The sequence below is a fragment of the Oncorhynchus mykiss genome, chromosome 12 (genome assembly GCF_013265735.2).
Source record: "Oncorhynchus mykiss isolate Arlee chromosome 12, USDA_OmykA_1.1, whole genome shotgun sequence".
In the NCBI taxonomy this organism is placed as follows: domain Eukaryota; kingdom Metazoa; phylum Chordata; class Actinopteri; order Salmoniformes; family Salmonidae; genus Oncorhynchus; species Oncorhynchus mykiss.
The window spans coordinates 57,853,839-58,142,196 of NC_048576.1; the positions used below are offsets into that span (position 1 = coordinate 57,853,839).

The window sequence follows — 288,358 nt, forward strand, 5'->3', positions numbered from 1 at the left end:
AACATGTCCCCAGAGAACCATGTTTGCGTGAAATAGAGTATTTTACAATCCCGGATGTCTCTCTGGAAAGCAACCCTAGCCCTAATTTAGTCTACCTTGTTATCTAGAGACTAGACATTAGTGAGTAAAATACTCTGAAGCAGTCGGTGGTGTGCGCGCCTCCAAAGTCTGACCAGAAGGCCGCTCCGTCTTTGATACCATTCCATTTATTCCAATACATTAATTTTAATGAGGCCATTCTCTTATAGCTCCTCCCACCAGCCTCCACTGGTGATGTTATTATCTGAGAACCTTCCTTGGGGTGAGGTTATTCATCTGAGAACATTTCTTGTATCACCCATCTCACCTCTAGATGGAGCTGTAGCACCATCTTCACCCATTCATCTGAGAGGACAAACACAAAGAACCTTCTAGTCTAGTCCTTCTACAAAGAAATCTAAATGTAATGTATCTTTGATTTCTGAGACACTAAGAATGTATATGGGCTGTTCACTTTGTCTCAAATACTGAGTGAAAGGCTGCCTCCTTGCTTCACTCAAAAACAGGTTTGGTCAGAGTGATCTTGTCTAACCATTTCCATTGGACACCTCATTTTTAACACCCAATGAAGATAAATAGATTTCAATTTACATTCTCAGTAAAATTACTTTTACCCCTGGCTGAAACAATGAAACAGAAAGATGTCTATCTCTTTCTCTCATTAAATGGAATGTAGGCCTATTGCGCAATTTTGAGCTTAATTTGCATATAAAGTGGGTTAAGGGAAGGAGGAGAGTTGTGACTAGCCAAGCTGTGAGAGACGGTCAAAGTTCCTAGGCTGGTAGTATACTTAGAAGTGAGGTGAAGGGTTGTATGACTGTTGACTAGTACGCTTTTGAGGTCAGAGCAGGCGATTAGAGGCGAAGGCCACAAGAACAAAAATAGCGCCAGGCCTTAACTACCATGCTCTGTGCTGTAAACATAGGGAGTGACAATGTGTCAGTCTTTGACTGTTGGCACACACACATGTTCATGTGTCTTGACTAGACTTGACAGAAGAACACACCTTTTTATGTACTACTTTTGCAGCTTGTCTGTTTGATTCATTTAAATACAAATGAGAATGTAAAGTCCATCACATACAGGTGACAAAGTCATATGACATGATTGTGTGTGTGTGTGTTTTGCCTCTTATATTAATGATTGACTTGTTGTCATATTCAGTCTCTCTCTCTGATGTTCCTCTTTTGTTTAATCTCATGACCTGGATCTCAATGACGACATTGAATGACATTAGAAAATCCAAATGGGGTCTTCATGACGACTAATATGAAGATTATAGTCTATCAGCTGGAGTAAGAATTGCATTAGATGCAATAGATTTTCTATTGGCCTCCCATTTCACTACCATGGCACTTTCCGCGTCTGATGTCACGTTGTGACCAGCAACATTCTAGATGCACCGATCTGGCTTGATCGGCTTTGATCTGGGTTTGTGCGCGCCATTCACGTTGCTTCAAGGCCTTGTTTACCTGTTGTGAGATATCATTGGCTGTGCCAATAATCCAGTCTAACGCTATGTTCATCACAACTCGGAACTTGGAAATCTATGACTTCCAACTTCAAGACAACTGGAAACTCTGGGGAAAAAACTAGCTCTGACTTGGAAAAATCGCTTTGAATGGTCATCCAAGTCAGACTTCCTTACTTGACGATCACTGACTTAATGATTTGACCTTGTTTTTTCTGAGTTTCCAGTTGTCTTGAAGCACCATTACCTAATGTAGCAGTAGCAGGTGTAAAATAAACTCCTGGTGTTTATAGAAACTGGAAGCATCTGGTTTTCAGGCTTCCCCTCTTCCTCTATGCTTTTGTCCAAAGCTTCTGGTGCTATCGACCCTGCTGTGGGTGTTATTGGTATGGATTACAGACCAAGAACTTTGTCAGGGTCCCTTCACTTAAGCCATGAACTAACCATCTCCATCTTCGGAGGATGCAGCTTTCAAAGACCTGGCCTCTATTGGTTAACCTGTCATGATATATCGCTTGTTTGTTTTTTGCTTTTGAAGAGCTTTGAGATTCTATGAAAAATGCTATAAAAATGTAATTTATTATTATTATTGTTATTAAAACGTATGGATCCTCTCAGACCATTGGTCAAAATATAGGCTTTACCAAAGATGATCTATTAAATTGACAAGATAGTCCTCAAAGATGGAAGGCAGGCGGGAGGAGGCGAGATCAGGTGGGACCATTCTAGCCAATGAGAGGGCAGATACAAGTGTGGAAAAACAGGCACAACTCCAATATAAAGTGATTTTTTTCGAAGTTGCCACGTGCCTATATGTGCTTTCGAAACAACCTACTGTAGCCATTGCAAAACTTCTATTCGATCAAATAAGTCTCACGTAACAAATTATCTCTCATTGACCTCCATACAAAAATTCCTCACTTATTTTCGTGGACAGATTTTGGGGGGAGTAAACCAATCATGTATATAAACCCTGGATTGCTAATGCTATTTTTTGGCCCGTGAAAGGTTTTGAAGCCACTCGTCAGTCATATTGGCACTCCTCAGAAGAAGCAGTCCTCCATAGGAATGAATTAATTATACCGTATTTCAATTAAATGAAAAATTACATGTAGGGATATTTAAGTATTTATTTGTTGTAGTGGGGACAGTAACATTAGTATTTAAAAAAAAAATACATACACTACCATTCAAAGGTTTGGGGTCACTTAGTCATTTCCTTGTTTTTGAAAGAAAAGCACATTTTTTGTCCATTAAAATAACATCAAATTGATCATAAATACAGTGTAGACATAGTCATTTACAACATTAACAATCTACATAGGCGTACAGAGGCCCATTATCAGCAACCATCACTCCTGTGTTCCAATGGCATGTTGTGTTAGCTAATTCAAGTTTAGTATTTTAAAAAGGCTAATTGATCATTAGAAAACCCTTTTGCAATTATGTTAACACAGCTGAAAACTGTTATTATTAAAAAAGCAATAAAACTGGCCTTCTTTAGACTAGTTAAGTATCTGGAGCATCAGCATTTGTGGGTTCGATTATAGGCTCAAAATGGCCAGAAACAAAGACCTTTCTTCTGAAACTCGTCAGTCTATTCATGTTCTGAGAAATGAAGGCTATTCCATGCAATAAATTGCCAAGAAACTGAAGATCTCGTACAACGCTGTGTACGACTCCCTTCACAGAACAGCGCAAACTGGCTCTAACCAAAATAGAAAGAGGAGTGAGAGGCCCCGGTGCACAACTGAGCAAGAGGACAAGTACATTAGAGTGTATAGTTTGAGAAACAGACACCTCATAAGTCCTCAACTGGCAGCTACATTAAATAGTACCAGCAAAACACCAGTCTCAATGTCACCAGTGAAGAGGCGACTCCGGATGCTGGCCTTCTAGGCAGAGTTGCAAAGAAAAAGCCATATCTCAGACTGGCCAATAAAAATAAAAGAGTAAGATGGGCAAAAAGAACACAGACAATGGACAGAGGAAGATTGGAAAAAAGTGTTATGGACAGACTAATCTAAGTTTGAGGTGTTCGGATCACAAAGAGGAACATTCGTGAGGTGCAAAAAAAATGAAAAGACGCTGGAGGAGTGCTTGACGCCATCTGTCAAGCACGGTGGAGGCAATGCGTTCTGGGGGTGCTTTGGTGGTGGTAAAGTGGGAGATTTGTACAGGGTAAAAAGGATCTTGAAGAAGGAAGGCTATCACTCCATTTTGCAACGCCATGCCATACCCTGTGGACGGCGCTTAATTGGAGTCAATTTCCTCCTACAACAGGACAATGACCCAAAGCACAGCTCCAAACTATGCAATTACTATTTAGGGAAGAAGCAGTCAGCTGATATTCTGTCTATAATGGAGTGGCCAGCACAGTCACCGGATCTCAACCATATTGAGCTGTTGTGGGAGCAGCTTGACCGTATTGTACCTAAAGAAGTGCCCATCAAGCCACTCCAATTTATGGGAAGTGCTTCAGGATGCATGGGGTGAAATATCTTCAGATTACCTCAACAAATTGACAACTAGAATGCCAAAGGTCTGCAAGGCTTTAATTGCTGCAAATGGAGCATTCTTTGATGAAAGCAAAGTTTGAAGGACACAATTATTATTTCAATTAAAAATCATTATTTATAACCTTGTCAACGTCTTGACTATATTTCCTATTAATTTTGCAACTCATTTCATATATGTTTTCATGGAAAAACAAGGACATTTCTAATTGACCGCAAACTTTTGAACGGTAGTGAATTTCTTTATGTTTAGCTCACATAAAATAGCCTAATAAAGTATGCTATATCCTTTAATATTAATAAAATACACATGGCAAAAAAAAATGTAGACATTACTAAATGCATTTCTATAGCTTCCAAAATATTTTTTACAATGGTGGGGAGGGCCAAGATGGGGGTGTAGTGGCTTCATAACGGTAAGTCGTCTAGTATATATATAAATCATTGGAGTAAACCCTCTCACGTCACCTCTTCCTCTTTCCATAGATACTGGAAATAATGAAGAGATGCTTGTGGGAACGTTCACAAGGATAATTTTTGTGTTGCATTATGGGGATAAAAATTGTCCGACGTGGACTGCATGAACAAAAATCATGTGATCAAAGGTCCTGAAGTTTTGACTGCAGTCAACTGCAACTTTTTGCAGTCGCTCTTCACCAGCTTCATCCTACATTGTGGGAGGCTCTACTGTTAACCAATCACTAGGGTGTTTTTGTTTGATCAGCGCGAACGTGACCAAAGACCTGACTGAAACAGCAACCAACCGCAATTCATGTAGACAGTGGATATCACAGGAGGTTGGTGGCACCTTAATTGGGGAGGACGGGTATCCTGGTAGTGGCTGGAGCGAAATGATACATGGTTCCCAGGTGTTTGATGCTATTCCATTTGCTCCATTCCAACCATTATTATGAGCCGTCCTCCCCTCAGCAGCCTCCTGTGGTGGATATGTACAAATGCATGTGATATTTGAAGCTCTCTCACCAATTGATTGTAAAATGTACACACATATATTTTCAGTTTGTGAGTGAGTGATATCGGGGTTGGAGATGTTTATTTCAACATTATAAAAGGACAGCTTTTATAAACAATGGCAACACTGTGATGTTCCCAGAGCTTTGCTTTTGGAAAACCACGTCAATGCCCGACCTTCGACTGTCGCAGATGCACCTCCCCCGACTTCACTCTTGGACTTTTGTTTACAGTCATTTGCTTTCACCTTACCACTCAAACGAGCCCTGTGTCTTCGCTCTAACAATGGGATTTGTTGTCCACAGAGTGGAATGGAGGGCTGTCAAGCGCCAGCCTATTCCTCTCTTTAGATGCATCTCGTTCTTTGAATACTTAAAAAAAAAAGATAATTGACTGTATTCAATGCAGTGAGATCCTTTGCGAGCCTCATGAATATGCATAGGCCGTCTCGAAATTCAACAGTGACAACTCTGATATAAACTGTTTTTTTTCTGAAAGTTGCCAGGATGTCATGTGCATCACACTTATATCAGTACAGCCGTAACAACCTAAGCATTACGGAACTTCTATTAGATCAAATAAGCCTTACATATCAAAATAGCAGTTCATTTTTATCTTGACCAATTCGACACTCTCTCAATGGACATGTCCGAGAGCATCAAAACTGTGATGTATCGTGGCTAAATTGTGACTGACTAATCTACAAAAAATAAAGAGTTTTTATTTATGATACAAGATCAGTCAGTCAGCAGTCGCCTTCACTGTCGGCTGCAATGTCGAACAAGCCCATAGCCACCCAAAAACTCCTCACCTGCACATGAATGATGATCTGCTTAATGTGGACAGATTTTGGGCAGAGTAACCCCGAGCTCCGACTGGGAAAAAAACTTTTTGAACAGTCATTCAATTTAGAATTCCAAGTCTCGAAATCTGGGCTCTTTCTAGAGCTCCACTTTCCAAAAGAAACATTACTTTTGCGGATTGGTCGAGGTGAGTGACACTGAGAGGATTCTTGTGAGTAGGTAGAGACCAAGAGAGAGTTATTGGAAGAATATGTGCTTCAGTAAGGTGGGCATTTTAGCATTAATAGCCATGCTTGTCAATTGTACTTGTGGTGGCTGAGAAATACTTGGGATTGTGAGGATTTACTGCGGAACAGTAGAGTGGTATTGTTTTGTCCTCTCGGACCATTGTTCTGGAGTAATATTAGATAGGATTACATTGTGGAATGGGGTGGTGATTTTTTTTTATTATAGAGGGCTAATAGTTGGGAGGGCAATTTTCATTTTCCCCAAATGTGTATTACCGTATCAACAATTTAATGTAGGTATGCGTGAATGGCCTCCACCTGAAAGTTGGATGCGATCCGCCAACCAAGTCCTAAAGAAGAAGAAAAAGAAGATTGGTCGAAAGGAGGCGTCACAGAGAATGAGGACATCGTGGAGTCCACTGAGTCACGGTTGTATCAGCTGATTCTTTCTGAGTGAGTAGCTAACCTGATAGTTTTTTTATTTTCAAAATAAAAAAACATGTAAAATATTTTAAAGTATTTGCATTATGTTGCACGGCTTCTGCAAAATATGCCGTATATTACCTACATGTTGACATGTGTCTGCGTTTTGAACAGCCCACTTCGTAATCTCGTGCTAGAAGCAATTGTAGTCCTCTCCCCTTAGTAGCTGGTGTGTTTGATGGGTCACCACCACTCTCGCTAGCTACATTGGTTAACGATACTAGCCAGCTCCTAGTTTTCATACAACACCCTTTCTGCCTTTGGCACCTGTTTGGTTACACCACTTTGTTTTTGGTTGTGTGCGACACGGTGTGACCATTGGGCTAGACATTTAGCTGTCAAACTGTGCTGTTTAGCGTGCTTTTAGATGCTTTTCTAGGCTAGCTAATGTCAATTTGAAAGACCATGTCACAGCAAAGGAGTACCCGAAAAACGTAGCTGATGAGCTGTCGGTGACGCAACAGTATCTAACTTGTCTCGAGGGGTGGCGAAATGTCATATACCAGATCATTATAAAGTAACGCTAGTGACTTTGCACTATGGTTTATGTATAATGCTAAATAGCTGATTTTAGTATTACTTTAATATTAGCACCATGTGCCAAGCTTCTTTGCCCCTCCCGAAATGTCAAGGGAGTATGCTGGTGTGTATAGCTACAGATTGTATGCCAGAATGTGATATAATCAAAGATTGTTCGTGTCAGATACATACTGGCGTTTAAAGGAATACAAACCACCGGCATAGATTTGAACTAACCTGTTTTTGGCGATACTTTTTGTAACAAATCTAGAATGAAGACATTTGTAAGAAAGTATCTTACAAATGTCCGTTTCTAGTTGCAGGTGGTTCTACAAAAAAAACAGCGAAAACGCAGAAAATATCAGATATCGGCCAAAAATGTCATATCGGTTCATCACTAGTATAACCCTTATCGGTCTCTCCGACATTTGCAACATTGTAATTTGATCTCCAGCTGTTCCATAGTAAGGAGACGGAATGACACAGACAGGTCTCACCACTCAAATCATGAATCAGCTGGCATAATTTTAATGGATATATACAAAGAAATGTAAAACTAAGTCTTTCCAGCTTCTTGTCTAGTTAAATAAATGTTACACACACACCACACTGACCCCAAATAAGTTATTTTATTTGACTTGTTAGGACCTGAATATGACTACAAGTCACATCATTTATTGCGGTCATTAATTTAAGTAGGTATTATACATTGATTACACTATCACTCGTATGTGATATGTCACAACCATTCATCGATAAGTATGCTATGATGCTAGTAGAGTTGTATTGCACACCTACAGTATTGGTCATTAAAAAAAAAGCTAGTTAGCTCATGGATGCAAACAATGTTCTTTCCCAAACACATAGCAAACTGACATCTGTTTCAGTAGCTATAGTTAGCTAGCTAACTATAAAGCCTGGTGTCATCTAAAATAACCCTCATTTATAAGACAGTTCTTATTTGATTAATGGTGGTCGAATCCATCTGTGAAGCTAGCCACAATAAGGATTAGCCACAATAGTGGACTTTGCGATTAGCCTTCAAAATAAAAGTATGGCATAATTCTACTATTTTTATTCATTTGCATCACTGTCAATGACATACATTTATTTTGAAGGCAAACTGCAAATTCCACTATTGTGCCTAATCCTTATTGTGGCTAGCTTCACAGCACATAACCCGGTCCGGTCGAGCGTCACTAGCCAGATAAGCTGGCTGGCTGCTTATAACGTTAGCTTTGGGCAACAGGGTTAAGTAGCTGGATAGCTTTTTTTTTTTTTCAATTTCAGTTCAATTTCAATAGGTGAACAACAAGTGGCAACCTAGCTCATACTTTGCACATTCTTCCACTGCAAATCTACCATTCCAGTGTTTTACTTGCTATATTGTATTTAATTTGCCACCATGGCCTTTTTTTGCCTTTACCTCCCTTATCTCACCTCATTTGCTCACATCGTATATACAGTGCCTTGCGAAAGTATTCGGCCCCCTTGAACTTTGCGACCTTTTGCCACATTTCAGGCTTCCAACATAAAGATATAAAACTGTATTTTTTTGTGAAAAATCAACAACAAGTGGGACACAATCATGAGGTGGAACGACATTTATTGGATATTTCAAACTTTTTTAACAAATGAAAAACTGAAAAATTGGGCGTGCAAAATTATTCAGCCCAGTCTCAGGTCTTTTGCTGACTCCATCAGGTTTTCTTCCAGAATGGTCCTGTATTTGGCTCCATCCATCTTCCCATAAATTTTAACCATCTTCCCTGTCCCTGCTGAAGAAAAGCAGGCCCAAACCATGATGCTGCCACCACCATGTTTGACAGTGGGGATGGTGTGTTCAGGGTGATGAGCTGTGTTGCTTTTACGCCAAACATAACGTTTTGCATTGTTGCCAAAAAGTTCAATTTTGGTTTCATCTGACCAGAGCACCTTCTTCCACATGTTTGGTGTGTCCCAGGTGGCTTGTGGCAAACTTTAAATTACACTTTTTATGGATATCTTTAAGAAATGGCTTTCTTCTTGCCACTTTTCCATAAAGGCCAGATTTGTGCAATATACGACTGATTGTTGTCCTATGGACAGAGTCTCCCACCTCAGCTGTAGATCTCTGCAGTTCATCCAGAGTGATCATGGGCCTCTTGGCTGCATCTCTGATCAGTCTTCTCCTTGTATGAGCTGAAAGTTTAGAGGGACGGCCAGGTCTTGGTAGATTTGCAGTGGTCTGATACTCCTTCCATTTCAATATTATCGCTTGCACAGTGCTCCTTGGGATGTTTAAAGCTTGGGAAATCTTTTTGTATCCAAATCCGGCTTTAAACTTCTTCACAATAGTATCTCGGACCTGCCTGGTGTGTTCCTTGTTCTTCATGATGCTCTCTGCGCTTTTAACGGACCTCTGAGACTATCACAGTGCAGGTGCATTTATACGGAGACTTGATTACACACAGGTGGATTGTATTTATCATCATTAGTCACTTAGGTCAACATTGGATCATTCAGAGATCCTCACTGAACTTCTGGAGAGAGTTTGCTGCACTGAAAGTAAAGGGGCTGAATAATTTTGCACGGCCAATTTTTCAGTTTTTGATTTGTTAAAAAAGTTTGAAATATCCAATAAATGTCGTTCCACTTCATGATTGTGTCCCACTTGTTGTTGATTCTTCACAAAAAATATAGTTTTATATATTTATGTTTGAAGCCTGAAATGTGGCAAAAGGTCGCAAAGTTCAAGGGGGCCGAATACTTTCGCAAGTGTAAGGAAGTGCTATTTCTTATGCAGGTGACCAGCCTACTGCTATTACATTGCTATAACTGAGACAACGTATTTTCACAGTAAAACATGTTAGGTCCCATACAGGATAGCTCCCACACCCACACACACAGCACACACACATTACACACACTAACTGCCGAGGACACACAGATAAGACATACACCCACACATTGGGAGGAAGAGACAGCCTTGACTTGCAGAAACCAGCGCACACACCTAATCTCCTTTCTAGCCGAACATTGTGTGACTGAGGACAGCGCACACACCTAATCTCCTTTTTAGCTGAACATTGTGTGGCAAAGAACAAGACTCAGAGGGATGACGGACGGCCCAACAGGGCCAATCCAAGAAGACTACACCTCAGCCTGAACCAACCCGAAGACCCGATCTTCTAGAATCAACCTACTTTCTGTTCTGTATATGAGACATGTGCACTCTGTTATCTGCGCTTCTTTTCTGCTGGTTCCTTAAGAACCGAATGAAATGGCCCGTATACGTTGTACCAGATATCTTTACTCATAATTAAACTGTCACTTGTCATACAATAGACCACCTTGTCTGAATCGATCCTTGACCGGCTCACCCTCCTACATATCCCATCATTAACAGAAACTTGGTAGCAGAGGGATGGTTTACTAACGACCCAGTCCAGAGTGGTTGATGTGGGTGTGAGGGGGCGAGTTGGTGAAAGGACGGTTCCCGGAGGACAGGTGAAAACCATTCGGGGGTGGACAACAATTCTGCTCAACTCGGGAAACTGATCTCTGGTCGACCACAAAATAAGGTAAGCAAAACCTGTTTTATCAAACTTTGCATATTGTCGAATAGTCATACCAAATTACGATCAGTAGTACCGAGTGTGGGTAAGAATTTTTGTGTAAATTTTATATAAATAATGGACTTGAAATTGACAGTGAAGTAAACATATGTGGTAATTAGAGTATCCCGATAGTCCGGCATGAGAACGGTCCGGTGGCAGACACCGGTAAGGGATCAGTATTAGTTAGAATATTCCGATAGTCCGGCATGAGAACGGTCCGGTGGCAGACACCGGTAAGGGATATTTAGTAGTAGACCTAATATTTATAGAATATTCTGATAGTCCGGCTGTGAACGGTCTGGTGGCAGACACCAGTAAGGAATAAATAATATAGTCTAGGATAGATTTTCACCGATAGTCCGGCTAGTGACCGGTCCAGCTGTGTCTGGTAAGGTGGTCTATTATTGAGTATTGATGTGACCAGGATTATATTCTATGTATAAGTGATATTCGTTCGGGCGTCTGAAAAAGGGCGTGATCAGTTTTATCATTAACATCTGAGTATGATTCGATCATTCATCTGCAAAAGATAAATCCAATTAGTGTTTTAGATAGAACCAATAGCCGGTAGTGTCCGGTGAGGTTAAAATCCAATAGCTGGTAGTGTCCGGTGAGGTGTCTACAATAGATTAATGTATGATTAAGATATGTTGGACTGAAAAGTCCGCTTTGTGTTGTGGCCAGAATGAATGTGATAAATGTACTAATGTGTGATGTCATAGAATAAGATGTTCTAATTGAACAATTGTGTTTAAAACTATGTCCATGTAATAATATTTGTGTGTTGACTATAGACTAAATGTAAACGGCGTTTCACAAGTCCCTGATATTATTACCAATATTTAAAATTATTGTGAGAAAAGTATTTCCTAAAAAAAAAAAAAAAAAAAATCTCTATTATCCAAATTGTTAAAACATAGTTTATGTTGATAATCATTTCCTGAATTAGGGGCTCGTGTTTAATCATTAAAACATTATTGTTTAAAATTCTGGATATATGACGGAGAGGCTCTGAGTTAAGACAGAGTACGAGTAATAGTGTCTCCTAAGAATACATCACTGGCACGAGCCAGTGACGGGCTAAGTATATCCAAAGAGTGTACAAAATATTTCTAAAAAAAAAAACACGTCAAATCAGCACCTAAGACAGGTGGAGGAGAGGTTTGGCATTACACACAAGTTTGGCTCTGTGTATAGGCCGCAATCGCAGGGCCTTGTGGAACGCTGTAATCAAAATCTGAAAGCTAAGATAGCTAAAGTGTGTGCAGGGACACATCTTTCACCCCATGAAATAATGACAGGTAGAGTAATGCCAGGGCCACCAAGAGAGGGAGGTCATATGCCCCCTCTTGATGTGCACCAAATAGGGATGTCTGACTATGTGAAGAAATTGACGGAATTGTCTGCAGCTCTCTCCAAACAGATACACCGTGTCGCAGAGAGGGAGCTGACTGACGTCCCGGAACAACCAAGGGTAAAAGTTGGGGACTGGGTAAGGATCAAGGTCCACAAGAGAAAGTGGGCTGATCCCAGGTGGACTGGACCGTACGAAGTGAAGGAGGTTACTTCACACTCAGTCCAGGTCAAAGGTAAATTAGGCGCACCTTGGCACCACCTGACACATTGTACACCAGCCCCAACCCCTGCCAGAACTCTGGCTGAAGTAAGAAGTGATTTACTCACATCCAATTCGAATTCAAATTCTGACATCCCTCCCGTCTGATCATGTGGAGGAGACTCCCATCCTCAGATGATAGGGACACTAGAGTAGCACCATGGGCTAGAAGGGCTAGGAGACCATGGGAAAGACTGGGTTGTTCTGGCCCATTGTTTGTCCTAATTATAGTCAATGTTGTTTTGACATTGGGAGTAATGATATGGGCAGCCCAGCGTATAATCACTGACCAGGAACAGACTACCCAGCTAAACATCACCAATGCTTCAATATTCTCGGATACGCATGTTCTGTCTAAACGTCAAGTTCAGAATAATGACTTTGAGTGTACTGCAGAATTGATTAGGTCAGCTACTCTGTGTATCCCGCCTAACGCTACTACCACTGTTATACTTACCTGGGGTGTTATTGGAAGCCCAGGTGGCGGTTATGGTACTCATGCAATCAGTTGGTCTAGATCAGTGTGGTACATGACAGAAGGGGGGTATAATAAATGGACGTGGAAGAATTTAGTGGCAGAGACTGGTCCTGACTGGTCTAGCTGGACAGTGCATCAGATGGCACTCCTGTGGCGGAGCAGGTTGACGTTAACTAAAGTTACAACTGGTTTGAAATTGGTAATCAAACACAGGGAAGGTGGTAGGACTTATGACCTCCATTGTAACTTTCCTTTGTGGTCTGATCAGCCTCATTGGAAAGCCATTTGGATGGAGAATCTAGGGTAATTTGTAATACTGATATTAAGGTAATTTAATACAAAAATGCAGTGAAATTTACATTATAGTGTCAATATATTTTCTCTGATGAACGTGGTGTGAAAATTTAGCTAGGATAAGTTTTATTTATGGTAGACTCATGTTAAGTATTTGGGACATATTTTGAGCCAACAGGGCAGGGAAGAAATTTAGATATTTGTGTTTGGTTTTAACACCTGTATATAGGGGGTGCCATTTGAATATTTAATTTGTGGTCATGGGTAATACGGTTTGTTTTTATTTTTTATTTTTAAGGTAAATTAATTATAGTGGGGTTTAATTAACCTATATAAGGACTTTAGAAAGTGCCACCATAGACATGTTTTTCTAAAAAAAAAAAAATCCATGAGTTTAGATAAAGCCAAACAGTGAGACATTTAGTTCAAATTTGGAAACATGAGAAAACGAGCTACAGACAGATAAGGGGAAAAGGCAGACAGAAGAGCCCTCCCCTGCACTGCAGAGACCTTGAAGGTTGGAGAGCAGAGAGGAGAAGTTTGAAAAGGGAGCCAGGACGAGCAAAGATAACAGAATGTGTAGATAACAGTTACTGAGTGGAGACAAAAGGGATAATTGGACATGTGGAAAATGAAAGGGGCGCTCCTACATGATAATGTCAGAACAGAAGGATAATATACTAATCTTACCTAAGTCATTATTTAGAGTAGGTAAGGTTGTTACCTGGGCAGAGCCAGGTATCAAAAGGGGGATGGGTAAATTGTGGTCTAGGATAGGATGGGGCGAACTGGATAAGAAACTAAAGATATAATCAGATAAAACATATGAGAAACTGTTTGTTAACCAAGCCTGTATGTCCAGGATTTTATGCATTACAGGTGAACTACAGGTGAAGTCACTCAATCCAGTCCCAGAGGCTTGTTGGGGGGACCATACAAGGACTCCTGGTGACAGCTAGCTGAAAGAGCTACCCGGATTCATATCGCACGGGGGAGGGTAGGACACATGACACTGTCGAACAATAAACAGTGTTCGAGAGGAGAACTGGAATTAACAGGATTCCGGGGGCCATCTCTCGAATGAAGTAACCCTCCCTGTCCTGTCACCCCTGTTTTTGTTCATAGAAGTGAAGATGTGTCTGGCTCTTGCTAGTGATGTGTTCTCTGGGAGAGGGTGGGGCTTTACAGGAGTGTCAGTGTACCTGTGTAATGGGGGAGGGTGTCCATATGGGGATTACATGATAACCAACTTGGGACAATTCTAGGATTGGAGAAGAGGGTATTCTTATAGCATAGGGGATCCCACAAAGGTGGATAGGTTTTCCATCATATGGGGAAAACCTGGGAGCACTGTTGAACTTTGTAAAGGTGATGAAATCCTACTAACCATCAAAACTATTAAGCTCTCTGATGCAGGCACTTACACCCTCGGACTACAAAGGACCGGGACAGACACGATGGATGTGTTTTCTATTAGGGAGCTGCCAAAACCAGAGGTCCCAGACGAACCAGGGCCAGACACACTCCTCTACCACCCCTGGACCGAACCTGCCACCTACCACCACTGTGTTAAAAAAATCCCATTCAGGTAATTAATGTTAGAGACTACACAGCTATTGATCAATTAGGCACTGAGACTGGTTTTGATGGTAGGGACAATTTGTGGCTGTCTTATATGAGGTACACAGCTAAAACCATGAGAAGAAAGGACTGCACTATTTGTAGTCATGCTAGACTTGTTCTGGCTACACACCCATTTGCTATAGGAGAAGGAGAAGGAGAAGGGTGGTTGTGTATTCTGAGAGGTTTTTACCAGGTTCAGCCCAATTCAACCCTCTGTTCCTCTTTGAGCCTTGTGTTTCCTACAGTACCTCCTCATCGGGCCCCTTGGGGTGTTAAGGCATATGGGGGCAATTACAGTTGCATCACGGGTACAGGTAGTGGCATGGACTATGGGAGATTGCCTGAAGCTGATTGCAGCAGTAACATAACCATTTATGCCACTTGGCCAGTTACAGGCCTAAACCAAACTAGTGGTCTGGCTGATGTGTGGTGAATATGTGGACCCAAAAGAGTACTGAGACCCATTCTTAGAGGAGACTGGCAAGGTACGTGTGCTCTGACCAGTTTGATAATTCCACTGACCATTGTTGATGTTACTTCTGAACAGCTGTTGGGTTCTGTATCCAGGGGACCTGAAAACATTCCATCCCATGGGAGACATAGATGTAGTGCTCCATGGACAGAGGATGTAGTTGACATACACACTAACCTGTTGGGAGTGCCAGTGGGGGTTCCTCATGAGTTTCAGGCCTTGGGTAGGAATGATGGACTCTGGCACTTACTACCTATTATAGGTCCAGCCATAGTGGATGCTAGACAGACTGCATGGATCAGTTATATCTACTATAATCAACAGCGTTTTGTGAATTACCCCCGTGATGCACTCACTGGTCTGTCTGAACAGCTTGAGGCCACATCTAGGGTTGCCAGACAGTCTGCAAGATGTTCGGTGAACAATGTTGCACGTATATTCCTAATAACACCACTCCAGATGGTGGTATAGCTAAGGCCTTTAATGGGCTTGGTGCATTATCTGCTGAGATGAGGACCATGGCGGGGGTGGAGGAGTCTGGACTGTTCTTTTGGTTGGGAGCCTGGTTTGGTAAGTACACTGGTATGGTGGTTACTGGATTTCTGACCCTAATTCTTGTATTTGTATTATTGATGTGTTGTGCTGCTTGCATCATACCGTGTTTTAAGAAGTCTGTTACAGATGTGACTCTAACATGTTTAATCCCATTAATGACTACGGATAACCCCAGTTGTAATTGCTCTGCCTGGGATGCTGTCTATCCCATGACTAAATCTACTGCTAGGAAACCATTGTTTTCCAACAAGGTTGCCAGGGCACATTTCACCTGTGTCAAAATGACGGGAGGCGGTACTAATGTGGGACAGGTTCCTGGGAATTGGTGTCTGGATACAATCAACATTGTTGGGAGTTTCAGGCCAATATCCAGAGCAGATGTGGGGTGGTGGTGTGGCAACACTGTCCTGTTTGATAAATTACCCTCCAATACTACTGGAAGCTGTGCACTTGTTACTCTCCTTTTGCCTGTTTCTATCTACCCTACAGAGGCTGGAGACCTCATCCTTAGGGTCCAGAGGGTGAACCCTGAATATTGGAGTGGACGTTCCAGGCGTGCCACCACCCCATCTAGTGGTGATCCGACGTACATAGACGCCATTGGAGTCCCAAGGGGAGTTCCTGACGAGTACAAGTTGGTGGATCAGGTGGCAGCTGGGTTTGAGTCCTCCATTTGTTGGTGGTGCACTGTCAATAAAAATGTGGATAGAATACATTCCAGAATCGCATTGCAGTGGATATGCTACCGGCAGAGAAAGGTGGAGCTTGCACTATGTTTGGTGAACGGTGTTGTATTTTCATCCCTAATAACACAGCCTCCGATGGTAGCTTGACCGTAGCCCTAGAAGGTTTGAGGACTCTTAATGGTAAAATGAAATCTCATTCTGGGATTGATACCTCAATGTGGGACTCCTGGATGAGTGCCTTTGGTAAATATAAAACCCTGGTCTCCTCCAATTTGGTCTCCATTTCGGTGTTCGCGGCCATTTTGGTTCTCTGTGGATGCTGTTGCATTCCATGTATCCGTTCCCTCACCACTAGGGTTATCTCTAGAGCTATTGACCCTTCCCCCCTTTCCCAGATGTTTCCTCTGCTTGCTAATGACCTGCCCGAATTTGAGGATGAGGTTGAGAGTGCCTACTAGGTTTTGTTTTTCTTTTCATGAAATGCTATGACTGCTGAAATAAGGGATAATGAGTGACACCCTAGTGGGTGTCAAAAAGGGGGGCTTAAATTTCACATCATTTTCTTTTGTTCTGTTTTTCAATGAGCTGTTGTTCTCTTTTGACATGAGGGTTGCAAGTTCCTAGGTGGCTGGTAGCCAATCTAGTACATAGTGGGATCGAATGGAGAACATGAAGGTATTTTCAACTTTGTAATTGTTAGCCTAGTTTATGTCACATCTCTTAGGAGATGTGAAGAGAGGGAATCACAACTTTTCCCAGAAGGAAAAGTTTTTTCTTTTTGTGTCTGGATCTAGTTAGGTTGTGTCACGTCTCTGGGGAGACGTGAAGAGAGGGATTTGTAAGGAAGTGCTATTTCTTATGCAGGTGACCAGCCTACTGCTATTACATTGCTATAACTGAGACAACGTATTTTCACAGTAAAACATGTTAGGTCCCATACAGGATAGCTCCCACACCCACACACACAGCACACACACATTACACACACTAACTGCCGAGGACACACAGATAAGACATACACCCACACATTGGGAGGAAGAGACAGCCTTGACTTGCAGAAACCAGCGCACACACCTAATCTCCTTTCTAGCCGAACATTGTGTGACTGAGGACAGCGCACACACCTAATCTCCTTTTTAGCTGAACATTGTGTGGCAAAGAACAAGACTCAGAGGGATGACGGACGGCCCAACAGGGCCAATCCAAGAAGACTACACCTCAGCCTGAACCAACCCGAAGACCCGATCTTCTAGAATCAACCTACTTTCTGTTCTGTATATGAGACATGTGCACTCTGTTATCTGCGCTTCTTTTCTGCTGGTTCCTTAAGAACCGAATGAAATGGCCCGTATACGTTGTACCAGATATCTTTACTCATAATTAAACTGTCACTTGTCATACAATAGACCACCTTGTCTGAATCGATCCTTGACCGGCTCACCCTCCTACATATCCCATCATTAACACAAGGCACTGTATACTTGTTTATACTGTATTATTGACTGTATGTTTGTTTTACTCCATGTGTCGTTGTATGTGTCGAACTGCTTTGCTTTATCTTGGCCAGGTCGCAATTGTAAATGAGAACTTGTTCTCAACTTGCCTACCTGTTTAAAAAAAGGTGAAATAAAATAAATAAATACTTACAAGGATTCCTAAATCATTGCTAAGAATAATGAAAATATCTGCAGTTTTTACTGGTCATTGTTTTCAGGCTGGTTGTATTGGTGCTAGCTAGGTACCAAGCTAAAGCTAGCTACCCCAGAAGTTGCGGTCAAAAGAATGATGCTTTATTACCAACATGGTATTGTAAACACTTCATTCGTGGCTGGTGTTTGCAGACATTTTTCTACAGCTTTGACAGTGCTACTGTATCTTTTTGACACACAAAGACCCAAACGGCGTTCCATAGTATGTATGTATTATGTATGTCGTGAAGCTAATAGCAGTGACGCTATTACTGTGTAACTCCGGTAGGGCAACATATGAAAAATGGCGCACTTGGTAGTGTGTACCAGTGCTCGACCAGTCGGCGAAAGCCAACATCATCCACAACAGAGAACGGTTGATTGTCAAGGGCAATGAATTCCATTGTCTTGGCTTTAATGGATTCTGCCATTGAGTTGTCTCGCTGAAATTTTCTTACTCTTTCAAGTGACTGCTCAACTTGTTGACTGCTCGATCCACATTGTGGGCTAGGTTAGGAATGCTGTGTTGCACGTGTAGCGCAACATTTTATGTGGCGTCATTACGTCATGTACGTTATATAGGTATGCATGGCAGCTTTGACATCGGTTTTTAACATTTTAACAAACTAGACATCGGTCTGATATTGTAATTTTTAGCTAATATTGGCTGATTCTGATATGTTCACCGACTTATATCGTGCATCCCTAGTTTATACAAATCTCCGCTGTTGAAAACCAAGTGATGGTCTAAAACAAATGGGAGATAATGTCTAGATACTTTTTATTGTGGAGATCAAGTTTAGAAATTGCATTGCTGGGCTGATTAGACAGTGTGTTGCAAAGTGAGATGGAACAGAGTAAATAGGCATTTCAACGTCATCGCATTAGCCGGTGGTAACTTGCGGAATAGACACTGGCTGGAATGTGGTTTTAATCAATCAGCATCTCTAGGTTTAGACCCACCCATTGTATAAGTAGATGACAGCGCCTCAGTGAGACCAAAAAAAAGAGCTACACACATGTAAGAGGCATATCTCAGTTGATACAATACATGGATTTACTATATTTCTGAAATGTTCTATAGTTTTTGTAAAACCAACTGGAAACGGAAATTTTTAAGATACTTTTTTCGTTCTCAATTCAGTGAAAAAAAAAAAAAAAGTATCACCAAGAACAGGTTAGTTTAAACATCTGTGGCAGTGGTTTGCATGGGGCTTTCCTGTAACACCCAGTAATGGACACCACTAATCTTTGTACGCCGGATAATGTGATATAACCAAACTGTAGCTAGCTTGTGCGAGTCGTGCCCAGCCAGACCCATGTGTAGCCCCATCCCTCAAGGTATACAACATGCCATACCCTGCTGTGTCACATGATGCTTTATTAATTTCCCTCTGATCATGTTACAGGTCAGACTTCTTTGAATAGCCCATAGACATGTTTGAGGCTAGCCTAGATGTTATGCTAGAAAGATAATAAAATGTGCTTTTAGCCACCCATCCACCTCATGGAAACAGTCAAGAGAGCTGTAAAGAGAATGTCACATGTGAACTGTAACAATCAGCTGGTGCGAAATAATCAGATTAGATAGTGCAGCTAGAATAATGTTATTCAAAATGTTGGTGTGGGAGGAGAGTACTGTTGGGTTAGCCTAATTGTTACAGCTCCTGTATCACTGTGTTTTTTTAATATTTCCGCCTCCACTATTTGACACACATTTGCTTTTGCTCTGAGAGATTCCATTTCTCATTTTGGCCCGTATCTTGTGTGCACAGGACTGAACTAGCAACATAATTGCTCAAAAACCTTGCAATTTCTGTTATCAGTTGCATGGTGAACTTTGACATGGGTGTTGATGTGTGATGACAGGAAAGTGCTTTATGACTGGACTGGAGATTTTACTTATGTTAAACACTCTTGTTTGAGCTCTTGAAGGACTGGGGTGTATTCACTAGAAACCAAACAAAATATGAGCGGGACCTACCTGAATTTGCCCAATAGAAACTCTTGTCTTTGTTGCAAAATGTTTTCTGTTTGCTACGGTTTGGACTAATGATTACACCCCCGGGTTGTATTCACTAGGAACCAAGCAGAAGCAAACGAACGGGGAGAAACTGTTGTTTTCGTAGCAAAATGTTTTCCGTTGCGAAACTATTTGCAACTGTTTGCTACGGTGTGTGCGCTAATGATTAGACCGGTGTGTGCGCTAATGATTAGACCTCTGATCATGACGCAAGAATATGTGGAGGAAGTGAGAAGAGTCACAAGTTTAACAAACCATACAACTCTATGCATAAGGAATACTTTGAAGAATTTACTCAGAACATTTCACTAAAACACATTTACTGGAAGAACTGTGTAAATTCAACAGAATTACTGTCAAATCTATTTTTTGTGCCCATGCTTTCCAAAACATCTGTTAAATATCTGCACTGAATTAAGATTCAAAGGTGTCTGCAGAAAGAATGGGGTGTCAGGTATAACATGACCCCTTGAGTTTGAAAACATATATTTTGGTTATTGAACTACAATTAAGTAAAGTTGATTTGGGTGGTTGACGTTTTTAAAGGGAAGATTTTAGAATTGGGTGGCTGTTAAACTTTCTTATTGGTTTCATCCTTCCAACTAAAAGTCCCAATACAACATATCACTTTACATTTTGTATTTTGGGCCCGAAGTCATGTCGGAAAAGGGTTCGGAGTAGTGATGTCGAGAGGAGAACTACGCAAGCAGAAGTGAAGCCACTGTCCACATAAGACAGTAAAGACCCATACGGAGTCATATTGTTTAAAAATATATATTTTTGAACTCTGAATAAAGCCAATTTATCTGACCATATCCTGAGATTTCTTTATTTTGTCATTTAAAAAAAAAATAACACTTATACAAGTGCGCAGGCTTTTAGCATAGCCCCTTATCCACCCCTGCTGGCTTACCGATACTAGCTAAGCACTAGCAGGCTTGAAATACATAATGTATTATCAGTTCAACACATCAGCATTTCTCGTACTCTTACATAAATTAAAGATGAACCTTTAACATCATAGACAGTGAACATCTAAAACCAAACTGGCTTAAACTCTGTTGGCCTATGGTAGCTATAGCTAGCCACATGCCAAGCTGAGTGCTACTACTGTGTAGTAGTAAATCCAGGTATAATGGCTAACAAACATGGGCTACCATGATATCCTGATAGTTATATCAGCTAATAAAGATAAGGCAGTTCAGCAAAAATAAAGACATGCCTTGAAATAAACAAAGACAACGTGAGGCCCGCGTATGACTGAAGCACCAGGGTTCCCTTAACCCAGTCTGCCTGAAGTGGTAAGACTTTCACCCCATCTACTTGCATTTCGACCGAACATGCATGCCGGTTAACATCACCAGGCCATTCCTCTCTTGACGTCAAAGCTGCAATGTAGCCTATTTTTTGGTATATGAGTTTTTGATAAATTATGCACTTTAAATTACATTTATTTTATATGAACTTTTGAATAAAGACCATTTTTAGATGGAATATCATCAATCTACATGGTTAGATTTGTGGAAATATATTGCGCAACCTGTCCTTTTAAAGCATGGGAAAATAAATAAAAATGTCCCCCTTCAAATATGAGGTATAAAAACTATATACTGGGATGATAAGTCTGAATATGAAAATAATAATAATGTGGTCGGTTATGAAATAACATTTTATGAACCAGTGTAGGCTTGGGCGGTATACTGGGGTATTTGGAAAAAGCCATGGGATAGTTTTTCAATACCATTGAAACTATTTGTTTAGATTTTTTTTTTTTAATACATTTTGAATATTCTTAGCTACTATTTAAGTAAATACCTGCTGTCAATGTGTGCAATATGTTAGGAGATAAAGAACACAGAACATTCTTCATTACATCTGTCACATTATGTAGCTTATGGTAGCCCCCAGTCACGTGTCACAATGACCGGAGCCTTGTTAGTCACGCACTGTCGTGCAGAATTTGCCTGGTGATCTAATTACAGTATGGAAATCACAGCTAAATGTTTACCAGCTATATACAGTTGAAGTCATAAATTTACATACACTTAGGTTAGTGTCATTAAAACTTGTTTTTCAACCACCCTGCAAATGTCTTGTTAACAAACTATAGTTTTGGCAAGTCAATTAGAACATCTAGTTTGTGCATGACACAAGGAATTTTTCCAACAATTGTTTACAGACCGATTTAATTCACTGTATCACAATTCCAGTGGGTCAGAAGTTTACATACACTAAGTTGACTGTGCCTTTAAACAGCTTGGACAATTCCAGAAAATTATTTCATGGCTTTAAAAGCTTCTGATTGGCTAATTGACATCTGAGTTAATTGGAGGTGTACCTGTGGATGTATTTCAAGGCCTACCTTCAAACTCTGTGCCTCTTTGCTTGACATCATGGGAAAATCAAAAGAAATCAGCCAAGACCTCAATAAATTTTGTAGACCACAACAAGTCTGGTTCATCCTTAGGAGCAATTTCCAAACACCTGAAGGTACCACGCTCATCTGTACAAACAATAGTACGCAAGTATAAACACCATGGGACCGCGCAGCCGTCATACCGCTCGGGAAGGAGACGCATTCTGTCTCCTAGAGATGAATGTACTTTGGTGCAAAAGTGCAAATCAATCCCAGAACAACAGCAAAGGACCTTGAGAAGATGCTGGAGGAAACAGGTACAAAAGTATCTATATCCACAGTAAAACGAGTCCTAATTGACATAACCGGAAAGGCCGCTTAACAAGGAAGAAGCCACTGCTTCAAAACCGCCATTAAAAAAAGCCAGACTACGGTTTGCAACTGCACATGGAGACAGATTGTACTTTTTGGAGAAATGTCCTCTGGTCTGATGAAACAAAAATAGAACTGTTTGGCCATAATGACCATCGTTATGTTTGGAGGAAAAAGGGGGACGCTTGCAAGCCAAAGAACACCATCCCAACCGTGAAGCACAGGGGTGGCAGTATCATGTTATGGGGATGTTTGCTGCAGGAGGGACGGGTGCACTTCACAAAATAGATGGCTTCATGAGGAAAGAAAATTATGTGGATATATGGAAGCAACATCTCAAGACATCAGTCAGGAAGTTAAAGCCTGGTCACAAATGGGTCTTCCAAATGGACATTGACCCCAAGCATACTTCCAAAGTTGCGGTAAAATGGCTTGACTTCTTGACGCTACCCATCCCGGTACCGGGATAATTGTCATCAGCAACCGCTGAATAGCATAGCTCCACAGTCAAATAATATTACAAAAAAATATTCATATTCATGAAATCACAAGTGCAATATTTCAAAACACAGCTTAGCCTTTTGTTAATCCACCTGTCGTCTCAGATTTTGAAATTATGCTTTACAGAGAAAGCAATCCAAGCGTTTGTGTACATTTATCGATAGCATAACATAACATTATGTACACTAAGCATTAAGTAGCTAGGTCACGAAAATCAGAAAAGCAATCAAAAAAATAATTTACCTTTGATCTTCGGATGTTTTCACTCACGAGACTCCCAGTTACACAACAAATGTTCCTTTTTGTTCCATAAAGATTATTTTTATACCCAACATACCGACGTTTGTTTGTCGCGTTATGTTCAGAAATCCACAGGAAAGAGCGGTCACGACAACGCAGACGTATATTCCAAATAATGTCCATAATGTCCACAGAAACATGTCAAATGTTTTTTATAATGACTCAAGTTGTTTTTAAAATATATATTCGATAATATATCAACCGAGTGTGTAGCTTTTTCAATAACATCGGGAGAAACAATGGCCGCTTTACTCAGTTGCGCAAAACTCACTCTGAGAGCCCCCACCTATCCACTTACGCAATGTGATCTTTCACACTCATTTTTCAAAATAAAAGCCTGAAACTATGTCTAAAGACTGTAGAGAAGCCATAGGAAAATGAATCTGGTTGATATCCCTTTAAATGGAGGATAGGAATGCATATAGGAACACAGAGGTTTCAAAATAAGAGGCACTTCCTGATTGGATTTTCCTCAGGCTTTCACCTGCAATATCAGTTCTGTTATACTCACAGACAATATTTTTACAGTTTTGAAAACTTTAGTGTTTTCTATCCTAATCTGACAATTATATGCATATTCTAGTTTCTGGGGCTGAGAAATAGGCAGTTTCAAATGGGTATGTTTTTTAGCCAAAAACTAAAATACTGCCCCCTACACGCAAAAGGTTAAGGACAACAGTCAAGGCATTGGATGTGGCCATCACAAAGCCCTGACCTCAATCCTATAGAACATTTGTGGGCAGAACTGAAAAAGCGTGTGCGAGGAAGGAGGCCTACAAACTCCGTTACACCAGCTTTGTCAGGAGGAATTGGCCATAATTCACCCAACTTATTATGGGAAGCTTGCGGAAGGCTACCCAAAACATTTGACCCAAGTTAAACAATTTAAAGGCAATGCTACCAAATACAAATTGAGTGTATGTGAACTTCTGACCCAGTGGGAATGTGATGAAAGAAATAAAAGGTGAAAGAAATAATTCTCTACTATTCTGACATTTCACATTCTTAAAATAAAGTGGTGATCCTAACTGACCAGAAACAGGGAATGTTTACTAGGATTAAATGTCAGGAATTGTGAAAAACTGAGTGTAAATGTATTTGGCATGTAAACTTCTGACTTCAACTGTAGCTATTAAGTTAACTGTCTGACGTGCCAAATCCTCTGAAGTTGTGCAATTGGTTTGCTAACTTAGTAACTAGTTAGCTAAGTGTGGAACTTCTTCCCAAATCAAGCATTTGCTTGATAACAGCAGCGAAACCCCTCCTGGAGGAGGGTTGCCAGTTGTACAGGAGGGTTGCCAGTTGATTTCTCTGGCACATTGGTGCGGCTGGCTTCCGGGTTAAGCAAGCAAACAGTGTGTCCAGAAGCAGTGCGGCTTGGCAGGATCATGTTTTGGAGTAGTCATGGCTCTCGACCTTCGCCTCTCCTGAATCCTTACTGGAGTTGCAGCGATGAGACAAGACTGTAATTACCCCAAAATTGGGGTTAAAAAGTACAACAAAAAAACATAAATATACAAAATGTTCAATGTGCTCGTTAGCATTCTCTATGAGGATTCCTTAGTACTTCTTAGCATTTTGTTAGCTTTCTGGTAAGTATTTTTTTGGGGGGGGGGGGGGGCTTTGAATATTAGTACTTTTTAAAGTCAACTTGTGCACTAGGTAATAATGCATATCGTGTTCAGAATTTCGCCCGTTAATTTTTTTTTATTTTGAAGCTTTTTCATTATGAAGTTTACCTGTACAAATTTCCCAAACAAGACATTTGAGCAAGTCACATGTGTTTGTTCACAAAGAAGCACAACGAACATAATGGGAGCTTCGTAAGGTGAGTCACTCCTGCAGCGTAACTTAAGTTAGGTGATCAAGTTACACTTGTTTGCAATTCACTACTAATAATCGCCAGCTTCTTTTAACTATTAAGTTGACTATCTAAGATGTGCCAAATAAATTCTCTCCAGCTGGGTTTTGCTAATGTTAGCTAACGTTGGCTTGCTTGATCAAGCTTCTTGGTAACAGCAGAAGAGTCAATCCTCCTCCTGGATTAAGATCCCTAATGCCTAATATTTAATTTGTGTGTGCTGCAAACTTTGTTTTGAGATACTTCCATAACTTTATGAGCTGGGTTGTCTGTCCTAGTAGTAAACGTTTGCATGTGCTCAGTAGCAGTTAGCTAGCATCAGCTATGAGAATTCCTTAGTACTTGTTAGCATTTATTTTGCATAAGTAATGTTATTTGGGCTTTTTTTACATTTGGAAAAAATATATACCACACTTTATGTGCGTTACCGGTAATACCGTTTATTCTGGGATGGTTCAGGCACGGTATGGAAATCTGGATACTGCCCAACCCTAAACCAGTTCATACATTTGATCCTTGAATTTGCCCTCCAGTGTAAACATCACAATTATCATGCATAAAATATTTACAAAAATAGATATTTTCATGCTAAATTTACTTTGTGTCTTTGTCATTCCTATCTCAGTATATTACCTTGTGGAAATTCAGTCAAGGCATTTTTCTTTGATAATGGTGCGAAGTCTAATTTTATCAAACCTTTTTATAAATCCACAGATCTACATCTCTTCTCCACCATCCTTTTTTTATCTCTTCTCAAACCTCCTTGCCTACTACTCTCTCCCTACCCCAGACATTCCTTTACTTCCTTTCTCTCTCTCTTTCTTTGTGAGCGAGAGACAGACAGGAACCAAGTAATATTCCTCTCTCTTCCCCTCAATTACCTAATAATCTATCAGATTTACTAAAAACAGCTTGTCACCTGTGGTTAATCTATGGTTGTATCAGCAATTCTAAATGCAGTCTCAATTTCTGCATATCAAATTGTTCCTTAGAATCTGCGGTTTAAACTTATTTTAGTTTTACCAATTCGAGAAAGGGAGAGACGGAGCACAGTAAGAGAGGAGAACATCTCTGCCGTAGCCAAGCAGAACGCCCCACTCTCTCCCTCAGTTAGCTAAAGTGTCAAACCACTCTGGCTCCCCTGATATCAGAGAGACATGCACCTGAACGTTTATCAGGCAACAACTGTGAAGTAGCTCAATACCTTTTGCAGTGCATCAATACTAGTAATGCACGTGTCAGCTATTTGTTTTATATGTTTGAAAAACTATTAGCTTTTATGCTTTTTCACGATTCTGCAGGAGTTAATATTATGTTAGGCAGTGCGACAGGTTATAGAAATACAGTGCCTTGCGAAAGTATTCGGCCCCCTTGAACTTTGCGACCTTTTGCCACATTTCAGGCTTCAAACATAAAGATATAAAACTGTATTTTTTTGTGAAGAATCAACAACAAGTGGGACACAATCATGAAGTGGAACGACATTTATTGGATATTTCAAACTTTTTTAACAAATCAAAAACTGAAAAATTGGGCGTGCAAAATTATTCAGCCCCTTTACTTTCAGTGCAGCAAACTCTCTCCAGAAGTTCAGTGAGGATCTCTGAATGATCCAATGTTGACCTAAATGACTAATGATGATAAATACAATCCACCTGTGTGTAATCAAGTCTCCGTATAAATGCACCTGCACTGTGATAGTCTCAGAGGTCCGTTAAAAGCGCAGAGAGCATCATGAAGAACAAGGAACACACCAGGTAGGTCCGAGATACTGTTGTGAAGAAGTTTAAAGCCGGATTTGGAAACAAAACGATTTCCCAAGCTTTAAACATCCCAAGGAGCACTGTGCAAGCGATAATATTGAAATGGAAGGAGTATCAGACCACTGCAAATCTACCAAGACCTGGCCGTCCCTCTAAACTTTCAGCTCATACAAGGAGAAGACTGATCAGAGATGCAGCCAAGAGGCCCATGATCACTCTGGATGAACTGCAGAGATCTACAGCTGAGGTGGGAGACTCTGTCCATAGGACAACAATCAGTCGTATATTGCACAAATCTGGCCTTTATGGAAGAGTGGCAAGAAGAAAGCCATTTCTTAAAGATATCCATAAAAAGTGTTGTTTAAAGTTTGCCACAAGCCACCTGGGAGACACACCAAACATGTGGAAGAAGGTGCTCTGGTCAGATGAAACCAAAATTGAACTTTTTGGCAACAATGCAAAACGTTATGTTTGGCGTAAAAGCAACACAGCTGAACACACCATCCCCACTGTCAAACATGGTGGTGGCAGCATCATGGTTTGGGCCTGCTTTTCTTCAGCAGGGACAGGGAAGATGGTTAAAATTGATGGGAAGATGGATGGAGCCAAATACAGGACCATTCTGGAAGAAAACCTGATGCAGTCTGCAAAAGACCTGAGACTGGGACGGAGATTTGTCTTCCAACAAGACAATGATCCAAAACATAAAGCAAAATCTACAATGGAATGGTACACAAATAAACATATCCAGGTGTTAGAATGGCCAAGTCAAAGTCCAGACCTGAATCCAATCGAGAATCTGTAGAAAGAACTGAAAACTGCTGTTCACAAATGCTCTCCATCCAACATCACTGAACTCGAGCTGTTTTGCAAGGAGGAATGGGAAAAAATGTCAGTCTCTCGATGTGCAAAACTGATAGAGACATACAGCTGTAATCGCAGCAAAAGGTGGCGCTACAAAGTATTAACTTAAGGGGGCTGAATAATTTTGCACGCCCAATTTTTCAGTTTTTGATTTGTTAAAAAAGTTTGAAATATCCAATAAATGTCGTTCCACTTCATGATTGTGTCCCACTTGTTGTTGATTCTTCACAAAAAAATACAGTTTTATATCTTTATGTTTGAAGCCTGAAATGTGGCAAAAGGTCGCAAAGTTCAAGGGGGCCGAATACTTTCGCAAGGCACTGTATGTCCATATTTCAGTTAGTCCTACTGTTCCCATCTGAACATTACGGTTCCATTGACATGCCATATTTGAAATCAATTAGGTTACTGTTCTGGCCCACTCTTTAAGCTCTCCCATTCACTGCTTTTCTCTTATCGAATTAAACACTGAATTGACTCAACATTAACTTTTTCTGCCCAAGTTCACAAAAGCATTTGGCAATTGGCGTGTATTAGGCACGCATACAATTACGCCCTAAAGCTTACGCGCTAACGGCAGATTAAAAAAATAATGAAAGGAACTTAAATGTAGCCTATAGATGTGAATTGCACAAGAATGATACACTTTTATGAATTTTTAATTAGACCCCAACTGATATGGGATTTTTGGGTCCGATACGATTTTATGGAGTCAAAAGTCACAGATTACACAGGCCTTTCAGCACTATGTGCTAAAGGATTAACAAATTCACTAAATGCTGATTTCTTAACTAAATATAAAAATTTACATTTTTTTGTGGTTTCCCTGATAACCACCAAGAATGTCCTCTGTAAATACGAAAAAGAAAAAAAAACACTGACCTCCTTACGTACAACATAGACATCTTCATCTATGGCCGTGGATAAGAATCCAGAAGTGTTTGTGCTGAAGCACCACAAGCACGCTAATTAACAAGATGGGCTGAATGAATTAAACTTAGTCTCAAAGTAAATCTGAAACTTCACTGTTCACTACCGATGCAGTCACTTGCAGATCGTAATGCCAACATTAGATGTCAGCATTTGTATTGTAGATTCACTACAGTGCTTTGCAATAGTCAAAGGTCATGCTAAAGCGACACTTTATGGAAACTTCACAATGAGCTTAGGACAAGCACATGCTAGATATTTTATTACTGAAACCATAATCTAACTCGATACAAAATGTATTGGCTATATATTTCAACCGCAAATGAAGTGCACTGATGACAGAACATCATGCAGGAAAATGGTTCCTGCACTGGTTTTAGTTACGTGCATTCTAATATAGCTAGCTAGTTAGCTAACAATAATCTTCTCATCATGAATGCAAGCACATGGGCTGACTGATAGATCTGTGCCAACTATCTTGCTTTTTGCAGATTGCATTTTTCTGAAAACAAACTGAAACAAGCCCACTAGCATAATGGGCCCAGACAGTAATGGTGTTCTTTTTTGTATCAAAGGTGAGCATTCACTTTGGTGCCAGTCCAGTGTTCGCACCGATTGCTAGTTAACTTAAGCTTGGCTAACTACAGTGTTGGCAAGATGGCTAGCTAGCCAGCTAATGTTAACTAAGTGATAACGTCTACTCACCGTCAAACCACCATGATGTTAAATGAGCAGCATAATTCAAAAGATGACCCAAAAATGAATCGACGTATTAATTAATTCTATGTATATAATATTGCCACTTTGTCTGCGGAGTAAAGACCAAAACACATATTTGTGAAAGGCTAATATCTGCATTTATTTATTTATAAAAACCGCTAACTGATTTTATTTGCTTGGGCTCTTTTTAATGCATTGATTTCTCTTTGTTCAACCCGCCCGCCACCCACCCGCCTTTTCATCCACACAATATTTCCTGACCGTAAACCTGTCCGACCCACAGGGACTGCAGGTTATGAGTCGATCCGGACATCACTACAGCATATATTTCCAATATAAATATCTCTTCATGTAATTCAACGTAATTTTACATGACTGGAGAAACGTTGAATAACAGCACGATAACGAATGAGTGGATGCTGCAGCACCGGAGATGTGTTGATTTCGATAAACAGGTTATTGTTAGAGGATAGTCTAACTGTAAAAATTGAGCGCAGCAGAACCAGTTACAACTGAAGTATCTGATCGTCAATGGATTAGAGAAAAGGCCATTTGTTCTTTTTACGCAGCCGCATATCAGAAGGTAGGCCTATATGCACTTGTAACTTTTTCATTTGGGAAACTATACTTTTTTTCAAATTTTATTCCATGATATTGTTACAAAATAGATCTGTGATTTAGGGCATGGGAATATATAATAGCTCCTGCTAGGCTAAATTAACAAACTAGGCATGCATAACTCATCGTTTGATCCTCAAACCAAAGACTGGCCAAACTTGTTTCCTAAAAGTGAATTCAAAGGCACTGTAAAACGACTGTATAGCCTAAGGCATTTTTCTTTTAATTTACTATTTAATTCTTAAATATTTATTTAAAAAGTCATTTTATACAGCCTAAATGCAAAAGTTTTATAGGCATGTTGTTGAAGTGCTGAGTGCTCCTGCCAGCCTGTAGCGTGCCACAAATGCTTCACAATTTATTTCTTAAATGACAGCCTTGAAGAAGAAATTATGATGATGATAATATAGCCTATAGATACATTTTCTAAACTTAGGCTACCTGGATTGCTCCTGACTGATTTTACAGTTAGTATGTTTAATAGCCTGTCAATTGATAGTGACAGAATCACAAATTACTTCCCAAGCAAAGCCAGTTTTGTCTCCTATGCTATAAAAGGTTGTAGCACAGCCTCTGAATGTCATAGACAAACCAAAGATATCCCATATGTGTCAGTCATTTGTTTCCCCTGCATTTTACAGCTTGGTCCTGGCATAAAGCATTGTTATAGATCGCTTTTATATAATCGGGACCATCATTTCCCCCCTAATCTTAAACTATCAAAGGGGTAGGCCTATGCTTTTAGCCATTTTATTTGACCAAAGTCACAATACCTTCCCATACCACCTCAATGGGTTTAACTTAACACACCAAGCCCTTCACTAACAGGATATTTAAGAAGTGCATGGTAACTTAAGGAATTTGCTGAAAAATCTATGGATAGTAGACTATGGGCTCCATTTTTAACAAAACAAAACCTAATGCAATGCTAAATCGAAGTGCTGGTGGTAACGCTATAGATTTGGGTGTGTGTCAGAAATATTTTTGCTGTTTTCACAACCAAGAATGATGGGCGCAATTCTGGCGGTGGCACGAAAAGACTGGTTTTTGATGACAGCTCCTCACTGGCCAATCAGAATATGCTCCATGGCTAAATATGTTGTGCATTTACAGTCTTATGTATTGCTTTGGGATGAACTCCAATTCTAATGTTGGTTCTTAATAGTATATTAAATAGCTTACAGAAACTAAATGACAAAATGTACACCGGTCACGTCTTTGCTAAATACTTAACTTGAACCTGTTTGCAGTCCACATTGTTCTAAGTAATTGCATGGCTTCAATTTGGAAATAAAGTGCATTCGTAAAGTATGCAGGCCCCTTCCCTTTTTCCACATTTTGTTATGTTACAGCCTTATTCTAAAATGTATCAAATATTGTTTTCCCTCATCAATCTACACACAATACCCCATATTGACAAAGCGAAAACAGGTTTTTGCAAAAAAAATCTAATGAAATACCTTATTTACATAAGTATTCAGACCCTTTGCTATGATACTTGAAATTCCATTGATCATCCTTGATGTTTCTACAACTTGATTGGAGTCTACATGTGGTAAATTCAATTGCTTGGACATGATTTGGAAAGGTACACACCTGTCTATAAGGTCTCACAGTTGACAGTGCCTGTCAGAGCAAAAACCAAGCCATGAGGTCAAAGGAATTAGAGTCCGTAGAGCTCAGAGACAGGATTGTGTCGAGGTACAGACCTTGGGAAGAGTACAGAGACATTTCTGCAGCACTGAAGGTCTCCAAGAACAGAGTGGTCTCCATCATTCTTAAATGGAAGCAGTTTAGAACCAGGACTCTTTCTAGAGCTGGCTGCCCGGCCAAACTGGGGAGAGGTCTTGGTCAGGGAGGTGACCAAGAACCAGATGATCATTCTGACAGAGCTCTAGAGTTCCTCTGTGGAGAAGGGTGAACCATCCAGAAGGACAACCATCTCTGCAGCACTCCACCAACTAGGCCGTTATGGTAGAGTGGCCTCCATCATTCTTACATGGAAGTTTGGAACCACCAAGACTCTTCCTAGAGATTTTGTTTTATATCTCCTAGATTTAGGACTGACACTTCAAACCTTGTTTCTTATGATTTATTTTTTTGTAAAGTAGTAAAGGCCAAAATGAATAGACTAAAGAATTAAAACAACAGAATATGGAGGGTTTTATGCATATCCAAACTTTTCACAGCATCTAGGCGAAGATCCAAAATAAAGAGAGCGGGAGAATCTCCACTCACTTTTATACTGTTTCCAAATGTATATTTTATAAACATATTGGAACTTAAAGATCGCATTCACACAACCAGAAGTTGTATTGCATGCACACCATGGATGTTCTCACCATAAAACCAGGACGGTGAATCTTTCTAATAATTTTGCTTGTATTTTTTTTAAATCCTGCCTATTACAAAAACAAAAATAAAAATCGAATTTAAAAAATATATATTTTACTTTACATGTTATTTGTCGTAAAATTATTACTTTTTGAATTAAAATGGGATTTTAAGTTCATAAATTGTTAATCTTTTTACAAATAAATGTAATATAAAATCGTCAGGATTAAAAAATACACAATGCATTGCTGTTGAACCAGCCTTCGTTATAATAGGGCAAGGGGAGGCTACTTGGTTTGGGTTTGAACATACAGTTGTGGCCAAAAATTGAGAGAATGACACAAATTTTGTTTTCACAAAGTCTGCTGCCTCAGTGTCTTTAGATATTTTTGTCAGATGTTACTATGGAATACTGAAGTATAATTACAAGCATTTCATAAGTGTCGAAGGCTTTTATTGACAATTACATGAAGTTGATGCAAAGAGTCAATATTTGCAGTGTTGACCCTTTGCAAGACCTCTGCATTTCGGCCCTGGAATGCTATCAATTAACTTTTGGTCCACATCCTGATTTGATGTCAGCCCATTCTTGCATAATCAATGCTTGGAGTTTGCCAGAATTTGTGGGGTTTTCTTTGTCCACCCGCCTCTTGAGGATTGACCACAAGTTCTCAATGGGACTAAGGTCTGGGGAGTTTCCTGGCCATGGACCCAAAATATATGTTTTGTTCCCCGAGCCACTTAGTTATGTCTTATGGCAAGGTGCTCCATCATGCTGGAAAAGGCATTGTGCGTCACCAAACTGTTCCTGGATGGTTGGGGGAAGTTGCTCTCGGAGGATGCGTGTGGTACCATTCTTTATTCATGGTTGTGTTCTTACACAAAATTGTGAGTGAGCCCACTCCCTTGGCTGAGAAGCAACCCAGACATGAATGGTCTCAGGATGCTTTACTGTTGGCATGACACAGGACTGATGGTAGCGCTCACCTTGTCTTCTCCGGACAAGCTTTTTTCCGGATGCCCCAAACAATCGGAAAGGGGATTCATCAGAGAAAATGACTTTACCCCAGTCCTCAGCAGTCCAATCCCTGTACCTTTTGCAGAATATCAGTCTGTCCCTGATGTTTTTCATGGAGAGAAGTGGCTTCTTTGCTGCCCTTCTTGACACCAGGCCATCCTCCAAAAGTCTTCGCCTCACTGTGTGTGCAGATGCACTCACACCTGCCTGCTGCCATTCCTGAGCAAGCTCTGTACTGGTGGTGCCCCAATCTCGCAGCTGAATCAACTTTAGGAGACTGTCCTGGCGCTTGCTGGACTTTCTTGGGCGCCCTGAAGCCTTCTTCACAACATTTTAACCGCTCTCCTTGAAGTTCTTGATGATCCGATAAATGATTGATTTAGGTGCAATCCTACTGGTAGCAATATCCTTGCCTGTGAAGCCCTTTTTGTGCAAAGCAGTGATGACAGCACGTGTTTCCTTTCAGGTAACCATGATTGACAGAGGAAGAACAATAATTCCAAGCACCACCCTCCTTTTGACGCTTCCAGTCTGTTATTCGAACTCAATCAGCATGACAGTGAACTCTCCAGCCTTGTCCTCGTCAATACTCACACCTGTGTTAACAAGAGAATTACTGACATGATGTCAGCTGGTCCCTTTGTGGCAGGGCTGAAATGCAGTGAAATCTTGTTTTCTTTTTGGATTCAGTTCGTTTGCATGGCAAAGAGGGACTTTGATCAGATGAATTGCAATTAATTGCACTCTTCATAACATTCTGGAGTGTTCGCATATTACCATCATACAAACTGAGGCAGCAGACTTTGAAAATTAATTCATATTTGTGTCATTCTCAACTTTTGGCCACGACTGTACAGTATGAAACTGAAAACAAGCAATTGTTACAGGAAAATAACTTTAAATATGAAGTTGACTGCTATTCAGAGGTTTCTCATCTCTCGTTTCATGATGGGCATGGACACCTGTAGCCTACATCATGGAGGGGGTTTTACGCACATCCAAAACAGGATCTGCATGGCGAAAATGTTGGCCTGTCTAAAATACATTAAAAAAAAGGGAATGAGAGCTCACTGTTTTGCTCCTCTCAAATGTTATCTTTTATTAAAGCTTTGTTTCTTTTAGGAATGGGGGGGAATGTTTCAAAATACAAAGTATAGAGGCACCAGAAGCAATAAAAACTGTTTTTCCATGCGCTTTTGGGCAGTGTGCGTCACGGCTGAATAGACTGTGTTTCCGCTGTCAAAATTAATGCAATAACCAACCTCGTCACCCCCTGAAACCAGCTTTTGCTTTGTATAACATTTCCCTATCAGCGTGGCCTGAAATTAACACATTGGATCATATTTCTAAGGACACCTCATATTTCCAGGGCAAGCGAGCTGGTATAATCAAGGTAAATTACCAATCCTTGCACAACAGTTTAAAAATAGTAGAGCCCTGGCTTTAACAGGTTGAAATTACCAATGAACAAACGTTTGACACTAGCGCCGCCTTAACACCAGCCGAAAAATGAACAGGATCCATGTGTCTTTCAAACAGGTATGCCTACCCCTAATTTATTGATTAGGAAGAAATAAAAATGCAGTTGGACATTTATTTTTTAGCTGAGTGTATATACACCATCCCAGCAGCGCAAAAACTCGAAGAACATTTTCTTAGAAATGTAACTTTGCTCTGTGCTTCTCCAGGCATGCTCTTTGTATAGCCAATAGTATTGGCTAACGATAATTTGATTGAGACCACACTAGGCGCGCTTGATATTGCGTGCCCAGCAGATCAGGGGCAGCATCGGGCACACATCGAGATATAATAAACAATAAATTCCCAAATACTGACATTTAATCGATTACAAATTACATGACTCTCCCCTGGGCAAAAAAACAATAATATTAATCCCTCCCCATGACTTAAATTGCAAAACATGACCCTCCTCCATTTGCCTCCAGGCAAAAATGTATATTTCGACCACTCCCTAATCTCCTTTTGAGTGTGGACTTTATTATTATTATTATTATTATGCATACTGGATGGACTGGTTACCTTATGCTACGCTCCAAACTTTCTGTCCAGGAGTCTGGGAGAGACTTTAAAGGCCTAAGTGATGCTGTTGGTTCATGGATTGTGCAGGGCGGCTTAGCCTAAAATTATAGTGAATTTGATTTTGAATAGCCTATGTTTTCATATTTAATAGGCTGACACATTATCTTTTAGCTACAGAATATCTCACTACTGTGTGTTTCCATCTCTTCCCGTCTCTCTTCATTCCTTTCTCGAGTGCGCAGAGAGGGACTGTCAACAGTTTAGTGAAATATGCTTTGTTGTGAATATCTGTTTCTATCACAGGTTTGACTTGGTTTCCAAAATTAAGCAGTTAATACAATAGGCTATGCATGTATCAACTATGTGATTTATAGGATATTTATTTTCATCAGGATGTTTTCTACCTCTGGGCTGCTGTTTTTATTTGTTAGCTTTATGTAGGCTGTTTTTACATATCGGCAATAGAAGTTACTTTTAGATTTGTATTATTTTCATTTAGATTAACCACATGACATTGATTTTGAGATATGAAGACTTTTTTGTACATTAAATTAAACTGTTCCACAAATGTGCATAATTACAAAAAAATTACTGGCACACAGATCAGTAAAAAGTTTACGATAACTTGGCACTCCAAATGGAAAAGGTTACAGACCGCTGGTGTAGCCTATTACTGAAGTTGCCTGTAAAGGCCAGCAGCAGCGTGCAGCAGGAGGAGGATAGGGAACAGTTTTGTTTTTTTCTGGTTAGGCTATATTTATCTTTGGCTCCCTCCGTTTGAGTAATTTGTGTGTCCTCGTTTTTAATCGCAGTGCTTACAGCACCAGAGAAGGTCAGGAGCCTACATATAGTTTATTTTATTCAAACAGGGTGTGTCTATATGAAAATGCACGTTTTAAGATTAGGGGACAGCCCTGTCACCGCACAGTGAGCTTGGATAGTGTAAGCCCCCTGGGGGGCTACCATAGATTTACACAGATAAAATTACATCAAATCACCTTAGATCTCTTGCTTTCATTGAACTGATCATGTCAACGTCATACTTTTTAAATTTTAACTAGCAAGCTAGCTAGCTATACCGAACAAAAATATATAAACCCAACATGTAAAGTGCAAATCCGTTTGATTCATACACTGGCTGTCATGTTTTATTTTAACCTGCCCTTCCCTTATCTACACTGAAATTATATAATTTCAGAAGTCCTCTATTATGATTTTTAAAAATTATATCTCACATAGCTCTTGTGTGTGTGTGTGTGTGTGTGTGTGTGTGTGTGTGTGTGTGTGTATATATATATTTATGTGTGTGTGTGTGTATATCTCTCTATTGTAGGTCCTAGGATACAATGACGAATAATAAATACCATTGAAGTATACCTTACAATAATGAACACCTTGTGAAACAGCTGTGAAAACCAACCTGGCAATATTTAAGATTTTAATGCATTGATAGTTTTTGACACAATTCTCTTTTTTTTTTTTTTTTTTTTTTTTTTTGGTACACTCACATGGCAATCAGACTAAAATACTGAATTCTGGTATGTGGAATATAGAGGTGGGGGTGGGAGGTTCTGCCTGTCAATTGTTCTCAACAGGCAGCCAGTCTCTGAAGGGGGACTTGAAGAGGGAGACCGCAAAGTCCAGGCACTGCTGCTCTCTTTGTTCTGAGTGTTTGCAGTGGTAGTGTTTAAAAAATAATATATATATAATATAATATATAATATATATAATATAATATATATATATATATATATATATATATACAGTGCCTTGCGAAAGTATTCGGCCCCCTTGAACTTTGCGACCTTTTGCCACATTTCAGGCTTCAAACATAAAGATATAAAACTGTATTTTTTTGTGAAGAATCAACAACAAGTGGGACACAATCATTAAGTGGTACGACATTTATTGGATATTTCAAACTTTTTTTAACTGTATCTGTGTATTCATCTCACATTATGTGCCCAGTGTGATAGAGTAAAAGTTTTTAATTGCCAGAGCGACACCCAATCATTAAAAAACATGCTCTTTTCTTGACAGACTGACCACGTATGTGAATCCAGGTGAAAGCTGATCCCTTATTGATTTCACTTGTTAAATTCACTTCAATCAGTGTAGATTTTTAAAGATGGATTTTGAAGCCTTGAGACAATTGATACATGGATTGTGCATGTGTGCCATTCAGAGGGTGAATCGGATAGACAAAAGATTTACAGTTGAAGTCGGAAGTTTACATAAACTTAGGTTGGGGTCATTAAAACTCTTTTTTCAACCACTCCACAAATGTCTTGTTAACAAACTATAGTTTTGGCAAGCCAATTAGGACATCTACTTTGTGCATGACACAAGTAATTTTATCAACAATTGTTTACAGAAAGATTATTTCACTTATAATTCACTGTATCACAATTCCGGGGGGTCAGAAGTTTACATACACTAAGTTGACTGTGCCTTTAAACAGCTTGAAAAATTCCCGAAAATGATGTTATGGCTTTAGAAGCTTCTGTTAGGCTAATTTACATAATTTGAGTCAGTTGGAGGTGTACCTGTGGATGTATTTCAAGGCCTACCTTCAAACTCAGTGCCTCTTTGCTTGGCATCATTGGAAAAGCAAAAGAAATCAGCCAAGACCTCAGAAAAGAAAATGTAGACCTCCACAAGTCTGGTTCATCCTTGGGAGCAATTTCCAAATGCCTGAAGATAACACGTTCATCTGTACAAACAATAGTACACAAGTATAAACACCACGCAGGGGGGGCAGTGCTCCTGTGACAACAATTTTGGACCCCCTTGTGGCCCCCCTAAATGTGGAGTACGAAATAATGTGTACATAACTCATTTTTGCTATCGTTCTTTTTTTACATCTGTTATTAGACAGTGGCAACGATGATGATTATGAACATGGTCTTTTGCCTGCTAATGCCTGCAATACAGTGAAGAAAATGATGACAACAATGTCTAATGTAACTGGCCCCTCTAACAGTACAACTGGCCCCAGCTTGGCCCCCCCAGTTGAAATGGTCTAGAACTGCCACTGCTCCCATCTCCACAGAGGAAATCAAGAGTCAGAGTGACAATTCGGGTTCTTGGTCACCTCCCGGACCAAGGCCCTTCTCCCCCGATTGCTCAGTTTGGTCAGGCGGCCAGCTCTAGGAAGAGTCTTGGCGGTTCCAAACTTCTTCCATTTTAAGAATGATAGAGGCCCTTGTGTTCTTAGGGAACTTCAATGCTGAAATAATTTTTTGGTACCCTTCCACAGATCTGTGCCTCGACACAATCCTGTCTCGGAGCTCTATGGACCATTCCTTCGACCTCATGGCTTGGTTTTTGCTCTGACATGCACTGTCAACTGTGGGACGTTTATATTGACAGGTGTGTGTATGTGTGCCTTTCCAAATCATGTCCAATGAATTGAATTTAAATAGGTGGACTCCAATGAAGTTGTATAAACATCTCAATGATGATCATTGGAAACAGGATGCACCTGAGCTAAATTTCGAGTGTCATGGAAAAGGTTCTGAATACTTATGGAAATAAGGTGTTTCAGTTCATTTTTAAATTTGCAAAACATTTCTGAACCTGTGTTCGCTATGTCATTATGGGGAATTGCTGAGGGAAATGTTTTATTTAATCAATTTTAGAATAAGGCTGTAACAAAATGTGGGAAAAGTCAAGGGGTCTTAACTTTTCGAAGGAACTGTGTGGGTGGCGCCGTATTTGTTGACATTATACGATGCATTCTGTCTGTCACGTCAACGTCAGTCATAACAAATATGTTATGAGGCGAAGGAATGGTTCACTCATCTTTTGAGTAACTTCTGGAAGGGGAACGAATTATCTTCGACGTTACACCCCCTTCAACATGCATCCTGCAACCAGACAAGTCATCTTGTCTCCTGTTAATATCTTTGGTTGACGCGAAAAAGCAAAGATGGTGGTGCCAACAAACTAACTACCCATCGTCGGATGACTTTGTATCAATGGTGAGCTCACCCGTGATGTTATGAATTGTAAATAATCATTGCTATCATCTAATTCATATTGTGGTTTCTGTCAGCCGAGAGTTGGCTAAATATGACCGCTTGTATTACGTCAATCTTTCCTCAGCGCTAGAACTAATGTAGCCTACATTTTCCGGTTTGAATGATTGTGTTATTTTGTCGCTACTTTTGTGAATGTCTGAACATTGCATCCAAAAATAAACTGGTCACATTCAGGACACACAGTAAGGACTGTCTTTGTCCAAAATGGTTTGGTATCTTTTTTTATATTTTAACAGAAAAGTTAGGTTAGTCTGAAACTTGTGTAGTAGAGCTTTGTAAACAAAAAGGGAATAATGAAGTGATCTACAGGACTTTAATGAGGACCAGCCAACCTTTTGATGCTGTGGTGAGTATTAAAACTGTCACCTGTGATAAAGAGAAGGGCGCTATGGTAGACGGCATCCTAAGGTTGATGCTGCAATCTGGTAAATGGTCACAATAGTCAAGAACTGGCAGGAAATTTAACTCTACAATCTGCTTCCTGCTATTTCATTTTTAAATGAAATATTTTGAACTAGCTCATCTGTTTTTTTAAACAAATCTTTGTCAATACAAATGCCCAGGTATTTGGGCAACAATTAGGTAACATATATTTAGTCTTGCCCACATTAAGTACAAGTTTTAAACCAACCAGGGCTTTCTATAGGGCAACAAAGTCAGCTCTAGCATTGTCACGCCCTGACCTGAGTATTCTTTGTTTTCTTTTTATATTTTGGTTAGGTCAGGGTGTGACGAGGGTGGTATGTGTGTTTTTGTCTCATCTATAGGGTTTTTGTATGTCTAGATGTGTGTGTCTAGACATATTGTAGGTCTATGGTGGCCTGGATTGGTTCCCAATCAGAGGCAGCTGTTTATCGTTGTCTCTGATTGGGGAACCTATTTAGGTTGCCATTTTCCAGTTTGGGTTCGTGGGTTATTGTCTATGTGATGTTGCATGTTAGCACTCCGTTTTGTCCGTTTATTTTGTTTGTTTAGTGTACTTCGTGTTTTTTCGTCATTTATTAAAAGTATGTATTCACACCACGCTGCGCTTTGGTCTCCTCATTACACGACCGTGACAAGCATAGCCTGGCCAACAGTTAAGGCAATGGAATACATAAGTGTCGTCTGCATACAGATAAATATTATCCGTTTTTAAGAGACAAATATAATTTATATAAATAGTAAAGTGAACCAACCCCTGCGGTACACCTTTTGTAATATCCAGGAATCTAGATTAATTCTCATACGACTTGCAAGTAGCCTGATCCAGCCCTATTTGTCAACCTTTGAATGAGAATGTCATGGTCAACAGTGTCGAAGGCCTTGGAAAGGTCTCCAAATAAGGCAGCACAATGGTTTTTAAGATCCCTCAGATGGACCACCATTGTGCTGCCTTATTTATAGACCTTTCCAAGGTCTTTGACACTGTCAAGTGTCAAGAAACTGCATGTGGACGTCCTTGGCTGGCATGTTTAGACGTGGTTTGCGGTTGTTGGACAGACTGCCAAATTCTCTAAAATTACAGAGGCAGTTTATGGTAGAGAAATTAACATAAAATTATCTGGCAACAGCTCTGGTGGACATTCCTGCAGTCAGCATGCCAATTACGCACTCCCCTACAACTTGGAGACATCTGTGGCATGGTGTGAAAGAACTGCACATTTTAGTGGCCTTTTATTGTCCCCAGCATAAGGTGCACCTGTGAAATGATCATGCTGTTTAATCAGCTTCATTATATGTCACACCTGTCAGGTGGATGGATTATCTTGGCAAAGGAGAAATGCTCACTAACTGGGATGTAAACACATTTGTGAGAAAAAAGCTTTCTGTGTGTATGGAACATTACGTTTATAGATTAGTGTAGATTAGAATGATGTTTAAAGTTTAGCTGAGAGTTTGCCAGGGACTTAAGAACTTGGAAATTGGACGGTATTTGTCTTAAGTCAGAAGGATCTCCTCCTTTGTGTCGCTTTCCAGGACTTCGATAACACCAGAAACAATTGTCAAGTAAAACATATAGGTTAATGATTCTGCAATAGGTGGAGCACAGAGCTGCAAGTGAGGCACAGTGCTGCATAAGTGGGCCATAGAGCTGCAGTAAGAAGGGCTCAAGAGAATCAGCCCATGTGGATTTTTGTACATCGATTTTTAGCAAGGCACTTAGTACATCATGGATAAGAAATGGTTAAAATGAAAATATAGAATGTGCATCTGGGTGTGCATCACCTTCTACAGTCTGCTTTGAGGTGAATAAAGGACTCCCTCTACTAGATTTAGAGGGATTTCCAGAAACTATTATTTCAAGTAGATGGCTGAGGTAGGGAGCTTAAAACATTCTCTCTTTTTTTGTTGAGATTTACTACTTTCCAGAAGTTTGCTGGATTCCCACCATTCTCAGATACAATTTGATTTGATTGTTGAACTGTGTGTTTGCCACATGCACTGAATACAACAGGTGGACATCTATTTCTTAATGTCTGAAGGGCTGCCAGTCAGATGTAGTATCAGTCAATCTAGCCTTAGCCCAAGCTGTTTATTTCCTTAAATGTTTCATACAATTCATGTTTGAAGCAAAGGGTTTTATCTATCCTTTATTCATTGTTTAAAAAAAATACTGAGCAGGCTTATCTGCAACAGTGTTACACAGAGCTGTAAAACAATTCAGGGCCTGATCCGAGTCACACACAACCCCAGGTCAGACATGACATGTTGCTCATTAAAATTCCTGAAATGTATCTTTGTAATAATGCGTGGGAGGGATTTAAGTACCCTAGCATCTCTTACGCAGGCAATGGGACAATGGTCACTCAGCTCATTAGCAAAGATTCCATTGGCAGTATACTTATGAGGGTCCTTCCTTAGAATAATATCTAAAAGATAAGATTTTTCAGGTTGTTTAATGTTTGAGTGAGTTGGTTTAGTTGGTTATCAGGTGATTTTAGGTTGAAAGATAGTTCACCCACTGAGCTAAATCCATCTGATACTGGCATCAACCAATCCAGATTGTTCACCTATTATTAATCATTCAGATTTAGCGTAGTCTGACAGTAAATTTAGACAATTTGCTTAGAGCACAAGGCGGAGCTGAGGGAGGGCAATACATTCCCACTAGTGTCATTTGGGCATTATTACCAAGCCCACATTTAGGATTAGAAATTCAAATTGCTTAGGGACACAAATATGGCAAATCTCCCTCCACCTCTGACAACTCTGTCGGAAAAAAAATATGAAAACCAGTCAGACACAGAATTCGGGCATAGACTTCTGTAACCAAGATTCAGTAAAGGTCCACGTCGGTTTGAGAAGCGTGTTACAGTAAAATATATTTTCAAAGTCAAACTTCTGGCATATACATGAATCAGTATATCAGCTGCTCGATTGAAGATCAGATGGAGTCTCTCAAAATTAAAACAATTCAGCTCTGTTTAAAGATACTGTCAGACTGGCTTGATTTGGTATAGATACAATATATCCCAGGACTGTACCATTTAGGCCTATTCCTCGAACATGAATGTGACTTAAAAACGAGAGTTGATGAGGGTTACCTGTTGTGGGCCAGGACTGAAATCCCATCGCTTGTTTACCGCTTGTACAATGTTAAAATTCAGTATTCTAGCTCCTCTTCAGTTGGAAGCCATCCCTAATATAAGAACTGAGATCGCTTCCAAAACAAATCGAAGTTCTCGATAAAATCCAATGCTTTTTCGGGGCAGGGTTTCGATTTCATCCAGGAGTCCAGTGTAAATAGCCAGCAGAAGTGAGTCATGACCGTATGTTTGGATAGTGTCAGAAAGGACCATCCGCTTGCCATTAGTCTTGTCACTCAGGTAGTCAAAGTCCCGTTTGAACTCCCCCGATTGCCGCAGCTTGATGTCTTTACAATAAGAACTCCCTACAATAGGAGGGGGGGGGGGGGGTCGGAGGGCCCCGATGAAGACGGGAGTCAGGGCCGCAAAACGGTTTGATAGCTGCAGGTCTATATGGAAACATACACATTTTAAAATTTCAACCAATTTTTGTGGTCAGGGACAGCCGTAGTCCATGTAAATGACTGTTTTCAACTTGGTATTTTAAAGTTTTTGGTCGTAAGTCTTGGTAGAATATTTGATGCTCAATTCGGTAATAATGCACTAACCAGTTAGTCAGTTTTTAAAGGCGTTCACCCAAAAACTTCCCAATTAGCTAAGTGTTGACTGCATAGTAGGTCTACCTGGCAGAATTATATATCATGATGATTTGTATCCATTGGGTGTGCATTTGTTTTGTAAACTCTGCCATCACATGTACACTAACATTACATTGTACAGTACAGGAACATCGCTAGCCTCTTGCTAGTCTCTTGCTAGGTGTACAATTGGAATAAAATCTATAATGCAACTCTATAATGCATGCATCCGCTTTTCTTTGAGATCTTGGGCCAGTACAGTGGTTCTTCCTTTAAAAGTTGCGTCATACTGCAGCACACCTTGCGGTCTGCCGCAGAATTCTATGGCATGTTATTTGTCAGCCATTTGTTACCATTAATGCAAATTAGTGCTATATTGACCACCAGAGGGCATCTTTGAGAAGCACTTGATAGCCTTCAGTGTTGGCTGTACTAGAGCATTTGAAAACCTTTTTTTGTAAGAACATTGTATATGGGATTGATTTTAAGAAATATAGCTTAATTTGATTTAATATTATTGTATTTCTATTCCAAGAAAAACGAAAAACAAAACCCTCAGGGTTTCTGTTAGGATGGAACGGAAAATATGGCGCTGCACAAAGTGACTCTCTGGAGTAGGCTACAGTAAGTACTAAGAGCATAACATTTCCACATCCCAATTGTAGTCTAACCAATACCCAAATAGAGATTCAGTGAAAATACAAATCTCATTGATTTATCAAGACCAGTCCCCATGCTTGTCTCAGAGTAGTGTGAAACGGTGCTGAAATAGTTGACCATACGGGGGTAGACTAATGTTTCAAATCCTATTGCTTCGAACTTCAATATGCTTTTTAAATAAATAAGACCTACGCCACTTAACGGCACATTACTCAACACTAGTGAGACTCATGTCGGCAACGGTAGGCCTACAGTATATCTAAAAATATATTTTTCAATACGTGACTCTGCCAAAAATTACATTCAGAGGATTGGAGGACTGTGATTGGCTTTTTATATAATTCTAAATGAATAATTGTGCGCCGCACTATTGGACTCCCAATCAGGGTCGGATGTAATACAGCCTAGACTCGAACCAGGGACTGTAGTGATTAAATAATCATTCAGTTAGAAACTGATAATTGTCAAATTTCAATTATTTGGTTTATGTCGCTCATTCATTGTCAGTTAGAGAGACAGTAGCGCCATGGGACCCAAAAGCATAATCAGTGCTCTAACTCCCCCTTGCGCTGGTCTGGAGCAATGAAGTAGTGACGCAGGGTACTGAACAAAACTACAAATTACCTCTAAGTCCCGCAGCATAATCGCAAAGCTTTTAGTTGAGCAACCACTGTAGATTTCAGTTGGCAACAGCCCTGGCTGTTGTTGGGTTACTTTCTAAGATCAGACTTGAAATTGTATAGCAAAGAAACCCTTTCTAGAAGTAGCCTATAGCTGCTGAAATGAGAGCTACTGGGTTTGTTTAGTTGAAAAGAAGCCTGAGAGGCTGAGACGAGGGATGTACAGTAGGTAAAACGTAGACGGGCCCTATAGAGAGCCTCCCTTTACACTGAGCACACTGTCAGAAAGAGCGCAGCAGAGAGTGGGAGGGAGAAAAGAAAATGTGGAATTGAGGATGGGGGGGCACAGAGGGGAAAGAGGGAGGGTGTGAGTGAAAGAGAGGGAGGGACGTCATGCTCTGGATTACAACCAGAGTGTGTTGGGGAGACTGAGTATGCTGCACGCTACTGCTTTGCAGGAAAATTTGTTTTACTTTCAACTTTACATTGGGGAAAACGTTTTTCACAAAACTGCTTCACTCAGGTAAGAAATGCTCTGGATTTAGAATATGATTTTGTAGTAAAAAGCATTTTCTGTTAGTTTGAAGACAGTGTGCAGAAAGGGGTGTGTCAGTCAGAAGTATGGGGAAGTGAGAGGAGCATGCAAAAACTGCTCAGTGAAATGTAGGAATGAAAGAGTTGATTAACTACTACTACAGAAAGGGGAAACAACTGTTAATGTTATACTCTCTGTTATGTTTTGTGTAACATAGTCTTCTCGCACACTACTTTTTGAACTTGGGAGTTGGCGTGCTCTGTGTGTAAGCCCTACACCCCCACGGCCAACCCAGTTTACTGTGTGGGTGTGTTAATTCAAGTTTTGTGTTCCTTGCATGCTTTTTCTTAACACATTATTGAATGTCTTGTGGTAGAGGATGCGTGTGAAGTTTTGAATAAATAATGTTGAGTTTGAATGCTACTTCAAGTTTTGTCACATGCACAAGCAGTGGTGGAAAAAGTGCCCCATTGTCATACTTGAGTAAAAGTAAAGATACCTTAATGGAAATTGACTCAAGTGAAAGTCACCCAGTAAAATACTACTTGAGTAAAAGTATTTAGTTCTAAATATACTTAAGTATCAAAAGTAAAAGTATGATTAATTTCAAATTCCTTATATTACGCAAACCAGTGGGCACAATTTTCTTATTTTTTATTCATGGATAGCCAGGGGTACATTCCAAAACTATTTTACAAACAAAGCATTTGTGTTTAGTGAGTCCGCCAGATCAGAGCCAGTAGGGATGACCAGGGATGTAATCTTGATAAGTATGTGAATTGGACCATTTTCTGTCCTGCAAAGTGTTCAAAATGTAACAAGTACTTTTGGGAGTCAGGGAAAATGTATGGAGTAAAAAGTACATTATTTTCTTTAGGAATGTAGTAAAGTAAAAGTTGTAAAAATATAAATAGTAAAGTACAGATACCCCCAAAAAATACTTAAGTAGTATTTTACACCACTGTGCTCACGTACAGTGAAATGCCTTTCTTGCTAGCTCAAAACCCCTCCTGTTGAAAAACAAATTATATACCACTGCGCCACTCGGGAGGCCCCTTAAGGCACTGCATCGCAATGCTAGCTGTGCCATTAGAGATTCTGGGTTCGAGTACAGGCAGCCGACCGTGACCGGGAGACCCATGGGGCTGCACACAATTGGCCCAGCGTTGTCCGGGTTAGGGGAAGGTTTGGTCGGCAGGGATGTCCTTGTCCCATTGTGCGCTAGCGACTCCTCTGGCAGGCTGGGCACAGTGCACGCTAACACGGTCGGCAGGTGTACAGTGTTTCCTCCGACACATTGGTGCGGCTGGCTTCCGGGTTAAGTGGGCATTGTGTCAAAAAGCAGTGCGGCTTGATTGGGTTGTGTTTCGGAAGACACATGGCTCTTGACCATTGCCTCTCCCGAGTCCGTACGGGAGTTGCAGCGATGAGACAAGACTGTAACTACCAATTGGATACCACGAAATTGGGGAGTAAAAAAGGGGTTTTAAAAAATGATAGTCCCACTAAGCGCAAACCAGATGGTATGGCTTATCATTGCAGAATGCTGTGGTAGCCATGCTGGTTAAGTGTGCCTTAAATTCTAAATAAATCACTGACAGTGTCACCAGCACACCACCTCCATGCTTCACGGTGGGAACCACACGTGCGGAGATCATCCATTCACCTACTCTGTCTCACAAAGACACGGGTTGGAACCAAAAATCTCAAATTTGGACTCTTCAGACCAAAGGACAGATTTCCACCGGTCTAATGTCCAATGCTCGTGTTTTTTGGCCCAAGCAAGTCTCTTCTTCTGATTGGTGTCCTTTTTAGTAGTGGTTTCTTTGCAGCAATTCAACCATGAAGGCCTGATTCACGCAGTCTCCTCTGAACAGTTGATGTTGAGATTGGAGGTCGACCAACTATGATTTTTCAACGGCGATACCGATTATTGGAGAACCAAACAAGCTGATACCGATTTAATCGGCCAATTTAAAATATATTTTTAATTATTTATTTTTTTTAAATGTTTTAAATAAAATAAAAATTAACTTACAACAATACTGATTGAACACTTATTTTAACTTAATATAATACATCAATAAAATCAATTTAGCCTCAAGTAAATAATGAAACATGTTCAATTTGGTTTAAATAATGCAAAAACAAAGTGTTGGAGAAGAAAGTAAAAGTGCAATATGTGCTATGTAAGAAAGCTAACGTTTCAGTTCCTTGCTCAGAACATGAGAACATATGAAAGCTGGTGGTTCTTCAATATTCCCAGGTAAGAAGTTTTAGGTTGTAGTTATCATAGGAATTATAGGACTATTTCCCTCTATACCATTTGTATTTCATTAACCTTTGACTATTAGATGTTCTTATAGGCACTTTAGTATTGCCAGTGTAACAGTATAGCTTCCATCCCTCTCCTCGCTCGAACCAGCAACACAACGACAACAGCCACCATCGAAGCAGCGTTACCCATGCAGAGCAAGGGAACAACTACTAGAAGGCTCAGTGAGTGACGTTTGAAACACTATTAGCGCGCGCTAACTAGCTAGCCATTTCACTTCGGTTACACCAGCCTCATCTCGGGAGTTGATAGGCTTGAAGTCATAAACAGCGCAATGCTTGACGCACAAGGAAGAGCTGCTGGCAAAACGCACGAAAGTGCTGTTTGAATGAATGTTTACGCGCCTGCTTCTGCCTACCACCGCTCAGTCAAATACTTAGATGCTTGTATGCTCAGTCAGATTATATGCAACGCAGGACACACTAGATAATCTCGTAATATCATCAACCATGTGTAGTTAACTAGTGATTATGATTGATTATTTTTTATAAGATAAGTTTAATGCTAGCTAGCAACTTACCTTTGCTTACTGCATTCGCGTAACAGGCCGTCTCCTTGTGGAGTGCAACGAGAGAGAGGCAGATCGTTATTGCGTTGGACTAGTTAACTGTAAGGTTGCAAGATTGGATCCCCTGAGCTGACAAGGTGAAAATCTGTCGTTCTGCCCCTGAACAAGGCAGTTAACCCACCGTTCCTAGGCCGTCATTGAAAATAAGAATGCGTTCTTAACTGACTTGCTTAGTTAAATAAAAGTTTTTTTATATATATATTTAAAAAAAATACATTTAAAAAAAAATACATTTAAAAAAATCGGCAAATCGGCGCCCAAAAATTATGAAAACTTGAAATCGGCCCAAATTAATCAGCCATTCCGATTAATCGGTCGACCTCTAGTTGAGATGCATCTGTTACTTGAACTCTGAAGGATTTATTTGGGCTCCAATCTTAAGGTGCAGCAGAGGCAACTCTGCGTCTTCCTTTCCTGTGGCGGTCTTCTTGAGAGCCAGTTTCATCATACCGGTAAAACTTTCAGAGTTCTTGACATTTTCCAGATTGACTGACCTTCAATGTCTTAAAGTAATGATGGACTGTCATTTCTCTTTGCTTATTTGAGCTATTCTTGCCATAAAACAGACTTGGTCTTTTACCAAATAGGGCTATCTTCTGTATACCGCCTAATTTGTCACAACATAAAATGCATTAAGAAGGAAAGCAATCCCACAAATTAACTTAACAAGGCACATCTGTTAATTAAAATGAAGCTGGTTGAGAGAATCCCAGGAGTGCAAATCTGGCAAGGCAAAGGGTGGCTACTTTGAAAAATCTAAAATATATTTTGATTTGTTTAACACTTTTTTTTTGGGGGGGGGGGGGGGGGGGGGTACTACATGATTCCATATGTTATTGTTCTATATTGTAAAAATTAAGAAAAACCTTGGAATGAATAGATGTCCAAACTTTTGACTGGTACTGTATGTACAGAGTAAGTTCCAATACCCATTTTTACAATTTGCAGGGATACTGGAGTAGATACTGTATGCATTGGGGTAAGGTGACTAGGCATCAGGATATATGATAAACAGGGTAGCAGCAGCGTAAATTATGGTTGTGTGTGCATAGAGACAGTACAAGAATAAAATATAATTGTGTAGCCATTTTGTTAGCTATTTAGCAGTCTCTTATTGCTTGGAGATAGAAGCTGTGCAGGAGCCTGTTGTCACACTTGATGCCACTTGCTGTGTGGAAGCAAAGAGAACAGTCTGACTTGGGTGGCTGGAGTCTAGAACCATTTTTCCGGGCCTGCCTTTCACACCGCCTTATATAAAGTAACAGGCCGTCTCGTACATCACGTACTGGGCTGTCCGCACCTACCTCTGTAGCGCCATGCGATTGAGGGCAATGCTGTTGCCATACCAAGCAGTGATGCACCTCTCAATGGTGTAGCTGTAGAACATTTTGAGGACTTTTTGCCAACCCTTTTCAACTTCCTGATGGGGAAGAGGCACTGTTGTGCCTTCACGACTGCGTGTGAAGGATCATTTTAAGTCCTTGGTTATTTGGACACCGAGGAACTTGATGCTCTTGACCCACCTCACTGCAGCCCCGTTGATGTGGATAATCAATCAAATAAATCACACTCTTTTCAAGTATCACAGTTGAATGTCTAAGTGTTCATATCAATGCCAAGTATTGGACCTGCGCCAAGTATTGAACTGCCTTGGACCTTGTCACTGGAACCCATCTACCACTAAAGGCTATAGTTTGTTATCCCAACCAGAACGATTGCCTGTGTGGAGTATTCTGTGTGGAGTATTGTTGGGCGTGGTGGATCAGTCTGGTTGTGGAATTCATTCTCCCTCTTCCTTTCTCTGCCTCCTTTGTCAATATCCTCCAGTTATCGCTCTGTGGCTGGCCTACTGCTGGCTGGGTGGGTGTGCTTACTCTGGCTGCCTTCCAAATGGCACACTATTCCACTATATATGGAATAGGGTGCTATTTCGGGGCGGAAAGGTAGCCTAGTGGTTAGAGCGTTGGACTAAAGGTTGCAAGTTCAAATCCCCAAGCTGACAAGGTACACATCTGTCATTCTGCCCCTGAACAGGCAGTTAACCCACTGTTCCTAGGCCGTCATTGAAAATAAGAATTTGTTCTTAACTGACTTGCCTAGTTAAATGAAGGTAAAAAAAAAAAAGAATTCGGACACAGCCTCTGGTTTCTATGGCCTGTTGTGGATTAGGGTCCCAGTAACAACTGTTGAATGTTGAGTTTCCCTTTTTAATCACTATTCACCTTGTTAGATGGCTTGTCTCCTGGGTAAATAGACTGATGAGGACTGAGTCAGTAGCTTTGCATGAGTCTGAAACAGTTGTCTGGTCTGGAGAGGGCTTTACTGTCTATAGCAGCCAGGATAACTTGTATCTCCACTCTACAGTACAGTCTTATTCTAAAATGTATTAAATACATTTTTTCCCTCATCAATCTACACACAATACCCCGTAATGACAAAGCGAAAACAGGTTTTTAGAAATGTTTGCAAATGTATAAAAAATGTAAATACCTTATTTACACAAGTATTCAGACACTTTGCTATGAGACTCGAAATTGAGCTGAGGTGCATCCTGACCATCCTTGATGTTTCTAGAACTTGATTTGGAGTCCACCTGTGGTAGATTCAATTGATTGGACATGATTTGGAAAGGCACACACCTGCCTTACAAGCATTTCGCTACACTCGCAATAACATCTGCTGACCATGTGTATGTAACCAATAAAATATGTAAGGTCTCACAGTTGACCGTGCATGTCAGAGCAAACACCAAGCCATGAGGTTGAGGGAATTGTCCATAGAGCTCTGAGAGGATTGTGTCAAAGCACAGATCTGGGGAAGGGTACCAAAAAATGTCTTAACATTGAAGGACTCCGTCATTCTTAAATGGAAAAAGTTTTGATCCACCGATACTATTTCTAGAACTGGCCGCCCGGCCAAACTGAGCAATCGTTTGAGAAGGGCCTTGGTCAGGGAGGTGAGGTGACCAAGAACCCGATGGTCTCAATGACAGAGCTCCTGAGTTCCTCAGTGGAGATGGGAGAACCTTCCAGAAGGACAACCATCTCTGCAGCACTACACCAATCAGGCCTTCATGGTAGAGTGGCCAGACAGAAGCCACTCCTGGGTAAAAGGCACATGACAGCCCACTTTGAGTTTGCCAAAAGGCACATAAAGGACTGTCAGACCATGAGAAACAATATTCTCTGGTCTGATGAAACCTAGATTGAACTATTTTTAGCCTGAATGCCAAGTGTGACTTCTGGAGGAAACCTGGCACCATCCCTACAGTGAAGCATGGTGGCAGCAGCATGCTGTGGGTATGTTTTTCAGTGGCAGGGACTGGGAGACTAGTCAGGATCAAGGGAAAGATGAACGGAGCAAAGTCAGGATCCTTGATGAAAACCTGCTCAGGACCTCAGACTGGGGTGAAGGGTCACCTTTCAACAGGACAACAACTCTAAGCACACAGCCAAGACAATGCAGGAGTGGCCTGGACTTGAACCCGATCGAACATCTCTGGAGAGACTTGAAAATAGCTGTGCAGCAATGCTTCCCATCCAACCTGATAGAGCTTGAGAGGATCTGCAGAGACAAATGGGAGAAACCCCCCAAATATAGGTGTGCCATGCTTGTCGTGTCGTACCCAAGAAGACTCGAGGCTGTAATCGCTGCCAAAGGTGCTTCAACAAATTACTGAGTGAAGGGTCTGAATAGTAATGTACATTTTATTTTTCAGTTTTTATTTGAAATAAATTAGAAAAATTCTAAACCGGGTTTTTGTTTGTCATTGTGTGTAGATTGTTTTTTCCCCCTGCAATCTAAATCATTTTAGAATAAGGCTCTAACATAAGGGGTCTGAATACTTTCAGAACTGTTTGTGGGTTCTTGCAAGTAGGACCTATGTGTGGGTCCTGCAGTGCAGAGCGATTTTTTTTTTTAAATATTTTTTTATTTTAAATATTTTTTTACCCCTTTTTCTCCCCAATTTCATAGTGTCCAATTGTTGTAGTAGCTACTATCTTGTCTCATCGCTACAACTCCCGTACGGGCTCGGGAGAGACGAAGGTTGAAAGTCATGCGTCCTCCGATACACAACCCAACCTAGCCGCACTGCTTCTTAACACAGCGCACATCCAACTCGGAAGCCAGCCGCACCAATGTGTCGGAGGAAACACCGTGCACCTGGCAACCTTGGCTAGCGCGCACTGCGCCCGACCCGCCACAGGAGTCGCTGGTGTGCGACTGTGGGTTCTTTGTGGGTTCTTGCAAGTAGGACCTATTATGTGTGGGTCCTGTGGTGCAGAGCGATTTTTATTTTTATTTATTTATTTATTTATTTATTTTTATTTTTCTTAACTGACAATTTTGGGGGGGTTCGGTTATTAACCAACTAATTGACCGACGGTTCAATTACTTCAATTCCATTTAGTTTGTTTCTCTAGAGGGAAATCAAATCATTCACAATAGTCCTTGCCTTGATTTCTATATGGGACGCTGGGCTGAAGGGAGTTGTAGTTTTCATTTAAACAATTATTCAACATAAACTCAGCAAAAAAAAAGAAACGGTTCCTTTTTCAGGACCCTGTCTTTTAAAGATAATTCGTAAAAATCCCAAAATAACTTCACAGATCTTCACTGTAAAGGGTTTAAACACTGTTTCCCATGCTTGTTCAATGAACCATAAACAGTTAATGAACATGCACCTGTGGAACGGTTGTTAAGACACTAACAACTTACAGACGGTAACCATCATAACCGTAAAAAAAGACGTGTGGAACGAACTGCTCACTGAAGACGGGACCGCCTGGCATCAGGGGCGGTTCTAGACCATTTCAACTGGGGGAGGCCAAGCTGGGGCCAGTTGTACTGTTAGAGGGGCCAGTTAAATTAGACATTGTTGTCATAATTTTCTTCACTGCATTGCAGGCATTAGCAGGCAAAAGACGATGTTCATAATCATCATCGTTGCGACTGTCTAATAACGGGGGTAAAAAAAAGAACTATAGCAAAAATTAGTTATGTAAAAATGATTTCCTACTCCACATTTACACAAAGGGGTCCAAAATTGTTGTCACAGGGACACTGCCTGGCATTCCTGTGGTTGACTCCGTTTCTGCTGTCAACAGGGACTCCTAAGAAAAAAATTCATAGTTTATATAGAATGTTAATTCAAATGATTTTATCTGGTGTGGCTCATGCAACGGTATGTATTTTTTGTTGTCTATATATCACATAATATATTTGAGTTCTTTGTTCTTGTGTACACTCGCAATGGCCGCCAAGTCCACCCATTATGCCATCATTAACTTGAATGGGAACGCCTGTTCTATTTCTATGGCAGCACATGCATTCAGGACAGCATAAAATATATACATAAAATATACATAAATCCATGACCGTCGCAGCCTTATACAGTACTGTACAGTAGAGTTCGGTACAATAGACTACACGAGTTGAATACACTGAGTATTGTGCTGTACTTTGATGTCCAAATGTGTGAAACAGACATCTATGATTTGGTTCAGATTCAGAGGGAGATTTTACCTACAAAATTCAGTAGGAATTGTTCAAAGTAGTCCTCGTGCATTGAGTTGTATGGGCTGTTAAACTTTGAAATCAATGGTTTTTGTTTGACCATACAATTTAAAGTGAAAAAGTCTCAGCGCATTTCGGTCACTGTTGAATTGCCCCGTAACTTTAACTTTGTAACACGGCTGTGCCCCCTTACTCACAACTTCTAATACCCTCATACCCTCGTATGCAGTAAATTGCCATGTGCTGCTCGGCTGCCCAGAGTGGCTCACTTGTGGGTGTGCTGGCAGGATATAGCAGCATGTTCGCCATTTCATCAAATCAAATGTATTTATATAGCCCTTCGTACATCAGCTGATATCTCAAAGTGCTGTACAGAAACCCAGCCTAAAACCCCAAACAGCAAGCAATGCAGGTGTAGAAGCACGGTGGCTAGGAAAAACTCCCTAGAAAGGCCAAAACCTAGGAAGAAACCTAGAGAGGAACCAGGCTATGTGGGGTGGCCAGTCCTCTTCTGGCTGTGCCGGGTGGAGATTATAACAGAACATGGCCAAGATGTTCAAATGTTCATAAATGACCAGCATGGTCGAATAATAGTAAGGCAGAACAGTTGAAACTGGAGCAGCAGCACGGTCAGGTGGACTGGGGACAGCAAGGAGTCATCATGTCAGGTAGTCCTGGGGCATGGTCCTAGGGCTCAGGTCAGTTGAAACTGGAGCAGCAGCATGGCCAGGTGGACTGGGGACAGCAAGGAGTCATCATGTCAGGTAGTCCTGTGGCATGGTCCTAGGGCTCAGGTCCTCCGAGAGAGAGAAAGAAAGAGAGAAGGAGAGAATTAGAGAACGCACACTTAGATTCACACAGGAAACCGAATAGGACAGGAGAAGTACTCCAGATATAACAAATTGACCCTAGCCCCCCCGACACATAAACTACTGCAGCATAAATACTGGAGGCTGAGACAGGAGGGGTCAGGAGACACTGTGGCCCCATCCGAGGACACCCCCGGACAGGGCCAAACAGGAAGGATATAACCCCACCCACTTTGCCAAAGCACAGCCCCCACACCACTAGAGGGATATCTTCAACCACCAACTTACCATCCTGAGACAAGGCTGAGTATAGCCCACAAAGACCTGCCACGGCACAACCCAAGGGGGGTACCGTATCGTACGTGTAGGTATGTACGGCAGAACCAAATCAGAGAGATAGGTAGGAGCAAGCCCATGTAATGCTTTGTAGGTTAGCAGTAAAACCTTGAAATCAGCCCTTGCTTTGACAGGAAGCCAGTGTAGAGAGGCTAGCACTGGAGTAATATGATCAAATTTTTTGGTTCTAGTCAGCATCATCATTCTAGCAGCCGTATTTAGCACTAACTGAAGTTTATTTAGTGCTTTATCCGGGTAGCCGGAAAGTAGAGCATTGCAGTAGTCTAACCTAGAAGTGACAAAAGCATGGATTAATTTTTCAGCATCATTTTTGGACAGAAAGTTTCTGATTTTTGCAATGTTACGTAGATGGAAAAAAGCTGTCCTTGAAATGGTCTTGATATGTTCTTCAAAAGAGAGATCAGCGTCCAGAGTAACGCCGAGGTCCTTCACAGTTTTATTTGAGACGACTGTACAACCATTAAGATTAATTGTCAGATTCAACAGAAGATCTCTTTGTTTCTTGGGACCTAGAACAAGCATCTCTGTTTTGTCCGAGTTTAAAAGTAGAAAGTTTGCAGCCATCCACTTCCTTATGTCTGAAACACATGCTTCTAGCAAGGGCAATTTTGGGGCTTCACCATGTTTCATTGAAATGTACAGCTGTGTGTCATCTGCATAGCAGTGAAAGTTAACATTATGTTTTCGAATAACATCCCCAAGAGGTAAAATATATAGTGAAAACAATAGTGGTCCTAAAACGGAACCTTGACGAACACCGAAATTTACAGTTGATTTGTCAGAGGACAAACCATTCACAGAGACAAACTGATATCTTTCCGACAGATAAGATCTAAACCAGGCCAGAACTTGTCCGTGTAGACCAATTTGGGTTTCCAATCTCTCCAAAAGAATGTGGTGATCGATGGTATCAAAAGCAGCACTAAGGTCTAGGAGCACGAGGACAGATGCAGAGCCTCAGTCCGATGCCATTAAAATGTCATTTACCACCTTCACAAGTGCCGTCCCAGTGCTATGATGGGGTCTAAAACCAGACTGAAGCATTTCGTATACATTGTTTGTCTTCAGGAAGGCTCTGAGTTGCTGCGCAACAGCCTTTTCTAAAATTTTTGAGAGGAATGGAAGATTCGATATAGGCCGATTCGTTTTTTTATATTTTCTGGGTCAAGGTTTGGCTTTTTCAAGAGAGGTTTTATTACTGCCACTTTTAGTGAGTTTGGTACACATCCGGTGGATAGAGAGCCGTTTATTATGTTCAACATAGGAGGGCCAAGCACAGGAAGCAGCTCTTTCAGTAGTTTAGTTGGAATAGGGTCCAGTATGCAGATTGAAGGTTTAGAGGCCATGATTATTTTCATCATTGTGTCAAGAGATATAGTACTAAAACACTTGAGCGTCTCTCTTGATCCTAGGTCCTGGCAGAGTTGTGCAGACTCAGGACAACTGAGCTTTGAAGGAATACGCAGATTTAAAGAGGAGTCCGTAATTTGCTTTCTAATAATCATAATCTTTTCCTCAAAGAAGTTCACGAATTTATCACTGCTAAAGTGAAAGTCATCCTCTCTTGGGGAATGCTGCTTTTTAGTTAGCTTTGCGACAGTATCAAAAAGGAATTTCGGATTGTTCTTATTTTCCTCAATTAAGTTAGAAAAATAGGATGATCGAGCAGCAGTAAGGGCTCTTCGGTACTGCACAGTACTGTCTTTCCAAGCTAGTCGGAAGACTTCCAGTTTGGTGTCGCGCCATTTCCGTTCCAATTTTCTGGAAGCTTGCTTCAGAGCTCAGGTATTTTCTGTGTACCAGGGAGCTAGTTTCTTATGAGAAATGTTTTTAATTTTTAGGGGTGCAACTGCATCTAGGGTATTGCGCAAGGTTAAATTGAGTTCCTCAGTTAGGTGGTTAACTGATTTTTGTCCTCTGGCGTCCTTGGGTAGACAGAGGGAATCTGGAAGGACATCAAGGAATCTTTGTGTTGTCTGTGAATTTATAGCACGACTTTTGATGTTCCTTGGTTGGGGTCTGAGCAGATTATTTGTTGCAATTGCAAACGTAATAAAATGGTGGTCCGATAGTCCAGGATTATGAGGAAAAACATTAAGATCCACAATATTTATTCAATGGGACAAAACTAGGTCCAGCGTATGACTGTGACAGTGAGTGGGTCCAGAGACATGTTGGACAAAACCCACTGAGTCGATGATGGCTCCGAAAGCCTTTTGGAGTGGGTCTGTGGACTTTTCCATGTGAATATTAAAGTCCCCAAAGATTAGAATATTATCTGCTATGACTACAAGGTCCGATAGGAATTCAGGGAACCCAGTGAGGAACGCTGTATATGGCCCAGGAGGCCTGTAAACAGTAGCTATAAAAAGTGATTGAGTAGGCTGCATAGATTTCATGACTAGAAGCTCAAAAGACGAAAACGTCATTTTTTTTGTTTTTGTAAATTGAAATGTGCTATCGGAAATGTTAGCAACACCTCCGCCTTTGCGGGATGCACGGGGGATATGGTCACTAGTGTAGCCAGGAGGTGAGGCCTCTTAACACAGTAAATTCATCAGGCTTAAGCCATGTTTCAGTCAGGCCAATCACATCAAGATTATGATCAGTGATTAGTTCATTGACTATAATTGCCTTTGAAGTAAGGGATCTAACATTAAGTAGCCCTATTTTGAGATGTGAGGTATCATGATCTCTTTCAATAATGACAGGAATGGAGGTGGTCTTTATCCTAGTGAGATTGCTAAGGCGAACACCGCCATGTTTAGTTTTGCCCAACCTAGGTTGAGGCACAGACACGGTCTCAATGGTGATAGCTGAGCTGACTACACTGACTGTGCTAGTGGCAGACTCCACTATGCTGGCAGGCTGGCTAACAGCCATATCATGAATTTATTTACATTACAAGTAAATAGTAATATGCTCGAAACTGCTCTGGTGACAAACAAACTTTGCTGCCCTGTTTCCAAGCGTCCACATGTCTGGGAGAACCTATTCAAGTAAGTAAATACATTTCGAAAATGTAAAAAACAACAACAACGCTGTATTATTAGCGAACTAGCTACAGTGCAGGCTAACTCAAATGAGCTGCTAGCTATCTAGACAACTTTATATACTGTATAGCTAGCTAAGTGAATTAAATATCACCAGGTATCTAACTTCATATTAGCTAACTATTTTGCGTTTTGTAGGTAGCTAGCTAACAGCCATGGGGGAGAGGGAAAGGACAGCAGCCCCACTATCAAAGTGAGAGAGAAGGCTATTCTGGACAGGGCAGGTACTTTTGTGTAATTCCAGTCCCTAGACTTGAGGACAGAGAAAATGGTAACATAATATTCAGTGCTGTCTAATTTGAGTATAATGAAGTCTGTTTCTTGTGATGTTTTCTGTCCCCAGATACAGAGCTGTGAAAGCCTGTCTACAGATGACGAGGTCCCAAAGAAGAGTAGTGGTTCTCAGTCCTGGTCCTGGGGACTCAAAGGGATGGATGTTTTTGGCCTCGGCACTACACAGCTGATTCAAATGATCAACTCCTCAAGCTTCAAGTGGTATTTATGTATTCATGTGTGATGCTATCCTTGATATGACCCTGCTGTTGTCACATGCTACACATGCATCTATCTATCCAATGTTATGATTTGTTTGAAGAGATACTTCAGTAATCCACAATGACCTGGTGACGTAAAAGTCTAATAATGACATTCCATATTCCTACAGATACCTTGCAACTGGAGATTCCTTCAAAACGATTGCCTACAGTTACCGTGTAGGGCACTGCAAGGTTTGGAGACCAGGGCCATCTTGGACTGCCTCCTAGGGGAATTCAGGCACCTCTGCACCTGTGAAGGCTACCTGTGTCCTGCATAACTTCATGAGGTTGGACACGAGGATCAGGAGGGGATTTGCAGTTCGCCTCTGGTGTGCTGCTCTGTAGAATGTTTCAAGGATGGGGGCCAACAACTCAGCAATCCGTGTTTGGGAGATCTACACCTCCTACTTCGAAGAGGGTGCTGTTCCCTGGCAAGACCATAGACTACACTATGCACAACCAAGGGCTATTTTAAGAGCCATCCACATTGCAATAAGAGTATTCTTCCCTTTACTTAGCTATGTCACCTGCAGTTATTTAATTCCCAGTTTCTCTCCCTTTGATTTCTACTTCTCAGGTGAGGGTGCTGTCTGTACAAAAACAAAACAAGCTCTTTTAAGAGCCATATTGATTTTTTTTTTAACAATTAGACACCCAATAACCCACACCTACACACTTGTGTATCAGTGTGATTTATGGATTGTGTACTTAAGCAGGCTAAGTTGTATAACTGTGGCTCCTTCCACCTTCAAGGAATAGGCAAGAGGACCAACCATGGAGAATAGTAAGACACTTCATTATTACTATAACTACGCTATATTGTTTGTCCTAATGTGTCTGTGCATGCATTTTCAGTGCAAAGTACTCTTCAGCCACTTAGTGTGGACACCAGGTAAGGCCTGATTCCTGTTGAACACGGTCTTTAACTACCTGATTTTCACAATGTTGAAGGAATTCTAAATTCCTCTGTATTATTTCCCAATCAGAATTAATTACTCTGTCAATGCATTCGAAGGGCTTGTAAAGACCCTATATTTTTATAAGAATGGACAGAGCCCCGGTCTTAAAAGTCCGGTAACAGCGTTTAATTCAAGAGAGTACTGGGTACATACACATTTTTCCACAGGTTATAAACTGAAAATGACGTCAGTGTTTTCTAAATGTTCTATCTCTTCATGACACTAGTAGAGAGGCCCTATAGTTCTCGAGCCTTCCCTCCTCGCCTGAAGCCAAGGTCAGTCAGAGTAGATAGCATTCTAGACAGTCTGGAGATAGTCCGTCCCTGCCATCTGGAGATAGTTAATTCATTTGTACCAAGGCACTGTTCTAAACTCCTGACTATATTATATACAATTGGGAATGGGAGCAAGAGAGAAAATTAATATATGTACATTACATAATAGCATTTGGACTAGTCAGTTCTGATTGAAATGTATACAGAATTAGTCATCATTGATAAAATTCCCTTAACACACAATAAGTCTCTCTCCTTCACTTTATCCCTCTACCCAACACCCTAAATCCTGTAGGTTATATCAGCTGTGTCTGTGAACCCCTCCCTCATCTGAACTGGCTACATAGAGGGCACATCATGATCAGAGGTGAGAGGTCTCTTGGTCGGGTCAATAGGAAGTATTATTAAAGAGATGCTTTACATTGAAATACAGATAGAGATGTAGAAGTTCCAGAGTTAATGATCCAAGGTCAGTTTTGCATTTCACGTCCTGATGATTAAGATGACTGACAGTGTAAGCATGATTAAGCCTTGCGTTTTTTAAAATGTATTGTCTCCATCTGTCTCTCGTCTGCAGGTATGTTTTGATGTGAGAGAGGATGCCAACCCCCAGTCTCGTCATCACCAACTCACTCGCTCTTAAGATAACCTTCGGACCAACTGGGTGCACAAGGCTGGTTAGGAGACACAGCTAGATAGACTATTGTGTAATTGTGATGAACTGCAACAATAAGTTTAGTAGCACTGTAATTCAATAATCATACGCTGTCGTCCCTGCTCCTCTGTTCTTACCTCTTTACCTTTCTGTCTTTTACACTCATACCTCTCGCCCCACCTCCTTTCTTCCTCTGTTTTTGCATTAGCACACCAGATGTGCATTGAAGTAGAGATTGAACTTGTATTTATAATATTACAATTATAATATTTATAATGCATGTATTTATAACACTTGGATAATGAACATGTTCAATAAAGCGTTTCACATTCTCTACATGTTGAAATTAAGTTTCTCATTTGATGAAATACTACACCTATCCTGTGTCCTCAGATCAGTGCAGATGAAAGAAATTATATATTGAGATGAAACGGTTTGAGTATTTACATGATGCATAGGAAGTGTAGTGTACTGTTTATGAATTAGAAATCTGCCTTTAGCTAGTTAAATCATGTTTCTATTCTATTGCATAATTACAATGTGTAACCATTGATGTCCCAGGACCAGGATTGGTATGCACTGTTGAAGTTAATAATTGTAATACATACAGTACCCGTCAAAAGTTTGGACACACCTAATCATTCAAGGATTTGTCTTTATTTGTACTATTTTCTACATTGTAGAATAATAGTGAAGACATCAAAACTATGAAATAAGATGCATGGAATCATGTAGTAGCCAAAAAAGTGTTAAACATAAAAAATATGTTTTATATTTGAGGTTCTTCAAAATAGCCACCCTTTGCCTTGATGACAGCTTTGCACACTCTTGGCATTCTTTCAACCAGCTTCATGAGGTAGTCACCTGGAATGCATTTCAATTAACAGGTGTGCCTTGCTAAAAGTTTATTTGTGGAATTGCTTTCCTCAATGCGTTTGAGCCAATCAGTTGTGTTGTGACAAGGTAGTCTGATGAGTACAAATTGGAGATTTTTGGTTCCAACCGCCGTGTGTTTGTGAGATGCAGAATATGTGAACTGATGAACTCCGCATGTGGTTCCTACCGTGAAGCATGGAGGAGGTGGTGTGGGGGTGCTTTGCTGGTGACATTTATTTAGAATTCAACGCACACTTAACCAGTATGGCTACTACAGCATTCTGCAGCAATATGCCATCCCATGTGGTTTGGGCTTAGCCAATCAATCAAATGTATTTGTAAAGCCCTTTTTACATCAGCTGAAGAAAAGTGCCCTACAGAAACCCAGCCTAAAACCCTAAACAGCAAGCGATGAAGAAGCACGGTGGTTAGGAAAAACTCTAGAAAGGCCAGAACCTAGGAAGAAACCTAGAGCAGAACCAGGCTCTGAGGTGTGGCCAGTCCTCTTTTGGCTGTGCCGGGTGGAGATTATAACAGTACATGGCCAAGATGTTCAAACATTCATAGATGACCAACAGGGTCAGATAATAATAATAATAACAGTGGTTGTAGAGGGTGTAACAGGTCAGTACCTCAGGAGTAAATGTCAGTTGGCTTTTCATAGCCGATCATTAAGAGTTAGAGACAGCAGGTGTGGTAGAGTCCAAAACTGCAGGTCCGGGACAAGGTAGCACGTTCGGTGAACAGGTCAGGGTTCCATAGCTGCAGGCAGAATAGTTGAAACTGGAGCAGCAGCATGACCAGGTGGACTGGGGACAGAAAGGAGTCATCAGGCCAGGTAGTCCTGAGGCATGGTCTTGGGCTCAGGTCCTCAGAGGGAGAGAGAGAATATACACTGCTCAAAAAAAGAAAGGGAACACTAAAATAACACATCCTAGATCTGAATGAATGAAATATTCTTATTAAATACTTTTTTCTTTACATAGTTGAATGTGCTGACAACAAAATCGCACAAAAATGATCAATGGAAATCAAATTTATCAACCCATGGAGGTCTGGATTTGGAGTCACTCAAAATTAAAGTGGAAAACCACACTACAGGCTGATCCAACTTTGATGTAATGTCCTTAAAACAAGTCAAAATGAGGCTCAGTAGTGTGTGTGGCCTCCACGTGCCTGTATGACCTCCTACAACGCCTGGGCATGCTCCTGATGAGGTAGCGGATGGTCTCCTGAGGGATTTCCTCCCAGACCTGGACTAAAGCCTCTGCCAACTCCTGGACAGTCTGTGGTGCATGGAGCGAGACATGATGTCCCAGATGTGCCCAATTGGATTCAGGTCTGGGGAACGGGCAGGCCAGTCCATAGCATCAATGCCTTCTTCTTGCAGGAACTGCTGACACACTCCAGCCACATGAGGTCTAGCATTGTCTTGCATTAGGAGGAACCCAGGGCCAACCGCACCAGCATATGGTCTCACAAGGGGTCTGAGGATCTCATCTCGGTAACTAATGGCAGTCAGGCTACCTCTGGCGAGCACATGGAGGCCCCCCAAAGAAATGCCACCCCACACCATGACTGACCCACCGCCAAACCGGTCATGCTGGAGGATGTTGCAGGCAGCAGAACGTTCTCCACGGCGTCTCCAGACTGTCACGTCTGTCACATGTGCTCAGTGTGAACCTGCTTTCATCTGTGAAGAGCACAGAGCGCCAGTGGCGAATTTGCCAATCTTGGTGTTCTCTGGCAAATGCCAAACGTCCTGCACGGTGTTGGGCTGTAAGCACAACCCCCACCTGTGGACGTCGGGCCCTCATACCACCCTCATGGAGTCTGTTTCTGACTGTTTGAGCAGACACATGCACATTTGTGGCCTGCTGGATGTCATTTTGCAGGGCTCCTTGCACAAAGGCGGAGGTAGGGGTCCTGCTGCTGGTTTGTTGCCCGGCCTCCTCCACGTCTCCTGATGTACTGGCCTGTCTCCTGGTAGCGCCTCCATGCTCTGGACACTACGCTGACAGACACAGCAAACCTTCTTGCCACAGCTCGCATTGATGTGCCATCCTGGATGAGCTGCACTACCTGAGCCTCTTGTGTGGGTTGTAGACTCCGTCTCATGCTACCACTAGACTGAAAGCACCGACAGCATTCAAAAGTGACAAACATCAGCCAGGAAGCATAGGAACTGTGGTCGCCACCTGCAGAACCACTCCTTTATTGGGGGTGTCTTGCTAATTGCCTATAATTTCCACCTGTTGTCTATTCCATTTGCACAACAGCATGTGAAATGTATTGTCAATCAGTGTTGCTTCCTAAGTGGACAGTTTGATTTCACAGAAGTGTGATTGACTTGGAGTTACATTGTGTTGTTTAAGTGTTCCCTTTATTTTTTTGAGCAGTGTACTTACATTCACACAGGACACCAGATGAGACAGGAGAATTACTCCAGATATAACAGACTGACCCAAGCCCCCTGACACATGAACTATTGCAGCATAAGTACTGGAGGCTGACACGGGAGGGGTCGGGAGACACTGTGGCCCTGTCCGACGATATCCCCGGACGAGGCCAAACAGCAGGATATAACCCCACCCACTTTGCCAAAGCACAGCCCCCACACCACGAGAGGGATATCTTCAACCACCAACCTACTACCCTGAGACAAGGCTGTGGTATCATTTGTTTTTCAACAGGACAATGACCCAACACACCTCCAGAATATGTAAGGACTATTTGACCAAGAAGGAGAGTGATGGAGTGCTGCATCAGATGACCTGGCCTCCACAATCACTTGACCTCAACCCAATTGGGATGGTTTGGGATGAGTTGGACCGCAGAGGGAAGGAAAAGCAGCCAACAAGTGCTCAGCATTTGTGTGAACCCCTTCACACACAACCCCTTGTTGTTAAAGCATTCCAGGTGAAGCTGGTTGAGAGAATGCAATTCCACAAATTAACTTTTAACAAGGCACACCTGTTAATTGAAATGCATTCCAGGTGACTACCTCATGAAGCTGGATGAAAGAATTCCAAGAGTGTGCAACGCTGTCATCAAGGCAAAAGGTGGCTACTTTGAATAATCTCAAAAATATATATATTTTGATTTGTTTAACCCTTTTTTGGTTACTAAACTCAATGTCCTCTCTCTGTCAACTGCGTTTATTTTCAGCAAACTTAACGTGTAAATATTTGTATGAGCATAACAATATTCAACAACTGATACATAAACTGAACAAGTTCCACAGACATGTGACTAACAGAAATGGAATAATGTGTCCCTGAACAAAGGGGAGGGTGGGGGGGGTCAAAATCAAAAGTAACAGTCTGGTGTGGCCACCAGCTGCATTAAGTACTGCAGTGTATCTCCTCCTCATGGACTGCACCATATTTGCAAGTTCTTGCTGTGAGATGTTACCACACTCTTCCACTAAGGCACCTGCAAGTTCCCGGACATTTCTGGGGGGAATGGCCCTAGCCCACACCCTCCGATCCAACAGGTCCCAGACGTGCTCAATGGGATTGAGATACGGGCTCTTCGCTGGCCATGACAGAACACTGACATTCCCGTCTTGCAGGAAATCACGCAACGAGCAGTTTGGCTGGTGACATTGTCATGCTGGAGGGTCATGTCAGGAAGAGGCTGCAAGAAGAGTACCACATGAGGGAGGAGGATGTCTTCCCTGTAACGCACAGCGTTGAGATTGCCTGCAATGACAACAAGCTCAGTCTGATGATGCTGTGACACACCACCCCAGACCAATCCCGTTCCAGAGTACAGGCCTCGGTGTAACGCTCATTCCTTCGACGATAAATGCGAATCTGACCATCACCCCATGTAAGACAAAACCGCGACTTGTCAGTGAAGAGCACTTTTTGCCAGTCCTGTCTGGTCCAACGACGGTGGGTTTGTGCCCTTAGGCGACATTGTTGCCGGTGATGTCTGATGAGGACCTGCCTAACAACAGGCCTACAAGCCCTCAGTCCAGCCTCTCACAGCCTATTGGGGACAGTCTGAACACTCTTGGAGGGATTGTGCATTCCTGGTGTAACTCGGGCAGTTATTGTTGCCATCCTGTATCTGTCCCGCAGGTGTGATGTTTGGATGCACTGATCCTGTGCAGGGGTTGTTACAGGTGGTCTGCCACTGCGAGGACGATCAGCTGTCCGTCCTGTCCTCCCTGTAGCTCTGTCTTAGGCACCTCACAGTACGGACATTGCAATTTATTGCCCTGGCCACATCTGCAGTCCTCATGCCTCCTTGCAGCATGCCTAAGGCACGTTCACGCAGATAAGGGACCCCGGGTATCTTTCTTTTAGTGTTTTTCAGAGTCCGTAGAAAGGCCTCTTTAGTGTCCTACGTTTTCGTAACTGTGACCTTAATTGCCTACCGTCTGTAAGCTGTTAGTGTCTTAGCGACCGTTCCACAGGTGCATGTTCATTAACTGTTTATGGTTCATTGAACAAGCATGGGAAACATGTTTAAACCCTTTACAATGAAGATCTGTGAAGTTATTTGGATTTTTATGAATTATCTTTGAAAGACAGGGTCATTAAAAAGGACGTTTTTTTTTTTTTTTTTTTTTGCTGAGTTTACATGATTCCATATTTCATAGTTTTGATGTTCACTATTATTCTACAATTTAGAAAAAGGCAAAAATAAAGAAAAAGCCTTGAATGAGCAGATGTGTCCAAACTTTTGACTGGTACTGTGCTTGCAGTCAAAACATCATTCAAAGACTTGAGTTTGATACTGGATATGACTGAAAAATGTCTCACCTTTATTTGCAACGGTGGAGTACATGACAATGAACAGGCTACAATGTGTAGATCTCATGCTTGGAAATAACTACACGTACAGTGCCTTGCGAAAGTATTCGGCCCCCTTGAACTTTGCGACCTTTTGCCACATTTCAGGATTCAAACATAAAGATATAAAACTGTATTTTTTTGTGAAGAATCAACAACAAGTGGGACACAATCATGAAGTGGAATGACATTTATTGGATATTTCAAACTTTTTTAACAAATCAAAAACTGAAAAATTGGGCGTGCAAAATTATTCAGCCCCCTTAAGTTAATACTTTGTAGCGCCACCTTTTGCTGCGATTACAGCTGTAAGTCGCTTGGGGTATGTCTCTATCAGTTTTGCACATCGAGAGACTGAAATTTTTTCCCATTCCTCCTTGCAAAACAGCTCGAGCTCAGTGAGGTTGGATGGAGAGCATTTGTGAACAGCAGTTTTCAGTTCTTTCCACAGATTCTCGATTGGATTCAGGTCTGGACTTTGACTTGGCCATTCTAACACCTGGATATGTTTATTTTTTAACCATTCCATTGTAGATTTTGCTTTATGTTTTGGATCATTGTCTTGTTGGAAGACAAATCTCCGTCCCAGTCTCAGGTCTTTTGCAGACTCCATCAGATTGTCTTCCAGAAGGGTCCTGTATTTGGCTCCATCCATCTTCCCATCAATTTTAACCATCTTCCCTGTCCCTGCTGAAGAAAAGCAGGCCCAAACCATGATGCTGCCACCACCATGTTTGACAGTGTGTTCAGGGTGATGAGCTGTGTTGCTTTTACGCCAAACAAAACGTTTTGCATTGTTGCCAAAAAGTTCAATTTTGGTTTCATCTGACCAGAGCACCTTCTTCCAAATGTTTGGTGTGTCTCCCAGGTGGCTTGTGGCAAACTTTAAACAACACTTTTTATGGATATCTTTAAGAAATGGCTTTCTTCTAGCCACTCTTCCATAAAGGCCAGATTTGTGCAATATACGACTGATTGTTGTCCTATGGACAGAGTTTCCCACCTCAGCTGTAGATCTCTGCAGTTCATCCAGAGTGATCATGGGCCTCTTGGCTGCATCTCTGATCAGTCTTCTCCTTGTATGAGCTGAAAGTTTAGAGGGACGGCCAGGTCTTGGTAGATTTGCAGTGGTCTGATACTCCTTCCATTTCAATATTATCGCTTGCACAGTGCTCCTTGGGATGTTTAAAGCTTGGGAAATCTTTTTGTATCCAAATCCGTCTTTAACCTTCTTCACAACAGCATCTCGGACCTGCCTGGTGTGTTACTTGTTCTTCATGATGCTCTCTGCGCTGAGACTATCACAGTGCAGGTGCATTTATACGGAGACTTGATTACACACAGGTGGATTGTATTTATCATCATTAGTCATTTAGGTCAACATTGGATCATTCAGAGATCCTCACTGAACTTCTGGAGAGAGTTTGCTGCACTGAAAGTAAAGGGGCTGAATAATTTTGCACGCCCAATTTTTCAGTTTTTGATTTGTTAAAAAAGTTTGAAATATCCAATAAATGTCATTCCACTTCATGATTGTGTCCCACTTGTTGTTGATTCTTCACAAAAAAATACAGTTTTATATCTTTATGTTGGAAGCCTGAAATGTGGCAAAAGGTTGCAAAGTTCAAGGGGGCCGAATACTTTCGCAAGGCACTGTATATACGATTTGCATCCTTGTCTCAGTTAAGTTATATTCTACTCAATTCATAGTCTTCATTAATGTCATTCAGACTGTTTTGAAGTTGATACAACTGGATATCATAGCTGGTGTTCTTTAGCTAGGTTCTGAACTAATATTTATACCAAACGTTTTAGATCAGCTACATAGCTAAGTACACATCCATAGGCATACATGTATTTAAGCAATAAGCAAGAAAATGGTTAGCTAGCTACGTTACTTCAGCGGCCCTTCATGGCAAATATCAGCAAGGCAAGTTTACGAAATTGTACGTTCAATTTGCAGTAAATGCTTTTGCTAGCTAGATTCTTTACATCCACTGTTTCACAAGACCACAGCCTGGTTTGCTGGTTGTTTCAGGAGTCCCTAAAACATTAAACAACTATAATTACAATTCCATACTCATGTCACAATGCCCATAAAGCTAGCTGGCTAATATTATTTAGTCAGCTAGCTTACTAAATAGCAATTTACGTAAATGAACATCATGTCAAAAAAATATGCATAATCGTTTGTCTCTAAATTTACCTAACATATTCTTCTCAACTGTACATTTTTTTGCATGATTAGTTATGATATTATAATGACTTAAATTTGCTTCCATCCTAGAATTTTTGTCAGCCATCGTTGCTGAAGAACTCCAGCCTTGGGTAATGGGAACCAGTTTGCCGCTGGTGATTCGCGTAAAGTTGGGAAATGCTGAACTTTTTCAGCGCCTCCCACGCCACTTTCGCGCCGCCCAAAGGTCCCTCGCCCACACTGCCTCTCACTGCTTTCCTTCCATTGAAAATGAATGGGAAGCAGTGTTTCACTGCATGGTAGCGCGCACTAGTTTACACGTCTGGTAATGGAGTGTGTTGCAGTGTTTTCCACAAGTGCCGTGCCTTCAGAAAGTATTCATACCCCTCGACCCAGTCCACATTTTGTTGTTACAGCCTGAATTTCAAATGGATGACATATTTTTTCTCACCCATCTACACACAATATCCCATAATGTATTGAAAATGAAATAATGACATCGTATTTACATAAGTATTCACACCCAAGTCAATACATGTTAGAATAACCTTTCTTTCTGGGTAAGTCTCTAGGCTCCAGTGTGGCACAGCGATCTAAGGCACTGCATCTCAGTGCTAGAAGCGGTTACTACAGACGCTGGTTTGGTCCTGGGCTGTATCACAACTCTCCGAAGATCGGCAGTCCCATAGGGCGAAGCACAATTAGTCCAGCGTTGTCTGGGTTAGGGGAGGTTTTGGCCGGGTTAGGCCGTCATTGTAAAATAAGAATTTCTTGTTAACTGGCTTGCCTAGTTAAATAAATAAAATAAAAACCTGGATTGTACAATATTTGCCCATTATTCTTTTAAAGATTCTTCAAGCTCTGTCAAATTGGTTGTTGAACATTGCTAGACAATCAATTTCAGGTCTTGCCATAGATTTCCAAGTCAACACTCTAACTCTCCCTCAATCACTGTCTTCCCTGGTAAACAACTCCAGTGTATTTTATTAATTTATTTAACCTTTATTTAAGTAGGCATTAGATTTGTGTTGATTTGAACTTGTGTTTTAGGTTATTGTCCTGCTGAAACGTGAATTCATCTCCCATTGTCTGTTGGAAAGCAGACTGAAGCAGGTTGAAGCATGCACTTCTGTCCACTTCCGGTAATATTGTATTGTATGGTACAGAAACGGTATGACTGTATGAAAACCTGGATACCGCCTATCCCCCACGACTTTGCGTGGCTGGCTAGATGAAACACGTGAAAAAAAAAACTTAACCAAAAGTATGTGCACGCACACCTGCTCATCAAACATCTAATTCCAAAATCATGGGCATTAATTTGGAGTTGGTCCCCCCTTTGCTGCTCAAACAGCCTCCAGTCTTCTGGGAAGGATTTCCACTAGATGTTGGAACATTGCTATGGGAACTTGCTTACATTCAGCTGCGAGTATTAGTGATGTTGGGTACAGATGTTGGGCGATTAGTCCTGGCTTGCAGTCGGCGTTCCAATTCATCTCAAAGGTGTTCGATGAGGTTTAGGTCAGGGCTCTGTGCAGGCCAGTCAAGTTCTTCCACATTGATCTCAACAAACCATTTATGTATGAATCTCACGCTTTGTGCTTGGGGGCATTGTCATGCTGAAACAGAAAAGGAACTTCCCCAAACTGTTGACACAAAATTGTCTAGAATGTCATTGTATCCTGTATTATGAAGATGTCCCTTCACTGTAACTAAGGTGCCTAGCCTGAACCAAGACAAACAGCCCTATACCATTATTGGGGCGGCAGGGTAGCCTAGTGGTTAGAGCGTTGGACTAGTAACCGAAAGGTTGCAAGTTCGAATCCCCGAGCTGACAATCTGTCGTTCTGCCCCTGAACAGGCAGTTAACCCACTGTTCCTAGGCCGTCATTGAAAATAAGAATTTGTTCTTAACTGACTTGCCTAGTAAAATTAAGGTAACATTTTAAAAAATAAAAAAAAATTAAATGCTCCACCAAACTTTACAATTGGCACTATGGGGGCAGGTAGAGTTCTCCTGGCATCCACCAATCCCAGATTTGTCCGTTGGACTGCGAGATGTTAAAGTGTGATTCATCACTCCAGTGAACGCGTTTCCACTGCTCAACAGTCCAGCGAGCTTTACACCACTCCAGCCAATGCATTGCGCATGGTGATCATAGTTTGTTTGCGGCTGCTCGTCCATGGAAACCCATTTCCTGAAGTTCCCAACGAACAGTTCTGGTGCTGACGTTGCTTCCAGAGGCAGTTTGTAGTGAGTGTTGTAACCAAGGACAGGCAATTTTTACATGCTTGTGTGGCACTGTCATGGGATGCCACCTTTACAACCAGTCACTTTGCAGCTGAGCCATTGTTGCTCCAAGATGTTTCCACTTTAAAATAACAGCACTTACAGTTGACCCGGGGCAGCAGGGCAGAAGTTTAATGAACTGACTGGTTGTAAAGGTGGCATCCCATGACAGTGCCAAGTTGAACGTAACTGAGCTGAACTAAGGCTGAACTAAGGCCATTCTACTGATACTGTTTGTCTATGGAGATTGCATGGCGGTGTGCTCGATTTTATACACCTGTCAGCAACTGGGGTGGCTGAAATAGCCGAATCCCCTAATGTCCACATACCTTTTGTATAGAGTACCTTCGGGAAAGTATTCAGGCACCTTGACTTTTTCCACATTTTGTTACTTAACAGCCTTATTCTAAAATAGATTTTTACAAATCCTCTTCAATCTACACCCAATACACCAGAATGACAAAACAAAAACAGGTTCCTAGACATTTTTGCACATTTATTAAAAATTTAAACCAGATACCTTATTTACATAAGTATTCAGACCCTTTGCTATGAGACTCGAAGATGAGCTCAGGTGCATCCTGTTTACATTGATCATCTTTGAGATGTTTATACAACTTGATGGGAGTCCACCTCTGGTAATTTCAGTTGATTGGATATGATTTTGAAAGGCACACACCTGTCTACATAAGGTCCGACAGTTGACAGTGCATGTCACAGCAAAAACCAAGCCATGAAGGAATTGTACGTAGAGCTCCGAGAAAGGATTGTGTCGAGGCACATATCTGAGGCACAATATTTCTGCAGCGTTGGAGGTCCCAAGAATACAGTGATCTCCATTCTTAAATGGAAGAAGTTTGGAACCACCAAGATTCTTCCTCAGAGCTGGCCTCGTGGTGAAACTGAGCAATCGGGGGAGAGGGGCCTTGGTCAAGGAGGTGACCAAGAACCCTGCTGGTCACTCTGACAGAGCTCCAGAGTTCCTCTGTGAAGATAGGAGAACCTTCCAGAAGGACTACCATCTCTGCAGCACTTCACCAATCAGGCCTTTATGGTAGAGGGGCCAGACGGAAGCCACTCTTCTGTAAAAGGCACATGATAGCCCGCTTGGAGTTTGCCAAAAGGCACCTAAAGTCTCAGACCATGAGAAACAAGATTCTCTGGTATGATGAAAACAAGACTGAGTCAGGATCGAGGGAAAGATGAATGGAGCAAAGTACAGTGAGATCCTTGATGAAAACCAACCCCAGAGCGCTCAGGACCTCAGACTGGGGGCGAAGGTTCACCTTTGAACAGGACAACGACCCTAAGCACACAGCCGAGACAATGCAGATGTGGCTTCAGGACAAGTTTCTGAATGTCCTTGAGTGGCCCAGCCAGAGCTCGGACTTGAACCCAATCTAACATCTCTGGGGAGACCTGAAAATTGCCGTGCAGCTACACTCCCCATCCAACCTGACAGAGCTTGAGAGAATCTGCAGAGAAGAATGGGAGAAACTCCCCAAATATAGGTGTGCCAAGCTTGTAACGTCATACCCAACAAGAATCAAGGCTGTAATCACTGCCAAATGTGCTTCAACAAAGTAAAGGGTCTGAAGTTGAAGTCGGAAGTTTACATACACTTATGTTGGAGTCATTAAAACTCATTTTTCAACAACTCCACAAATTTCTTGTTAACAAACTATAGTTTTGGCAAGTCGGTTAGGACATCTACTTTGTGCATGACTTCTGACACAAGTAATTTTTTCCAACAATTGTTTACAGACAGATTATTTCACTTATAATTCACTGTCAGAAGTTTACATACACTAAATTGACTGTGCCTTTAAACAGCTTGGACAATTCCAGAAAATGATGTCATGGCTTTACAATCTTCTGATAGGCTAACTGACATAATTTCAGTCAATTGGAGGTGTTCCTGTGGATGTCCTTCAAGGCCTACCTTCTAACTCTGTGCCTCTTTGCTTGACATCATGGGAAAATCATAGCTATCAGCCAAGACCTACAAAAATTGTAGACCTCCACAAGTCTGCTTCATCCTTGGGAGCAATTTCCAAACGCCTGAAGGCACCACGTTAATCTGTACAAACAGTAGTACGCAAGTATAAACACCATGGGACCAGGCAGCCATCATACCACTCAGGAAGGAGACGCGTTCTGTCTCCTAGAGATGAACGTACTTTGGTGCAAAAAGTGCAAATCAATCCCAGTGACAGCATCATGGGGATGGCAGCATCATGTTGCTTTGCTGCAGGAGGAACTGGTGCACTTCACACAATTAATGGCATCATGAAGTAGGACAATTATGTGGATATAGTGAAGCAACATCTCAGGACATCAGTCAGGAAGTTAAAACTCGGTCTCAAATGGGTCTTCCAAATGGACAATGACCCCAAGCAAAATGGCCTAAGGACAACAAAGTCAAGGTATTGGAGTGTCCATCACAAAGCCCTGACCTCAATCCTATAGAACATTTCTGGGCTGAACTGAAAAATTGTGTGCGAGTAAGGAGGCCTACAAAGCTGACTCAGTTACACCAGCTCTGTCAGGAGGAATGGGCCAAAATTCACTCAACTTATTGTGAGAAGCTTGTGGAAGGCTACCCAAAATTTTTGACCCAAGTTAAACAATTTTTAAAGGCAATACTACCAAATACTAATGAGTGCATGTAAATGTCTGACCCACTGGGAATGTGAGGAAAGAAATAAAAGCTGAAATAAATAATTCTCTCTACTATTATTCTGACATTTCACATTCTTAAAATAAAGTGTTGATCCTAACCGACATAAAACATGGAATTGTTACTAGGATTAAATGTCAGGAATTGTGAAAAACTGAGTTTAAATGTATTTGGCTGAGGTTTATGTAAACTTCCGACTTCACGGTCTGTGGCCATGACTGTCTGTGAGTGGTTGCATTTCTCCACCCTCATCCCTTGACTGTTTACAGGAACAATGGTGAGGTGTTTGCTCTGTCCCTGTACTATAGATTGCCCTTTAACCTCTGTAGCCTTCTGCCTGGTGTGTTTAACTTGTCTAAAGTATGGTATCTTTAAAGCTATTTTTTTATTTGGATTTTTTTTCTAGTTGAGTATATTATTTATATTGCTTTGTGTGTATGTGTGTGTGTGTGTGTGTGTGTGTGTGTGTGTAAAACTTAATAAACAGAGTTAACAAAAAACTTCCAACTTCAACTGTTTGTAAATGTGAAATTTCAGTATCTTCTTTTTAATAGATAGCAAACATTTTTTTTAAACTTGTTTTTGCTTTGTCATTTTTGGATATTGTGTGTAGATTGATGAGGGGGAAAAAAACTATTTAATTGATTTTAGAATAAGGCTGTAACATAACAAAATGTGGAAAATGTCAAGGTGCACTGTAAATAGTGTAAATGATGTGCCAGAAAACATCCAGTGTCTTAGCTGTGGGTCTTTCTTCTGTATTGGCAGGAGACTTTGCTGAGAAAGTGCAGCCCGGTAGCAGGGAGGACAGCAGAGGGAGCTGGAGAGGATAACCAATGCTATTGGTGCAGAACAACAGACTGACAGCATGGTAAGCCAATCAGACAGCACCACGGGAGAGAATGGGAGGGAGTGAAGCTGCTGTCATTTCATCTCTCACTGGCTTATTCTTCTTCCTGTGAAGTTCTCTTTACATTTTTTTTATTTTTTAGATTTAACCTTTATTTAACTTTGTTCTTAACTGACTTGCCAAGTTAAATTTAAAAATAATTTTAAAAAAGTGACAATGACAGCCTACCCCGGCCATACCTTGACGACGCTGGGCCAATTGTGCGCTTCCCTATGGGACTCACAATCACGGCCGGATGTGATGCATTCTCGATTCGAACCAGGGACTGTAGTGACGCCTCTTGCACTGAGATGCAGTGTCTTAGACCGTGCAGCGAGTTTTAAAATCGAATGAATGTTTTTTTGCAGTATGGTATGGTGTCTCATTATACAAAAAATTATGATACTATCTGACACTCATCACCCATAGGCTCTATGTAGACTTTTAGAAACATTGCAGCTGTTTTCACATGCCTAAACCACGTGGAGGATATTCTTCACGTGTTTCAAACGTGCTGTGTTGCGAAGCCCATAGTACAGACTATTCCTGTCATGTATTGTCATGTTGTGTGTTTCTGTCCTTTCCCTTCACACTGTCTCCCTCTGCTGGTCGTTGTTAGGTTACCTTTTCTCCCCCTCTTTCCCCCAGCTGTGCCTTGTCTCCTCCTAACTACCCATTCACCCCGTTTCCCACCTGTTCCCTTTTTCCCTCTGATTAGGTCCCTATATCTCTCTCTGTTTTTGTTCCTGTCCTTGTCGGATTCTTGTTTGTTGTGTTTCATGCCTGAACCAGACTATCGTCCTGTTTGCTGTAACCTTGTCCTGTCCTGTCGGAATCTGCCGGTCTATCTGAGCCTACCTACGTTTGGTTATTAAAGAAGCTCTGTTTAAGTTAGTTCGCTTTTGGGTCCTCATTCACTCACCGTAACAGAAGAATCCGACCAAGAATGGACCCAGCGACTTCGGATCCTCTCCACTCAGCCGTCGAGATCCAGGGAGCGATGCTAGGCAGACACGAGCAGGAATTGTCTGCTGCTCGACATGCCGTTGAGACCCTGGCCACCCAAGTCTCCAACCTCACAGAACAGGTTCACCATCTCCGCCTCGATCCACCGGCCACTTCCAGGGCTTTCGAATCTCCGGAGCCCAGAATCAATAACCCGCCGTGTTACTCTGGGGAGCCCACTGAATGCCGCTCGTTCCTCACCCAGTGTGATATTGTGTTTTCTCTCCAGCCCAACACTTACGCCAGGAGCACTGTTCGTGTCGCCTACGTCATATCTCTCCTTACTGGACGGGCTCGTGAGTGGGGCACGGCAATCTGGGAGGCAAGGGCTGAGTGTACTAACCAGTATCAGGACTTTAAGGAGGAGATGATACGGGTTTTTGATCGATCTGTTTTTGGGGAGGAGGCTTCCAGGGCCCTGTCTTCCCTATGTCAAGGCAATCGATCCATAACTGACTACTCTATTGAGTTTCGCACTCTTGCTGCCTCCAGTGGCTGGAACGAGCCGGCTTTGCTCGCTCGTCTTCTGGAGGGTCTCCGCGCAGAGGTAAAGGATGAGATTCTCTCCCGGGAGGTTCCTTCCAGCGTGGATTCCTTGATTGAACTCGCTATTCGCATTGAGCGACGGGTTGATCTTCGTCACCGAGCTCGTGGAAAGGAGCTCGCGTTCTCCGTTGCCCCCCTCTCCGCATCACTACCATCTTCCTCTGCCGGCTCGGGAGCTGAGCCTATGCAGCTGGGAGGTATCCGCATCTCGACTAAGGAGAGGGAACGGAGAATCACCAACCGCCTCTGTCTCTATTGCGGTTCTGCTGGCCATTTTGTCACTTCATGTCCAGTAAAAGCCAGAGCTCATCAGTAAGCGGAGGGCTACTGGTGAGCGCTACTACTCCTGTCTCTCCTTCAAGATCCTGCACTACCTTGTCGGTCCATCTACGCTGGACCGGTTCGTCAGCTTCCTGCAGTGCCTTAATAGACTCTGGGGCCGAGGGCTGTTTTATGGACGAGACCTGGGCTCGGGAACATGACATTCCTCTCAGACAGTTAAGGGAGTCCACGGCCTTGTTCGCCCTGGATGGTAGTCCTCTCCCCAGGATTCAGCGTGAGACGCTACCCTTAACCCTCACTGTTTCTGGTAATCATAGCGAAACCATTTCTTTTTTGATTTTTCGTTCACCTTTTACACCTGTTGTTTTGGGCCATCCCTGGCTAGTATGTCATAATCCTTCCATTAATTGGTCTAGTAATTCTATCCTCTCCTGGAACGTCTCTTGTCATGTGAAATGTTTAATGTCTGCTATCCCTCCTGTTTCCTCTGTCTCTTCTTCACAGGAGGAGCCTGGTGATTTGACAGGGGTGCCGGAGGAATATCACGATCTGCGCACGGTGTTCAGTCGGTCCAGGGCCACCTCTCTTCCTCCACACCGGTCGTATGATTGTAGTATTGATCTCCTTCCGGGAACCACTCCCCCCCGGGGTAGACTATACTCTCTGTCGGCTCCCGAACGTAAGGCTCTCGAGGATTATTTGTCTGTAGCTCTTGACGCCGGTACCATAGTCCCCTCCTCCTCTCCCGCCGGAGCGGGGGTTTTTTTTGTCAAGAAGAAGGACGGGTCTCTGCGCCCCTGCATAGATTATCGAGGGCTGAATGACATAACAGTTAAGAATCGTTATCCGCTTCCTCTTATGTCCTCAGCCTTCGAGATCCTGCAGGGAGCCAGGTTTTTCACTAAGTTGGACCTTCGTAACGCTTACCATCTCGTGCGCATCAGGGAGGGGGACGAGTGGAAGACGGCGTTTAACACTCCGTTAGGGCACTTTGAATACCGGGTTCTTCCTTTCGGCCTCGCTAACGCTCCAGCTGTCTTTCAGGCATTAGTCAATGATGTCCTGAGAGACATGCTGAACATCTTTGTTTTCGTTTACCTTGACGATATCCTGATTTTTTCACCGTCACTCCAGATTCATCTTCAGCACGTTCGACGTGTCCTCCAGCGCCTTTTAGAGAATTGTCTTTTTGTGAAGGCTGAGAAGTGCACTTTTCATGCCTCCTCCGTCACATTTCTCGGTTCTGTTATTTCCGCTGAAGGCATTAAGATGGATCCCGCTAAGGTCCAAGCTGTCATTGATTGGCCCGCCCCTAAGTCACGCGTCGAGCTGCAGCGCTTTCTCGGCTTCGCGAACTTCTATCGTCGTTTCATCCGTAATTTCGGTCAGGTGGCAGCTCCTCTCACAGCCCTTACTTCTGTCAAGACGTGCTTTAAGTGGTCCGTTTCCGCCCAGGGAGCTTTTGATCTCCTCAAGAATCGTTTTACATCCGCTCCTATCCTTGTTACACCTGACGTCTCTAGACAGTTCGTTGTCGAGGTTGACGCGTCAGAGGTGGGCGTGGGAGCCATTCTTTCTCAGCGCTCCCTCTCTGACGACAAGGTCCACCCATGCGCGTATTTTTCTCATCGCCTGTCCCCGTCGGAACGTAACTATGATGTGGGAAACCGCGAACTGCTCGCCATCCGGTTAGCCCTAGGCGAATGGCGACAGTGGTTGGAGGGGGCGACCGTTCCTTTTGTCGTTTGGACTGACCATAGGAACCTTCTTTTCGTTCCCGTTCCTACTCGTCTGGCCGTTCTTCAGTGGGCTCACTCTGCCAAGTTAGCCGGCCACCCTGGCGTTCGGGGTACGCTTGCTTCCATTCGCCAGCGTTTTTGGTGGCCCACCCGGGAGCATGACACGCGTCGTTTCGTGGCTGCTTGTTCGGTCTGCGCGCAGACTAAGTCCGGTAACTCCCCTCCTGCCGGCCGTCTCAGGCCGCTTCCCATTCCCTCTCGACGGTCTCACATCGCCTTAGATTTTGTCACCGGACTGCCTTCGTCAGCGGGGAAGACTGTTATTCTTACGGTTGTCGATAGGTTCTCTAAGGCGGCTCATTTCATTCCCCTTGCTAAGCTTCCTTCTGCTAAAGAGACGGCACAAATCATCATCGAGAATGTTTTCAGAATTCATGGCCTTCCGTCAGACGTCGTTTCGGACAGAGGTCCGCAATTCACGTCTCAATTTTGGAGGGAGTTTTGCCGTTTGATTGGGGCTTCCGTCAGTCTCTCTTCCGGCTTTCACCCCCAGTCTAACGGTCAAGCAGAACGGGCCAATCAGACTATTGGTCGCATCTTACGCAGTCTTTCTTTTCGCAACCCTGCGTCTTGGTCAGAACAGCTCCCCTGGGCAGAATACGCCCACAACTCGCTTCCTTCGTCTGCGACCGGGCTATCTCCTTTTCAGAGTAGCCTCGGGTACCAGCCTCCGCTGTTCTCATCTCAGTTCGCCGAGTCCAGCGTCCCCTCCGCTCAGGCTTTTGTCCAACGTTGCGAGCGCACCTGGAAGAGGGTCAGGTCTGCACTTTGCCGTTATAGGACGCAGACTGTGAGGGCTGCTAATAAGCGTAGAACTAAGAGTCCTAGATATTGTCGCGGTCAGAGAGTTTGGCTCTCCACTCAGAACCTTCCCCTTAAGACGGCTTCTCGCAAGTTGACCCCGCGGTTCATTGGTCCGTTCCGTATTTCTCGGGTCATTAATCCTGTCGCAGTTCGACTTCTTCTTCCGCGATACCTTCGTCGCGTCCACCCGGTCTTCCATGTCTCCTGTATTAAGCCCGTTCTTCGCGCCCCCGCTCGTCTCCCCCCCCCCCCCCCCATCCTTGTCGAGGGCGCACCCATCTACAGGGTCCGCAGGATTTTGGACATGCGTCCTCGGGGCCGTGGTCACCAGTACCTCGTTGATTGGGAGGGGTACGGTCCTGAGGAGAGGAGTTGGGTTCCCTCTCGGGACGTGCTGGACCGTGCGCTGATCGAGGATTTCCTCCGTTGCCGCCAGGTTTCCTCCTCGAGTGCGCCAGGAGGCGCTCGGTGAGTGGGGGGGTACTGTCATGTATTGTCATGTTGTGTGTTTCTGTCCTTTCCCTTCACCCTGTCTCCCTCTGCTGGTCGTTGTTAGGTTACCTTTTCTCCCCCTCTTTCCCCCAGCTGTGCCTTGTCTCCTCCTAACTACCCATTCACCCCGTTTCCCACCTGTTCCCTTTTTCCCTCTGATTAGGTCCCTATATCTCTCTCTGTTTTTGTTCCTGTCCTTGTCGGATTCTTGTTTGTTGTGTTTCATGCCTGAACCAGACTATCGTCCTGTTTGCTGTAACCTTGTCCTGTCCTGTCGGAATCTGCCGGTCTATCTGAGCCTACCTACGTTTGGTTATTAAAGAAGCTCTGTTTAAGTTAGTTCGCTTTTGGGTCCTCATTCACTCACCGTAACAATTCCCTGAAGGTTCTTTTCATCACAGCATGAACCCATCCACTCCAGACCCTAATGAATTCAAAACAGGGTTGAACACGTTTTTGCTGACGACTCACACCACACTCACAAACACCTGAGGACGGAGTAGAAGTGGAATGTGTGCCCCGTGCTTTCTGGTGACCTCTCACTAGGCATCTTATGTTCCTGTTTGCTACATTCAGAACAGGGGTTCCCCTTCTTACTGCATGGGTTGCGTTAAAGAGTGACTACCTTTAAAAAGCAATGAATCCCTTTGAAAATGTCCTACATGGCATCGACATGAGTCAGAAACAGTTATTATAGTCTCAAAATTGACTACAATGTGTAAATAGGATAATTCTGGTCATAAAGTCAGTCTCGTCTAAAACATAGTTTGGAACATATATGCTTCACAACGGTTAAAATTGATTTGACTATCAATTTTCCTACTGGGGTGAACAGCTGCGGCGATTGCTCTCTATCTAATAGCATAGACAGTGCGACAGACCTGCTCTGCAGCTCCGACTTTTTACACGCCGGGCATATTTTTTACTTGAGAAATACTTCACCAAACACCTTAGATAGATGTAAAATTGTGCAACTAAAACATCATTGGCAAAAATATCTAAATTAATTACAGATTTCTTGAGTTATCTATGTTCCATTCTGCGGGTTTGGAAAAAGGGAAATAGGCTACATTGTCTCATTGGGGACAAACATTATTAACCAAAGGTGGAATCAGTCAGGAAAAACACCTCCAAGACTGAAATCCAATTTTTCTAATGAGAAACAGAAAAACAAATGTGCCAGTTGCCGTGTTCAGTGGCTCTTCAACGCAGAATTCGTTTTTTCACGCAAAAAAGGTAAAACAGAAATATCTTATTACATTTTGTAAACTGAGATCTAAAATGCTTCTTATGGTAATTTCTGCTCGGCTTCAGACCCATTTTATACGTCAGTTGCACTTCTCCACTCTGAGGAAAAATCTTTGCTCTTGTCTTCAGACCAATCAAATTCCCGCATTCTTGAACAAGCATTTGATCAGCAGACATCGCTCTGACTGATGGCAGAGAGGAAGACGCAACGGTTATTTTTCTTGTGTAAATTGAAATGCAAGATTAACTTCAAGCAAAATATTAGGAAATGTAGCTGGCAATGTTCTTTCTATATACAGTGCATTCAGAAAGTATTCAGACCCCTTCCCCTTTTCCACATTTTGTTAGGTTACAGACTTATTCTAAAATGGACTAAATAAATGTTTTTCCTCATCAATCTACACACAATACCCCATAATGACAAAATGAGAACAGGTTTTTAAAAACATTTTTGCAAATCTATTAAAAATAAAAAACTTTGCTTATGCGACTTGAAATTGAGGTGCATCCTGTTTCCATTGATCATCCTTGAGATGTTTCTACAACATGATTGGAGTCCTTCTGTGGTAAATTAAATTGATTGGACATGATTTTTAAAGGCACACACCTGTCTATATTAGGTCCCACAGTTGACAGTGCATGTCAGAGGAAAAACCAAGCACAGATCTGGGGAAGGACACCAAAAAATGTCTGCAGCTTTGAAGGTCCCCAAGAACACAGTGGCGTCCATCATTCTTAAATGGAAGAAGTTTGGAACAACCAAGACTCTTCCTAGAGCTGGCCAAACTGAGCAATCAGGGGAGAAGGGTCTTGGTCAGGGAGGTGACCAAGAACCCGATGGTCACTCTGACAGAGCTCCTCTGTGGAGATGGGAAAACCTTCCAGAATGACAACCATTTTTGCAGCATTCCAACAATCAGGCCTTTATGGTAGAGTGCCCAGACTGAAGTCACATACATGGTTTGCAGATGTTATTGCGAGTGTAGCGAAATGCTTGTACTTCTAGTTCCGACAGTGCAGCAATGTCTAACAATTCCACAACAAATACCTATAAATAATACACACATCAAAGTAAAGTAATGGAATAAAAATATATAACTATAAATATATGGATGAGCAATGACAGATCGGCATAAGCTAAGATGAAATGGATAGTATAGAATAAATATGAAATGAGTAATGCAAGATATGGAAACATTATTAAAGTGACTAGTGTTCCATTTATTAAAGTGGCCAATGATTTCCAGTCTGTATGTAGACAGCAGCCTCTCTGTGCTAGTGATGGCTGTTTAACAGTCTGATGTCCTTGAGATAAAGCTTTTTTTCAGTCACTCGGTCCCAGCTTTGATGCACCTGTACTGACCTCGCCTTCTGGATGGTAGCGGCTGAACAGGCAGTGGCTCGGGTGGTCGTTGTCCTTGATGATCTTTTTGGCCTTCCTGTGACATCGGGTGCTGTAGTTGTCCTGGAGGGCAGGTAGTTTGCCCCTAGTGATGCGTTGTGCAGACTGCACCACCCTCTGGAGAGCCTTGCAGTTGTGGACTGTGCAGTTGCCGTACCAGGCGGTGATACAGCCTGACAGGATGCTCTCAATTGTGCATCTGTAAAAGTTTGTGGGGGTATTAGTTGACAAGCCACATTTTGTCAGCCTCCGGAGGTTGAAGAGGCGCTGTTGCTCCTTCTTCGCCACACTGTCTGTGTGGTTGGACCATTTCAGATCGTCAGTGATGTGTACGCCGATGAACTTAAAACTTTCCACCTTCTCCACTGCTGTCCCGTTGATGTGGATAGGGAGCTGCTCCCTCTGCTGTTTCCTAAAGGCCAGGATCATCTCCTTTGTTTTGTTGACGTTGAGTAAGAGGTTATTTTCCTGACACCACACTCTGAGAACACTCACCTCCTCCCTGTAGGCTGTCTCGTCGTTGTTGGCAGTCAAGCCTACTACTGTTGTGTTGTCTGCAAACTTGATGATTGAGTTGGAGGTGTGCATGGCCAGATGTTGTTTCCTACCTTCACCACGTTCAGACCCAGGGCCTCAAGCTTAATGATGAGCTTGGAGGGTACTATGGTGTTGAATGCTGAGCTATAGTTAATGAACAGCATTCTTACATAGGTATTCCACTTGTCCAGATGGGATAGGGCAGTGTGCAGTGTGATGGCGATTGCATCGTTTGTGGACCTATTGGGGCGGTAAGCAAATTAAAGTGGGTCTAGGGTGACAGGTAAGGTGGAGGTGATATTATCCTTGACTAGTCTCTCAAAGCACTTCATGATGACAGTAGTGAGTGCTACGGGCCAATAGTCATTTATTTAAGTTATCTTTGAATTCTTGGGTACAGGAACAATGGTGCCATCTTGAAGCATGTGGGTATAGCAGACTTTGATAGGGAGAGTTTGAATATGTCTGTAAACACACCAGTCAGCTGGTCTGCGGCATGCTCTGGACCGGCAGCCTTGTGAGGGTTAAAACATTTAAATGTCTTTCTCACGTCGATCATGGAGAAGGAGAGCCCACATTCCTTGGTAGCGGCCGCATCGGTGGCACTGTATAATCCTCAAAACAGGCAAAGAAGGTGTTTAGTTTGTCCGGAAGCAAGACGTCGGTGTTATGGTGAGTGAATGAGGACCCAAAAGCGAACTAACTTAAACAGAGCTTCTTTAATAACCAAACATAGGTAGGCTCAGATAGACCGGCAGATTCCGACAGGACAGGACAAGGTTACAGCAAACATGACGATAGTCTGGCTCAGGCATGAAACACAACAAACAAGAATCCGACAAGGACAGGAACAGAAACAGGGAGAGATATAGGGACCTAATCAGAGGGAAAAAGGGAACAGGTGGGAAACGGGGTGAATGGGTAGTTAGAGGAGACAAGGAACAGCTGGGGGAAAGCGGGGGAGAAAAGGTAACCTAACAACGACCAGCAGAGGGAGACAGGGTGAAGGGAAAGGACAGAGACAAGACACAACATGACAGTACATGACAGTACCCCCCCACTCACCGAGCGCCTCCTGGCGCACTCGAGGAGGAAACCTGGCGGCAACGGAGGAAATCCTCGATCAGCGCACGGTCCAGCACGTCCCGAGAGGGAACCCAACTCCTCTCCTCAGGACCGTACCCCTCCCAATCTACGAGGTACTGGTGACCACGGCCCCGAGGACGCATGTCCAAAATTCTACGGACCCTGTAGATGGGTGCGCCCTCGTCAAGGATGGGGGGGGGGGGGGGGAGACGAGCGGGGGCGCGAAGGACGGGCTTGATGCAGGAGACATGGAAGACCGGGTGGACGCGACGAAGGTAGCGAGTTGTGGGCGTATTCTGCCCAGGGGAGCTGTTCTGACCAAGACGCAGGGTTACGAAAAGAAAGACTGCGTAAGATGCGACCAATAGTCTGATTGGCCCGTTCTGCTTGACCGTTAGACTGGGGGTGAAAGCCGGAAGAGAGACTGACGGAAGCCCCAATCAAACGGCAAAACTCCCTCCAAAATTGAGACGTGAATTGCGGACCTCTGTCAGAAACGACGTCTGACGGAAGGCCATGAATTCTGAAAACATTCTCGATGATGATTTGTGCCGTCTCTTTAGCAGAAGGAAGCTTAGCAAGGGGAATGAAATGAGCCGCCTTAGAGAACCTATCGACAACCGTAAGAATAACAGTCTTCCCCGCTGACGAAGGCAGTCCGGTGACAAAATCTAAGGCGATGTGAGACCACGGTCGAGAGGGAATAGGAAGCGGCCTGAGACGGCCGGCAGGAGGAGAGTTACCGGACTTAGTCTGCGCGCAGACCGAACAAGCAGCCACGAAACGACGCGTGTCATGCTCCCGGGTGGGCCACCAAAAACGCTGGCGAATGGAAGCAAGCGTACCCCGAACGCCAGGGTGGCCGGCTAACTTGGCAGAGTGAGCCCACTGAAGAACGGCCAGACGAGTAGGAACGGGAACGAAAAGAAGGTTCCTAGGACAAGCGCGCGGCGACGGAGTGTGAGTGAGCGCTTGTTTTACCTGCCTCTCAATTCCCCAGACAGTCAACCCGACAACACGCCCCTCAGGGAGAATCCCCTCGGGGTCAGTGGAGGCTACTGAAGAACTGAAGAGACGAGACAAAGCATCAGGCTTGGTGTTCTTAGAGCCCGGACGATAAGAAATCACGAACTCGAAACGAGCGAAAAAAAGCGCCCAACGCGCCTGACGCGCATTAAGTCGTTTGGCAGAACGGATGTACTCAAGGTTCCTATGGTCAGTCCAAACGACAAAAGGAACGGTCGCCCCCTCCAACCACTGTCGCCATTCGCCTAGGGCTAACCGGATGGCGAGCAGTTCGCGGTTACCCACATCATAGTTACGTTCCGACGGCGACAGGCGATGAGAAAAATACGCGCATGGGTGGACCTTGTCGTCAGAGAGGGAGCGCTGAGAAAGGATGGCTCCCACGCCCACCTCTGACGCGTCAACCTCGACAACGAACTGTCTAGAGACGTCAGGTGTAACAAGGATAGGAGCGGATGTAAAACGATTCTTGAGGAGATCAAAAGCTCCCTGGGCGGAAACGGACCACTTAAAGCACGTCTTGACAGAAGTAAGGGCTGTGAGAGGAGCTGCCACCTGACCGAAATTACGGATGAAACGACGATAGAAGTTCGCGAAGCCGAGAAAGCGCTGCAGCTCGACGCGTGACTTAGGGACGGGCCAATCAATGACAGCTTGGACCTTAGCGGGATCCATCTTAATGCCTTCAGCGGAAATAACAGAACCGAGAAATGTGACGGAGGAGGCATGAAAAGTGCACTTCTCAGCCTTCACAAAAAGACAATTCTCTAAAAGGCGCTGGAGGACACGTCGAACGTGCTGAACATGAATCTGGAGTGACGGTGAAAAAATCAGGATATCGTCAAGGTAAACGAAAACAAAGATGTTCAGCATGTCTCTCAGGACATCATTGACTAATGCCTGAAAGACAGCTGGAGCGTTAGCGAGGCCGAAAGGAAGGACCCGGTATTCAAAGTGCCCTAACGGAGTGTTAAACGCCGTCTTCCACTCGTCCCCCTCCCTGATGCGCACGAGATGGTAAGCGTTACGAAGGTCCAACTTAGTGAAAAACCTGGCTCCCTGCAGGATCTCGAAGGCTGAAGACATAAGAGGAAGCGGATAACGATTCTTCACTGTTATGTCATTCAGCCCTCGATAATCTATGCAGGGGCGCAGAGACCCGTCCTTCTTCTTGACAAAAAAAACCCCCGCTCCGGCGGGAGAGGAGGAGGGGACTATGGTACCGGCGTCAAGAGCTACAGACAAATAATCTTCGAGAGCCTTACGTTCGGGAGCCGACAGAGAGTATAGTCTACCCCGGGGGGGGGTGGTTCCCGGAAGGAGATCAATACTACAATCATACGACCGGTGTGGAGGAAGAGAGGTGGCCCTGGACCGACTGAACACCGTGCGCAGATCGTGATATTCCTCCGGCACCCCTGTCAAATCACCAGGCTCCTCCTGTGAAGAAGAGACAGAGGAAACTGGAGGGATAGCAGACATTAAACATTTCACATGACAAGAGACGTTCCAGGAGAGGATAGAATTACTAGACCAATTAATGGAAGGATTATGACAAACTAGCCAGGGATGGCCCAAAACAACAGGTGTAAAAGGTGAACGAAAAATTAAAAAAGAAATGGTTTCACTATGATTACCAGAAACAGTGAGGGTTAAAGGTAGCGTCTCACGCTGAATCCTGGGGAGAGGACTACCATCCAGGGCGAACAAGGCCGTGGGCTCCTTTAACTGTCTGAGAGGAATGTCATGTTCCCGAGCCCAGGTCTCGTCCATAAAACAGCCCTCCGCCCCAGAGTCTATTAAGGCACTGCAGGAAGCTGACGAACCGGTCCAGCGTAGATGGACCGACAAGGTAGTGCAGGATCTTGAAGGAGAGACAGGAGTAGTAGCGCTCACCAGTAGCCCTCCGCTTACTGACGAGCTCTGGCCTTTTACTGGACATGAAGTGACAAAATGACCAGCGGAACCGCAATAGAGACAGAGGCGGTTGGTGATTCTCCGTTCCCTCTCCTTAGTCGAGATGCGGATACCTCCCAGCTGCATGGGCTCAGCACCCGAGCCGGCAGAGGAAGATGGTAGTGATGCGGAGAGGGAGGCGACGGAGAGCGCGAGCTCCTTTCCACGAGCTCGGTGACGAAGATCAACCCGTCGCTCAATGCGAATAGCGAGTTCAATCAAGGAATCCACGCTGGAAGGAACCTCCCGGGAGAGAATCTCATCCTTTACCTCTGCGCGGAAACCCTCCAGAAGACGAGCGAGCAAGGCCGGCTCGTTCCAGCCACTGGAGACAGCAAGAGTGCGAAACTCAATAGAGTAGTCTGTTATGGATCGATTGCCTTGACATAGGGAAGACAGGGCCCTGGAAGCCTCCTCCCCAAAAACAGATCGATCAAAAACCCGTATCATCTCCTCCTTAAAGTCTTGATACTGGTTAGTACACTCAGCCCTTGCCTCCCAGATTGCCGTGCCCCACTCACGAGCCCGTCCAATAAGGAGAGATATGACGTAGGCGACACGAGCAGTGCTCCTGGAGTAAGTGTTGGGCTGGAGAGAAAACACAATATCACACTGGGTGAGGAACGAGCGGCATTCAGTGGGCTCCCCAGAGTAACACGGCGGGTTATTGATTCTGGGCTCCGGAGATTCGAAAGCCCTGGAAGTGGCCGGTGGATCGAGGCGGAGATGGTGAACCTGTTCTGTGAGGTTGGAGACTTGGGTGGCCAGGGTCTCAACGGCATGTCGAGCAGCAGACACTTCCTGCTCGTGTCTGCCTAGCATCGCTCCCTGGATCCCGACGGCTGAGTGGATGAGGACCCAAAAGCGAACTAACTTAAACAGAGCTTCTTTAATAACCAAACATAGGTAGGCTCAGATAGACCGGCAGATTCCGACAGGACAGGACAAGGTTACAGCAAACATGACGATAGTCTGGCTCAGGCATGAAACACAACAAACAAGAATCCGACAAGGACAGGAACAGAAACAGAGAGAGATATAGGGACCTAATCAGAGGGAAAAAGGGAACAGGTGGGAAACGGGGTGAATGGGTAGTTAGAGGAGACAAGGAACAGCTGGGGGAAAGCGGGGGAGAAAAGGTAACCTAACAACGACCAGCAGAGGGAGACAGGGTGAAGGGAAAGGACAGAGACAAGACACAACATGACAGTACATGACAGTCGGTGTCTGTGACGTGGTTGGTTTTCCTTTTGTAGTCCGTGATTCTGTTGACCCTGCCACATACGTCTCGTGTCTGAGCTGTTGAATTGAGCCGCTTTCAGTTTTGCGCGAATGCCACCATCTATCCACAGTTTCTGGTTAGGGTAAGTTTTAATAGTCAGTGGGTACAACATTTCCTATACACTTCCTTATGAACTCACTCACCGAATCAGCGTATACGTCAATATCATTATCTGAGGCTACCCGGAAATTATCCCAGTCCGCATGATCAAAACAATCTTGAAGCGTTGATTTCGATTGGTCAGACCAGTGTTAAATAGTCCTTAGCACGGGTACATCCTGTTTGAGTTTCTGCCTTATAGGAAGGGAGGAACAAAATGGAGTCGTGGTCAGATTTTCCGAAAGGAGGGCAGGGGAGGGCCTTGTACATCGCGGAAGTTAGAGTAACAATGGTCCAGTGTTTTTCCAGTAGTCTTGTTCTCAAATTTGCTTGGTTAAAATCCCCAGCTGTAATAAATGCAGCCTCAGGATATATGGTTTCCAGTTTGCATAAAGTCCAGAGATGTTCCTTGAGGGCCGTCATATACACGGCTGTGACAATAACCGAGAATTCTCTTGGGAGATAATATGGTCGGCATTTGATTGTAAGGAATTCTAGGTTCGGTGAACAGAAGGACTTGAATTCCTGTATGTTATTACAATTACACCATGAGTCGTTAATCATGAAACATACACCCCCACCCTCCTTCTTCCCGGAGAGATGTTTATTCCTGTTGGCGCGACTCGCTGAGAATCCAGGTGGCTGTACCGACTCCGACAGCATATCCCGAGAGAGCCATGTTTCTGTGAAACAGAGTATGTTACAATCCCTGATGTCTCTCTGGAAAGCATCCCTTGCCCTGATTTCGTCGACCTTGTTATCTAAGGGCTGGACATTAGCGAGTAATATACTCTGAAGCGGTGGGTGGCGTGAGCGCCTCCGACGTCTGACCAGAAGACCACTCCGTCTTCCTCTTCTCCGGCGGCTTTGTTTTGGTTCGGCCTCTGGAATCAGTTCAAATGCCCTGAGTGACAAATAACGACCCAGCCTCTGTTATTGGGTGGATGGTAGGGCATTTTCTACAGCAATAACTAAATATTATCTCCAGCATGTTCAGGAGTCGGGTCAGTCAGTCACAAGGTCAGGACGAGTGAAAAGGGTTTATCAAATACAGGTGTGTCAAGCTTGTAGCGTCATGCCCAAGAAGACTCGAGGCTGTAATCGCTGCCAAAGGTGCTTCAATACACAAGTATTGAGTGTCTTGACCCAATCCTGTCTCGGAGCTCTACGGACAATTCCTTTGACCTCGTGGCTTTGTTTTTGCTCTGACATACATTGTCAACTGTGGGTAAAGATAAACAACACCAAATAAGATCTGGAAATTATATGGTGTTCTTTTCCTGTTCGTGTTTAGGCATACGGCTGGCTCCACACAATCAATGGCATGGGGTGTGTATTCATCTTGTGAAAAGCATGATAGTAGAGGTGCTGACAAAGGGTTAATAAACTGCCATTTAAGCACCACAAATCTGGAAATTATTTGGTTGCCATCTTTTCCATTCATTTTTGTCTGTTTCCATACAGTTGGATCTACAAAACAGATGGAATGTTGACTGAAGACAAACTAGATTTTTAAGTGTAATGTGCCTTTTTAAAAAGCCTCTAAATTATAAATTAACTGTGTTTCTCCTAGATATTTTTTAGAAGTGGTGGGACAATAAAGGAGATGGGAGAACCTTCCAGAACAAGGGGAAGGGGGACTGGTGGTGGTTGTTGTTTTTCCCGTTTAAGTTGAAGTGGTACATATTCATGCCTTTTGGCAAGGTCGGTAGACTTTAGAAAAGCAAGCAATTACTAAATGTGCTGAAAAAGACTTGCATTCCTTTCAATCTTTTACCCATATTTTAGTAGAGATGCAGAGAAGCATCAGGAGGCTACAGACGGCTCAGGAGGGATGCTTAGCTATGCAGAAAAATAAACATACAGTGGGGCAAAAAAGTATTTAGTCAGCCACCAATTGTGCAAGTTCTCCCACTTAAAAAGATGAGAGAGGCCTGTAATTTTCATCATAGGTACACTTCAACTATAACAGACAAAATGTGGAGAAAAAAAATCCAGAAAATCAGGATTTTGAATGCATTTATTTTCAAATTATGGTGGAAAATAAGTATTTGGTCAATAACAAAAGTTTAACTCAATACTTTGCTATATACCCTTTGTTGGCAATGACAGAGGTCAAACTTTTTCTGTAAGTCTTCACAAGATTTTCACACACTGTTGCTGGTATGTTGGCCCATTCCTCCATGCAGATCTCCTCTAGAGCAGTGATGTTTTGGGGCTGTTGCTGGGCAACACGGACTTTCAACTCCCTCAAAAGATTTTCTATGGGGTTGAGATCTGGAGACTGGCTAGGCCACTCCAGAACTATGCTTCTTACGAAGCCACTCCTTCGTTGCACGGGCGGTGTGTTTGGGATCATTATCATGCTGAAAGACCCAGCCATGTTTCATCTTCAATGCCCTTGCTGATGGAAGGAGGTTTTCACTCAAAATCTCACGATACATGGCCCCATTCATTCTTTCCTTTACACGGATCAGTCGTCCTGGTCTCTTTGCAGAAAAACAGCCCCAAAGCATGATGTTTCCACCTCCATGTTTCACAGGAGGTATGGTGTTCTTTGGATGCAACTCAGCATTCTTTGTCCTCCAAACACGACGAGTTGAGTTTTTACCAAAAAGTTATATTTTGATTTCATCTGACCATATGACATTCTCCCAATCTTCTTCTGGATCATCCAAATGCTCTCTAGCAAACTTCAGACGGGCCTGGACATGTACTGGCTTAAGCAGGGGGACACGTCTAGCACTGCAGGATTTGAGTCCCTGGCGGCATAGTGTGTTACTGATGGTAGGCTTTGTTACTTTGGTCCCAGCTCTCTGCAGGTCATTCACTAGGTCCCCCAGTGTGGTTCTGGGATTTTTTCTCACCGTTCTTGTGATCATTTTGACCCCACGGGGTGAGATCTTGCGTGGAGCCCCAGATCGAGGGAGATTATCAGTGGTCTTGTATGTCTTCCATTTCCTAATAATTGCTCCCACAGTTGATTTCTTCAAACCAAGCTGCTTACCTATTGCAGATTCAGTCTTCCCAGTCTGGTGCAGGTCTACAATTTTGTTTCTGGTGTCGTTTGACAGCTCTTTGGTCTTGGCCATAGTGGAGTTTGGAGTGTGACTGTTTGAGGTTGTGGACAGGTGTCTTTTATACTGATAACAAGTTCAAACAGGTGCCATTAATACAAGTAACGAGTGGAGGACAAAGGAGCCTCTTGAAGAAGGTCTGTGAGAGCCAGAAATCTTGCTTGTTTGTAGGTGACCAAATACTTATTTTCCACCATAATTTGCAAATAAATTCATAAAAAATCCTACAATGTGATTTTCTGGATTTTTTTCTTCTCATTTTGTCTGTCATAGTTGAAGGGTACCTATGATGAAAATTACAGGCCTCTCTCATCTTTTTAAGTGGGAGAACTTGCACAATTGGTGGCTGACTAAATACTTTTTTGCCCCACTGCATTTTTTACATAGACTTAAGCATAAGGATTATTGCTCTAGATTGCAGGAAAATGTACTTTCAAATGTTTGAAAAAGTCTAAATTATCCAACTTATGGACCGAGGGCCTAGCCCCATTTCGGACCACCACCCAGCCATAGTTACATTCTTGTGCCCCCTCAGATTTTTGGGTGCGTGTATGATGCCCCATTCTCACTCAATTCAATATCCCTGGTGCTGCTCGTGGCAACATAATTTCGTTCCTTCTACCCTAATATTATTTATAGGTTATATAGATGAATTCATCAAAGACATGGTTTTAGTTGGTTTCATGAGAATCGGTGCTTCTGCTTCCTGTATTTCAACCAATGACGGATCTGATCGGATTTATCTGGGAGGAGCAGAATGCAGTTCAACTAATGAGGGATCAAATCTTGTTTCTTTTGGAGGAGCTGATTCTAACTATGTTCTGCTCAGAATGCTGAGTTCTCAGCATGGTTGTGGGTTATACAGACTGCACTATTCATGATGCTGCTTTGTGTGATCATCATGAGCTTTAGGGCACTAATTATTAATTTATGAAAAACTAAAGACAAATCACAAGACTAGTGCCAGGCTATCTTTTTTTGTTTTTATTTCATTGATTGAATTTATTTTCCCTGATATTATTGTGAACAACATGCAGCCAATAAGTAAGAATAGAAATGTGGACATTTGTTTTTCATCTAATATTTAATTAAATACCAAAGATCCAATCAGTGTTGTTGGAACAGGATTGTGTGACCTTAGGGATCCAGTGTTCTTTTCCACAACACACCTACGTAAGCATGTCACTGCACCTTTTATACATGCTGTAAACTGTGTACTGAACGAATAAAATTAGATTACGCATGCACGCACGCACGCACACACACACACACACACACACACACACACACACACACACACACACACACACACACACACACACACACACACACACACACACACACACACACACACAGCTTAGATTTACTGCCTGTTTTTGATGATGATGATTTGATTTAATCCCTTGCATCTTATTAGAGTGCTCTGCCTGGTGCCTGTATTACATTTGCTGAGTACAGAGAAGACAAATAACGGCACAGCCTCTGTTATTGGGTGAATGGCAGGGCATTAAATCTTCTACACCAATAACTAAATATTATCTCCAGCAAAATAAAGGTAAAATAAAATAAATACATAAAATGTTCAGTCAGTCACTTAATCAAGACAAGTAAAAAGGGTTTATGAAAGCATCAGGCAGGGACCATCCTTCCCCATTTGTGTGACTATAATCAAAAGTTGTTGTAAAATAAATAATGTGCCAGTTCAGCTTGTGACCCAGTTGTTCTGGTTGGGTGGGTCTGGAGAATGCCACCCTGCCCCTCTGCACAGGCCTGGGCCCTCTGTGTGACAGACAAGAGCCAAGCTCTAATTGTCTATGACCGGTGGGTGGACGTTCTGCCCACTGGGGTGCTCTGAATGAATGGGAAGTTTGGCTGACCCATTCTTTCTGTCAGATGTTTCCTGGACAAGGAAAATCTCTGTGGGAAAATCTCATGTTCTCCTGGTTTTTGGATCCCCCAAATATGGAGAAAAGACCATAGACCAGGACTAATATACAGTGCCTTCAGAAAGTATTCATACCCCTTAACTTATTCAACATTTTGTTACAGCCTGAATTCAAAATGGATAAAATAGATTTTTTCTTCACACGATAAAATCCTGTTTTTAGAAATGTTTGCAATTTATTTTACACCTTTGCTATGACCTTGCACATTGAGCTCAGGTGCATCCAATTTCCTTTGATCATCCTTGATGTCACTACAACTTGATTGAAGTCCACCTGTGGCCAACTCAGTTTGGACATGATTTAGAAAGAAACACACTTGTCTATATAGGGTCCCACAGTTAATGTATGTCAGAGCATAAACGATACAATGAAGTCCAAGGAACTGATCGTAAATTTCAGAGACAGAATTATGATGAGGCATATATCTGGGGATGGGTGTAAAATAATTTTTTTAAGTTTAAAAAGCACAGCGGTCTCCATCACTGGGAAATTGAAAAAAATATGGAACTACCCAGAGCTGGCCGTCCGACCAAACTGAGCAACCAGGCAAGGACCTTGGTCAGGGAGGTGACCAAGAACTCAATGACTACTCTGACAGAACTGCAGAGTTCCTTGCCTGCAATGGGAGAACCTGCCAGAAGGACAACAGTTTCTACAGCACTTCACCAGTATGGGCTTTATGGGAGAGTGGCCAGTGGGTGGGCCTGGCTCTCAAGTGGGTGAGCCTATACCCTCCCAGGCCCACCAATGGCTGCGCCCCTGCCCAGTCATGTGAAATCCATAGATTAGGGCCTAATATATTTATTTCAGTTGACTGATTCAATTGAACTGTAACTCAGTAAAATCAATGAAATTGTTGCATATTGCATTTATATTTCTGTTTAGTGTATGTGACCACATCTCTTCTCAGTCTTATGTTTCAAAATTTGAAATTGTGTTTTTTTTTTTTACACTGTGTAAAAGTACAGTCTCAGAGCTTCAAATGGCATATCATACACTATAGTTTGAGGAAACATGAAGTAATGCTGCTTTAATAGTTGATACATTTATAATCCCATTTAGGAGAAAAAATATTTTTTTCTCTGAACATTATCTCACCAAGTTACCCCACTAGGCAAACCTTTTACAGTATTAAATGACCCGTTATTGTATATCTATAGTGCTGTACTTTCTTTATGCCCGTTTAGCATCGTTCACACCCTCTAAAGCCTTAGACCCACCCATCTCTTAAATAATTCACACTGGAACACATGAATGTGGCCATGTGCTAAAGCAGTGAGGTAGTGCTTAAAAAACAAACGATTTCAACAAAATTCTTTATTAACTTCAACTGGTAAAGGTAGCCTAGTTAAATAAAGGTTAAATAAACGAAATTAAAAAAAATTGTAGCCTACAATTGGGAAAAACAATATCTAGACCTAGGCCTGTATCATAAGATCATTTGAGTAATTTTGGTTCAGGTCATGCTATGATATGAACAAATGGAATCTAGCCTGAGAGCATATTTCTGCCCTGCCCTTTGGAGCAGCATATAATGTGCATGGCCTTTTCATTGCAAAAGTCCTGGTCTTCTTAAAAATATATGTTTGCCGGGATGTATCTATTCAGGGTGATGATTTGCACATCTCTGGGAGGAAGGACGTCAACATTTGCACAGCAGCTGAAAACTGGTTCCAACTGAGTGAAAGCTCCTTTGGCCACAACACCAGGCTCCAGATAATTAAAGCTATAATGGAGGAAAGCAGACAAAATAGACAAGACATTGAAACCTTTCATACCAGCAATAACATTAGTTGACCCCCAAGTCAAAGCAATAAGCTCAAAGTACAAAGACAAAATACATGAAGTGTTGCTTGTTCACTCTCAATCATCTCCTTGTACGTGGGTTTATGGGTTTATGCTGAAAGATAAATTCCAGAAAAATAGGTTAAAACACAAATTAATTCATGTTTTATAGCTTGTTATTGCCTGCCGACTGCTACAGCTGTACTAAAATGTTTTGTACGCACTTAACCTGCTTCCATCCCAACAATGAAGGCAATGTAGACACAAGTAATAACTCTACCTACATGTTCATATTACCTCAATTACCTCGACTGACGGGTACCCCCTATATAGCCTCGCTATTGTTATCTTACCGTTGCTCTTTAATTATGTTACTTTTATTTCTTTGTTTTTTAAGGTGTTTTCTTAAAACTGCATTGTTGGTTAAGGGCTTGTAAGTAAGTATTTCACTGTAAGGTCTACGACTGTGGTATTGGGCACATGTGACAAATAACATTTGATTTGATTTGGTAGCTAGGTAGTTAAACATGACAAACTGGCAAACATGAAAAAGATTATCATCATGTAATGCATGCCTTGGCACATCAGCAATCCACATTAACAGCAGAATGCAACTGGCCACATCTGCAAACAATGGTTTATTGCAGTTCGAAGCAAGCTATAACGGTACCTGTATGCAACTGTCTACCTAGTTAGCTAGCTAGCTAACAATAGCTAACGATGAAAATTACTTTTTATACAGTTGAGATAGCTACATGTACATACGCTATTATCTTAGCATTTTAACTGTCGACTCTTACTGGTGTATGGATTATGATGATTCATGGCAGATTGAAACACTTTCAAAATAATCCTTCCCTCTTGGCTTCAGCCAGTCTAGACTGCTTTAACCACAGAAGACAGAGCTATGTCGATACCAGCAGCAGTATTCAGGACAACACTGGTTTTGAAATCTGTAGCTACACTTTGTATGTAGTCCATGATGAAAATATCTGGGGTAGCAGAGAGCAGGATGTGTCATTTGACAGAGCATTTTGACAAAAATGATTAATTTATTTTAAATTCAAATTCCTCTCCTGTGAAGTAGTGGCATGCGTTATATGCCCAGATCTCTATAATGGGTCACATATTATTTGCATTAAAGGCCCAGTGCAGTCAAAAACACAATTTCCTGTGTTTTTGTTACGGTGAGTGAATGAGGACCCAAAAGCGAATTAACTTAAACAGAGCCTCTTTAATAACCAAACATAGGTAGGCTCAGATAGACCGGCAGATTCCGACAGGACAGGACAAGGTTACAGCAAACATGACGATAGTCTGGTTCAGGCATGAAACACAACAAACAAGAATCCGACAAGGACAGGAACAAAAACAGAGAGAGATATAGGGGACTAATCAGAGGGAAAAGGGGAACAGGTGGGAGAAGGGGTGACGAGGTAGTCAGGAGGAGACAAGGAACAGCTGGGGGAAAGCGGGGGAGAAAAGGTAACCTAACAACGACCAGCAGAGGGAGACAGGGTGAAGGGAAAGGACAGAGACAAGACACAACATGACAGTACATGACAGTACCCCCCCACTCACCGAGCGCCTCCTGGCGCACTCGAGGAGGAAACCTGGCGGCAACGGAGGAAATCCTCGATCAGCGCACGGTCCAGCACGTCCCGAGAGGGAACCCAACTCCTCTCCTCAGGACCGTACCCCTCCCAATCTACGAGGTACTGGTGACCACGGCCCCGAGGACGCATGTCCAAAATTCTACGGACCCTGTAGATGGGTCCGCCCTCGACAAGGATGGGGGGGGGGGGGGGGAAGACGAGCGGGGGCGCGAAGGACGGGCTTGATGCAGGAGACATGGAAGACCGGGTGGACGCGACGAAGGTATCGCGGAAGAAGAAGTCGAACTGCGACAGGATTAATGACCCGAGAAATACGGAACGGGCCAATGAACCGCGGGGTCAACTTGCGAGAAGCCGTCTTAAGGGGAAGGTTCTGAGTGGAGAGCCAAACTCTCTGACCGCGACAATATCTAGGACTCTTAGTTCTACGCTTATTAGCAGCCCTCACAGTCTGCGTTCTATAACGGCAAAGTGCAGACCTGACCCTCTTCCAGGTGCGCTCGCAACGTTGGACAAAAGCCTGAGCGGAGGGGACGCTGGACTCGGCGAACTGAGATGAGAACAGCGGAGGCTGGTACCCGAGGCTACTCTGAAAAGGAGATAGCCCGGTCGCAGACGAAGGAAGCGAGTTGTGGGCGTATTCTGCCCAGGGGAGCTGTTCTGACCAAGACGCAGGGTTGCGAAAAGAAAGACTGCGTAAGATGCGACCAATAGTCTGATTGGCCCGTTCTGCTTGACCGTTAGACTGGGGGTGAAAGCCGGAAGAGAGACTGACGGAAGCCCCAATCAAACGGCAAAACTCCCTCCAAAATTGAGACGTGAATTGCGGACCTCTGTCCGAAACGACGTCTGACGGAAGGCCATGAATTCTGAAAACATTCTCGATGATGATTTGTGCCGTCTCTTTAGCAGAAGGAAGCTTAGCAAGGGGAATGAAATGAGCCGCCTTAGAGAACCTATCGACAACCGTAAGAATAACAGTCTTCCCCGCTGACGAAGGCAGTCCGGTGACAAAATCTAAGGCGATGTGAGACCACGGTCGAGAGGGAATAGGAAGCGGCCTGAGACGGCCGGCAGGAGGAGAGTTACCGGACTTAGTCTGCGCGCAGACCGAACAAGCAGCCACGAAACGACGCGTGTCATGCTCCCGGGTGGGCCACCAAAAACGCTGGCGAATGGAAGCAAGCGTACCCCGAACGCCAGGGTGGCCGGCTAACTTGGCAGAGTGAGCCCACTGAAGAACGGCCAGACGAGTAGGAACGGGAACGAAAAGAAGGTTCCTAGGACAAGCGCGCGGCGACGGAGTGTGAGTGAGCGCTTGTTTTACCTGCCTCTCAATTCCCCAGACAGTCAACCCGACAACACGCCCCTCAGGGAGAATCCCCTCGGGGTCAGTGGAGGCTACTGAAGAACTGAAGAGACGAGACAAAGCATCAGGCTTGGTGTTCTTAGAGCCCGGACGATAAGAAATCATGAACTCGAAACGAGCGAAAAACAGCGCCCAACGCGCCTGACGCGCATTAAGTCGTTTGGCAGAACGGATGTACTCAAGGTTCCTATGGTCAGTCCAAACGACAAAAGGAACGGTCGCCCCCTCCAACCACTGTCGCCATTCGCCTAGGGCTAACCGGATGGCGAGCAGTTCGCGGTTACCCACATCATAGTTACGTTCCGACGGCGACAGGCGATGAGAAAAATACGCGCATGGGTGGACCTTGTCGTCAGAGAGGGAGCGCTGAGAAAGAATGGCTCCCACGCCCACCTCTGACGCGTCAACCTCGACAACGAACTGTCTAGAGACGTCAGGTGTAACAAGGATAGGAGCGGATGTAAAACGATTCTTGAGGAGATCAAAAGCTCCCTGGGCGGAAACGGACCACTTAAAGCACGTCTTGACAGAAGTAAGGGCTGTGAGAGGAGCTGCCACCTGACCGAAATTACGGATGAAACGACGATAGAAGTTCGCGAAGCCGAGAAAGCGCTGCAGCTCGACGCGTGACTTAGGGACGGGCCAATCAATGACAGCTTGGACCTTAGCGGGATCCATCTTAATGCCTTCAGCGGAAATAACAGAACCGAGAAATGTGACGGAGGAGGCATGAAAAGTGCACTTCTCAGCCTTCACAAAAAGACAATTCTCTAAAAGGCGCTGGAGGACACGTCGAACGTGCTGAACATGAATCTGGAGTGACGGTGAAAAAATCAAGATATCGTCAAGGTAAACGAAAACAAAGATGTTCAGCATGTCTCTCAGGACATCATTGACTAATGCCTGAAAGACAGCTGGAGCGTTAGCGAGGCCGAAAGGAAGAACCCGGTATTCAAAGTGCCCTAACGGAGTGTTAAACGCCGTCTTCCACTCGTCCCCCTCCCTGATGCGCACGAGATGGTAAGCGTTACGAAGGTCCAACTTAGTGAAAAACCTGGCTCCCTGCAGGATCTCGAAGGCTGAAGACATAAGAGGAAGCGGATAACGATTCTTCACTGTTATGTCATTCAGCCCTCGATAATCTATGCAGGGGCGCAGAGACCCGTCCTTCTTCTTGACAAAAAAAAACCCCGCTCCGGCGGGAGAGGAGGAGGGGACTATGGTACCGGCGTCAAGAGCTACAGACAAATAATCTTCGAGAGCCTTACGTTCGGGAGCCGACAGAGAGTATAGTCTACCCCGGGGGGGGGTGGTTCCCGGAAGGAGATCAATACTACAATCATACGACCGGTGTGGAGGAAGAGAGGTGGCCCTGGACCGACTGAACACCGTGCGCAGATCGTGATATTCCTCCGGCACCCCTGTCAAATCACCAGGCTCCTCCTGTGAAGAAGAGACAGAGGAAACAGGAGGGATAGCAGACATTAAACATTTCACATGACAAGAGACGTTCCAGGAGAGGATAGAATTACTAGACCAATTAATGGAAGGATTATGACAAACTAGCCAGGGATGGCCCAAAACAACAGGTGTAAAAGGTGAACGAAAAATTAAAAAAGAAATGGTTTCACTATGATTACCAGAAACAGTGAGGGTTAAAGGTAGCGTCTCACGCTGAATCCTGGGGAGAGGACTACCATCCAGGGCGAACAAGGCCGTGGGCTCCTTTAACTGTCTGAGAGGAATGTCATGTTCCCGAGCCCAGGTCTCGTCCATAAAACAGCCCTCCGCCCCAGAGTCTATTAAGGCACTGCAGGAAGCTGACGAACCGGTCCAGCGTAGATGGACCGACAAGGTAGTGCAGGATCTTGAAGGAGAGACAGGAGTAGTAGCGCTCACCAGTAGCCCTCCGCTTACTGACGAGCTCTGGCCTTTTACTGGACATGAAGTGACAAAATGACCAGCGGAACCGCAATAGAGACAGAGGCGGTTGGTGATTCTCCGTTCCCTCTCCTTAGTCGAGATGCGGATACCTCCCAGCTGCATGGGCTCAGCACCCGAGCCGGCAGAGGAAGATGGTAGTGATGCGGAGAGGGGGGCGACGGAGAGCGCGAGCTCCTTTCCACGAGCTCGGTGACGAAGATCAACCCGTCGCTCAATGCGAATAGCGAGTTCAATCAAGGAATCCACGCTGGAAGGAACCTCCCGGGAGAGAATCTCATCCTTTACCTCTGCGCGGAGACCCTCCAGAAGACGAGCGAGCAAGGCCGGCTCGTTCCAGCCACTGGAGACAGCAAGAGTGCGAAACTCAATAGAGTAGTCTGTTATGGATCGATTGCCTTGACATAGGGAAGACAGGGCCCTGGAAGCCTCCTCCCCAAAAACAGATCGATCAAAAACCCGTATCATCTCCTCCTTAAAGTCCTGATACTGGTTAGTACACTCAGCCCTTGCCTCCCAGATTGCCGTGCCCCACTCACGAGCCCGTCCAATAAGGAGAGATATGACGTAGGCGACACGAGCAGTGCTCCTGGAGTAAGTGTTGGGCTGGAGAGAAAACACAATATCACACTGGGTGAGGAACGAGCGGCATTCAGTGGGCTCCCCAGAGTAACACGGCGGGTTATTGATTCTGGGCTCCGGAGATTCGAAAGCCCTGGAAGTGGCCGGTGGATCGAGGCGGAGATGGTGAACCTGTTCTGTGAGGTTGGAGACTTGGGTGGCCAGGGTCTCAACGGCATGTCGAGCAGCAGACACTTCCTGCTCGTGTCTGCCTAGCATCGCTCCCTGGATCCCGACGGCTGAGTGGAGAGGATCCGAAGTCGCTGGGTCCATTCTTGGTCGGATTCTTCTGTTACGGTGAGTGAATGAGGACCCAAAAGCGAATTAACTTAAACAGAGCCTCTTTAATAACCAAACATAGGTAGGCTCAGATAGACCGGCAGATTCCGACAGGACAGGACAAGGTTACAGCAAACATGACGATAGTCTGGTTCAGGCATGAAACACAACAAACAAGAATCCGACAAGGACAGGAACAAAAACAGAGAGAGATATAGGGGACTAATCAGAGGGAAAAGGGGAACAGGTGGGAGAAGGGGTGACGAGGTAGTCAAGAGGAGACAAGGAACAGCTGGGGGAAAGCGGGGGAGAAAAGGTAACCTAACAACGACCAGCAGAGGGAGACAGGGTGAAGGGAAAGGACAGAGACAAGACACAACATGACAGTACATGACAGTTTTAAATATTTCCACACTGAGGTTGAAATAATACTGTGAAAATGATGATAATCAGTGAAAGAGCTGTTTGAAAAGACCGCCTGAAATGTCAGCCTCTTAATAGACCATTTACATTTTTTATTTAACCTTTATTTAACTAGGCAAGTCAATAAGAAAGAGTTCCAAACCTCTCTGCCAATAACAGCTCATTTTCAGTTTTCCCCCTCCTCACTCAGACCACTCAGACAGTTCTAGCAAAATGTATTGTTGAGAAATTGCTATTTAATAAGAAGCTATTATTTTAATTGAAAACAATCACAGTGATATAATATAATGTTTACATACCTTACATTATTCATCTCATATGTATACGTATATACTGTACTCTATATCATCTACTGCATCTTTATGTAATACATGTATCACTAGCCACTTTAACTATGCCACTTTGTTTACATACTCATCTCATATGTATATACTGTACTCGATACCATGTACTGTATCTTGCCTATGCCGCTCTGTACCATCAGTCATTCATATATCTTTATGTACATATTCTTTATCCCCCTACACTTGTGTGTATAAGACAGTAGTTTTGGAATTGTTAGCTAGATTACTTGTTGGTTATTACTGCATTGTTGGAACTAGAAGCACAAGCATTTCGCTACACTCACATTAACATCTGCTAACCATGTGTATGTGACAAATAAAAATGTATTTGATTTGATGTACTTAATTGTTACCCACTGTTGGTGTGTGTGTGTGTGTGTGTGTGTGTGTGTTTGTGTGTGTGTGTGTGTGTGTGTGTGTGTGTGTGTGTGTGTGTGTGTGTGTGTGTGTGTGTGTGTGTGTGTGTGTGTGTGTGTGTGTGCGTGCGTGCGTGCGCGTGTGGGCACAGTAAACATGGGAGCTTTTGTGTCACTCACACAATGCCCCATATGATGCCACCCACTGACAGGACACTAGAGACTGTGCAGGGCTCCAGTTACAGACCCAGCCAGTCAGTCGGGATATTCCAGGTAGGAGCTAGTGATTAGTTAAAGTGGAACAGACAGCATTTTAACTACTTTGCAGATATGAACCAAACAGACAATCATATCAGTAAAACATATCCAATTCCCAGTTTGATTCAAAACCAACTTTCACAAGTAGGTTCCATTTGACAAGAAATTACATGCCTTACAGTAATGAATTGTTGGCAGAATAGATGGATGCGGTTCAATATATGATTCATATAATTCACCAATAGATTTCTTGGTAGTCCAAAAAGATTGCTATCAGGTTGTAAATCACAGCTGGCCTGATGCATTGTTTGCTGCTGCCACCCATTCGGTTTCAGTTGCAATTACTCAATATTTTTAACAAAAATGTATGACTGTGACTGAGGTTGTGAATGTTTATACACTCAAACTAGCAAGGGCAATGATCACAAGTCAGTCACAATGTGGCTAATAGGCAAGCGCACATGTTTCAAACACAGCCTAATGCACTCGCATCGGTGAATTCAACTTCAATTGCGCTGCTTTCGTATGTCCCTTTGACAGCGCACAGTAGAGGGAAAGTGTACAGACATGAGACAGTCCTAGCTAGGCTACTAAAATGTTGCCGTCTGGCTTTGATTTTTAAACCAAAAAACTAAACCGGCAACAAAAATCATGCAAAGGAGAAACATGTAAACCTATTACAGCAACATTTTAGCCTAGGCTGGCTACTCCACGACAATACATTTTAGCCTAGGCTGGCTACTCCTCGACAATACATTTTAGCCTAGACTGGATACTCCACTACAATACATTTCAGCCTAGGCTGGCTACTCCACGACAATACATTTTAGCCTAAGCTGGATACTCCACTACAATACATTTTAGCCTAGGCTGGCTACTCCACTACAATACATTTTAGCCTAGGCTGGATACTCCACTACAATACATTTTGAGTGTACCATGCAGCAGTGTTGCATTCAACTGCAGCGGGGATCCATGCAGTGCAAAAAAATGAATAACGTTTTAAGTTTAAATGTCACAACAAACTTTTTTGTTATTTGGAGTTATTAAATATCTGGGCTAGCATGTCTATTGATGTAGCTAGCTATTTATTTAGCAAGCTAAAGGCACGGAGCCTAACGTTAGCTAGATATTTGCTGGGAGCATGTCATATTATTGGAGGAGTGGGTGAGTGACTTTTTCCCCTCATATCATTTTTCGATGGCTACAGCTAGAGGTGCAGTTGTCATTTGCTTAGCTAGCAAGAAATGTGAACCACTTTGCTGGATAGCTAGCTATTTTGAATGACTGTTAATCACAGTTAGCATATCTCTTAGTTGTCAATCAAATGTATTTGGCATCGATCAAATGGGCGGGCAGGCAATTTCCCATTCAGTTGTCAAAACGTGATTTGGGACAACCATGCAACACATTTTGGGCCAAGCTCTGTGGCCTGACTACTGCAGCACTGAGCATGATATATTTTTTTTTAAACAAGAACCCTCTTCCACCTGTTTGACAAGGGAACATCGTTTCCCCCCTCATCAATCTACACACAATACTCCATAATGACAAAGCAAAAAAAGTTGAGATATTTTTTGCAAATTTGTACAAAATAAAAAATGTAACCTTTATTTAACCAGGCAAGTCAGTTAAGAACAAATTCTTATTTACCATTACGGCCTAGGAACAGTGTGTTAACTGCCTTGTTCAGGGGGAGAACGACAGATTGTGACCTTGTCAGCTCGGGGATTCGATCTAGCAACCTTTCGGGTTACTGGCCCAATGCTCTAACCACTAGGCTACCTACCGCCCCATTTACGTACAGTACCAGTCAAAAGTGTGGACACACTACTCATTCCAGGGTTTTAATACATTTTTACTGTTTTCTACATTGTAGAATAATAGTTAATACATTATTGCTGATGATTTGTATTTATTTAATCAATTCTAGAATAAGGCTGTAACTTAACAAGATGTGGAAAAGGTCAACTTTCCGAAGGCATTGTATTCTCATTTTTATTATTTTGTTACTTAACTATTTCACGGTAAGGTCTACCTGTATTCAGCGCATGTGACAAATACAAATTGATTTGACATATTGTTAAAGGAATTTGATAACTACATGTTTATCAACCAATTCAGTTAAAACACTCTGCCCATTTCTAAGGATTTGTAAGATACTTATTTGCATAAAATAGACAGAGACCAGTCTCAAAATCAATCAATAGCGTTTATTCTCGAGAATACTGATCATGGTACAATTTACAACAGGTTATATACAAAAAATGACGTCATAGGTTTTAAACTGCGCTTCCTCCACTCCGATACAATGGCAGTATAGTTCACAAACCTTCCCACATCGTCCACCTCCTGTTAAATAATTTACTACTAGCCCAAGGTCTCTCCTCTCCCTTTGTAGAGATAAGATGTCCCGTAAGGAACACAGCATTCTAGCCAGTCTGACGATAACTCCATTCGTTTCTACCAAGGAACAGACAGTCTTTGTTCTAATCCTTGATTATAATTACACACATTATATTCAGTACTATGATTATAATAAGATTCATACATCCATACAGTAACATAGTAGTATTCTGTTTAGTTGTGGTTTTAAGCTAAATAATGTATACCTAATTTAGTCATTATTAATCAAAATCTCATAACACATATGAGACCGTGATCATATATGTCACGCCCTGACCGTAGATTGCTTTGTATGTTTCTATTTTTTGATTGGTCAGTGTGTGATGTGGGTGGGCATTCTATGTTTGTATGTCTAGGTTGTGTATTTCTATGTTTTGGCCTGGTATGGTTCTCAATCAGGGACAGCTGTCTTTCATTGTCTCTGATTGAGAACCATACTTAGGTAGCCTGTTTTCCCACTGTTAGTTGTGGGTGGTTATTTTCTGTTTAGTGTTGGTTGCACCTTGCAGAACTGTTTCGGCTATTATTTTTGTTATTTTGTATTCAGTGTTCAGTCAGTTAAGCTAATAAAGATGAACACATACTCCGCTGCATTTTGGTCCAATGACTCCTCTTCTTCTTCCGACGAAAGTCGTGACAATATATCTGCCCAGGAACTATCAACAGCTGCACCTACAGGCCCTGTGGTTGGTTGGTTGAGTGGATGGATGGGTGGCCTCCTTTCCTAAAATAACTTTAACACTGTGGAGACACAGGATACAGGAGGCCATATCTGGAACTCACTGACTGACTAGTCTGGCTGGTCGGAGGGAGAACGGGTAGAGGAGAGAGGGGAACACTAAGCCACTCAGTCACACCACAAGACGAGTGCCCCAATGTGCCCTCTAAACAGGAAGCCTTTTGCCTCTTGCTAGGCCGTCATTGTAAATAATAATTTGTTCTTAGTTGACTTTCTTGGTTAAATAAAAAAAACATATATATATATATATATATTCCATAGGTGGCCCGTGGGTTTCAAGTTTGGGGAAGCTGTATATGTTTTTCCACAAAAACATCCTCTTAGGTTGGGTGAATTTTGGCCCATTCCTCTTGACAGAGCTGGTGTAACTGAGTCAGGTTTGTATAGGCCTCCTTGCTCGCACATGCTTTTTCAGTTCTGCCCACACATTTTCTATAGGGTTGTGGTCAGGGCTTTGTGATGGCCACTCCAATACCTTGACTTTGTTGTCCTTAGGCCATTTTGCCAGAACTTTGGAAGTATGCTTGGGGTCATTGTCCATTTGGAAGACCCATTTGCGACCAAGCTTTACCTTCCTGACTGATGTCTTGAAATGTTGCTTCAATATATCCACATCATTTTCCTCCTCATGATATCATCTATTTTGTGAAGTGCACCAGTCCCTCCTGCAGCAAAGAACCCCCACAACATGATTCTGTTGAGAAATAATTATGGTAGGTACGGACAGACAGAATTCTACTATTTTCAGTAGGCATATGGCCAATTGCTTTACAATTGTATTTCCCACAATTGTATTTCACTGACAGCGGCAACTCAACAATCGGTTATTTGCTGCGCTGTTCAAATTACTGGCTTCTTGGCTGTGGCTATATGCGCCAGTCGCTACGGGATGTATCACTCTATTCAGAGCTGACGGGTTAAGAACCAACACTGATGGACAGTGGCAGCAGTCTCTAGCCAGGTGTGCGGAGCCCTGAGTCTACTTCAGTGCGCGAACGCCAGTCTACATTCCTATTGGGATGCCGAAGCAGGAAGATTTCACACAGGCCTTCCCATCTTTTTCATGTTTAAATGGATTGCAGGCAATAAATACTGATAGAAATCAATACCCGGCATGAACAGAGCGCCCCATGTCTGAGACGAATACGCTATAGTGTAAACAAATGATCAGTTGTTCTATTAGAAACATGCACAGGCTAATGCTTTACATACAAGTAGCAATTTATTTCAACTGTTTGCTAATTATATTTCTTTAAAAATAATACATTTAACGTACACTTTTCAGGACACTCAATGACATCGTATATTAAAAGTAGGCCAACATAAAATCGGGTACAGTACATAATATAATAAAATCAAGTGCATCAATCAAATTGCAGGACCAGACCAAACAGGAATGTACACAGTGAGTGGGCTATGCTACAAAATAGCACAGGCATATCGGCTACAGTTTAGGAAAGAATAGGCAAATCCGTCAATTCCTTTATTGGTCTCTCCCAAAAGAACAAAACAAACACTTCTGAACTCTTGTCACGTGTAAGGTCTCAGAGACGCCAATAGCATTGGCTGGCCGAGAGTACTTAGCACCTCAATGTAATTTTGCACACCAATTTTACATGTAGAATCGCGTGAAAAATGTCGGCAGTCAAACGTCTACAGCAGGTGGTCCCTAAAATGATGCTTGCTGAATGATTGGCAGGCGAAAGCTAGATCTACGTTCAGTGCAATGTGTGTGAACCTTAACTGTAAGAGGGAAAAAAACTAGGCCTATACACATTTTAGCAGAGAAAGGCTTTTTGTTAATTATACATGACTGGCATAATCTGTTCATTATGTTCATAACTGTATTATCATGGCCTTGGGATTCCTGTCGGGGTCACTGATCCCGCTCTCTCATGAAAATCAACGTTCAACCCAGACCAAGACCAATGCAAAGGACAAATGCCATGAAGCTCTCCATGAGCCTATAATGCAGCAACACTAAAGTGTGGACAACGACAATTTGTTTTATTTTGACACAATAAACCCTGAGAAGTACGTCCAGTAGCTTTCATAAAAGTCAACAAACAAATATTGAAACACTTTGTTCTGGAAAGCAATTATGGTTACAAACCAAAGCATACAGGCTATGAATGGCATAGTAGCTGCCAAAGCAACAGTGATTCAAAAAGAACACTTTTACCCTAATGGAGCAGCATCCAACATCAGGTCTTTGCATCATATGCGTAGATAAGCTGTTCTGGGTCTATAGTTTTGGCAATGTCACTTGATATGGAGAAGTGACAGGGAAGATGGCAGTCCCTGACCCATCTCCAGGAGGGCATGGTGAGTACCTGGCTGTAAAAAAGAAGGCTTTCCAAGATGGAAGAAAACCGCGAGGCTGCCCGGTTAACTGTGTAGGCCTCCTCCAACAACAGATTGAGCATGTGGGCCATGCAGTGAATGTAGACTGCCGCTGTATGTTCCTGGCGCGTTTCCCGTTCACTATGCCAGCCATGGCACAGCGGCTCCATTTAGCACTGGGCAACCACAGGTAGGTTGGAAATACTGTGCTCTTGCAGGAACTGCTTGATGTGGGTGTATATGGCCTCTGCGTTTGCCCGCTCTGAACAGTCGAGAAAGCCCATGAACCGTTCTTGAACTTCCATTTGTTTTCTGTAACGGGCACACACAGTCATCTCCTCTGTTTTGTAGCTGTGTGCCTAGTCAACCATTAGAGTTAAAAAGCCATTGGCCTCTACCTCCCAAATTATTTAGTTTTTAGCCACAATGGCTATGAATTCATTTTGTGTTTCGTGGCTGGTGAGATTCAGTGACGTGTGTAGCTTGGCAATAAATGCCACATCTCTTTTTGTGTGGAAGTGGGACATTTCTAAGAAGTTGCCCCATTTGCTGGAGGTCTCGGGCTCATCATGCCTCATGCCCTGCGGCAGGTAGCCTAGTGGTTAGAGCGTTGGGCCACTAACCGAAAGATTGCTGCATCTAATCCCGAATCCAGGAGCTGACCAGGTAAAAATCTCTTATACCCCTGAACAAGACAGTTAACCCACTGTTCCCCAGTAGGCCATCATTGTAAATAAGAGTTTGTTCTTCACTGACTTGCCTAGTTAAATAAAGGTTAAATAAATGCAATCCCCTTTTTTGCCAACAACATAAGGATGTCTGCTATAATGGATGCATATTGGATGCATATTCTCGGTTGTCATGTACTGTGTTTTTGTAGGCTGAGCTCATCTGTGCCACTACCGAACCCACATCTTCAGACAAGATTTGTATTTTGTCCCCAAGCATTCCCACAATATGTGATCGTGTCTCAATGGTATACATTTTTTAAATTTTAAGATACAATCTCTTTTTGGGCTTTAAATTTGCTGTGTACCCCTCCTCCCGACCATCCACTTGGACAAAAATCGGCCCGCCTACCCCTGCCATATATGTTGTGCAATGTGGTGTGCTTTAGAAGTTTTGGGCTGGCATTTCTCCAGTCTCACTCTGCTGTTGGGTTGTCGAGATGCTGAAAGGCCTTGTAATGTTAGTAGTCAGGGGTGAAGGCACGTTACTCCTTAACGAAGACAGTCTTGGTGTCATCCGGGAGGCAAGGCTGCGCTGGCCCACTGCCCTTCATCCCCAAATAATAACGGGGTAGCTAGTTTAGCTAATTTGTGCCTTACATGGGTAATGCGGGTTAGATCACAAAAAATAATTGCAGTATATAATGCATAAAAACATAGAAACAACATATGACATTTAGTCAGGAAAATACAATTTGACAGAAATGGTAGCAGAAGGTGAATGTTGAACATTTGTAGCATACATGTCCTGATGATGCTGCGTCCAATTTGCACAAAGAAGCTGTCATTGGGATCGAAGCATAACCCTACCAGATATCATACAGGCCTGCATGCGTTTACCGCATGTGACAGCAAACACGCTATTGAAACACAGGAGGGAATATAATGATTCCCTATTTGCACAGCTACAGTGACATAAAGTGCACAGCTGCACACATACAATACCAGTCAAAAGTTTGCATACACCTACTCATTCAAGGGTTCTTCTTTATTTTTGCAATTTTCTACATTGTAGAATAATAGTGAAGACATCAAAACTATGAAATAACACATATGGAATCATGTAGTAACCAAAAAAGTGTTAAACAAATCTAAATATATTGCACACTCTTGGCATTCTCTCAACCAGCTTCACCTGGAATGCTTTTCCAACCGTCTTGAAGAAGTTCACACATATGCTGAGCACTTGTTGGCTGCTTTTCCTTCACTCTGCAGTCCAAGTCATCACAAACCATCTCAATAGGGTTGAGTTCGGGTGATTGTGGAGGCCAGGTCATCTGATGCAGCACTCCATCACTCTCCTTCTTGGTCAAATATCATTGATGTTGAGATGTGTCTGTTACTTGAACTCAGTGAAGCATTTATTTGGGCTGCAATTTCTGAGGTGCAGTTAACTCTAATGAACATGTCCTTTGCAGCAGAGGTAACTCTGGGTCTTCCTTTCCTTTGGCGGTCCTCATGAGAGCCAGTTTCCTCATAGCGCTTGATGTTTTTTGTGACTGTAGTTGATGTAACTTTCAAAGTCCTTGAAATGTTCCACACTGACTGACCTTCATGTCTTAAAGTAATGATGGACTGTCGTTTCTCTTTGCTATTTGAGCTGTTCTTGCCATAATATGGACTTGGTCTTTTACCAAATAGGGATATCTTCTCTGTACCACCCCTACCATGTCACAACACAAGCTCAAATGCATTAAGAAGGAAATAAATTCCACAAATTAACTTTTAACAAGGCACACCTGTTAATTGAAATGCATTCCAGGTGACTACCTCATGAAACTGGTTGAGAGAATGCCAAAAGTGTGCAAAGCTGTCATCAAGGCGAAGGGTGGCTATTTTGAAGAATTCCAAATATAAAATATATTTTGATTTGTTTAACGCTTTTTTTGATTACTACATGATTCCATATGTGTTATTTCACAATTGTTATATCTTCACTATTGTTCCACAATGTAGAAAATAGTAAAAATAAAGAAGAACCCTAGAATGAAGAGGTGTGTCCAAACTTTTGACTGGTACTTTATATATGGCCAAGTGAATGTTCAAGAAGGCACAACCCAACCATCTAACCCCATAATGTATTCAGTGATACAGTGAGAAGGTACTTTAGTTTAATCTGGTCCCCATTGCCAGTTGACGCACCTCTGTTTGACGTACAGTCGTGGCCAAAAGTTTTGAGAATTACACAAATATACATTTTCACAAAGTCTGCTGCCTCAAGTTTGTATGATGGCAATATGCATATACTCCAGAATGTTATGAAGAGTGATCAGATGAATTGCAATTAATTGCAAAGTCCCTCTTTGCCATGCAAAGGAACTTAATCCCCCAAAAACATCCCCACTACATTTCAGTCCTGCCACAAAAGGACCAGCTGACGTCATGTCAGTGATTCTCTCGTTAACCCAGGTGTGAGTGTTGACGAGGACAAGGCTGGAGATCACTCTGTCATGCTGATTGAGTTTGAATAACTCACTGGAAGCTTCAAAAGGTGGGTGGTGCTTGGAATCATTGTTCTTCCTCTGTCAATCATGGTTACCTGAAAGGAAACACGTGCTGTCATCATTGCTTTGCACAAAAAGGGCTTCACAGGCAAGGATATTGCTACCAGTAGGATTGCACCTAAATCAACCATTTATCGGATCATCAAGAACTTCAAGGAGAGCGGTTCAAATGATGTGAAGAAGGCTTCAGAGCGCCCAAGAAAGTCCAGCAAGCGCCAGGACCGTCTCCTAAAGTTGATTCAGCTGCGGGATTGGAGCACCACCAGTACAGAGCTCAGGAATGGCAGCAGGGAGGTGTGAGTGCATCTGCACGCACAGTGAGGCGAAGACTTTTGGAGGATGGCCTGGTGTCAAGAAGGGCAGCAAAGAAGCCACTTCTCTCCATGAAAAACATCAGGGACAGACTGATATTCTGCAAAAGGTACAGGGATTGGACTGCTGAGGACTGGGGTAAAGTCATATTCTCTGATGAATCCCCTTTCCAATTGCTTGGGGCTTCCGGAAAAAGCTTGTCCGGAGAAGACAAGGTGAACGCTCCCATCAGTCCTGTGTCATGCCAACAGTAAAGCATCCTGAGACCATTCATGCGGGGTTGCTTCTCAGCCAAGGGAGTGGGCTCACTCACAATTTTGCCTATGAACACAGCCATGAATACAGAATGGTACCAACACATCCTCCGAGAGCAACTTCCCCCAACCATCCAGGAACGGTTTGGTGACGAACAATGCCTTTTCCAGCATGATGGAGCCCCTTGCCGTAAGGCAAAAGTGATAACTAAGTGGCTCGGGGAATAAAACATCCATATTTTGGGTCCATGGCCAGGAAACTCCCCAGACCTTAATCCCATTATTTGACAACATGCTAGGGTGGATTGCAGAGATCTTGAAAAAGAAGGGTCAACACTGCAAATATTGACTCTGCATCAACTTCATGAAATTGCCAATAAAAGCCTTTGACACTTATGAAATGCTTGTAATTATACTTCAGTATTCCATAGTAACATCTGACAAAAATATCTAAATATCCCACTGAAGCAGAAAACTTTGTGAAAATTAATATTTGTGTCATTCTCAAAACTTTTGGCCATGACTGTACATTGTGGCTGTAGTCGGTTCTATACAGTACATTATGGGTGCGTTCGTAAATTCACTCTGGCTGTCTTCTCCGATTTCAGAGCACTCTCGTCTCACTGTGCCAGAGGCAGAGCACAGAATAACTGATTAATTTACGCTCATGTCAACCCTACTCCTCGGCCAGAGCATCTAGTTGCGCTCGGAACGCTCCGAGAGCGAAACGCTCTGAATTTACGAACGGACAATCTGACAACGCCCTGAATTTACAAACACCCAGAGCACATTCTGGCACTCCAGATTGAAATCACGAACACACCCTATGATAATAAAACTCTGTCATGCACCAGAAGCCATCCATATATCCACGTATCCCATCCCCCTAACTGGGTGTTCTGAGGTTCTCCTCTCTGTTAGCGAGTCATGATCCATGCTATTGCCTGCCTGCCATGGGCCGTCACTCACAGCCAATTAGCAGTCAGGGTCCCCTCCAGTCTATTGTTACATCACAGAGAGAGGACACAGCATCCATATAGACCAGAGCCCAGGCAGGGTCTGTTTAGGACATTACAGAACAGTCACAAATGATTTGTGTCGAATCGATATGATTGTCTATCCTCAACAATGGAGGGTGATTTCAGCTCTATACATGACATTATACAGTACATGCCTATCTTATAAATACATCATGGGCCATTGTGATAATGGGACTGATGGAAAGGCTGGGGCTGGATGAGTATTGGCTGCACCACTGTCTAAGGTCAATGGGGCATGCTGCAATGCACTAGTAGGGAAGTATTCTATTGATACACAATAAAATAAAAAATACATTGATTGCAGTGTTATCTTGATTAATGAACTGTGTGTGATGTGTATACAGTTGAAATGCAGGTACAGTAGCTTACACTGCAGGTTCTTGTGTGCAGTGTTGCTCGGATGACTCTAGAATGTAAAAAAATAATGGCTCCTCCCAAAGTCACGACTCAACCGTGGTAGTGTGTGTGCCCCTCTGGCTTAGGGGACACACACACACACACACACACACACACACACACACACACACACACACACACACACACACACACACACACACACACACACACACACACACACACACACACACACACACACACACACACACACACACACACACACACACACACACACACACACACACACAGCACCAAGGAGAAACTCAGAATAGAGGGAGGGTAGGCGAGGGGGCAAGGAGGGGGCAGCTCTGCTGTAGAATGCTGTCACTGGAGTTCTCTGCATAGGCTCACTCCTCTTCCACTCCTCCCTCCATGTTCTGCTCCAACCTACAGTACCACAGTGTCAGTCGGCTTGATACTGTTTCAGCGAGAGACCCCATCCTCCCCAGTGTGTGTCTGTGCCTTCTGATGCAGAGGTGTCAATGTAAGAAACAAACCCTTGTGAAAAACAACCACTAGTGTAAGGTGTTAAATATAGCCTTGTGAAGACATGTTCTGATCGTTTATTTGTGCGTGTGTGTATCTCTACCCATGCGTAGTGCATATGCTGCGTTGCGGTGTGGTGCATGAGATAGATGCTTGATGTGCTGGCTATAGCATCCAGCAGTGGTGTGGTACGGTCTATGCTGCTCTGACGCGTTGCTGAGGAGGCTGCCTGACTGCGTAGGAGGAGATGTATCTCGGTGAAGGGTAAACAGGGAAGAGGTAGGTAGGGAGGATGTGATGGAGAGAGAGAGTGAAGCAAGAGCACGTGATTGGGTGAGAGGGTGGAGATGCGCATGGCATGCCGAGGGTGGAGCTTAGCATCAGGCAATTCCTGCTCTCTGTTTCTTTCTCTCCTCTGTCTCTCCTCACACTCACGGCATCCTCATTTTTCCGCTCACGTCTAGTAAGTTCACCTGCTCTCCCTTTCTTGTCCTTCATCCTCCTCTTTGTGGGCTATTTCAGTGGACTCTTGTGTGTTCTTATGGACTATCATTCGCTTCCTCCCAACTTGGTCTGAGCAACAGGGGGGCTTTCCAGGCACCAGCACTCCCTCTCTCGGTTTTCATCCCCCTCACTGGGGGAGGAGGGGGGACTAAGGGTGGGGGTGTATAGCACCTCCTGGGGCAGTGTGGGGGTAATACGGAGGCGGATAGGTGTGGAGGGAGTAGGAGTGGTGAGGATGGTAATGCCGGCCCGTGGCTCTACCTTCTTCCTGCTGCTACTGCATCTCTGTAGGCTGTGTGTCTCAGGGGCACAGCCCTGCTTCCTCTTCTCGTCATGAGCCTTGCAGCAAGGGTCTCCTGCTCTGTGCTCAACTGCTTTGTAAGTGACTCTAAGCCCCTTTTTCAAATTCTCTTCTGTGTGTGTGTGTGTGCGCGTGCGCAAGTTTCTATCTGTATTGTGTGTGTTTTGAATGCGCCGTGCTTCTCCCTTTCCTGCGCTGTGTGTGTGTGCGCCTTTCAGTCAGCGGGGGATGGAGGTGGGGTAGTGGTCAGCGCACGTGAGCGCTGCCCAGCTGCTAAGTAACCAATGGCGAGTTTAAAGAAAATACTTAATAAATTAGGTCCTCTTTTGATGTACAGTATGTGAGAAGGTCAATTTGTGGCTGTGAGTCTGTTGGTGTTCCGGTTCTCTCTTTTCTGTTCTAATCGAGGACAGAGCCACTTAAGATGGGTAGCGGCAGGGAGCGAGGGAGAGACAGGCGTGTTGCCCGAAATAGACCAGACTATGGACAGAGAAAGAACATGCATTGTGAAGAACACACTTTTTTTTATACCATCTATGATCGTACGCAAACCATTTATGTTTTTTGTATGCTATTTTAATATATGACAATTAACCAATGATATCAGGTCACACCCGGCCATGATTACAGACACCTGTGTGTCTTTTGACACTATGTAAATTAGTCATCTCGCAGTGTTTGTCATTATACCCCGATGAAGACAGCTTGTCTGTCAAAACCTTGGACATAAATGTTTTTGCATCAGAGCTCCTAGAGTGTGCGTCTCTACTTTATTTTTTTGAAGTGTTCCACTCCGCTAGCCAGCACCTCGCCTAAATAGGTGTGCGTTTCCTTCACCTCTAAATTACTTGAATAGCCTATGGGAAATGTTAAAAAATAAAAGTGTATTTGCATCAGTAGGCTGAGTGAATGAAATGTATCAAAATGTATTGGAAAACATCACCGTGGCTGAAGTATGTGGACACCCTTTCAAATTGTGGATTTGTCTATTTCAGCCACACCTGTTGCTGACAGGTGTATAAAATCGAGCACACAGCTATGCAATCTCCATAGACAAACAGTGGTAGTAGAATGGCCTGAAGAGCTCAGTGACTTTCAATGTGGCACTGTCATAGGATGCCACCTTTCCAACAAGTCAGTTCGTTACATTTCTGCCCTGCTGGAGCTGCCCCGGTCAACTGTAAATGCTGTTATTGTGAAATAAAAATGTCTAGGAGCTACAACGGGGATGTTTTTCATGGTTCGGGCTAGGCCCCTTACTTCCAGTGAAGGGAAATCTTAACGCTACAGTATACAATGACATTCTAGACAATTCTGTGCTTCCAACTTTGTGGCAACAGTTCGGGGAAGACCCTTTCCGTTTCAGCATGACAATGTCCCCATGCAAAAAGCGAGGTCCATACAGAAATGGTTTGTCAAGATTGGTGTGGAAGAACTTGATTGGCCTGCACAGAGCCCTGACCTCAACCCTTCGAACACCTTTGGGATGAATTGGAACGCCGACTGTGAGCCAGGCCTAATCCCCCAACATCAGTGCTCGACCTCACTAATGCTCTTGTGGCTGAATGGAAGCAAGTCCCCACAGCAATATTCCAATATCTAGTGGAAAGCCTCCCCAGAAGAGTGGAGGCTGTTATAGCAGCAAATATATATATATATATATATTATAAGGGGAAAGGGGTCTGAATACTTAATTGATTGCACATGACACTGTGTATATATATATATGTGTATTCCGAAAGTATTCAGACCCCTTTCCACTTTTCCACATTTTGTAACAATACAGCCTTATATGAAAATGGATTAAATACATTTTACCCTCATCAATCTACACACAATATGCCATCATGACAAAGTGAAAACAGGTTTTTAGCTAATTTATAAAAAATAAAATACAGAAATACGCTATTAATATAAATATTCAGAAACTTTGCTATGAGACTCGCAATTGAGCTCAGGTGCATCCTGTTTCCGTTGATCATCCTTGAGATGTTTCTACAACTTGACTGGAACCCACCTGTGGTAAACTCAATTGATTGCACATGATTTTGAAGGCACACACCTGTCTATGTAAGGTCCCACAGTTCACAGTGCATATCAGAGCAAAAACCAAGCCATGAGGTCTATTGACTGTCCGTAGAGCTCTGAGACAGGATTGTGTCGAGGCACAGATCTGGGGAAGGGTACCAAAACATTTCAGTGGCCTCTATCATTCTCAAATGGAAGAAGTTTGGAACCACCAAGACTCTTCCTAGAACTGGCCGCCTGGCTAAACTGAGCAATCAGGGGATTAGAGCCTTAGTCAGGGAGGTGACCAAGAACCCGATGGTCTCACTGACAGAGCTCCAGTGTTCCTCTGTGGAGATGGGAGAACCTTCCAGAAGGACAACCATCTCTGCAGCACTCCACCAATCAGGCCTTTATTGTATGTAGATTGGACAGACGGAAGCCACTCCTCAGTAAAAGGCACATGACAGCCCGCTTGGAGTTTGCCAAAAGGCACCTAAAGACTCAGACCATGAGAAACAAGATTCTCTCCGCTGATGAAACCAGGAGTGAACTCTTTGGCCTGAATGACAATCGTCACGTCTGGAGGAAACTTGGCACCATCCTTATGGTGAAGCATGGTGGTGGCAGCATCATTCTGTGAAGATGTTTTTCAGTGGCAGGGACTGCGAGACTAGTCAGGATCGAGGGAAAGATGAACGGAGCAAAGTACTGAGAGATCCTTGATTAAAACCTGCTCCAGAGCGCTCTAGACTTCAGACTGGGGTGAAGTTTCACCTTCCAACAGGACAACGACCATAAGCACACAGCCAAGGCAACTCAGGAGTAACTTCGGGGCAAGTCTCTGAATGTCTTTGAGAGGCCCTGCCTGTGCCCAAACTTGAACCCTATCAAATATCTCTGGAGAGACCTGAAAATAGCTGTGCAGCAATGCTCCCCATCCAACCATCCAACCTGACAGCTTGAGAGGATCTGCAGAGAAGAATGGGAGAAACTCCCCAAATACAGGTGTGCCAAGCTTGTAGCGTCATTCCCGAGAAGACTCGAAACTGTAATCGCTGCCAAAGGTGCCGCAACAAAGTACTGTGTTGGGTCTAAAAGGGTCTAAAAACCTATGTAAATGTGATATTTTATCATTTATTTTATTTGATAAATTAGCAAACATTTCTAAAAACCTGTTTTATGGGGTATAGTGTGTAGATTGAAGAGGGGGACAAACGATTTAATCCATTTTAGAACAAGGCGTAACAAAATGTAACAAAATGTGTGAAAAGTCAAGGGGTCTGAATACTTTCAAATGGCACAGTATATTTTCAAATAACTTCCCCTTTTCTGGCCCGCAAATTGCTTTTAGGGCCCACCGCGTTTTTTAAATTTTATTGCCCCTCCCTGCATTAATATTCTGTAATATAATAAACAAGGCAAGAACTCATGTAGTAATTAATAAATGCATTTCTTTAGCTTCCAAAATCTTTTTTTACAATGGTGGGGAGTACTAAAATGGAGTCTGTGGCTTCAAAACAACGGCCACTGTCTGTCATCTAGTGTATATATATAAATCATTGAATTCTACAGGGTGCAGACAAAATGTCAACTTTGTCACACACACCTTCATGTGCAGTCATGTGGCCTGGCAGGTTGAGCAGGCTGGATATATTAACTCTGTGTGGACACCTCACTTGGCTGTGTTGTGTTTTTACTGTCAGTGATTCAGCTGAATTGGCTGTTCTCATGGCTGCACCAGTTACTGTCTGTACAATTTAGTATCAAGACTCCCTTGTTACCTTTCACTTTTGAAGGAGGCTCAAAACTGAGTTTTTTATAATGTCCCAAGCTTGCACTAGTCTTTGCTTTTGGCACACTTAAATAAAATAATTTCCATAGTTGAATTTCTAGCACTCATATGCTAGCTTGTCTTACATTTCTTTTGGCAAACCCCAGAAAATTAATTCAAAAGCTCTTAACTGAAGTCAAATGCTCCATTCCCCCCTTCTTACCTTTCATCTCTCTTCCTCTCCCTCTGACTATCATGTTTGTTTCTTCTGCAAATATATTTCCGTCAGTAAATTGAGCCATAAAAGGCAAATGTAATTGTTTTGTTTTTTGTTTCTGTAACTCAGATACCAGTATAGCCCTCTCTCCTCTCTGTGTTGGCTAAGTGAATCAGGTGGAGTGCAATTTGAGCCAAGGGCTTCTGGGGGAGGCGGTGCATCTCTTTTTCTTTGCCCCTGGCCTGCATCAGCCACTCTGGCACCTGGGAGGGCTCATATATCAAGTGGCAACCTGACTGGCATGGCACCTAGGTTACTATAATAGTGGGTGAGCCCTATGAGAGCCTGGCAACAGATGAGTCCTGAGTAGTGTTCAGTAGTGCTCAGGAGGGAGAAAACGTTTTGAAATGGGGAGGGACTGTCTCTCTGCCCCTGGCCTGTTGCTCCATCAACACTGGCACCTGGAAGGACTTGCAGATCAGGTGCCACCCTGACTGCATGGTACCTAGTGGGTTAGTCCCCAATCAGAGCCTGGCAGCAAATGGGCCGTGTCATGAGTGGTGCACTGAGTCTCACTACCGTTCTCCATCTCTCGCTCCATCACACCGTCCTATTAGAGGCTCAAAGGTACTTCAGCATTCCCTGTATTATTTCAGAGTTTAGGCTTCCTCAGTTTCTGCACATTCAGTTCCAGCTATAAAAAGTAGCGCTAGCCACGTGACCTGAGGTCAAGGAATTTAAAATAGAATTTTCATTCCATGTGCTTTCTCCCAGTTGATCCGTGAGGTCACACACAGGTAGCAGAATGTCCGCATTCTCTCTGAGGTCACTGCACTCTCCCTGTAGCTGATCTGATGGATGGATTATCTGCTGACAGTGCCCCATGATTTTAACATGTTTTAACAGAATAAGTGTGTTTTCACATATAATTGTGAGCTATAGTTCGAATCAGAGTTTGATTATTTGTAACATTGTACAGTATTTTTGTTATTTGGTCCAGTTGGTTTCACATTGTCCAACAAACTAAAATGCTTAAACAAAATCACGTTCATGCAAGTAATTTGTTTATTGGAGGAAAATGCTCTTTGATTATCAATCAGCATAACTTGTGTTTCCCAAACGTTATTACTTTTACTTTGATCTTCACACAACGTGCGGTAGGAAACGGCGCAAATGCCATTCTAACCGCAACTTAACCTGTTGATCCTACTTGAGACGCAGACGTCTCAAGTAGGCACCTGGAAATGCAAATGCACTACGCTAAATGCTAAATGTACTCGTTAAAACTCAAACGTTCATTAAACACACATACAGGGTATTGAATTAAAGCTACACTCGTTGTGAATCTAGCCAACAAGTCAGATTTTTAAAATGCTTTTCGGCGAAAGCATGAGAAGCTATTATCTGATAGCATGCAACACCCCAAAATGCCTGAAGACGACGTAAACAAAAGAATTAGCGTAGCCGGCGCTACACAAATAGCAGAAATAAAATATAAAACATTCATTACCTTTGACGAGCTTCTTTCTTGGCACTCCTATATGCCCCATAAACATCACTATTGGGTATTTTTTTCGATTAAATCTGTCCATATATACCCAAAATAGCCATCTATGGAAACTGTGTAATTCAGAAAAAAACATTGTTTCACAACGCTGCGTCATTTTTTAAAATTAAAAAAGTTGACGATAAACTTTCACAAAACACTTCGAAATACTTTTGTAATCCAACTTTAGGTATTAGTAAACGTTTATAATCTATCAAAATGATCACGGGGCGATGTGTATTCAATAGCTCCACGTCTTCAAATCATGGTCGAAAATCTCTCCTCCAAAACATCCTGTCGGAGACCGGAAGAAATGGAATCTCTTTCCTTTGTTTGACCAAGAAATAACTCTCAAAATGACGACAATGGCGACACCGTGTGGAATCTGTAGGAATTGCATCCGTGGCCCTATTTAATTTGGTGTCCTTTAAACAATACATGCAAGTGGCGCATGGATATTATTTTCAGCTTTCAGTGACCAGTTTTTCTTGCGCTTTTCGATGAAACACACGCTCTGTTATAGTCACAGCCGTGATTTAACCAGTTTTAGAAACTTCAGAGTGTTTTCTATCCACACATACTAATCATATGCATATACTATATTCCTGGCATGAGTAGCAGGACGCTGAAATGTTGCGCGATTTTTAACAGAAGGTAGACTTAACTTAAATAGGCTATATTCAGTAGCCTATAATACCCGGTAGGCTATAGCCCCTATCTCCCCCTAATCTGCATCGGATGCCCTCATGAATGCGCTGCTACTCATAATGTGTCAGATATATCAAGTTATGGTACGCTACTGCATGCATTTAAGAAACTGCTCGCCGTCAAACAACCAAATAATAGTTCTACTGCACCGCCAGTGGTTATTTTCTTTTGTTTGGTCCAGACTGCGTTCTCACCTGCAGCGAACTAGACCACCGTACGAATGGAATCGGACCGGGACCACCCTTTTTGAGTGAACCAAGGTGCGTTGTTTAGTGCGCTCCTGAATGTGGATATTGTTCAAACCAGTCCAAACGAACTGAACTAAGGGGGAAAATGAACCAAAACATTTTGGTGTGGAATTTGGGAATCAATGCACATTTCTGACTGTGTGTGTCATGTGCTTGTGTGTACATGTACATTCATGGCCAAAAGTTTTGAGAATGACACAAAAATTAATTTTCACAAAGTTTGCTGCTTCAGTGACTTTAGATATTTTTGTCAGATGTTACTATGGAATACTGACATATAATTTATAAGCATTTCATAAGTGTCAAAGGCTTTTATTGACAATTACATGAAGTTGATGCAAAGAGTCAATATTTGCAGTGTTGACCCTTCTTTTTCAAGACCTCTGCAATCTGCCCTGGCATGCTGTCAATTAACTTCTGGGCTACACTGATGGCAGCCCATTCTTGCATAATCAATGCTTGGAGTTTGTCAGGATTTGTTCATCCACCCGCCTCTTGAAGATTGACCACAAGTTCTCAATGGGATTAAGGTCTGGGGAGTTTCCTGGCCATGGACCCAGAATATCAATGTTTTGTTCCCCGAGCCACTTAGTTATCACTTTTGCCTTATGGCAAGGTGCTCCATCATGCTGGAAAAGGCATTGTTTGTCACCAAACGGTTCCTGGATGGTTGGGAGAAGTTGCTCTCGGAGGATGTGTTGGTACCATTCTTTATTCATGGCTGTGTTCTTAGGCAAAATTGTGAGTGAGCCCACTCCCTTGGCTGAGAAGCAACCCCACACATGAATGGTCTCAGGATGCTTTACTATTGGCATGACGCATGACACAGGACTGATGGTAGCGCTCACCTTGTCTTCTGTGGACAAGCTTTTTTCCGGATGCCCCAAACAATCGGAGAGGGGATTCATCAGAGAAAATGACTTTACCCCAGTCCTCAGCAGTCCAATCCCTGTGTCACGCCCTGACCTTAGTTATCTTTGTTTTCATTATTATTTGGTTAGGTCAGGGTGACAAAGGTGGTTCGTTTTGTTGTTTTGTTTAGTTCTGTTCAGTGTTCTCTCTTTAATTAAAGACTTATGTTCACTTACCACAGTGGAAATGTTTCAGCGGGATTTAGTTCATTTGCATGGCAAAGAGGGACTTTGCAATTAATTTAAATTAATCTGATCACTCTTCATAACATTCTGGAGAATATGCAACTTGTCATCATACAAACTGAAGCAGCAGACTTTGTGAAAATTAATATTTGTGTGATTCTCAAAACTTTTGGCCACAACTGTACAATGCATTCGGAAAGTTTTCAGACCCCTTGACTTTTTCCACATCTTGTTACATTACAGCTGTATTCTAAAATGTATTCAGTAAAGAAAATGTCTAGGAGTGTGCAAAGCTGTCATCAAGGCAATGGGGTGGCTACTTTGAAGAATCTCAATTATAAAATCTATTTTGATTTGTTTAACACTTTTTTTGGTTACTACATTATTTCATATGTGTTATTTCATAGTTTTGATGTTTAGTTTTCTACAATGTCGAAAATAAAGAAAAACCGTGGAATGAGTAGGTGTGTCTGGTACTTTTGACTGGTACTGTAGTTATCGTCAGATTTGCCAAATGGAGGGAAATGGAGAGCTTTGTATGCGTTTCTGTGTGTGGACTAAAGGTGAACTAGATTTTTGGGGGCACAGGTGACATGCTGGTAGAAATGAGGTAAGACTGATTTCAGTTTTCCTGCATTAAAATCACCAGCAACTAGGAGCACCGCCTCTGGATGTGTATTTTCTTGTTTGCTTATTTTTAGCATGTGTGGTGGTCAATAGAATGCTACGAAAAATATAAATGAAAAAACTCTTGGTAAATAGTATGGTCTTACAGCTTATCATGAGGTATTCTAACAAGAGGTCAACCAATCTTTATATCCCAAAAAAGTCAGTTTCATTGGCTCGCTAGACTCAGTAATCCACCGGTTTCCCTCGTTCAAAATGCATACAAATGAATCCCGTAACTACACATGGTTGATGATATTACTCATTTAACTAGCTTGTCCTGCATTGCATATAATCAATGTGGTGCCTGTTACTTTATCATCGATTCACAGCCTACTTCTCCAAACGGGGTTGATTGAACAAAAACGCATTCGCAAAAAAAGCACAATCGTTGCACGAATGTACCTAACCATAAACATCAATGCCTTTCTTAAAATCAATACACAGAATAATATTTTTTAAAACCTGCATATTTAGTTAAAATAAATTCATGTTAGCAGGCAATATTAACTAGGGAAATTGTGTCATTTCTTTTTTTTAATAAAAAAAAAAAATATTTTTATTTCACCTTTATTTAACCAGGTTGGCTAGTTGAGAACAAGTTCTCATTTACAACTGCGACCTGGCCAAGATAAAGCATAGCAGTGTGAACAGACAACAACACAGAGTTTAGTTACACATGGAGTAAACAATAAACAAGTCAATAACACAGTAGAAAAAAAGAGTCTATATACATTGTGTGCAAAAGGCATGAGGAGGTAGGCAATAAATAGGCCATAGGAGCGAATAATTACAATTTAGCAGATTAACACTGGAGTGATAAATTATCAGATGATCATGTGCAAGGAGAGGTACTGGTAAATAAATAAAAACAGTATGGGGATGAGGTAGGTAAATTGGGTGGGCTATTTACAGATGGACTATGTACAGCTGCAGCGATCGGTTAGCTGCTCAGATAGCAAATGTTTAAAGTTGGTGAGGGAAATAAAAGTCTCCAACTTCAGCGATTTTTGCAATTCGTTCCAGTCACAGGCAGCAGAGAACTGGAAGGAAAGGCGGCCAAATGAGGTGTTGGCTTTAGGGATGATCAGTGAGATACACCTGCTGGAGCACGTGACCAGTGTACTGAGATAAGGTGGAGCTTTACCTAGAGTTCCCCTTTACCTCTTGCGTTCATTGCACGCAGAGTCAGGGTATATGCAACAGTTTGGGCTGCCTGGCTCGTTGCGAACTAATTTGCCAGAATTTACATAATTATGACATAACATTGAAGGTTGTGCAATGTAAACGCAATATTTAGACTTAGGGTTGCCACCCGTTCGATAAAATACGGAAAGGTTCCGTGTTTTACTGAAAGAATAAACATTTTGTTTTCGAAATGATAGGTTCCGGATTTGACCATATTAATGACCTAAGGCTCGTATTTCTGTGTTTATTATATGATAATTAAGTCTATGATTTGAAATTTGATAGAGCAGTGGTAGGCAGCAGCAGGCTCGTAAGCATTCATTCAAACTTTACTGCGTTTGCCAGCAGCTCTTAGCAATGCTTGAATCACAGCGCTGTTTATGACTTCAAGCCTATCAACTCCTGAGATTAGGCTGGCAATACTAAAGTCCCTATTAGAACATCCAATAGTCAAAGGTATATGAAATACAAATGGTATAGAGAAATAGTTGATGCGTCATAATTCCTATAATATCTACAACCTAAAACTTCGTAACTGGGAATATTGAAGAACTGGGAAAATTGAATCTCCAGCTTTCAAATGTTCTGAGCAAGGAACTTAAACGTTAGCTTTTTTACACATACAGTTGAAGTCAGAGGTTTACATACACCTTAGCCAAATACATTTAAACTCAGTCAGTTAGGTCAGTTAGGTCAGTTAGGATCTCCACTTTATTTTAAGAATGTGGAATGTCAGAATAATGTTTGAGAGAATGATTTATTTCAGCTTGTATTTCTTTCATCACATTCCCAGTGGGTCAGAAATTTACATACACTCAATTAGTATTTGGTAGCATTGCTTTTAAATTGTTTAACTTGGGTCAAACGTTTTGGGTAGCCTTCCACAAGCTAACCACAATAAGTTGGGTGAATTTTGGCCCATTCCTCTTGACAGAGCTGGTGTAACTGAGTCAGGTTTGCAGGCCTCCTTGCTTACATACGCTTTTTCAGTTCTGCCCACAAATTTTCTATAGGATTGTGGTCAGGGCTTTGTGAACGCCACTCCAATACCTTGACTTTGTTGTCCTTAAGCCATTTTTGCCACAACTTTGGAAATATGCTTGGGGTCATTGTCCATTTGGAAGACGCATTTGCTAACAAGCTTTAACTTCCTGACTGATGTCTTGAGATGTTGCTTCAATATATTCACATCATTTTCCTCCGTCATGATGCCATTTATTTTGTGAAGTGCACCAGTCCCTCCTGCAGTCCCCCCCCGCCGAGTACATCGCTCGGTTTCTCTCATCAATCTTTGTCCCTTTTTTTAACCCTTGCAATCCAGTCGGCGATGTGCCTGTGACTAGACCTAGTGCTTTAGTTAGTATTGGGTGAAGTGGTGGACATTGAAGGCCATGTGCATAGTGGATGTTTCTGCCTCGGTGCTTGTGAGCAGAGCTCTTCTGTTGCACTGGAACAGGCTGGATGGGCCTTCAAAACCCAGAGGATGTCCATCTCATAGAGATAGATACAGTGTCTCTCTTTTTATAAAATGCAGTACAAAACACTCACAGTACTAATACAGGGGTTCTGTAAATTATCCAGAGAATTATAGTCCAGGCACAAAGCCCTAGTCAGATTAGGTGAACAGCATCGGTCTCACAATGAGTAACAAGGAAGAATGGGTGAGAAACTAGGAATGGGATTTATCATCTCGGGAAAAGGGTGATTTTCATTTCCATAGCAACCAGACTCAGTCAGACTTATTCACGATTGAGGTAAATGTTCATATGCCGCCTTTCCTTTGTCTTTCTGTGTCTGAATAACTCCAGTCACCCATCTTTTTTCTATTCTTCATGTTCCCTCTCTTTTCCTCCTTCAGCAGTCCATCACATTATTTTTCTATCTATACTTACAGTACAGTATTCCCTGGAAAGGGAGTCTGTCACTCGACTCGCGGAGCTTTTTACAAAAGGATTAGAACACCATTGTTTTTAGTTAATTAAAAAGACCAGCTGTGACAACCCCATTCACTACTAGTGGCCTTAAGCTGAACTGTGTCAGAGGCTGAGCACGGAGGATCCCCTCAGAAGAACAGATGTACAGTATCACAGCTGAGGAAGATAAGGTGATAAAATAAGTCATTGTTATAATAAGCCCAGATATGATGTTTTGGGACTGGGGAGGATGGGAAAGAGGGAAGGAGAGGTGGATGGAAAAAGAGAGCTGAGACGTTAAGCTGCAGCGTGTTCTACAGGTCCGGTTTTCTGACTCTGTGCTTGTTAGAGGGGGGAAGGGGGTGCAGGCAGGCTATCAGAACAGTAGTGACGAAGCAAAAACGCGTTGTTGGCTTGTCTGTCCCCGCAGCACAGCACGCGCTGTTCTCTTTCTTCCTGGCTTCGCCTGCAGGGACAGAGTAGAACGTTTCTCTCTCCCTGCCTCACTCTCTCTCTCTCTGCCTGCCTCGCACTCTCTCGCTCTCTGTCCTTTTAGTCCTTTCTCTTTCTGTCCTCTCTGTCTGTCTGTCTTATTTTATCTGGAAGTGGACTACCATCAAATGGATGGGGCGGGAAAGAGACGAATAAGAAATACATTGGCAGACTTTTGTTTACCTCCTGCGTCAAGCAGCCAAGTGTTTTTTTCCCTTCTCTTTTTGCTATTCTGAAGCTCTGCTATGACCTGTTTGAGGTCATCAGGAGATCAGCTGGGTGTCTGCAGTTCACTTCATCTGCACTGTATTAATGGAAGACTTGACAGGTGAAAATATGATGGAAGCTCATCATTTGGCTGGCTTTGACCTGGTCTGTTCTTTCAGATCAGTGCACGGGAATGAAGGAGAAGAGATTCGGAGAGGACAAGATGATTGAAAAAGAGCGCAGTTGCTTGTACCACAATCTGCTCTGAACATTCTGAGCCTCTTACTTTCCTATGCCCAGACTTTCCACCCTCTGTCTGCCAGCCTCTCAGCGCTCTCTCTCTCATATTGCTTGTTGCTCTCTTTCTTTTCTTTGTCTCTGCTCCTAGTCCTCACAGTCCTATTTAACATATTTTAACCAGGGTTTCTGTCTGGGTCTGGGCCAGCCAGGAACAGTATTTTGAAGCTCTGTCTCTCCTGGCTCTCTGCATTCTTAATTTGGAAAGTGTGGCTCCTCCGTTAAGCCGTTGAGCATCAAAACACCAAGCGACAAATTAAAACCCATGTCTGCATCTAAAATGGCACCTTATTCCCTGATAGCCCTGATCAAAATTAGTGCACAACAGGGGAAAGGGTACCATCTCGGACTCAGTGGCAGTGTCTGGACTGGACTCAAATTCTGTTATGCACTGTGATGAGTTTACTGTAGTATTAATTAAAGGGTAGGCAGCAGGAGTTTTTACTCACCAAAGTAAGAACACAGTGTGGTCAAAGCCTTACTAACTTAGTTGAAGTCATTTCTGGTTACCTATAACTCCAAAAATAGTTATATTTTGGGTTTTTGAAATATTTATTAACTTATATTCGGTTATCTTTGGAACTACCAAAGATGCACTAAAGTCAACGTCATTCAGAGAACCTACTCTGTGCTACTGAGTTGCTAGCTAGCTTGAGCTATCTAACGTTAGCCACTAGCTACGTTAGCAGGTACCTTAAAACTTCAATTTAACACAGTCTCAAATAGCCACCTGTGTGATGTAAACAAGGAACAGATGGAGCATCCTGGGGCGGCAGGGTAGCCTAGTGGTTAGAGCGTTGGACTAGTAACCGGAAGGTTGCAAGTTCAAATCCCCGAGCTGACAAGGTACAAAATCTGTTGTTCTGCCCCTGAACAGGCAGTTAACCCACTGTTCCCAGGCCGTCATTGAAAATAAAAATTTGTTCTTAACTGACTTGCCTGGTTAAATAAAGGTAAAACATTTTTTACTAAATAAATAAAATAAAAAATCCTGCACTTGGTGTCTAATTGCCTCGGGCTCAAAATGGAAGGGGAAAATCATCCCTGCCTGCTCTAATTGCTTAGTACTTTGTCTGTTCTTTGTTTGTTTTTCATCCTACTTTTTGTTTTGTCAACTTTTTACACTTTTCCACTGTAGTTCAGTTTGTAGAGCATGGTGCTTGCAAAGCCAGGAAAGTATGTTTGATTCCCGGGGCCACCCGCATGTAAAATATATGCATGCATGACTGCAAGCCGCTTTGGATAAAATCATCTGCAAAATGTACATATACACACACTGGCCAGTTTATTAGGTACCGGGTCGGAGCGCTCTTTGCCTCCAGAACAGCCTGAATGCTTTGGGGAATTCTACAATGTGTCAGAATCGTTCCACAGTAATGTTGGTCCATGCTCACATGATGATATCACGCAGTTGCTGCAGATTGGACGGCGGTACATTCATGCTGCAAACAGCCCATTCCATATCGTCCCAAAGATGCTCTATTGGGTTGAGGTCTGGGACTGCGCATGCCACTGGAGTAAACTGAACTTGCTGTCATGTTCCAGGCAATGTTTTTCCAATCCTTAATTGTCCATTGTTGATCTCGTTCCCACTGAAGCCGCTTCTTCTTGCTTTTAGCTGATAGGAGTGGAACCCGGTGTGGTTATCTGCTGCAATAGCCCATTCGTGACAAGGATTGACGAGTTTGTGTTCCGAGATTCTGTTCTGCACACCACTGTATTGTACTGTGCTGTTATTTGTCTGTTTTTGACCCGCCTGTTAGCTTGCACAAATCTTGCCATTCACCATCGACCTCTCATCAACAAGCTGATGGACTGCTGCTGACTGGAAGTTTTTTGTTTGTCGCACCATTCTCGGGTAAGAAGAGTGCACGTTTTTTGAGATACTGGATCCGGTGTGCCTAGCACCAATCATACCACGCTCAATGTCGCTTAGGTCACTTGTTTTTCCCATTCTAACGTTCAATCGAACAGTAACTGAAAGCCTCGATGCCTGCTTAGTAAAGCAAGCCACAGCCACATCTGTCTGTAGGAGCTAACAATTTTTTAAATAAACTGTCTGGTGAGTCTATATACTGTATATATACGCAGAGCGTAGAAACCATTAGTTACACCTGCTCTTTCCATGACATAGACTGACTAAGTGAATCCAGGTGAAAGATTTGATCCCTTATTGATTTCACTTGTTAAATCCACTTCAATCAGTGTAGATGAACGGAAGATGAACGTCAAGTCAATATTAGGAATGTATTCCTAATGTTTAGTATACTCAGTCGGAAGTTTACATACACCTTAGCCAATTACATTTTAAACTCCGTTTTTCACAATTCCTGACATTTAATCCTATTAAAAATGCCCTGTCTTAGGTCAGTTAGTATCACCACTTTATTTTAAAAATGTGAAATGTCAGAATAATAGTACAGAGAATGATGTATTTCAGCTTTTATTTCTTTCATCACATTCCCAGTGGGTCAAACATTTACATACACTCAATTAGCATGTGGTAGCATTGCCTTTAAATTGTTTAATTTGGGTCAAATATTTCAGGTAGCCTTCCACAAGCTTCCCACAATAAGTTGGGTGAATTTTGACCCATTCCTCTAGACAGAGCTGGTGTAACTGAGTCAGGTTTGTAGGCCTACTTGCTCGCACATGCTTTTTCAGTTCTGCCCACACATTTTCTATAGGATTGAGGTCAGGGCTTTGTGATTGCCACTCCAACCTTGACTTTGTTGTCTTTAAGCCATTTTGCCACAACTTTGGAAGTATGCTTGGGGTCATTGTCCATTTGGAAGACCCATTTGCGACCAAACTTTAACTTTAACGGATGTCTTGAGATGTTGCTTCAATACATCCACATAATTTTCCTACGTCATGATGCCATCTATTTTGTGACGTGCACCAGTCCCTCCTGCAGCAAAGCAACCCCACAACATGACGCTGCCACCCCCATGCTTCACGATTGGGATGGTGTTCTTCGGCTTGCAAGCTTCCCCCTTTTTCCTCCAAACATAACAATGGTCATTATGGTCAAACAGTTATATTTTTGTTTTATCAGACCAGAGGACATTTCTCCAAAAAGTATGATCTTTGTCCCCATGTGCAGTTGCAAACCATAGTCTGGCTTTTTTTATGGTGGTTTTGGAGCAGTGGCTTCTTCCTTGCTGAGCGGCCTTTTAGGTTATGTCGATATAGGACTTGTTTTACTGTGGCTACAGATACTTTTGTACCTGTTTCCTCCAGCATCTTCACAAGGTCCTTTACTGTTGCTCTGGGATTTATTTGCACTTTTCGCCTCCACGTACGTTCATCTCTAGGAGACAGAACACGTCTCCTTCTTGAGCGGTATGACGGCTGCGTTGTCCCAATGTGTTTATACTTGCTTACTACTGTTTGTTCAGATGAAAGTGGTCCCTTCAGCCATTTGGAAAGTGCTCCCAAGGATGAACCAGACTTGTTGAGGTCTACAAAAACATTTCTGAGGTCTTATCTGATTTCTTTTGATTTTCCAATGATGTCAAGCAAAGAGGCACTGAGCTTGAAGGTAGGCCTAGAAATACATCCACAGGTACACCTCCAACTGACTCAAATTATGTCAGTAAGCCTATCAGAAGCTTCTAAAGCCATGATATCATTTTCTAGTATTTTCCAAGCTGTTTAAAGGCAAAGTCAACTTAGTGTATGTAAACTTTTGACCCACTGGAATTGTGATACAGTGAATTATAAGTGAAATAATCTCTCTGTAAACAATTGCTGGGAAAATTACTTGTGTCATGCACAAAGTAGATGTCCTATGTGACATACCAAAACAATAGTTTGTTAACAAGAAATTTGTGGAGTGGTTGAAAAACAAGTTTTAATGACTCCAACCTAAGTGTATATAAACTTCCGAATTCAATTGTATGTACTGAGAGATCCTTAATTAAAACCTGCCCCAGAGTGCCAAGGACCTCAGACTGGGGCGAAGGTTCACCTTCCAACAGGACAACGACCTTAACTAGTGACTCCCCATCCCGGGTCAGGGAGCGTAATCATCGACTGACACTAATTAGCATAACGTAACGGACATAAATATTCCTAGAAAATATTCCTATTCATGAAAATCACAAGTGAAATATATTGAGACACAGCTTAGCCTTTTCAAAATATGCTTTACAGCCAAAGCTAGACAAGCATTTGTGTAAGTTTATCGATAGCCTAGCATAGTATTTTGTCCAGCTAGCAGCAGGTAACTTGGTCACGGAAATCAGAAAAGCAATCAAATTAAATCGTTTACCTTTGATGAGCTACGGATGTTTTCACTCACGAGACTCCCAGTTAGCCAATGTTCCTTTTTTCCAAAAATATTATTTTTGTAGGCGAAACAGTTCCGTTTGTTCTTCATGTTTGGCTGAGAAATCGACCGGAAATTGCAGTCACGAAAACTCCGAAAAATATTCCAAATTAGCTCCATAATATCGACAGAAACATGGCAAACGTTGTTTATAATCAATCCTCAAAGTGTTTTTCAAATATCTATTCGATAATATATCCACCGGGACAATTGGTTTTTCAGTAGGACCGATTGGAATAATGGCTACCTTTTGTATTTTACGCGAGAATCACTCTGAGAGCCATCAGGTGACCACTTGCGTAATGTAGCCGCTTACGGGTATTCTTCAACATAAATGCGTAAAACTACGTCACAATGCTGTAGACACCCTGGGGACTACGTAGAAAAAGTAATCTGGTTGATAGCTCATTCACTGCTTCATAGGGACGCATTGGAAAGCAGAGCTTTCAAAAGATGAGTCACTTCCGGATTGCATTTTTCTCAGGCTTTCGCCTGCAATATCAGTTCTGTTATACTCACAGACAATATTTTTACAGTTTTGGAAACTTTAGAGTGTTTTCTATCCTAAGCTGTCAATTATATGCATATTCTAGCATCTTGTCCTGACAAAATATCCCGTTTACAATGGGAACATTATTTTTCCAAAAAATGAAAATACTGCCCCCTAGTCACAAAAGGTTTTAAGCACACAACCAAGACAATGTTGGAGTTGCTTCGGGACAAGTCTCTGAATGTCCGTGAGTGGCCCAGCCAGAGCCCGGACTTGAACCCGATCAAATATCTCTGGAGACCTGAAAATAGTTGTGCAGCAACTAACTTGATAGAGCTTGAGAGAATCCTCAGAGATAAATGGGAGAAACTCCACAAATACAGGTGTGCCAAGCTTGTAGCGTCATACCCAAGACTCAAGGCTGTAAAAACTGTGAAAGGTGCTTCAGCAAAGTACTGATTAAAGGGTCCGAATACTTATGTAAGTGTGATATTTCAGTTTTACATTTTTTATAAATGTTCAATAATGTAAAAAAAAAACTGTTTTTGCTTTTTCATTGTGGGATATTGTGTGTAGATTGAGGGGGGAAATAACGATTTAATCAATTTTAGAATAAGGCTGTAACATAACAAAATGTGCAAAATGTTAAGGGGTCTGAATACTTTCCGAATGCAGTGTATGTATGTGCAGTACCAGTAAAAAATGTTTTACTATTTTTTACATTGTATAATAATAGTGAAGACATCAAAACTATGAAATGACACATATGGAATCATGTAATAACCAAAAAAGTGTTTAACAAATCAAAATATATTTTATATTTCAGATCCTTGAAGTAACTACCCTTTGCCTTGATGACAGCTTTGCACACTCTTGGCATTCTATCAACCAGCTTCATGAGGTAGTCACCTGGAATGCATTTCAATTAACAGGTGTGCCTTGTTTAAAGTTAATTTGTGGAATTTGTGGAAAAAATATAAAACTGCACAGCGTATGTGATCAGAACTATATTAAGCATACGACACAATTAAACAGATCAATAACAGCAATAAAACAAACATACCAAAACAAGAGAAACCTATATTCAGCAAGGTGAATCAATTTTGATTCTGAACATTAATATGTTTGATCCAATCAGATGTGTGGTGACAAGGTAGGGATGGTACACAAAAGATAGCTCTATGTGGTAAAAGACCAAGTCCATATTATGGCAAGAACAGCTCAAATAAGCAAAGAGAAATGACAGTCCATCATTGCTTTAAGACAAGAATGTTACGGTGCGTGAATGAGGACCCAAAAGCGAATTAACTTAAACAGAGCTTCTTTAATTACCAAACATAGGTAGGCTCAGACGGACCGGCAGATTCCGACAGGACAAGACAAGGTTACAGCAAACATGACGACAGTCTGGTTCAGGCATGAAACACAACAAACAAGAATCCGACAAGGACAGGAACAAAAACAGAGAGAGATATAGGGGACTAATCAGAGGGAAAAGGGGAACAGGTGGGAGAAGGGGTGACGAGGTAGTCAAGAGGAGACAAGGAACAGCTGGGGGAAAGCGGGGGAGAAAAGGTAACCTAACAACGACCAGCAGAGGGAGACAGGGTGAAGGGAAAGGACAGAGACAAGACACAACATGACAGTACATGACAGTACCCCCCCACTCACCGAGCGCCTCCTGGCGCACTCGAGGAGGAAACCTGGCGGCAACGGAGGAAATCCTCGATCAGCGCACGGTCCAGCACGTCCCGAGAGGGAACCCAACTCCTCTCCTCAGGACCGTACCCCTCCCAATCTACGAGGTACTGGTGACCACGGCCCCGAGGACGCATGTCCAAAATTCTACGGACCCTGTAGATGGGTGCGCCCTCGACAAGGATGGGGGGGGGGGGGGGAAGACGAGCGGGGGCGCGAAGGACGGGCTTGATGCAGGAGACATGGAAGACCGGGTGGACGCGACGAAGGTATCGCGGAAGAAGAAGTCGAACTGCGACAGGATTAATGACCCGAGAAATACGGAACGGACCAATGAACCGCGGGGTCAACTTGCGAGAAGCCGTCTTAAGGGGAAGGTTCTGAGTGGAGAGCCAAACTCTCTGACCGCGACAATATCTAGGACTCTTAGTTCTACGCTTATTAGCAGCCCTCACAGTCTGCGTCCTATAACGGCAAAGTGCAGACCTGACCCTCTTCCAGGTGCGCTCGCAACGTTGGACAAAAGCCTGAGCGGAGGGGACGCTGGACTCGGCGAACTGAGATGAGAACAGCGGAGGCTGGTACCCGAGGCTACTCTGAAAAGGAGATAGCCCGGTCGCAGACGAAGGAAGCGAGTTGTGGGCGTATTCTGCCCAGGGGAGCTGTTCTGACCAAGACGCAGGGTTGCGAAAAGAAAGACTGCGTAAGATGCGACCAATAGTCTGATTGGCCCGTTCTGCTTGACCGTTAGACTGGGGGTGAAAGCCGGAAGAGAGACTGACGGAAGCCCCAATCAAACGGCAAAACTCCCTCCAAAATTGAGACGTGAATTGCGGACCTCTGTCCGAAACGACGTCTGACGGAAGGCCATGAATTCTGAAAACATTCTCGATGATGATTTGTGCCGTCTCTTTAGCAGAAGGAAGCTTAGCAAGGGGAATGAAATGAGCCGCCTTAGAGAACCTATCGACAACCGTAAGAATAACAGTCTTCCCCGCTGACGAAGGCAGTCCGGTGACAAAATCTAAGGCGATGTGAGACCACGGTCGAGAGGGAATAGGAAGCGGCCTGAGACGGCCGGCAGGAGGAGAGTTACCGGACTTAGTCTGCGCGCAGACCGAACAAGCAGCCACGAAACGACGCGTGTCATGCTCCCGGGTGGGCCACCAAAAACGCTGGCGAATGGAAGCAAGCGTACCCCGAACGCCAGGGTGGCCGGCTAACTTGGCAGAGTGAGCCCACTGAAGAACGGCCAGACGAGTAGGAACGGGAACGAAAAGAAGGTTCCTAGGACAAGCGCGCGGCGACGGAGTGTGAGTGAGCGCTTGTTTTACCTGCCTCTCAATTCCCCAGACAGTCAACCCGACAACACGCCCCTCAGGGAGAATCCCCTCGGGGTCAGTGGAGGCTACTGAAGAACTGAAGAGACGAGACAAAGCATCAGGCTTGGTGTTCTTAGAGCCCGGACGATAAGAAATCACGAACTCGAAACGAGCGAAAAACAGCGCCCAACGCGCCTGACGCGCATTAAGTCGTTTGGCAGAACGGATGTACTCAAGGTTCCTATGGTCAGTCCAAACGACAAAAGGAACGGTCGCCCCCTCCAACCACTGTCGCCATTCGCCTAGGGCTAACCGGATGGCGAGCAGTTCGCGGTTACCCACATCATAGTTACGTTCCGACGGCGACAGGCGATGAGAAAAATACGCGCATGGGTGGACCTTGTCGTCAGAGAGGGAGCGCTGAGAAAGAATGGCTCCCACGCCCACCTCTGACGCGTCAACCTCGACAACGAACTGTCTAGAAACGTCAGGTGTAACAAGGATAGGAGCGGATGTAAAACGATTCTTGAGGAGATCAAAAGCTCCCTGGGCGGAAACGGACCACTTAAAGCACGTCTTGACAGAAGTAAGGGCTGTGAGAGGAGCTGCCACCTGACCGAAATTACGGATGAAACGACGATAGAAGTTCGCGAAGCCGAGAAAGCGCTGCAGCTCGACGCGTGACTTAGGGACGGGCCAATCAATGACAGCTTGGACCTTAGCGGGATCCATCTTAATGCCTTCAGCGGAAATAACAGAACCGAGAAATGTGACGGAGGAGGCATGAAAAGTGCACTTCTCAGCCTTCACAAAAAGACAATTCTCTAAAAGGCGCTGGAGGACACGTCGAACGTGCTGAACATGAATCTGGAGTGACGGTGAAAAAATCAGGATATCGTCAAGGTAAACGAAAACAAAGATGTTCAGCATGTCTCTCAGGACATCATTGACTAATGCCTGAAAGACAGCTGGAGCGTTAGCGAGGCCGAAAGGAAGGACCCGGTATTCAAAGTGCCCTAACGGAGTGTTAAACGCCGTCTTCCACTCGTCCCCCTCCCTGATGCGCACGAGATGGTAAGCGTTACGAAGGTCCAACTTAGTGAAAAACCTGGCTCCCTGCAGGATCTCGAAGGCTGAAGACATAAGAGGAAGCGGATAACGATTCTTCACTGTTATGTCATTCAGCCCTCGATAATCTATGCAGGGGCGCAGAGACCCGTCCTTCTTCTTGACAAAAAAAAACCCCGCTCCGGCGGGAGAGGAGGAGGGGACTATGGTACCGGCGTCAAGAGCTACAGACAAATAATCTTCGAGAGCCTTACGTTCGGGAGCCGACAGAGAGTATAGTCTACCCCGGGGGGGGGTGGTTCCCGGAAGGAGATCAATACTACAATCATACGACCGGTGTGGAGGAAGAGAGGTGGCCCTGGACCGACTGAACACCTTGCGCAGATCGTGATATTCCTCCGGCACCCCTGTCAAATCACCAGGCTCCTCCTGTGAAGAAGAGACAGAGGAAACAGGAGGGATAGCAGACATTAAACATTTCACATGACAAGAGACGTTCCAGGAGAGGATAGAATTACTAGACCAATTAATGGAAGGATTATGACAAACTAGCCAGGGATGGCCCAAAACAACAGGTGTAAAAGGTGAACGAAAAATTAAAAAAGAAATGGTTTCACTATGATTACCAGAAACAGTGAGGGTTAAAGGTAGCGTCTCACGCTGAATCCTGGGGAGAGGACTACCATCCAGGGCGAACAAGGCCGTGGGCTCCTTTAACTGTCTGAGAGGAATGTCATGTTCCCGAGCCCAGGTCTCGTCCATAAAACAGCCCTCCGCCCCAGAGTCTATTAAGGCACTGCAGGAAGCTGAGGAACCGGTCCAGCGTAGATGGACCGACAAGGTAGTGCAGGATCTTGAAGGAGAGACAGGAGTAGTAGCGCTCACCAGTAGCCCTCCGCTTACTGACGAGCTCTGGCCTTTTACTGGACATGAAGTGACAAAATGACCAGCGGAACCGCAATAGAGACAGAGGCGGTTGGTGATTCTCCGTTCCCTCTCCTTAGTCGAGATGCGGATACCTCCCAGCTGCATGGGCTCAGCACCCGAGCCGGCAGAGGAAGATGGTAGTGATGCGGAGAGGGGAGCGACGGAGAGCGCGAGCTCCTTTCCACGAGCTCGGTGACGAAGATCAACCCGTCGCTCAATGCGAATAGCGAGTTCAATCAAGGAATCCACGCTGGAAGGAACCTCCCGGGAGAGAATCTCATCCTTTACCTCTGCGCGGAGACCCTCCAGAAGACGAGCGAGCAAGGCCGGCTCGTTCCAGCCACTGGAGACAGCAAGAGTGCGAAACTCAATAGAGTAGTCTGTTATGGATCGATTGCCTTGACATAGGGAAGACAGGGCCCTGGAAGCCTCCTCCCCAAAAACAGATTGATCAAAAACCCGTATCATCTCCTCCTTAAAGTCCTGATACTGGTTAGTACACTCAGCCCTTGCCTCCCAGATTGCCGTGCCCCACTCACGAGCCCGTCCAATAAGGAGAGATATGACGTAGGCGACACGAGCAGTGCTCCTGGAGTAAGTGTTGGGCTGGAGAGAAAACACAATATCACACTGGGTGAGGAACGAGCGGCATTCAGTGGGCTCCCCAGAGTAACACGGCGGGTTATTGATTCTGGGCTCCGGAGATTCGAAAGCCCTGGAAGTGGCCGGTGGATCGAGGCGGAGATGGTGAACCTGTTCTGTGAGGTTGGAGACTTGGGTGGCCAGGGTCTCAACGGCATGTCGAGCAGCAGACACTTCCTGCTCGTGTCTGCCTAGCATCGCTCCCTGGATCCCGACGGCTGAGTGGAGAGGATCCGAAGTCGCTGGGTCCATTCTTGGTCGGATTCTTCTGTTACGGTGCGTGAATGAGGACCCAAAAGCGAATTAACTTAAACAGAGCTTCTTTAATTACCAAACATAGGTAGGCTCAGACGGACCGGCAGATTCCGACAGGACAAGACAAGGTTACAGCAAACATGACGACAGTCTGGTTCAGGCATGAAACACAACAAACAAGAATCCGACAAGGACAGGAACAAAAACAGAGAGAGATATAGGGGACTAATCAGAGGGAAAAGGGGAACAGGTGGGAGAAGGGGTGACGAGGTAGTCAAGAGGAGACAAGGAACAGCTGGGGGAAAGCGGGGGAGAAAAGGTAACCTAACAACGACCAGCAGAGGGAGACAGGGTGAAGGGAAAGGACAGAGACAAGACACAACATGACAGTACATGACAAAGAAGGTCAGTCAATACGGAAAATATCAAGAACTTTGAAAGTAGTCACAAAAAAACATCAAGCGCTATGATGAAACTGGCTCTCATGAGGACTGCCACAGGAAAGGAAGACCCAGAGTTACCTCTGCTGCTGAGGACAAGTTCATTAAGTTAGAGTTAACTGCACCTCAGATTGCAGCCCAAATAAATGCTTCACAGTTTTTAAGTAACAGACACATCTCAACATCAACTGTTCAGAGGAGACTTTGCAACATTAACAATGTCTACACTGTATTTCTGATCAATTTGATGTTATTTTAATGGACAAAAAAATGTGCTTTTCTTTCAAAAATAAGGACATTTCTAAGTGACACCAAACTTTTGAACTGTAGTGTATGCGGGGAACTCCTTCAAGACTGTTGGAAAAGCATTCCAGATGAAGCTGGTTGAGAAAATGCAAAGTGTGCAAAGCTGTCATCAAGGCAAAGGGTGGCTACTTTGAAAAATCTCAAATAGAAAATGTGTTTAACACTCTAATGTATCAGCTAATCACATTAGCCTCACACGCCACATCATCCTTGATTTGGTAAACTGTTAGAAGCGTAAGACAGACAACTGAAAGTGTAAGAAAGACTTCTGAAAGTGCGAGAACAAGAGTGAAGTACTATTCTATTCTAAAGGTGTCTATAAGATTCACTTGCGTAGATCTACATGTGCTTTGGGTGGAGCCAGATTTTTGTTTTGCACACCTTTTGTAACATGATACCTCGCCGGTCCAGACTCCCAAATAGTTTTAAGTTTAAAGGTTATTCAAATCAAATCAAATCAAATTTTATTTGTCACATACACATGGTTAGCAGATGTTAATGCGAGTGTAGCGAAATGCTTGTGCTTCTAGTTCCGACAATGCAGTAATAACAAGTAATCTAACTAACAATTCCAAAACTACTGTCTTGTACACAGTGTAAGGGGATAAAGAATATGTACATAAGGATATATGAATGAGTGATGGTACAGAGCAGCATAGGCAAGATACAGTAGATGGTATCGAGTACAGTATGTACAAATGAGATGAGTATGTAAACAAAGTGGCATAGTATAGTATAAAGTGGCTAGTGATACATGTATTACATAAGGATACCGTCGATGATATAGAGTACAGTATATACGTATGCATATGAGATGAATAATGTAGGGTAAGTAACATTTATATAAGGTAGCATTGTTTAAAGTGGCTAGTGATATATTTACATCATTTCCCATCAATTCCCATTTTTAAAGTGGCTGGAGTTGAGTCAGTGTCAGTGTGTTGGCAGCAGCCACTCAGTGTTAGTGGTGGCTGTTTAACAGTCTGATGGCCTTGAGATAGAAGCTGTTTTTCAGTCTCTCGGTCCCAGCTTTGATGCACCTGTACTGACCTCGCCTTCTGGATGATAGCGGGGTGAACAGGCAGTGGCTCGGGTGGTTGATGTCCTTGATGATCTTTATGGCCTTCCTGTGACATCGGGTGGTGTAGGTGTCCTGGAGGGCAGGTAGTTTGCCCCCGGTGATGCGTTGTGCAGACCTCACTACCCTCTGGAGAGCCTTACGGTTGAGGGCGGTGCAGTTGCCATACCAGGCGGTGATACAGCCCGCCAGGATGCTCTCGATTGTGCATCTGTAGAAGTTTGTGAGTGCTTTTGGTGACAAGCCAAATTTCTTCAGCCTCCTGAGGTTGAAGAGGCGCTGCTGCGCCTTCTTCACGATGCTGTCTGTGTGAGTGGACCAATTCAGTTTGTCTGTGATGTGTATGCCGAGGAACTTAAAACTTGCTACCCTCTCCACTACTGTTCCATCGATGTGGATAGGGGGGTGTTCCCTCTGCTGTTTCCTGAAGTCCACAATCATCTCCTTAGTTTTGTTGACGTTGAGTGTGAGGTTATTTTCCTGACACCACACTCCGAGGGCCCTCACCTCCTCCCTGTAGGCCGTCTCATCGTTGTTGGTAATCAAGCCTACCACTGTTGTGTCGTCCGCAAACTTGATGATTGAGTTGGAGGCGTGCGTGGCCACGCAGTCGTGGGTGAACAGGGAGTACAGGAGAGGGCTCAGGACGCACCCTTGTGGGGCCCCAGTGTTGAGGATCAGCGGGGAGGAGATGTTGTTGCCTACCCTCACCACCTGGGGGCGGCCCGTCAGGAAGTCCAGTACCCAGTTGCACAGGGCGGGGTCGAGACCCAGGGTCTCGAGCTTGATGACGAGCTTGGAGGGTACTATGGTGTTGAATGCCGAGCTGTAGTCGATGAACAGCATTCTCACATAGGTATTCCTCTTGTCCAGATGGGTTAGGGCAGTGTGCAGTGTGGTTGAGATTGCATCGTCTGTGGACCTATTTGGGCGGTAAGCAAATTGGAGTGGGTCTAGGGTGTCAGGTAGGGTGGAGGTGATATGGTCCTTGACTAGTCTCTCAAAGCACTTCATGATGACGGATGTGAGTGCTACGGGGCGGTAGTCGTTTAGCTCAGTTACCTTAGCTTTCTTGGGAACAGGAACAATGGTGGCCCTCTTGAAGCATGTGGGAACAGCAGACTGGTATAGGGATTGATTGAATATGTCCGTAAACACACCGGCCAGCTGGTCTGCGCATGCTCTGAGGGCGCGGCTGGGGATGCCGTCTGGGCCTGCAGCCTTGCGAGGGTTAACACGTTTAAATGTCTTACTCACCTCGGCTGCAGTGAAGGAGAGACCGCATGTTTTCGTTGCAGGCCGTGTCAGTGGCACTGTATTGTCCTCAAAGCGGGCAAAAAAGTTATTTAGTCTGCCTGGGAGCAAGACATCCTGGTCCGTGACTGGGCTGGATTTCTTCCTGTAGTCCGTGATTGACTGTAGACCCTGCCACATGCCTCTTGTGTCTGAGCCGTTGAATTGAGATTCTACTTTGTCTCTGTACTGGCGCTTAGCTTGTTTGATAGCCTTGCGGAGGGAATAGCTGCACTGTTTGTATTCGGTCATGTTACCAGACACCTTGCCCTGATTAAAAGCAGTGGTTCGCCCTTTCAGTTTCACACGAATGCTGCCATCAATCCACGGTTTCTGGTTAGGGAATGTTTTAATCGTTGCTATGGGAACGACATCTTCAACGCACGTTCTAATGAACTCGCACACCGAATCAGCGTATTCGTCAATGTTGTTATCTGACGCAATACGAAACATCTCCCAGTCCACGTGATGGAAGCAGTCTTGGAGTGTGGAGTCAGCTTGGTCGGACCAGCGTTGGACAGACCTCAGCGTGGGAGCCTCTTGTTTTAGTTTCTGTCTGTAGGCAGGGATCAACAAAATGGAGTCGTGGTCAGCTTTTCCGAAAGCGCCGACAGAGATGACAGAGATGGCCGCCTCGCTTCGCGTTCCTAGGAAACTATGCAGTTTTTTGTTTTTTTACGTGTTATTTCTTACATTAGTACCCCAGGTCATCTTAGGTTTCATTACATACAGTCGAGAAGAACTACTGAATATAAGATCAGCATCAACATTATTCGCCACGTGCATAGGATACAACCGGTGTAAAACAGTACAGTGAAATGTTTACATTGAGAGCTCGTTCCCAACAATGCAGTGAATAATAATATAAATAATAATACAAAATAGACAACAACAAAAATAAGTATGAATAAAAACCACACATGCAAGTACAGTGGCAAGAAAACGTATGTGAACCCTTTGGAATTACCTGGATTTCTGCATAAATTAGTCATCAAATTTGATATGTTCTTCATCTAAGTCACAACAATAGACAAACAGTGTGCTTAAACTAATAACAAACAACATTTTGTATTTTTATTGTTTGTATTGAATGCATCATTTAAAAATTCACAGTGTAGGTTGGAAAAAGTATGTGAACTCCTAGGTTAATGACTTCTCCAAAATCTAACTGGAGTCAAGAGTCAGCTAACCTGGAGTCCAATCAATGAGACAAGATTGGAGATGTTGGTTAGAGCTGCCTTGCCCTATAAAAAACACTCACAAAATTTGACTTTGCTATTCACAAGAAGCATTGCCTGATTTGAACCATGCCTCGAACAAAAGAGATCTCAGAAGACCTAAAATTAAGAATTGTTGACTTGCATAAAGTTGGAAAGGGTTACAAAAGTATCTCTAAAAGCCTTGATGTTCATCAGTCCACGGTAAGATAAATTGTCTATAAATGGAGATAGTTCAGCACTGTTGCTACTCTCCCTAGGAGCGGCCGTCCTGCAAAGATGACTGCAAGAGCACATCGCAGAATGCTCATTGAGGTTAAGAAGAATCCTAGAGTGTCAGCTAAAGACTTACAGAAATCTCTGGAACATGTTAACATCTCTGTTGACAAGTCTACAATATGTAAAAAACAAAGACAAGAATGGTGTTCATGAGAGGACACCACAGAAGCCAATGCAAGTTTGCAAAATTGCACCTGGATATTCCACAGCACTACTGGCAAAATATTCTGTGGACAGATGAAACTACAGTTGAGTTGTTTGGAAGGAACACACAAACACTAGGTGTGGAGAAAAAAAGGCACAGCACACCAACATCAAACCTCATCCCAACTGTAAAGTATGGTGGAGGGAGCAAGTTTTATCAAGACATTTTGCAGGAGAATGTTAAGCTATCTGTCCGCCAATTGAAGCGCAACAGAAGTTGGGTGATGCAACAGGACAACGACCCAAAAACACAGAAGTAAATTAACAACAGAATGGCATCAAAAGAAGAAAATATACCTTCTGGAGTGGCCCAGTCAGAGTGTAGTAGAGTTAAAATTGTTATTCCATCAAACTTCAAATGATTAGAATAGTACACAACGCAGAACAGAACAACCAGGTTGAGGGTCAGTGGCCGAAGCCCGCGAACAGGAATATTCCAAGTTCAGACAGAAGGGGGTAGTCAGATCGCCAGGACCTTTACTTTTGGTGTCTAATTTTAATTGTTGCGCTACTGGTGCTGCCTGTTGATGTTAGGTAGGTAGGCAGGTAGGCAGGGTTTTGTTTCATTAAATATATTTTATTTAATCTGGGTGCCTACGTCACCTACTAACACCCTAGTACTACCCGTAGCTCCCCTTCTCCCCAGTCTGAGAAAACACTGAGAGAAAGGTATGTGTTGCAGGTTACTCCTTTGTAGGAGTCCATAACGTGAAATAAATTAAACAGCCCAAGGTTAATGCTGTAGATATTGTTATAAGGGAGTGTGAGACTATTGAAACAGGTAACTTTCAGAGTTTTATTGTTGTTATTAATATAGTTTACAGAGTGCTAAAAGTGCTGCTGTTGCTAGCTAGCATGCCTTTCTGTGATGTAGATGGTTAGCTGAGCTGCCGACCGGTGCTGGCGTTGCATTATGGGAGATGTTGTTTGGTCCTCTACGGTCTGAATGGAATAGAGGCGATTTCACGTTGTAACTTGTTTATGTTGCAGTGTTTTTGTACATGAGTTGTTGTATTTTGGTACTGTCAACACTGAAAGCACCTAGCAATGTATTGGGGATGTGAGACAGGATATGTGTTTTACCTTTCTTCATGCTCCTGTATAGAACAACTTGTCAGATGGTGCATATTGGAGACTGATGTGTTCCTGTCCTGTCTTTTCACAATAACTATTGCAGGTATGGTTCTATTGTCTAAGAATTAAGATTATACATTCTTTGTATTAAGGACTGGTTATTATTTTATAGTATACATTATGGCTTATGTATGAGTGTGATTGTGTGAGTCTGAGAAAACACTGAGAGAGAAAGAACAACTTGTCAGATGGTGCATTGGGCCGCGGCTTTTGTGGAGCGATGGGTAACGATGCTTCGTAGGTGACTGTTGTTGATGTGTGCAGAGGGTCCCTGGTTCGAGCCCGGGTAGGGGCGAGGGGACGGGCTAAAGTTATACTGTTACAAGAGTCCTGACCTCAACCGATTTGAGATGCTGTAGCATGATCTCAAGAGAGCAGTTCTCACCAGACATCCAGAAATATTGCTGAACTGAAGCAGTTTTATAAAGAGGAACGGTCCAAAATTTGCCCTGAACGTTGTGCAGGTCTGATCCGCAACTACAGAAAACGTTTGGTTGAGGTTATTGCTGCCAAAGGAGGGTCAACCAGTTATTAAATCCAAATACTTTTCCTACCCTGCACTGTGAATGTTTACGCTGTGTGTTCAATAAAGACATGAAAACGTATAATTGTTTGTGTTGTTCGTTTAAGCAGACTGTTTGTCTATTGTTGTGACCTAGATGAAGATCAGATACATTTTTATGACCAATTTATGCAGAAATCCAGGTATTTCCAAAGGCTTCACATACTTTTTCTTGCCACTGTATTTACAGGCCAGTGCCAGTACCTTATTCAATCTGCAGGGGTACTGGAGTGGTTGAGGTGGGTTTATACATAAAAAATGACTGGTTGTAAGATAAATGGCAACATTCACAAAGGGGCGACAGACGTTTTCTTGTTCTCATGTGTTGTGAAAGCAAAAGAACAGTCACACTCTCTTGTCTTCCCTTGCTAGCTAGTTGGTTGAACATAGCCTGCAAGCTAGCTAGCCTTTTTATCTTCCCACATCTCCATATTAAATAATCTGATTTATAATAAAATATTATGCCCTTGCAAATATTCTTATACTTGCCAGTAGGGCTGCACGATATGGGCAACAACGTCCAAACACTTATTGGAATCACAGAAATAGAATGATCACAGAGAAAATAGCACTAGGCTACAGTTGTTTTTACCTTTTCATAAAAGCATAGACTCAAAGTTATCACTTCAAAACAATACCTTTTAGAGGGATTCTAAAAAGGCTACAGTTTGGTTTATTGTTTGAACAGTTGCTGAGTTTATATTTGGTTATTAATGCAAAATAGGCCACTTTGATGCATAGCCTATATAGTTCAAATCAAGGAAGTGAGCTAACTTCATTGCCTACACATACACTGGCCCCATTCGTGTGCAATTAATTATATGTCGCCTTACAAATTTGATGCGTGGCAGGAATCTGCCACATTTTTGTGCGTACTACAAGGAGCCGCCCCTTTTGTGACGAAAAATGACATTGTGACACTACCCTACGTGTCGAATCTTCCGTCTCCGTAGGATATAAATCATCCTTAAGGGGTGCTTAATGACTATTTGTCACATGTACACTAACAGTAAAACGCTTATTCACGGGTCCTGCCCAACAATGCAGAGAGAAAAAAAGAGAACTAATAGAAAATGTAAAAACATGAGTAGTAAATACACAATTAGTGATGATGACTTGGCTATATACACAGGGTTCCATTACTGAGTCAATGAGTAATGATGACTTGGCTATATACACAGGGTTCCAGTACTGAGTCGATGTGCAAGGTAATTGAGGTAGATATGTACATAGGTAGGTATAAAGTGACTAGGCAACAGGATAGATAATAAATAGTACCGGCTGCCTCACCGGCGGTCACGAGTAATGAAAGCAGTCAAATTCCACGTAACCGTTTAGTTAGGTAACTAGGCTTCTCCAAGCTCTGATGCTGCTGATGGTCATTAATTGCATACCAAACTTGCTAACTGCCTTGTACTCAGCACTCTATATTCCCTCTAATCACTCTGACATCAATGCAAATGTAATCGAAAATCTAATCAAACACTTCATGAGAGACCATGAGCTTATGTTGCGCAACATTTCTATAGGCTATGCAATTGGGCGAGAAAACAGAGTGATGGCCTCTATTAAAAGGAGGATAATCCCATCAGCTATCTATAGGCTAGGCCTGCTATATTTATTTCTCAACTTTCCTAATATTAAGCAAATATGGCTGGCATGAAAAACCACAGGAAAAGCGTTGTTTATTCGCTAGTTAAGTGCAGATATTACATGTATTTTTTCCCCCTGCCCCTGTTTCGAGACAGGTGCATGATAGTGGTTAATTCTAAATCAAAACGAATTTCACACAAATAATATTTAATATCTGTAAAGTCATGATTTTTAAAAATCAAGAATAGTCTGATGGATGACAATACTAGCCTATCACTTGTGAATGATATATTATCATTGGGAATGATGCCCAGCTTAAGGCAAGAAGCAATGCCTTTTTTGTGTGACTTTTTCTAATCATAGTCGCACACCTCATGTAGCCCATAAGCCTATATGTTTTGATAAGGTTTATATCACAAATAACTTCTTAAAATGAAGCACATTAATCAGCTGTACAACGGGTGAAGAGCCTAACTGGCAGTGCGTGAGTTTCAAGTTTGGGGAAGATCATTTTCACCATATAAAAGCATTACATGCATAATCGCATTTGCGGTCATTTTTGATAATGGTGTTTTCCCACTAATTAAACATTTGCGCTTATTGCTGCGCTTATAATGTGAAGAAATAGCCTAAATGTTTATCAACATTTAAGATAAACGTTCTGATCTGTTGCATCAGCCTCATTGCTTAAAACATGTTTGGTTTTTTTTACCCCGTTTTTCTCCCCAATTTCATGGTATCCAGTTGTTTAGTAGCTACTATCTTGTCACTACAACTGTACGGGCTCGGGAGAGACAAAGGTTGAAAGTCATGCGTCCTCCGATACACAACCCAACCAAGCCGGACTGCTTCTTAACACTGTGTGCATCCAACCCAGAAGCCAGCCGCACCAATGTGCTGGATGAAACACCGTGCAACCTTGGTTAGCGTGCACTGCGCCACGTACCTCCCGGTCGTGGCCGGTTACAACAGACCCTGGGCGCGAACCCAGAGTCTCTGGTGGCACAGCTGGCACTGCAGTACAGCGCCCTTAACCACTGCGCCACCCGGGAGGCCCTTTAAAAGTTTTTTGATGCTAGTGGTTGTATTAATTTGGGATCTATCGCATCAAAGACTATGTTTGGAATATTTATTTCTCGCGCAGAATATAATAAAATAACTTTTTTGTTATGGTTGATTTACATAGGCTAGTGCTTTTGCTGTTCGTTAGGCCTACTCATCTTGTTGGCTGACGAAAAGTAAATGTGGACAGTTCTTCCAATATCTTCAATATGCACCTTGGAATTGGATAAGGAATTGCAGTTGCATCCCCGATGTGTCTGTCTTCACTTGTAGCCTGTGAGAAAGACCCGATCACATGATGGAGAGCGGTGTGAGTGAGATGAGAGGTGCTTCGGAGCAGGCAGCGCTCAGGGAGAGGGGCTGCAAAAAGGCATGGATTTTTTTTAGGGTGCATTTTTGCCACACAAAGGGGATGCATTATCAAGTGCTTCTGAAATTGTGAATGAGAGACTGACATGTGTACAGCCTGCGCAAAAAAACAAAGCAGAGCTAATTTCTTTTAACCAACTTATTTCAAATCATTGTTAGGTGCATCATGCAGCCTTACAATGTATTAAACATCTAAACATATAACCCAACATTTGTAGAACAACTAAAGTTACATTAATAACTCTAAATTAAGCATTACCTATTAACCGCTCAACACAGAATAGTGCGGACTCCCTCAAATTATTTGGAGAAAATATAATTTCTATTTTATTCAGCTTTGTTCAATTGTATTCTTCATTCTATAAAATAATATAAAATAATTCCATGGAATTCTAAGCAAATCTTGTCTGCTAAATGAACTAGTGTAGCCCACAGCCATATGATATAGCCAGATCAGGACCTAACATAAGGACAACTCAGAGTATACTATTTCTTCTGAAATTTTCTGAATTTTCTTCTGAAATAGACTACATTTTCTTCACATTATGTTTCTTTAGACCTGTCTAAAATAAATCACGGTTTTATTGTGAAGGTGTAGGCTCTATTACATGGATTTATTCAACTTTTGAAATGTAGATGTTCCAAAGTTCTGCATCAGTGGCTTGTAGGCTATGTGTGGAAGCCAGGAGATGCTAAATGTGTTTATGCTAATTAACAGTCAATAACCGTAACGCCGACAGTTTTATAATAATTTTTTTAAGCCCTTTTTTCTCTCTCCCCAATTTCGTGGTATCCAATCCAGTGTTGTCCCATCGCTGCAACTCCTGTACGGACATTGGAGAGGAGAAGGTCGAGAGCCGTGCATCCTCCGAAACACAAGCCGCACTGGTTCTTGACACAGTGCTCGCTTAACCCGGAAGCCAGGCGCATCAATGTGTCGGTAGGAAACACCATACACCTGGTGACCCTGTCAGCGTGCATGCACCTGGCCCGCCACAGGAGTCGCTAGAGCACAATGGGACAAGGACATCCCGGCCAGCCAAACCCTCCCCTAACCCTGACAACGCTGGGCCAATTGTGTGCCGACTCATGGACCTCCCGGTTGCGGCCGGCTGTGACATAGCCTGGGATTGAACCAGGATCTGTAGTAACACAGCTAGCACTGCGATGCAGTGCATTAGACCACTGCACCACTGGGGAGGCCCTGATACTGACAGTTATTTACTTGACAATCACCAGCTGATGAAATTTCGTGACCGCCACAGCCCTAGTCGCAGTGTAAGTGATGAGTCAAGAGTTAGTGCAAAAAGCATCTATGCAGATAGTCCGGGTAGCTACCCTCTGTAGTGCCTTGCGGTCAGATGCCAAGTAGTTGCCATACCAAGCGGTGATGCAGCCAGTCAAGATTCTCTCAATGGTGCAGTTATAGAACTTTTTGAGGCTCTGAGGGCCTATGCCAAATCTTTTCAGCCGTCTGAGAGGGAATAGGTGTTGTCGTGCCTTCTTCATGACTGTATTGGTATGTGTGGATAATGATAATTCCTTAGTGATGAAGAAACTGAGAAACTTTAGACCTGCTCGACTACAGCCCTATCGATGTGGATGGAGTCATGCTCGGCCCTCTATTTTTCCTGTAGTCCACAATCAGCTCCTTTGTCTTGCTGACGTTGAGGGAGAGGTTGTTGTTGTCCTGGCACCACACTGCCAGGTCACTAACCTCCTCCCTATAGTCATCGTCGTCGGTGATCAGGCCAACCACTATCGTATCGTCAGCAAATGTAATGCTAATGTTGAAGTCATGTGCGGCAACGCAGTCGTGGGTGAACAGGGAGTACAGGAGAAGACTAAGCACACACCCCTGGAGGGGCCCCTGTGTTGAAGGTAAGCATGGCGGATGTGTTGTTGCCTGCCCTCATCACCTGGGGGCGGCCTGTCAGGAAGTCCAGGATCCAGTTGTAGGGGGAGGTGTTCAGTTCCAGGGTCCTGAGCTTAGTGATGAACTTGGAGGGCACTATGGTGTTGACAGCTGAACTATAGTGAATGACCAGCATTCTCACATAAGTGTTACTCTTGTCGAGGTGGGAGAGGGCAGTGTAGAGTGCAATAGATATTGCATCATTTGTGGCTCTGTTGTGTGGTATGCGAATTGGAGTGGGTCTAGGGTGTTTAGGGTGATAGCTCACAACCTTTCAAATAATTTCATAGCTACAGATGTGAGTGCTATGGGGCGATAGTCATTTAGCCAGGTTACCTTTGTTGTTCTTGGGCACAGGGACTGCTTGAAATATGTAGATATTACAGACTGAGTCAGGGAGAGGTTGAACATGTCACTTGCCAGCTGGTCAGCGCATGCTCTGAGTACACGTCCTGGTAATCCATCTGGCCCTGCAGGCTTGTGAATGTTAACCTGTTTAAATGTCTTACTCACATCGGTTACAGAGAGCGAGAACACACAGCCATCCTGAACAGGTGACTGATGTAGTAAATTCCTTAATGTTATCGGATGAATCCCGGAACATATTCCATTCTATGCTAGCGAAATTCCTATAGCTTAGCATCCGCTTCATTGGACCACTTCCATATTGAGCGCATTTCTGATACTCCTTTTTTGAGTTTCTGCTTGTAAGCAGGATTTATGAGTGTAGAGTTATGGTCAGATTTGCCAAATGGAAGGTGAGGGAGCGCTTTGTATGCGTTTCTGTGTGTGGAGTAAAGGTGATGTAGAGGTTTTTTTGCTTCTATTTGCAGAGTTGACATGCTGGTAAAAAAATAGGTAAGACCGATTTCAGTCTTACCTCGGGGGAGCGCCGCCTCTGGATGTGCATTTTCTTGTTTGGTTATGGCCCTATACAGCTAGTTGAGTGCGGTCTTAGGGCCAGCATAGGTTTGTGGTGGTAAATAGACCGATACGAAAAATATAGATATACTTACTTGGTAAATAGTATGGTCTGCAGGTTATCATGAGGTACTCAAACTCGGGCAAGCAAAACCTCTAGACTTCCTTAACATTAGAGATTGTGCACTAGCAAAGACACACACCTTCCCCCTTAACCTTACCCAAAGCTGCCGTTTGGCCTTGACGATGCACAGAAAAACCAGCTAGATGTATATTATCCATGTCCTTGTTTAGCCACGACTCAGAGAAACACAGGATATTACAGTTCTTCAGGTCCCATTGATGGGATAGTCTTGATGGCTGCAGCTGCACTCAACCTGCTCCAAGACACACTCTTCACCATTTTGCCTTCTAGCCAACTCCCAATCGCACATTTCGCTTCCATCCTCAGTCTATCCACCCCACACTTCTTGGCTCAGGTAGTGGCCAGACTGGCTTTGTTGTGTTGCCTCGCTGTTGTAAGGCACAGATGGCAGAAAGAAAAACCACCAGGGAAATGCCAACATCTAGGCCCGAGTGCTCTCTTTCTCTCTCTTTATGCCTTCCAGAGAATGAGATGCAGTCAATTTACAAATTAAATGATAATCGAGTCGTGCTATAATTTTCTGGCTATTGTTAGAGAATGTCTGAGCCAAGGTTGTCAGCGTTGCAGTAACTCTTTGAGACTCTTTTGAGGAACTGGGCTGACCCTCGGCCTATGGCTACTGCCAAGGCAGATACGTCTGTCGGAGTTACTCGGATTGGGTGGGGAACACATATGTCAGCACTCCAGTTTAAATGTTAATGCACACGCTTCCTATGCTGCACCTCACATTCCCATGCCATCCTCAAACCAAAGTCAAGGGAGAAACTATTTTTTCCTCCTCTGTTTACAAAGTCATTCACATGTCCACATGTCAAATCAATGTGGCAGGTGTCGACACCTAGTGCCTGTCATCCCCTCTGTTTCTTGTAGTTGTTTGAAGTGGACAGGTTCAGTTTGATGGCACAGGGTAGGTGAAAAACAAAATGATTTGAGGAACAGAACCCGAATTGAAAACAAGTGATATATACTGTTCAGGAACAGAACCGTTATTTTTAAAAGCAAGGGAATCGGTTAATAGCATTTCTTTATGTTCCAGGCATTTTTTTTTAGGCCCACAAAAATCACAATAAAGCACCTATGCAAAGCCCTCACTTTGTCACTCAAATGTATTCCAGTGTCTGCCGGCCAGCGGGTGTGTGTGTAGGCTACCTGCCCTTCCCTTCTGAAGCATAGATGTAGCCTGACGTTACAAGCATGATTCAGAAGTTTGTGAGAGATGTTTAAAAGAATAGATGAACTTTTTCAATGTTAGTTAAGGATGCTCGTTATCACGTTTCGCATTGGATTTATTAACTACAAAAATATGTTTTTTAATTTTAGTGCTACACTAGCTAGCTAGAACTCAGAATTTCAAAGACATTCGAAGTTCCTCCATAGAAGCCGCTCCTCCGTAAGTATAATTCTGTGGGCCTAATTCAGATAATGCATGTCATAACAAGATGGCCAGCGCTTCAAGACAAGCTTCCTCCATTCTCTCGCTCTCTCATCGCCTGCAAAATTTCAGTTGCATCTAGCACCCTACACTGTGACTGGCAGGAAAATTACGCGTGTGTTTGTCTTTCAGTATGATTAAACCATACTGTTTATGGCAAAATAAAATCAGCTTTTAACAACTTTCCGATACAAATTAAATCGCTTAAACCGCCCCATGGCAAGCTGCTCTAACAGCACTGATTGGTGAAGTGAATTTATTGTCGAGTTAAATGTAAAAAGGTTTAAAAACCTGTACTTTTTGGGGGGTTTTAACCGGCTTCCCACTTTCACACGTCTGATACTGATGTAGGCTTAGTGGGCATGTACCAGGGGATGTAGCCCCATGACAGTACTGACATTTGATTCTCGTCTGATATGAGGCTCATGCCAGCATGCAGTACATGGAGTAAAGACCTCATGTTGCTGTGTCTGGTCTGTCTGTGGTGCTATAGACTCCGCGGAGGGCCCTCTCATCTTGACCCATGTGTCTGAGCCAAGGCAGTGGATGGATGGAGGGAGGGAGCTGGGCACCTGCTGCTGGGGAGACAGCCGGGATGGAGGGAGGAGGGAAGAGGGGATTATATCTGTATCCTCCTGCTGCTTCCCCTGTTTCTCCTCAGTGGAAGGAGACTGGGCAATAGCAAAGTGAGCATTATTGCTTGATGCTTCAGTTTATCTAGGATGTGCCCTATGTTTTCCCAAAGGAGTTCAACAGTTGACACGCATTTAGTAATCTATATTGAAATTGTTAGTTGGTCCTCAAAGAATTGTTGTTTAACAAGTGTAAAAGCTTGTTATAGTTTGTTTCTTCCCTCTGAGGTATCAATCAGGGTCTTGAAAAATGTAATTCATAATTTCTGTATAAATGGCCCAGTACAAGAATCAAGTGGTACTGTGGTGTAGCATATAGCCTATAGTTGTAGAATAAGATGAGGTATTGCTGAATTAGGGCATATATGTAGATTGCTGTGTTAGCAAATATTGAAAAAGACTTGCCCTAGAGAGGGTTGCACACGGTAGAGTACGCTTATGTTTTTGTCCTCGTCTTTTTAAGAGTGACATTTTCAAAGCGAAAGATTTCCCTAGAAATGTGCATTTGTGCAATAAGACCTGTAGTCATAGACATTGGCTTTTTGACTCCTGCTCATTTGAAGGTATTATCTGAAATATGCAAATCACATGATAATTGTTGAAACCCCAAACACTTTGTCTAACTGGTTGCATCTTTTACGAAGCTTTGAGACTGTCACAACTCGTTAGCTGTTTCCCTGCTTTCAAGGTCACGGTCTCTTCCCTTTGACTCCCCCAGTCTCCTCACTGTCGCCTCACAATCCCAGCCATCTGCCATGCTGTCCCATCTGTGGGCCGCAGTCCCACCTCCAATAAGCCATCTAAGCAACTTATCTACAGTCTGTAGGGAATAAGTACACTATATATACAAAGGTATGTGGACACCCTTTTTCAGCCACACCCGTTGCTGACAGGTGTATGAAATCTAGCACACAGCCATGCAATCTCCACCAACAAACATTGGCAGTAGAATGGCCTTAATGAAGAGCTCAGTGACTTTAAACTGTCCCCGTCATAGGATGCCACCTTTCCAACAAGTCACTTAGTCAAATTTCTGCCCTGCTACACCTGCGCCGGTCAATTGTAAGTGCTGTTATTGTGAAGTGGAAACGTCTAGGGGCAATAATGGCCCAGCCACGAAGTGGTAAGCCACACAAGCTCACAGAACGGGAATACTGAAGCGCATAGCGTGTAAAAAATAGTCTGTCCTCGGTTGCAACACTCACTACCGAGTTCCAAACTGCCTCTGGAAGCAACATCAGCACAATAACTTTTTGTTGGGAGCTTCATGAAATGGGTTTCCATGGCCAAGCAGCCGCACACAAGATCACCATGCGTAATACCAAGTGTCGGCTGGAGTGGTGTAAAGCTCACCGCCATTGGACTCTGGAGCAGTGGAAACACATTCTCTGGAGTGATGAATCACGCTTCCCCATCTAACAGGCCAATAGACAAATCTGGGTTTGGCAGATGCCAGGAGAACGCTTCCTGCCCGAATGCATAGTGCTGTAAAGTTTGGTGGACTTTTTTTTATGGTTCGGTCTAGCCCCTTAGTTCCAGTGAAGGGAAATCTTAATGCTACAGCATACAATGACATTCTAGACGATTCTGTGCTTCACTTCATGGCAACAGTTTGGAGAAGACCATTTCCTGTTTCGGCATGACAATGCCCCGGTGCACAAAGTGAAGTCCATACAGAAATGGTTTGTTGATCGGTGGGGAAGAACTTGACTGGCCTGCACAGAGCTCTCTACTCAACCCCATCTAACACCTCTGGGATGAATTGGAATACCGACTGAGAGCCAGGCCTATTCGCCCAACATCAGTGCCCAACCTCAATAATTTGCTTCTGACTGAATGGAAGCAAGTCCCCGCAGTGATGTTCCAACATCTAGTGGAAAGCCTTCTCAGAAGAGTGAAGGCTGTTGAAGCACCAATTGATGCCAATGATTCTGGAATGATCTGTTTTACGAGCAGGTGTCCACATACCTTTGGTCATGTAGTGTATGATAATTCAATAAAAAAATATTATTAATCTCTGAGGGACAATTATTACTAGCAGGCACAAGATGACAACAACTTAATGAATACATCAAGCAAGACTGTGCAATGTACATTAGACAAACAGCAATACAGTGCTATAGACTACAATGCCTTCAGAAAGTAATCACACCCCTTAACTTATTCCACATTTTGAATATTTTTTTTAAAGTGTTTCTCAGTTATCTACACACAATACCCCATAATGACAAAGTGAAAACACATTTTTAGAAATATTAGCACATACAGTTGAAGTCAGAAGTGTACATACACTTAGGTTGGAGTCATTAGAACTCGTTATTCAACCACTCCACAAATGTCTTGTTAACAAACTATAGTTTTTGCAAGTCGGTTAGGACATATATTTTGTGCATGACACAAGGACTTTTTCCAACAATTGTTTACAGACAAATTATTTCACTTGTAATTCACTGTATCACAATTCCAGTGGGTCAGAAGTTTACATACACTAAGTTGACTGTGCCTTTAAACAGCTTGGAAAATTACAGAGAGCGATGTCATGGCTTTCGAAGCTTCTGATAGGCTAATTGACATCATTTGAGTCAATTGGAGTTGTACCTGTGGATGTATTCCAAGGCCTACCTTCAAACTCAGTGCCTCTTTGCTTGACATCATGGGAAAATGAAAAGAAATCAGCTAAGACCTCAGAAAAGAAGTTGTAGACCTCTACAAGTCTGGTTCATCCTTGGGAGCAATTTCCAAACGCCTGAAGGTACCACGTTCATCTGTACAAACAATAGTACGCAAGTATAAACACCATGGGACCACGCAGCCGTCATACCGCTCAGGAAGGAGACGCGTTTTGTCTCTTAGAGATCAATGCACATTGGTGCGAAAAGTGCAAATCAGTCCCAGAACAACAGCAAAGGACCTGGAGGTAACAGGTACAAAAGTATTTATATCCACAGTAAAACGAGTCCTATATCGACATAACCTGAAAGGCCGCTCAGCAAGGAAGAAGCCACTGCTCCAAAACCGCCATAAAAAAGGCCAGGCTACAGTTTGCAACTGCACATGGGGACAAAGATCTTACTTTTTGGAGAAATTTCCTCTGGTCTGATGAAACAAAAATAGAACTGTTTGGCCCTAATGACCATCGTTATGTTTGGAGAAAAAAGGGGGAGGCTTGCAAGCTGAAGAACACCATCCCAACTGTGAAGCACGGAGTGGCAGCACCGTGTTGTGGGGTGCTTTGCTGCAGGAGGGACTGGTGCACTTCACAAAATAGATGGCATCATGAGGGAAGAAAATGATGTGGATATATTGAAGCAACATCTCAAGACATCAGTCAGGAAGTTAAAGCTTGGTCGCAAATGGGTCTTCCAAATGGACAATGACCCCAAGCATACTTCCAAAGTTGTGGCAAAATAGCTTAAGGACAACAAAGTCAAGATATTGGAGTGGCCATCACAAAGCCGTGACCTCAATTCCTATAGAACATTTGTGGGCAGAACTGAAAAAGCGTGTGCAAGCAAGGCGGCCTACATGCCTGACTCAGTTACACCAGCTCTGTCAGAAGGAATGGGCCAGAATGCACCCATCTTATTGTGGTTAGCTTGTGAAAGGCTATCTGAAATGTTTGACCCAAGTTAAACAATTTAAAGACAACGCTACCGAATACTAATTGAGTGTATGTAAACTTCCGCCTTCAACTGTATGTTGTTCCTACTGTGTAGGGCTACAGCTGGGTTTACTGCTGTGGCTGCAGTGCTGTCTGCCACATTCTGCCACGGGCACAGGCCATCTCGCTGGCTGGGTAGGAGGCACAGACATAAACAGCAGCTGTCTAGGGGACATTCTGTCATGTCCTCCCCCCAAAAAACACAGGTCACTCATAATAATAAATAATTGCCTGACTGAAAGTTGTGACTTCAAACTGACCTGTGAGAACTCCCTTTTTCAGAGAAGAAGTGAGTGTGTTGTATGGTGTTTGACGCCGGCTCTTTGCAGGCAATGTTAATAGCAGCTGTAGTCTGCCATTTCAGAAAAACAGGACAGTGCCCCTTTAGGCTCCTGTAAAGGGAGTGGCTTTTATTGACCTTTTCCTGTGTGGCTGATGATTGATCTGATAAAGTAATGTTACTGTTACTATTTGTATGTTGTGTGTTAAGAACTGAGATGTCTGACCAGCCTGTGTTCATCTTTGTCTTCCAGGGTGAAGAAGGACCCCCCAGTCTGGAGTATATCCAGGCCAAGGACTTGTTCCCTCCGAAAGAGCTGGTCAAGGAGGACGACAGCCTCCAGGTGGGTGACTGAGAACACACACAGGCGCGTGTGCCCACACCGGTTCACACACATACATAGAAACACTCACACTCACAGGAACGATCGGGCTTGCATACACACATGCATATACACACACACACCGCAGACAGACGATGACTCATGATGTGGGTTGAAGTCAAACTCAATAATAATAGCAATGGAAGTAACACCTATAATTCATTTCACAATCTCAATGTTCCTCAGGTTTAGCTGGGTGTGTTGTAGTGTAGTAATGTGTTGTTTTTCTGAATTGTTGTAGTTTGCTAAAGGGATTGGTTACTCTGCATTACAGACACATACATTTGTATTTGTATTTACTATGGATGCTGCTGCCAAGGCTACTCTTCCTGGGATCCAGCAAAATGAAGGCAGTTATACATTTTAAAACATTACAATACATACAGATGTAACAACATATTAACTGTGTGCCCCCGAGCCCCTACTCTACTACGACATATCTATAAAATACATGTGTACGTGCGTATGTTATAGAGTGTTTGTATTCATGTGTCTGTGTTTGTATTGCTTCACAGTCCTCACTGTTCCATAAGGTGTATTTTTTTTTATTTTTTTATTTTTAATTTTTAAATCTAATTTTACTGCTTGCATGAGTTACTTGATGTGGAATAGAGTTCTGTGTATTCATGGTTCTATGTAGTACTGTGTGCCTCCAATAGTCTGTCCTGGACTTGGGGGACTGTGAAGAGACCTCTGGCGTCTTGTGGGGTATACATGGGTGTCCGAGCTGTGTGCCAGTAGCTTGGTACATTCAACATGTCGATACCTTTCACAAATACAAGTATTGATGAAGTCAATCTCTCCTCCACTTTGAGCCAGGAGAGATTGACATGCATATTATTGAAGTTTGCTCTCTGTGTACATCCAAGGGCCAAGTCCCTCTTTGTGCCACCTGACCACACGACTGAAAAGTAGTCCAGGTGCGACAAAACTAAAGCATGTAGGACCTGCCTTGTTGATAGTGTTGTTAAGAAAGCAACGATATAGACAGACTTCTCCCCATCCTAGCTTCTGTTGTATCAATATTTTTTGACCCTGACAGTTTACAATCCAGGGCTACTCCAAGCAGTTCAGTGTCCTCAACTCGCTCAATTTCCACATGATTTATTGCAATATTTAGTTAAGGTTTAGGGTTTAGTTAATGATTTGTACCAAATACAATGCTTTTATTTTTTTAATATTTAGGACAAACTTATTCCTTGCCACCAATTCTGAAACTAACTGCATCTCTTTGTTAAGTTTGCTGTCATTTCAGTCGCTGATGTGTATAGTGTTGAGTCATCCGTATACATAGACTCACTGGTTTTACTCAAAGCCAGTGGCATGTCGTTAGTAAAGATTGTAAAAAGACAGCTGCCCTGAGGAATTCCTGATTCTCCCTGGATTTTGTTGGAGAGCCTTCCATTAAAGAACACCCTCTGTGTTCTGTTAGACAGATCACTCTTTATCCACAATGTAGCAGGGGGTGTAAAGACATAACACATACGTTTTTCAGGCAGCAGACTATGATCGATAATGTGAAAAGCTGCACTGAAGTCTGACAAAACAACCCCAAAAATATTTGTATCATCAATTTCTCTCAGCCAATCATCAGTCATTTGTGTAAGTGCTGAGCATGTTGAATGTCCTTTTCCTATAGGGGTGCTGAAAGTCTGTTGTAAATTTGTTTACTGTAAAATAGCATTGTATCTGGTCAAACACTAATTTTTCCAAACGTTTACTAAGGGTTGGTAACAGGCCGATTGGTCGGCTATTTGGGCCAGTAAAGGGGGCTTTACTATTCTTAGGTAGGCGAATAACTTTTGCTTCCCTCCAGGCCTGAGGGTACACACTTTCTAGTAGGCTTAAATTGAAGATATGGCAAATAGTGTGCCAATATCGTCTGCTATTATCATCAGTAATTTTCCATCTAGATTGTCAGACCCTTGTGGCTTGCCATTGTTGATAGACAACAATAATTTATTCACCTCTTCCACACTTACTTAATGGAATTCAAAAGTACAATTTCTGTCTTTCATAATTTGGTCAGATAGACTTGGATGTGTAGTGTCTGCATTTGTTGCTGGCATTTCATGCCTGTTTGCTAATCTTGCCATCTGATTCAGTGAATGATGTAGCGGAGTTTGCCTTTTAGCCCAAAATTTCATTTTAGGTGCTCCAAAGCTTTTTACTATTATTCTTTGTCATTTATCTTTGTTTCATAGTGTAGTTCTTTTGATTCAGTTTATTCAGATAATTTCTCAATTTGCAGTACGTTTGCCAATTGAATGTGCAGCTAGACTTATTCACCATTCATTTTGCCTCATCATACCATACCATTTTTCAATTCCTCATAAATCGACAGGGTTTACTGTTTTTACAGTCAATTTCTTAATGGGTGCATGCTTATTAGTAACTGGGATAAGCAATTTCATTAAAGTGTCAAGTGCAGCGTCTGATTGCTTGCCATTACACACTGTGCTGTGTATAACTACACCTGGTAGGTTGATTGATGACCTGAACTAGGTTGCAGGCACTAGTTACAGTTTGAAGCTTTCTCTTGAGTGGGCAGCCTGATAAAAGCTAGTCAATATTTAAATCACCCAGAAGATATACTTCTCTATGGATATCACATACATTATCAAGCATTTCACACATGTTATCCAGATACTGACTGTTAGTACATGGTGGTCTATAGCAGCTTCCCACCAGAATAGGTTTAGGTGAGGCAGATGAACCTGTAGCCATATTACTTCAACAGTATTTAACATGAGATCCTCTCTAAGCTTTGCAGGAATGCGGTTCTGAATATAAACAGCCACTTCTCCACTGTTGGCATTTCCACCTTTGGCATCCAACAGACATTGCAGCTCTGCTTCTAACTCGTAAGCAACTTTGCAGTATTTTGTTTTTTTGTGTGTTATTTCTTACAATATTAGCCAGCAAGTTTTTTTGTGTTATTACGTACAGCTGGAAATAACTTTTTGATATTAGAGCGGCAGTAACTCACCAGCATTACAACCAAGAATATGACTTTCCCAAACTGGATTCTTTGTCCAGGGCAATTGAACTTATCCCAAGCATTTTGCTACACCCGCAATAACATCTGCATGTGACCAATAACATTTGATTGGACTCTTCTGTAGATCTTATAACCATGTATTGCTACCACTGTATCATCAAAGGTATTATCGAAGTGAGTTTCAGAGATTGTCAGAATATGAATGTCATCTTTTACTAGCAAATTATTGATTTCATGAACCTAATTTCTTAAGCTAAATATGTTAACATGGGATATTTTAAACACTTTCTTGCTTTATTGGGAAGTTTAGCAGAGGTAGACATGCTTAGGTTATTTTTTATTAGTGCAGGGTGAGCTGCACACAGTGGACTTCCTACTAGGGCACACAACCTTAGTGCTGTATTACTCTGGGCATATGATTACTGCATACAATAGATGTAGGATCCGCAGAGGCATTCAGGGCAGTAAGAGGGACAGTAAGGGGGACATAAATTAGGTTACTTACATTGTGTCTTCCAATGCCCCTGGGATAATGTACAGTGCCTTGCGAAAGTATTCGGCCCCCTTGAACTTTGCGACCTTTTGCCACATTTCAGGCTTCAAACATAAAGATATAAAACTGTATTTTTTTGTGAAGAATCAACAACAAGTGGGACACAATCATGAAGTGGAACGACATTTATTGGATATTTCAAACTTTTTTAACAAATCAAAAACTGAAAAATTGGGCGTGCAAAATTATTCAGCCCCCTTAAGTTAATACTTTGTAGCGCCACCTTTGGCTGCGATTACAGCTGTAAGTCGCTTGGGGTATGTCTCTATCAGTTTTGCACATCGAGAGACTGAATTTTTTTCCCATTCATTCCTTGCAAAACAGCTCGAGCTCAGTGAGGTTGGATGGAGAGCATTTGTGAACAGCAGTTTTCAGTTCTTTCCACAGATTCTCGATTGGATTCAGGTCTGGACTTTGACTTGGCCATTCTAACACCTGGATATGTTTATTTTTGAACCATTCCATTGTAGATTTTGCTTTATGTTTTGGATCATTGTCTTGTTGGAAGACAAATCTCCGTCCCAGTCTCAGGTCTTTTGCAGACTCCATCTGGTTTTCTTCCAGAATGGTCCTGTATTTGGCTCCATCCATCTTCCCATCAATTTTAACCATCTTCCCTGTCCCTGCTGAAGAAAAGCAGGCCCAAACCATGATGCTGCCACCACCATGTTTGACAGTGGGGATGGTGTGTTCAGCTGTGTTGCTTTTACGCCAAACAAAACGTTTTGCATTGTTGCCAAAAAGTTCAATTTTGGTTTCATCTGACCAGAGCACCTTCTTCCACATGTTTGGTGTGTCTCCCAGGTGGCCTGTGGCAAACTTTAAACGACACTTTTTATGGATATCTTTAAGAAACGCCCAATTTTTCAGTTTTTGATTTGTTAAAAAAGTTTGAAATATCCAATAAATGTCGTTCCACTTCATGATTGTGTCCTACTTGTTGTTGATTCTTCACAAATAAATACAGTTTAATATCTTTATGTTTGAAGCCTGAAATGTGGCAAAAGGTCGCAAAGTTCAAGGGGGCCGAATACTTTCGCAATGCACTGTACATTTGCTGAAACATTATGACAACTCAGTGAGACAATCCTAGAGATTAACTTTGGTGGATTTGGGTCATTGATAAGTCATTGTGTCAATTCAGTCTTATAATGCTGTGAAAGGATCCAGGAAACCAAATGATTTTGGTGGATCCCATCCTCATAATACAAGCTTTGTTTCCAGAAGGTATCAAAAATGTCAATAAATGTTACACCCACAGAGCTGCAATAGTCTGGTAGCCAGTTATGGAGGGCTACAAATCTGCTGAACTGTTCAATGCCACAATTTGGGGAGGGCAGAGGGACAGATATTATGGGGTGTTTGCTGATGTTAAGTAGAGACACAATCAGTTCTTTAAAATACTTCTTCAGCTGTTCCGAGCTGCCCTTCATAATGTCATTCGACCCCACATGAACCATGACAGTATCAGCCCCCGGTGACTGACTCGCAGCCTCGGGAAGCAACCTGGTTATATCCTGAACTTTTGCCCCAGAAAAACAGAGTGTTTGTCCCAGGTACAGATATATGCCTCACCATAGAACTCCTTATCACAATCACTGGAATGATCCGGTCTCTGACGTGTCACGAAGAAGGTTGTGGGGCCAGAGCCACAGAACTCACCTGAGAAGAGGGCTGCTGAGACACCGGCTGCGTGCAGGCTACAACAGGCAAAGCGTAAACTATACCATGCAGTCCAAGGAACTGTCCGTAGATCTCGGAGATAGAATTGTGATGTGGCATACAGTACCAGTCAAAAGCTTGAACACACCTACTCATTCAAGGGTTTTTCTTTCTTTATTTTTTATTTTTTTCTACATTGTAGAATAATAGTGAAGACATCAAAACTATGAAATAACACAGGGAATCATGTAGTAACCAAAAAAGGGTTAAACAGATCCAAATATATTTTATATTTGAGATTCTTCAAAGTAGGCACCCTTTGCCTTGATGAAAGAATTGCACACTCTTGGCATTCTCTAGCTTTACCTAGAATGCTTTCCCAACAGTCTTGAAGGAGTTCCCACATGCTGAGTACTTGTTGGCTGCTTTTCCTTCACTCTGCAGTCCGACTTATCCCAAACCATCTCAATTGGGTTGAGGTCGGGTGATTGTGGAGATCAGGTCATCTGATGCAGGACTCCATCACTCTCCTTGGTCAAATAGCCTGGAGATGTGTTGGGTCATTGTCCTCTTGAAAAACACTAAGCGCAAACCAGATGAGATGGCGTATCGCTGCAGAATGTTGTGGTAGCCATACTAGTTAAGTGTTAATTCTAATTAAATAACCTACAGTGTCACCAGCAAAGCACCATCACACCTCCTCCTCCACGCTTCACGGTGGGAACCACACATGCGGAGATCATCCATTCACCTACTCTGCATCTCACAAAGACATGGTGGTTGGATTTCCAGCAGTCTAATGTCCATTGCTCATGTTTCTTGGCCCAAGCAAGTTTCTTCTTATTATTGGTGTCCTTTATTAGGGGTTTCTTTGCAGGATTTCGACCATGAAGGCCTGATTCACGCAGTCTACTTGAGCTTTTCTTGCCATAATATGGACTTGGTCTTTTACCAAATAGGGCTATCTTCTGAATACCACCCCTACCTTGTCACAACACAGTACTGGCTCACACGCCAAGGAAAGAAATTCCACAAATTAACTTTTAACAAGGCACACCTGTTAATTGAGAGAATGCCAAGAGTGTGCAAAGCTGTCATCAAGGCAAAGGGTGGTACTTTGAAGATTCTCAAATATAAAATATATTTAGAATTGTTTAACACTTGTTTGGTTACTACTTGATTCCATATGTGTTATTTCATAGTTTTGATGTCTTCTCTATTATTCTACAATGTAGAAAATAGTGAAAATAAAGAAATAACCCTGGAATGAGGAGTGTCCAAACTTTTGACTGGTGCTGTATAACTGGGGAAGGATATTAAACCATTTCTAGAGCACAGGGGTCTTCATCATTGGGAAATTGAAAACATATGGAACTACCCAGACTCTGCCTAGAGCTGGCCGTCCGACCAAACTGAGCAACCAGTTTGGTTGCTGTAAACTCTCCTTCCAGACTCACATTAAACATGTCCAATCCAAAATTAAATCTAGAATCGGCTTCCTATTTTGCAACGTAGCATTCTTCACTCATGCTGCCAAACATACCCCGTAAAACTGACCATCTTACCGATCCTCGACTTCGGCGATGTCATTTACAAAATAGCCTCCAACACTCTACTCAGCAAATTGGATGCAGTCTATCACAGTGACATCCGCTTTGTCACCAAAGCCCCATATACTACCCATCACTGCGACCTGTATGCTCTCTTTGGCTGGCCCTCGCTTCATACTCGTCGCCAAACCCACTGGCTCCAGGTCATCTACAAGTCTCTGCTAGGTAAAGCCCCCCCTTATCTCAGCTCACTGGTCACCATAGCAGCACCCACCCGTAGCACGCGCTGCAGCAGGTATATCTCACTGGTCACCCCCAAAGCCAATTCTTCCTTTGGCCGCCTCTCCTTCCAGTTCTCTGCTGCCAGTGACTGGAACGAACTGCAAAAATCTCTGAAGCGGGAAACTCTTACTAGCTTTAAGCACCAGCTCTCAGAGCAGCTCACAGATCACTGCACCTGTACATACCTCATCTGTAAATAGCCCATAAATAGCCCATCCAATCTACCTCATCCCCATACTGTATGTATTTATTTATCTTGCTGCTTTGCACCCCAGTATCTCTACTTGCACATTCATCTTCTGCACATCCTACCATTCCAGTGTTTAATTGCTATATTGTAATTCCTTCGTCCCCATGGCCTATTTATTGCCTTATCTCTCTTATCCTACCTCAGATTTTTCTCCTGTATTATTGATTGTATGTTTGTTTATTCCATATGTTGTATGTGTCGAACTGCTTTGCTTTATCAGTTCACTAGCCTACCTGGTTAAATAAAGGTGAAATAAAAAATATAATAAAAAAAGGACCTTGGTCAGGGAGGTGACCATTGACCACTCTGACAGAACTACAGAATTCCTTGGCTGAAATGGGTAGAACCTGCCAGAAGGACAAGTCTCTACAGCACTTCACCAATCTGGGCTTTTTGGGAGAGTGGCGAGATGGAATCCACTCCTGAGAAAAAGGCACATGACAGCACGCCTGGAGTTTGCAAAAAAGTCACATGAAAGACTCAGATCATAAGGCAAAAGATTCTGTGGTCTGACTAGACAAACATTTTACTCTTTGGGTTCTTGTATAATGGCGCCGGAGGGGATGGCTGCCGTTTTTCGGGATTCTAACCAACTATGCTATTTTATTCATTTTTTCGTGTTGTTTGTAACTTATTATTTTACTTATTTTGTACATAATGTTGCTGCTACCGTCTCCTATGGCAGAGAAGAGCTTCTGGACATCTGAACAGCGATTACTCACCTCCAACCGGACAAAGATTTTTTTGTTAACGAGTCCGACGCAAAGGATACACTGCTTTCTCCAGACCAGGCCCAAATCCCCGTCATTTGCGTGAAGAAAAGACTGAGAAAGAGGGGGTGGAGGTCGGGCTGCCATCCGAGAATTCGTAGACGAGTGAGTAAACGTCCACTACCATCCGTACTATTGGCCAACGTGTAATCATTGGAAAATAAAATGGATGATCTACGATTAAGACTATCCTACCAACGGGACATTTAAAACTGTAATATCTTATGTTTCACAGAGACGTGGCTGAACGACGACATGGATACTAAAGAGCTGGCTGGATATTCTGTGCGTCGGCAGGACAGAGAAGCTATGTCTGGTAAGACGAGGGGCGGGGGTGTGTGTCTATTTGTAAATAACAGCTGGGGTGCGACTTCTAATATTTAAGGTCTCGAGGTATTGCTCAACTGAGGTAGAGTACCCCATGATAAGCTGTAGACCACACTATCTACGAAGAGAGTTCTCATCTATATTATTCGTAGCCGTCTATTTATCACCACAAACCGATGCTGGCACTAAGACCGCACTCAATGAGCTGTATAAGGCCATAAGCAAATAAGAAAATGCTTACCCAGAAGCGGCGCTCCTTGTGGCCGAGGACTTTAATGCAGGCAAACTTAAATACATTTTACCAAGTTTCTACCAGCATGTCACATTTGCAACCAGAGGGGAAAAAAACTCTAGACCACCTTTACTCCACACACAGAGATACAAAGCTCTCCCTCGCCCTCCATTTGGCAAATCTGACCATTATTCTATCCACCTGATTCCGGCTTACAAGCCAAAACTCAAGCAGGAAGTACCAGTGACTCAATACGGATGTGGTCATATAACGCGGATGCTACGCTACAGGACTGTTTTGCTAGCACAGACTGGAATATGTTCCGGAATTCATCCAATGGCATTGAGGAGTATACCATCTCAGTCACCGGCATCATCAATAAGTGCATCGACGACGTTGTCCCCATAGTGACTGTACATACATATCCCAACCAGAAGCCATGGATTACAGGGAACATCCGCACCGATAGAGTTGCCGCTATCAAGGAGCAGGACACTAATCCGGGCGCTTATAAGAAATTCCGCTACGCCCTCAGACAAACAATCACACAGGCAAAGTGTCAATACAGGTCTAAGATTGACACTCGTCGGATGTGGCAGGGTTTGAAAACTATTACGGACTACAAAGGTAAACCCAGCCACGAGCTGCCCAGTGACGCAAGCCTACCAGATGAGCCAAATGCCTTTTATGCTTGCTTCGAGGCAAGCACCACTGAAGCATGCATGAGAGCACCAGCCATTCCGGACGACTGTGTGATAACGCTCTCGGTAGCCGATGTGTGCAAGACCTATGAAAAGATCAACATTCACATTCACATTTTCAACCTCTCCCTACCGAATCTTTAATAACTACATGTTTCAAACAGACCATCATAGTCCCTGTGCCCAAGAAAACAAAGGTAACCTGCCTAATTGACTATCGCCCCATTACACTCACGTCGGTAGCCATTGAAGTGCTTTGAAAGGCTGGCCATGGCTCACATCAACAACATCATCCCGGGAACCCTAGACCCACTCCAATTCGCATACCGCTCCAATAGATACACAGATGACGGAATCTCAATCGCACTCCACACTGCCCTTTCCCACCTAGACAAAAGGAACACCTATGTGAGAATGTTGGTCATTGACTACAGCTCACCATTCAACACCATTGTGCCCACAAAGCTCATCACTAAGCTAAGGACCCTGGGACTAAACACCTCCCTTTTCAACACCTTCCCCCTAAGGAGACTGAAAAGATTTGGCATGGGTCCCCAGATCCTTAAAGTTCTACAGCTGCACCATCGAGAGCATCGTGACCGGTTGCATCATCGCCTGGTATGGCAACTGCTTGGCATCTGACCGTAAGGCGCTACAGAGGGTAGAGCGTACGGCCCAGGTCATCACTGGTGCCTAACTTCCTACCATCCAGAACCGATATACTAGACGGTGTCAGACCAAGAACCAAAAAACTGTCAAAGACTTCAGTCACCCAAGTCATATGTTCTCTCTACTACCGCACGGCAAGCAGGTCCAGAGCGCGAACTCTAGGGCCAAAGGACTTGTAAGTAAGCATTTCACTATAAGGTGTTGTTGTATTTGGAGAATATTTTGAGAAAACCCGAAATTGCTCATCACCCATCGAACACTATCCCTACCATGAAGCATGGTGGCAGCATCTTGCTATGGAGATGCTTTTCAGCGGCAGGGACTGAGACACTGGTAAGGATAGAGGGAACAATGAATGGAGTCAAATCCTTGATGAGAACCTTTTTCAGAGTGCAATTGACCTTAGACTGGTGGCAAAGATTTACGTTCCAACAGCCAAAGTAATGCTGGAATGGCTTCAGAACAAGAATAGGAAAGTCCTTGAGTGGCCCAGCCAAAGCTAAGACCTGAATCCCTTTGAAAATCTGTGGAAAGACTTGAAGAATGCTGTTCACCTCCGCTCCCCATCTAACTCAACAGAGCTTGAGAAGATCTGCAAGGGAGAATGGGAGAAAATCCCCAAATCTAGATGTGCAAAGCTAATACAGACACACACGATGACTCAAAACTGTAACCGCTGCCAAAGTTGCTTCTACAAAGTATTGACTCAGGGGTGTGAATACGTATGTAAATGAGATTTCTGTATTTTATTTTCAATACATTTGAAAAAACATGTTTCCACTTTGCATTATGGGGTATTGTGTGTAGTTGAATTCAAGCTGTAACACATCCAAATGTGGAATAAGTCAAGGGGTAATACGTTCTGAAGACACTGTAAATGGATCTAACCTCACCCTAAGAGCAGTGATGCACAGTTACCTGCAGACTCTTCCACTATTAGCCTTCCTCAATCCAGAAAAAGGCTTTAGAACTCTGTCAATTAGACTGGGTGTGGGTTAGGCTAGGTTTAGATGGCCATGGCTGGGTCTGGCTGGGGGGTGGAGAGAGAAGGCTAATAGTGGAAGAGTCTGCCATTGTTAAGGTTATCTTGCAGGAGAAGCTGTACGGACTCAACATATAATCTAACAAGGAGTAGAGGACAGGGTAGGGGAGAAGGGGCTTAGGAGACTGGGCATGAAAATATATTGTTGTCATCCATCCTGGTCCTGCCAACCTCCTGCCAACAAGTTAATTTGATAATTAGATCCAGCCTCCCTTTCTTTTTCTAGAATGTCAAGTTTATTAATTAATAATTTTAAAATGTAGAATTGTATGTATTCACAATCAGATAAGGCCTAAACTTCCATTGTGCCATGAAACATAAAACACAAATGACCCGTTTGGAACAGTAGAAGTGGAAAAGGTTTTAATTCCAGTTAAATTGAGTTGAAAGGTTTTGTTCAAGTTCTCATCTGAAGATGTATGATGAAACAGTCAAATTAATTTGAGAAAAAGCTGTCGTCTTTAGTGCAGTGTTCATGTTATCTCGACCAGTTTGCTCCATACTGATTAATATCTTAGCAGTCATCGATAGATGGGCCCTGTTGTTCAAGGCCTCTGAGCAAGAGGTTGCTTTATCCAAGCAGGGCGGAAATGATTATAACCTATTTATTTTTCTAATAGATTTGACGACAATTAACTTATTTTGTACAGTCTGTGATTAACCAAAACGTGAGATCCATATGGACATTTTGAATCAGGTTTTATGGGTCCTGGTGGGCTGGTGATTTCCTAGCGAGCACCTTGGGAGTCATTTACCACTGGAACTCCTTCCCGAACAGACATTTTACTTAGATACTTCATTTTGCTGGGCAATTTCCAGTCAACCATGTATTTTTCTCCGTAGATGTTCATTCTCTTACAGACAAACAGGGGCAGTGTTCATAACGTCACCAATGTAATCAATGCAATCAAGAGACTCCACAACGTTTTAAATTGTCCAAAACATTTTTTTTTAACCTTTATTTAACTAGGCAAGTCAGTTAAGAATATATTCTTATTTTCAATGACGGCATAGGAACAGTGGGTTAACTGCCTTGTTCAGGGGCAGAACTACAGATTTTTACCTTGTCAGCTCGGGGATTTTATCTTGCAACCTTTCGGAGACAAGTCCAACGCTCTGACCACTAGGCTACCTGCCGCCCCAAAACATTTCAAGATAGGCCAGTTACACTCAGTCCATTGTAGAACTTTGTCCATTGTACACACATTTGAGCAATTGTGTTATTGTTGTGTACCACCTTTTCTCTGTCGTACTGGTTAGTCAGAAGGCCTGATAAGGATTGGATAGTTTTTTAACAGTTTGACTTTCATTTCCCCAGATGAAGAGATCCCTCTTTTTGGTACATTATGGTCTCAGTGACCTTGTGGGCAGTCAAAGAAAAACTTCCTGACATGAGGGACAAGAAATAGACAAGTGTAAACGGTGATGGGCTTACAGCTAGTCTTTTTGTGTTCATATTGGCTTGGCTACCTCACTTGATGAAAAGGCACTATGTAAAAAAAAATATTTTGCCCATCAGTATTTTGTGATTGTCTCCTGTTTCACCTTGTAATTATATGCCATCTTTCTTTGGCCATTACTGCTTTATAGCTTCATGTAGTGGCGTAGAATGTAACGATCACTCATGTATCATGTTGTAACACGCTGCATTACTGACTGTCATAAAAAGCATGATACTGTAGGATTGAAGTGTTTTCGGCTGCTCATTTATTGAGAAAGTAAAATGATTTATTCTATCATATCTCCATATGGACCTGACGATTCAGAATGGTGGACCCAGGCTGTGTTGTGAATTGTAGAGGCCTCAGCCCTGACCAGAAGCAACCCATACCCCCTAGGCACTTGTGGAGGTCTGAGAGGATTGGAAAGGTGTGAGCAATATGTAGTAGAGAACTGGAGAGTACTCAGTATATTAACTGGTCAAGGATGTGTATGTTACTTTTTAAATGTAATCCGTTGCTAGTTAACTGTCCAAAATTGTCATCAGTAACGTAACTATTGGATTACCCAGACGCAGTAACGTAATCTCATTACTTTGATATTTTTTTGATTTATTTTCCCCTTAAGAGGCATTAGAAGAAGACAAATAGAATCCATCAAACGCATTTGGTGTGTCATCATAGTGGACTCTATCTTATTGTCAGACTCGCTCAGGTGGAACAAACTTAAAACTTGCACCTTTTTTAAGTGGTGAATTGAATGTCATTGAGAAAACAGAAAGGTGTCATAATGTATCTTTTTCAGCAAACATCCTATCTGTAATCTGATTACAATATTTTTGCTGGTAACGTAACCGATGACAGTTTTTTTTTTTTTTACAGTGCCTTCAGAAAGTATTCACACCCCTTGACTTTTTCACTGTCACTGACCTACACATGATACCCCTTAATTGCAAAGTGAAATTCTGTTTTTCAAATTTTAATTAAATAAAAAATGTAAATGTCTCAAGTCAATAAGTATTCAACCCCTTTTAATGGCAAGTTTAATTAAGTTCAGGACCAAAAATGTGCTTAACAAGTCACATAATAAGTTGCAGGGACTCACTTTGTGTGCAATTACAGTGTTTAACATGATTTTTGAATGACTCATCTCTGTACCCCACACATCTGTAAGGTCACTCAGTCGAGCAGTGAATTTCAAACACAGATTCAACCACAAAGAACCAGGGAGTTTCTCCAATGCCTCGCAAATAAGGGCACCTATTGGTAGATGGAAAAAAAAAAAGCAGACATTGACTATCCCTTTGAGCATAGTGAAGTTATTAATTACACTTTCGATGGTGTATCAATACACCATCACCACTAAGATAAAGGAGTCCTTCTAACTCAGTTGCCAGAGGGGAAGGAAACTGCTCAGGGATTTCACCATGAGTCATGGTGACTTTAAAAGAGTTACATAGTTTAATGGCTGTGATAGGAGAAAACTGAGGCTGAATCAACAACATTGTAGTTACTTCACAATTCTAACCTAATTTACAGAGTGAAAAGAAGTAAGCCTGTACAGCATAAAAAATATTCAAAAACATGCATCCTGTTTGCAACAAGGCACTAAAGTAATACTGCAAAAAATGTGGCAAAGCAATTCACTTTTGTCCTGAATATAAGTACCACTCTCCATATTTCCAAGCATAGTGGTGGATACATCATGTTATGGGTATGCTTGTAATCACTTAAGGACTGGGGAGTTTTTCAGGATCAAAAAGAAACGGAATGGAGCTAACCGCAAGCAAAATCTTAAGGGAAAACCTGGTTCAGTCTGTTTTCCACCAGACACTGGGAGATTAATTCACCATAACGTAGAATACAAAGCCAAATGTACACTCGAGTTGCTTACCAAGAAGACAGTGAATGTTCCTGAGTGGCTGAATTAAAGTTTTGACTTAAATCTGCTTGAAAATCTATGGCAAGACCTGAAAATGGTTGTCTAGCAATGATCATCAACCAATTTGACAGAGCTTGAAGAATTTTAAAATTAATATTGGGCAAATGTTGCACAATCCAGGCATGGAAAGCGCTTAGATTTACCCAGAAATATACTTATCTAATCAATTGTAATCCCTCTTTGTAACACAACAAAATCTGGAATAAGTCAAGGGGTATGAATACTTTCTGAAGGCACTCTAACTGATTGCATGTAATCAGTTACTCCCCAACCCTGTGAATGGTGCATTGTAAAGACCTCTGCACACTACAAATGGGGTACAATTTGGGATGCAGGCTTGCAGTGTGGTTAAAGGAAGTCTCCAGGCTCTCCTCTGTCCTGCTGACTCTGATCCTGTATGTCAGCACAGGCCTCCCTTTTTGGAGAAGCACCCCATCTCTTCGGTATGGCATTACCTCCAGAGCTGCTGAAATTTACTAGGAGCTACACTGCTACAAGGAGTGACAGGGCTATTCAATTCTGGAGGGCCAAAACATTTCAGTTTTTTTCTTTCTACCTCGAAGCTAATTTCACTGAATTAGTCCCTTATTAGAAGGAGAGGATGAACATCAGAAGTGTTTCAGCCCTCCAGGATCGGAATTGAATACAAGCCCTGCGTGTAGCTTCTAATAAACAAAGAGTGTCGGGCTACACAATGGATAGTGAGACTCCTACTGCTCGGTGGTTCTGTGGGTCTGTCCAACTGATTTGTGGTTGGTTGAGAAAATGGGTGTGTGCCCATGTCATACAGACATTTGGCCTGGCTAAATAAAGTGCTGTGTCTGTCTTATTTGTTTCCCCACAGCTGTCACACAAGAGGATCATCATAGACATTTTGTTTCATTCAAGTCACCCTCCCTCCTTTAGGCATCCATTTAGTCGCTCTCTCTCTTCCTTATCCCTCCCATCTGTTACCATCGCCACTCTCTTGCTCTCTCTCGCTTGCTCTCTCTTTCATGCGCTCTCCATCCCTCTCTCTCTGTTTCACAGTCATTCGCATGATCATACCACACTGCCTGCTGAGTTATAACTTGAACAATTCTTTGTTAGTTTTCAATTGTACAATTTAATCTCCCCGTATATAAAAACCACGAAAGACTGCCGGAAAGGCTTGAACGCAAGATTGTCATTTTTATAACTCACACGGTGAAGAACTAGCCTGTAGCCTACTGCAGGGTTTCCCAGACCTTTTCAAATTCGGCACACAGAAATTAGAGGTCAAAAAGAATGGCACCGATTGGCTTATAGGTGGTGCTGTTATAAGAAGTTTCACTTAAATCATCATGTCCGCTGCCCTATTTGACCTACAGACTTGAACATTTGTATGTAGGTGTCTTTCCTCCTGCTGAACAAATTTGCTTGAAGGACCCATAAGGTTGACAGAATAGATGATTGATAAATAAGGAAATCTGATTGTATGTGTCCATGTCAATCCTTTTTAAATCCACTTCTCAATGGCCTATCAACTTGAAACGTGTTAGGGTCATCAGACATTACCATAATGAACCATGTTAAGTTTGGCATTGATATCTTAAAAAATAAGGACACTATTAACAATTCACGTTTTGACTGTAACGCTAATGCTTAAAGGTCCTGAACAGTGAAAATCATGTTTCTCATGAAATCGAATGATATTTGGATGACACCAGTTCAAAGTAGGGTAACTCAAGTATAACAAATTTCTGTAGCTGGTACATTGATAAAGTTTGATAATAAAGTTATGTGTTCCCTCCCCCTGTGTCAAACACTTGGATTCAGGGGACAGGCATTACCAAGGATTACACTAATGGTAGGGTCTTATCATATTTACTTATTTAAATATGTACCACCTTAAAACTGTCATCCCATGCTCCTACACCTTACTTTAGCTTTATTTACAAGCCGTAAGATAGCTACTAGGAGAACGTTGGACCAAAGTTATTGGTAACCATTCATCTGTGGTGTGACTGATAGCTAGCAAGCTACTTACCAGCATGCCGGCAAAAGCACTCTGTTGTGGCTGGGTATCATAGTGTAAATTTAACATTACACAATTTTCCGAAGAATGAAGACATCCGACAGCAGTGGCTGCTATTTATTTTGGTGGACAGGCTGCACCGAAAATTACAATCATGTTACGCGTCTGCAGTGCACATTCCGTGCCAAGTTGCTTTATTGGGGAGAACATTCGATGGGTCTTGTTGGGAAGCTAATCCGGAAGACGCCATCATTAACAGTGTATGTAAGTATCGGTGTTTGATGAGTCTGACACAGTAGCCAACAGTTTGGGGTAATCGGGGGGCTAAAGTTAGGTAATGCAACTGTGGCTGCTTTGTTCTGTAACACCTGATAGTCACTATATGGTTTTTGTTCTTCCATACCTAAGCCCCCTACATTGAGTCTGAGAACTTCCAGCACACAGCTGGAACGAAGGAATGTTATCCACAAAAGGAGATGTGGTGTGTATAGTATTTGTCATTTACCCCTGAAAATCATATTTTACCATTCCATTGTGTGGGTTGTTGTCTTACAGTTAATGTAGCTTGTGTCATTGGGGCTTATCATGATGATTCGGGGGTGGGGTGTAATTTTTTTCCCTTTCCATCTCCTTTTGTCTTTCCACTATTATCAAGCAGTAATGATACACATTTTAGAAAATGCAACCTTTATCTGCACAGCTTCCCAGGCAACCATCACAGCAGGGATGCTGTGATACAAAATCAACTTTAAGTCATAGTTATTCATTTAAAATCTGCATCAATTGAGCATTTCAGGCACAGAAACATTTCCAAATACAAACATTGAAAAGTTTCACAAAAGTGCACGACCAAAGTTCGCAAATTTCAAATTGAGTACTTCCAAAATACCAGAAAGCACATTGTAGAATAAGTAGATCACCTCCTCAACAAATGGATAGCATCATGACAAATAAAAGGAAAATCACTACCCATTAAACAAACATTTCCCTTTTCAGAAACATTACAGGCTGCGTAGACTGGCTCCTGGATCTCCTCTTCAACATGGTCACCCTTGATCCAGCGCCGTATGTGGGGAAGCTGTGCAAGCTGTCCATCCCAGTGTGAGAGGCCTGACAAAGAGCGGGCCATAGCTAGGCCATGCTTGATTGAAGCAGGTCCTCCTGTTCTCTCGCTGTCCTCCCCATGAATTTCTGTAGTTGGTTGCATTTCCTAAAGCCTAAGTAATTCACTGTTACGTGATACAGTATATCACATTCTGTTTCATTGTATTGTTTTTTTCAAGCGTTTGGATAGGAGATGAGTGTTACAAATTGTACGAATCAATGGGTCCTGCATACTGTAGTGTGGCTGGGTTTCTATATTAGGCTTATGGCTCAATTTATTTTATTTTATTATGTCAAATGGTGTCTCACCATTATTTCTCACCTTTATTTTTTCATAAGTGTTCATGTTGATCAATATTTTGGCTAAGCTGGCCTTTAGGAAATTATCAAATAAATGTCTGCTCAATGCATACAACTCTGAACATATTGTCATGTACAATGCAGAGGGAACCAATAAATTGTCCAGTACGCTGTTTGTATGCTGTTTTCACGTACCTTCCCTTATGTCTAAGCTTCTAAGGTGACTCAGACTTCATGTGAAGTATATCAGTGAACTGTATTCTGTAATTATACTGTACAAAAATATTAACGCAGCATGCTACAATTTCAACGATTTTAATGAATTACAGTTCATATAAGGAAATCAGTTCATTTAAATAAATAAATTAGACCCTAATCTATGGATTTCACATGACTGGGCAGCCATGGGTGGGCCTGGGAGGAGCCAGGCCGAGCCAATCAGGGGAGCCATGCCGAGCCACTGGGGAGCCAGGCCGAGCCAATCAGAATGAGTTTTTCCCCATAAAAGGGCTTTACAGAAGGAAATAGTCCTATTCATCAGCTGTCGGAGTGGCTGGTCTCAGACAATCCCGCAGGTGAAGAAGCTGGATGTGGAAGTCCTGGGCTGGTGTGGTTACATGTGGTCTGTGGTTGTTGAGGCCAGTTGGACGTACTGCCAAATTCTCTAAAACAACATTGGAGGCAGCTTATGGTAGAGAAATTAACATTACATTTTCTCGCAACAGCTCAACATTCCTGCAGTCAGCATGCCAAGTGCACGCTCCCTCAAAACTTGAGACATCTGTAGCATTGTGTTGTGTGACAAAACTGCACATTTTAGAGTGGCCTTTTTATTGTCCCCGGCACAAGGTGCACCTGTGTAACAATCGTGCTGTTTAATCAGTTTCTTGATATGCCACATCTGTCAGGTGGATGGATTATCTTGGCAAAGGAGAAATGCCCACTAACAGGGATGTACAACATGAGATAAATAAGCTTTTTGTGAATATAGAACATTTCTGGGATCTTTTGTTTAAGCTCATGAAACATGGAACCAACAATTTACATGTTGCATTTATATTTTTGTTCTGTATAGTTACAAACAATATAATTGCAATTGTGTATTGCTGCTGTTTGTCTGATATCCAACACACCAATTGTTGACCATGAGAGCATTTTGCAGAGAAAATGGGTTGAGGCTTCATATTTAGGCTCGGAATGACATTTGGTCCATTGTTTACCTTTTTACCTGGCAATGACCACAAGGGCATTTCAAAGAGCTGTCAGTCAAGGTGAGCTCATGAGTATAAGCTTCCCCCCACTCTGCATCCTCTCTCAGGTTTCTTGATAGTTTGAGATGAGAGAAGGTACAATTTCTTAAATTCTGAGTTTTTTGATAGCGTCAACATATTCTGGGTGATGTTTTGATCATTGAAAGGCAATTTTTACTTGGGAAATAGGATAACTGTGGGAACCCTTTTGAAAATAATCATAGAATATATTATTCTTATGGACTAAAAGTCAGACTCATTCCACATTTGGTCTTTGGACTCATCACAATAGTCCCTAAAGAGTGAGAAAAAAATGTTGATGCATTCAAAGGTGTCCACACTATACAGTTGAAGTCGGAAGTTTACACACACTTAGGTTGGAGTCATTTAAAACTTGTTTTTTAACCACTCCACAAATTTCTTGTTAACAAACTATAGTTTTGTCAAATCAGTTAGCACATGTACTTTGTGCGTGACACACATTTTTCCTACAATTGTTTACAGACGGATTATTTCACTTATAATTCAATGTATCACAATTCCAGTGGGTCAGAAGTTAACATACACTAATTTGACTGTGCCTTTAAACAGCTTGGAAAATTCCATAAAATGAGATCATGGCTTTAGAAGCTTCTGATAGGCTAATTTACATAATTTGAGTCAATTAGAGTTGTACCTGTGGATTTATTTCAAGGCCTATCTTCAAACTCAGTGCCTCTTTGCTTAACATCATGGGAAAATCAAAATAAATCATCCAAGTCTGGTTCATCCTTGGGAGCAATTTCCAAACACCTGAAGGTACCACGTTCATCTGTACAAACAATAGTACGCAAGTATAAACACCGTGGGACAACGCAGCTGTCATACTGCTCAGGAAGGAGACGCTTTCTGTCTCCTAGAGATGAACGTATTTTGGTGCGAAAAGTGCAAATCATTCCCAGAACAACAGCAAAGGACCTTGTGAAGATGCTGGAGGAAACAGGTACAAAAGTATTTGTATCCACAGTAAAAACGAATCCTATATCGACATAACCTGAAAGGCCGCTCAGCAAGGAAGAAGCCACTGCTCCAAAACCACCATAAAAAGAAGCCAGACTGTGCTTTGCAACTGCACATGGGGACAAAGATTGTACTTTTTGGAGAAATGTCCTTCTGGTCTGATGAAACAAAGATAGAACTGTTTGATGATAATGACCATCGTTATGTTTGGAGAAAAAAGGGGGAGGCTTGCAACCTGAAGAACACCATCCCAACTGTGAAGCACGGAGTGGCAGCATCATGTTGTGGGGGTGCTTTGCTGCAGGACGGACTGGTGCACTTCACAAAATAGATGGCATCATGAGGAAAGAAAATGATGTGGATATATTGAAGCAACATCTCAAGACATCAGTCAGGAAGTTAAGGCTTGGTCGCAAATGGGTCTTCCAAATGGACAATGACCCCAAGAATACTTCCAAAGTTGTGATAAAATGGCTTAAGGACAACAAAGTCAAGGCATTGTAGTGGCCATCACAAAGCCCTGACCTCAATCCTATAGAAAATGTCTGGGCAGAACAGAATAAGCGTGTGCAAGCAAGGAGACCTTCAAACCTAATTCAGTTACACCAACTCTGTCAGGAGGAATGGGCCAAAATTCACCCAACTTATTGTGGTTAGCTTGTGGAAGGCTACCCAAAACGTTTGACCCAAGTTAAACAATTTAAAGACAATGCTACCAAATACTAATTGAGTGTATGTAAACTTCTGACCCACTGTGAATGTAATGAAAGAAATACAAACTGAAATAAATAATTCTCTCTACTATTATTCTGACATTTCACATTCTTAAAATAAAGTGGTGATCCTAACTGGCCTAAAACAGGGAATTTTTATTAGGATTAAATGTCAAGAATTGTCAAGCTGAGTTTAAATGTATTTGGCTTAGGTGTATGTAAACTTCCAACTTCACCTGTACCAATGTAGCATGTTCTTAGCGTGGAACAGACACAACTACCGGTGCTTGCACATGCGCAGAACAAATACACAGATGGAACTAGATTTTAAGCTGTTTACATGTTCTAATCATTTGAAAGATTTCTCTGAAAATCAGGTTGTACCAAAAGCAACGTTCAGATACAGCATTGTTCACTATGAAAAAAACTACACTAAGTGTACATAACATAAGGAACACCTGCTCTTTCCATGACATAGACTGACCAGGTGAAAGCTATGATCTCTTATTGATGTCACGTGTATTTAAATCAGTGTAGATGAAGGAGAGGAGACAGGTTATAGGATGATTTTTAAGCCGTGAGACATGGATTGTGTATGTGTGTCATTCAGAGGGGTGAATGGGCAAGACAAAGATTGAAGTGCCTTGGAACAGATTATGGTAGTAGGTGCCAGGCGCACCGGGTTGAGTGTCAATAACTGCAACACTGCAGGGTTTTTCACGCTCAACAGTTTCCCGTCTGTTTCAAAAATGGTCCACCCACAAAGGACACCCAGCCAACTTGACACTACTGTGGGAAGCATTGGGGTCGATATGGGCCAGCATCCCTGTGGAATGCTTTCGACACCTTGTAGAGGACATGCCCTGACAAAGTGAGGCTGTTCTGAGGGCAAAAGGGGGTGCAAAACTCAATATTAGGAAGGTGTTCCTAATGCTTTGTACACTCCGTGTATAATTACCTCAAAAGAAGTGCACATAGCAATTAGCATAAATAGCACAATTTACCTAACATGATAAAAGTTAGCATTGGCCCGCTAAAGATGCGGCTAATACAGCAGCTTCATTTGTCATCCACAAACGCATTCAATCAGTCTCAGGACGAGAACGATGAATTTTCAGCTTTTCTCTTCAGATATATTTCTAGCTTTATATCAGTTTTTTGACCTTCACGGACAATAGAAAATCTGTCATAAAAGTCTCTCTACAATGCTTACTCAACATTGCATTCATTGAGTTGTCAAAGGCAGGACCTAACTGATTTGCACACTTCTGCTACAAGGATATATACATGCAGCTAACTAAAACATAATGGAAGAGGAAAGTGGAAAGTGTAAGGGGGAAAAAGTAAGGAACTTGTCTGTCGGCTCTGCATGAAAGAAAATTGTGATAAATAAAAAAGTATACCAGTTTCATTTAAGGACCAGAAAATTGACAGCCGTGTTATATAGATTGCAAAACAGTTTTCCATGGCACATGGTTTATGAACTGATACGCAAAACGACGCCGGATTCAAAACTGAGAATATTTCAATTTAAATTATTATTATTGATTCAAATGTATTAAACTTCACTAAACTCTTAAAAGACGATCAAAAAGGAGATTAATAAAAATGCAATTGCTAGCTCCATACTGTTACTGTCTTTATACCTATGGACAAAAAAATATATAGAAAGGTGAGCATGACTATATTTCCTCACTGTGTGACACTGACCACTGTTTCCGAAATTAGAGCTGATTTTGAGAAAACCTCAAGCCCAATTTTCAAAACAACATTACAATATAAAAATGAATTTAAGACTTTGTAATTTGGGAATTTCTTGAGGTGCTCTTAGTTGCTATTACAGTGCATTTGGAAAGTATTCAGACCCCTTGACTTTTTCCACATTTTGTTAAGTTACAGCCTTCTTCTAAAGTTGATTAAATTGTTTTGTTTTTCCCTAATCAAACTACACACAATACCCCATAATGACAAAGCAAAAACTATATTTTTTGATTTTTGCAAATGTATTAAAAATAAATAACTGAAATATCACATTTGCATAAGTATTCAGACCCTTTACTCACTACGTGTTGAAGCACCTTTGGCAGCGATTACAGCTTTGAGCTTGGCACACCAGTATTTGGGGAGTTTCTCCCATTCTTCTCTGTAGATCCTCTCAAGCTCTATCAGGTTGGATGGGGAACGTCTCTGCATACTGTAGCCATTTTCAGAGACGTTCGATCAGGTTCAAGTCCGGGCTCTGGCTGGGCCACTCAAGGATATTCAGAGACTTGTCCCGAAGCTACTCCTGCGTTGCCTTGGCTGTGTGCTTAGGGTCGTTGTCCTGTTGAAAGGTGAACCTTCACCCCCAGTCTGAGGTCCTGAGCGCTTGGGAACCTTCAGTGCTGCAGAAATTCTATGGTCCCCTTCCCCAGATCTGTGCCTCGACAAAATCCTGTCTTGGAGCTTTACAGACAATTTCTTTGACCTCATGGCTTGGTTTTTGCATTGACATGCACTGTCAACTGTGGGACCTTATATAGACAGGTGTGTGCCTTTCTAACTTATGTCCTATTAATTGAATTTACCACAGATGGACTCCAATGAAGTTGTAGAAACAAAACTCAAGGATGATCAATCAAAACAGGATGCAACTGAGCCCAATTTTAGTCTCATAGCAAAGGGTTTAAATACTTAAAACATCTTTGTCATTATGTAGAATGATAAGGACATGTTTTATTTAATCAATTTTAGAATAAGGCTGTAACAAGGGGTCTGAATACTTTCCAAATGCACTGTATATGCTTTTCTCGCAATGAGAAATAGGTGCTACCTACACTGACTTTAACTGGGTCTCACTGTAGGCGAATTACAGACATCTGCCAGTGTAGCTAACCTTTGCCACAGTAGTATCACAGTGGTGCTTTACAATCGTCCATTTCACATACTGTATAGCTCTGCATTTCACCCTTTTCTCCTCCTCCGCTCCCCTCTCTGGAGTGCCCCTCCCTCTCCAGTTGCCTAAAACCGGAAGTCACGACTCACAAACCACCAAGTCATAAAATATTTGTCACTGCATGGTCTTTTTCCTCCCTCTATCCATCTCTCTCTCTTTCTCTGGGTCTCTCTTCCCTCTCTTTTTATCTGTACTGCCTGAGGCAGGATAGAGGGAAAAACGTGACACAGTATCTTCTGCTGCACTAGCCGGCCGTCTATGAGTCATACAACTCTATTTGGAGCAGAGCAGAACCACAGAGCCAGTTTGATGCAGCTCAGAGAGAGACTGTACAGGATGTTAACTATGTATGACACTTTCAGCGGGATGTGTTAGTTCCCTGCCTTCGACAGTGGAGTTGCAGTGGATTGCCTTCATCCACTCTTGCCTGGACAGTTAACGAGCGGTGCACATGATTTAGCCCCTGGAGGCTTCGTTAGTATTCTGATGATATTGTCTCTCCTTGTCATTTCAGTTTCTCATAATAGACAGTCAGACTCAGAGATCATGTTAGGAATATTACACCTCCCATAAAGAGAGAACCATACCCATCTGAACAGCTCCTCCACTCATATTTAGGCCTACTACTAATGTTATCTGTAAGACCCCATCGACACTGCACCCCACCCTCTCTCCTGCACCTCTGCCAAGCCAAAGCTACCCAGGCACTTTCTTTTTGTGACAGATGAACAGCAACACAAACATTAGTAAGATATATGGGGCACAGGGCAGACTATGGGGCACTGGTCTGGGCTGGTTCAAGGAGCTGGCCGGGGAGGGACAATGATAAAAACAAGTAAAGGTTATAATCTCCACCATGGACTGATTAAACCAGACTGAACGCTGCCCTCACCATTCATTCAGTCTGGTGTTATCTGGGCCAGGCATCAGTGCCAGGTTCCATCCAGAGCCATCAGTAAAGCCTCACGGCCTCTATCGATTCGTGATGCTTCCATTTGGAAGCCTGCATGCTCCCTGTTTTTTTTAAATAAGATTGTCCATTTCTTACATTTTCTGTGATCAAATGTAAAAAATAAAATAAAAAGTCTCACTCTCATCTCCCCTTGCTGTGATCCTTGTGCATTTTCTCTGATCATTCATTTCACCAGAGAGAAGTGAGTTTGAGTAGATAATGAATGTTTTATTTTTTATACAGACATTCATTTTGTAGTACCCAGGCCCAATCGCATGCTCCTTTTAATGAGTTGTTTTCTCTGGGCTGTACCATTTCACATCTTACAGTAATCCTCTCTCCCCTGCCTGTCCTGTATGTTCATGCCCCAGAGTGACTCAGTGAGTAGTGAGTGTGATGAGGCAATTATTATGAGGTATTATTGTGCCTAAGTGGTCACTAGGCAACAACTCTGTGCTGTGTCTTTCCAAAATAGAGATCTTCTAGATGTTGTCGTCTCTAGTGAATGCTCACAGCATAACAACAACCAAACCGCTTTTCGCTGGCCAACAAGTGTCTGGTACACAACTTCAGTTTCAAGTTTTTGTCACATGGTGAAATGACTTTCTTGCTTGCTCTTTCGCAACAGTGCAGTAATCAATATCAGTAGTACTATACAAAATAAATAAAGCAAAGTAGAACAAAAACACACGAGAAATAGAAATAAGAACAAAAAGTAAGCTACTGTATATACAGGGTCAGTTCCAGAGTCAGTGCCAATACCATATTTACAATGTGTAGGGAGGGATACTGGAGTTGGAGGGTTAGATATGTATATGGTTAAGGTGACTAGATATCAGGCTATATGATAAACAGAGTAGCAGTGTGTGTCCATAGTCAGTGCAAAAATACATTTGAAGGGTCAATGCAAATAGTCTGGGTAACCATTTTGTTAGCTATTTAGCAGTCTTCTGCCTTGCTTCAGTACCGTTTGCTGTGCGGAAGCAGAGAGAACAGTCTATGGCTTGGGTAATTCGAGTCTAGAACAATTGCCTTCCTTTTATTTAACATTTAACATTTTTTTATTTAACCTTTATTTAACTTGGCAAGTCAGTTAAAGAACAAATGGCGGCCTACTCACCTTTCACACTGCCTGATATAGAGGTCCTGTATGGCAGGGAGCTCAGCCCCTGTGATGTACTGGGCTGTCTGCACCATCCTCTTGGAGGTGCAGTTGTCATACCAGTTGTCATACCAGTGATGCAGCCAGTCAAGATGCTCTCAATGGTGAAACTGTAGAACATTTTGAGGATTTGAGGGCCCATGCAAAGTATTTTCAACCTCCTCAGGGGAAAGACGCGCTATCACACCTTCTTCACGGTGTAGATGGGGGAGTGTTCCACACTGCCAGGTCACTGACCACCCCCCTGTAGTAGGCTGTCTCATTGTCGCCGGTGATCAGGCCTATCGGCGTCGTGTTGTCAGCATACTTGACGGTGTTGGAGTCATGCGTGGCCACACAGTCGTGTTGAACAAGTGAGTACAGGAAGGGACTAAGCACACACCCCTGTGGGGCCCCCATGTTGACAGCCATGGTGATGAGTAAAGTAAAGATTGATGCCAGGAGACATGAGTGGAAGAGAAAAATTAAAGTAGGCCTTTCTACTCCGAGAGAGAAGTATAGGTTAGAGATGTTCTTCAATTCACCAGGCATACACACACAGAGTAATTATACATTATGCATTACAGACCTTTGTCATGGCACCAGCGAACAAGACTAGAGCTAAGTTCCAGGCAGAGGAAAATGATTTAGATATTATTTCATCCCGTTTAGACTTCACAGTAAAACATCAATTACAGCTAAGATGTTTCTCATCTGTTGCCACGCACCAGTCTAATGACAAGACGAACATGGGCATAATTTGTCTCTGTCAATATTACACTAAACAAAAATGTAAACGCAACACGGAACATTTTCAAAGATTTTACTGAGTTACAGTTCACATAAGGAAATTGAAATAAATTAGGCCCTAATCTATGGATTTCACATGACTGGGCAGGGGTGCAGCCATGGCGAGCCAGGCCCAGGCAATGAGAAATAACTTTTCCCCACAAAAGAGCTTTATTGACAGAAATGCTCCTCAAACGATGTTTGAGGCGGCTTATGGCAGAAAATGAACATTAAATTCTCTGGCAATAGCTCTGATGGAAATTCCTGCAATCAGCATGCCACTCCCTCAAAACTTGAGACATCTGTGACATTGTTGTGTGACAAAACTGCACATTTTAGAGTGGCCTTTTATTGTCCCCAGCACAAGGTGCACCTATGCAATGATCATGCTGTTTAATCAACTTCTTGATATGCCACACCAGTCAGGTGGATGGATTATTTTGGCAAAGGAGAAATGCTCACTAACAGGGATGTAAACACATTTGTGCGCAAAATTTGAGAGAAATAAGCTTTTTGCGCTTATGGAAAATGTCTGGGATCTTTTATTTCAGCTCATGAAACATGGGATCAACACATTACATGTTGCATTTATATTTTTGTTCAGTATAAATCATTTTCAGTAAAGTGCAATAAAATGTTGAAAGAAGTTTGAACACAGTGATCATTATGTTTGTTTGGCTGCATCTCGTTAATTGGCTTCCTGTTTTAGACGACTTGAGGCATCATTTAGACTAGAGATTGCCATCATCAGTTCCCTCTATTTAGTATTTATCTGTCTCCCTCCCTCCACTTGTTTGGGTTTTAAGCAGCTAAGATAAATGTGCTACTTCTGAGAGAGATGAAACGTGTTCTATTCTGTGATGGGAACCAATTATCTTAATGCATGGGTCTTCTCTATCCCTGTGTCCCAAATGGCACCCTATTGCCTACATAGTGCACTTGTTTTGACCAGGCCTGGAGTCTGGGCTGAGGGACTAATAAAATGGGCATGTATCTGGAATGTTAGATGGTTTGAGAGCCATCACAAACACAGTACCGTCAACCATGTACACACACACACACACACAGTACATAGTACACAACCTCCCTGCCCGCCTGCCTGTCGGCCTGTTCACTCAGGCTCAAAGAACAGCCAACCTGCTCTGCTCTCTCACATAGATCCTTTTATGCCATTAGTGCTAATGGGGACTGCCACAAAGCACATTTGTGAATGGATTCAAGAAGCTGGACATTTGGCGTTAGTTCCTACTTCACAGGTAGGGTAATAAATGTTTTTTTTGTCTTTCTTTTTAAAATAAATGCCTTCTTGAACGTGAACTTTCATGTGCCTTAATAACAAACCTGTATGTGATCTGTAAATATGAACACAAATGTTAAATGACGAGCCATGTTGGTTAAGCCACAGAAAAAGTCGGCAACCTTCCTACTAGCCATGATTGGAGAAAGTAGTTATATTTCTATACGGTTTACCAAAACAGATCACAACCACTAGCAGCGCAAGCACCTGGAGAACAAGCCAATCAGATTCCAACAACACTGACCAGGAGAACTAAAGGTCTTTTCACACTACTAGGTACACATTTAAGAGACCACGAACAGGTGTGATAATCAGCAGGATAGTGTTGATTCTCCATTGGACCATGTACTCTGGTTTGATGTGTGATGGCTGCATTGCAAGTTTTACAGAGAACAGTGGGATTAATAGGAAGATAATGAAGTGGATATACTGTAAAAACTGCAAGATTTTAACTTTGTGACGTTTGTGTCGCTGATATCCAACATCCTTATGGCAATGTTGATTAAGTGTTGTGGTTCATGTTGTCTTAACGTTGCGTTGACGTTTGTGTCCCCTCCAGGTGCCGTTCCCAGCTCTGCAGGGGGAAGGGGTGGAGTATCTAGGCCGAGCCAATGACACCATCATCGCCATCTCCAACTACAGGCTCCACATCAAGTTTAAGGACTCCATTATAAATGTAAGACATAATGAACACATGCGTATTTTACTGGTATTGATCCACGGACCGGTTTGGGTTTTTATTTTACCTTCTATATCGGTATTTAAATATTTGGTTTGTACAATGTGATACTTTGTGTGTAACTTCCATTTTTATAGTTTACTTCACTATTTGAGTCATCGCTCTCTCTTAACATGCTGCTTTCCACACAGACATAGCCCCGCCCCCTGTCACTCAAGGTGGGCATTTGTTGTTCCTCGACCACGAGAAACGTGCCTTCAGTCTGTATGGTCAATGCAACACATGGATCGTTGATGACAATGATGCTGTTTTCACTTAATATAAATCCAGTAGTGTTTTATAATTACACTATTAGTTTGTGTTTCTTACATCTGCAACCAGCTAGTTTGTATTTTCTTAGCAAGTTGGGCCTAAATCGTGTTAGCTGCTAATGCTAATCACTAGTTAGCTGGCTAGCTAGCTAGCTAGCTAATGTACTGAGTCAGAACAAACATACAGTACCAGTCAAACGTTTGAACACAGCTACTCATTCAAGGGTTTTTCTTTATTTTTACTATTTCCTATGTTGTAGAATAATAGTGAAGACATCAAAACTATGAAATAACACATATGGAATCATGTAGTAACCAAAAAACTGTTAAACAAATCCAAATATATTTTATATTTGAGATTCTTCAAAGTAGGCAACCTTTGCCTTGATGAAAGAATTGCACACTCTTGGCATTCTCTAAACCAGCTTCACCTAGAATGCTTTCCCAACAGTCTTGAAGGAGTTCCCACATATGCTGAGTACTTGTTGGCTGCTTTTCCTTCACTGTGCAGTCCGACTTATCCCAAACCATCTCAATTGGATTGAGGTCGGGTGATTGTGGAGATCAGGTCATCTGATGCATGACTCCATCACTCTCCTTGGTCAAATAGCCCTTACACAGCCTGGACGTGTGTTGGGTCATTGTCCTGTTGAAAAACAAATAATAGTCCCACTAAGGGCGAACCAGGTGGGATGGCGTATCGCTGCAGAATGCTGTGGTAGCCATGCTGGTTAAGTGTGTTTTGAAAAATAAATAAATTCTTGACAGTGTCACCAGCAAAGCACCATCACACCTCCTCATCCGTGCTCCACGGCGGGAACTACACATGCGGAGATCATCCGTTTGCCTACTCTGTGTCTCACAAAGACACTGGGGTTGAAACCAAAAATCTAAAATTTGGACAATAGGACAGATTTCCACCGGTCTAATGTCCGTTGCTCGTGTTTCTTGGCCCAAGCAAGTCTCTTCTTCTTTTTGGTGTCCTTTAGTAGTCGTTTCTGTGCAGCAATTTCACCATGAAGGCCTGATTCGCACAGTCTCCTCTGAACAGTTGATGTTGAGATGTGTCTGTTACTTGAACTCTGTGAAGCATTTATTTGGGCTGCAATTTCTGAGGCTGGTAACTAATGAACGTATCCTCTGCAGCAGAGGTAACTCTGGGTCTTCCTTTCCTGTGGCGGTCCTCATTGAGAGCCAGTTTCATCATAGCGCTTTACGTATTTTGCGACTGCACTTGAAGAAATGTTCAAAGTTCTTGAAATGTTCCGCATTGACTGACCTTCATGTCTTAAAGTATTGATGGACTCATTTATCTTTGCTATCTAGGGCTATCTTCTGTATACCACCCCTACCTAGTCACAACACAACTGATTGCCTCAAATGCATTAAGAAGGAAAGAAATTCCACATATGAACTTTTAACAAGCAACACCTGTTAATTGAAATGAATTCCAGGTGACTACCTCATGAAGCTGGTTGAAATAATGCCAAGAGCGTGCAAACCTGTCATCAAGGCAAAGGGTGGCTTCTTTAATGAATCTCAAATATAAAATATGTTTTCATTTGTTTAACACTTTTTTGTCTACTACATGATTCCATATGTGCTATTTCATAGTTTCGATGTCTTCACTACTATTCTAAAATGTAGAAAATAGTAAAAATAAATACAAACCCTGGAATGAGTAGGTGTGTCCAAACTTTTGACTGGTACTGTAATTAGCTATACAGCCTGATAATACCATTGATGATGTAGACCTAAATCATCATGTTTTTTGTGCAACAGTATCTTATAAATCAAAGAGGAATACACAAAGCATGAATATGTTAGTTACATGAAGTAGCTAAGAGAAAACATTCAATGTAGCCAAAAGTTATAGGGTCCCCAAGTAAACACTTATCAACACTTTGGTGTCTACCCTGTCACAATAATTCCTTCCTGGGGTTTTCATTTGTTGTCATCTATTGTATTCAAAGTGCCCACTATTATATTCTAACTATGGAATTAGAATAATCATTTCCACAGTTCACCCAATTGTTTTGCTCTAAATCGCAAGTCAAATCACAATTGCAACATTTGGTTAAAAATAAGGTCTAGATTCTTTGCCTATATTGTGCAGCCCTACGTGACAGTGTGGAAATGGTCTAAAATGAGTGCAGGAAATGCAGAAATTGAAGAAAATGCGGAAAATTATTTTTGGGTGAATTGAACAGTATAAAACAATCAGAATGGAGAAAGACCCATTGAAATCACTTAGAATGTATGTGTTGCCATCCTAGGGTCACGCACTACTCATACATTTTTGCTATATCGCCCAGCCCTAACACATGCAATACACATGATACAGAGATCCTGGAAAAAACAACACGAGCATGTTCAAGTAGCTAGGTAGCCTTAGAGTGTTAGTAACTGAAAGGTTGTAAGATGGAATCCCGAGCTGACAAGGTAAAAATCTATCGTTCTGCCCCTGAATGAGGCAGTTAACCCACTGTTCCTAGGCCGTCATTGAAAATAAGAATTTGTTCTTAACTGACTTGCCTAGTTAAATAAAAAAAATAGCTGCTCTGACATAGCCTGGTTAAATCAGATTGAATGCTGCAGTGTAATGTACATACAGTGCCTTGCGAAAGTATTCGGCCCCCTTGAACTTTGCGACCTTTTGCCACATTTCAGGCCTAAAACATAAAGATATAAAACTGTATTTTTTTATGAAGAATCAACAACAAGTGGGACACAATCATGAAGTGGAACGACATTTATTGGATATTTCAAACTTTTTTAACAAATCAAAAACTGAAAAATTGGGCGTGCAAAATTATTCAGCCCCCTTAAGTTAATACTTTGTAGCGCCACCTTTTGCTGCGATTACAGCTGTAAGTCGCTTGGGGTATGTCTCTATCAGTTTTGCACATCGAGAGACTGACATTTTTTCCCATTCCTCCTTGCAAAACAGCTCGAGCTCAGTGAGGTTGGATGGAGAGCATTTGTGAACAGCAGTTTTCAGTTCTTTCCACAGATTCTCGATTGGATTCAGATCTGGACTTTTACTTGGCCATTCTAACACCTGGATATGTTTATTTTTTAACCATTCCATTGTAGATTTTGCTTTATGTTTTGGATCATTGTCTTGTTGGAAGACAAATCTCTGTCCCAGTCTCAGGTCTTTTGCAGACTCCATCAGGTTTTCTTCCAGAATGGTCCTATATTTGGCTCCATCCATCTTCCCATCAATTTTAACCATCTTCCCTGTCCCTGCTGAAGAAAAGCAGGCCCAAACCATGATGCTGCCACCACCATGTTTGACAGTGGGGATGGTGTGTTCAGGGTGATGAGCTGTGTTGCTTTTACGCCAAACATAATGTTTTGCATTGTTGCCAAAAAGTTCAATTTTGGTTTCATCTGACCAGAGCACCTTCTTCCACATGTTTGGTGTGTCTCCCAGGTGGCTTGTGGCAAACTTTAAACAACACTTTTTATGGATATCTTTAAGAAATGGCTTTCTTCTTGCCACTCTTCCATAAAGGCCAGATTTGTGCAATATACGACTGATTGTTGTCCTATGGACAGAGTCTCCCACCTCAGCTGTAGATCTCTGCAGTTCATCCAGAGTGATCATGGGCCTCTTGGCTGCATCTCTGATCAGTCTTCTCCTTGTATGAGCTGAAAGTTTAGAGGGATGGCCAGGTCTTGGTAGATTTGAAGTGGTCTGATACTCCTTCCCTTTCAATATTATCGCTTGCACAGTGCTCCTTGGGATGTTTAAAGCTTGGGAAATATTTTTGTATCCAAATCCGGCTTTAAACTTCTTCACAACAGTATCTCGGACCTGCCTGGTGTGTTCCTTGTTCTTCATGATGCTCTCTGCGCTTTTAACGGACCTCTGAGACTATCACAGTGCAGGTGCATTTATACGGAGACTTGATTACACACAGGTGGATTGTATGTATCATCATTAGTCATTTAGGTCAACATTGGATCATTCAGAGATCCTCACTGAACTTCTGGAGAGAGTTTGCTGCACTGAAAGTAAAGGGGCTGAATAATTTTGCACGCCCAATTTTTCAGTTTTTGATTTGTTAAAAAAAGTTTGAAATATCCAATAAATGTCGTTCCACTTCATGATTGTGTCCCACTTGTTGATTCTTCACAAAAAAATACAGTGTTATATCTTTATGTTTGAAGCCTGAAATGTGGCAAAAGGTCGCAAAGTTCAAGGGGGCCGAATACTTTCGCAAGGCACTGTAAATCAGTTTAGTTGCCAGGCTAATTGCCACACTGTCTGTAGATCTGTAGATCTGTGCACAGAACTGAGAGGTAGGTAATGTGAGGAACAGAACCCTGCCTGAAAGGAGAGGCTCTGCTGGTTAGATTCATTACACTGTCTGTAGATCTGTAGATCTGTGCACAGAACTGAGAGGTAGGTAATGTGAGGAACAGAACCCTGCCTGAAAAGAGAGGCTCTGCTGGTTAGATTCATTACACTGTCTGTAGATCTGTAGATCTGTGCACAGAACTGAGAGGTAGGTAATGTGAGGAACAGAACCCTGCCTGAAAAGAGAGGCTCTGCTGGTTAGATTCATTACACTGTCTGTAGATCTGTAGATCTGTGCACAGAACTGAGAGGTAGGTAATGTGAGGAACAGAACCCTGCCTGAAAGGAGAGGCTCTGCTGGTTAGATTCATTACAAGCCATATAATACATTTTAGACAGAATGTCCTGCTGCTTACAAGCCAAGGCTGGTAGCACTTCAAATGATGTGATTGAGATGCAGAGCCATTCCCAGGACCTGATGCCTGGTCCGCTCCTCACACCCACTGAGTTGGCAGTGTGTCAGGCACCACAGGAGTGGTGCAGTGAGCGGTGGCTATGATCTCACCACCAGCCAGGACTGTTTTACGTGACCTCTGGAGTTTCAGGGAGCCGGCCCAGCACTTACTTAAAGTTGCACGTGCACACCACAGACACACTCACGCGCGCGCGCACACACACACACACACACACACACACACACACACACACACACACACACACACACACACACACACACACACACACACACACACACACACACACACACACACACACACACACATCTTGGCATCCAGTGGCCCCTCCTACTGACGCCAGACCATGCTGTAATACAAACAGCCTGATTGTTTGCCTTAGAGTGAGATTCCACCTACTCCTCTTTAGTCTCGAAACTCGACCCTAGGCAACAGTGACTAGGGTTTGGTTTCAGTGATGGACTCTTTTGGCATAGAGGATCGATGTCACTGCCTATGTCGATAAGGGAGAAAAAGAAAGAAAAATCACGTGGCAGACATGTGAGAATGTCGCGATTCAAAACCTTTTTTATTCAAGGAGATAAAGTAGTGAAGTAGGCAGTGACGTAGTTCCTCTATGCCAAATGAGTCCGTCATTGAAACTAGACCCTAGTCACTGACCACGTTTACATGCGCACAGTATTCCTGATAGTAGCTCATATCCTGCTTAAGGTCTTAAGCTGTTTTCAAGCACCTTTGATATCCCGCTTACGAGTATCCATGTAACCATGAATAAACAGAAAATCCTCATTTAAGTTCATATGGGTAAAATGGAAACAGTAACTGAAATAAGGACACTGACTGTAGGCCTGTAACCTTCTACATGTAGAGTAAAACAATATCAACTCCAGGGGATTTATGCTTTTCTTGCAGTAAAATTATACACCAAATGTTTATTTGGTCTCGGGAACAGGAGTGGAGAAATATGATTCATTTATTTAATCTCTTGACGAAAATGTCAATGTGTGTGTAATGTGTTATCTCTGGCACTGTTAAACAAGTAGACAGTATTTCAACCACATAAAATATGCACCCAATATGAACTGAGGTCTTATCAGAAACGTGTTTCATCGTTTTCTCAGCTTTTCGTTTCCTTAAAACCTGTCAAACTGATGACATTTGGACATTTTGCACAGGACCAATCTTTCCACTGTTTTTAGTAATTCTGTTTTCTCCCTGCTCCCTATACGAAACAGACTTACACGACTGATCCCTACACGAACAGACTGATCCCTATACAAACAGACTGATCCCTATACGAAACAGACTTATACGACTGATCCCTATACGAACAGACTGATCCCTATACGAACAGACTGATCCGTATACGAATCAGACTTATACGACTGATCCCTATACGAACAGACTGATCCCTATACGAAACATACTTATACGACTGATCCCTATACGAACAGACTGATCCCTATACGAAACATACTTATACGACTGATCCCTATACGAACAGACTGATCCCTATACGAACAGACTGATCCGTATACGAATCAGACTTATACGACTGATCCCTATACGAACAGACTGATCCCTATACGAAACATACTTATACGACTGATCCCTATACGAACAGACTGATCCCTATACGAAACATACTTATACGACTGATCCCTATACGAACAGACTGATCCCTATACGAAACATACTTATACGACTGATCCCTATACGAACAGACTGATCCCTATACGAAACAGACTTATACGACTGATCCCTATACGAACAGACTGATCCCTATACGAAACAGACTTATACGACTGATCCCTATACGAACAGACTGATCCCTATACGAAACAGACTTATACAACTGATCCCTATACGAACAGACTGATCCCTATACGAAACATACTTATACGACTGATCCCTATACGAACAGACTGATCCCTATACAAAACAGACTTATACGACTGATCCCTATACGAACAGACTGATCCCTATACGAAACAGACTTATACGACTGATCCCTATACGAAACTAACTTTACCGGTGTTAACTAGATTACTAGTGCATTCATTCTATCGATGTAAGACATTATTCTGGTGAGCATACTTTATAATCTACTGGGGCAGTTATGACAGAAGAGAAACAACATGTATCTAACTATAGTTGACAAACAAATGGCCTACCAAATGTCAGAAAAAGCATATCTAAATTATTGGTGAAATTAGCCAGTAAGTACGGAGTACCAGCAAAATAAATTGTTATGTAATTATGGTGGATCAAACTGCGCAGATTCTTAATTTTTAGTTTGAATATCAGATGAGAACATCATCACACAACACCTATGATATGAGAAGCTGAGTCTGCGCAGAACGCGAAAAACAACGGTCAATGGGATAAGATGTTTACATGCCACAGTATCCCTTCGAAGATCAGCATATCATAGGCATCTTATCCGAGTTTCTCACAACCGGGATACAAGCTTTTTTGTGTTGTTGTAAACGGGACATGATGTTTATATGAGTCAACTCAAAGACAGAATGCGACAGTATCCCGAATATTGGTGTGCATGTAAAGGTCAATGTGTTGCCTAGGGTCGGGTTTTAGAGACAAACTCCTCTCCTCCTTCTCCCCCATCCCAGAACTCCAGTCATCTAACAGAGCACCTGTAGTAAGACCACTTTTTATCTAAACGTATAGACATCTGCACTGTTAGTTTGTGTTACATTTTCATATCCTTTCCCCTTCCATTTTCTTCTCTCATACTTTCCTTTTCAAGCTTGGTTGTGGTCGGCAAAAGTCGCTCTTTCTGCCGTGCTAATTTGTGTTCTCTGCTTGATTTTCATTATCTTCCACCTTTAGCTCTTTCTTTTTATGCATTGCCTATCATTAACGTCGTTCTGTTGTTTTTCTTCAGTTTAATAGTTTTCCCATTCCCTCTGTCCAAAGTCTTGTTATCACCCCCCTCCTCCTTCCTGCTCTCTGCTCCCTCCCTGGTCCTGGTGTCTGTCTGTCACTTTGTTGCAGACCTATCAAGGTGTGGACAATCATATTTCTGTGAGTACCTTGTGTCAACAGCAACCAGCAGCTTCCCCCCTCCTCCCTTCCACAGTCTAGACTAGAGCGCTCTATCATTCAACCTCTGGTTCAGACTGACTACTCCTGGATTATTGTGCCTTCCGGACAGACAAAATGTCATTTCATTTGAAATTGGAAGCAATCTAAAAACTGTTTTATTCATTTTCTGATTCAGAATCTCCTCAACGTTGAATATAATTGAATGCACTTAGCAAGGCAAGAGCCCAAGCAGTTCTGTTTTGCAGAGATTTCATTTATAGCGCATCTTAAGATTTTGTAGCACCACTTTGTGCCGAAGTCTGTCTGAAGTGTGGCAGCATGAATTGGTTGTTCCTTACCGAGTTAGATGACCCAGGCCCCCAGGTGCTGATTGGCCTGCCCCAATCAAAGGTCAAGCCTCATTGGGTAATTTTATAACTGTTGAGTTCAGAGTGACCTCATTAACACCCCTGACCTGTGGACCAATAATAGAGCTAGAGCAGTGGTACGGAACACTACAGGCTCAGCATGGGTCATCTAACTCGGGAATGACTGAGTGGAGAGTCTAGAATAGATTGCACTGCTGCAGACTCCAGAGCTTGGCCTGTGGTGATGACTCATTGGTTTAAAATGGTTGTTATGGTTGCATAATGGTTGTTGTTTGTATGAATGAGACTTACTGTGTGAGAATTTACTGTGGCAACTATGAAAAGTGTAAATACACTTAAGATATAAACGTTATAGTTCATGGAAGGTGCATTGACAATGTAATAGCATGCAACGTGATGATTTTATAAGGAAATGCAAATGATGCTGTCGTAAATTAGATATTGGTCTGGCAATAGAGGCATTGGTATGGTGTCTGTTTTAGGCCTATACCTAATAGAGGCTTGTGTGAATTTACATAACCCATGGGTAAGACCACCACAAATATCATCTTCCAATCCCCTCTGCTGTGTGAAAAATGTATTGTTACCTCACCGTGCCTTGCTGTCTACCTTACAGTAGGTACCTTAACTAGCCATGGCGAGCCTAGATTACTAGGCACTTCATTAAATGTGTTGTGTTCAGTGAGGTGTCCTGTGTAAAGTGGGTAGCCTAGTGGTTAGAGTGGTGGACTAGCAACCGGAAGGTTGCAAGTTCAAACCCCCGAGCTGACAAGGTACAAATCTGTCGTTCTGCCCCTGAACAGGCAGTTAACCCACTGTTCCTAGGCCGTCATTGAAAATAAGAATTTGTTCTTAACTAGTTAAATAAAGGTTAAAAAAAAAAAAAATTGAGGTGTTGTGTCTACCCTGGTGTAATGTGGTGTCCTCTCTCTGTCTCCCCGTACAGGTGCCTCTGAGGCTCATAGAGAGTGTGGAGAGCAGAGACATGTTCCAACTGCACATCATCTGCAAGGACTCCAAAGTCGTCAGGTAAAGAGGAAATTCCTACTTTATATCTACGGTTGTCACTGGCTTGTGACAAACAACGATCATTAGGACTTATTGATGAATGGATATTTTGTGCTCCATGAATCATTGTTTTTTTTACATGATCAAAAATAGGAATTGTTTTCATAAGTCTTTTTTTTTAAATTACATTTGATTGACTTTAAGCACAACATAATATTTTTTGACAGAATGTATAGAATGTTCGTAGTGGTCTTTTTTGATAGGCCTATGCCACAATATTTCTGCTGATGGGAAAACTAGATCCTTTGTTATTGCAGAGGTTGAAAAAGAGATGTCATGTCGTTGGCTTAAGAACATTTTTGTCTCAAAACCACTTAAGATCCTTTTTTTTAAGGCCGTGACTATGAATAAAGAGTTTTCCCTCATGCCCTGCCCGCCCCTCTGGAAACCTCTTTCTCAAAGCTAAGAATCCGAATCCGCTTCTACGCATGTGTTATTTTACACACACATAGCTGCTGCTCACAATCCCCCTCCCTTCACGTTTCACTCTTTACTCACCCTCTTCTGAAAAGACTGGAACTTCAAGGAATCAAAGCCAATCTATGCACTGCAGCCCACTTCTCTCCTATAAAACTGTAGTGTTGCTGGCCCACTGTGACAGCCTGTCTGGGGTCCTCCTCACAGAGATGCCGACATCAGAAGTGTTCCCACCTCTTTGATTATGATGGCTTTATATCCTGCCTGAGGAGCAGATGTGATGTGGCACGGCCCAGGGAAACACTCAGAGCACTCATGAGAATATAGAATCATAGAAAAATCTCCATGTTGGAGAGAACTCATTATTACCCGTTTGTGAACTACTGTAAGAGAGAATATAGGCCTACATACAGTAACTGTATACCACCCTCACATTCTGTCCAATCAAGATGAACGTGTCGGACAATGTATGATAATGTAGGCATAGCCCATGGTTGTGTTTTATCTTTTGGTCCTTGAACATGAAGAATAATAATAGATCATGTACACAAACCATAATAATATGGTGAAAGCATGATAATGGTGTTGAGGTTGGTGGCCATCCTCTGATTTTCCATCCTATGTGTTTGTGTTTTGCTTTCTACTCAGATGCCATTTCTCGACATTCAAGCAGTGCCAGGAGTGGCTGAAGCGTCTGAACCGGGCCGTAGCCCACCCTGGCAGGCTGGAGGATCTGTTTGCCTTGGCCTACCACGCCTGGTGTCTGGGGGGCAGCGCAGACGATGAGGACCAGCACCTACACCTCTGTAGACCAGGTTAGTGTCAGACATGCACACACACACACACACAGATTTAAATCCTGAGGCTTCATTATTGTTGCTTTACCTCTCTTCCCTCTTTCTCTCTGTGTAGGTGATCATGTCCGTCAGAGGCAGGAGATGGAGGTGAGGAGGATGGGCTTCGACATGCAAAACGCCTGGAGAGTGTCCGACATCAACCTCAACTACAAGTATGATACCCACAAACACACGTACACACGGCCCCCCCAGTCTCACACGTACACACGGCCGCCCCCAGTCTCACACGTACACACGGCCCCCCAGTCTCACACGTACACACGGCCCCCCCAGTCTCACACGTACACACGGCCCCCCCCAGTCTCACACGTACACACGCCCCCCCCCCAGTCTCACACGTACACACGGCCCCCCCAGTCTCACACGTACACACGGCCCCCACAGTCTCACATGTACACACGGCCCCCCCAGTCTCAACACAGAGCGGGAAGATTGATGATCAAACAACTGCCTCATCAAGCCAACACACACACACTGTAGCTAGATAGCCCACTCTCTCCTAAGCAGGTACGTCTAACATCAGTGCTGTTAAATAGTCCCAGACTCGTTTGCGAAGCAGACTGGGTGGGGAGAGTGACTCAGCATTTCAAATAGCATTTTCTTCACCAGTCAGTGTTTAAACTCTCTCTCTCTGTTGCTGCTCGGCTCTTGATAATCTGTGTGACAGGTCTATGGGGGAGGGAGAGGGGATATGAGGGGAGGGAAGGAGGGAGTGGGGAGAGACGGGGCGAGAGAGAGAGACAGGGATTAGGCGGAGGGGTAGAGTAAGAGTCGCTGTCATCCCTGTGACAGGCTGAGCTCTCTCTCTCTCTCTCTGAAGGACAGCTGCGCCGTGGGGCCCGGGGGAGGGGGGGCTTCCATCTGTCTGTTCTTCTCCTCTGTCTGACACTCACCAGTCATGTCGCACACACATCACACACACACATTTCTGTGCATGTCTGACATACATGCAAATCATGCACACCTTTCTGTACACCCATCTCTAACACACTTACACACGCAGACATATTTAACATAACTTTCACAATTCCACTCACACAGACTTGAAAATACATTAAAAGGTGTCTGAGGCCTGTGTGTGTCCTCTGCTGGGTAGGTAAATAAGTAAATTAATCTGCAGTATGCTCTGAGAGCCACAGTGCCATGCTCTCTCTGTCTTGTTCTCTCTCTCTCTGTCTGCTCTGAGTGTCCTGCTGGGGGGGACAGTCACACTGGAGAAATGGGTCATTTAAGCAGGCCAGAACCTGCTGGGGATACATAACTCAGCACAACACACACACTCATATCTACCTGGAGCAGACAGTAGAGAGCGACTGCAGGCTAGGCTAGGCTAGGCGAGAGAGAGAGAGAGAGAGAGAGGGAGAGAGAGAAACAGTGATGTGCAAACTAGAGGAGATGGTGTAAGTGCTGGAGGGTCGGAATAGATGATAGGAAGATTTAATAGGGGATAAAGAGCTAGAGACAGTGGGCCACTGAATATCTCTGTTATGGCAGGGCTTGGAGTTGTCGATCTCACTTTGGGTATTTTATCTGAGAAATAAAAGCCCTCTCTCACTAATATTCACCTAAATAGTTGCCAACAGTCTTGATGCACTACGTTGATAATTACCCTGCTTTGCTGTGCATTTTAGTCAGTGGTAAGTTAAGTACATTCTCCCTTTCCTATATGTATATATATATATGTAAATCTACAGTCTACTGTATTGCTTAGTGCAAATGTAATGGAGGTGATTTGGTTAACTATACTTGCTTGATGAGTAACCTTGCCTGAGAGCTGAAGACTTGTTAGATGCCTAGAATTTAAATCAACGGGTCTGACTTCATAATCTGTATAACCCTAACCTGTCCCCTCATCTTCTCTCCTGCCAGGTTGTGCTCCAGCTACCCCCAGAAGCTGCTGGTGCCAGTGTGGATCACAGACAAGGAGCTGGAGAGTGTCGGCTCCTTCAGGTCCTCCAAGAGGATCCCTGTGGTGATCTACAGGTACACACAGGACACACACACCATAACGTACACACACACACACACCGTAACGTACACATCATACACACACACACACACACACACACACACCATAACGTACACACACACCATAATGTACACACACACCATGATGTACACACACCATAACGTACACACACACACACACCATAACGTACACACATCATACCAAACACGCCACACATTATACACACACATCATACACACACCATAAAGTACACACACACAATAACGTACACACACACATCATACACACACCATAATGTACACACACACACATCATACACACACACACCATAATGTACACACACACACATCATACCATACACACACACATCATACCATACACACACACCATAACGTACACACACACAGATACATCATACCATACACACACATCCGCCATACTACACACAAACACGTTGTACATTTTATTCAATTAGCAGACGCTCTTATCCAGAGCGACTTACAGTTAATGTGTTCATCTTAAAGGATCGTTTTTGTTCTATTGATGTGCAAGAAGACAGAAATACAGCTGGTATGAGTTTTGCATCATATGTTTAGCTAACTAGGTGAGGCAACCACATATCACAGACATAGTAAGTTTTAAAAAAATCTCAAAAGAGCAGCTATCAGCAAAGTCAGAGCTAGTAAGAAAAGACAAGCGAGTGTTCTTACAAGAAAGGCAAGGGGCTCCTGAGTGGCGCAGGGGTCTACGACTGTATCCAGGCTAAGGCTGAATCCAGGCTGAATCCAGGCTGTCTAAGGCTGAATCCAGGCTAAGGCTGAATCCAGGCTGTATCACAATCGGCCGTGATTAGGAGTCCCATAGGGAAGTGCATAATTGGCCCAACGTCTTCTGTGTTTGGCCGGTGTAGGCCATCATTGTAAATAAGAATTTGTTATTAACTGACTTGCTTGGTTAAATAAATAAAAGTGTTTATTTTGTATTTGTTTTCTGGGGAGGGCTACTTTGTAAAGCGTTTTTCAGGCTTCTTTGTAAGAATGGTAGGCACTCAGCTGTCCTGATGTTAGGGGGAAGCTTGTTCCACTATTTGGGTGCCAGGACAGAGATGAGCTTAGACTGGGATGAGCGGGAGCCAGCCCCTCATAGTGGCGGGAGGGCCAAGAGATGAGCTTAGACTGGGATGAGCGGGAGCCAGCCCCTCATAGTGGTGGGAGGGACAAGAGATGAGCTTAGACTGGGATGAGCGGGAGCCAGTCCCTCATAGTCGTGGGAGGGACAAGAGATGAGCTTAGACTGGGATGAGCGGGAGCCAGCCCCTCATAGTGGCGGGAGGGCCAAGAGATGAGCTTAGACTGGGATGAGCGGGAGCCAGTCCCTCATAGTGTCGGGAGGGCCAAGAGATGAGCTTAGACTGGGATGAGCGGGAGCCAGCCCCTCATAGTGGTGGGAGGGCCAAGAGATGAGCTTAGACTGGGATGAGCGGGAGCCAGCCCCCCATAGTGGTGGGAGGGCCAAGAGATGAGAGGTGGCAGAACGGAGTGCTCAGGTTGGGGTGTAGGGTTTCAACATAGACTAAAGGTATGGAGGGGCAGTTTCCCTTGCTGCTACGTAGGCAAGCAGCAGGGTCTTGAAATGGATGTGAGCTTCGATTGTGAGCTACAGGAGAGTGCGAAAGTGCAGGGTGACATGGGAGAACTTGAGATGGTTGAGAACCAGGCGGGCTGCGGTGTTGTGGGGGAGTTGCAGGGCTTTGATGGCTGAAGCGGGTAAGCTTGCAGTAGTCCAGACGGGAGAGGTCAATTGCCTGGACCTATACCATTTCCGGTGTGATGTTGTAGAGCATGATTGTAGAACTCAAAGAACGACAGGGTGTTGTCCAGGATTATGCCCAGGTTCTTTGCACATAGGGTTGGGAAACCGTAGAGTTGTCAACCGTGATAGAAAGCTTTTGGAGCGGGAAGTCCTTCCTTGGGAGGAAGGGCTGTTCCATCTTGTCCGTCTTGTAGAGTTTGAGGTGAGGGGCCAACATCCAAGCTGAGATGTCAGCCAGGCACGCAGAGATACGTGTTGCCACCTGGATGTCAAAAGGGGGGAAGGCAGGAAGGAGGAAGAAAAAACTGAAGAAAACACACACACACACACTGACACATTTTAAATATCCTCACCATTCCACACCTAAGTAGCAACACATTCCAAACAATGATAATTTGACTGTTGACCTGCTCTGGTTTTTTATTGTATGTCTACTTATGGTTGGTCCCCACTCTCTCTCCTGTGACGTCCCACCAGGCACCAGAGGAATGGGGCAGTGATCGCCCGTTGCAGCCAGCCAGAGATCAGCTGGTGGGGCTGGAGAAACACAGAGGATGAATACTTGGTCACCTCCATCGCTAAGGCCTGTTTGATGGACCCAGGGGCCAGGGTCACCTGTGGGGCCGCAGCCTGCAGCCGGCCCCGAGGGGAGGGCCCAGACAGCTCCGACGGCGACTTTGGTACGGCTGACAGAGCTTTATTATTTGACCTTTACGATACCTGATAAGTTGCCTGAGAGAGAGAGAACACATTCTCATATGAAAGAATCTCACAGCGCTTGCTTTAGCAGTTCTTTCCAGTCTTTTGAAACCAGTAGGAATGATAACTTGTTTATGGATAACTGTAGCCATTTCAGCTCATTCAGTTTGCACTGTCCCAAAAACAACCCCAATTAGATTGATGAGAACTAGCTATGAAGACATAAGTGCCTGGGAATATGCCATTCTCAATTAATACATTCACATTGGCGTGCAATTATGTCTGGTTCACACACACACACACACACACACACACACACACACACCTCGCCCACATACATTGTGGCTGGACAAAGGATAAATTGTCGCCAGTCAAGAACGGATGTGTATGGGCAAAATCGCTGTGGCTCTCTTGTTTGTTACCTTGTTTTCATGTTGGAGGCCAAGAATGTGGGGCCCATTTTGGGAGTGACTGTTCCCTCTCTCTTCCATTCACTTTGTGTGTAAATGACTGTGACATGAATGCAGATGAGAGAACAACGGTGGGCTGCACACAGTCTACTACTCTCCAAGTTTCTGTCTCGACTCTTCTAGTTAGACAGCTTTGAGCTTGTTGAGTTTCTATACAACACCATTGTTCTAACTCAACACAAAATATTGGCTTCTCTTCACAAAAAATGGACAGCGGGACAGAAGTTGGATCCAGTGAAAGCCCTTTTCAGAGAGGGAACTAAAGGCTAAATGCACCCCGAATCTATTCCCATCACTTTTCTGTGTTGAGGGGGGTAACATGGAGTAATAGAATTGACTTCCTGAATGCCAGGACATTGATTCAGTTGAGTGGGAGAGGGATAGCCTGGTCCCAGATCAGTGTGTCCTCAATTGCCCACTATAGGAGTGAGTCGTGGTAGCTGTTACTGAGCGATGCCGCAGTGGTCATCATCAGGAGGAGATATTGATCGTCTCAAGGGGACGAGCTGAGAGCTGAGCCAGCACGATTGTTCATCATGGCCCTGTTCCTAACACTCCTCTCTCTGTTTATCCCCAGTTCATCCCCTGTCGCTCAGTCTCTCATGCTCTCTCACCCTATTCCATCCCAAAATCTTTCATGCTCTCTACCTGTCCACCTCTTCCCTTTCACTCTCCCTCCATCTCTTAATCTCTACCTTTTCCCTGTCAACATCTCTCGTTCCCTCTCTCCTATGCTCCATCTCTCATTATCTGCCTGTCCCCTAAACACACCACCCTCCGAACTCTCCATCTGTCATTCTCTTTACCTCCCTCCACCTCACATCTCTCATTCTCTCTACCTGTCCCCTATCTGGGCCATTCCATCTATATGTTTCTCTCCATCCCTCATTCTGCCTCTACCTTTCCCCCACACCACTAAAACTGAAATATAAATCCTCTCTTTCTCTCTGCCTCAGACTCCTCTCTGACAGGATGTTCAGGCCCTGATGCCAACGCTGCGCCACAGAAGCTTCTCATTCTCGACGCCCGCTCCTATACCGCTGCAGTGGCCAACCGCGCCAAGGGAGGTGGCTGCGAGTGTGAAGGTCAGTACACCAGGCCTGAAATGTAATGATTTTAAGGGCACAAATTAAATGATTCTGCTAGGGCACTAAGACCATTAACCTAAATAGCCAATTAAATTAATTGGAAAACCAAAAAATAAGTTAAATTAAATGTACATAAATAATTAGCCTACATGTCAAAGTATAGGTGATAGACTATGCATATTGGCTACAGCCTCTTATGTCCACAAAGATACTGACATGAATGAGGCGCCAGAAAATGTAGCCAAACTTTGAGACTTAAGTACTTACAGTGCCTTCTGAAAGTATTCAGACCCCTTGACTTTTTACACATTCTGTAAGGTTACAACTAGAGCTCAACCGAGCCGATACCGATACCGATTATTGGAGGACCAAAAAAAGCAGATACCGATTAATCGGCCGATTTTTATATATATACAGTGCCTTGCGAAAGTATTCGGCCCCCTTGAACTTTGCGACCTTTTACCACATTGCAGGCTTCAAACATAAAGATATAAAACTGTATTTTTTTGTGAAGAATCAACAACAAGTGGGACACAATCATGAAGTGGAACGACATTATTGGATATATCAAACTTTTTTAACAAATCAAAAACTGAAAAATTGGGCGTGCAAAATTATTCAGCCCCTTTAAGTTAATACTTTGTAGCGCCACCTTTTGCTGCGATTACAGCTGTAAGTCGCTTGGGGTATGTCTCTATCAGTTTTGCACATCGAGAGACTGACATTTTTTCCCATTCCTCCTTGCAAAACAGCTCGAGCTCAGTGAGGTTGGATGGAGAGCATTTGTGAACAGCAGTTTTCAGTTCTTTCCACAGATTCTCGATTGGATTCAGATCTGGACTTTGACTTGGCCATTCTAACACCTGGTTATGTTTATTTTTGAACCATTCCATTGTAGATTTTGCTTTATGTTTTGGATCATTGTCTTGTTGGAAGACAAATCTCCGTCCCAGTCTCAGGTCTTTTGCAGACTCCATCAGGTTTTCTTCCAGAATGGTCCTGTATTTGGCTCCATCCATCTTCCCATCAATTTTAACCATCTTCCCTGTCCCTGCTGAAGAAAAGCAGGCCCAAACCATGATGCTGCCACCACCATGTTTGACAGTGGGGATGGTGTGTTCAGTGTGATGAGCTGTGTTGCTTTTACGCCAAACATAACGTTTTGCATTGTTGCCAAAAAGTTCAATTTTGGTTTCATCTGACCAGAGCACCTTCTTCCACATGTTTGGTGTGTCTCCCAGGTGGCTTGTGGCAAACTTTAAACAACACTTTTTATGGATATCTTTAAGAAATGGCTTTCTTCTTGCCACTCTTCCATAAAGGCCAGATTTGTGCAATATACGACTGATTGTTGTCCTATGGACAGAGTCTCCCACCTCAGCTGTAGATCTCTGCAGTTCATCCAGAGTGATCATGGGCCTCTTGGCTGCATCTCTGATCAGTCTTCTCCTTGTATGAGCTGAAAGTTTAGAGGGATGGCCAGGTCTTGGTAGATTTGCAGTGGTCTGATACTCCTTCCATTTCAATATTATCGCTTGCACAGTGCTCCTTGGGATGTTTAAAGCTTGGGAAATATTTTTGTATCCAAATCCGGCTTTAAACTTCTTCACAACAGTATCTCGGACCTGCCTGGTGTGTTCCTTGTTCTTCATGATGCTCTCTGCGCTTTTAACGGACCTCTGAGACTATCACAGTGCAGGTGCATTTATACGGAGACTTGATTACACACAGGTGGATTGTATTTATCATCTTAGTCATTTAGGTCAACATTGGATCATTCAGAGATCCTCACTGAACTTCTGGAGAGAGTTTGCTGCACTGAAAGTAAAGGGGCTGAATAATTTTGCACGCCCAATTTTTCAGTTTTTGATTTGTTAAAAAAGTTTGAAATATCCAATAAATGTCGTTCCACTTCATGATTGTGTCCCACTTGTTGTTGATTCTTCACAAAAAAATACAGTTTTATATCTTTATGTTTGAAGCCTGAAATGTGGCAAAAGGTCCCAAAGTTCAAGGGGGCCGAATACTTTCGCAAGGCACTGTATATAGTGAAAAAAATAGTGGTCCTAAAACGGAACCTTGAGGAACACCGAAATTTACAGTTGATTTGTCAGAGGACAAACCATTCACAGAGACAAACTGATATCTTTCCGACAGATAAGATCTAAACCAGGCCAGAACTTGTCCGTGTAGACCAATTTGGGTTTCCAATCTCTCCAAAAGAATGTGGTGATCGATGGACCTTCAATGCTGTAGAAATGTTTTGGTACCCTTCCCCAGATCTGTGCCTCGACACAATCCTGTTTCGGAGCTCGACGGACAATTCCTGTTTTTTGCTCTGAAATGCACTGTCAACTGTACTTTGCTCCGTTCGTCTTTCCCTCGATCCTGACTAGTCTCCCAGTCCCTGCCACTGAAAAACATCCCCACAGCATGATGCTGCCACCAACATGCTTCACCGTAGGGACGGCGCCAGGTTTCTTCCAGACGTTGCGCTTGGCATTCAGGCCAAAGAGTTCAATCTTGGTTTCATCAGACCATATAATCTTGTTTCTCATGTTCTGAGAGTTTTTAGGTGCCTTTTGGCAAGCTCCAAGCGGGCTGTCATGTGCCTTTTACTGATGAGTGGCTTCCGCCCGGCCACTCTACCATAAAGGTGTGTTTGGTGGAGTGCTGCAGAGATGGTTGCCCTTCTGGAAGGTTCTCCCATCTCCACAGAGGAAGTCTCGAGTCAGAGTGAGCAAAGAACAAGGCCTTTCTCCCTCGATTGCTCAGTTTGGCCGGGCGGCCAGCTCCAGGAAGGGTCTTGGTGCTTCCAAACTTCTTCCATTTAAGAATGGAGGCCACTGTGTTCTTGGGGACCTTCAATGCTGCAGAAATGTTTTGGTACCCTTCCCCAGATCTGTGCCTCGACACAATACTGTTTCGGAGCTCTACGGACAATTCCTGGTTTTTGCTCTGAAATGCACTGTCAACTGTGGGACCTCATATAGACAGGTGTGTTGTGCCTTTCCAAATCATGTCCAAATTAATTGAATTTACCACAGGTGGACTCCAATGAAGTTGTAGAAACATCTCAAACATGATCAATCGAAACAGGATGCACCTGAGTTCAATTTCAAAGGTTGCTTTTGTTTCAATACTTATGTAGGGTCTGAATACTTATGTAAATAAGGTATTTCATTTAAAAAATATTTAATACATTTGCAACCATTTTTAAAAAAAAAAACTGTTTTGGCTTTGTCATTATGGGGTATTGTGTGTAGATTGATGAGGATTTTTTTTTTCTTTAATCCATTTTAGAATAATGCTGTAATGTAACAAAGAGGAAAAGGTCAAGGGGTCTGAATACTTTCCGGTACTGTATATTGGCTAAACTCCAGTCATATTTGACAAAAATAGTGTATTATAACCACCTAGAGTCCCCCCAATCTAAGTAACATAATACAAAATCTCCATCAAAATCCGTCACTTTCAGCTAGAAATATTGAATTTTTGAATCTGCCGATGTCGCACTTCCGCATCTGCAGTGAAAGGTGGCAGAACTAGAACGGCGTTTGTCAGACCATGAGACATCCTGAAAATCCATCTTCTCACAAAAACGTCTGTAGCGTCCGAACAGTTTGATCTACTATTATGACCATTCTATGGAAAAGGGAGACTCTCACGAACATGATGGTGGTCTCCGTGTTGCTCTACAACCCCCCAAAAGTGTCAGGGGACTCGTCTGAAGGTAACCGGTACTGGTAAAAATAAAAAAAATGAATGCCCAAAAAAAGAGGTTAAATATGTGTGAGAAAAATATATATTTCCTGAGCTTTCTTAGATATAGGACAAACACTTCAAAACCTTATGATTTTGGGGGGGGGACTGTATTTTTTGCCATTTATTAATGTGTTATTCAATGTATTTCACTGGGCTACAGTAGTAAAGGCCAAGTTCAATATTTTATCAAATATTTTTTTTGTATTTATTTTTTATACCTTAAGGGGTCCTAAAATTCCAAATCAGATAGCTAAATGATCCATAGTATGACCATCTTAAAACAAAAGGCAGAGGCGTAACATGACATGGATCAATCATCTTTACAGCTCACTCTCCCTAAGCAGTAAAGATTGTACTTGGTGTTTTATTCTGACTGATGATATTTTTGTCTTTGTGTGTCTGCAGGGTACTAATACCCCATGTGACTGAAGTTATTGTGTGTGTGTTCCTGTGTGTTTCCTAGTATTACCCTAACTGTAGTCTGAGTGATTACGTTTTTGTTTTCAGAGTACTACCCTAACTGTGAGGTGATGTTCATGGGCATGGCCAACATCCACTCCATTAGGAACAGCTTCCAGTCCCTCCGAACAGTCTGTAGCCAGATCCCTGACCCTGGGAAGTAAGTGGATCCATCTGACCTTTCTCTCCCTCCCTCCCTCCCTCCATCCTTCTCTTTCTCTTTTCATCCCTCTATCCCCTTCTCCTGGCCTCAGTAAGGTAAGGGAGGAGGGGAGAAGGGGAATGCAGCCAGCCGCAATCCAGCCCCGTTCCCGCTGGGCAGGATAGCTGTCTGGCCTGAAGTGTGTGTGTGTGTGTGTGAGAAAAATATATATTTCAAACCTGGCTTAAAATACAATTTGAAATTATTTAAAATACTTGAACTGTGCTTTATTGAGCTTGTCTGTCACAATGGACGCAATAGAAGAGTCCAAAAAAGGGCAAACACGCCCACCTGGCATTCTAGGTTAGGCTAAAGAAAATGCTCGAAGTACTTAAAAGATTTCAAATAATATTTGTCCCAGGTCTTTTGTGTGTGACTGTCTCCTTGCATGTAGAGAGTGCATGCCCCAACTCCCAAACTGGAATCAGTGACATCACATGATGCACACGAGGGCTTTTCTAGTGGTAGATTTCCTGGTATTCTAAAAGAGGTGCTGTAGTGACCCCTTTTAAAATGACAGAGCCCATTACAGATCTAGGTCAGGGGCTTCACTTCCCGCTGCCACACCCCCCTCCCTGGTGTCCTCAGGCTTACTCTACCCATCGTTATTTATTTACCTCCCTCAGAATGCATTCTAAAACCTCTATACCTGTTCTGATTGGTCCCACCTTGGCTTGTGTATTCCCAGCTGGCTTTCTGCTCTGGAGAGCACCCGTTGGCTGCAGCACCTATCCGTCATGCTGAAGGCTGCCACTCTAGTGTGCTCTGCTGTGGAAAGGGAGGGACGTCCTGTCCTGGTGCATTGTTCAGACGGGTGGGACCGCACCCCACAGATTGTGGCTCTTGCCAAGATCTTGCTGGACCCCTTCTATAGGACACTAGAGGTAGACACACATACACACTCACACTCTGACACGTTCTGACCCCTGGCCCTTAGGATACTGTGGTCACTAAGACTAACACTGATGCAGCAAATATCAGGTTTTGTTACATTTTGATAGTGAAAGTTCATGGTATTACCAATTGTTTCGCACACCCTATTGAATTGACCAAAAACACACACACACCTTTTTTATGCCATGGTGTGAGAAACACAACTGAACCCCCCACCACCCACCCACCCATCCACAGGGTTTCCAGGTACTGGTGGAGACAGAGTGGTTGGACTACGGTCATAAGTTTGGCGATCGCTGCGGTCACCAGGAGAGTGCTGAGGATGTGAATGAGCAGTGTCCTGTCTTCCTACAGTGGCTAGACTGTGTTCACCAGCTGCTCAAACAGTTCCCCTGCTTCTTCGAGTTCAACGAGGCATTCTTGGTATGTACAGTAGGCTACACTTACCACCTCTCCTTTTCGATTGAATTCTCTCACTTTCCTTTACCCATTCATTCTCTTCTCTCTCTTTTTCTCTCCTTTCTCTTTCTCTTTGCCTTCACCTTCTCTCTCTTTCTACCTGGCAATTTTACTACTCTTCTGTTGGCATAGGACATGTCTTGACGACTTATTTGATGTTTGTACATAAGAGGTATCAGACAGTAACCTTGGAACAAAGTATTATGTGTATTGTGTCTTAAAGTGTACATACAAATCAAATCAAATCTCTCGGTCCCTGCTTTGATGCACCTGTGCTGACCTCGCCTTCTGGATGATAGCGGGGTGAACAGGCAGTGACTCAGGTGGTTGTTGTCCTTGATGATCTTTATGGCCTTCCTGTGACATCGGGTAGAGTAGGTGTCCTGGAGGGCAGGTAGTTTGCCCCGGTGCGGACCTCACTACCCTCTGGAGAGCCTTACGGTTGTGGGCGGAGCAGTTGCCGTACCAGGCGGTGATACAGCCCGACAGGATGCTCTCGACCGTGCATCTGTAGAAGTTTTTGAGTGCTTTTGGTGACAAGCCGAATTTCTTCAGCCTCCTGAGGTTGAAGAGGCGCTGCTGTGTCTTCTTCACAACGCTGTCTGTGTGGGTGGACCAATTCGGTTTGTCCGTGATGTGTACGCCGAGGAACTTAAAACTTACTACCCTCTCCACTACTGTCCCGTCGATGTGGATAGGGTGGTGCTCCCTCTGCTGTTTCCTGAAGTCCACAATCATATCCTTTGTTTTGTTGATGTTGAGTGTGAGGTTATTTTCCTGACACCACACTCCGAGGGCCCTCACCTCCGCTCTGTAGGCCGTCTCGTCATCGTTGGTAATCAAGCCTACCACTGTAGTGTCGTCCGCAAACCTGATGGAGTTGGAGGCGTGCATGGCCACACAGTCGTGGGTGAACAGGGAGTACAGGAGAGGGCTCAAAACGCACCCTTGTGGGGCCCCAGTGTTGAGGATCAGCGGGGTGGAGATGTTGTTACCTACCCTCACCACCTGGGGGCGGCCCGTCAGGAAGTCCCAGTTGCACAGGGCGGGGTCGAGACCCAGGGTCTCTAGCTTGATTAGTTTGGAGGGTACTATGGCGTTAAATGCTGAGCTGTAGTCGATGAACAGCATTCTCACATAGGTATTCCTCTTGTCCAGATGGGTTAGGGCAGTGTGCAGTGTGGTTGCGATTGCGTCGTCTGTGGACCTATTTGGGCGGTAAGCAAATTGGAGTGGGTCTAGGGTGTCAGGTAGGGTGGAGGTGATATGGTCCTTGACTAGTCTCTCAAAGCACTTCATGATGAGCTCAGTTACCTTAGCTTTCTTGGGAACAGGAACAATGGTGGCCCTCTTGAATCATGTGGGAACAGCAGACTGGGATAAGGATTGATTGAATATGTCCGTAAACACACCAGCCAGCTGGTCTGCGCATGCTCTGAGGACGCGGCTGGGGATGCCGTCTGGGCCTGCAGCCTTGCGAGGGTTAACACGTTTAAATGTTTTACTCAAGCCGGCTGCAGTGAAGGAGAGTCCGCAGGTTTTGGTTGCGGGCCGTGTCAGTGGCACTGTATTGTCCTCAAAGCGGGCAAAAAAGTTTAGTCTGTCTGGGAGCAAGACATCCTGGTCCGCGACGGGGCTGGTTTTCTTTTTGTAATCCGTGATTGACTGTAGACCCTGCCACATAACTCTTGTGTCTGAGCCGTTGAATTGTGACTCTACTTTGTCTCTATACTGACGCTTAGCTTGTTTGATTGCCTTGCGGAGGGAATAGCTACACTGTTTGTATTCGGTCATGTTTCCGGTCACCCTGCCCTGGTTAAAAGCAGTGGTTCGTGCTTTCAGTTTCACGTGAATGCTGCCATCAATCCACGGTTTCTGGTTTGGGAATGTTTTAATTGTTGCTATGGGTACGACATCGTCAATGCACTTTCTAATGAACTCGCTCACCGAATCAGCGTATTCGTCAATGTTGTTGGACGCAATGCGGAACATATCCCAATCCACGTGAACGAAGCAGTCTTGAAGCGTGGAATCAGATTGGTCGGACCAGCGTTGAACAGACCTGAGCGCGGGAGCTTCTTGTTTTAGTTGCTGTCTGTAGGCTGGGAGCAACAATGGAGTCGTGGTCAGCTTTTCCGAAAGGAGGGCGGGGGAGGGCCTTATATGCGTCGCGGAAGTTAGAAAAACAATGATCCAGGGTTTTACCAGCCCAGTTGCGCAATCAATATGCTGATGCAATTTAGGGAGTCTTGTTTTCAGATTAGCCTTGTTAAAATCCCCAGCTACAATGTATGTAGCCTCAGGATATGTAGTTTCCAGTTTGCATAGAGTCAAATAAAGTTTGTTCAGGGCCATCGATGTGTCTGCTTGGGGGTGAATATATACGGCTGTGATTATAATCGAAGAGAATTCCCTTGGTAGATAATGCGGTCGACATTTGATTATGAGGAATTCTAAGTCAGGTGAAAAGAAGGACTTGAGTTCCTGTATGTTGTTATGATCACACCACGTCTCGTTAATCATAAGGCATACCCTCCCGCCCCTCTTCTTACCAGAAAGATGGTTGTTTCTGTCGGCGCGATGCGTGAAGAAACCAGCTGGCTGCACCGACTCCGATAGAGTCTCTCGAGTGAGCCATGTTTCCGTGATGCAAAGAACGTTACAATCTCTGATGTCTCTCTGGAATGCAACCCTTGCTCAGATTTCATCTACCTTGTTGTCAAGAGACTGGACATTGGCGAGTAGTATGCTAGGGAGCGGTTCGCAATGTGCCCGTCTCCGGAGCCTGACCAGAAGACAGCTTCGCTTGCTTCTTTTACGACGTCGTTGTTTTGGGTTGCCGGCTGGGATCCGATCCATTGTCCTGGGTGGAAGGCAGAACACAGGATCCACTTCGGGAAAGTCATATTCCTGGTAGTAATGATGGTGAGTTGACGTTGCTCTTATATTCAGTAGTTCCTCCCGACTGTATGTAATGAAACCTACGATTACCTGGGGTACCAATGTAAGAAATAACACGTAAAAAATATAAATACTGTTTCCTAGGAACGCGAAGCGAAGTGAGGCGGCCATCTCTGTCGGTGCCGGAAGTCTCAGTATTGTGTCTCAGTATTGTGTGCTGTGCAAGGACTAAGAAAAAGCCATTGTAAAGGCATTGTAAAACTATATATACCTTTGGTCTCTTTGTTAAGAGTGTACTGTTGTATGTATTGTAAGGAATGTGTGTAGCGGCTAAATGTGTTGTGTTCCTCTCCTCCCAGGTCAAGCTGGTTCAGCACACATACTCGTGCCTCTACGGGACGTTCCTGTGTAACAACGGGCGGGAGAGAGAGGCCCGCAACATCTACAAACGCACCTGCTCCATCTGGTCTCTGCTCCGCACCGGCAACAAGAACTTCCAGAACTTCCTTTATATTCCCTGTCATGAGATGGTAACCTACCTCTACGGTCACGTTTTTCTTCTCTCTTCTTCTTCTGTTCTATACTATCCACATTATCTCCTCCCCTCTCCTCCATTTTCACATTGAGGCAAAGGTGCCAATCTTTCCCACGTCCAATACACTTCTGATGACGCCCAGGATCATAGTGTGTCGGTAATGAGTGGAGTTTTTGATACTTTTGTTGACCTTTAAAAGAAAGGAAAGATGCTCTCATCCAAATATTCACGATTAATGCATAAAAAATAATATCGGCACCATTTATATGGATTTACTGAGACAAAACCTAATTTATGTGTTTGTCTTTTATTGACCTCTGCCCCCTGGTCCTCTCCTCCCTGTCCCCTGTGTCCAGGTGCTGCAGCCGGTGTGCCACACCCGGGCCCTGCAGCTGTGGACGGCCGTCTACTTGCCCACCTCCTCCCCCTGCACCGCTGCCGAGGACGCCATGGAGCTCTACCTGTGCCCCTGCGCACAGGGAGATGAGCTCACCTCACAATCTCTCGACAGGTGGGGCTATCCCTTACCCACTCACTCCATTCATCCATCTCCGTCTCTATTCATCAATATAGCCCATTAGCGTTTTCGTAAGACCATTTACTTAATTTTATCTCAAGCCATCGTCGACCTACTTGTATTCCTTGTATTGCTCTGAGCTCTCTCTTCTCAAGGCTTATTAAATAAGGAGGCAACAGGCTTGTGGTGAAAACTGAAGGTGGGCTTGGTTCACTATCTTACATCTTGTTGCTCAGATCCAGCCTGCTCTCTAGTGGTACAGAAGGAAGCTCACAGATGAGGGAAGCTCCGTCAACTTGAGATTGGTATTTGTTCCCCTTTGTGCAGGCTTCCTAAGTCTCGCTCCATGGACAACCTGGTGTCGGCCTGTGAGAACGGGATGGCCCTCACCCGCACCTCTAGCGACCCCAACCTCAACAAGCACTGCCAGGAGGGCCGTACTGCCCATGGCTTGGAGCCTATGGCTGCTATAGGAGGAGGGGCGGAACCCGATAGCCCCGAGGACGTCAGCCCTGACACGGGATTGGACGACAATGACTCGGAGGTGGAGCCTGTCACTCAGACTCCTCCTACCACACCCCTGGAGATGGAGCCAAGGGAAGAGGGCTTTGAGGAGGAGGAGTTGAGAGAGGAGATTTGTCTGACGACACAACCTCTGCCCTCCCTGCCCCTCCCCCCCGTCACTCTGGAGAAGGGCTTCCCCCACCCCACCCCTCTCCCCCTGCCCACACCCATTCTCCTCCATTCCCTCCCCCAGACCACCAGCCCCCATTGCCCTCCACCTCCCTTGCCACAACAGGTGGCTGACAGCCGCTACAGGACTGCTGAGGTCACTACCCACCCTGCCCGGGCAGCAGAAGCATGCCTACCTTCCCCACCTGCCTGGAAGGGCCCACTACCGGCAGCTGTTCTGAATGGGCCTATCACCAATGGCCTCCAGAACAGCCACTCAGTGTCTGCAGAGCTGCCGGCCCTCGAGCAGCTAGTTCCTCTATTCTCTATGGCCATGGAAGACTCCACAGAGACCCTCACAGACAAAGCAGAGGCCCCACCAACACTGCCCCACAGCAGGAGAGAAAGTCTGGGCCAGACCCAGGCCCCAGAGTGGGCCTTACCCCAGGCCCAGACCCAGGCCCAGGGAACGGAGAGAGAAGGGAAGAGGACAGAGGTTGTAAGTGGTAGAGAGCTGGTGCCTCTGAGAGAATGTGTAGTAGCAGTACCAAGAGTAGCAATGGCCTCCGCATCTACAGTGTCCCCTGTTGACAACAGCCAGGTAGTGGCGGTGCGACACCCGGTCTCCCAGAGCCAACTGAGTGTCAGTGAGGAGCTGTCTCTCCTGGGCTCCCACTGGGAGAGTGTCCAGGGCCTGGTCCAGTCTGGCCTCCCAGCCAATCTCTCCTCAGGTCTCTGTCGGGCCCTCCAGCCCACCGCCTACCAGAGTCGACGCCTGGCTGGCAAGCTGCTCCGTGCCCAGGGCATGGCCGTGTCCAACGGGTTGCCTAACGGGGGTTCGCAGTGCTGCCGCAGGGAGAAGGAGGAAAGGGTCCGTGGCCCGGCCCCAGCCAGCTCCAGCCCAGTCCAGTCAGGCTGGCTCTCTGCAGTCAGAAGCAGCTCAGGCTATGCTGCCATCTGCAGCCAAACCAGCACCAGCACTCCACCCACCTCTTCAACCGGCCAGTTCTTACCAGCCTCTCCCTTCTCCCCGCCCTCCCTGGCCTACCTGGATGATGACGGGCTGCCGGTGCCCATGGACGCGGTGCAGCAGCGTCTCAGGCAGATCGAGGCGGGATATAAACAGGAAGTGGAAGTGCTGAGGAGACAGGTGCGCCAGCTGCAGATGAGGCTGGAGAGACAGTACGGCATGCCGCCCTCTGAGCCTGACGTCGACTACGAGGACGACATTGTGAGTAACTCTCACATGTAGACTTTAAACAGTAACCCAGTGTTGATAAACTCCCAATGTATTATTACTGTACTGTGAAATTATGACATATGTCTCTCGCTCTCAACCTGTCTCCCTCCCTCTCATATTGACCTGTCTGTTCCCAGACGTGTTTGCGTGAGTCAGACGACAGTGACGAGGAGGAAAGTCTGTCGGATCACAGCGAGGACTGTTTCTCTGAGGGCAGCTGGGACAGAGTGGAGCAGAAGGACACAGAGGTCAGCGTCCCTCATAGTCTGCTTCAGGTTTCTCTCTCTCTCTACTGCTTCTTATATATAACCCTATACTACACCTGTATACTACAGCCTCTCCTCTCCCACTCATCTTTCCACCTTTCAGATACGTACAGAGCCTTCAGAAAGTGTTCATATCCCTTGACATTTTCTTATTACAGCCTGAATTCAAAATGGATAAAAATAAATACTAATAATTCACCCATCTACACACAATACCTTATAATGTCAAAGTGAAAACATATTTTTAGACATTTTTGCTCATTTATTATAAATTAAATACTGAAATTTCTCATTTACAGTACATCAGTTTTCACACGCCTGAGTCAATACTTTGTAGAAGCACCTTTGACAGCAATTACTACTGTGAGTCTAAGCGCTTTCCACACCCGGATTGTGCAAGATTTGCCCATTATTCTTTAAAAAAAAATTCAAGCTCTGTCAAATTAGTTGTTGATCATTGCTAGACAACCATTTTCAGATCTTTCAAAACTTGCCATAGATTTTCAAGTAGAAGTCAAAACTGTAACTCGGACACTCGTGAATTTTGTGTTCCAGAACACAAAAACTAAAGTGAACTTCACCCTTTCTATTTGTTAACCTTAAATAAAAATAGCAAAACTAAAGAAAATATACAAAATGTTAGTCTCTAAACAAGTGAAATTACATTTTTCAAAATGTATATGTTTTTGTGGTGTGCCACATTCCATGTTGTATTTGTTGAGCCGACGTTTCACATTCGGTTCCACACATTACAAACTGATTTAGGATCAGCTCTTACCATCACAGCCCAAACCTTCAGGCACATCAGAAACAATAAGACCGAACCTGGAACAGAATTTCTAACAAGCGCTAACAAAAGTAATTGTTTTGTGCGGAAGCACAATGTGTCACGGAGAGTTGCTGTGAAATAACCTATATTGGTGGTTAATAAGTAGAGTTAAACGGTATGATAGACAAAGTATCCTTGTGATCAGGTAGGCTACATTTCACAATCAAATTCCCGCGGCATTGTAATCGCTCCAGGTACCAAGTGTCACGAAGAAGGCTATCTATCACCTACAAGGCAATACATTTTTTTTTTAAACATTTCAATCTCTCACCCACTAATTAGGCTAGTATTATGGAGTAACTACAATGTTGTTGATCCAGCCTCAGTTTTCTCCTATCACAGCCATTAAACTATGTAACTGGTGAAATCCCTGAACCCTTTCCTTCCTCTACGGTAACTGAGTTAGGAAGGACCCTTGTGTCTTTGTAGTGACTGGGTGTATTGATATTCCATCCAAAGTGTAATTAATAACTTCACTATGCTCAAAGGAATATTCAGTATCTGCTTTTTTTTTATTTTTTGCCATCTACCAATAGGTGACCTTCTTTGCAAGGCATTGGAAAACCTGTCTGGTCTTTGTGGTTGAAACTGTATTTGAAAATTCATTGCTTGACTGAGGGACCTTACAGATAATTGTATGTGTGGGGTACAGAGATGAGATAGTCGTTCAAAAATCATGTTAACCCTGTAATGTTGATGTCCGTGCACCTGTGAAAATCCAATTAGCATAATAAAAACATTCCTGTAAAAATCCATCAGTTTAAACACTATTATTGCACAGAGAGTCCATACAACTGTATTATGTGACTTGTTAAGCACATATTTACTCCTGAACTTATTTAGGCTTGCCATAACAAAGGGGTTGAATACGTATTGACTCAAGACATTTGTGACTCACAACCTGGATTTGGTCTTATGTAGCAAAATGTCAAATTGTGTTTTTTACATTGATAAAAGTGGAGACTACAAAATGGTAAATCATACACTCCATTTTTTGAGGAACAATGGGAAAGTAATCTGCTTTGAAAGTTGTTAAACTTGTAAACTCACTTTTGAGAAAATGGCCTTTTCTTTGCTCCTCTTTGTCTACACCCATTCAGCATCGTTCACACCCTCTTCGTGAGCAATGGAACGCAAGTGACTACTACCATGAGGAAAAAGTGCGATCACAAAATGGCTGCTTGATGGACAGCTGATATATTCTGCTTTCATTCACTCCCACAACAACATAGAAGCCTCATTATAATTTCTATTGATGGTTGACATCTAGTGGAACCCCTAGGCAGTGCAACATCATTCATATCTCAAGGGGATTTCATTGGGGACTGGTGAATACATACAAGCTCAGATTTCTGACAACTCAGGATTTTGCCTGCCATATGAGTTCTGTTATACTCACAGATATCATTCAAACAGTTTTAGAAACTTCAGAGTGTTTTCTATCCAATACTAATAATAATATGCAAATATTAGCAACTATGACTGAGGAGCAGGCTGTTTGATATGGGCACCTTTTCATCCAAGCTACTCAATACTGCCCCTGCAGCCATAAAAAGTTAATCCATTTTAAATACAGGCTGTAACACAACAAAATGTGGAGAACGTCAAAGGGTGTGAATACTTTCTGAAGGCACTGTATGTGTCACACACTGTTCTAAAAGAAATGCGTGTATCTGCAGGTCACCAGGTGGGTGCCCGATCACATGGCCTCCCATTGTTTCAACTGCGACTGTGAGTTCTGGATGGCCAAGCGACGACATCACTGCAGGTTTGTTTAGCTTTACCATTGCCCACTAATCAAGAAGCCAAAATGTCAAGTGTAGGATAATAAACATAGCATAAACCTTCAACGCACAGCAGATTTTATACCACACCAACCGTGATTTGAGATTAAAAAAAGACTTACAGCACGACAGTACGACATCCCTTGCATACCTCCCTTACATCTTTAGTGAATCTAGTTGCAGATATCAGCTGTTTTGAAGAAAGTTGGTTGTTTTTCCTACCTTAGTTGAATGCACTCTCAGGAATAGAGCATCTGCCAAATGACTCAAATGTGAATCTAGTTGTTGACTCTGTTTGCTCTTTTCCCATCTCTAGGAACTGTGGCAATGTGTTCTGTAAAGACTGCTGCCACCTGAAGCTGCCCATCCCAGACCAGCAGCTGTATGACCCTGTCTTAGTGTGTAACGTCTGCTATGACCTGCTGCTGGAGGCTAGGAACAGAGAGATCTGCAGCCAGCAGCTCAAGAAGCCCATCGCCACAGCCTCCAGCTGAGAGACAGGAGAGAGAGCCCCTTACTGAGTGTCCCAGTCCTGGCTCAGTCTGGCCTGGCCTAGTTCAGTTTGGCCCGGTTAGGACCTGGATCAGCACCTTCTTGGATCAGCTTGAGCCATGTGCCCTGCTCCTTACTACCCTAACATGCTCTGGTCTTGGCTGTGTGGGAAGATGAGGAGGACTTGTGGTTGCTCTGTGGCAGGGAGGCGAAGCTTGAGAATGGAGAAAGGCCACTGACCACTGGGGATGAGAGACTGACTGAGGAGTGGAAGAAGATAGGGGATGACAGTGAATTAACTGAGTGAGGGAGATGGATGAGGAAGAGTTGTTATGGAGGCTATCCCACTGAGTTGAACCCCTTTTGGTCTAACACATTTCCAGCCTGGAAGGAAGGCTGCAGCATCCTGCTGTCCTGCCCTGGGGCTATTGTTCTCCACTGGTGCCTCAGATACCCCCTGATGCCCCATGCCACCCCCTGCTCCTGTAGCGCCATCTCAAACCTACCTGAATGTCCACCCCCATTCTAGAGCATCCCTCTCACTCACACACGCCCTCCCAAGTGTTGGTGACTCCAAAACTTTACCTGTTAAATGGAGGCTGATGACAAATTTAACAAGAAAAAGAAAAAATGCTGCTACAGTATTTAAGTCTAATTTTGTATTCTTATTCTTTTGTGCACTGCAAGCTGTTTGTGTATTTAAGGGAATTTGAGACCAAACTCGACCGAAAGGGAGAAATCTGCTGTTTTACTTGCTGTTGTATCTTTTTGTGGAGCTTGAATGTAAATGTTAGAAATGAAATGGACAAGTGTGTTGGAGTAACTGGAAGACTGACGGTAATATTTGATTATGCGGTAACACTTGACACCCAGCATCACAAAACGTTATGACGTGGTCATAACCATTTCATATGTCATAACAGCTGACATAATATAATATAATATGGTCATAACACTCATGACACATATTTAGACTTGTTGTGACATATATTGTGTTATTTTATGGCTGGTTATGACACCTACATAAGAGTAAAAACACACAAAACCTACCACAGTAGTTATTTTATGGCTGGTTATGACACCTACATAAGAGTAAAAACACACAAAACCTACCACAGTAGTTATTTTATGGCTGGTTATGACACCTACATAAGAGTAAAAACACACAAAACCTACCACAGTAGTTATTTTATGGCTGGTTATGACACCTACATAAGAGTAAAAACACACAAAACCTACCACAGTAGTTATTTTATGGCTGGTTGTGATGTTAAAAAAATATTATAGTATATTATAGTATATTATAGTATATTTAATGAACATTGTAATTTCGCACACATTGATGTCAGACATGCACCTAACCCAATGCTGATGACTGGATGAATGCAGGAGAATATTTCAGGAGCAGGACAAAGACACCCTCTTTTTGACTGATTTAAAGGGGATGTAAAATGAGCCTATCTGGCTTATATGAATATGATGGTCATAATGCTTCTTGACAGTGTCATGAAGTGTATTTTCTCAGTCCAAGTAAAGTGACACAGGGTGGCCATAATGCTTCATGACAGTGATGATGATGAAAAATAACATGACTGTAAAGAATTCATTACAACAACAAAGGTTTCAAGAAACAAACGTTCACACGAAAGGAAGCATCTTGTCAGGAAAAAAAGTATTACATTTAAAAAAAAGTTGTGACACTTATGTAGGTGTCACAACTGCAGTCATCAAATAACGAAACAGATGTCACAACAGGTGTAAATATATGGGTCATGACAATGTTATGACCATGTTATGACAAGTGTTACCGTTCATGTTAATGCACATTAGGTGGGTTGTGTACTTTTTCATTCCTGCATTGTGTTATTTAAAAATAATAATAATATGCACAGTTAATGTGGTTCTGCTTTCATCAATGCTATTCTCAAGTCCTGTCACAACTGTTTTAACATTAGAGGTACCCCACTATTTGTATCGAGAAAGGTTTATAACAGATAAATAATTGTCATTCGGACATGCACCTGATCAGAGGAGTCTTAATTAATGATAATAGAATGGCTAACCATCCAGACAAGGAAAGTTGTTTCCACGTTTCCAAATAGAGGGTTTTAGTCAATGTTGTCATAGAGTATGACTTGAAAGATCACTAGAAAGTACTTGATGGCTGTTAGCTGATGGGAGAGGGAGGGAGGGATGGAGGGAGGGAGGGATGGATGGAGGGGTTTTGAATAATGGAGTATACAGTATCAGTCAAGTTTGGACACACCTACTCATTCAATGGTTTTTCTTTATTTTTTACTATTTTCTATATTGTAGAATAAAAGTGAAGACATCAAAACGATTAAATAACACATATTTTACATATCCAAAAAAGTGTTAAACAAATCCAAATATATTTATATTTGATTCTTCAAAGTAGCCACCTTTTGCTTTGATGACAGCTTTGCACACTCTTGGCATTCTCTCAACCAGCTTCACCTGGAATTATTTTCCAACAATCTTGAATGAGTTCCCAAATATGCTGAGCACTTGTTTGCTGCTTTTCCTTCACTCTGTGGTCCAACTCATAGTAAAACCATCTCCATTGGGTTGAGGCTGGGTGATTGTGGAGGCCAGGTCATCTGACGCAGCACTCCATCACTCTCCTTCTTGGTCAAATAGCCCTTACACATCCTTGAGGTGTGGTCATTGTCCTGTTGAAAAACAAATGATAGTCCCACTAAGCGCTAACCAGATGGGATGGCTTATCGCTGCAGAATGCTGTGGTAGCCATGCTGGTTAAGTGTGCCTTGAAAAATAAATAAATCACAGACAGTGTCACCAACAAAGCACCCCGACACACCTCCTCCTCCATGCTTCATGGTGGGAACCATACATGCGGAGATCATCCGTTCACCTTCTCTGCGTCTCACAAAGACATGGCGGTTGGAACCCAAAATCTCAAATTTAGACTCATCAGACCGAAGGACAGATTTCCACCGTTCTAATATCCATTGCTCGTGATTCTAGGCCCAAGCAAGTCTCTTCTTCTTATTGGTGTCATTTAGTAGTGGTTTCTTTGCAGAAATTCGACCACGAAGGCCTGATTCAACAGTTGATGTTGTGATGTGTTTGTTACTTTAACTATTTATTTGGGCTGCAATTTCTGAGGCTGGTAACTCTAATGAACTTCTCCTCTGCAGCAGAGGTAACTCTGGGTGTTCCTTTCCTGTGGTGGTCTTCATGAGAGCCAGTTTCATCATTAGCGCTTGATGGTTTTTGCAACTGCACTTGAAGAAATTTTCTGCATTGACTGACCTTCATGTCTTAAAGTAATGATGGACTGTCATATCTCTTTGCTTATTTGAGCTGTTCTGTTAACCGAAAGGTTGCAAGTTTGAATCCTGACAAGGTACAAATCTGTCGTTCTGCCCCTGAACAGGCAGTTAACCCACTGTTCCTAGGCCGTCATTGAAAATAAGAATTTGTTCTTAACTGACTTGCCTAGCAAAATAAAGGTAAAATCAAATAAAAATATGGACTTGGTCTTTTACCAAATAGGGCTATCTTTATCTTTATCTTTATCATAGGGCTATCTATATCATGTCACAACACAACTGATTGGCTCAAACACATTAAGAAGGACAGAAATTCCACAAATTAACTTTTAACAAGGCACCTGTTAATTGAAATGCATTCCTGACTACCTCATGAAGCTGGTTGAGAGAATGCCAAGAGTGTTCAAAGCTGTCATCGAGGCAAAAGGGTGGCTACTTTGAATAATCTCAAATATAAAATATATTATGATTTGTTTAAAACTTTTTGGGTGACTACATGAGTCCATATGTGTTATTTCATATGTGTTACTTCACTACTATTCTGCAATATAGAAAATAGTCCAAATAAAGACAAACCCTGGAATGAGTAGCTGTGTCCAAACGTTTGACAGGTACTGTATTTCTACAGTGATGTTTGAGAGGGGCTTGTTGATGTACAGTAACATTGTCCTGTTGCGATTGACTGCTCAACCCTCGTCTTTTGATTGATTGTTCGATCAATCGTTCGATCATTGTCCTTGTCAGGTTCCTGTCTCAGAATGTAGTACCTGGCATTAAAAAGACTCCAGAGAAAGTACTAAAATGCTATTTCTTTATTTCCTGTGCTTACAGTAGGCTAGTTTGGCCTTGTATCTAAACTGAGTTTGTCATGTTTCCAAAATGAACTGAAACTGTTGTGGAACGTAGCTAAATCAGTTTGGACGCCTTGCCAGAGTTTGGCTGTGGTTCCAACAAATTGTTCTATTGCAAAAAGCTCTGTGTGTGTTTCGTCTAATGAGCTTTCCTTGACACAATAGTACCATACTTACTTTATTTTGGTATTTTTATTTTTGAAAGCATTTCTCAAAGAGACGACAGCAGGTTAACTAACTGGCCACTGCTTGGTTTGTTTTAATGGTACAGATAGCTGCTTTAACAACATGGAAACTATTTAAATATCAGAACAGGGACATGTCCATTAGATAAAGATAATGAGATTGATTTGTTTGTAAATGAATTAACTGAAGATTTAAAGATTTAACTTAAATATTGAGTTTGTATGGTTGTCATGGTTATCCATTGCATAATAACTTTTGGGGTCTTTTCACACAATGTTGATTAAGGCAAAACCTTAAGGAGGAGGTTGTGGAACCCAGATATGTAATATAATACATAGTTATCTGATTCTGTACTAGTGGCTAAAACCTGTCACTTAGCAAATAATTGTGAAAACAAATTAAATGCACTGTAAAAGGTCAAGGGTTAAAATAAAAAATATTATTTATATCATGAATTTGCTTCCCATCTCCATTCTCTGTTTGATGTTTTTATGATGTTATATTATCTTCAGACTAAGCTTTTCGGTGCCCACCTGCTTCAGAAGTATGATTTGAGCATTGTATATTAGTTCACCTTTGGGCAGGCTGCGATTTTGGGTTTTGAACAAAACAGGATTTGAGTTCAGACTACCACCACCTGGCCCTCTCTACCCATCCAGGTCCCAGACAGGAGGCTGGCATGTGGAGTGGGGATCTCTTGCCATCCCTCAAAAGGTAACTATATCAAGGACAAGGACATCATCATTCAATTGACATTTATATTGGTGTAAGGATAGTTAATTAGTTAACTTCATATTGCACATTCTAGTTGACGAGGTCTTGTACTTGTTGTAGCCTCAGACGCTGGACAAGGTGCTGAAATGCCAGTAGTCTGACTGAGCAGGCAAGATGGCCTGAGAATGAATTGGATATGTCATTTTCGGGTTGATATCAGTTGAGAGATATTGGCAGTCTGCTGTTGATTATAAATGTCCCTTGGATCCTGTTTTTTTCTTTCTTTTTTTCACATGGATACTATGCTACTGACAGAGTTCCCCCGGCCATGGCACATCCTAGTGAGAAATAATTTCCTGTATTTTCCAAATTGACCACAAGATGGTGGTGGGCTGAAGTTAATACCTTTCCTTCTGTATGTCTACTACAGTATGGCATTGACAAAGTGCAGTAATAAGGCCCCCACACAGACTGTGTTTCGTCACAGAATGCTTTGTAAGAAATTACTTAATGTCATTATCTGACAGTGTGTCGGAGGTAGGGGATGTTTACATTCATACATGGCATTCAACTCAAGTCATATGACCTCTCTCATCTCTTGTCATGGCCTCTGAGGGGCAACTGTGTTCACAATACAAGTACTGTAGCAGTGAAACAGCCTGTTTATTTGTTTCCAGGTCTCAGAGACTGGACAATCAGGCTTTTACAGTATCATTTTATCTGTGTGTGTGTGTGTGCGTGTGAGTTAGTTAGTTATTAACTATCAGATGAGGTGACAACCTCCTTATCCTCTATAGAGATGGAGGAATTTCTAATTGGACTTTAACATAAAAAAAGTGCTCCATGGCTGAGATTACGTTTTATCACCCAGATCCAGGTCAGTTAAATAAAGGGGTCATGGGGAAACATATTGCCCACACCCTCCTCATTCCAGAGGGGGAATAGCTCAGATTCTGAACAATGGACACACACACACACACACACACACACACACACACACACACACACACACACACACACACACACACACACACACACACACACACACACACACACACACACACACACACACACACACACACACACACACACACACACACACACACACACACAGATATATGTTTAAGTAATCAGAGGTGGTCAGTTATCACTTTGTATAATGAGACCTGCATGGTGTTAGTTTAGTGGCAGTCTTCTCATACCTCCTGACAGTTGAACTGCCAATAAATGCCAGCATATTCATTATTGAAAATAATCTCATAATGAAAACCTCTGTAAATATGTGAGCAATTGATAGGCTATTAGAGGAGACGTTATCGGTTGGGATGTTTATTAGAAGTAATGTCCGAGGGGGAGGGGCCAGGGCTGTTAATAAAGTATAAGACCCCCTTAGAAGAAGAATGGATCACATTTAATAACGAACTCATTGTGTTCCCCTGCGCCGCTCGAGCCTGACAGAGACGCACTCCAAAATGCAGCGGCATCTAATCGTACCGATTTTTTTTGCATCCTTTTTGAAGATCTGCACCGGGGCAGGTGAGTCGATTTCAATTAATTGTGTTCGGAATTTAGAAGGAAATGTATAATCTCTGTATAGGCTATATATTAAATTAATCAGATTTGTGCATATTTTTCAATTGTCAACTGACACAAATAGGTGTTTAATACATTTGGGAGAATCGAAAAAAGCTTGATAAGTAAAAATGAGCTCATTGTAAATTCAAAACAAATGTAAAAACATTTTTTTGTTTATTTGCAGTTTAAATTGATCAAATACCCTGAAGTAAACATGCGACAATGTTCTCATTTCCTACCACTGAGTTGAAACTATCAGTGTCCTGCATATTACAGTTCACATGAACTTGGGGAGGGGATCACTTTACATCCATTGATCATTCTAGCCGATAAAGTTTGTGCATGATCCACCTGCTCATTGCACTGCATTTACATTGTTCTACATTTACATTTACATTGTTGATGTTGTATTGAGGGTTTAGATTCGTTTAATTAAACAGCAACACATCTACTTCTTATTTCCTATGATATATCAAAAGCTATTGGCTATTATATTATGTACAAGTCGACAAATAAAACCGCAAAAGTAATTGGTTGAAGTCAGTTTTAGCTGTTATATTTTTGTTATAGACTTCAAAAATGGCCTTTCATTTGGGAAGGTCCTGTTTTGGCATTTTATCCGGTGTCCTATTTGAGCATTTATGAAATTGATAACACTTCGCTGGCTAATTTAATATAAATACAAAATACGTTTGTAATCTATATGTAGGCTACTAGCGTACCCTATGACCACTACTAGCTTTGAACATCAAAGACATGCTCATATTCTACGCACCGCACTATCACCCCAAATAAAATTGTCCCCAATAACTAACAGCCCTGTCTATAAGAGATTTCCCACGCATTTCACACGAGCATCACGGCATTGCTGGCAGGCTCTCATTCCCCCTGACGAGGAAAGCACAGTGAATTCAAGGACATGAAGTGAGAGTGCCTGTCAGCAAATCAATATGCCAAAGGTGCTGGCACTGAGGTGTCAAAATGGTGTCCGGTAGATTATTCTGGGGCTACTATAAAAAGAAAATGAACGGAGAAGCCCATCATATCGTTTTTAGAATTGTATTTTCAGGCTTTTACAGTATCATTTTATCTGTGTGTGTGTGTGTGCGTGTGAGTTAGTTATTAACTATCAGATGAGGTGACAACCTCCTTATCCTCTATATAGATGGAGGAATTTGAAAAGGCTACGTTATATCAAGCAATCCCATTCAGCTTCCACGTGCACCTGCATCATATGCGAAGTTCAACGCGAGCCAATGAGAGGAACGTGCGTGTTTACCGCAGCAATCAACGAGACGCGGCATGAGCTGCAGGAATAAGCGCTGCGTAAAAACGTAAAATCTTTAACACGGCGAACGCAGATATCCTACAGGCCTAGTTTCATTGATAAAATTACGACACAATCCATGATCTGTCTGTTTTCCCCAATGCTGAAATGGGTAATTCACAGGCTACACTGCATGCTCTGCAGATGTTGAGAATAGGTGCTGTTGAAACTGGATACCATACCATTTGGATAAAGATTGCATTCACAAACGTAACTGATCATGCTACGTTTGTTTTGCATCTGATAACAAGACACCTAGGGCTTTTGAAATGCAAGAGAAAGGCCATAATGTATTATTCCAGCCCAGGCGCAATTTAGATTTTGTCCACTAAGATGGCAGCAGTGTGTGTGCAAAGTTTTAGACTGATCCAATGAACCATTTAATTTCTGTTTAAAAAATTGTAGCAAGACTGCCCAAATGTGCCTAATTGGTTTATTAATAAATTTTCAAGTTCATAACTGTGCACTCTCCTCAAACCATAGCATGGTATTCTTTCACTGTAACAACTACTGTAAATTGGACAGTGCAGTTATAGATTAAGCAGAATTTAAGTTTATATCAGATATGTCTATGTCCTGGGAAATTTTCTTGGTACTTACAACCTCATGCTAATCGCAATTGCCTACGTTAGCTCAACCATCCCGAGGTAGGGACACCGATCCTGTAGAGGTTTAAAATACCTGCGCACTGAATTCTCCCCTGCTCTTCCAGGTAGTCGTTCCCTTTGCATTCCAAAATACATTTTTTTTTAATTTCAGCTTTATTTAACCAGGTGGACCTACATACCATGTAAAATGTGGAGTGTTGTTGTGTAAGCCTACTCATAGAGAACACAATGACATACATGTCATGTCATGTCATGACATACATGACATACTGAGATCTCTCTCACTGTCTTTTTTTTAACATACCTTAAAACCTCTTTGGGCTAGGGGGCAGTATTTTCACATCTGGATGAAAAGCGTGCACAAAGTAAACTGCCTGTAACTCAGGCCCAGAAGCTGAGGATATGCAAAATGTTAACATAATGTCGGTGAGTATAACAGAACTGATATGGCAGGCCAAAACCCGAGGACAAACCATCACAAATAAAACATTCCAATGGCTGTCATGGTTATTATGAGGCGGAATCCTCCCAGATTGCAGTTCCCACGGCTTCCACTAGATGTCAACAGTCTTTAGAAAGAGTTTCAGGCTTGTTTTTGGAAAAATTAGCTAGAATTTGTAGTTTTTCTAAGTGGCTCCCATTTTGGCTGTAGTGTTGTTTTCATGTGCTTGGATGAGCGCGTATTCTTTGTTGTTTATCTCTGGTAAAGACAATAACGTTTCTCCGTCTTAAATTTTATCATTTATTTACGTATTAGGGTACCTGAGGTTTGATTATAAACTTTTTTAGACTTGTTTGGAGAAGTTTATTGGTAACGTTTGGGATTAATTTTGTATGCATTTTGAAGGAGGGAAACCGGTGGATTATTGAATGAAGCATGCCAGCTAAACTGAGTTTTTTGCGGTTATAAAGAAGGTCTTTATCGAACAAAAGGACCATTTGTGATGTATCTGGGACCTTTTGGAGTGCCAACAGAAGAAGATCTTCAAAGGTAAGGCTTTTATTATATCGCTATTTCTGACAGGCACCTGCCTGGTTGAAAAATGTTTTTCATGCTTTTGTATGCGGGGCGCTGTCCTCAGATAATCGCAAGGTTGTGCTTTCGCCGTAAAGCCTTTTTGAAATCTGAACATATCTGGGATCTTTAAATTTAGATCATGAAACATGGAGCTTTACATGTTGCGTTTATATTTTTTTTCAGTGTGTATATAGTGCTTTCGGAAAGTATCCAGACCCCTTGACTTTTTCCACATTTTTTTTTACATTACAGCCTTATTCTAAAACTAATTAAACAGTTTTTTTCCCTCATCAATCGACACACAATATTCCATAATGTCAAAGCAAAAACAGGTTTTTAGACATTTTTGCTAATTTATATACAAAAATAAACTGAATTATCACATTCACTTAGGTATTCAAACCCTTTACTCGTACTTTGTTGAAGCTTTTTTGGCAGTGATTACAGCCTTGAGTGTTCTTGGGTACCTGTATTTGGGGAGTTTCTTCCATTCTTCTCTGCAGATCCTCTCAAGCTGGATGTGGAGTGTTGCTGCAAAGCTTTTTTCAGGGCTCTCCAGAGATGTTTGATTGGGTTCAAGTCCGGGCTCTGGCTGGGCCACTGAAAGACATTCAGAGACTTGTCCCGAAGCCATTCCTGCATTGTCTTGGCTGTGTGCTTAGGGTAGTTGTCCTGTTGGAAGGTGAAATTTCACCCAAGTCTGAGGTCCTGAGCCCTCTTGAGCAGGCTTTTATCAAGGATCTCTGTACCTTGCTCCATTTATCTTTGCCTTGATCCTGACTACTCTCTCAGTCCCTGCTGCTGAAAAACTCCCACACAGCACCGCCACAGCATGATGCTGCCTCCACCATGCTTCACCGTAGGGATGGTGCCAGGTTTCCTCCAGACGTGACGCTTGGCATTCAGGCCAAAGAGTTCAATCTTGGTTTCATCAGACCTGAGAATCTTGTTTCTCATGGTCTGAGAGTCTTTAGATGGCTTTTGGTGGGCTGCCATGTGCCTTTTACTGATGAGTGGCTTCCGTCTGGCCACTCTACCATTAACAAAGTTCTCCCATCTCTACAGAGGAACTTTAGGGCTCTTTTAGAGTGACCATCAGGTTCTTGGTCACCTCCCTGACCAAGGCCCTTCGCCACAGATCGCTGTGTTCTTGGGGACCTTCAATTCTGCAGAAATGTTTTGGTACCGTTCCCCAGATCTGTGCCTTGACACAGTCCTGTCTCTGAGCAATTCCTTTGACCTCACTAGTTTTTGCTCTGTCAATTGTGGGACCTTACATAGACACGTGTGTGCCTTTCCAAATCATGTCCACTCAATTGAATTTACCGCAGGTGGACTCCAATCAAGTTGTAGAAACATCTCAAGGATGATCAATGGAAACAGGATGCATCTGAGCTTAACTTCGAGTCTCATAGCAAAGGGTCTGAATACTTCTGTAAATAAGATATTTCTGTTTTTTATTTGTAATAAATGTATTTATTTATTTGTCAATATGTGGTATTGTGTGTAGGTTGCTGAGGATTCTTATTTATTTAATCAATTTTAGAGTAAGGCTGGTTGAGTGGAATAAGTCAAAAACTTTCCAAAGCCACTATAAACACATTAAAGTACACACACTTTAAGGGCCAATCGGCAGTTGAAACAATAACGAATGAAACAGGATGCACCTGAGCTTAATTTCGAGTCTCCGATCACAATTTGTGGATTGTTTACGTGCTACGTGCCAACGTTACTTTGCTACCTGCCAACTTTACGGTTGTATATATTTTTGTATTCCCTCGCTCTACTTTTTTCATTCAACTTTTTCACCCCTGACACTTTATCTGGACATGGTTCTACACGGGTTCTACACAACCTCCACCAGCCGAAGCTAAGTAGTAACATTAACATTATTCCTTGAAGTGTAGCAAAGTCATTGGAGACTCCATTACCCACAGCATTAGACTTAAAAAAATCATCCTGTGATCATACACTGTTTACCAGGGAGCAAGGCTACCGACGTTAAGGCTAATCTGAAGATGATGCTGGCTAAGTCTAAAACTGGCGAGTATAGGGATATTGTTATCCACGTCGGCACCAACGATGTTAGGATGAAACAGTCAGAGGTCACCAAGCGCAACATAGCTTGTAAATCAGCTAGAAAGATGTGTCGGCATCGAGTAATTGTCTCTGGCCCCCTCCCAGTTAGGGGGAGTGATGAGCTCTATAGCAGAGTCTCACAACTGAATCGCCGGTTGAAAACTGATTTCTGCCCCTCGGGGAGATAGAATTGGCCCTCTTTCTGGAACTCACCCACAAACAGGACCAAGCCTGGCCTGCTGAGGAGTGACGGACTCCATCCTAGCTGGAGGGGTTCTTTCATCTATGAACATAGACAGGGCTCTAACTCCTCTAGCTCCACAATGAGATAGGGTGCAGGCCAGGCAGCATGCTGTTAGCCAACCTGCCAGCTTAGTGGAGTCTGTCACTAGCACAGTCAGTGTAAATCAGCTCAGCTTTCCCCATTGAGACCGTGTTTGTGTCTCGATCCAGGTTGGGCAAAACTAAACGTGGCGGTGGTCGCCTTAGCAATCTCACTGGAATAAAGACCTTCTCCATTCCTGTCATTATTGAAAGAGATTGTGATATCTCACATCTCAAAATGGGGATACTTATAATGTTAGATCCCTCACTTCCAAGGCAGTTATAGTCAATTAACTAATCACTGATCATAATCTTGATGTGATTGGCCTGACTGAAACATGGCTTAAGCCTGATGAATTTACTGTGTTAAATGAGGCCTCTCCTGGTTACACTAGTGACCATATCCCCCGCGCATCCCGAAAAGGCGGAGGTGTTGCTAACATTTACGATACCAAATTTCAATTTACAAAAACTGCATTTTCGTCTTTTGGGTTTCCAGTCAAATCAAATCAAATTGTATTTGTCACATACACATGGTTAGCAGATGTTAATGCGAGTGTAGCTAAATGCTTGTGTTTCTAGTTCTGACAATGCAGTAATAACCAACGAGTAATCTAACCTAACAATTCCAAAACTACTACCTTATACACACAAGTGTAAAGGGATAAAGAATATGCACAAAAAGATGTATGAATGAGTGATTGTACAGAACGGCATAGGCAAGATGCAGTAGATGGTATCGAGTACAGTATATACATATGAGATGAGTAATGTAGGGTATGTAAACAAAGTGGCATAGTTTAAAGTGGCTAGTGATACATGTATTACATAAAGATGCAGTAGATGATATAGAGTACAGTATATACAGTGGGGCAAAAAAGTATTTAGTCAGCCACCAATTGTGCAAGTTCTCCCACTTAAAAAGATGAGAGAGGCCTGTAATTTTCATCATAGGTACACTTCAACTATGACAGACAAAATGAGAAAAAACATCCAGAAAATCACATTGTAGGATTTTTAATGAATTTATTTGCAAATTATGGTGGAAAATAAGTATTTGGTCACCTACAAACAAGCAAGATTTCTGGCTCTCACAGACCTGTAACTTCTTCTTTAAGAGGCTCCTCTGTTCTCCACTCGTTACCTGTATTAATGGCACCTGTTTGAACTTGTTATCAGTATAAAAAACACCTGTCCACAACCTCAAACAGTCACACTCCAAACTCCACTATGGCCAAGACCAAAGAGCTGTCAAAGGACACCAGAAACAAAATTGTAGACCTGTACCAGGCTGGGAAGACTGAATCTGCAATAGGTAAGCAGCTTGGTTTGAAGAAATCAACTGTGGGAGCAATTATTAGGAAATGGAAGACATACAAGACCACTGATAATCTCCCTTGATCTGGGGCTCCACGCAAGATCTCACCCCGTGGGGTCAAAATGATCACAAGAACGGTGAGCAAAAATCCTAGTGAATGACCTGCAGAGAGCTGGAACCAAAGTAACAAAGCCTACCATCAGTAACACACTACACCGCCAGGGACTCAAATCCTGCAGTGCCAGACTTGTCCCCCTGCTTAAGCCAGTACATGTCCAGACCCATCTGAAGTTTGCTAGAGAGCATTTGGAAGATCCAGAAGAAGATTGATAGAAGGTCATATGGTCAGATGAAACCAAAATATAACTTTTTGGTAAAAACTCAACTCGTCGTGTTTGGAGGACAAAGAATGCTGAGTTGCATCCAAAGAACACCATGTGAAGCATGGGGGTGGAAACATCATGCTTTGGGGCTGTTTTTCTGCAAAGGGACTAGGACGACTGATCCGTGTAAAGGAAAGAATGAATGGGGCCATGTATCGTGAGATTTTGAGTGAAAACCTCAGCAAGGGCATTGAAGATGAAACGTGGCTGGGTCTTTCAGCATGACAATGATCCCAAACACACCACCCGGGAATGAAGGAGTGGCTTCGTAAGAAGCATTTCATGGTCCTGGAGTGGCTTAGCCAGTCTCCAGATCTCAACCCCATAGAAAATCTTTGGAGGGAGTTGAAAGTCCATGTTGCCCAGCAACAGCCCCAAAACATCACTGCTCTAGAGGAGATCTGCATGGAGGAATGGGCCAAAATACCAGCAACAGTGTGTGAAAACCTTGTGAAGACTTACAGAAAATGTTTGACCTCTGTCATTGCCAACAAAGGGTATATAACAAAGTATTGAGATAAACTTTAGTTATTGACCAAATACTTATTTTCCACCATAATTTGCAAATAAATTCATTAAAAATGCTACAATGTGATTTTCTGGATTTTTTTTCTTCTCGTTTTGTCTGTCATAGTTGAAGTGTACCTACGATGAAAATTACAGGCCTCTCTCATCTTTTTAAGTGGGAGAACTTGTACTTTTTTGCCCCACTGTACATATACATATGAGATGAGTAATGTAGGGTATGTAAACATTATATTAAGTAGCATTGTTTAAAGTGGCTAGTGTTATATTTTTACATCAATTTCCATCAATTTTCATTATTAAAGTGGCTGGAGTTGAGTCTGTGTTTTGGCAGCAGCCACTCAATGTTAGTGGTGGCTGTTTATCAGTCTGATAGAAGCTGTTTTTCAGTCTCTCGGTCCCTGCTTTGATGCACCTGTACTGACCTCGCCTTCTGGATGATAGTGGGGTGAACAGGCAGTGGCTCGGGTGGTTGTTGTCCTTGATGATCTTTATGGCCTTCCTGTGACATCGGGTGGTGTAGGTGTCCTGGAGGGCAGGTAGTTTGCCCCCGGTGATGCATTGTTCAGACCTCACTACCCTCTGGAGAGCCTTACGGTTGTGGGCGGAGCAGTTGCCGTACCAGGCGGTGATACAGCCCGACAGGATGCTCTCGATTGTGCATCTGTAGAAGTTTGTGAGTGCTTTTGGTGACAAGCTGAATTTCTTCAGCCTCCTGAGGTTGAAGAGGCGCTGCTGCGCCTTCTTCACGACGCTGTCTGTGTGGGTGGACCAATTCAGTTTGTCTGTGATGTGTATGCCGAGGAACTTAAAACGTACTACCCTCTCCACTACTGTCCCGTCGATGTGGATAGGGGGGTGCTCCCTCTGCTGTTTCCTGAAGTCCACAATCATCTCCTTTGTTTTGTTGCCGTTGAAATCTATGCAGCCTACTCAATCACTTTTATAGGTACTGTTTACAGGCCTCCTGGACCGTATACAGCGTTCCTCACTGAGTTCCCTGAATTCCTATTGGACCTTGTAGTCATGGAAAATAATATTCCAATTTTTGGTGACTTTAATATTCACATGGAAAAGTCCACAAACCCACTCCAAAAGCCTTTTGGAGCCATCATCGGCTCAATGGGTTTTGTCCAAAATGTCTCCAAACCTACTCACTGCCACAGTCATTCTCTGGACATAGTTTTGTCCAGTGGAATAAATATTGTGGATCTTAATGTTTTTCCTCATAATCCTGGACTATCGGACCACCATGTTATTACGTTTAAATTCACAACAAATAATCTGCTCAGACAACCAACCAAAGATCATCAAAAGCCATGCTATACATTTCTGGACAACCCAAAGATTCCTAGATGCCCTTCCAGACTCCTTTCAACTACCCAAGGACGTCAGAGCACAAAAATCAGTTAACCACCTAACTGGGGAACTAAATGGTTAAGAAGGTCAACTGACTGGTTAAATAAAGGTGAAATAAAAATGTAAAAAATAAAATGTAACCTTCCGTAAAACCGTAGATGCTGTCGCACCCATGAAAACAAAAAACATTTGTCATAAAAACTAGCTCCCTGGTATACTGAAAATACCCGAGCCATGAAGCAAGTTCGCAGAAAATTGGAACGGAAAGATGCTACACCAAACTGGAAGTCTTCCGATTAGTTTGGAAAGACAGTACCGTTCAGTATCGAAGAGCCTTCACTGCTGCTCGATCATCCTATTTTTGCAACTTAATTGAGGAGAATAAGAACAATCCGAAATGTATTTTTGATACTGTCGCAAAGCTAACTAAAATTGAGCATTCCCCAAGAGAGGACAGCTTTCACTTCAGCAGTGATAAATTCATGAACTACTTTGACAAAAAGATCATGATCATTAGAAAGCAAATGACGGACTCCTCTTTAAATCTGCGTATTTCTTCAAACTGCCAGGACCTAGGATCAATGGAGACACTCATGTTTTTTAACACTATATCTCTTTACACATTGAGGAAATAGTCATGGCCTCTAAACCTTCAAGCTGCATATTGGACCCTATTCCAACTGCACTGAAAGAGCTGTGCTTGGCCTTCCTATGTTCAACACAATAAACAGATCCCTATCCACTGGATGTTTACCAAACTCACTAAAAGTGGCAGTAATAAAGCCTCTCTTGAAAAAGCCAAACCTTGACCCAGAAAATACAAAAAACTTTCGGCCTATATTGAATCTCCCATTCCTCTCACAAGTTTTTGAAAAAGCTGTTGCGTAGCAACTCACTGCCTTCCTGAAGACAAACAAGGTATATTAAATGCTTCAGTCTGGTTTTAGACCCCATCATATCACTGAGACTGCACTCGTGAAGGTGGTAAATTACCTTTTAATAAATGACCTTATAATGGTGTCAGAACGACGCTCTGCATCTGTCCTTGTGCTCCTAAACCTTAGTGCTGCTTTTGTTACCATCGATCACTGCATTCTTTTGGAGAGATTGGAAACCCAAATTGGCCTACACGAACAAGTTCTGGGCTGGTTTCGATCTTATCTGTTGGAAAGATATCAGTTTGTCTTTGTGGATGGTTTGTCCTCTGACAAATCAACTGTACATTTCAGTGTTCCTCAAGGTTCCATTTTAGGATCACTATTGTTTTCACTATATATTTTACCTCTTGATGATATCATTTGGAAACTTAATTTTAACTTTCACTGCTATGCGGACAGCTGTACATTTCGATGAAACATGGTGAAGCCCAAAAATTGCCCTCCCTGGAAGCCTGTGTTTCAGCCATAAGGAAGTGGATGGCGGCAAATGTTTTACTTTTAAACTCGGACATAACAGAAGTGCTAGTTCTAGGTCCCAAGAAACAAAGAGACCTTCTGTTGATGGTTGTAGAGTCGTCTCAAATAAAACTGTGAAGGACCTCGGCATTAATCAGGACCTTGATCTCTCTTTTGACGAACATATCAAGAATATTTCAAGGACAGCTTTTTTCCATCTTCGTAACATTGCAAAAATCAGAAACTTTCTCTCCAAAAATTATCCCTGTATCCCTGCTTTTGTCACTACTAGATTAAACTACTGCAATGCTCTACTTTCATAAATAAACTTCATTTAGTGCTAAACATGGCTGCTAGAATCTTGACTAGAACTAAAACATTTGTGGATAAGGAAGAGTGTTTTGAATACTGATTTCTGGTTATAACCTTTTTCGGCAAGACAGATCTTCCAAAGGTGGGAGAGTGGCAATCTTTACCAAGAATCACCTTCAGTGCTCGGTTGTCTCCACCAAGTCTATCCCCAAACAATCTTATTCACTGGTTTTATGTATTAAACTTTCAAATAGCTCTTTGTTGACTGTTGCTGGGTGCTATCGCCCTCCATCAGCACCGGCCTGTACCTTACCTGCCCTAAGCACTCTCCTGGCCCCTTACACAAAATCTGATTTTGTCCTGCAAGGTGACCTAAACTGGGACATGCTTAAACCACCTGACCAAGTCCTAAAGCAATGGGACTCCCTAAATATTTCTCAGATTATTACCAATTCCACAAGGTATGACTCCAAACACCCAGAAAAGGCTACTCTCCTCAATGTTATCCTCACAAATAATCCTGACAGGTATCAGTCTGGTGTTTTCTGTAATGCCCTTAGTGATCACTGTTTAACAGCCTGTGTTCGTAATGGCTGCTCAGTGAAACTACCTGTCGTGATTTGTCATAGACGCTTGCTAAAAAACTTTAATGAGCAAGCCTTCCTTCATGAACTGGCCTCTGTAAAATGTTATAGAATCAGCTTGATCCCCTCTGTCGAGGATGCTTGGACCTTCTTTTTTGATATTTTCAGTAGTATTGTTAACAAACACACCCCACGTGAAAAAAATGAGAATTAAAAATAGGTTCAGCCCCTGGTTTGACCGTGATCTTGCAGAGTTACTCCACCTCAAGAATTACATTTGGCGAAAGGCTCGGCCCACGCATACTCAGGCAAATGAGAAATAAGTACACTCAGGCTATCCGGCAGGCCAAAGGTAGAACTAGGTTCTGGAAAAGGATTAAAGACCAGGAGAATAAACCCTCCTCCTCACAGCTGCCCATGTCCCTTAAAGTTGATTATGTGGTTGTTACTGACAAGAAGCACATGGCTGAGCTCTTTAATCACCACTTCATTAAGTCAGGATTCCTATTTGACTCAGTCTGTTCCTCCTTGCCCGTCCAACATTTCCTCATCTCCCACCCCTTCTAATGCGACTATCCCCGATGCTTCTCCCTCTTTTTCCCCCGCTACAAAGTTTCAGCAGTCACTGAGCCCGAGGTGCAAGAGGAGCTCCTGAAACTTGACCCCAAAAAAACATCTGGGTCAGATGGTTTAGACCCTTTCTTCTTTAAGGTTGCTGTCCGTATCATCGCTAGCCCATCTCCAACCTTTTAAACCTGTCTCTCCTTTTTGGGGAGAGAAATTAATTATTATTTGACGCTGCTGGTAAAACGTCTATGAACGTTTTAACATCTTGGCCATCTTGGCTAATCTCCACCCTGCACAGCCAGAAAAGGACTGGCCAACCCTCAGAGCCTGGTTCCTCTCTAAGTTTCTTCCTAGGTTTTGGCCTTTCTAGCCACCGTGCTTCTACATCTGCATTGCTGGCTGTTTGGGGTTTTAGGCTGGGTTTCTGTACAGCACTTTGTGACATCGGCTGATGTTAAAAGGGCTTTAGAAATGCATATGATTGAAATTTGATTGATAGCAAAGGGTCTGAATAATTCTGTAAATAAGGTATTTCTGTTTTTTATTTGTAATACATTTACAAACATTTCAAAAAACTTGTTTTCGCTTTGTCTTTATGGGGTTTTGTGTGTAGGTTGCTGAGGATTTTTATTTAGTTAATCAATTTTAACAAAATGTGGAAAAGGTCAAGGGGTCTGAATACTTTCCAAAGGCAATGTATATACAGTAGAGTACACACACTTAAAGGGCCAATAAGCAGTTGAAACAATAACAAAACGTACTCCCCACCACTGTTTCCATAAAAAGCTGAGGGATGGGGCTGGAGATATAATCACTTTCAAATTCATGGACAGCAATATGGATGCGTCCATGATATTGAAATTGTATCTCTAACCATGTTTTGATCCTATACAGTGTTTGTTTACATTTATTTTGTTTACTAGCATTGGAGTAAAATAAGCTTATATTTTGTGTTCTGATGGGGTACAGCGGTTAAACTAAGCTCATGAGGCATTTAAGTTATTTTCTTCAAGAATCAATTGGTACATATTATAAATTTAGTCCAATAATGGATTAAGCAACTGCTGATTGCCCCTTTAAAAGATTATCTCTAGAACTTTTGTATACTTTTGCCAGTAGTTCTGAAAGTACCGGCCACGAAAATTGCGTACTACTTCACAAATGTGCACCACGTAATTGCTCTCTCTTGCTCTACTGTGTGCACATCCTGCTAGCTGTCACACAAATGGCGAGGTTCTGAAGCTCATTGGCAGAAATTCAAATTTCTATTGGGCTGGCCCTTGTAGGGGTAAATGTAGGGAAAATGGTGTCGCACAGATGCCAGAAAACAGTGGATTTCAAACTAGGCATTTCGTGACTAATTCAGGTAAGACAATAATTATGCTCATAGATTATGCATGTATGAACTAATTATTGACACATCCAGCCCAAAGCGGGAGGTTTAAAAAAAAATCTTACTACCGGGCCATGTCTTAAAGGGTAAAAAATTTAGAAATTAGACACAAATTCAAGGAGTTGGCAATTCAAGGAGTTGGTCTGATGGGTGCACTCTGAGGTCATCGGCCTCCCCCCTTGCGTGCAGGAACAAGAGAAGAGCAATTAGCGGACAAAACAGGAAAGCCCACCCCCCCACTTGTGCCATGTCATGAGGATACCTGGACCGCCTATTTTGATTTGTTAAGTAAATCAGATGATAAATGAGGTGCTAGGGAACCTGAAGTAGGTCTTTAACAATGTATTACAGTCATAAAACAGATGGTGTAATTTGATTCTATTTTATGTATGCAGTATACTACTGACCATGTGGCTCCCTTATGTTTCTCCTGTTGTTCCAGATTGGTGCTACCAGTCCCAACATACCTGTGCCACCCCTTGTAATGGTGATTTTGATACACCGTGACTGAACTTTCCATGCAACACACGGCACTGACTTGGATCCTCTCTTACCTTTGTGTCACCGTCACAAGTTCAAGTTGTTAAAAGGAGGGAGTTGACAGTTACAGCCACAAATCCACTTCCTCTACACCCACCTATCCATCCATACCTGTCCCTCCCTAATCTCCCATTTAAACACTTACCCATTCAAAACAGTTTTACTCAGACAAACATAAACTTTAACATTCCTCGTTTGGGGCTTGCGGTCAGAGCTTGATGGTGTACAGTATTTTCTCTCCTCACCGTTCTACAGGACCTGAGAAGTGGTACCATGCCAACAAAGACTGTGAAGGCAGAGCCCAATCCCCCATCAACATCGTCCACAGGAAGACCCTACCAGATGAGCGCCTCACACCCTTCCAGTTCAGAAAATACCAGGATTCCTTCAGTGGCCTGATCAAAAACAATGGACACTCTGGTATGTTTAATTTAGGCCAGTCTATATAAAAGTTTGCGGTCATACGCACATCCTTAAAAACATACACTACCGGTCAAAAGTTTTAGAACACCTACTCATTCAAGGGTTTTTCTTAATTTGTACTATTTTCTATATTGTAGAATAATAGTGAAGACATCAAAACTATGAAATAACACATGGAATCATGTAGTATTGGATAGAAAACACTCTGACCTTTCTAAAACTGTTAAAATAATGTATGTGAGTATAACAGAACTGATATGGAAGGCGAAAACCCAAGGAGAATCCATCCGGATTTCTTTTTTTTTTAGGCGTCTGCCCATCCAAATCATTGCTTATGGGAAAATCAAAGGATACCTCCCAGATTGCAGTTCCTTGGGCTTCCAGTAGATGTCAACAGTCTTTTGAAAGAGTTTCAGGCTTGTTTTTTGAAAAATGAGCTAGAATTTGTAGTTTTTCTAGGTGGTTCCCACTTTGTTATTTATCTCAGGTAATGAACATACTATTCTCCGTCTTAAATTGTATTGTTTATTTACCTATTAGGGTACCTGAGGATTGATTAGAAACATTGTTTGACTTGTTTGGACGAAGTTTATTGGTAACTTTTGAGATGAATTTGTATGCATTTTGAACGAGGGAAACTGAATTACTGAATCAAGCGCGCCAACTAAACAGACTTTTTTGGGATAGAAAGAAGGTCTTTATCGAACAAAAGGACCATTTGTTATGTGGCTGGGACCCTTGGGATTGCAAACAGAGGAAGATCTTCAAAGGTAAGTGATTTATTCAATCGCTATTTCTGACTTTCGTGAGGCCTCTGCTTGTTTGGAAAATGTTTGTAATGCTTTCGCCGTTAAGCCTTTTTGAAATCTGACAAAGCGGCTGGATTAACAAGAAGTTTTTAAATTATGTAGGACACTTGTATTTTCATGAATGGTCAATATTACGATGTTGTATTTGGCGTGCTCCGATTTCACTGGATGTTGTCGATTTTGATCCCGCTAGAGGGATTTACGCACTAAGAGGCTACTGACCATTTCGAATCACACCGTACCTTCTCCGCTATGCATTCTTGTTTCAGAGCTGGTCATGGGTACACCTCAGCCATGCTCAAGGTCCTAAACGATATCATAACGGCCATCGATAAGAGACATTACTGTGCAGCCGTATTCATCGACCTGGCCAAGGTTTTCGACTCTGTCAATCACCACATTCTTATCAGCATGCTCAACAGCCTTGGTTTCTCAAATGACTGCCTTGCCTGGTTCACCAACTACTTCTCAGATAGAGTTCAGTGTGTCAAATCGGAAGGCCTGTTGTCCGGACCTCTGGCAGTCTCTATGGGGGTGCCACAGGGTTCAATTCTCGGGCCGACTCTCTTCTCTGTATACATCAATGATGTCGCTCTTGCCGCTGGTGATTCTTTGATTGGCTGGCCCTCGCTTCATATTCTTCGCCAAACTCACTGGCTCCAGGTCATCTACAAGTCTTTGCTAGGTAAAGCCCCGCCTTATCTCAGCTCAGCTCAACTTTAAACAACACTTTTTATGGATATCTTTAAGAAATGGCTTTCTTCTTGCCACTCTTCCATAAAGGCCAGATTTGTGCAATATCCGACTGATTGTTGTCCTATGGACAGAGTCTCCCACCTCAGCTGTAGATCTCTGCAGTTCATCCAGAGTGATCATGGGCCTCTTGGCTGCATCTCTGATCAGTCTTCTCCTTGTATGAGCTGAAAGTTTAGAGGGACGGCCAGGTCTTGGTAGATTTGCAGTGGTCTGATACTCCTTCCATTTCAATATTATCGCTTGCACAGTGCTCCTTGGGATGTTTAAAGCTTGGGAAATCTTTTTGTATCCAAATCCGGCTTTAAAATTCTTCACAACAGTATCTCGGACCTGCCTGGTGTGTTCCTTGTTCTTCATGATGCTCTCTGCGCTTTTAACGGACCTCTGAGACTATCACAGTGCAGGTGCATTTATACGGAGACTTGATTACACACAGGTGGATTGTATTTATCATCATTAGTCATTTAGGTCAACATTGGATCATTCAGAGATCCTCACTGAACTTCTGGAGAGAGTTTGCTGCACTGAAAGTAAAGGGGCTGAATAATTTTGCACGCCCAATTTTTCAGTTTTTGATTTGTTAAAAAAGTTTGAAATATCCAATAAATGTCGTTCCACTTCATGATTGTGTCCCACTTGTTGTTGATTCTTCACAAAAAAATACAGTTTTATATCTTTATGTTTGAAGCCTGAATTGTGGCAAAAGGTCGCAAAGTTCAAGGGGGCCGAATACTTTCGCAAGGCACTGTATATCTCACTGGTTACCCCCAGAGCCAATTCTTCCTTTGGCTGCCTCTCCTTCCAGTTCTCTGCTGCCAATGACTGGAATGAACTGCAAAAATTGGAGACTCATATCTCCCTCACAAGCTTTAAGCACAAGCTGTCAGAGCAGCTCACAGATCACTGCACCTGTACATAGCCCATTTGTAAATAGCTCATCCAACTACCTCATCCCCTTACTGTATTTATTTATTTATTTATCTTGCTCCTTTGCACCCAAGTATCTCTACTTGCACATTCATCTTCTGCACATCAATCACTCCAGTGTTTAATTGGCATATTGTAATTAATTCGCCACCATAGTCTATTTATTGCCTTACCTCCCTTATCTTACCTAATTTGCACACACTGTATATATACTTTTTCTACTGTATTTTTGACTGTATGTTTGTTTATTCCAACACTCTGTGTTGTTGTATGTGTCGAACTGCTTTGCTTTATCTTGGCCAGGTCGCAGTTGTAAATGAGAACTTGTTCTCAACTCGCCTACCTGGTTAAAAAAAGGTTAAATAAAATAAAAAATGGTGTAAAAATGTGCACATTTAGAAATATGCCTTTTACCTGGAAATGTTTTAATTCAAAGAGAAAACATCCTGTCATTGACATCCCCACCTCCCCCAAAAGCATGCAGTTTTCTATACATATATATAAAGTTTTTTTGTCCTTTGTTGTCTGATTTCCACTGTCTTCCCCCTCAAGTTCAAGTGAATGTGCCTCACCAACCGTATGTCATTGGTGGAGACCTGGAGACGCCATATAAGGTAGTGCAGTTTCACCTGCACTGGGGAAAGAACGGAGGACCAGGGTCAGAACACACTATCGACGGAGAGCAGTACCCCATGGAGGTAATGTCATGTACAGTGCATTCATAAACTATTCAGACCCCTTGACTTTTTACTTTACAGCCTTATTCTAAAATGTATCATATTGTTTTTTCCTCATCATCAATCTACACACAATACTCCATAATGACAAAACATAAACAGGTTTTCAGAAAAAACTGAAATATTGAATTTACATAAGTATTCAGACCCTTTACTCAGTAATTTGTTGAAGCACCTTTGGCAGCGATTTCAGACTCGAGTCTTCTTGGGTATGACGCTACAAGCGTGGCACATCTGTATTTGGGGAGTTTCTCCCATTCTTCTCTGCAGACCGTCTCAAGCTATGTCAGCTTGGATGGGAAGCGTTGCTGTACAGCTGTTTTCAGGTCCCTCCAGAAATGTTCAATCAGGTTCAAGTCCGGGCTCTGGCTGGGCCACTCAAGGTCATTCATAGACTTGTCCCGAAACCACTCCTGCTTTGTCTGGGCTATGTGCTTATGGTTGTTGTCCTGTTGGCAGGTGAAGGTCCTGAGCAATCTGGAGTAGGTTTTCATCAAGGGTCTCTCTGTACTTTGTTTCGTTAATCTTTCCCTTGATCCTGACAAGTCTCCCAGTCCCTGCTGCTGAAAAACATCCCCACAGCATGATGCTGCCACCACTATGCTTCACCATACGGATGGTGCCATGTTTCCTCCATGTCCTTCTGGAAGGTTCTCCCATCTCCAAAGAGGAACACTGAAGCTCTGTCAGAGTGACCATCGGGTTCTTGGTCACCTCCCCGAACAAGGACCTTCTCCCCCAATTGCTCAGTTTGGCTGGGCGGCCAGCTCTAGGAAGAGTCTTGGTGCCTCAACACAGTCCTGTCTCTGAGCTCTACGGCCAATTCATTCGACCTCGTGGCTACGTTTTTGCACTGACATGCACTGTCAACTGTTCAACCTTATATAGACAGGTGTGTGCCTTTCCAAATCAGGTCCAATTAATTGAATTTACCACAGTTGGACTCCAATCAAGTTGTAGAAACATTTATTTTTAATACATTTACAAAAATGTCTAAAACCCTGTTTTCGCTTTGTAATAATGAGGTATTCTGTGTAGATTGATGAGGTAAAACATTTTTTTGATCAACTTTAAAATAAGGCTGTATTGTAACAAAATGTGGAAATATTCAAGGAGTCTGAAAACTTTCCAAATGTCCTGTAGGATGGCCATACGCATGCAAGCACACACACACACACACACACACACACACACACACACAAACACAGTGGTTGTAACAGCAGAACAAAATACGCACAGGTCATAACACGCATTTATTTTGTAAACAAGTTTTGATTGTGTTTAATTGACCTTGAGAAAATGACAATCAAGTGAGAGTAAAAAGTTTTCTGCGATTTCTGTCATTGATACCAAATCCATAACCTGAGCCCAAATGGTGTTTAAATGCTACTATTGGGAATGGCTTGTGACATTATCTATAACACATTTCTATTGATACTCTTTTCTACAGCTGCATATTGTTCACATGAATGAGGAATACTCAACATTGGAAGATGCCCTGAAAGACCCTATAGGAGTTGCAGTCCTTGGATTTTTCTATGAGGTTAACATTTCATTGTTTTTATTCATATTTGCTAAACTCTTTGCCATACCCAGTTAATCTTTGACTTTTAATAGATATATCCATGGCAAGACTCATAATGTGGAGGATAATGATATTACATTATATTATGCATGCATTATAGGACCGTGCAATAACCCTAATGGAAATCTACTGTCTTTATCTTGTATTTGATTTAGAATATTATGTAGGTATACGTATATTTATATGTGGAGATGTATGTAGATATGCCTTCGGAAAGTATTCAGACCCCTTTGACTTTTTCCACATTTTGTTACATCACAGCTTTATTTAAAAATTGATTTCATTAATTGTTTTCCTCAATCTACACACAATACCCCATAATGACAAAGTTTTTAGAAATGTTTGCACATTTTGTCAAAATAAAAACAGAAATATCTTATTTACATAAGTATTCAGACTGTTTGCTATGAAACTCGATTTTGAGCTCAGGCTTATCCTGTTTCCATTGATCATCCTTGAGATGTTTCTACAACTTGATTGGAGTCCACCTGCGGTAAATTCAATTGAGTGGACATTATTTCGAAAGGCACACACCTGTCTATATAAGGTCCCACAGTTGACAGTGCATGTCAGAGCAAAAACCAAGCCATGAGGTTGAAGCAATTGTCCATAGTGCTCTGAGACAGGGTTGTGTTGAGGCACAGATCTGGGGAACGGTACCAAAACATTTCTGCAGCATTGAAGGTCCCCAAGAACACAGTGACCTTCATCATTCTTAAATTCAAGATATTTAGAGCCACCAAGACTCTTTCTAGAGCTGGCCGCCTGACCAAACTGAGTATTCGGGGATTAGAGCCTTGGTCAGGTAGGTCACTCTGACAGAGCTCTAGAGTTCCTGTGTGGAGATAGGAGAACCTTCCAGAAGTACAACCATCTCTGCAGCACTCTACCAATCAGGCTTTAATGGTAGAGTGACCAGACGTAAGCCACTCCTCAGGAAAAGGCACGTGACAGCCCACTTGGAGTTAGCCAAAAGGCACCTAAAGACTCTCAGACCATGAGAAACAAGATTATTTGGTCTGATGAAACCAAGATTGAACTATTTGGCCTGAAAGCCAAGCCTCACATCTGGAGGAAACCTGGCACCATCCCTACGGTGAAGCATGGTGGTGGCAGCATCATGCTGTGGGGATGAGCATCAGCAGCAGGGACTGGGAGACTAGTCACGATCGAGGCAAAGATGAACAGAGCGAAGTACTGAGAGATCCTTGGTGAAAACCTGCTCCAGAGGGCAAAGGACCTCAGACTGAAGGTTCACCTTCCAACAGGACAACTACCCTAAGCACACAGCCAAGCCAACGCAGGATTGGCTTCGGGACAAGACTCTGAATTTCCTTGAGTGGCCCAGCCAGAGCCCGGACTTGAACCTGATCAAACATCTCTGGAGAGACCTGAAAATAACTGTGCAGCTACGCTCCCCATGCAACATGAAAGAGCTTGAGAGGATCTGCAGAGAAGAATGGGAAAAACTGCCCAAATACAGGTATGAGTGTCATACCCAGGAATACTCAATGCTGTAATTGTTGCCTAAGGTGCTTCAACATAGTACTGAGTAAAGGGTCTGAATATTTGTGTAAATGTGATATTTTTAATAAATTAGCAACATTTTCAAAAATATATATATTTTTCATTATGGGGTGTTGTGTGTAGATTGATGAGTAAAAAAATAACAATTGAATCCATCTTTGAACAAGGCTGTAAAAGTAACAAAATGTGTAAAAAGCCAAGGGGTCTGAATACTTTCCAAAGGCACTGTACATGTATGTGTCATGATTCTTATTTCGTATCGTTTTCAGGAATCACTCAGTGCCAACAGAAAATATGACCCCGTTGTAAAAGCCCTCCAGCGCATCATGATGACTGGTGAATAAATGTCATAACTAATGCTTCCTCTAGCAACCGTATGTGTTATTCAGATCCATCTTGCTAACAATATGACATGTCTCATAAATTTGATTTACAAAATTGCATACACAGCTACCCTCACAGCTGAGACACTGAAATGAGAATCTGCTAAGATTGATGTATCTTTGTACATGTAATACATAAATCATTATGTGTATTTTAGTTCCTGTGTAGCAGATACTGTTCATCATTACATACAGTAGTTTAATTTTGTTGATGCGCAACGATCAACAAGAAAGGCTGAGGTGATTAGATGTCTTCCCTCATTTCTTCAATGTTTTCCTCTGTGTCTTGCCCTATCAGCCCCAAGAGGCCAACGTTTTCACGAATACATGCTACGATGAATGTAATTTTGTACAGTATGTAACATGTGCACTGCAGAAATCATTTGTCTCAATTTGTTCTGTTTCTCCCACATTCCGTTTGTCTGCAGGTAGCCAACACCAATGTTTTGCTAAGATTAATATAACTTCAGTGTAGCAAATACAATGTGTCTGTTTGTTTCATTGCTCAATGTTTCTCAATGTACTGGGCTGTGTTGTTGCAGGTGCCAATGCAACTCTGGTGTCAGTTTCTCTGGAACAGCTGATTCCTCCCCAGCAGAACCTAAGCAACTACTACCGTTACAAGGGCTCGCTCACCACCCCCGGCTGTACCGAGTCTGTGATCTGGACTGTGTTCGAGAAGCCCATCCCTCTCAGCAGAGACCAGGTAGAGCAGCTCGTTAACCCATCATCTTGCTGGCCAGTGGTGTAAAAGTAAAAATAGGTCAAGTAAAAATACTTTGAAGTACTATTTAAGAAGTTTCTTTGGGGGTATCTGTACTTGACTGAAGTATTTATATTTTGACTACTTTTACTCCACTACATTCCTAAAGAAAATGTGTACTTTTTAACTCCCATGCATTTTCCCTGACACCCAAAAGTACTCGTTCCATTTCGAATGCTCAGACAGGACAGCAGGTAAATTCACACACTTATCAACACATTGTCATCCCTACAGCCTCTGAAGGGATGACTCACTAAACATCCCAACAAAAATGACTCACTAAACACAAATACTGTGTTTGGCATTAATGTTTGCGTGTGAACCTGGCTATCTGTAAATAAAAAAAATACAAGAAAATCATGCTGTCTGGTTTGCTTAATATAAGGAATTTGATTGATAACATTTACTTACACTTTTGACTTTATCTCAAATATGACAATTCAGTACTTTTTTTACCACTGTACATAATTAAATTTTAAACCAGATAATTTTAGACTTTTACTCAAGTAATATTTTATTGGGTGACTTTCACTTTTCCTTTAGTCATTTTCTATTAAGGTATCTTTACTTTTACTCAAGTATGACAACTGTGTACTTTTCCCACCACTGTTTGTACATTATGAAACACTCTGGAAGCAGAGAAGTTATGTGGTAGAGAGCCGAGCATTCTGTCTGTCTAAAAATACTTATGTGAAGAGAGTCTGTTAGTCTGGCTTTGAGTAATTGAACAAAACGCACCAGTGGATACACTGTGTTCATTTTTATATGATACTTATTGTTACTTTTAATATCAGCTGCATCTCAGTGACCTTTGTGCCTGTGTGTTCTTTCCATCTTCAAGCTGCGGGTGTTCTCAGACCTCCAGTTTAAGGATGGCAAGCCTATGGTGGGCACATACCGGCCGGTGCAGCCCCTCAATTGCCGCGTGGTGTACAGGTCGGGAGGCGCTGTGGTAGTGGCCAGCACTGCAATCCTCTTGGCCTCCGTCACCATGGCGATGGGATTATCACAGCCCAACTAGAAGAAGGAAGGCATTCTGAGCGAGCCGCACCACGACATGCATGAACACAATGAGTTCTCAAAACAAAAAACCAAACAACCAACTGACAAACTAAAGTACAGCACCAACCAACAGCCATGCCCTAAACATTCAGCCTGAAAACCAACATGCCCCAGGCCCTTACGATACATCATAGTGATTCATGAGTTCTAGAGTTCTTGAATTATCGAGTTCTGTAGCTCAAGTTCTGAAGTTCACAAGTCCTACAGTCCATAGGTTCAACCTCCCTCCCTGTCCAATGTCAGATCAATTTAGAGTCCTCAGCCTAAATTTACAATACAAAATGTGAGGAGCCTCTGCTCAGTGCTCAGGTCGTTGGGTCACTGCACTAGAGTCTAAACATAGACGTCAATAAATCCATGACCTAGTTGGTATTAGACTGGCACGTGATCGTGTTCTTAGAACGGAATGTGTGAATGGTGGGTCATAGCTAATAATAGATAGCACTCATAAATACTCTCCAGTTCAAACCTAGGAGAGGAGGAGAGAGAGATGCCATGGTCTCATGAGGCAAGTGACAGGGGGATTCTGAAGACTCAGTTTCTAGAAGCTAAACACAGTAGCGTTTAAGATAACTAACTCATTCATTGATTAATAAATAGATGAATCAATTGATTTGAAAAATGGACTCATTGATTGATCCTTATTGAACCGTTGTCATTACAGTGTTCTGACCAATTATCCATATCAAATGTTTAGCATTGATCTGCATGTTCTGTCATGCTGGAATCTTGCTGTACAGTACCATACAGACTGTACAACTGTAGCACAGCCTTCTACCCAGCCACCATGGACACTTCAGTAACGTTATACTCCTTCTCCACCAGCTAGGCCAACTAAACTGTCTCAGGTTCATCTTTGCGAACATGCGACTAGGTTCGTGGCTTGGATTGCAGGGTCTCGGATGCATTGAATTATGCCCACTGTGAATTATTACTACATTCAATATTTTGACTTATCATTTTGTTTATTCACATGGCTTCTATCTAGCTAATTCAAGCAAGATATTTGTTTCTTGAGTTTCTTGTGAATAAGACAAGATTGAAGTGGGAATATATTAGAAATATTCCATTGTTTCATAACGCACCAATGTTATATTTCTATACTCTTGACATTTGTACACATGTATTTATGTACTGTATGTGTCACGCCTGCTCCCGCTTCCCCTCTCTGGCGCTCGAGGGCACCAGACTGCCCTTCAATACGCACACCTGTCACCATCATTACGCGCATCAGCACTCACTGGACTCACCTGGACTCCTTTACTTTGTTGATTGCCCCTCTATATCTCTCTGCTCCTCAGTTTGTTCCCCGTGTCAGCATTGATGTCGTTACGTTTTCCCCTGTCCAGATGCTGTCCTTGTTTGTTTCTTGTCTATTATCCATTAAATGTTCACTCCTTGCACTTGCTTCTCGTCTCCCAGCATCGGTCGTTATGTGTATATTGACATATAAAGACACACTGTTGATGTTATTTATATATATCTAGGTATTTAAAAGTTTATATATCGACATCTATCAGAAAGAAGAACCAACGCAAAAAAGTTTCATTGACTGCATTATCAAGTGGTTTCTGACCAATTCAAAATACCTGTACTCTTGGAATGATCTATGTTGACGTTCAAAATTATTGAATAGTTTTGTTTGTTTATTTGTAATGCTTGAAAATGTTATAAGTGATATGGAGAATGTGTTCCGATTGAACAATAAACTACTGACATGCCTTTTCAATGCTTTGGTCTGTCTGGTTCATTGTCAAATTGTTCATTGTTCGACGAGCAGGTGTCCACATATTTTGCTCCCTGTCCCGACTCCCATGTCCGATTGGCATGAGCAAGAAAAGGTGTGTGTGTACACTTGTATGTATAAGTGTGTCTGCTCTTTGAATTCAATGACAAACACAGGTTCCTGCCTCAGCTTCGAAGTTACTGTTAATCCCTACTGTACCCTGAAAGGTGCTAATCTAAGATCAAGTGTTCTGGCTCTGATTCATTTTATCTGGGGGCTCAAAGTTTGTGGTTCGGACTTATCAGTTTCTGCTTGTCTAGTCGGTCTGTCAGAGAGTCTGATCTCAGTCCTCTAATCCTTTTCTAATTGACTTGTTCTGGGTGTTTGGGTGCTGTCTTTGGCTCACACACACACGCACGCGCGTACACACTACACACCACACACAGAATCCTGGTAAGATGATGCCGACAGAGACAGTCCAACTTTGCGGTTTTCTATTGTTTTTAGTGGGGGTTTTTTAAACTTAATTTGCTCAGAACATTTCTGGTATTAATTATTATGACCGCCAAGACTTTTGAACATCAGATCGTTGGTTACTCACCTCAAATTTGGCTTTCCAGAGCTGAACCCTTTGTTTGGATCCTCTGAAACAGTCCTACTCACACCTGGCTCCTTACCCAGGTAGAGGCGTTAACGTGGTAGGAGAGGTGGCGTTTTAGTGAGGCTGAGAAAATGGGCTTCCGAGTCAATGTTCAGTATCTGGACAATAAGATGGATCAATCAATCAATCAAACGTATTTATAAAGCCCTTTTTACATCAGCCGATGTCACAAAGTGCTGTACAGAAACCCAGCCTAAAACCCCAAACAGCAAGCAATGCAGATGTAGAAGCACGGCGGCTAGGAAAAACTCCCAGAACCTAAGAAGAAACCTAGAACCTAGAAACCAGGCTCTGAGGGGTGACCAGTCCTCTTCTGACAGTGCCGGGTGGAGATTACAACAGAACATGGCCAAGATGTTCAAACGTTTATAGACGTTTTACCAGCAGGGTCAGATAATAATAATCACAGTGGTTGTAGAGGGTGCAACAGGTCAGCACCTCAGGAGTAAATGTCAGTTGGATTTTCATAGCCGATCATTAAGAGTTAGAGACAGCAGGTGTGGTAGAGTCCAAAACTGCAGGTCCGGGACAAGGTAGCACGTTCGGTGAACAGGTCAGGGTTCCATAGCCGCAGGCAGAATAGTTTAAACTGGAGCAGCAGCATGACCAGGTGGACTGGGGACAGCAAGGTCATCAGGCAAGGTAGTCCTGAGGCATGGTCCTAGGGCTCAGGTCCTCCGAGAGAAAGAGGGAGAGAGAGAGAAAGAGAGAGAGTGAAAGAGAGAGAGAGAGAGAAGAGAGAGAGCGAGAGAGAAAAAGAGAGAGAGAAGAATTAGAGGGATTTAAAAACTTAAATTCATACAGGACACCGGATGAGACATGAGAAATACTCCAGATATAACAGACTGACCCCGACACATAAATTATTGCAGCATAAATACTGGCGGCTGGGACAGGAGGGGTCGGGAGACACTGTGGCCCTGTCCGACAATACCCCCGGACAGAGCCAAATAGGCAGGATATAACCACACCCACTTTGCCATGGCACAGCCCCCACACCACTGGAGGGATATCTTCAACCACCAACCTACTACCCTGAGTCAAGGCCGAGTATAGCCCACAAAGACCTCCCCCACGGCTTGACCCGAAGACCTCACCCACGGCACGAACCCGAGGGGGGCACCAACCGGGACAGGAAGATCACGTCAGTGACTCAACCCACTCAAGTGACGCACCCCTCCTAGGGACGGCATGAAAGAGCACCAGTAAGCCAGTGACTCAGCCCCCGTAATAGGATTAGAGGCAGAGAATCCCAGTGGAGGGAGGGGAACCGGCCAATCAGAGACAGCAACGGCGGTTTATCCTCTCCAGTGCCGTTCACCTTCACGCCCCTGGGCCAGACTACACTCAATCATAGGACCTACTGAAGAGATGAGTCTTCAATAAGGACTTAAAGGTTGAGACCGATTCTGCATCTCTCACATGGACAGGCAGACCATTGCATAAAAATGAAGCTCTATAGGAGAAAGCCCTGCCTCCAGCTGTTTGCTTAAAATTCTAGGGACAGATAGGAGGACTGTGTCTTGTGACCGTAGCGTACTTGTAGGTATGTACGGCAGGACCAAATCAGAAAGATAGATAGGAGCAAGCCCATGTAATGCTTTGTAAATTAGCAGTAAAATCTTGAATTTTACCCTAGCCTAGAGAGTCTAGCAGTGGAGTAATATGATAATTTTTTGGTTCTAGTCAAGATTCTAGCGGCCATGTTTAGCACTAACTTTAGCATGAGCACTAAGTTTATTTAGTGCTTTATCCTGGTAGCCGGAAATTAGAGCATTGCAGTAGTCTAATCTACAAGTGACAAAAGCATGGATTAATTTTTCTACATCATTTTTGCAATGTTACAAAGATGGAAAAAAGCTGTCCTTGAAATATTCTAGATTTGTTTGTCAAAAGAGAGATCAAGGTGCAGAGTAACGCAGAGGTCCTTCACAGTTTTATTTGAGATGATTAATTGTCAGATCCAACAGAAGATCTCTTTGTTTCTTGGAACCTAGAACAAGCATCTCTGTTTTGTCTGAGTTTAAAAGTAAAACATTTGCCGCCATCACTTCCTTACGTCTGAAACACAGGCTTCCAGGGAGGGCAATTTTGGGGCTTCACCATGTTTCATTGAAATGTACAGCTGTGTATCATCCGCATTGCAGTGAAAGTTAACATTATGTTTCCGAATGACATCACCAAGAGGTCAAATATATAGTGAAAACAATAGTGGTCCTAAAACGGAACATTGAGGAACAACGCAATTTACAGTTGATTTGTCAGACGACAAACCATTCACAGAGACAAACTGATATCTTTCCGATAGATAAGATCGAAACCAGGCGAGAACTTGTTCGTGTAGACCAGTTTGGGTTTCCAATCTCTCCAAAAGAACGCAATGATCGATGGTAACAAAAGCAGCACTAAGGTTTAGGAGCACGAGAACAGATGCAGAGCTTCGGTCTGATGCCATTAACTTCTTGACGCTACCATCCCTGTCGCGGGATCATTTTCGTCAGCAACCGCTGAATAGCATAGCGCAACAGTCAAATAATATTACAAAAAAATATTCATATTCATGAAATCACAAGTGCAATATTGCAAAACACAGTTTAGCCTTTTGTTAATCCACCTGTCGTCTCAGATTTTGAAATTATGCTTTACAGCGAAAGCAGTACAAGCATTTGTGTACGTTTATCGATAGCCTAGCATAGCATTATGTACACTTAGCATCAGGAAGCTTGGTCACGAAAATCAGAAAAGCAATCAAATTAACCGTTTACCTTTGATGATCTTCGGATGTTTTCACTCACGAAACTCCCAGTTACACAACAAATGTTCCTTTTGTTCCATAAAGATTATTTTTATACCCAAAATACCTCCGTTTGTTTGTCGCGTTATGTTCAGAAATCCACAGGAAAGAGCGGTCACGACAACGCAGACGGAAATTCCAAATAGTCTTCATAATGTCCACAGAAACATGCCAAACATTTTTATAATCATTCCTCAGGTAATTTTTAAAATATATATTCGATAATATATCAACCGAGTGTGTAGGTTTTTCAATAACAGCGGGAGGAACGATGGCGGCTTTACTCTGTAGTGCAAAAACTCACTCCAAAAAAGTACATTTTATATTTCAGATTCTTCAAAGTTGCCACCCTTTGCCTTAATGACAGCTTTGCACTCTTGGCAAACACTTTTTGGGCTACTGCATGATTCCATATTTGTTATTTCATAGTTCTGATGTCTTCACTATTATTCTACAATGTAGAAAATAGTAAAATAAAGAAAAACCCTTGAATGAGTAGGTGTGTCCAAACTTTTGACTGGTACTATAGGTCTGCTCTATACCAAATTAGCATAACCCCTGAGTCCCTTCCCTGTTTCACACCTGGTAATTTGGTGGATGGGACTACCAGCTCTCTGTAACCTAGAGTGCAACCAATGGGTCCATCTAATATATACCATGTTTCTTGTAGGATGACAATGTCTGTATTTCTGATTTATTTTGAAGTCCAGGTTCCTGCTCTTTAGGCCAAAGGCAGATGACCTCAGGCCTTGGATATTCCAGGATGAGATAGTGAAGACTTTGTGTGGGTCCTCTATGCATAGGTCCGGGGTTGTCTGTTATTCCTATGTGAGGTGTTGGGGTTGCAGTTGCGGTTGAGGGCGATGTGAGCACTGCTGCCTTGTTTAGGTGGACCTTGTCGTAAATGTTGTTCAAGTCCAGGGTGGAGTGGTGGGCCAGCTAAACATTTGGTTTTGAGGCACAGTCACGGGAAATACTTGCATTTACCCACTGAATAGTAGCAGGGTGGAAGTATTTTTGTGGTAGCAGTGTGGAGATAACCACTTGTGCATTGGGGAAGTAGAAAATGCTTTTTCAATCACTTCCTTTCCTGCTGTGCTCTCAGGTCATTTGTGTGTGTATTATTACGTAGCTGGGTGACCCTACAGTCGGAGCCAAAAGTTTTGAGAATGACACAAATATAAATGTTCAAAGTCTGTGTCACGTTCTGACCTTTATTTCCTTTGTTTTGTCATTATTTAGTATGATCAGGGCGTGAGTTGGGGGGGGGGGGGGGGGGGGGGCAGTCTGTTTGTTTTTCTATGATTTTGGGATTTCTATGTTTCGGCCTAGTATGGTTCTCAATCAGAGGCAGGTGTCATTAATTGTCTCTGATTGAGAATCATACTTAGGTAGCCTGGGTTTCACTGTGTGTTTGTGGGTGTTTGTTTCCGTGTCTGTGTTTTGCACCACACGGTACTGTTTTGGGTTTCGTTCATTCCACGTTTATTGTTTTTTGTATTCAGTTGTTCATGTGTACTATTTCGTATTAAAAGAACCATGGACACTTACCACGCCGCATATTGGTCCTCCGATCCTTTTCGCCTCTCCTCTTCGGAAGAAGAGGATGAAATCCCTTACAGTCTGCTGCCTCAGTTTGTGTGATGCCAATTTGCATATACTCCAGAATATTATTAAGAGTGATCAGATGAATTGCAATTAATTACAAAGTCCCTCTTTGCCATGCAAATTAATTGAATCCTCAAAAAACATTTCCACTGCATTTCAGCCCTGCCACAAGGTGTGAGTGTTGACGAGGACAAGGCTGGAGATCACTCTGTCATGCTGATTGAGTTAGAATATTAGACTGGAAGCCTCAAAAGGAGGGTGGTGCTTGGAATCATTGTTCTTCCTCTGTCAACGATGGTTAACTGCAAGGAAGCACGTGCCATCATCATTGCTTTCCACAAAAAGCGTTTCACAGGCAAGGATATTGCTGCCAGTAAGATTTCACCGAAATCAAACATTTATCGGATCATCAAGAACTTCAAGAAGAGCAGTTCAATTGTTGTGAAGAAGGCTTCAGGGCGCCAAAGAAAGTCCAGCAAGCGCCAGGACCGTCTCCTAAAGTTGAGGCGAAGACTTTTGGAGGATGGCCTGGTGTCAAGAAGGGCAGCAAAGAAGCCACTTCTCTCCAAGAAAAACACCAGGGACAGACTGATATTCTGCAAAAGGTACAAGGATTTGACTGCTGAGGACTGGGGTAAAGTCATTTTCTCTGATGAATCCCCTTTCCGATTGTTTGGGGCATCTGGAAAAAAGCTTGTCCAGAGAAGACAAGGTGAACGCTACCATCAGTCTTGTGTCATGCCAACAGTAAAGCATCCTGAGACCATTCATGTGTGGGGTTGCTTCTCAGCCAAGGGAGTGGGCTCACTCACAATTTTGCCTAAGAACACAGCCATGAATAAAGAATGGTACCAACACATCCTCATAGAGCAACTTCTTCCAACCACCCAGGAACAGTTTGGTGATGATCAATGCCTTTTCCAGCTGGATGGAGCACCTTGCCAGAAGGCAAAAGTGATAACTAAGTGGCTCGGGGAACAAAACATTGATTTTCTGGGTCCATGGCCAGGAAACTCCCCAGACCTTAATCTCATTGAGAACTTGTGGTCAATCCTCAAGAGACGGGTGGACAAACAAAAACTCACAAACAAAAACTCACAAGACTAACTCCAAGCATTGATTATGCAAGAATGGTCTGCCATCAGTCAGGATGTGGCCCAGAAGTTTATTGACAGCATGCTAGGGCGGATTGCTGCGGAGGTCTTGAAAAGGGTCAACACTGCAAATATTGACTCTTTGCATCAACTTCATGTAATTGTCAATAAAAAGCCTTTGACACTTATGAAATGCTTGTAATTATACGTCAGTATTCCATAGGAACATCTGACAAAAATATCTAAAGACACTGAAGCAGCAAACTTTGTGAAAATTAATATTTGTGTCATTCTCAAAACCTTTGGCCACGACTGTAGTTGGTCCTCAGACAGAAGGTCTAGGACGCGCTGGGTGTTTGGACACCAGAGTTTAGACACTGATTTTGGGAAAAAGTTTATTTTCTTGTATAAGAGTACAATATGTGGCTTGGTATGTCCTCAGTGGGTGTGGGGAGGTTGTCAGGAGGGCAATCGGGGTGGCTGACAGGAGGGGGTGCTCAGAGGGGGTGGGATCCCCTGGGCTTGGGGTCTTCATTTGTCTGTCCTGCTTTGGTGTCGAAGCTATGGTCAGGGTTTGTGGTGGACTGTTCTGCTGTGGTGTCGAGGCTATGGTCAGGACCTCAGGTGGGCTGTTCTGCTGGCTTCTCTGTGGGGATGGCCAGCTCTCTAATGGGTTGTTCTCTGTCACATGTCATCATTCTCACCTTCTCCTGCAGCACTTTTACTTTCTCCTCTAGTGCTCTGTCATTCTCCTGCTCCTGCTCTTTCTCCTGTTGATGTTGTCTCACCACAGTCAGAGTGCAGACATGTCTCTCTCCACCTCCAGCTTTCCAGGTCTGGTTGAGGGGGTGTTGTTGTGCTGGACTATATTTTGTGCTGACTGGAGTGTGTTCACCTGCTGTTCCAGCTCCACCTACCTTACCTCCAGCTGGGTGAATTTATCCTTCATTTCAAAGAGGGAGTAGTGTTCTGTGCTGGGAGGTTGACTTTCCGCTTGGGGTTGCTCGTCTGTGGGGTTGTTTAATGAAGAGGTCTGGTCTGACATGCTTGGGGTGGAGGTATCTTTCTCAAGAGAGAGCTTCTCCTGCTGCGCTCCCTCTTTGAATATGTGAAAGTCCAACTGAAACTCTTTGGGGTTGCCCTTTACCAATACTGTTCCAGACTTGTACAGGTTTACATTGGCTAACTCAGAGTCCTCGTTGTCTAGTATCCTGAGTTTCCACCCATCACTAACACCCCCCTTAACAGAGGGGTAGTGTGTTAAAATATATCACTGCATCATGCCAGGGGATGGTCTGTGTGAAAGATTACGTTTCTTACGTTCCCATTTTTATAGCAGTCAGCAAAAAGTGTCTCTTGATTTTCCATAAGGAGTTTATTTTTGTATTCTTTGGGTGCCTTCTCATTTTTTTTTGTTACATCCAGAGGGTACTGGATTGTAATGACCTCTGCACAGAAGGAGGGGACTTGAAAGGCCTCTACATTTGGGTGTGGAAGGCTGTGAAACTCTCCTGCTATTGTTGGGCTCAAAGGCTTTGACATCTCTCACTTCACACCTCAGTGTTAATTGAAGTTGCATTGTTCAGGTTTCTGTTGTACTTCTTTTGCTGGTCGTTGGTTTGCCTGAGCATTTGCTTTATAATCCTTCGGAATAAGAATCTTTGATAGTAGGAATCCTTCCAAGTAATTTAGTCCAAAATCAGGTTTTAGGCTTCGAGTTTTGATTTTGAGTGAATGTTGTGTAGGATAGTATCCTGTATATGTCCTTGTGGGAAAATCCAAGTTTATCTAATTCTAAATCTATCTTTTTGTAAAATGCTGAAAAATGCTGGAGCTCATCACCCTCCCTCCCTCCTTTGTGGGGGACCTAAGCCCTAGGGACCATGCCTCAGGACTACCTGGCCTGAATACTCCTGGCTGTCTCCGTCCCCAGTCTACCTGGTCGTGCTGCTGATCCAGTTTCTGCTGTTCTGCCTGCGGCTATGGAACCCTGACCTGTCCACCGAACATGATACCATTGTCCTGGACCTGCTGTTTTAGATCTCACAACCTTAAGAGGGTCTCTCAGGGATAAATCATTGGGTCTAAATATGACTTTCATTTCCAGCAAAGGTTAAAGGTAAACTAAAAGGTCAAAGGGGTTCAATGAACTGCCCAATAATGTTACGGTGCGTGAATGAGGACCCAAAAGCGAATCAACTTAAACAGAGCTTCTTTAATTACCAAACATAGGTAGGCTCAGATGGACCGGCAGATTCCGACAGGACAGGACAAGGTTACAGCAAACATGACGACAGTCTGGTTCAGGCATGAATGACACAAACAAACAAGAATCCGACAAGGACAGGAGCAGAAACAGAGAGAGATATTGGGACCTAATCAGAGGGAAAAAAGGGAACAGGTGGGGAACGGGGTGAATGGGTAGTTAGAGGAGACAAGGGACAGCTGGGGGAAAGCGGGGGAGAAAAGGTAACCTAACACGACCAGCAGAGGGAGACAGGGTGAAGGGAAAGGACAGAGACAAGACAACATGACAGTACATGACAGTACCCCCCCACTCACCGAGCGCCTCCTGGCGCACTCGAGGAGGAAACCTGGCGGCAACGGAGGAAATCATCAATCAGCGCACGGTCCAGCACGTCCCGAGAGGGAACCCAACTCCTCTCCTCAGGACCGTACCCCTCCCAGTCAACTAGGTACTGATGACCACGGCCCCGAGGACGCATGTCCAAGATTTTACGGACCCTGTAGATAGGTGCGCCCTCGACAAGGATGGGGGGGGGGGGGGAAGACGAGCGGGGGCGCGAAGAACGGGCTTAACACAGGAGACATGGAAGACCGGGTGGACGCGACGAAGATATCGCGGAAGAAGAAGTCGCACTGCGACAGGATTAATGACCTGAGAGATACGGAATGGACCAATGAACCGCGGGGTCAACTTGCGAGAAGCCGTCTTAAGGGGAAGGTTCTGAGTGGAGAGCCAAACTCTCTGACCGCGACAATATCTAGGGCTCTTAGTTCTACGCTTATTAGCAGCTCTCACAGTCTGCGCCCTATAACGGCAAAGTGCAGACCTGACCCTCTTCCAGGTGCGCTCGCAACGTTGGACAAAAGCCTGAGCGGAGGGGACGCTGGACTCGGCGAACTGAGATGAGAACAACGGAGGCTGGTACCCGAGGCTACTCTGAAAAGGAGATAGCCCGGTCGCAGACGAAGGAAGCGAGTTGTGGGCGTATTCTGCCCAGGGGAGCTGTTCTGACCAAGACGCAGGGTTGCGAAAAGAAAGACTGCGTAAGATGCGACCAATAGTCTGATTGGCCCGTTCTGCTTGACCGTTAGACTGGGGGTGAAAGCCGGAAGAGAGACTGACGGAAGCCCCAATCAAACGGCAAAACTCCCTCCAAAATTGAGACGTGAATTGCGGACCTCTGTCCGAAACGACGTCTGACGGAAGGCCATGAATTCTGAAAACATTCTCGATGATGATTTGTGCCGTCTCTTTAGCAGAAGGAAGCTTAGCAAGGGGAATGAAATGAGCCGCCTTAGAGAACCTATCGACAACCGTAAGAATAACAGTCTTCCCCGCTGACGAAGGCAGTCCGGTGACAAAATCTAAGGCGATGTGAGACCACGGTCGAGAGGGAATAGGAAGCGGCCTGAGACGGCCGGCAGGAGGAGAGTTACCGGACTTAGTCTGCGCGCAGACCGAACAAGCAGCCACGAAACGACGCGTGTCATGCTCCCGGGTGGGCCACCAGAAACGCTGGCGAATGGAAGCAAGCGTACCCCGAACGCCAGGGTGGCCGGCTAACTTGGCAGAGTGAGCCCACTGAAGAACGGCCAGACGAGTAGGAACGGGAACGAAAAGAAGGTTCCTAGGACAAGCGCGCGGCGACGGAGTTTGAGTGAGTGCTTGCTTTACCTGCCTCTCAATTCCCCAGACAGTCAACCCGACAACACGCCCCTCAGGGAGAATCCCCTCGGGGTCAGTGGAGGCTACTGAAGAACTGAAGAGACGAGACAAAGCATCAGGCTTGGTGTTCTTAGAGCCCGGACGATAAGAAATCACGAACTCGAAACGAGCGAAAAACAGCGCCCAACGCGCCTGACGCGCATTAAGTCGTTTGGCAGAACGGATGTACTCAAGGTTCCTATGGTCAGTCCAAACGACAAAAGGAACGGTCGCCCCCTCCAACCACTGTCGCCATTCGCCTAGGGCTAACCGGATGGCGAGCAGTTCGCGGTTACCCACATCATAGTTACGTTCCGACGGCGACAGGCGATGAGAAAAATACGCGCATGGGTGGACCTTGTCGTCAGAGAGGGAGCGCTGAGAAAGGATGGCTCCCACTCCCACCTCTGACGCGTCAACCTCGACAACGAACTGTCTAGAGACGTCAGGTGTAACAAGGATAGGAGCGGATGTAAAACGATTCTTGAGGAGATCAAAAGCTCCCTGGGCGGAAACGGACCACTTAAAGCACGTCTTGACAGAAGTAAGGGCTGTGAGAGGAGCTGCCACCTGACCGAAATTACGGATGAAACGACGATAGAAGTTCGCGAAGCCGAGAAAGCGCTGCAGCTCGACGCGTGACTTAGGGACGGGCCAATCAATGACAGCTTGGACCTTAGCGGGATCCATCTTAATGCCTTCAGCGGAAATAACAGAACCGAGAAATGTGACGGAGGAGGCATGAAAAGTGCACTTCTCAGCCTTCACAAAAAGACAATTCTCTAAAAGGCGCTGGAGGACACGTCGAACGTGCTGAACATGAATCTGGAGTGACGGTGAAAAAATCAGGATATCGTCAAGGTAAACGAAAACAAAGATGTTCAGCATGTCTCTCAGGACATCATTGACTAATGCCTGAAAGACAGCTGGAGCGTTAGCGAGGCCGAAAGGAAGAACCCGGTATTCAAAGTGCCCTAACGGAGTGTTAAACGCCGTCTTCCACTCGTCCCCCTCCCTGATGCGCACGAGATGGTAAGCGTTACGAAGGTCCAACTTAGTGAAAAACCTGGCTCCCTGCAGGATCTCGAAGGCTGAAGACATAAGAGGAAGCGGATAACGATTCTTCACTGTTATGTCATTCAGCCCTCGATAATCTATGCAGGGGCGCAGAGACCCGTCCTTCTTCTTGACAAAAAAAAACCCCGCTCCGGCGGGAGAGGAGGAGGGGACTATGGTACCGGCGTCAAGAGCTACAGACAAATAATCTTCGAGAGCCTTACGTTCGGGAGCCGACAGAGAGTATAGTCTACCCCGGGGGGGGGTGGTTCCCGGAAGGAGATCAATACTACAATCATACGACCGGTGTGGAGGAAGAGAGGTGGCCCTGGACCGACTGAACACCGTGCGCAGATCGTGATATTCCTCCGGCACCCCTGTCAAATCACCAGGCTCCTCCTGTGAAGAAGAGACAGAGGAAACAGGAGGGATAGCAGACATTAAACATTTCACATGACAAGAGACGTTCCAGGAGAGGATAGAATTACTAGACCAATTAATGGAAGGATTATGACAAACTAGCCAGGGATGGCCCAAAACAACAGGTGTAAAAGGTGAACGAAAAATTAAAAAAGAAATGGTTTCACTATGATTACCAGAAACAGTGAGGGTTAAAGGTAGCGTCTCACGCTGAATCCTGGGGAGAGGACTACCATCCAGGGCGAACAAGGCCGTGGGCTCCTTTAACTGTCTGAGAGGAATGTCATGTTCCCGAGCCCAGGTCTCGTCCATAAAACAGCCCTCCGCCCCAGAGTCTATTAAGGCACTGCAGGAAGCTGACGAACCGGTCCAGCGTAGATGGACCGACAAGGTAGTGCAGGATCTTGAAGGAGAGACAGGAGTAGTAGCGCTCACCAGTAGCCCTCCGCTTACTGACGAGCTCTGGCCTTTTACTGGACATGAAGTGACAAAATGACCAGCGGAACCGCAATAGAGACAGAGGCGGTTGGTGATTCTCCGTTCCCTCTCCTCAGTCGAGATGCGGATACCTCCCAGCTGCATGGGCTCAGCACCCGAGCCGGCAGAGGAAGATGGTAGTGATGCGGAGAGGGAGGCGACGGAGAGCGCGAGCTCCTTTCCACGAGCTCGGTGACGAAGATCAACCCGTCGCTCAATGCGAATAGCGAGTTCAATCAAGGAATCCACGCTGGAAGGAACCTCCCGGGAGAGAATCTCATCCTTTACCTCTGCGCGGAAACCCTCCAGAAGACGAGCGAGCAAGGCCGGCTCGTTCCAGCCACTGGAGACAGCAAGAGTGCGAAACTCAATAGAGTAGTCTGTTATGGATCGATTGCCTTGACATAGGGAAGACAGGGCCCTGGAAGCCTCCTCCCCAAAAACAGATCGATCAAAAACCCGTATCATCTCCTCCTTAAAGTCTTGATACTGGTTAGTACACTCAGCCCTTGCCTCCCAGATTGCCGTGCCCCACTCACGAGCCCGTCCAATAAGGAGAGATATGACGTAGGCGACACGAGCAGTGCTCCTGGAGTAAGTGTTGGGCTGGAGAGAAAACACAATATCACACTGGGTGAGGAACGAGCGGCATTCAGTGGGCTCCCCAGAGTAACACGGCGGGTTATTGATTCTGGGCTCCGGAGATTCGAAAGCCCTGGAAGTGGCCGGTGGATCGAGGCGGAGATGGTGAACCTGTTCTGTGAGGTTGGAGACTTGGGTGGCCAGGGTCTCAACGGCATGTCGAGCAGCAGACAATTCCTGCTTGTGTCTGCCTAGCATCGCTCCCTGGATCTCGACGGCTGAGTGGAGAGGATCCGAAGTCGCTGGGTCCATTCTTGGTCGGATTCTTCTGTTACGGTGCGTGAATGAGGACCCAAAAGCGAATCAACTTAAACAGAGCTTCTTTAATTACCAAACATAGGTAGGCTCAGATGGACCGGCAGATTCCGACAGGACAGGACAAGGTTACAGCAAACATGACGACAGTCTGGTTCAGGCATGAATGACACAAACAAACAAGAATCCGACAAGGACAGGAGCAGAAACAGAGAGAGATATTGGGACCTAATCAGAGGGAAAAAAGGGAACAGGTGGGGAACGGGGTGAATGGGTAGTTAGAGGAGACAAGGGACAGCTGGGGGAAAGCGGGGGAGAAAAGGTAACCTAACACGACCAGCAGAGGGAGACAGGGTGAAGGGAAAGAACAGAGACAAGACAACATGACAGTACATGACAAATAAACTGTTAAAGCTTCTCAGCTTTTGTCTCTGGTATCTGTAGTCATTGCCATGTCAATGTTTCATGGTAGTGTTTTGGTCAAATGCTGACATTTTAACAACACAAGATTGATCAGCCTTTGAATTGCTTTGAGAGTGTGTTAATCCAGCGATTTACAGAGGCAGCTCAACCCATGCTGCTTGTTCTCATGGAACCCATCCTGTCTGAGGACTCAATAAAGCAGACAATAAAGAAGACAGAAAGCAACCAGGCTTGGAGAAGAGTCAGTGAAATTCAGTTAAAGATGATAGGTTAACCTACTTAATCCATTTTAAGGGCACCAGTTTTGGGAAAGTGATCTGGATTAGTCTCAGGTTGGGCTACTGTAGGCGAAGAAGGGGGCAGAGGGGAGGGTGGGTGGAGAGGCATGGCAGGGTCTCGGCAGCTTATTTAAATAATTATTTAATTTAACCTTTATTAAATGGGATAGGGGGCAGCATTTTCACTTTTGGATAAATAGCGTGCCCAATTTCAACTTCCTGCTACTCATGCCAAGAATATAAGATATGCATATTATTAGTATATTTGGATAGAAAACACTCTGAAGTTTCTAAAACTGTTTAAATCATGTCTGTGAGTATAACAGAACTTATGTAGCAGGCAAAACCCAGAGGGCTAACCATTCAGATAATTTTTTTTGCACAAATTTTTTTTGCACAAAACATGGTACAAACATTATTGGGCACAGACAACAGCACAAAGGGCAAGAAGGTAATGTCGTGTCTTTGGCTATGCCGGATTAAGTGATATGACATTCTATTCTATAAAATAATTTCTCCGTAATTATGCAGTGGTGGGCCGTCAGGGCCAGCAAGGCCTTCTCTGCTGGCCTAAACATCATCAGAATATAATTTAAAAATATATATATTTTCCCACAAATATGTATTAAATTATTCCCCAGAGTAAGAGTTATACTCTTCATTTCATAGCTTTCCTCTTGGTTGCACTGCTTCCAGCCCCATGTTGAGATTTGGAGGGCTGGTCTTTATGTTAGATCTTTTATCCAATCATATTCAGCCATCATGTGTTGCCAGGGGTCTAAAATCTGCGCTCAGACCTTCAGAATCAACAGTGCGGGTGCTTGTAGCTTAAAGTGAATGGAAATTAAAATTTAGTGTCAACCAATCAGCTTTAGAGTTGACTATTGTATGCCTGCTGGCTGGCTCCAGTGTTACACAGGAGCCAGCTAGCAGGCGGTAGTGCGTGCACGTCTTTTGATTGGATTACCAATATTGAGAGGCAGGTCCTATGGGCAGGTCTATGCAGAACCTCAGAACTAGGAAACTTAATTTGATAAATTAATTAATTTGCGTACTACTAAGCTGTTTTATCAACCCACAATGGCGGAAGGAGGAGAAGATATCGATTTGGTCGAGGATATAATTATAACGCCATTCTCAAGACAAACTTTTCAAGAAAAGTTAGACATTGTAAGGAGAGGTCGCCCGACGCCGACGCTACAAAGCCTGTCACAGGCGGGAAAGGGGTTCGTTCACCACTTTCAAAGTTCCAACTACGAGCGCTATCAATGGCTCACAGGCTCCGAGAAGCACTGCAAACTGTACTACCAACAACTCCACAGCAATATTCTGGACAACATTCTTTGCCAGATACGAAACAGGTTTCAAGACCACGAAAAATGTATGTTTCTCTCCCTCCTGGACCCCCAGAACTTTCAGACCTACCGGAAAAAATTCCCGCAAACAGCCTTCTCCAGCTTAACAGAGAGTCACGGAACACTGTTCGACGTATCCAAGCTAAAAACAGAACTGACTGTAATGTATGCTATGACTGATTTTGAAGGGAAAAGTCCCTCTGATCTCCTTGATTTCCTTAAGCAGAAAAATCTGAATGAGGACATGGGGCAACTTTACACATTGGCATGTGTGACAGTGACTATCCCTGTGTCCACGGCTTCTGTCAAGCGGTCATTCTCGGCCTTAAAGCAAATCAAAACGTATTCCAGAAATGCTACTGGACAGACTCGGCTTTCAGCATTTGCCTCCATGTCGATAGAAAATGACTTATTGGTGGAACTAAAACGCACAGACAGACTGTACAACAGAGTCAATGAAGTCTTCTTGAGGAAAGAAAGGAGGATGGATTTTGTGTTCAAATAATAGTCTTTGGTGAGTAGGCATACAATGCATTTTATTTTTTATTAAATGTGTATGTATGTTTCGCATTTTATTTAATTAATATTAAATAGCCTATATACAGTGCCTTGCGAAAGTATTCGGCCCCCTTGAACTTTGCGACCTTTTGCCACATTTCAGGCTTCAAACATAAAGATATAAAACTGTATTTTTTTTGTGAAGAATCAACAACAACTGGGACACAATCATGAAGTGGAATGACATTTATTGGATATTTCAAACTTTTTTAACAAATCAAAAACTGAAAAATTGGGCGTGCAAAATTATTCAGCCCCTTTACTTTCAGTGCAGCAAACTCTCTCCAGAAGTTCAGTGAGGATCTCTGAATGATCCAATGTTGACCTAAATGACTAAGATGATAAATACAATCCACCTGTGTGTAATCAAGTCTCCGTATAAATGCACCTGCACTGTGATAGTCTCAGAGGTCCGTTAAAAGCGCAGAGAGCATCATGAAGAACAAGGAACACACCAGGCAGGTCCGAGATACTGTTGTGAAGAAGTTTAAAGCCGGATTTGGATACAAAAAGATTTACCAAGCTTTAAACATCCCAAGGAGCACTGTGCAAGCGATAATATTGAAATGGAAGGAGTATCAGACCACTGCAAATCTACCAAGACCTGGCCGTCCCTCTAAACTTTCAGCTCATACAAGGAGAAGACTGATCAGAGATGCAGCCAAGAGGCCCATGATCACTCTGGATGAACTGCAGAGATCTACAGCTGAGGTGGGAGACTCTGTCCATAGGACAACAATCAGTCGGATATTGCACAAATCTGGCCTTTATGGAAGAGTGGCAAGAAGAAAGCCATTTCTTAAAGATATCCATAAAAAGTGTTGTTTAAAGTTTGCCACAAGCCACCAAACATGTGGAAGATGAAACCAAAATTGAACTTTTTGGCAACAATGCAAAACGTTATGTTTGGCGTAAAAGCAACACAGCTGAACACACCATCCCCACTGTCAAACATGGTGGTGGCAGCATCATGGTTTGGGCCTGCTTTTCTTCAGCAGGGACAGGGAAGATGGTTAAAATTGATGGGAAGATGGATGGAGCCAAATACAGGACCATTCTGGAAGAAAACCTGATGGTGTTACGGTGCGTGAATGAGGACCCAAAAGCGAATTAACGTAAACAGAGCTTCTTTAATAACAAAACAAAACGTAGGCTCAGATGGACCGGCAGGTTCCGACAGGACAGGACAAGGTTGCAGCAAACATGACAATAGTCTGGTTCCGGCATGAACAACACAAACAAGAATCCGACAAGGACAGGAGCAGGAACAGAGAGAGATATAGAGACCTAATCAGAGGGAAAAAGGGAACAGGTGGGAAAAGGGGTGACGAGGTAGTTAGGAGGAGACAAGGCACAGCTGGGGAAAAGAGGGGGAGAAAAGGTAACCTAACAACGACCAGCAGAGGGAGACAGGGTGAAGGGAAAGGACAGAAACAAGACACAACATGACAGTACATGACAGTACCCCCCCACTCACCGAGCGCCTCCTGGCGCACTCGAGGAGGAAACCTGGCGGCAACGGAGGAAATCATCGATCAGCGCACGGTCCAGCACGTCCCGAGAGGGAACCCAACTCCTCTCCTCAGGACCGTACCCCTCCCAATCTACTAGGTACTGATGACCACGGCCCCGAGGACGCATGTCCAAAATCCTACGGACCCTGTAGATGGGTGCGCCCTCGACAAGGATGGGGGGGGGGGGGGGGAAGACGAGCGGGGGCGCGAAGAACGGGCTTGATACAGGAGACATGGAAGACCGGGTGGACGCGACGAAGGTATCGCGGAAGAAGAAGTCGAACTGCGACAGGATTAATGACCTGAGAAATACGGAACGGACCAATGAACCGCGGGGTCAACTTGCGAGAAGCCGTCTTAAGGGGAAGGTTCTGAGTGGAGAGCCAAACTCTCTGACCGCGACAATATCTAGGACTCTTAGTTCTACGCTTATTAGCAGCCCTCACAGTCTGCGCCCTATAACGGCAAAGTGCAGACCTGACCCTCTTCCAGGTGCGCTCGCAACGTTGGACAAAAGCCTGAGCGGAGGGGACGCTGGACTCGGCGAACTGAGATGAGAACAGCGGAGGCTGGTACCCGAGGCTACTCTGAAAAGGAGATAGCCCGGTCGCAGACGAAGGAAGCGAGTTGTGGGCGTATTCTGCCCAGGGGAGCTGTTCTGACCAAGACGCAGGGTTGCGAAAAGAAAGAATGCGTAAGATGCGACCAATAGTCTGATTGGCCCGTTCTGCTTGACCGTTAGACTGGGGGTGAAAGCCGGAAGAGAGACTGACGGAAGCCCCAATCAAACGGCAAAACTCCCTCCAAAATTGAGACGTGAATTGCGGACCTCTGTCCGAAACGACGTCTGACGGGAGGCCATGAATTCTGAAAACATTCTCGATGATGATTTGTGCCGTCTCTTTAGCAGAAGGAAGCTTAGCAAGGGGAATAAAATGAGCCGCCTTAGAGAACCTGTCGACAACCGTAAGAATAACAGTCTTCCCCGCTGACGAAGGCAGTCCGGTGACAAAATCTAAGGCGATGTGAGACCACGGTCGAGAGGGAATGGGAAGCGGCCTGAGCCGGCCGGCAGGAGGAGAGTTACCGGACTTAGTCTGCGCGCAGACCGAACAAGCAGCCACGAAGCGACGCGTGTCATGCTCCCGGGTGGGCCACCAAAAGCGCTGGCGAATGGAAGCAAGCGTACCCCGAACGCCAGGGTGGCCGGCTAACTTGGCAGAGTGAGCCCAATGAAGAACGGCCAGACGAGTAGGAACAGGAACGAAAAGAAGGTTCCTGGGACAAGCGCGCGGCGACGGAGTTTGAGTGAGTGCTTGCTTTACCTGCCTCTCAATTCCCCAGACAGTCAACCCGACAACACGCCCCTCAGGGAGAATCCCCTCGGGGTCAGTGGAGGCTACTGAAGAACTGAAGAGACGAGATAAAGCATCAGGCTTGGTGTTCTTAGAGCCCGGACGATAAGAAATCACGAACTCGAAACGAGCGAAAAACAGCGCCCAGCGCGCCTGACGCGCATTAAGTCGTTTGGCAGAACGGATGTACTCAAGGTTCCTATGGTCAGTCCAAACGACAAAAGGAACGGTCGCCCCCTCCAACCACTGTCGCCATTCGCCTAGGGCTAAGCGGATGGCGAGCAGTTTGCGGTTTCCCACATCATAGTTACGTTCCGACGGCGACAGGCGATGAGAAAAATACGCGCAAGGGTGGACCTTGTCGTCAGAGAAGGAGCGCTGAGAAAGAATGGCTCCCACGCCCACCTCTGACGCGTCAACCTCGACAATGAACTGTCTAGAGACGTCAGGTGTAACAAGGATAGGTGCGGATGTAAAACGATTCTTGAGGAGATCAAAAGCTCCCTGGGCGGAAACGGACCACTTAAAGCACGTCTTGACAGAAGTAAGGGCTGTGAGAGGGGCTGCCACCTGACCGAAATTACGGATGAAACGACGATAGAAGTTCGCGAAGCCGAGAAAGCGCTGCAACTCGACGCGTGACTTAGGGACGGGCCAATCAATGACAGCTTGGACCTTAGCGGGATCCATCTTAATGCCTTCAGCGGAAATAACAGAACCGAGAAATGTGACGGAGGAAGCATGAAAAGAGCACTTCTCAGCCTTCACAAAAAGACAATTCTCTAAAAGGCGCTGGAGGACACGTCGAACGTGCTGAACATGAATCTGGAGTGACGGTGAAAAAATCAGGATATCGTCAAGGTAAACGAAAACAAAGATGTTCAGCATGTCTCTCAGGACATCATTGACTAATGCCTGAAAGACAGCTGGAGCGTTAGCGAGGCCGAAAGGAAGAACCCGGTATTCAAAGTGCCCTAACGGAGTGTTAAACGCCGTCTTCCACTCGTCCCCCTCCCTGATGCGCACGAGATGGTAAGCGTTACGAAGGTCCAACTTAGTGAAAAACCTGGCTCCCTGCAGGATCTCGAAGGCTGAAGACATAAGAGGAAGCGGATAACGATTCTTCACTGTTATGTCATTCAGCCCTCGATAATCTATGCAGGGGCGCAGGGACCCGTCCTTCTTCTTAACAAAAAAAAACCCCGCTCCGGCGGGAGAGGAGGAGGGGACTATGGTACCGGCGGCAAGAGCTACAGACAAATAATCTTCGAGAGCCTTACGTTCGGGAGCCGACAGAGAGTATAGTCTACCCCGGGGGGGAGTGGTTCCCGGAAGGAGATCAATACTACAATCATACGACCGGTGTGGAGGAAGAGAGGTGGCCCTGGACCGACTGAACACCGTGCGCAGATCGTGATATTCCTCCGGCACCCCTGTCAAATCACCAGGCTCCTCCTGTGAAGAAGAGACAGAGGAAACAGGAGGGATAGCAGACATTAAACATTTCACATGACAAGAGACGTTCCAGGAGAGGATAGAATTACTAGACCAATTAATGGAAGGATTATGACAAACTAGCCAGGGATGGCCCAAAACAACAGGTGTAAAAGGTGAACGAAAAATTAAAAAAGAAATGGTTTCGCTATGATTACCAGAAACAGTGAGGGTTAAAGGTAGCGTCTCACGCTGAATCCTGGGGAGAGGACTACCATCCAGGGCGAACAAGGCCGTGGACTCCCTTAACTGTCTGAGAGGAATGTCATGTTCCCGAGCCCAGGTCTCGTCCATAAAACAGCCCTCCGCCCCAGAGTCTATTAAGGCACTGCAGGAAGCTGACGAACCGGTCCAGCGTAGATGGACCGACAAGGTAGTGCAGGATCTTGAAGGAGAGACAGGAGTAGTAGCGCTCACCAGTAGCCCTCCGCTTACTGATGAGCTCTGGCTTTTACTGGACATGAAGTGACAAAATGACCAGCGGAACCGCAATAGAGACAGAGGCGGTTGGTGATTCTCCGTTCCTTCTCCTCAGTCGAGATGCGGATACCTCCCAGCTGCATGGGCTCAGCACCCGAGCCGGCAGAGGAAGATGGTAGTGATGCGGAGAGGGGGGCAACGGAGAACGCGAGCTCCTTTCCACGAGCTCGGTGACGAAGATCAACCCGTCGCTCAATGCGAATAGCGAGTTCAATCAAGGAATCCACGCTGGAAGGAACCTCCCGGGAGAGAATCTCATCCTTTACCTCTGCGCGGAGACCCTCCAGAAAACGAGCGAGCAAAGCCGGCTCGTTCCAGCCACTGGAGGCAGCAAGAGTGCGAAACTCAATAGAGTAGTCTGTTATGGATCGATTACCCTGACATAGGGAAGACAGGACCCTGGAAGCCTCCTCCCCAAAAACAGATCGATCAAAAACCCGTATCATCTCCTCCTTAAAGTCCTGATACTGGTTAGTACACTCAGCCCTTGCCTCCCAGATTGCCGTGCCCCACTCACGAGCCCGTCCAGTAAGGAGAGATATGACGTAGGCGACACGAGCAGTGCTCCTGGAGTAAGTGTTGGGCTGGAGAGAACACACAATATCACACTGGGTGAGGAACGAGCGGCATTCAGTGGGCTCCCCAGAGTAACACGGCGGGTTATTGATTCTGGGCTCCGGAGATTCGAAAGCCCTGGAAGTGGCCGGTGGATCGAGGCGGAGATGGTGAACCTGTTCTGTGAGGTTGGAGACTTGGGTGGCCAGGGTCTCAACGGCATGCCGAGCAGCAGACAATTCCTGCTTGTGTCTGCCTAGCATCGCTCCCTGGATCTCGACGGCTGAGTGGAGAGGATCCGAAGTCGCTGGGTCCATTCTTGGTCGGATTCTTCTGTTACGGTGCGTGAATGAGGACCCAAAAGCGAATTAACGTAAACAGAGCTTCTTTAATAACAAAACAAAACGTAGGCTCAGATGGACCGGCAGGTTCCGACAGGACAGGACAAGGTTGCAGCAAACATGACAATAGTCTGGTTCCGGCATGAACAACACAAACAAGAATCCGACAAGGACAGGAGCAGGAACAGAGAGAGATATAGAGACCTAATCAGAGGGAAAAAGGGAACAGGTGGGAAAAGGGGTGACGAGGTAGTTAGGAGGAGACAAGGCACAGCTGGGGAAAAGAGGGGGAGAAAAGGTAACCTAACAACGACCAGCAGAGGGAGACAGGGTGAAGGGAAAGGACAGAAACAAGACACAACATGACAGTACATGACAGATGGAGTCTGCAAAAGACCTGAGACTGGGACGGAGATTTGTCTTCCAACAAGACAATGATCCAAAACATAAAGCAAAATGTACAATGGAATGGTTCAAAAATAAACATATCCAGGTGTTAGAATGGCCAAGTCAAAGTCCAGACCTGAATCCAATCGAGAATCTGTGGAAAGAAATGAAAACTGCTGTTCACAAATGCTCTCCATCCAACCTCACTGAGCTCGAGCTGTTTTGCAAGGAGGAATGGGAAAAAATGTCAGTCTCTCGATGTGCAAAAATGATAGAGACATACCCCAAGCGACTTACAGCTGTAATCGCAGCCAAAGGTGGCGCTACAAAGTATTAACTTAAGGGGGCTGAATAATTTTGCACGCCCAATTTTTCAGTTTTTGATTTGTTAAAAAAGTTTCAAATATCCAATAAATGTCGTTCCACTTCATGATTGTGTCCCACTTGTTGTTGATTCTTCACAAAAAAATACAGTTTTATATCTTTATGTTTGAAGCCTGAAATGTGGCAAAAGATCGCGAAGTTCAAGGGGGCCGAATACTTTCGCAAGGCACTGTATTAACAAAATAAAATGGCAAATAGCCTATGTTGCAAATTATTTGTTTTCTTTCTTTTATTTTCAGTGAATAGTTATGTGCCTTTATCATCACGGTGAAACTGCTTTGGCTGCGACAATGCGCTGTTTATTAGTGAACACACTGTATTTTTATTTTTTTACTTAAAGCTCAAAGTTTGTGGACCGGAAATGGATAGAAGAAGAATATTAATATAACTCTGTTGCACTCGACTATGTTCTTGCCTATTAGTTGAACTGTACTGTATTGTACTCTTCCCCTGCAATTCTCTGAATAAAAATGTCAATTTCAAGGTGACGCAACGCCTGGTTATACTGCGTTTCTGTCTAAATGTATAGTGTCTAGAGCCATGGCATCATAATGATGGTAATAAGAGGTGGATTAATTCGGGTGGGACTGTGTAGGACCTCACTGAAGGACCAGGCCCCAGGCCCACGGCAAGCCACTGTAATTATGATTACCTGATTGAGCTAATCATGTAAATGTAATTAACTAGAGAGTCGGGGCACCACAAAATAATATTTATAGAGCTGTTATCTTCTGAATAAACTCTTAAAAGACCTAGTAATATTTTACATTAATAGCAGTCAACATTAATCGTCACCTTAATTCAGTCTCATCTGAAAGTTGTAAATTCTTGGTTATCTTCACGAACCCTGGCTAACAAGTTGAATCAGCAATACAACATTGGGTTTAATTATTTATTTACTAAATACCTAACTAATCACACAGAATTGCTGCCATGTTGTGTTGCTACCATGTTGTTGTCATGTTGTGTTGCTACCATGCTGTGTTGTCATGTGTTGCTGCTTTGCTATGTTGTTGTCTTTAGGTCTCTCTTCATGTAGTGTTGTGTTGTCTCTCTTGTTGTGATGTGTGTTTTGTCCTATATAAGGAAGGGAGAAAAGGGGTATGTTTCATAGTTTACAACCTATGTCTCTTCACGTGGGCGGGCCACTGAGTCGGGCATAATTCACTCATGAAAACCCAAATCTCACATTTTAGAAGCTAAAATCACATTTCATCCCATCATGAATAATTTCAATTCAAACATTTAAATTGAACAACAATTCCATGTGAATCCGATAACTCTGATGTGTCAACTTTTCACTGTAGAGTTTGTCATCTTATCATTGATGAGAACGTCTCAGATGACAACCGAACTGACATCATATTCATTAAGTACCACCGCATATGTTCAATTGGTCGGACTACCGGAATATAGGTAATTTCCCCCCACCTTCTGATGTTCCCAGAATCTCTATGTTAACCAAGGTGTTTGCAAATGTAACATCAGTAGGGTAGAGAGAGAACCAAATACAACATGATAGCTCTGCAGGCAACGACCACCACTCTTGAGGAAAAGGTTGAATCGCTTACCTCTAAACTAATTGATATGGATGGCCGCAGCAGGATATTGAACTTGAGACTAGTCCATCTCCCGGAAGGCGCTGAGTGCAGTGATGCTTGCTCATTCCTAGAGCGGTGGCTTCCCGAGGCTCTGGAGATGGAGCCACTCCACTCTCCTTTGATCATTGAGAGAGCCGACCCCAACGCACCCCGAGGGCTCTGATAATGAAGTTCTTAAACTATAAAGATAAAATGCGAGTGGTGAATGCAGCCAGGGTGAAAGGGAGAGTACTCTACAAGAATTGGCCATTTATGTTCTTCCCAGATCTCTCCATGGAAGTCCACAAGCAGCAGCAATGCTTTGACAGTGTAAAGCAGCGACTACGGGCTAAGGCTATCCGGTATGGAATCATCTTTACAGTGGGCCTGAGGGTCTCCCACGGCGATCGTTCCTACATTTTTTAAAAACCAGCCGAGGCGGAGCAGTTTCTTGAGAAGCTAGGCAGAGGTGTGGAAGTGGAGCAATGCTGAAGAAGGAATAGCAACGTAAAGTTAAACTTTGAACTATTGTTTTTTTTTATTTAACTGTTGCTTTTGGTTTTGTCTAAACAGGTATTTAAACTTTTAGCCAGTTCACCGTGTTATAATTTATCTAGTAACATAGTAGCACTGTCTACTGAATTATTATAACATGGCCTGTTTACAAGTAGGCCTTATTAATTATTAATTTTATGTACCATGATACTTAGCTTTTATGCATCGGAACATCCTGGTGCAGGTTTGTTTTATTTAGGCCTATAGGAGGCAAGATCACAGGGGTCTTATTTTCTGGATGACTCTGGATGACTTTTATTTGGCGCTTTGTTAAATGATGAACACAATATAGTGTAATGACAAGTGGAGGGCAGAAGGCGTACAGAGGGGAAAAACGCATAGGCAGAGGCGGCTCCTCGTGTGTGTGGATCTGTTGAGCACCTTATACGGAGTGTTACTGAGAGGGGAAGAGGGAGGTCTGTTAGAGACTTTGGGGAAAGAGGGTTAATCACGTTTGTGGTTGATTGTTAGGCACGTGTTTTTGTATGTTGACGAGCTTTAAAGCGTCCTTTGTGTTTTTGTTTATGGTGGTAACAGAGGTCTATAGGTATATTAGGCTGATCCAATGTTTTAGTTCAAGTGTCCCTGGTAAATGTGATGACTCATCGTGTTACGGTTAAATTTACATCCTGGAACTATAGGGGATTAAATTAAATCCCCAAAATAAAACAGATAATAAGTAAATTAAAACAACTTCAGGCAAAGATCATATTTTTGCAAGAAACATATATTTTCTGGCGACATTCCTAAGATATGCACGAGGTGGCCTGGGCAGGTCATTGCAGCCTCGTTTAGTTCCCATGCAAGGGGAGTTATTATTCTTATACATAAGTCCATTCCATATCAGATATTGCAACCAATTTCTGATCCTGCCGGCAGATATATTATTATACGGGCGTACTTTGCTGTCCGAGCAGTTGAATTTAATGAATTTGTATGGTCCCAACGAAGATGACTCTAAATTCTTTAACGATTTAGATCCTGTTAAAGATCGCACCTCGGGTTCAAACTACTCCCACACCCAGTCTAGGAAACCCACAGAGCATTTTATGAAGGATTTAAACTTATTTGGAGAGAAATGAAACCAGATGATGTGGACTACTTCTGTTACTCAAGCCCTCACCAGACCTATTCCCAAATCGACTATTGTTTTAAATCTCAGCAGTATTACGCTCTAAAATTGAAGATCGCTTTTATAATAACATTGTCATCTCTGGCCACGCACCAGCATCTCTTATATATTCTAATTTAGTAGGTGACCCACCTAAAATGGTGCTTCCAACCTAAATGGCTGCAAGATACAAGTTTTACAGAATACATTGGACAGCAAATAGACCTATACTTTTCAATTAATACAACACAGACTTCAGCTTGTACTAGATGGGAAGCCTTTAAATCTTCATAAGGGGTCAAATGATACATTTCACCACCTCCAAGTCAAAAAAATAGTCGTCAAAAAATTGAAATTACTTCAAAACAAAATTAAAACTGGAGAGAAAAATATTCCTCACTAATTCCACAGGTGCATACAAGAAGTTGCTCTTGCTCAGGGTACACTATAACAGAATTTCTGCGGGTAGAGCTGCAGCAGGCTTATTGAGACTAAACCAATCACGTTATGACCAGGGTGAAAAAGCTGGGAATCTTTTGGCCTGGCGAATCAAACAGCAGCAAGCAGAGAGAGCAATCAATTCAATTCAGGATGCAGGGGGAGCTGTGATGGTAGACCCTTGGGAGATTAACAATAGTAATTTGTTAAAAAGTAACTTTCTGAAAAATATATGCATCCGAGTCTCCTCCTGAAACTGATACCTAGGTTAGCTTTTTAGAGAGATTGGAGTTTCCCAATATTTCAGATGAATCTAAGGATATTCTTAGTGCTGAGCTGACTGTGGAGGAAATGTCCAATGCAATTGATAGTATGAGGGCGGGGAGGGCATCTGGCCCAGATGGGCTGCCCACTGACATCTACAAGAGATTTAAGAACAAACTGTGCACTCCTGGAGATTTTGGAATCTTACAAAAATGGTCTCCTGCCCCCATTGAGAGGAGCTCTGATCACTCTGCTCCTAAAACCTGCAAAGCTGCATACCAAATGTGATTCCTATCACGCTATTTAACATTTGAATTCTGAAACTAAGGTTCTTTGTAAAGCACTTGCGAGGAGGTTGGAGGGTTATCTCCCGGATGTGGTGGGTAGAGAAAAATGGCTTTATTCAAGGTCGTCAAGGATTTCATAATGTTAGGAGAGTGCAAAATGTTCTACATGTTAGAATTGGGTCGCCAGACACGCAGAGAAGGCCTTCAACAGGGTTGAGTGGCCCTACCTCTTTTAAGTGTTAACTCATTTTGGTTGTGGTGAGAGCTTTTGTAAATGGATAAAGATACTATATACAAATCCCACTGCAGAGAGCCTTACTACTAATACGCTATCTAAACCTTTTGATATCTGCAGGGGTTCAAGGCAGGGCTGCCCTCTTTCTCCTCTCCTGTTTATCCTAGCCATTGAGCCTCCAGCCATAACTGTTAGGTCCCACCCCAATATTTCAGGTATCAGAATAGATCAGATGGAACATCAAAATGCCCTTTATGCAGACAACTTAATTTAGTTTCTTACAGACTTGTGTAATTCCATACCTGCATTTCTGGACCTAATCAAAGAGTTTGGGATGTTCTCAGGATACAAAATAAAAACTGCAAAATCCTCAATTATGATGCTAAAGGAGGAGAAAATACGTAGACCTCTGACTTCGGCGTTCGTATTGTGCCAGAGATTGATCGTATAGTCTCAACTAACTATGGTCCTGTCGTAGATTCAATAACTCAATCGATATAGATAGATGGTCATCTTTACCTATATCTTTAATTGGCCGGATTAACATTCTGACAATGAATGTACTCCCAAAACTGTTGTATCTACTTCAGAACATTCCCTTGCCGCCGCCACCATCCCTTTTTTACAAGGCTTAAAAAGATGTTCACTATATTTATCTGGGATAACAGACGTCCCAGAGTTTGTGTGTCCTTATTGTACCTAGCGTATGACAGAGGGAGGCTCCATTTGCCTAATATCCAGTGGTACTACTAGGCAGCTCAGCTTCGCACTGCTATGTACTATTTTACCTCTGAGTATCTCCCTTCGTGGATGGAGATTAAAATGTCTTCAGTTGTACCCAAATTACCCCTTGACCTCTACATTTACTCAGCTGATATCAAGACACACACACACACAAAAAAAAAATCCCTTTGTTTTCAATCAACATTTGGTATGAGGTGCAGATGTTCCTTGCTGAAGCACATTCTTTGTCATGTTTTAGTCCTATCTGGGGAAATCACAGTTTCACTCCTGGGAGAGCTGATCCGGGTTTCCAACTATGGTCCAGCAAAACTTTTAAGGAAAGTTTGTAAAGAAGGTATTTCTTATGTCATTTGAAGAACTCATAGTAAAATATGACATTCCTAGAAAACATAGATTTATATTTACAGTTTAGAAGCTTCCTCATGGTTGCCCAGAACCAAAACCTAACTTAACCCCTTCTGTCCACTTTAGAAAATACAATCTCAACTCGTTGTAATGATAAGGGTAGAATTTCAGATCTATACATTATGCTAGAGTCTGGCTCAACAGAATCCTCTGCACACAAACTGAACTCTTGGAAGGAAGATATTCGGGAGGACATAGTCTTGGACGAACGGAGTATATATGTACTAAGGCTCAGACACAGACTGTGAATACTCGGCTAAAACTAATGCAATACATTTGGTTGATGCGAACATATGTAACCCCTGCTAAGTTAATCAATAAGTATAATAGTACAGTTCCAGATATATGCTACAAGTGCAATCACTCTGAAGGGACTGTTTCATTGTCTGTGGGATTGTGAGAAAATTCTAGATTTTTGGAAGGAGGTATCCCATATGATATCCCAAATAGTATCAGTAAAATTGCCTCTCCATCCCAAAGTGTTTATCCTGGGGTTGTACCCAATCAATCCTCATCGAAAGAAACAAGTACAAACACTTACAGCAAAACGCTTGATAGATCCTTGCCTGGAAAAGTGTGAACAAGCCTGGTATTGCTCAATGGTTTAGGGAAATGTCGTCCTATCTAACAATGGAAAAAATAACATATACGGTTAAGGGTAAACAAGACACGTTTGAAAATGTTTGGGGGCCATTTTGGGATTTTGTTGAGCATTGGGGTGTGGGTGAAATATTGGCTAAATAATGGGAATTCTGGGTAGTGTACTATGCTTTGTGTGCATGTGGGGTGGTGGTGGTGAGAGATATCCGATTGGCTTGTGGCGTTGTGTTTCATCTGAAATTTGTCCCAAATATGTTCTATTGTATTGCATCAGACCACTGTAAAATGTATTTGGTGGTTTTATGCTTCTGTAACACTTTTGTTTTGTCTTAGATGTTTCATCATTTATGTATTTATCATTTTTGTTGCTGTTAGCTTTTGATGTGGTTTTCACTGTAATTTTTTTCATGTAATATTTCTGCTTATATATGTCTTGTTAAAGATCAATAAACATATTGTTTAAACAAATTTATAAACTAGCATCAACCAGTGGGTCTTGCGACAGGTATACAGAGCTGGCTAGTTTACAGAGGAGTATAGAGTGCAGCTTAGCAAGACCTGAAAATCATATTAATAAGTGGCCTGTTGTGCCAGATTCTGGTTTAGTGGTCTAAGCTCCTGACTCTAGACCTCACGTGCCCCTTTGGCGGCAAGAGGTTCAAGCCCCAGCTCAGCTGACTGTGCCCTTAAATTCTCTCTATGTTGACATCTCACACTTTACTTACTATGTATTGGTCCTGTCAATGAACAATAAAATAGGTAAGGAGATCAAGACCTGAAAATCTCATTAATAAGTGGCCTGTTGTGCCAGATTCTGGTGTAGTGGTCTAAGCCCCTGGCTCTAGTCCTCCCGTTTCCTTTTGGCGGCAGGCGATCCGAGGCCCAGCGATCAGAACTCAAGGAGATCAGAACTCAATTATTCTATTAAGAAAGAAAAAGTGGTGTGTGATGTAGGCCTACAAGATCTTCTATATCTGAAACATCACAAGATCCAGTCGAATCATTTATAAAGCCCTTCTTACATCAGCTGATATCTCAAAGTGCTGTACAGAAACACAGCCTAAAACCCCAAACAGCAAGCAATGCAGGTGTAGAAGCACGGTGGCTAGGAAAAACTCCCTAGAAAGGTCACGCCCTGACCTTAAAGAGCTGTTTTATTTCTCTATTTGGTTAGGTCAGGGTGTGATGTGGGGTGGGCATTCTATGTTTTGTTTTCTATGTTTCTTGATTTCTATGTTTTGGCCGGGTATGGTTCTCAATCAGGGACAGCTGTCTATCGTTGTCTCTAGTTGGGAATCATACTTAGGTAGCCCTTTTTTCCTCCTTCAGTGTGGGTAGTTGACTTTGTTAGGGGCACTATAGCACGTGTAAGCTTCATGGTTGTGTCTTCATTTCTTGTTTTGTTGGCGTCATTTAAATAAAAGAAAATGTATGCTCACCACGCTGCACTTTGGTCTACTTCCAACAACATCCGTGACAAGAAAGCCCAAAAGCAAGGAAGAAACCTAGAGAGGAACCAGGCTGTGAGGGGTGGCCAGTCCTCTTCAGGCTGTGCCGGGTGGAGATTATAACAGAACATGGCCAAGATGTTCAAATGTTCATAAATGACCAGCATGGTCAAATAATAAAAATCACAGTAGTTGTCGAGGGTGCAACAAGTCAGCAGGAGTAAATGTCAGTTGGCTTTTCATAGCCAATCATTGAGAGTATCTCTACCGCTCCTGCTGTCTCTAGAGAGTTGAAAACAGCAGGTCTGGGACAGGTAGCACGTCCGGCAAACAGGTCAGGGTTCCATAGCCGCAGGCAGAACAGTTGAAACTTGAGCAGCAGCACGGCCAGGTGGACTGGGGACAGCAAGGAGTCATCATGCCAGGTAGTCCTGAGGCATGGTTCTAGGGCTCAGGTCCTCCGAGAGAGAGAAAGAAAGAGAGAATTAGAGAGACCATACTTAAATTCACACAGGACACCGGATAAGACAGGAGAAATACTCCAGATATAACAGACTGACCCTAGCCCCCCGACACATAAACTACTGCAGCATAAATACTGGAGGCTGAGACAGGAGGGGTCAGGAGACACTGTGGCCCCATCCGATGATACTCCCAGACAGGGCCAAAACGGCAGGATATAACCCCACCCACTTTGCCAAAGCACAGCCCCCACACCACTAGAGGGATATCTTCAACCACCAACTTACCATCCTGAGACAAGGCCGAGTATAGGCCACAAAGATCTCCGCCACAGCACAACCCAAGGAGGGGGGGGGGCGCCAGGCGCCAACCCAGACAGGAAGACCACGTCATCGACTCAACCCACTCAAGTGACGCACCCCTCCTAGGGGCGGCATGGAAGAGCACCAGTAAGTCAGTGACTCAGTCCCTGTAATAGGGTTAGAGGCAGAGAATCCCAGTGGAGAGAGGGGAACCGGCCAGGCAGAGACAGCAAGGGCGGTTTGTTGCTACAGAGCCTTTCCGTTCACCTTCACACTCCTGGGCCAGACTACACTCAATCATATGACCTACTGAAGAGATGAGTCTTCAGTAAAGACTTGAAGGTTGAGACCGAGTCTGCGTCTCTCACATGGGTAGGCAGACCATTCCATAAAAATGGAGCTCTATAGGAGAAAGCCCTGCCTCCAGCTGTTTGCTTAGAAATTCTAGGGACATTTAGGAGGCCTGCGTCTTGTGACCGTAGCGTACGTGTAGGTATGTACAGTGCAGGACCAAAGATAGGTAGGAGCAAGCCCATGTAATGCTTTGTAGGTTAGCAGTAAAACATTGAAATCAGCCCTTGCCTTAACAGGAAGCCAGTGTAGGGAGGCTAGCACTGGAGTAATATGATCACATTTTTGGGTTCTAGTCAGGATTCTGGCAGCCATATTTAGCACTAACTGAAGTTGCTTTATTCGGGTAGCCGGAAAGTAGAGCATTGCAGTAGTCTAACCTAGGAGCAACAAAAGCATGGATAAATTTTTCTGCATCATTTTTGGACAGAAAGTTTCAGATTTTTGCAATGTTACGTAGATGGAAAAAAAGCTGTCCTTGAAACAGTCTTGATATGTTCGTCAAAAGAGAGATCAGGGTCCAGAGTAACGCCGAGGTCCTTCACAGTTTTATTTGAGACAACTGTACAACCAAGTTTAATTGTCAGATTCAACAGAAGATCTGTTTCTTGGGACCTAGAACAAGCATCTCTGTTTTGTCCGAGTTTAAAAGTAGGACGTTTGCAGCCATCCACTTCCTTATGTCTGAAACACAGGCTTCTAAGGAGAGCAATTTTGAGGCTTCACCATGTTTCATTGAAATGAACAGCTGTGTGTCATCCACATAGCAGTGAAAGTTAACATTATGGATTTCGAATTACATCCCTGTTACGTTCCCCAGTTTATGTGTTGTAGTTTGTGTATTTGCATGTGTTTATTTCAGGAAATGGCTTCCTGAAATCCCTCAAGCAGCTGATTGGTCGACTCCAGGGCTAATTGGAGAGCTGACCCCGCCCCCTCGTCAAGACACAGCTGTCTCCAATTACACATTCATTCTGAAGCTATATAAAAGCCAGTGTTCTGTTCAGGAGAGAGAGATTTTCTGGGAGGTCATTGCAGAGCGATTGTTTGTGATAGAGAGTTTTTGCTAGAGGTTGATTTGCTGGGAGGTCATTGCAGAGATTGATCTTGCTGGGAGTTCATTGCTGGGAAGTTGGTATGTTTTGTGAGTTTGTTGCTCAAATGGAGCTTATTTGATGTCCTTTGTTTCTTAGTTTGTTTGTGAAATTGTTTAATATTCTGTTTAATTTGTTCCCAGGGGGAAAGGGGAAGGCACCTTGGGAGTGTTTAGGCAAGAGGCCCGCGGGCATACATATACCCGTAGTATATTCATTGTCTAGGCACACTAGGTAAGACCTGGGTGGACCACCCCCTGTATTTTGGTTAGTGCACCAGGTGGTGCTAAGTTAGGTAAAAGTGGTTAGGCAGGTAAGATAGGAGGGGGCGCTTTGAGATTTACTTTCTTTGCTTTGGTTCCGTCCAGCCCCTTTTCCCCATATTACCGTGTAAAGGAATAAAGTCCTTGTAAACGGTACCACATTCTGCCTGTTGTCATCCTTACTCGCACCTACAGTCCATACCTCTTTCACTTCACGGAGAGTTTAGTTGTAGCAGGGTGTTGCGTTCCCTCTTCATAGAGGGGTGCGTAACAATCCCCAAGAGGTAAAATATATATATATATATATATATATATATATATATATATATATATATATATATACACATGTAGTGAAAACAATAGCGGTCCTAAAACGGAACCTTGAGGAACACTGAGACAAATTGATATCTTTCCGACAGATAAGATCTAAACCAGGCCAGAACTTGTCCGTGTAGACCAATTTGGGTTTCCAATCTCTCCAAAAGAATGTGGTGATCGATGGTATCAAAAGCAGCACTAAGGTCTAGGAGCACGAGGACAGATGCAGAGCCTCAGTCTGACGCCATTTAAAGGTCATTTACCACCTTCACAAGTGTAGTCTCAGTGCTATGATGGGGTCTAAAACCAGACTGAAGCATTTCGTATACATTGGTCGTCTTCAGGAAGGCAGTGAGTTGCTGCGCAACAGCCTTTTCAATTTTATTTTGAGAGGAATGGAAGATTCGATATAGGCCGATAGTTTTTAAAATATTTTCTAGGTCAAGGTTTGGCTTTTTCAAGAGGCTTTATTACTGCCACTTTTAGTGAGTTTGGTACACATCCTGTGGATAGAGTAATTTATGTTCAACATAGGAGGGCCAAGCACAGGAAGCTGCTCTTTCAGTAGTTTAGTTGGAATAGGGTCCAGTATGCAGCTTGAAGGTTTAGAGGCCATGATTATTTTCATCATTGTGTCAAGAGATATAGTACTAAAACACTTGAGTGTCTCCCTTGGTCCTAGGTCCTGGCAGAGTTGTGCAGACTCAGGACAACTGAGCTTTGGAGGAATACGCAGATTTAAAGAGGAGTCCGTAAATTGCTTTCTAATGATCATTACATTTTTCCTCAACGTTCATGAATTTATTACTGCTGAAGTGAAAGCCATCCTCTCTTGGGGAATGCTGCTTTTTAGTTAGCTTTGCGACAGTATCAAAAATACATTTTGGATTGTTCTTATTTTCCTCAATTAAGTTGGAAAATTAGGACGATCGAGCAGCAGTGAGGGCTCTTCGATACTGCACGGTACTGTCTTTCCAAGCTAGTCGGAAGACTTCCAGTTTGGTGTGGCGCTATTCCCGTTCCAATTTACTGGAAGATTGCTTCAGAGCTTGGCTATTTTCTGTATACCAGGGAGCTAGTTTCTTATGACAAATGTCATTAGTTTTTATTTGTGCAACTGCATCTAGGGTATTGCGCAAGGTTAAATTGAGTTCCTCAGTTAGGTGGTTAACTAATTTTTGTCCTCAACACGGTTGTATTAACAAGAAGTTAAGCTTTTAAATGATGTATGACACTTGTATTTTCATGAATGTTTAATAATATGATTTTTGTATTTTGAATTTCACGCTCTGCAATTTCACCGGATGTTGTCGTAGGTGTCCCGCTAGCGGTTCATGCGCCCAAACAGGTTTTTAACTCTATCCACATTTTGTTGTGTTGCAAAGTGGAATGAAAATGTATTTCATTGTAATTCTTTGTCAACAATCTACACAAAATATTCTGTAATGTCAAAGTTTAAGAAAAATTATAAAATTTGTAAAAAAATAAAACACTAATATATCTTGAAGAGATAAGTATTCAACTGAGCCCCTGAGTCAATACATGTTAGAATCCCCTTTGGCATTGATTACAGCTGTAAGTCTTTCTGGATAAGTCTCTAAGAGCGTTCCAAACCTGGATTGTGCAACATTATTTTCAAAAATCTTCAAGCTCTGTCAAACTAGTTGTTGATCATTGCTACACAACCATTTTCTAGTCTTGTCATATATTTTCAAGCAGATTTAAGTCAAAACTGTAACTCATGAACATTCACTGTCTTCTTGGTAAGCAACTCCAGAGTAACATTCACTGTCTTCTTGGTAAGCAACTTCCATGTAGATTTGGCTTTGTGTTCTAGGTTATTGTCCTGCTGAAAAGTGAATTCATCTCCCAGTGTCTGGTGGAAAGCAGACTGAACCAGGTTTTCCTCTAGGATTTTGCCTGTGCTTAGCTCGATTCAGTTTATTTTTATGCTGAAAACCTCCCCAGTCCTTAATGATTACAAGCATACCCATAACATGATGCAGCCACCACTGTGCTTGAAAATATGGAAAGTGGTACTCAGTAATGTGTTGTATTGGATTTGCCCCAAACATAACACTTTGCATTCAGGATAAAAAGTGAATTGCTTTGCCACATTTTTTGCAGTATTACTTTAGTGCCTTGTTGCAAACAGGATGCATTTAAAAATATATATTTTTATTCTGTACCAGTGGTTGGAACAGAAATTATTTTCCAATATGAATTGTGACAAAGAATCTCAATTTAATATATTTTAAATTCAGGCTGTAACACAAGAAAATATGGAAAAGGCCAAGGGATGTGAATACTTTCTGAAGGCACTGTATGTCAATACATTGCAGTTCTGTACCAGTGGTTGGACCAGAACTTATTTTCCAATTGTTTGGTAATTTTTTTCCATTCAATAGCTCAACATTTAATTACTTTACCAATCAGTGTGGAAAATCATTAAGAACAAATTGTGTTTTATCGTAAAAGCATGATTTGATCATAATGAAAGACAAACATACACACTGTGCTGGCAGTCACTGAAATTGAGGGTGAGGAGAGAGGAAGCTTGCCTTGAAGCGCTGGGCATCTTGTTATGACATGCATGATCTGAATTAGGCCCACAGAATTGTACCTACGGAGGAGTGGCTTCTATGGAGGAACTTTGAATGTCTCTTAACTTCCGAGTTGGTTTAGCGTTGGACCAGAGCAAATGTTAGCTAGCTAGCTAACAAGCTTGTGTGTACAGAGCAGGACTAGAATTAAAAACACATCTTTACCTTTTTGTAGTTAATAAATCCAATGTGAAACGTTATAACTATAGTATCCTTAACTAGCATTGAAAAAGTCAATCAATTTTTCTCTTATTAAACATCTCCCCCTAATTTCTGAATTATGTTTGTAATGTCATCAAGCTACAGTAACCTATGCTTCAGACGGGAGGGGCAGGTACACGCACATTCACTGCTTTCACGTCTGCTCTTGCTCCGCTGCTCCGGCGCTCAACGTCGCTGGTTTACCAACCACCGGTCCTGGCAACCCATCATTACACACACCTGCGCCCCATCATGAGGCACACCTGGACTCCATCACTACCCTGATTACTCCCCCTTTATCTTGCACTCCCTAGCATCTATCTTCAGGCGGTATTCAAATCAAATCAAATTGTATTTGTCACATACATGTGTTTAGCAGATGTTATTGCGGGTGTAGAAAAATGCTTGTGTTTCTAGCTTCAACAGTGAAGTAATATCTAACAAGTAATATCTAACAATTTCACAATATACACAAATCTAAAGTAAAGGAATAGAATTAAGAATATATAAATATTTGGGCAGTGTCAGAGCGGCATAGACCACAGTGGAATAGGATAGAATACAGTATATACATATGAGATGAGTAATGCATTTTTAAAAAAAAACATTATTAAAGTGACTAGCGTTATATTATTAAAGTGGCCAGTGATTTCAAGTCTATGTATATAGGGCAGCAGCCTCTAATGTGCTAGTGATGGCTATTTAACAGTCTGATGGCCTTGAGATAGAAGCTGTTTTTCCGTTTCTCTGTCCCAGCTTTGATGCAGCTGTATTGACCTTGCCTTCTGGATGATAGCGGGGTGAACAGCCAGTGGCTCAGGTGGATTTTGTCCTTGATGATTGTTTTGGCCTTCCTGTGACTTCGGGTACTGTAGGTGTCAGGTAATTTTCCCCCGGTGATGCATTGGGCAGACCTCACCACCCTCTGGAGAGCCCTGCAGTTGTGGGGGGTGCAGATGCCATACCAGGCGGTGATACAGCCCAACAGGATGCTCTCAATTGTGCATTTGTAAAAGATTGTGAGGGTTTTAGGTGCCAAGCCAAATTTCTTCAGCCTTCTGAGGTTGAAGAGACGCTGTTACGCCATCTTCACCACACTGTCTGTGTGGGTGGACCATTTCAGTTTGTCAGTGACGTGTACGCCGAGGAACTTGAAGCTTTCATGTCAGATGCTTTTCGCTTTATGTTCATTATTATTACTAAACTCACCACCTGCACTTGCTTCCTGACTCCCAGCGTCATCGTTACAACTAGCAAAGATTTCCAGCTGGCAGGCAGGCACTGGAATACGTTTCTGAGTGACAGAGTGAGGGCTTTACATAGGCACTTTGTCACGATTGTTGTGGGACTAGAAAAATATAACATTATTAACCGGTTCCCATGCTTTTAAAATAATGGTTCTGTTCCGGAACAGTCAATTAGGAAAATTTCAAGAACTTTGAAAGTTTATTCAAGTGCAGTCTCAAAAACCATCAAGGGCTATGATGAAACTAGCTCTCATGAGGATCACCACAGGAAAGGAATACCCAGAGTTAGCTCTGTTGCAGAGTATAAGTTCATTAGAGTTACAGAAAATGCAGCCGAAATAAATGCTTCACAGGGTTCAAGTAACAGACACATCCCAACATCAACTGTTCAGAGGAGACTCTGAATCAGGCCTTCATGGTCGAATTGCTGCAAAGAAAACCCTACTAAAGGACACCAATAAGAAGAAAAGACTTGCTTGGACCAAGAAACACAAGCAATGGACATTAGCCTCTTTGGGCTAGGGGGCAGTATTTTCACATCCGGATGAAAAGCGTGCCCAATGTAAACTTCCTGTTACTCTGGCCCAAAAGCTAGGATATGCATACAATTGGTAGATTTGGATAGAAAACACTAAAGTTTCTAAAACTGTTAAAATTGTGTCTGTGAGTATAACAGAACTGATATGGCAGGCAAAACCCAGAGGACAACCCCGGCCTGGTTGAAATATGTTTTTCATGCTTTTGAATGCGGGGTGCTGTCCTCAGATAATCGCATGGTGTGCTTTCGCCGTAAAGCCTTTTTGAAATCTGACACAGCGGCTGGATTAACAAGAAGTTAAGCTTTAAAGACGTTAAGCTTAATTTTGATATATTATACTTGTGATTTTATGAAAGTTAAATATTTATAATTCTGTAGTTTGTATTTCGCGCTCTGCAATTTCACTGGATGTTGGCCAGGTGGGACAGTAGCTACCCATATGAAGTTAATGGAAGCCTCTGAAATATAATCCAGTTAGAATCAGGAATTCCCCAAGGTAGCCGTTTAGGCCCTTTGCTTTTAATTTTTTTTACTAACGACATGCCACTGACTTTGAGTAAAGCCAAAGTGTCTATGTATGCAGATGACTCAACACTATACACGTCAGCTACTACAGCAACTGAAATGACTGCAACACTCAACAAAGGCTGCAGTTAGTTTCAGAGTGGGTGGCAAGTAATAAGTTAGCCTTAAATATTTCTAAAACTAAAAGCATCGTATTTGGAACTAAACCCTAAACCTCAACTAAATCTTGTAATAAATAATGTGGAAATTGAGCAAGTTGAGATGACTAAACTGCTTGGAGTAACACTAGAATGTAAACTGTCATGGTTAAAACATATTGATGCAGTAGTAGCTATGGGGAGAAGTCTGTCTATAATAAAGAGATGCTCTGCCTTAACAACGCTATCAACAAGGCAGGTCCTAGAGGCCTAGTTTTGTCGCACCTTGACTACTGTTCAGTCGTGTGGTCAGGTACCACATAAACACATGGAAGTCCATGGAGAATAAGAGCACCTCCTCCCAGATTCCCACTGCATTGAGGCTAGGAAACACTGTCACCACCGATATATCTACGATAATCAAAAATTTCAATAAGCATTTTTCTACGGCTGGCCATGCTTTCCACCTGGCTACCCCTACCCCGGTCAACAGCTCTGTACCCCCCACAGCAACTTGCCCAAGCCTCCCCATTTCTACTTCACCCAAATCCAGATAGCTGTTGTTCTGAAAGAGCTGCAAAATCTGGACCCCTGCAAATCAGCTGGGCTAAACAATCTGGACACTCTCTTTCTAAAATTATCCGCCGCAATTGTTGCAACCCCTATTACTAGCCTGTTCAACTTCTCTTTTGTATCATCTGAGATTCCCAAAGACTGGACAACTGTCACGGTCATCCCCCTCTTCAAAGGGGGAGACACTCTAGACCCAAATTGTTACAGACCTATATCTATCCAACCCTGCCTGTCTAAGGTCTTCGCAAGCCAAGTTAACAAACAGATCACCAACAATATAAAATCCCGCCGTACCTTCTCTGCTATGCAATCTGGTTTCAGAGCTGGTCATGGGTGCACCTCAGCCACGCTCAAGGTCCTAAACGATATCATAACCGCCATCGATAAAAGACAATACTCTCCAGCAGTATTCATCGAACTGGCCAAGGCTTACGACTCTGTCAATCACCACATTCTTATCGGCAGACTGAACATGTCATGTATTGTCATGTTGTGTCTTGTTTCTGTCCTTTCTCTTCACCCTGTCTCCCTCTGCTGGTCGTTTTAGGTTACCTTTTCTCCCCCTCTTTCCCCCAGCTGTTCCTTGTCTCCTCCTAACTACCTCGTCACCCCTTTTTCCCACCTGTTCCCTTTTTCCCTCTGATTAGTCCTCTATATCTCTCTCTGTTTTTGTTTCTGTCTTTGTCGGATTCTTGTTTGTGTTATTCATGCCTGAACCAGACTATCGTCATGTTTGCTGCAACCTTGTCCTGTCCTGTCGGAATCTGCCGGTCCATCTGAGCCTACCTATGTTTTGTTATTAAAGAAGCTCTGTTTACGTTAATTCGCTTTTGGGTCCTCATTCACGCACCGTAACAGAAGAATCCGACCAAGAATGGACCCAGCGACTTCGGATCCTCTCCACTCAGCCGTCGAGATCCAGGGAGCGATGCTAGGCAGACACGAGCAGGAATTGTCTGCTGCTCGACATGCCGTTGAGACCCTGGCCACCCAAGTCTCCAACCTCACAGAACAGGTTCACCATCTCCGCCTCGATCCACCGGCCACTTCCAGGGCTTTCGAATCTCCGGAGCCCAGAATCAATAACCCGCCGTGTTACTCTGGGGAGCCCACTGAATGCCGCTCGTTCCTCACCCAGTGTGATATTGTGTTTTCTCTCCAGCCCAACACTTACTCCAGGAGCACTGCTCGTGTCGCCTACGTCATATCTCTCCTTACTGGACGGGCTCGTGAGTGGGGCACGGCAATCTGGGAGGCAAGGGCTGAGTGTACTAACCAGTATCAGGACTTTAAGGAGGAGATGATACGGGTTTTTGATCGATCTGTTTTTGGGGAGGAGGCTTCCAGGGTCCTGTCTTCCCTATGTCAAGGTAATCGATCCATAACAGACTACTCTATTGAGTTTCGCACTCTTGCTGCCTCCAGTGGCTGGAACGAGCCGGCTTTGCTCGCTCGTTTTCTGGAGGGTCTCCGCGCAGAGGTAAAGGATGAGATTCTCTCCCGGGAGGTTCCTTCCAGCGTGGATTCCTTGATTGAACTCGCTATTCGCATTGAGCGACGGGTTGATCTTCGTCACCGAGCTCGTGGAAAGGAGCTCGCGTTCTCCGTTGCCCCCCTCTCCGCATCACTACCATCTTCCTCTGCCGGCTCGGGTGCTGAGCCCATGCAGCTGGGAGGTATCCGCATCTCGACTAAGGAGAGGGAACGGAGAATCACCAACCGCCTCTGTCTCTATTGCGGTTCTGCTGGTCATTTTGTCACTTCATGTCCAGTAAAAGCCAGAGCTCATCAGTAAGCGGAGGGCTACTGGTGAGCGCTACTACTCCTGTCTCTCCTTCAAGATCCTGCACTACCTTGTCGGTCCATCTACGCTGGACCGGTTCGTCAGCTTCCTGCAGTGCCTTAATAGACTCTGGGGCGGAGGGCTGTTTTATGGACGAGACCTGGGCTCGGGAACATGACATTCCTCTCAGACAGTTAAGGGAGTCCACGGCCTTGTTCGCCCTGGATGGTAGTCCTCTCCCCAGGATTCAGCGTGAGACGCTACCTTTAACCCTCACTGTTTCTGGTAATCATAGTGAAACCATTTCTTTTTTAATTTTTCGTTCACCTTTTACACCTGTTGTTTTGGGCCATCCCTGGCTAGTTTGTCATAATCCTTCCATTAATTGGTCTAGTAATTCTATCCTCTCCTGGAACGTCTCTTGTCATGTGAAATGTTTAATGTCTGCTATCCCTCCTGTTTCCTCTGTCTCTTCTTCACAGGAGGAGCCTGGTGATTTGACAG

The 288,358-nt window shown here is 43.1% G+C and overlaps 2 protein-coding genes across 16 annotated transcripts; both read left to right on the forward strand.

Moving 5' to 3' along the window:
* Positions 1-39,502: 39,502 nt before the first annotated feature.
* Positions 39,503-217,733, forward strand: LOC110537841 (myotubularin-related protein 4). Of its 13 annotated transcripts, XM_036937876.1 has the most exons (21): positions 113,476-114,215; positions 156,010-156,099; positions 158,912-159,002; positions 164,122-164,311; positions 164,442-164,522; positions 184,594-184,710; positions 194,187-194,269; positions 195,374-195,540; positions 195,638-195,734; positions 197,452-197,565; positions 199,841-200,043; positions 201,489-201,617; positions 205,893-206,004; positions 206,735-206,930; positions 207,178-207,363; positions 210,660-210,830; positions 211,192-211,346; positions 211,680-213,255; positions 213,402-213,512; positions 216,039-216,127; positions 216,460-217,733. In XM_036937876.1, exons 7-21 carry the CDS (start codon positions 194,226-194,228, stop codon positions 216,635-216,637), a joined length of 3,528 nt encoding a protein of 1,175 aa, XP_036793771.1. In that variant the 5' UTR covers positions 113,476-114,215; positions 156,010-156,099; positions 158,912-159,002; positions 164,122-164,311; positions 164,442-164,522; positions 184,594-184,710; positions 194,187-194,225; the 3' UTR covers positions 216,638-217,733. The 13 variants fall into 13 exon arrangements, 6 of the variants coding, with proteins under 6 accessions (XP_036793768.1, XP_036793767.1, XP_036793769.1 ...); XM_036937873.1 differs by lacking the exons at positions 113,476-114,215; positions 158,912-159,002; positions 164,122-164,311; positions 164,442-164,522 and adding exons at positions 45,596-45,733; positions 74,426-74,528; positions 192,744-192,851; XM_036937875.1 differs by lacking the exon at positions 158,912-159,002.
* A 5,349-nt stretch (positions 217,734-223,082) lies between these two features.
* ca4a (carbonic anhydrase IV a) lies at positions 223,083-247,698 on the forward strand. 3 transcript variants are annotated; one of them, XM_021624267.2, is made up of 8 exons: positions 223,086-223,239; positions 236,912-236,956; positions 237,265-237,429; positions 240,477-240,622; positions 242,112-242,204; positions 244,043-244,109; positions 244,699-244,862; positions 245,761-247,698. In XM_021624267.2, the coding sequence occupies exons 1-8, from the start codon at positions 223,176-223,178 to the stop codon at positions 245,938-245,940; spliced, it is 924 nt and encodes a 307-aa protein (XP_021479942.1). In that variant the 5' UTR covers positions 223,086-223,175; the 3' UTR covers positions 245,941-247,698. The 3 variants fall into 3 exon arrangements, with proteins under 3 accessions (XP_021479944.1, XP_021479943.1, XP_021479942.1); XM_021624269.2 differs by lacking the exon at positions 242,112-242,204 and having other exon boundaries at positions 223,083-223,239; XM_021624268.2 differs by lacking the exon at positions 236,912-236,956 and having other exon boundaries at positions 223,084-223,239.
* The last annotated feature ends 40,660 nt before the right edge of the window (positions 247,699-288,358 follow it).

What these genes read in the sequence shown, in the direction of transcription:
- LOC110537841 (XM_036937872.1), top strand. Translation starts at nt 114,171, where the DNA reads ATGAGCCTTGCAGCAAGGGTCTCCTGCTCTGTGCTCAACTGCTTT. An exon ending in AGGAGGACGACAGCCTCCAG is followed by an intron (nt 156,100 to 184,593) that starts GTGGGTGACTGA and finishes TGTCCCCTCCAG; the next exon opens with GTGCCGTTCCCAGCTCTGCA. An exon ending in TGGAGCAGAAGGACACAGAG is followed by an intron (nt 213,513 to 216,038) that starts GTCAGCGTCCCT and finishes GTGTATCTGCAG; the next exon opens with GTCACCAGGTGGGTGCCCGA.
- ca4a (XM_021624267.2), top strand. Translation starts at nt 223,176, where the DNA reads ATGCAGCGGCATCTAATCGTACCGATTTTTTTTGCATCCTTTTTGAAG. An exon ending in CAAAAACAATGGACACTCTG is followed by an intron (nt 237,430 to 240,476) that starts GTATGTTTAATT and finishes TTCCCCCTCAAG; the next exon opens with TTCAAGTGAATGTGCCTCAC. An exon ending in CCAGCGCATCATGATGACTG is followed by an intron (nt 244,110 to 244,698) that starts GTGAATAAATGT and finishes GTGTTGTTGCAG; the next exon opens with GTGCCAATGCAACTCTGGTG.